The following is a 243793-nucleotide window of genomic DNA, read 5'->3' as shown; positions in this document are numbered from 1 at the left end:
TTACTTTTTTTCTTCAGTGTTACACAACCCACAGCTTGGAACTAACTAGAGTTACAGTGGTTGATGCTAAGCTACAGGTTGTCTATGATATATTTGTTGAACCAGATGGTAAAGTTGTAGACTACGACATAAAGTATGCTAATTAGTCTATAGCACTTCAGGATTAGACTCAATAAATTGGCAGATCACTCTTTCAAATTACTATTTCTAGTAACATAAATCAAAAACTTTCAATCAGGAATGAGGCTTTTCCTCTTACAGGCTTAATTAAGACAGGTTTTTTTCTTTGTCTAGTTCAATTTTTTTTTCCATATTTGAAGACCTTTTCACCCCCTGCTTCAAAAAAAAAATTAAGTTAAACCTCCCAGAACTTGCTAAACTCCCTAAAGGGATAGAAGCAAATGCAAATTTCACCTATAAATGATGTCTCACTAACATAATATGCTCCTGTTTCTTCAACAGCAATATTTGTTTGCTCAGAGCCCTGTCTTTGGTCTGTACTTAAAAAACAGGCTCAGTTGCTTGTATTGGTAGAGCTAAGTTGACGTCACCTAGCTTAGTTTATCTTACACTACCTAGGTGAAAAGGAACCGAATGAAAAAAAATGCCTTGTGTTGGTTGACTTTAATGGTGTGTGATTTCAAAGCTGGCTGGTGTTAACTTGAGATGCTGGGGGAATGGCCACTGTAAACCTAGTTCTTCTAGATGTTTCTTAGTGTTTCTGTTAATGAAGCTTTTCTAAATCTGTCTTTAGGCTCTCTGGAGCAACAGAAGATGATCTGAAGGAGGCTGCAACATCTCATTGGGATGTACAGGCAATACTGCTAAACTTGTTCAGTGCAGATACAATTTTTATTGGACACAGCTTAGAAAATTATTTACTTGCTCTCAAGGTAAAATAACCTGTTTGAAGCCAATTTTAAGAAGTGACTACTTGTCTTTACTGTGTTCTAATTAATTTCAGAAAGGAAAAGGATGTTGCATTTCAGCAGATCAACATGTATGAAAAAAGAATGAAATTAATTTGATTGTTAAGTGATAGATGTATTAAAGATAATACTACATTCAGAGAAGGAAGAGATGTATATCCAAACAGAGAATGGTAAAGATTCTGTCTTTTGGGCTTCCTAGTTTGTTTTGTTCTTCTAGCTATGCAACCGTATATCACCACTGAATAATATTGTCTTCATTTCTATTTTAACAGAAACAGAATTGTATGTTTTCTGATCTTGCTGAACTCATGCCAGCAAATACATAAAAGGTGGTGACAATTCAATTAATACTAAGGTATTGCTGTTGGAATCTCTGTGTAGAATTACGCTCCCTGTCTGGTAATTACCCTAGGTACCAGAAATGCATGGATTATGTTGTTCCATATCAAAGGCAGCAATATTCCATAACATAAAAACACATAAGAAACACAACTATCTGCTCTGGAAGGCTTGGGGGGATCTTATCAATGTATAGAAATAGCTGAAGGGAGGGCTTGAGCAAGACTGGGCCAGGCTCTTTTCAGTAATGCCCAGTGTCAGGACAAGAGGCAGACTGAAACACAGGAGGTTCCCTCTGAACATTAGGAGGCACTTTTTCACTGTGAGGGTGACCAAGCACTGTCACAGGTTGTCCAGAGAGTTTGTGGTATCTTATACCCTGGAGATGCTCAGAAGCCATCTGGACATGTTTCTGAGCAACCAGCTCTATGTGGCCCTGCTTTAGCAGGTTTAGTAGGTTTGGACAAGATGATTTCCAGAGGTCCATTCCAACCTCAACCATTCTGTGATTATTATTAATGAAAGAAATAGAATTTAGCTAAATTATTTTTCTCCCTGGTATCAACTTACTATCACAGCATCACAGAATGGCAGGGGCTGGAAGGGACCTCTGGAGATCGTCTTGTACAACTCCCCGGCTTGAGCAGGCACACCCAGAGCAGGGGGCACAGGAATGCATCCAGGTGGGTTTTGAATATATCCAGATAAGGAGACTCCACAAACTCCCTGGGCAGCCTGTGCTATTGCTCTGTTCACCCTCACAGTGAAGAATTTTTTTCTCATATTTAAGGGGAACTTCCTGTGATCCAACTTGTGCCCATTGCCCCTTGGCCTGTCATTGGGCACCTCTGAAAAGAGTTTGGCCCCATCCTCCTGACACCCACCCTTCAGATATTTGTAAGCATCGATAAGATTTCTCCCTCAATCTTCTCTTCTCTAGGCTAAACAAAGCCAAGTCTCTCAGCCTTTCCTCATAAGGGAGATACTCTAGTCCCCTGATCATCTTCGTAGCTCTCCACTGGACTCTGTCCAGTAGTTCCCTGTCCTTCTTGAACTGGGGAGCCCAGAACTGGATAGTGTGCTGAAGATGTGGCCTCACTGAGGTGGAGTAGAGGGGAAGGATACTCTCTCGATCTGCTGGCCACACTCCTTTTAATGCAGCTCAGGATACCGTTGGCCTTCTTGGCCAAAAGGGCACATTGCTTGCTCAGGGTCACCTTGCTGTCCACCACCACTACCAGGTCCTTCTCAGCAGATCTGCTTTCCAGCAGGTCAGCCCCCAGCCTGTACTGATGCATGGGGTTGTTTCTCCCCAGGTGCAGGACCTTGCACTTGCTTTTGTTGAATTTCATGAGTTTCCCCTCAGTCCAGCTCTCCAGCCTGTCCAGGTCTCGTTGGATGGCAGCACAGCCTTCTGGTGTATCAGCCACTCCTCCCAGCTTGGTATCATCAGCAAACTTGCTGAGGTTACTCTCTATCCCATCATCCAGGTCATTGGTGAATATGTTGAACAGGACTGAATTGTGGTGGCCATCCCTCCCAAAGCAGTTGTGGAATCAGTACATGTGGAATCTGTGTAGTAATGCAGTAGTATAGTGCAAAGAAGCAACACCTTTTTCTTTTAGAGCCACTAGCTCAGAGCCATGAAATGGGGAGGGGATTTTGCCGCCTCCAAATGAAAATGCTGAAGGAGTTTCAGCAAAAGAAAATGCTGAACTGTATGGTGTCAGAATTTTTCTTCCACAACTTTTTTGTTTTCTGAATAACCAGCCTGTGTCCCAAACCTGTTTATCTGAGATCTTCTGTATCTTTATTATAACTTCTATACTCAGAATGGTACCCTTATTTAATATAACTTAAACCATACAGGATTTAGATGACCCTTAATAAACTCACATAGAATTTACTGAGGAACACATATTCAAATTAGTCAATTTGGCACTGTGTTAAATTTCTCTTTATAAAGATGATGGCTGAATATAGTAGGTGTATTCTCCACCTATGCTAAAGCTGCTAGGAGACCCCCAACGTGAAGCTTTGGCTTTCAGTAAGAACCTCTTAGAACTCTCAGTAGTTAACTGCCATTATCCTGTCAGGCAGCATTTTGTTGTGTTGACTCAGTGTTAGGCAATGTATTCTGATGCCTACATTAAGTGCTAATTAATAAGAGGATTGTATGCATTTCTTGTTTGGATGGCTACCACTTTTTTCCAGCCAGAATGAATTAAAACCTTTCTACTGTACTTTTTGTAGTTACAGGGATTGTATAAAATGTATTTTTAGTACGTTTACAAGTATAAACTTGTACTGAGTATGAGCTTGATAATTATGTGAGATAATATGGGAAAACTAATACTTTGATACCAAAAAACAACATAGGGTACAGCTGATGACGCTCTAGGCTTGTGCATAGGTGTCAGCAGGTGTAAATAGGTAGATATGTGTAAAGAATGTTAGGATGCGGGGTATTTGGAGTAATGGAAAACTGTTGACACTGGTAGCATTATGTTCTTGAGAGCAATGAAACAAACAGAAGACACTCAGGAAGGAGGGGACATGGGATCTGATGTATTGTGCTGTGGAAGGGAGAACATAGGACGTGCTGATGGTTAAGCTGAAAACCTGTATACATCTCCTACTGCCATAAATCAGGCTTTCCAGCACTAGATAACAGACAGTAAAATCTAGCTGTTGAACCTGGGATACCCAGTGCATGTTGCAAGCATAGAAGCAATTCGTCTGTCTGAGACTCTGATAGAATTAGTGGACGTTTTTAATAGCTGTAGTTCTGTGATGTACAGAGTGAACAGAGACATCTCAAGCTGTGAATTGGAGTTACTGTTTTCTTTTGTGTATTTTTTAAAATGCCAATTTTTAAAAAAATGAATCTCATTACAGCTAATTAGGAAGTTAATGCATGCCACAATGTAGATATGAAGAGCATTTATAAGGACACTTAAATGACCATCAGCTAAATTTACAGAGACTTGAACACTTAAAACACAGTATTAAGACCTATTGGGTTGATGAGTGATCTGATTCCTTCCTTATGGGTCATATTGGTCCAAGAAAAAATTTGGCACAGAAGATGGGGTTCACATGAAGTAGAAGAATAGTCAGTTGTGCCTTCTGTTAGAGGTGTGTGAGGCAATGAGCTGTTTTGGACCCATGAAAAATTCTGTACAGAAAGTGGAGCAGTTCCAGCAGAAGTTGTTAGCTAGCTTTGTCCAGCAGCATAGAAAACACCCGTGGAGATCCGTTCTTGTTCACCTCTCTGACCTGTAGGAACCCAGCTAGACTGCAAAATGCAATGCCCATGCTTCAAAAGTGCCCGGTTAAGTAGTCTCTTATGAAAAATATAGTGGAATTTGTTTCTTTTTTCTGTTTTGGAGTTGTTCCTTGCTCCAGTTAATCTGTGTGCTCTTTGTAAATTCAGATTGTAGCATCTGTGCTTAGAGTGCAAGTTCTGCCTATCTCAAGGCCACACAAGTGATTTGTTTATTGAATTATTCCCTTTTAGTAAGGCTGTTGGTGCTTTTCCTATTTGAGTCAGCCTGGTGTATGCCAGTAACATTACTCTACACTCTGCTGTGATATCCCTGCCTTGTAACCAACCAAATACCCACCCACAAACTAAGTATCAGAATGGGAAACATTTTTCTCTTTTCCTCTCTCTAGCATCTTCCTCCAAGTCTTGGGTGGTGACATGATCTACCCACCTAGAAAGTTGCTGTGGTCTGACAGTCAGTTATGAGCTGGTGAGTCATGGGGGGTTGAGGGAAACGTGTGCAAAGCATAAGGTTAGCTGGTATGTGAAGTTTGGATAGGATAAATCCACAGGATCCCTTGTGGTTGACTTGATACCCGAAGCTCAGGCCAATCCAGCCTCTATTTGCCTAATGAAAGGATTAGAAGGTCTTTCTGGCAGGCCAAATATAATTGCTTTGAAGCATTTCAGTATAGTATTTTTAAGAGGCCAGACCACACTACAAACTGCAAAAGGGATAAAATAAGCAAAAGTAACCAAGTCCTGCTTGTATATAATAGGTAGTAATTTATAATTATTCAGTGAAATTATTAGATGAAATACAAATTGAATAAGCCTCATGTATATCCAGGCTAATTGTAAAAATGTGTTTTACAATATGTAGTATGTTCCTCAATCCTATGCTTCATGATAATTGCTGTATGGCTGCCTCCAATAGCATTAAACATTTCAAAATATATGCATATTTTATGATCACTGACTGTTAAACTGGACAATGAAAGAGCAATAGTGTGCTTTATATCTTACAAGTGTCAATAGAATTTTTGAACAGATTATTTCTACTAGCTCACTTTTACATTAAAATAGGAGTCTTAATAATCAGTTATCCTTGGTGAGGAAACTGGATTGACACCTGCTTGCAACTCCCATTGTTGCACTGATCTTAGCATTTTTGTTTGAATCACAATGAGATGTCTATGAGATACTGAATTTGCTATCAGCAGCTCTTGGAAAGTGTAAAAAATATCTAAGGTGGCAATACCTAATGCATTACCATAATTGTACGTATACACTATATCTACAGGACTAGGAAAAAAGAACCCCGCGGTTGAAACAGCAGATTTCATTACTTCAGTCTATTCCTACTCTGAGCAGTATATACACTTCTACAGCCTGTGGAGGCAAAGGTTACTGTGTGATATACACATACATCTGTAGTAAAACAGTATTACTGTATTATATACAGTTAGAGCTATACACAGTTCTACACAGCACATCACATTTTGGGCTCCAGCACATGGAATTTTGGTTTTCTTCAATACATCATTCATGAATGAAGATGTCTCCTGTTTTAAGCAGCTTCTTCAGCGGAGCAATCAATGCCTGCGTAAGTAAACTTCTCGTATAGGGTAGTATTCACATAAGTCTGGGGAGAAAATAAACAGAAAGAGTGTGGTGCAAGGTGCATTACCTCAAGAATCCTAAACTATACTGAAATTATTCATGGTCTGATTCTTTTCTAGGGATCCATTCTTACCTTTCTTTCTTCTAACATCCTATTCAGTGACACCAGTATCTGAGCAAATGATGGTCTTTCATATGGTTTCTCTCTCCAGCACTGTCTCATTAGGTCATACCTTTAGAAATCAAACACCAGCATTTGATAGTTTAGATACATAGGTTAAATCTACAAATTCATGTTTGTCGGAATATTGTGCACATTCTATTTTTCAAAGGAAAATGGATTCATACATAGCTGGAGTTATATTTTCCACAGCTGGTTGCTGTCTGAAAAGAATTTTCTTTTTCTCTGGAATAACCAAAAAGGTTTCTTTTGAGCCTAAGCCCAGTCGTGTTGTGTAAAGGACAGGATATCTGGCAGGAGCAGAGAGCCTGGGAAAGGGTTCATGGCAAATAACAGTGTATGCTACGCAAAAAAGGACTTAAGTAATTATTTCCACTTGTGCACCCTTTTAAGATTTTTGTTTAAAATGTAGTATTTAAGTTTTCCTGAAAAAAAAATGGTTGTTTTATAGCAGATGTACTATTCTGTTTTGGTGTTTTTGCTGAGGCAGTTACTTACACTTCATCATCACAGTTGAGAGGCTTTTCCAGTCTGTACCCTTGGGGCAGTTTTTCATAGAGTTCTGCACATGTCATTCCACAATACGGTGTTCCACCTAAAGCAGAGTTTAACCATTGTCATGAACACAAGGGATTTTTAATACAAAGGGTTTTAATAAAAGAATTTTTAGTTTATTAGCAGAAATGAAAAAGAATGACTGACTTAGCAACAGGTAAATTAGTCCAGCATTAGGGAATATTTTGCAGTTACATGTTTGTTAATGTTTTCATACTGCTTAATGCACAGTATTGAAGAGAAAAATAAAAGTGAGTATAAACTTCTATTGTCTGTGGTGCTGTCCTAAATTTCTCTACAACTATGAGGGCCTGCATCTGATTGTGTCTGAACTGTTTTTGCAATACCCTTGATAGCAACAGGCAAGTCATTCCTTCATTAGTACAGTATTAATAAGATCCGGTATGGACTCATAGAGCTATTACTGTCAAGCTGGTTTTGCTCCTTTTTGCAGATGTTTGGCTGCTTAGACTCTTGATTTTCCACACTGCAGTGTGTTAGTTGCCATCCGTATCTAGAGCAAACCCATTTAGTGAGGAAAGCTGGGAACAAATTAGAAAGCAAGAGTTCATGATTAGTCCAGTATGCAATGTGCACCTCAGTCAGTATGCGTCTCTTGGCCAGCAGACCACGGGGCATGCTCCAAGGCAAATCATAAAGGCTTTGTAACATGGTCATTTTGAATGGTTTGAGGCTGTATCATGTACATGATGAATAGACTTGTGTGCAGAAATGAATTCTGAATTTTATTTGAAGATTAATGTTCAAGAATTTTCTTCAAGAGTAGTTGGAGTAGATGATTGCCCCCCACCCCAAGTCATTAAAATATAAGTCTTGATTTAACAGGAAGGCTGAGGAAAAGCCACCCATCAAACTCAAATCATATTGGATTAGGGCTTCAAATCATGTGATATGCTGGATTTTATGTTTAGATATGGCTCAGGTTTTATAGTGCAATGAATACATGGTCATTTTGGTTTTCTAATTTGGAGTGGTACTTGAATTGAAAATGTGACAATTGCATTTCTAAGCATACTGAAGCTAAATAAAATTTAGTAGAATGAAACAGGAAAAACTGAAATATGTTGCAAAGGAATGAATATTTAACAGATTGAGTGAATGGAGCTCACTTGGCTCATTTGGTTCTTTTTTGTGGTACAAAATTCAGATACTTACCTAAACTAACAATTTCCCATAAGAGGACGCCATATGACCATCTGCAACAGAGAGAGATTGTGGAGTGCAACAAGAATGCAACACGATTTCATGTTTTAAAATGGTAGATAGTTTTGCTAGTATTCAGAGAACAGACAGGTGTGATTCTATTTTTTTAATTAATTTTTGTGTAATGACAGGGTTCATAGAATCAGAAAGCATGAATTAAATCTTTAGCAAAATTAGTTCACTGTGAGTCCATCAACCAAAGTCTTTTATCAGACTATGAGCTCTCAGCAAATAGCACTGTTACAGAATTGCTTTGCCAAATGTTACTTCGAGTTTCCTGACTGAAATACTGAGTTCCTATGTGTCCCAAGGATCCATCATGCTTCTGATTTCAAATTACAAATAAAGTAGTAGCCCAAATCCAATTAGCTCGTAAACACAGAACTTGTTCAGACACTGATGATTAAATGAAGGAACTTTTTTTGTGGGTTTTATTTTTTATTCCATTGCTCACTCATGCTGACACGACTACTGATTTTGAGTTAAAAAGTGCATGTCTCATCCTGGCTGTCAAACTGTCTGTGATATCAAAAATATTCCTTTATTAAAAAAAGACCACTTGAAAACATACTTACACATCACTGTTTGTGGTGTAAACACTGTAATTCAAAGACTCAATTGCCATCCATCGCACTGGAAGCCGTCCCTGGGAATTATTTAATGAAAGTTCATTTGGTGGTGGTTGGAACGGCAATATTGCAATTTATACCACAACAGTTGTTCTGTGTGTTACCTTAATGAAACTGACTTCATGCTACGCAAGTAAGCTTAATAATTTCTTTAATTTTAAACTATTTCTTTAAATTGTGCATTTACTTCTTCAAGGCACAGTTCACACTAAAGCTAATAGAAAATTTATCCAACCAGCATCAAGCAGAAATGGAAATAATTCCTGAGGGATGTCTTATGATGCCTTTAACCAATCCTGTTCCCTTGACTATCTGGTGTTATCCTGGTCTATGACTACATGATGTTTATTACATATCTTCCTCTTTCAGATCTTCCAAAGGATTAGCTTTAGACAGCTGTTTTTTCAGCTCACAGATCCTGACAAGCCTCTGGTTAACATCTTGCTAGATTTGGCCTCGTTCAATAGAATTAGACCAACTTGCCTCAGCTGGACAACTTCTGGTACAAAAATATTATTTTCATAGCTGTCCAGATCCACCCACATACATACCCTCTTCATATGTCAAATGTATATTACATGATTTTTATGATATATTTTAATACACCTCAGAACTGGCTGCAAAATTATTTTACTGCTGTCCATAGTCATATAAATAATTTTCAATTACATTGTATATTACAATCATAGTCTAGAATTTATTTACAAATATTACAAGTATATTAATAAACACAATATAAACATTTATACATAGTAATATATAACGTTTAAGTAGTTCTGTAGTACCTGTGAGTTTGCATTTTTGTTCATATGAAAACACAAAGTAAGAAACAAGAAAACAAAAAATGAGGAAAATGGACTATATCAGTGTGTTTTGATCCTTACCATAGTCTTCTTAACATAAACTTCTTGACCTCTTGATAAGCCAAAGTCAGCTATTTTTGCAACATAATTTTCTCCAACCAAGATGTTTCTTGCTGCCAAATCTCGATGAATAAACTAAAATTTTAAAAAGTGGAAACCACCACAGTATCTGTGAGCTTTACATGTATTTAGTGCTATCTTGAAAATAGCAAACACTCAGAATAAGAACAAAATCCAAAAGAAATGGCTTGGTATGTCACTACCAAGAACATTTTAAACTTTATCTGAAGATGAAAGCAGTTAGTTACCGTTTTATTTCTAAGTTTTAATGCCTCTTCCTTGATTCCCCATGACCATAGCATTTGATACAGCAACGTGAACACAAGAAAATAAAACTCATCCAGTGGGTTCTATAGAAGCTAAAATTAAAACCTCATTTTGATTTCATTAAAAGGCATAGTCCCAGAAAAATTACTGTGCTTTCAGTGAGTAGAGAGGTGAAGACTGACCTGTTTCTGGCTCAAGTAGTCCATCCCTCTAGCAACATCTGCTGCAAAATGCAGAAGTTGCTGAGAGGAAAGTGTAGACGCAGTACTGTTGGCAATAGCGAATGCTGGGTCTGTCTCTAGCACTCTGCTTTTCCGAAGGAAGTCCAGTAAGTTTCCATGGGGGGCATATTCAATAGCAAGATAAAGATATCCTAATGAAACATCAGATAGTGAGCATATCTCAAAGTAAAAGATAGTAACAGTATTTGGACATTTACACTTCTTTGAGTGAAAAAGAAATAAACATAAAATAGACTGGAGGGGAAATGTCAAACAGCATAATTCCTAGGTGCAGAGGAGAGTTTAGAGCTATTGATAAACTTAATTTCTGAAGGGTTAATGTGGGCTTGTAGCTCTAAAATGGAGTTTATTTAGCTTTTTACAAATGTTGCAGAAGGACCTGCTTATAAGCTAGTGTTTCTATGGACTGTATGGGCTTTACTGTGGGGGAGTTTTTAAAACTAAATTTTAAAGTACACGTATTCAAGAGTTATCTTACCCCTATGTTCACATGCTCCTAAAAGATTTATGATGTTAGGATGATGACCAAGTTTACAAAGAACTTCAAGTTCTCCAGCAAAGTCTCGGTGATCATCTTTGGAGGCATACTCTGAAAATCAAATAAGCATGCATTTGTTTTCCTTTGAACAGAATTTATGACCGTCTTGTTGTTAATTATGAGAACTCTGTGCTGCCTGCGGCACTACTGCTTCAGCCCCAATAGAAAGACAAAATCTCTAAGATGTGTTACTATTTACTGAAAAAAGTAGGACTTTTCAATTCAAGGAAAAAAGAGAGAACCTAATGTCTGTAGCAGCCATCTGCAGAGTAAGAAAGCGTCTTGATATACCATGTCACTTCCCTTATTATCTAAGAATGTAAGATGTTGTAGCAGATCATACAAAAACTAGCTGCTTGAAAACCTTCCCATGTGTGTGCTATTGATTATTTCTGCCTGCATTCAGACCTTGGCTCTTTTTTTAAATTATTATTGTGCTTAAAATTGTCTCCCAGTTTGCCCAGATAATAATCTAGTGAATTGCAAGAAAATATATAGATTCTTGCAGTATTCTACATGTTGTAGTTCCCTCTGGAACATGGCAGTCATGCCCAATGAGTACAGAGGAAATGAGTGGTCCTCATAGTATGTATATATATAGATGCATACATACAGTTGTCTCTAAAGAGACATTTGGTATGTATCTAAAGAGACAACTTGGAGTAAATGCTGTGCCCCAAGGCTATCTGTGTGCTCCTCTCTCTATTAAATGCATCTTCTAACAGCTCCCACTTTGCAGGTGAACTCACACATGAAGTTCATACTGACCTATGAATTGAAAAATACATAATAATTAATTATATTAGCAATTAGAAAGAAATATAAACCAACCTGACCATGCAGAAATACAGTCTTTGCCAGGGCACAAATCTTGGCCTTGGACAGCTTATACAATTTCACTAGCAACTTTGAATATTGATTTTATCTTTAGATAAGGGCTACTAAGCATTTCTTATGACAGAGGAACACTTGGAACAAACAACCAAGGAAAGTCTTTAGTCTCAAAGTCTCCAATCTTTACTACCTTTCATCCTTTTAATCGCAGCATCCATGCGTAAGCCATCTTTCTTAATGCGTGCTTTCAGGACTTGCCCAAAGTTACCTTCCCCAATCACATCTTGAAATTTTATGTCATTCCACTCAAGAACTGGGTAAATAGTGGGATCTGGGCTGTTTTTGGCTTTCCTGCTCAGGGTGAGAGTACCTGAGTTAAACTGTACAGCTGGCTCTTCCCTCTGTAACAGAGTTAAGCAAATGACATTAACTGTGATTTCTACTTTACTGAGCAATCCTCTGATTACACTCCCCAAACACGTGTGTACTTACTCATGTACACACACGCACACAGAGCCTGATCCATCTCTTGCTTACACAAGGGTGAATAGAGTAGGTGATTGCACCTACTTTAGACACTAACTGCATCAAGCACTTTTGCCCAGATCTACAAAATTAATCAGGTGTCTGATTTATGCATCAGTACCTTTGTCAACCTAGGCCTCCTGAACAGTTTTATAATCATCTTGAAGATGAAGGAGGTGGGCAAATAACACTTGGTAAAACTGATCTCAAAACCAGTTTTAAGCCTCAGGTTTGAGATTCATCTCATATTAGGCTTGACAAGATCCTGTGCTGATCAGGCTCAGGAAGAAGACTGAGGAAAGAAGCAGCAAGGAGACGAAAGAGAGAGGGAATTATCTTCCTCCATACTTGAGGAGACACCTCGACTTAGTTACACATTCACATGAAATGCTTTTGTGGGAAGTTTCAGGACAAGGAGCAGGAGCTATTTTGTGTGGCTTGGGGACTGATCATCAATTTGGACGGGCCCCTGGCCACCTGTTTATGAAGCAACTTATGCAGATCCATATGGAGGAGCTCTTTGGCTCAGTTTCATTCTGCTTCACAGATTTCCTTCTGAAGTGAGGGAACAGTACCAGAAAGCTGAGTGATAAAGAGACTACAGCAGGATACAAATATATACATATATATATTTAGAGAGAGATATCTCTACATGATGTTACAACCTTCAACAATTCCCTCTCAGCCAGAACTATGATGTTGCCATTGACTGATCCCTGCTATGCTGTCCCAAAGTTGAAACACCATGACGGAGCTGTCACTGATGCTCAACAGCAACACTAAAAAATATTGTAGTTTTCAAAATCAGGCTTAACTTCATGGAGTCTGGCTTGGTACTTGTCAAAAACAGGTACGATAAGACAGAAAAGGGAGAAGGGTAAATGGTGTGCAGCTTTTTTCAAGTCAGGTTTTCTACCTCATAGCCTATAACTGTGTTTGCTTTAGCTCTGGGCTCACTAGAAGAGAAGCTTTGCAACAACAGTACTAATTGCACACATGAAGAGAAGACAGTATTTGGGAAGACCAAGGAAAAAGAATTGGAAAAATCAGGAAGGCATGGGCCAAAATTAATAACCACACTGACACAGGAAAGCTGGAAACCCACCACAACATTTTGGAAAGCCTGAGCCATTCGGCGCTGAAAATTGGCTCGCTTTAACTGCAGCATGATGAGAAAGGCCAGGAGAATTGTCACACAGGTCATCCCTGCAGAGCCAAGGATAGCAATAAGCAGCATTTTGCCTCCTTTTGATTCATATGGAGCTGTTGAGGAAGCATACAAAGAGTTCATCATTATTTCCAGCTAATTCTGAAAAAGCTATGAACAATGTATAGCTAAATACTCCTGTCTTGTAAACTATATTGAGACATAGAGATACATCCCTATCTTTTTGAAAAATGTCACAGACATTGGATACTCTGACTTTCAGATGTATGAGCACCTGCAGGTTCCACTGAACTGAGGCAGAGCAGAGCTGAAGCCACATTCAGTGATCTAGTAGTCCTGTTATATGCAGCTCCTTTAATTTATGAGCTGTCGGGCACTTCCGAGTAGATACACACAAATGTTTTATGTTGCCACTTCACTCATGCCATGCAGTGAACTGAGAATCAAATTTTGATGATGCTCTGTTGGGTGTCAAAATGAAGAGCAAAAGACAACTACTGTTAAAAAATTAATATTATGACTTTGCCTTAGCTAGCTAGTTTATACCACCAGCCCTGGCTTGTGCAAGTCCAGCATACTGGAATAACCAACCTTTAGTTTCTGGAAGAGTCTTCAATTCAAATGACGTGTTTGGGTTGCTCAAGCCAATGTTGTTCTGAGCATTAATCTGAACCTGGTACACAGTGTTTGGGTCAAGGCCCTTGAGATGGTATTGAGTAATGCTGGTGTTCTTTATGATAATATCGATGTGGTTGTATTCAGCCTTGCCATAAATTTTGTAGCTGATGATGATGGAGGAGATGGAATGACCCTCAGCGGTTGTCCAAGAGATGACCGAGGATGTGTCTGTGGTGTTAGAAAACCTGATGTTGTATGGGGCAGGAGGGATTCCTGAGAACACACACAAACACACACAAAACATTGGAGTGTACATCCACCTCTTTTTCCTTCCTGCAGTGAGCCAAACACTTTCCTCGGTGCTTTAGCTGTGCTAAACAGAAGCAGAATTTTTTTGACGAGCTATGGTAACTGAAAGCAATAATTCTATGAACTTGATGTGCTGTCATCCATATTGCAGTACTCCATACTTCCAGCAGAGACTGGACTGGCATTCAGTATACTCCTGTCCTTGGATGAAGATACAAATGCTCTGAGCTGTATGCAAGGACAATACGATTGCTTTCCAATTAATGCACCGAGTACTGAATCATGAACCCTATGTGATTCGGAGGTCGCACACTTTCACTTCTTCAGGGAGCAATTGCCTGTCAGGATACAGGCTGTTAGAAGGAAGGGAAATCAACACCAAGCTGGTGAAGGGTCTGGAGCACAGGTCTTATGAGGAGCAGCTGAGGGAGCTGGGGTTGTTTAGCCTGGAGAAGAGGAGGCTGAGGGGAGACCGTATCACTCTCTACAACTACCCGAAAGGAGGTTGTAGCGAGGTGGGTGTTGGTCTCTTCTCCCAAGTTACTAGTGATATGTCGAGAGACTGGATAATAGAAAAACGTCTTTAGTTAAAGGGTTATTATGCACTGGAAGAGGCTGCCCAGGGAAGTGATTGAGTCACCATCCTGGCAGGTATTTAAAAGACGTGTAGATGTGGCACTTAGGGACATGGTTTAGTGGTGAACTGGCAGTGTTGGGTTGATGATTTGACTTGATGATCTTAAGGGTCTTTTCCAACCTAAATGATTCTGTGATAACATTTCCACAAATTTCATCAGAAAACCACCAGCAGGGGTGAGTGCTGGACTTGTGGACACACCTATGACTACTAAGCTAAGTACTTTCTCCTGGAAAACAATACCCTTATGTTTTTCTTAGTGCAGTTTGGCATCAGAACTCAGGAAACTAGAATGCCCTATGACAGCCATTGATACCTCTATTAATATATGTAGGATGTCAGTGAGGGCCTTCTCACATGACCTGTAAGGAGGAAGAAGCCCACCTTCCCATGTATGGTATGGGCAGTGGCTCCCATTAGCCATGCAGATGGACATCTATTCAGATGGTACTTCATCCAGACAGGGCAGTTGTTGTGACATTATAAAAGGACACTACTCAGGGAATCTGAGGGTGATCATTGGTCTTCAGTGTAGCACACTGAACTACTCTTTGCTCACAGGGGCTTTAGCTTGCATTGTGTCTTCTCTTCCTTCTTTAACTGCTGACTATTTCTGTATTGACATAGCTGAATTGCAGGGTCTGAGCAGTTTTTTTGAGCAACAAAAGAGTTTGGAGCAGACAACTCTGTGGGTTCATCATTTTGAGGAGGAAAAAAATGCTGTGTTTGTCAGAAGTGTGAATCACACAGAAATGAAGGTGTGGATTCCCAAGCTTTCTGTTTGTTTTCACATTTTTTTTAAGCTCATTGGTAGTTCCTGATAATTTCCAATGTAAGAATTTCTTTGGACACTGAGCTATCTTCATAATAATAGTAATAACAACCCCAAGTGAACATGAGGAACTGTTACCAGAACAAAGGATTATATTTAATGTGGTCATTAAGTGACAGTCAGACAGATCACTGGGGGAAAAAAAGGAAGAATTAAACAGAACAATGTGAAGCAGCTACTTACTGTCACTGAAAGTCCATGCGTACAGATAGTTGCTCCATTCTCCTTGGGACCGGGTGTTCACCCGTACCCTGCACATGTATTGCTGTCTAGGCTGAAGATCTTTAATGATCAGGGTGGACATATTTCCTGGCACTTGAGTAATAACACTGCTCTTTTCACCATTGTCATTCACGCTCTTCCTTTCCACTTCAACACGAATGTCATCCTCTGTCCTCAGTGTTAAAGGATGCCATGACAAATTCAGTGATGTCATACTTTTTGGAAAGAGAGTGAGACCTTCTGGTGGAGGAAGACCTTGGAAAAGCCACAGTGAGACAGGGAACAGCATTTTGTATCTGGTATGCAAGCTAAAATAGGAGTACCAGTTATTCCCAGCCACTTGCCCTAGCTTGCAGTGACAAAGGGTAATTGTCCCTGCCACTGCACCTAATTTGGCAGAAATTACATCTGAGAGGTGTTGATAGTCCCAAAGTCTCTTATCAACAGCTGTTGTGTCCACAAAAAGGTCTCTTCACTAAGCTGGTGTTGCAGATGCACTTTTTAGAAGCCAGATCTTTTGCTCTTTTGTTAGTTAGTTCCTGGTGCAATCCTCATTTATTTTATATGTTCAGTTTGGGCTGTATCCTCAGTGGACTAAAAGCTTTTCTGCTCGTTCAGATATCTTAAGTTTTAAAGTAAACTGATCTAATACGAAGAGGAAGGAGCGATCTGATATTAGGAGGAAGGACTGGCATGCAAAAGTGATTTCTATCTCCAACTCTGCTTCAGAGACAGCCAAAATTTGTAAATTTTCCTTTTCCAGACCCCCCATCTCTAATTCAGGGAGAATAATAGCTCTGCCTTTTTGTGGTTTTCTTCACCTCTTATTTTTTTTTCCTCATTTATTTTTTTCTTTGCCTGAGATTATTTTGAAAGGCTCTGCGATAGTTTTCATGTCCAGCCTTCTTTGCTCAAAAGAAAGTGTTCTGGCAGAGATCAGCAAACAGACCACAGGAAAAACCAGCTGAAACAGCCCTTTCGTGAAAAGCCAAGATAATGTCTTACCAAGTGCAGCTGTTGTGAAGCTAGCCTGTGGTCCAGGATGGCCTTCCCCTCCTTCCCCTTGCCGACTCAGCTGAACACAGAACTGATACTCTGTTTTTGGTTCCAGATTGTCCAGTCTTTTGGTTGTGCCTTTTACTGACAATGAAAGGAGAAAGTAAAGCCATAGTCCATGCTAAAAAATGCTAAGAATAAAAGGTTTGGAAAATATTCCTGAACAACTAACCGTGGAAGGTAAGATACTCAGGCTCTTCTTTTGTTCCTGATTCACTGAGGTAAACTATTTAAGCTGGATTGGATGGGGCTTGGAGCAACCCAGTGGAAGCAGTGGAAGGTGTCCCTGACCATTGCAGGGAGGTTGGAACTAGGTGACCTTGAAGGTCCCTTCCAACCCAAACCATTCTATGATTCTATTATGATTTAGAGTACAAAATACTTATTTTTAAATTGAGCTCTGACCCATCTTAAAGGATGTTTCCATCTGCCCTTCCTTCAGGACAGAACAAGACTAGTTGCTTAAGCAGTGTGCATTATGTGTGCAGATCTTGGGTTATCTTGAATTAATAACAACAATTGTTTGTTACTTGTTAAAGTTCCTGTAATGTTTCCTATAATATTTTAGGCCTTGCATAAAATGTTAAAACATGGCTGGAAGAGGTCATATAACTCACAGGTGGGCTTCATTTTGCCCATACCGTTCCTGATAAATATTTAGGTAAGATATTTTTCTCGCCAGAGGGCACAATAGACACCAAGGAAGATTGTAGGTGCTCGACGATGCCTCCGTTCTGCTCACTACATTTGAAAACCTGCTAGTTACATGGGAGTTTTTAACAGCTGGACCCATCACTGAGTACTGTTTACCTTAAGGAAGGAGGGGGGAACCCTTTGGTTACTGAAAACTGAGTATACACTTTCGACTACTGTTGGTGTACCACATTAACATTAACATTATACATAGTGATATATAAAAAGTCACATGTCCGGTCATAAAAGATATAACTTTTGAGTCTAGTCAAGAGCAGACACCACATTATGTTTCAGCATGCAGCAGAAGTTTGTGTTTAAGGGAATTAAAGAACATCCTCTTACCTTCCACAGACATCCAGGACTGGTAACGTTTTGCTGGCTTGTACAGGAGTTTTGTTGACACAACAGGTCCATCTCCAAGATGTAATTTAGCATTGATATCAATTATGAGGAAATTATGTCCACTGTCTGTCAGCTTTGGGGCATACTGTGGCACAGGAGGAACTGAGCAAGAATGCAAGTATTAAATGAGCCTTTTAACTCCCTGTATCGGTAAGACTGTGATATCTTCCTAGATCTACAGGAAAATGGGAGGTGTTCTCAAAACTCTTACAAAGTAGACAGGGGTTTACACCCTAAATCTGGCAGTTTAGATCTTTAAAAAAAAAACTTGGGTTTTCTTCTAATCCTTAGCTTCCCACTTATTTTTTCAATACACATAATTAGTATGTTGCTAGGGTTTCTGTTCATATTCTGACTGTAGATATTTATTCAGACATTTCTGTGCAGTGCAGAGAACAGAAAGCTTGGCCATGTCGCAGTATGAAACTGCCCTTAAAAGCAAAGAAGCAAATACATTTGAAGAGATTCATGCTTTTACCTTTGACTGTAACTTGAAATGGTTTCTCTGCCATTCCCGCTACTGTCTGCACACTGCAGACCCAAGTTCCTGTATCACGGGGCTGGATTCGATTAATTGTAAACATGGCTTCAGAGCGATTACTGGTAACGATTAGAGCAGGCTGAAATGACAAAAAACCATACAGGTCCCCAAAATGTGGGCTTTTAGGAATATTCCCATGATGCTTTCTCACAGTTTAGGAACTCATCTAAAGTGTAATGGTACCAATAGAAAGGGTCTACAGTGGACAATCCCATAGTTTCATATATGCTCCAGTTCATAAGTTCATGACATATGTCAGAATACTGAAATTTCACATTATGCTTGAAAAGCATAGCATGCATTTACTACAGGTAAAGTCAATATAAACATCAGAAATAATAGAAAGCAGTTAATCAGGAGCCTACCCTTAGGACAGTTCCATCTTGCTTCAAAAGTTTAAATTCTTCAGATTTAGGAAGTGGTATCCCCGTTGCTATACAAAAAGGCTTGAACTCGACGCCTGAATTGAGTTCTACAGGATCTAGTAAGTTTTCTATCTGAGGTGAAAGATCTGCTGAGCCTACAGAAGATATATAGTATTTTACTGTCAACCTTCAAACAGAACTTTAAAAAGGCAGCACCAAAACAGGTTTAGGCATATAATGAACATAGGCAGTAAAGGTGTCTGGTTCTCCCTTCACTCATGTGGGCTTACACAAGGAATTCACGCTTACCAAAGTCAGCACTGTTACATCGGTGTAAATATCATGTGAGAAGGAACAAGCCCTGTGTCCACTCTTCTTTCTTTTCCCATCCTCTCCTCTCTCACTGACATTCTAGGCACAGACAGTCTAGCTATGGCAAAATCATGCACACGTTTTGTACTGAATGTACAGTATGTATTTGCTCTCCGTTTTGTCTGTTTATAAGAGCAGTCAGATCACAATGGTATAGTTTGGCTGGTCGGATCACAGTCTTATTTCTCTGCTTGTTTCTGTACTTGAAAGCTTTTAGAATTTAACTGTGGATTTGTTACTTCATTTATCAAGCAGAAATAATAGATGCCAGATGCATCTTATAAAATACTGTGTGTGAACCTTGCCTGAATCCTAAGAGATTCTGAAAGAGGTATGTTCAGCGTTGCAAACTTAACTGTCTCTCAGAGAGACAGAGCTGCTCTGGGATTGTCTGGGTATTTCAGTCATCAATTTCAGACCATGAGGAACTTGGTATAGGAGTGTATGCAGATGAATAAGAGGTAGGTAATGGTAAAGTACCATGAGCCTATCCAAAAGCTGATCAGCTTCTGTCAGTAACTGATATTAAGTTCAGTGTCAAATCCTAAGGAGTAAGGTTTGCAAATCTACCTCTAATGAAAGCAAAGTCAGATTAAATGGTAGCACACCAGCCTGGTAAATGCAGCCTATGGTGCAGAGGCTTAAAAACACTGCATTGCAGTGAAGATGTACAGAAGTGTCTGGAGTGGAATTGCTGTACCAGTGTGAAGATCAGTTTCAGTTACACTAGGGAAAGCCATTTACTACCGTGTTACCTTGCTTTACCTTCTTTTTCACATTGCAGACCATGCCATCCAAGGGAGCAGATGCAGCCCTTAAATCTGTCGCACGTCCCTCGATTGTGACAATTACATTTGAGTTTGCAATCCGACCCATAAAAACCAGGTTTGCATTCTGCAAGTGCATATGTTTCCAGTTAGCGCAAAGGAACTAGAAAATGTCTTCCATTAGTTTTCAATCTCATGCATCAATTCTTCAGTAGGGTTTAGTTCCCTCTGTTAGGTTGAATTTGAAACTATATGTACTAGCACTAAATCATGCACAGAGCATCCTGAGAACACACTAACATCAAAAAAGTAGAGCACATTTGTAGCCATGCTTATCATTTGTAGACTAGATGCCAATGTGGAAGCTTCTTCAATCTCCGCTGTTGTTTCACTTGCACTGTGGCAGTGTCCACGGGCTTCATCAGAGTTATGTCACCATTGAACAAGATGGCACATATTCATAAAGGGAGATGTGATTCATGTCCGAGAGAGATTGCAGTCTAATTAAAGTGAACAAGGCTGATTATGCTCGGTATTGCTCAGCAATGGATATATGTTTGGCAACTAATTGCTCAGTGTGACTTGTAGAAATACAGCAGGACTGTTGCTGTTAGAGGATTTTTAACCTCTCAGTAGAACATCAGTTTGTTTTGCAGAATTATTCCAATTATTTTTAACTTTACTATGTCCTTCTCCTGAGAATCTGACATGGTCCTCTGAGATGGGTAAATATTATTATCCCTCTTTTACAGAATGTAAAAAATCCTGTCTTCTACTCTCCTTTGTTAGTTACCTTCTATATTTCCTATGTAGAGCACACTAAAGACTTCTCCATTCCTCATATTTTTACTATACCTTTATCACATTCCAGTCCCATCCATCCTGTGGCACAAGAGCAACCATATGGATCTGGTAGACAGAACATATAGTTTCTGCATCCATAGTTTTCTTTACAGCTCTCTTCACATGTTTTGCCAAATGTGTTGGCTCCACAAGCTATTGAAGGGAAGGAAGGAAGGAAAGAATAGCCCAACAGCATTAAGTCCACAAAAGAGCTAGTGCTTCTAATGGTACAGCTTGAGACAGCTTTAGACAGTTAGAATCTCTAACACAGGGTTTCATTTCCCAGTGCCAGTGCATCCTTAAGATCTCCTGTTCTAACATGCATTTAACAGTCGTTCAGTATCTTCCAGCATACTGATTTCAGGGAAATCATAGGACAGCCCAGGCTGGAAGGGATCTTGAAGGATCATCTGGTCCAGCCTCTTATGGGAAAGGGAGCATAGAAGAGATTATCTAGCACACTGTCCAAGTGCGTATTGACCAAGAAGAGTTGGAAACATTCATCTTCCCTGACAATATAATCTCTACTAGGAGAGAAGAGGGAGAAGTTGCATCACAGCTACAAGAACAGCCTTAGGGTTCATCTCACCCAACACTGTCCTGTCCCCAATACCAGCTGTAAATTCTATAGCTATAAAGAGTAAAACATGGCTACTACATTTGATGCTTCCCTCAATAATTTACCAGCTTCTGCTACTTAGAAGAAATTAATAAGCGATCTGTGAAAATGATATTTGCTTACCTTTCTCACATGTTTTTCCCATAAAGCCTGGAGGACAGATGCATTCCCCAGTATCTTCATGACAAATGCCATTGTTCATGCAGGAAGGGCAGTGGGAGCTACAGGAAGGACCCCATTTCTGAGCTTCACACCCTTTTATGCAAAAATGTAATTACATATTTTTTATCTTATTCGGTAACCAATGAAGTAGTAAAACTCTTTAGCTAAGACAACCAGTACAATACATAAAAATAGGATCTATTTGGACCCCCTAAAACCCCAGCTGACTGACCTAATGTAAGGAATAACTTTTTTCATTGTGGAAGCGCCCCTATTTCTGGAGCAGAACTGCTGCATTGTATGCAGTAATACCACATAACATCTTCAAGGAAGGAACTGAAAAAGTGTTCCATTTTTGAAAATAGATGTTGATTTTTTTAGTTTGGAAGAGTAAGTTTGGAAGTTGACAAAGATCTTGTATTTAAAATTTCTATTCTTGTAGTAGGGATCTGAGACCTACAAAAGGTCCAGGATTTACCTGGAGCTGGCTGTACGGATAGCAAACCAGCAGGACCAAGCTTGGCATCACTGGCATTGTACCAGCATTTGGGAAGTCATGATTTTTTCCTGTAACAATACTTTTCTTGAAAGTTCATTAGACCAGGTTCACATCTGTCATATCTTTACTGCCTTCACTGGGTCTTTATAAGAAGGATCAATAAACTGATGACCTGTTTCTGGAATAAATGGACTAAGGGCAATCAGCTGTTTTAATGCTTGCCATGATTTTCTTTCCTACATCATAATTTTAAAAGATACTACTACCATTAATCCTGTCATTGAGAGTTTTGATACTGATTTCATAGAAGCAGAGCTCAAGCTCTAAACAAGTATATATTACTTCATCATGCAAATGCTTAATCTATGCCTACAAGATGCAAAATTCTCTGAGCGCTTTTGAAATCAGTGGCTGCCGAATTGTCAATATTTGATTTGTAATGACGTTTCTTCTGTCACAGAAACTGACGTTCATGACTTCCTCTAGCGTAAAGCTAGGATTGAGAAGGTAATGAACTGGAAAGTCCTGAGGCAGGCTCACTGAAAGTAGGTAATCCAGACTTGGATCTGCTTTTTCAGATTTCATCAAGCATTTAATGAATCAGCATGGTACTTGGACCTCTATCTCCTCCTTCTCCCAGAATGAAATTATTATATGTGGTTACTTAGAAAAAAGCTTTGCTAAAAATCATCAGTCTGTGACTATACTGCTAATCCAAGGACAGACAGGACATGTGTTTGAGCAGTGGCATGTAATCATCCCTTGTTATTGTGCTCCCTACCACTCTCCCAAACTATGCTCCAGTTTTTCCAATAGGCAGGATGGACAAGAGAAAAACCTATTTCAAGGCAGGGGGCAGAATTTATGGATAAGCCTTCTACTGTGCAACTTCGCACTAGAGCAGAGAACAGACCTCAGACCATTTAATTTAGTAAGGTGGCAATAGCTTCAAAATCCAAATTTGGGGCAATATATTGATTCATTTGCAACACCTGGAAGTATCCTGTGGATGTTAGCAAGTAAAATATGTTCTACCATCAGAAACACCTCCATAATGTAAGATATTTAAACAGCTGTCTATTTTTACATATTAATTTTATATTTCTACCCAGGTTAATAGAATATAATTTTCATTATATCTGATGAAAATGGACATAGCGGCATGAGCTACAGGACGCATAGAATACTTAAAAAAAAATATCCACTTGCATTGCAAAGTGGTCCTGTCATCCACTGGGAGGTGAACTTTAGAAGCTAACTAAGTGTGGGGTAGTTTGTGAAATTACAATTATATATGCTAAAGATGAGAAATATTAGGATAAATGGGGTTTGGATGTAGCCCACCGTAGAGAACACAGACATTCGAAAATTCTTATTGGTGCGCAGACCCACATCTCGTATTCATGGGAGATCCAGTGCCACCTTCTTCATTAATGCTTACTTGGTGTTTGAAAAGCTGAGATGCTGAGAAAAGTGCTAGCTGTCCTGGCAATACCTAAGATGAATTGATCCTAAATCTGAATTTCTTTCTTTCTCAGCTGCTTAAATCAGTATCATCTTGTACCAAAGATCCTTGGGAAAAAAATCCTTTTGAATAATGTGATGGCAGCTTATGACAAGAAAGATTTTGGCCCTTATTTGAGCACAGTGTAAGTTTGTTTTCCAACCTTAATGATTTTATGATTCTATGATTCATTTCAGATTCATTATGACCTTAAACAATTAATCATCTGCACACGTTAATGGAACTTACGTCTTACAATAAGTCTTGTGTAAGCAGAAGTAAAGAGGTTTCCTCCTATATATCTGGCAGAGTAAACCCCTGCATCCTGTGGTTGAACTTGAGGGTAGGAGACTTCCAGCTCCCCTGGCACTTCATGCCTGGGCACAGAGTGGATAAAGGAACCTGGAGGAGCAAATGATACAACAGACAGAAGTCATTCACCCTCTACAGACAGAGGTGGGTTTGCACTGGTTACTGAGGAAGGACAGCTGGGATGAGCTAAGCAGCAGAATCTATTAGTTATTAATTTGCTGACAGCTTGTTAGCTATAATAGTTTTTGGTAATTGGAGAGGTGCAAGTAAAAAGGAAGCTAGATCTTGGGGAGATTTAGTAGATGAACGGGACAAGCTACTTCGAGTTCAGCATTGATTGCTTTACAGGAATGTTGCTAAGAGTTTAGTGGTTGAAAGTGTTAATTTTGTGTCTTGGTCTCTACTGAAGTGAGGGGTGACTATCTGCAAGGAGTCTAGTGTGGCTGGAAGGAGTCAAATAGCAAATGCCAGCCAAGTCCTATTTAGTCTGAGAGCTCAAAGGTTTACTTAGCAGACCAGAGTAGGAAGAACACAACACAGCTTTATCTTTTCTTCCCAGACTTAACACATTTCTATTTCATCTATTTTTTTCACCAATGGAGCTTATTGACATTATTCTAGGTTTGCTGTAGTTGGTCATACATGCTTGGTAAGTACGGCAATAGCATTTGGTCTTCTCGCATTCCTCTGGATCACCAAGTAACAATATTTGAACATTGATTGCTGTCAAAGAGAAGCTGCATCCAGTGGACTTCACACAGTGAAGTTCACTAGTGTCACACGTGAATACATACACACGCACAGACATGCACACACACAAATGGGTAACTGGCCTCAGACAGTCTCTACAGTTGCTGGCACCAGGCTTACAAGCCCCTTTGACCCCTGACATGTGTTTCCAGTTACTAGGAGTCAAATCTGTTGTGCATTCTAGTCTGGCGTGAAGGTCACTTGCAGATTATATGTATGCATAGCAGGTAGAGAGCACACTTATACTGAAGAATAGTTAGGAACAGAGTTTAATAAGATCAGAACAACTGTAGTGCAGAGGTTGGCCAGACCAGTGTACTGCCCTGCAGCTTGCACACATGCAAGTGCCACCTTTTACCTGCCTCCTGCCCCATTTTCCCATGCTTGTTCCTTTCCCATTCACTTTGAGCCCTCCCTTTCTTCTGTTTGGCTCTTTAAATATCACATTATTTCACACAAGCTCACATTCCCCTTCAATCATACTATAACAATTTGCCCTTTCCCCCTGAGACCCGTGATAATCCTGCTCCCTGCTTTTACCTACAAAGCTCTGGCTGAAGCTGCTCAGGGCTTTGTGTTGTTCCTTCAGTGCCCCACAGCAGCTCAGAGCTCTGCCCTTTGATGTCCTCACTGTCATCTGTCACTCCTTAGGGCTTGTGTGTCTGTTTATTACTTCTCTTGTTTCTTGACTCTTTTAGGTGAAATGGCCATTAACCACATGATACTGACACAAATCAAATGCCCTTACCTTCTTAATGCCCTTACAGTTACACTGATAATAACTTTTTTCACTTTGCTGAAATGATTTAGGAGGTAAACTATGTCAGGCAGGACCTTTATTGCCTGTAATACTACTTGCTATCATATTATCAATTTGACTACAGTCAAATTTTAGGCAGCCTAGAAAGGTAAGATTTTGCTGAGGATCATAATCAAAACAGCAAAAAGATCTTGGGTCAGTTTAGTCCATGACAACACATAACAGTTCTTCAAGAAAACAGGGCCAAAGAAAAACAGCAAAGCAGGAAAGAGATTAGTTCTGAAATTATTGGTTTTTTTTTTTTTTTCGTATCTTTTGAGTTACAAGCTGCAAAGAACCTTGCAGCAAAGTATTAAGAAAACCTTATGCTCACAGTCTGTTAGCAAGGTTCAGTTTTTGTGGCATGTTTTCCAAGGTGGCACAAGTTATGCCAACGTCTTAAAGCAATCTTGTTTAGCAGAACAGTTTCATTCTCTAGACAGCCTTTGTAAGGATCTGGAAGGGGAAAGTGGTACTTCAAATGACTGAAGTGAAAGACTGTTAAATATAACAGGACAAGAATTTTCTCTTCTTTGCCAGCTCCTGTATCAGGAATCCTCAGGGATGCTATTTCAGCTGCAAACTCAGGTGGATAGTTTGACCTTCTGTCTAGAGTCACGGTTAATTTGAGGCTTTTTGCCAAAATTCCAGTTGGAATCCCAGCCAGGGCAGCAGCATGATATAAGCACTCCTGCTCCACCATATCAGCACGTTCTTATATGAGAAAATGCTGACAGGAGATGACAAAATTTCTGTGGGGACCCTGAAAGGACAAGTGATGGCAAACTTTCCCCACTCTGCACTGCCATAGCTGAATCTCTGAAGAGTGAAGAAACAGGTCTTTAAGAAACTCTGCTTTGCATATTGCCTTTTAAAAGACATCTTTTGGCTCTTTTTCCTCTTCCAGCCTGTAGGTTAATAGCAGCCCACTGTGCTCCAAGTATTCAGTTACTGGGGCTGAGACTGGTCCACTGCATGTTTTCTTTTGCAGTATGCTGACATTTCCTTACCTCATCCTGCTCTATTTACTTCCTATTTCCTTGTAGCTGACTGTAAGATAGACTATCTGTAGACAAAGGTGGACAAGTATGTTATGTATGCTTTCCACAGGTATAGTTTATTGGGCTTTAAGATTCTGATTAAGTATGAAGGCACTGTAAGTTTAGTGACTCGTATTTTACTACATTTCTACAGGAGGTAGATAGCAAACTGCACTTATTTCCAAGTGTCAAGCAGTAGCAAAGAGCAGCTGAACAGTGAGTTACATGTGATTTAGGTGCTATGTTAGATAGAAAAGTTGGTGTCATAAATTCCACAGCTCGACTACTTTTTGTAGTTGAATGAAGTAATGATTAGGTTTTGTTGACAGTTTTGCCCTTCTAATAGCTGATTACTAGTGCTTCATTTCCTAGCCTGAAGGGCTTTATAGAAGCCAAATGGCCTCTAAAAGCCATTTGAAGAAGAAAAAGTATGCGCTTGAAAAGCAGCAGAAATGCAAAGAAAGATGCAGTAACTAGGCTTTCACAGTAGCACAGAAAAAAAAAATGAAAAAAAAAGAAAAAACCTAAAATCAGTGAGGGAAATATATGAGGTGATATAGAAGGAAATAAAGAAGGAAAATGAGAAACAAAGCAAAGGTATAAACAGAGGGTTTGGCATACTGGTGGAATACAGTCAGGTCAGGTCAATATATTGGATATGGCCAGTGGCTCCTTTAGGGAACATTAAAGGCATGAGGAATTATGGCTGCTCCAGTTGCACAGCACGGGCTTCATCAGCAATGACTTTAAAACACTTATGTGGCACTTGACTAAGACAGTGATAGCAGGAAAGGAAAAGACAAGAGAGAAAGGATAATTACCATTTTTGTAGATCACTGCATCTTCCTCTTTTGCTGCCATTCTGATGAAGGAAATATTCACATGCTCTCCCTTGTTTGCTGTAATAGTTAATGCCACCGGGTGGAATGAGGCTGAAAACAGAACAGGACAGAAGTATGGGATAAATAGCAGCAGTTATTGTCTCTATCTGGTCTCTGGGCTGAAAGCTGAGAAGGGACCCTGACTCAGTTTTTGACACTTATATTTCTTCAGATCACACCCTGGCTTTTTATCACCAGCAACCTCAACTTATGCTTTGGCAAATACAGAGGACTCACCTATACTCTGAAACAACAGACTGCCACTAGAGCCAGAGGCATGAATTTAAAAAAAAAAAATTTTTTTTTGGCTGAGTAACTGGAAACACTTTCTAATTAGGAGGTCCACCTGGCTGTAAAATGCTTTCCCAAGTTTCTTCATCTCTTGAAACATTTTTAAAGCAGACTGGGTAAAGTACTGGAAAATATATCATAAAGAGCAAACTCTCATTGGCAGACAAATACCCTGACTCAGTTCTTCTCTGTTTAAGCTTTATGATGCAGAACCGTCAAGATAGTTCAGGAGACCACAGTCATGCAGGGTCTGGGGGAGATGCGGTAAGACAGAGTAGGTCTGTGCTTGTGTTAGTTCACCATGCTTTCTACAAATACTGGCAATGTTGGCTTGCCCTAAGAACAAAAGAAAAAACCATACTCACAACCAGTGGTACTTTTACCAAAATATACTAATCTGAAAATGTGGCTTAATTGAAATAAGTATTCTGTATGAGCAACTGTCTAGATATTTTTCAGTTTTCCGGTTGGGAAATTGAAATTAATTTTTCTGCTTAAACAGAAAAGTACTTTTATACATTTGTTTATAGTTCTGATTTAAGGAAAAGGAGAAAGTAGTAGGTAGAGGAATTTCACAAAATTTTTGCCTTTCCTTATCATTACTAGTGGGAAAAAAAATCAGAAGATAATTGGGGAAGGGACAGAAAAATATCAAGGAATAGTACTTTTTGAAACCAGTGAAACAATAATTTTAACTGCAGCTGAACAGTGAGTTATGTGTGATTTCAGTGCTATGTTAGATAGAAAAGTTGGTGTCATAAATTCCACAACTTGACTATTTTTTGTACTTGAATGATTAGAAGTTAAGGACACTTCCTTGCATTTAGTTGAAAAATTCCAAGGAAACCTGTGAGTTGTTTTTAAGACAAATTTGGTTTTCTGACCAGTTTTAGGTCAGAGGTTTTATGTCATGCTGTTATTGATATGTTGTATGGAAAAAAATTACAGAAACTCTTCTAAAATTAGGCAAAGTCAACTTCCAAACTAGTCAGCTCTTTATCTGAGTGAGAATGTCACACTTCTGTGCTTAGAGCACCCAGGGGAGCGAGGCATTGATTTTCACCAGCACCCTTTCTATTTCTGTTTTTGAGGCTGTTCAGCCTTAGAGTTCCTCCTGTGAAAGTCCATCCTGCATCTTGTTTTTGTTCAGCTCCCGGGAGCCCAATTCTGCTGCCACCTGCCTCCTCAGCATGGTGAGAGGGACCTTTCCAACAGAAAGACCTACTGGAGCCTTAGCTAGAAAGAATCCTTGAAGAGCCCTTCATGCTTCTAGTCAGCTCTGCATTTGCATATGTTCCGTTTCTAATAAAATCACATTTATTTCACAGGGAATATTTTCCTTAAGGAACACATACACAAGTTAGTACAAACTGTTAGACAACTTATTAATAAAAAATTGTAATTTATCTATAGTCATGCCTCTTTTTTTTTAATTCATTTTTAGAAAACTGTCAATAAAGTATTCTTTGATTCATACCAATGGTTTCAGAAAACAAATTTGGAGCCTATGGCTGAAATTTGGTGGCAAAGACATACACAGAGATAGCATCAGAAAGCAGACAAAAAATAATGAACTAACTTCCTATTATATAAGTAATAGAGGTGTAAAAAATGAGCAGGTAGATGATATATTAAAGTTTGTTTGAGGCTGAAACTGTGTTAGTACCTCCACTATTTTGTAAAATCTGAGGGGAAAATAAGGGCAGTATGCTCAGAATATCTGAGGAAAGAGCATTTTAATACTTCCATTTCAGAACAGCATTTTAATTCAAAGTCAAAATGTTTCTGTTCTGTCATGTAAAATTAAAGAAATAAAATCTGAGTAAAAATGAAGACATTTCTATCAACCCCTCCCAGAATTTTATTTCCTTGAGAATTTTGACATTTTAATGTTTTATATCAGATTAGAAATAAGACAGCTATTGAAAACACAGAATTCTTTGCAGAATGGAATTTCCATCCCCTGTGCAGTTCTAGTGTTTATTCTCTGAGCCTCTGCCCCATGTCTTCATTCCTTTGTAATTGCTATCCAACTGATTTCAGCAGGACTCTTCTTGTGTAATACTTCCTGCATGAATCTCGCAAGCACATGCATGGGAATCTATTCAGCAATTGCCATGTTACCTAGGTACTGTTATCTGAACTTAAATCCTAGAGAAACAGAGAATTCTGGTACAGAACAATGACATGAGATCTCATTAGACACAAGCAAAAAAAAAAAACCAACCCGAAAGCAGTCCCAGCTTACTGGCAGCTCCCAAGTTAGATGTTATTTATGAATAATAAATGCATGGTGAAAATCATGATCTATTTAGGAAAAGAAAATTCATCAGCTTTCCCCAAAATAAGTTGCTAGTTACAAAGGATCCTAAGTGTTTTAGTTGAGTGTTTTTTGGACCAAATTCAGTGAGGCATTACTAATTGTTTTAGCAATTTTAACAAGACATTAAACTTTTGTGTCCCCATTTTCTTTTCTTTGTATGTTGTTTAGCTTAACCACAAGACTTTTTCTTCAGAGTATTGTTGCAATGGAAAGGAACCCACACTCCCTGGTGGGCTCAGTTCCAACGTATTTTTAGATTGTGACTTGTATTTCATGATTTCACATCTTGAGTGTGCCAGTTCCTTATAGAGACATAATGAACTGAATCACAGGGCAAGTGCCGTAACTCTCTGTCGCTAGCATTTCCATTATTGTCCCTTTGCCTCCTCTAGAGAGTTTCTAGGGGGGAAGCTCAATCACATATATGAAAATACACATTTATTGTGTAGAGAAATTGCATAAATTATATTTGACTAGATGCAGAACAGGCTATATAGTGTTCTATTCTAGATATTTGTGTGGTATACACTATCAGCATTACTCCCCGTATATATATACACACACATATAAAGCATAATCTGTTCCCTCTCATTGCATGTGTGAATATTACGTGTGTAACCATAAGGCTAAAATACAAAGAATTCAGGAGAATGGACTCATTACTGTCAGAATGGCACACGTGTAGACTAAAACAGGAAAATGAACCTGTTATCCTTCCGTATTATACAGCAAAAATATTCACTATATCTGACTATCTGATAACAGGTACATAACCCGGCAGATGACAGTTCTCACTAAAGTCAGTGGGGCTACGCAAATGATTAATGCTTAGTGAGTGTTTCAGCAGCTTCTTGCCCTGAGGCTGCAAAACAGTGGCTGGATTTTCAGAAGTGCTGCTCCTTCCTGTGCCTTTTGTGTCCTCAGTGAGAAACTGCACATTTCAGCTCTTGCTCATTTTTTGGTGCTGAAAAACACTCTGCCCTTAAAAATTATTCAGATGACAACAGTAAAAGGGGGAAAGGCCTGTTTTCCAACTACAGATGCTTTGCCAAACCTCACAGTCCTTCACTGACCTCTTCTTCCTCTTTCTGTGTACTTCAACAGCTTTGAGAATTTCTGTTGCGCCTCTTTCTCACCCATCCAGCCTGATTAGATTATACATGTTCAACGACTTGCTAGCTGAAATTTTGTCAGGAGAAAATCAGAAATGGATTCAAACCTAGGAATTATTCAAAGAAACCTGCCTACCACTGGCATGAATGTTATGTTATTTCTGGCTAGAACAATTTCTGTCACATTGGAAGCTCTCAAAGTTTGTTTACTTTAAATTATCTGCTCCTAGGTCCACAGAGACCAAGTGCAAAAAACTGATTGATTCAGAATACACTCTTCCACCCATGGAGGTTGTTCTACAGGACAGCCAGAGATGCACTAAGCTTACTGGCATTCTGCCCCAGGCAGGGTCACATTGGCTTTCCATGGACTGTTATCTTATCTCCTCATCCTCCTTATTGCAGCCTTCTTTGAAACAATGGAGTTGTCAGCCTGCATCGGCAGAGATTTCTTAGTGACCTTCAAAGACCAAATTAGGTCAGAGAAAACATAAGCCAAAGAAAAATGCACTTGTCCTGCCCACGTTGTTTTTAATGTCCCCATACTAAAAAAAAATAAATGGACACTAGCTGTAGCTCAGAAAAATGAAAAAGCTCTTTTTCTAAATTTGCTCTATAATTTCAGGAGATACCAACAATGATAATTCCTTTTACTAAAACCTTAAAAAGAAAGATTAAAAATGTCTCCTCACAGACCAGCTGCCATGGCAGAAAACATTAGCAATACAGTGAAGTCAGCTAACAATCACCTGAAGTTTTGAAAAGTTGATTTGCTGCAGAAAATTAGCCAAAATTTCTTACACTTTTTTTGTAGTTTACGGTGATCTCTTTGCTTTGGAACTTGTCCCAGAAGTCTAATCAGGTCCAGAGGCAAGTGAAATTTTGCACATCAGAAAATTCATTTTAATGGCCAGAGTGCTGGGCCTTGGAAGTCCCACCTTCTCATCCCACCAGCTCCCTGCCATGTTTGCATTTTCTATGGTGCATAGCCTTAAAATCAAAACCAAGTTAATAGTGAAATCAATAGTAGATTTTTATGAATAACCTTAGATTTTGGGACACTTCTCTGGAGTCTCTTTCCAATGTTGAGCTGGATCGGGTTCTTTTCATACTGACACAGACTGTGCAGATCCAATGTTGCCAATCTGTAGATTTACTGAACCATAGGCAAGGCAGTTATTTTCTAGGCTGAGGTTTCCCATTTATTTAAAAAAAAAAAAAAAAAAAAGTAAAGTCTAGCTATCTACAGCTCAGACCTGTCAAGATGTTAAAATGCAAGTGAGTTTAGAAATCAAGTGTCTGGGATGTGAAAAGCCCAGTGCAGGAGTTACCGTATGTGTTACTTCATGGGGTTGATGAGGCCGGCATTTACCTTATTTGCCACCTGACTTTGTGTTCCTGGCAGTAGCCAGATACAGGCAGAATACCTACAGATGTCTGACTAACTTCCACAAGGAAATGACGAGCAGCTACTATCAACCAGTTGTCTCTGCACTTTAGAAAAAAAACATGGGCTTCAGCCAAGTCTATTTTTGTTGACTCCAGACTGCCTTGCTTGCTCTGGAGCCCCTTTTGTGCCCACTTGTGTCAACTAGGGATAACCGCCACTGGGCAAGCAGTGACATGCAAAATTCAGATCTGACCACCATACAGTACCTCCCAGCGGCATTTTCATGGTATGTATCCTCGTCACCTCATCCCTGAGCCTCCCTTCGCAGTAATACGCTCCAATAGTCTCACTGGCCTGTTCCCTCTTCCACACCACTGTTTTGGCTGTTGCTCTCTTTGAATCTTCATTAACTTCCAGTGGTTCCCGGTGCTGGTTTGTCACATCCTCCTGGTCTCGATCTATTGTGATAGACTCACGGGAACGCCACTTGGAAGTGATACAGATAAGTGATGTCTCGGAGTTGCCCACCATAGGGAACGAATTGATCAGTATGAGGTCCAGTGCCGCTTCCACTTTGCCTAAGGAAAAAAGCAACAGGTGAAAAAATTTTACTGCAGAGTTTGAGTATGTGGCCGATCAAATCACCAGATAATCTGTTTCACCCAGTACTCAGGATTTCTCTGGCTGGTGTCTTGCACAGCTTTTGTGCAAAATGGGAAAATTGTAGATAAATTAGTCTGCTACATTCGCTTTAGGATTTACTTTTTGTGTCATGAAAAGGTGGAGTTTGTTCTTCTCAGAAGATGAAATAAGTCTGGCAAACTTGTGGAATTTCTTTTAAGAGCGGCTGCAGAAGCCCAAGAAAAACCATTGGCTGCAGAAGCAGATAGATTGTTGGGTAGTTAGACATGTACGTTAACTGCCTCCAGTATGGCACTTTCCTGGTAACTGGGCCAGTTGATCATAAGGTTATGAGTTTAATAGTGTTAATTTTATGCCCTTTACATGGATTTAATATGTATCAGTTGATGTAAAGCAGATACATCTTTTGTTTATACAAATTGGTAGTACCTTGAACACTTGGAGTGTTTTTTGTCAGCCATTTTATGAATTTGTATTAATGATTTCATAATCATTCATACGTTAACTATGCGAAGCCCTAACAGACAACGGCAAGATCCATGGCACAAAGAAACTTTCTTAAAAACAAAGAGCACGTTGGCGGCAGTAGCAAAGCCATTTTTAAAAATGAGCTTAGTTTTAAATAAATCAAAATGTCTCCCTTTGATCAATAGAACTGCCAGAAATATATGGAGATGGAATTTCTTTGAAAATTATAGATACAAGCCTAATTAAAACAGTCTCTGGCAGAGTGCTACAGATTTAGTTGTTCAAATGTGCATAGCAGGAGGGAAATACAGCTCTTCTATAACCAACAATTTGCAAATAACAGGCGTTTCCCTTCACTTTTGAAATTCAGGGTAAGGAGAAGGGAAGCAGCAACATTTTTTCCAGCTGAAACAGGAAGAATAATTGATTTCTTTTATTCATCACATCTATTTTCCTGCTTTGGATACAAGTATATTTTGTATTTACACAGACACCCAATATTTAGCACCACTCAGCTTCCAAATGTTTCTCTGATTGGAAGGAAAGGGTATAGTCTTAGATAAGGGAGGTCAAAAGGTCTTAGTGCTGACTGCAGCCTTTGCGTGTGTCTCTGCAGTGCTTGGGGCCAAGGGAGGAGTTCCTCCTCTGCTTTCGGTGCCAGCAACCACTCTGGGGACTGAAGTATCTTGACAGCACACTGACACTCACCACACCCAGCCAGCCTGCCACAGTTACCACCCTTTAATGTGCCAGCCCAGATAACTTGCAGTTACATAATGGAGAAATGAAACCTTCTGGAAAGGATGCAACGGCCATTAAAGGAAATATTGCATAAAGGTGCGCGTTAGTGAAGTCAATTCATCCTGCTGCATGCTACTGAAATAGACCTTTTGAACAAAGTTAAAGAAGCATGTGGTAGAAATGAGGGCAGACTTGTGCATTCATTTTTAGGGGCATTTATCTCAACCTATTTACTTTTATATGAGGAACATTTGTGCTCTTACTATCCATCTGATGCATCAGCTGAAGGCAGATGTAATTCAACAGTCACCGACGTTGAAAGCAGAGGGCTTCAGTTTATATCAGCAAGGTTCACATGACAGGTAGAGATATTCTTAAAATCATAAATTGCAAGATCCTGATTTCTGCAGACTTTTGTGAAACTTGGAACCAAATCAGGATCCAAACTCGGTGATTTGACGTGATTATCTGTGTCAAGATCTGGCAGTGTGCTGCAAATCAGAACTGAAATATTTTGACATTTCTGCCTTGCATCCACAGGACACAGAGCTGCAACTGTCTTTCCAATACAGAGGTATGGGCCCAAGTTTCTTAGGTCCTTCAGAGGATGGCTGCTTGTCCAGAGCTCCAGTTCTATTTCTCTAGCATTTCTCTGTTTCTCTGACTTCCAACACAGATTGAAAGGTGAAAATAAAACCTCTTTCCCCTCCCTGCATCTGAACCTTTTAGTACGTGAGAAAAAGTGGTAGAAGTCTGAGTTTTGAGGACTAGTTTTCATGTTGCCTTTGATCTCTGTGCAAGACATAGCAAAGCAATATCACATCAGAATCAGGGCATTTGCTCCATACTTTTCTGTTTCATTTTAGTTGTACAAATAATGTAATCAAGGTATAGAACAGCCATTGCTCAGATATATTTCTTATTTATACTTGTGATTATTCCAGATGAATCAAAGTCTAGCCACTGGTGGATGGATAGTGTCTGATTGTCTAAATATAGATGGGTTTTTGTCACATTAGACAATGCAGAGTAACACAGACACTTGCATGAGGCAGATAGAGCACAAATGGAGCTTCATGACTTCCTGGAGAAACACTAGGCGGCCTTTCTGTGTCTAAACGGGAGTAATATCTATGTGTAGGTATGGAATCATATGCCAAGCATGATTTGGCAGCTAAGGTTTTACAGCTGGAATATATTGTGAGCACAAATTAAAATATATCTAAGTGAAAGTTTTGCACTGAGAAAAGCTATGTTTTAGGTGCATTTTGACAAAAAAAAAAAGGCCTCCCAGCCGTGCATTGACTTAAAGGCAACCCACTCACTCAACTAAGAAGAATCTCACAGGAGATGTTTAAGTCAGCATAAGGCCTCTTCAGTGATAGGAAGGCCTTCTTTGACTTCACTGAGAGCTGTTGCCCTCAGATTGTAGAAGAAAAAAACAGCACAGAAAACTGTAAATTGCACATATGCTTTATGCTTCAGGATTTCTACAGCATTTCTTTCTTGTAATGCAACTCAAACTAACCCAACCGTCTTTGCTGAAAAGGAGTTTGCCTATTCTGACAAAACTTAGGCAAGTCCTACCCTTGATGTTAATGAAGACTTTGAGTATGTAAGGACCAAATAAGGATAACAGGATTTAGCTCTCTGAAAAAGGCACAACAAATTTAGGCAGGAAACAGCCTGTCTCTGTATCAGTGACAATCCTCTGTGCTTCCTTGAAAAAGTCCTTTGACTCCTGTTCTGGTCCTTGAAGAACTGACATCCGGAAGGTAATTTGCTGTGTGTGCAAATAGATTTTGAGAAAAGAGGGCACTTGCAGAAGTCTAATGCTGGAAATGGGAGATACCATGCAGAGAGCACTCATTGCCCAGTATTTATGAAAAACACTAGTTGCAGTGCAGCGCTCTGAGCCCTTTAGCACAGAGCAAATGGCATCTGCTAAAGCAGTACATTTAAATAACAGCACACCCACTATAACCCAGACAACAAAATGAATGCAGGGAGACGTTTGCAGTTCCTTTTGGCCCACTCTTAACTACAGGATTGTGTCTTGCTAGGTGATACCTGGCTGTATCTTTTCACAGCTTCTGTAGTACCTATTTGCCTGGGGAAATTGTGCTGAACAGGTAATAAGTGTGTATCGTGCTGTGTGTCTGCAGTCCCTGTGTGTTCTCATTCCCTACCAAATTGCCATTCATACAGGCACAGAGTCATCACATCTTCTGTGCTGTGTTGCACCAACAAAACTCAGCCAGGACCAGCTGCAAGAAACAGCTCTCAGAAATTCCCTGGAACACATCCCAGACACACGTCTGCTCAAAGAGCAATAAAGTCTCTGATAAAGTTTAAAACATCACTTCCCTAGATCAGAATTGGTGCTAGACACTAATTTGGGAATAAAACAATGCAGCAATCTCGAGCTGAGATAGTTTAAAGCTATATATGAGTACATACAGCAAGTCTTATTAGAATAGAAAAGTGTTGTGATTTGTCCTTTCACCTCAGAAATTCCCTGCCCAAATACTTGCATATTTACACTGCTAACCTTGTCTGGTCCCCAGGAAAACAGAAATATTCAAGACAATTTCCACCGAATGTTATGCCTTTGCAAAATTGCCTGTTAACTGGAAAAGTGTTCGGTACAGTGGAACGGCTAACACTCCTCTGCCATAGCAAGCAGCCAGACCAGTCAGATCCGTCAAAGTAAAGGATAACCATACCTCACTGCTCCCCAAACACATATTTAATCATTAGTCCATATTTGCAAGGTGTACTGAGAATGCAAATTTCTGAGTAAATGTTTTAGATTTTAATGAATACTGAGTAACAGTGGAAGGAAATAAATTGTTTACACATTACAAATGTAATTATGTATTTATTTTCCTCATATTTGTAGATATTTATTATCAATTGTTTGAAGTGACTATAAGCCTGAAGTCCTTCCCTTGGCATTTGGAGCATAACAGAGGAAAAAGAAGAGCTGCGGTAAGAGGTAAGTGGAAAGATTGATTCTTTCAAAGTACTAATTATTTAAAAGAAAAGTGGAAGGAAGAAAATTCCAGTAAATTACAACCCCTTTTTCATCAGGTGAAGCAAGGGGAGTAAAAGGTGATGTAATCTGAAATGCTTAGGCAGTTCCTTTTTTATTTTTTTACTGTTATTGTTTGGAACACAAATTATTTCTGCTATTAACTCTCTGGGAATATGAATGTAAAACACATAGATATTATACTAGCAGGGAAAAAATGGCATATGTGCTTTAGGTGTGGTGTTTTGCTGGAAGTAAAACATTGAGTTGCATATGACACTGCAGGATTTAAAAATTGTTTTGAGACTCATGGAAACATACGTCCCAGACCACCAAGTCATCAAACCCTCTTCCTTCAGGTCTCTTAAAAAGCAACACCAAACACTCCTCTGCTTGAAAGAATAAGGCTTTTATTTAGAACAAACTTAACTAGCTAAATAGCCTGCACCTCAATAATTCTCATTGTGTCTTGTTTTGTAGTTGCAAGTTCAATCACACACCACATTAAAAGAATTTAGGAATTATTTAGGAATACAAATTGCAATCATGTAAATAGCTTTGCTAAAAAGTGTGGTATTTGATTAATTCTTAGTGAAGTACTGAATAAATTACATTGGTCCTTTTTTTTTTTTTTTAAGTAACTAACTAGCCAGTTTGGAAGATAATCTGGATGGAAATCATGCAAGTGAAATATGAATAAGTTAAAAAAATAAAGACCCAATCCCCATGACTCCCCTCTCTTAAAAAAAAGAAAAAAACACACCACCAACATCGAATACTCCTTACTAAAATTTAAAGCTAGTCAGAAACTAACCCAGAACTTTAACTCTTTGGGCATATTTTTCACATGAAGAGTGGAACATATACTGCACCAGAATTTGGCAATATTTTTTTCCTCTTTTCCCATGCACTCAACATTTCTCTTATCAATCTTGGTTATTTCTTATTGTCTAAAAAAGTAAATTATTTGGGAGAGCTTTGAAATCATGTATTCATTTTATGGGCTTAGTAGTCTTTTGGTGTCCTGGAGACTTCATCTGGGTTGCAAAAATAGCAGCAGCTCAGATATTTTCTCCCACTGAGTGAAGTTATCCTCTGACAGCTCAGTCCTCCACAGGTAAACAAGGCTGAAGTTATTATTACCCAAACGGATTAAGATTCTCTGCCACACGGCAGCAGCAGCAGGGCAACAAAAGAGAAAGACAGAAATGCTGATGAAAAACAGCTCACATGAGAAAAAAGTCAGGTTTTCCAGTAAAAGGTTTCTTGTCATTCATGGAAAGAACCTTACGTGATGCAACTGGGCAGCTGTGGGACGGCTCACAGCTCAAAGAATACCAAGACCTCTTGCCCTTAGAAATAGGCCATTATTTCTGGAGGGAAGGTATTATAAAACTAATAAGAGACAAAAAATTAGTGACAGAACATCACTTTGCTGCTTAGTAGTAGTGGGAAGACCAGAGCACAAGTATGAAAAGTAAAATAGTTTGTCAAAGCTACTAAGGCTAATGATTTCTTACAGGCCTTTGGGTACCTCTGGAGCAGCTGAAGGAAATGCAACTGTCTTCCTGTGAAATATAGTAAATTGTTTTCTCTACATTTCAGCTGCTTCACAACCCATCAAAGCAATATTTTAGGATGAAGAAGCTGGAAAGGAAACACTAGTGCAGTTGGTTGGGCATTTCCCAGTACGGGTGTCTAACTGTGTGTCTGTAAGTAACCAAAATGTAGAAAGATGCATTCTCATGACTCCTCCTTCGGCCTGGTTGACCATAAGCAAGGAAAGCAGAAAGCAACATATCAGCAGAAATTCCTTGTTTAACAATGAGCTGACAATGTGTGAGGTAATGCTTAAAAAGGATGAGGAATGTGTGAAAGCTCAGGTAGGACAGGCTTGTAGTTTGGCTACATCTGGCTGGATTTGCAGCTAAGCAAATCCAGGTACTACTGTCAAGGAAGTACTTGCAAGTAAGCATGAACAAGTCCATAACAAGGGTGGTCCTTGTAAGTTGCATTATGAAGCTACTACGTATACTGTGTATGTATACTGAATGTTGTTTGTGGCTGATGCCAAGCTGAAGTATGCAAAATATCATAGGTAATCTTCATAGGATATATCAGTGCCTACAAAACACATAAGGTTAACTGTCTGGAAGTGTCTGTGAGCATTGGCTGCTGGATTGACACACTCTAATAGGTTCTTGCCTATATAGTAGTGTACCCTCACTTTGCCACTTACTGATTTTGCTGAGTAGAGTTGTTTCTGGTGCTAAGCACGCTTTGTGACTAACGAAGCTAAGATCCCTGACCAGTAGCAGTAGCAGATCTGGGATGTACAGCCAGAAAATAATACAAGAGAAAACCATCAGCACAATTAGAAGTGCAGATGGAACTGCATTGTCAACAGAGACTTACACTCTAAGGGGAAATTAACCAAGACACTTCATTAGACAGGCTGACACAATGCAAAAAAGTAAATAAATACCAGGCAAGCAAAATACTGAGCTTAAAGCAAAAAGCTTACATATATTACCCTTGAATACAGAAATGTAGTTTGTGAACCTGTCTTTCAAAAATCCTTTCAGAACTTAGTATATGCCTAATATCTTCACACCCTAAAAGTGCTTGCATTTCCTAGTGATGAATTACAAAATTAATTTTGATGGGGTTTCCTACTTCATTATAACATGAACTAATAAATTTTAACATTGTTAGTGTATTTTCTTAGTTTGGGTGTTAGTTGGACTCTATTAGTAGCTGTACTCTAAAAAACAATCAGCATTTCTAACTGCTTACAAGAAAGTCTCCAGTTCAGACATAGGCTGGTCCTTTCCTGTGTGGCTCCAGTGAAACCACAGTAGGACAGCATCCTAAATACAATCATGCCACTAGCACAGTGTAGGTACTGTCTGTGGAGGACAGTTCTGCATTGCAATTTCTCTCAGATTTTCATCCTTCCAGTGTCAGAATGATCTTGCATCATATTGGGAGCTGGCCACGGAACTACATATCTATCCTACACAAGTGGTAGGTGCATTCGTTTTTGGTTCATTTCTTTTGTGCCTACCCAACAATCTCCACACCACAATGACTTCTTGGTCTTCCAAGGAAAGCTGAGCAGGTTTTTTGTGTGTGTAAGAGACAGGTCTGGGCCAAGTAGGCTCCAGTCTATGTGACTGACACAGAGCTGTTTTCCAAACCAGGTAATTCTCACTGTAGGCACATGAAGCACTGACTCCACATCTCCCCTGCCCTGAAGCCAGCTGCTCAGCTGCAGCCAATCTGACTTCATTGTTCCCTCTTGTCTACATTAAGCCTTCCAGATTAAATTCTTGTGGGTATCAAACCATCTCTGCAAAATGTCACAACTTTGTTTTCTCCCTGAAATGAAATTTCAGCAAAAAAGTAATCCATCCAACCAGCTTAATTATGACTAAATACCCAAACAATCTAATACATGTGTGTGTGTGTATATATATATATATATATGAAATTTGTATCTAAAACAATAGCATATGTTAATACTTGTGAATGTAGTGTGATTTCATTTCACTCTTTTAGATTTGATTCCTCTGGGTCTGATGCAATGCGTTTTCACTCCTGACTCTTCCCAGCTGCTGAAATAGCCTTTGGGAACACAGGCTTCCTGAGAGCTACTCTACCCCTTACTAGGTCTGAACCAGGCGCACACCAAAAGCAAGCTCTAAAGCTAAAAACAAAAGAACTGGAGACAATCGGTCCACTTTTGTAATTCCATTTAGGTGACTCTACTTTTGTGACTCCGCTTAGGTGCACAGAGTTCCTGCACAGGCTGAAGCTGCCGTTTTTGGCTTTCAGCTGCAGTGTCAGGGAGCAACAAATTAGGTCACAGCTGGAACTTTTTTCTTTGCAAACATATAGCCATCAATGTAACTAAAACAGAACACCTCTTTGTCTCCCATAAAACAGATCCATTGACTGTGTGGTCACAGTTGTCCTAGCAGAACTGTGCAGAAATACCAACGTTCAGCAAGTCAGAGATTCAACTAGTGATTCCTGTGGCAGGCCCATCATTTCTGGATTAGACGAAGGCTATTTCTCAAGAAGAGTCTAAATTCCATGTAAATTTCAGAATCATGAAAAAGACACCAGGATACTGTTCCCTCTGGGCAAATAACCTAAGTGTGGCAGGCAGATGCAATTGCTGGGTCTCACAAATCAATCACAATTCAGGAATAAGGAATGAATACCTTTTTAAATTTCTCTTGCAATTCTCATTAGTAGTTTGATAATTTAGGTGTCTGAAAGGTTGTGTGTTAGTCTAATGTTTGAAATACCTGAGATTAAAAACTCAGATGTGGTTTGTGTCCACTGCTTTGGCTGTGGGAGGCTCAAAACCCCAGCAGTGCAGCCATAGGACAGGCTGTTTTAAGTTCAAGTGCCGTTTTGGTCTGACAACAGCAACTCTGAGGATACTCACAGAGGCCTCATCCCTTTAATTATGGGAAGAATGACATTCATGTTCACTGTTACAGGCCAGAGGTTGCCCAGAGATTAATACAGGTTTTCTTTAGGTTAAGTTAAGCTTCACAAGGAAAAACAAGTCTTGAAACAGAATTATAAGAACGTTCTAGTCTAACTAAAAATTATGATTTCTTGTCACTTTGAAGAGCCTACAGCATCACAATGGTACTTGTGTGTCTCGTAATGTACATTAAAAGCTCCTTAACTTTCTTAATATGTACATGAGTCACCTAATAATGACTATATATGCAATTTATGTTTTTTTCATAACACCTACTGACCCCAAAGAAAATGCAGCCATCAACACGGATGTTAGAGAGCTACCACTGAATGCTGCTGCACTGTTAGCTCCACTGTTATCCTTTCTTAAAAGGCTTTTGCGTCTTTTACCATATATGGGTCCAACAGCTAAATCACATAAAAGAAAAAAATCCAGCATTTTTAGAAACCTACTGGATCTAAGATCATTGGTAAAGCAAAGCTATAAAACAGAGGATTCTCTCTGTCTCAGAGAACGAGACATTTGACAATGCATTTGTGTCCTGCCAGAAACAGTTGAAGAAATGTGATTGAAACTGATTTTAATTGTTGCAGTTTTCAACAAATGTCTTTGTGACGGTGACCAACTTGCTTAAATAAGTCCCACACATTAACATTTCTGAGAGTTTGCCCACTGTGAGAATCTGCAAGCACATTTCCAGACCATCTGAGGATGTTGTTAAGAGGCAAAAGGCAAGTTCTGACACTTGTTCCTTGCTTGGTCCTCAGCCTAGCCACGACACTGGAGTTTGAATCCATACTTCAGGACAGATGCCAGTATCATTTTGATTCTACAATATGTTGACTGGAGTAGAATCAATGAAAAGGAAAACACATGGTGATGCTCAGTCTAGTTTCAAGGATCCCAACAGGATTAAATTCAACCTCTTGCCAGTTTAATTGAACATTTGCTATGGCAAGCAGTGACTGTACTGTATATACAGTACGAAAGTGAGCATTTGTGTATATTTTTACCATTACCTTCCAAATCAGATCTTTAGCTCTAGCTGAAAACGGGGTAATGTTATTAAAAAAAAAATTAAATGAAAAGCCATTTCTCCTAATGGGAACCAAGCCAACAGTCTTCACCTTAGAAAAGGGTGGAGTGGATTTTGTGCCTACCCAGCAACACACCCAGAGGAGCCCACGATCTCCAGGGACAAGGTTAGGCCAGTTCACTGCCTGCGCTGAGTGTAAAGCCTCCCCTGCTCAGGGAATGTCAGTCCTGCTTTCCTGAACTCCGCCTGCAGTATCTAGAGGAAAGCGGGCTCACATTGTCTTCCACCACTCGCCCCAGGAAACATGATATCATTCTCAAACAAAAGCGGGAAAGCTGACAGATCTATTGAGATGGGTGTGACTGCAGCACACACCTCGCTGGTCAGCCCTGGTGGAAAAGGCACTGACTGGCAGCTCGTCAGTCCTGAGCTGTCTGCACTGTCCATATTTGTAGCTAATCTCTGGACCCGACATTTGTTTCTCCTGTGCTTGTGACTTAAGGAGCGTTGCTTGCTTTCTGTGTCAGTTAGGTACATGTTACCATGTGGAGAAACAGGAGTGACAAGGAAAAAGAGTTGGGGCAACTGGACTTTCTTTTCTTCTCCATCCCTAATGCTTACAGCACTTGATACCTCCTTAAAGTGAAAACCTGGAAGTGATCTGAGGGCTAAATAGGTTGAATGAATGTGCAGCTAAACAATCAAGAAACTTAAGCCACAACAGAGGAATTGATAAACAATATGCAACCTATTACAGCAATGGCTAGATAAGAATACTTCCAAACACACATTCAACAGATTTTAAACATATTTTTTGCATGTATTAATATTTAACTTCTTATAGATGCTGAAAGTAACTTCTCAGACTGATTTGTTTGTAATTTCACTTAGCTATTAACATGCTGCTCTTCAAGAAGGTCTGGAAATTGAAAGCAAGTTACATGGCAATGGGGACTTCTGCCTTTTCTTGCTACTTTCTGGTTTTCATTGCAGTACAATCTGCAGTTTTACAGCACATTACCTTTTGACTATGAGATGGACTAGAACAACATATACGTATGTCACTGAAATGGTTAGGAGTGAGTTAAGAGTCTAAAGTTTTCATGTGAGTTGTATTTCTCTTTTACAGATTTTGCTTGGTATGTTACCCAGAAAAAGCTGTCTAGAAAATCAAAATGTGGGTGGTGAAAGCTAAACTCAAATGTTAGGCAACTGAAAATCCAGTGGGAAAAGTACAGGCTTCTTCAGGGCTCTGCTTGCGATTGCTTCAGCAAAACATCTCTAACATTAATGCTCTGAATACTATAAACTAAATTTGCACCAGTATAATCTTGCTGTATACCTTTCTGCAGGTGTCTCGTAGGACTAACTTCCGACTGCTGAACTAATGACACTTGCTGATAACACTGAATCATTCTTTAGCTGCATATGAAGTGTTATTAATCGGTCTCATATAATGTGCATTTTTCTGCCCTTTTTGCCCACTCATTTTAATCTAGATTCCAGTTGTGGAATCTTGTCTAAAAAATTGTCTAAAAAACCTAGAAATGTCAACATTTCCTACCACACAGCCAGTTCATAAAGTCAGTCACAGAAAGACTCAACACTTAATCTGTATTTAGAGCAGATATTTTTGGGGAAAGACATCAATTGTTTCAAAGTAATGAGCTTTATTACCATTAGTTAATACCATTAGACAGAAGAGAAATACTGTTGCAACATGTGTACGTGTCAACAGATGACTTCAATCATTAAACAGAGGTAGCAGCAGATTCTACATGTAGCTAAATCCTCCCCAATAGCTTGGCCACAGTCCTGCCGTGAAAGCACTGCACAGATATAAATGGTGTCACTGAAACAAACACAAGTGCTTAAATCGATAAAGATAAGTGCTAGAAGTAAGGAGTAGGGGAGTCATGCATTTTGTCTACACATCGTATGAGAAACAAGAAAGTCATGACGGGTCGACTACAGATATTAAAGCAAAGGCTTACCTGAAATCATCAGGCTGAATCCATAGAGAACTAGGTGTGCTAAAGGGTCCATGCTTTCCAAAATATATCCATCCAGTTCTTACAGTTGCTCATTGAGTATCCTTTTCTCGGGCTAGATGTTTACTGGTTACTTTTCTCCTGCATGGTATGCTGTTTACAAGTCACAGGCAAGAAACCACAGCACCGGAGCAAGCTGGAACAGTCTCATTGCTGTCTGAGTACAGGGAGCTTAAGTTCCTTTTTCCTGTTTCCTTTGTAGATTAGGATGGGAAAGGCAGGATCTTAAAGGCATTTTTGTATCAGCAGGACTGCAGGGCAGTGCAAATCCCGTCCATCCAGCAATACATCAAAACAGTTATCTGGAGCTGCTGGAGAAGCAGGGGACTGCTGTTGGTCACAGTCAGCAAAACAGGAACAATGATGGCATCCTCCAGTAGGCGGGAGATTGCGAGAAAACAGTCCTCCACCTAGGTACAGTAGGTATGGTAGGTGGAAAGCTCTCCCCTCTCAAAGTGCAGATCTGCCAATTTCTCAGGGTGCTATCATCTTTTCCCTTATTTATTTAATCCACGTGTAAGCTGCTGGCTGCAACACATCTCAGCACACAGTAATAAAAGGATGAACTAAACAACCATCTGAATCCAGTATAGACCAAAGCCAGCCACAGTCCAGCAAATTACTCCATTAGTTCATGTGCTCTACTGGAAACAATTTTTCTCTGTGTTTGACAATTAGAAACAGACTGAGAACTTCTTGCAATAATAAATTGCACCCAGAGTTATTATGACTTCAGTGGGATCAAAATGCCATAAGCCTCAGGGGGGGTCTCAAAACTAAGAATCTAAAACAAAACATGAGGAAAAAATACAAAGAAAGCCACATGCAAAAAAAAAAAAGAAATAAATGGAAAAGCAGCACTCAGATATATGAACAGAATTGCATAAAAAGGGCAATCTTATTTACCACTTGACTAAATATAACCCATGACAATGTAGCATTTGAAAGTCCTGTACTTCTGCCAAGATGCTAACACCCAGAATGACTTTTACAGAAGTATAGAAAAGCAAATGTTCAGCATCATTTTTGGAAATGGGCTATGGGTTGAGCCTACTTTGATTTAATTTCCTTAGGAAGACCTTTTAGCCTTCAGTTGTAGATTTCACAGAGGAAGTGCTTTACACCCAAGAACTATTGCCATGTGGACACAAGCGTGTCACCTACAGCAGATTTCAATGCATTAACCTGGATCCTTACACGCTGCCTGCCCTCCCAAAAATATAACTGAAAGCCAAACCAAGTAGGAACTTAAACTGAAAATACCCTCTGGGTACAAAAACACTGTGTGGGCTCCAAACACTAGTAAAGTTCTATTTTGAGGCTTAAAGAGTGCAGAATATAAGATATTTACCTGGTCTTGTTCCAGACCAAACTATTTTGTCCATCTTTGATTTTTGAGGATATCTTCTACTCTCAGATATGAAAAGGCAGTGATTATCCACACTCCAAGTGCATGTTAGCCTTTATAAGCCTGCTGGTGTAGGCCCCTCCAATATCAGAATATCAGAACAGTGTATTAGCAGATACTAAGTATTGTCATATTTCCTGTGTAGTGGATAACTGTGTTCTGTTGCTCATTCAACCTAATCCTAACACGGCCTATCCTTAATGATTTCTTTAGTGTCTTTTGATTTGCTGAGGAATGAGAGGATAAACAATGTCAGTCAAGGCTGTGGTTCTCCAGACTGTTATTGTGAGCTTAGAGGAGTTTTTAAACTTTTCACTTAAATCTCACTCCCCAGGGCATAAACAGGTCACTGAGGAGAAATGTACCTAACGCAAAGCAATGCGTGAGAACTGAAGCTGATACTGGTTTTGCAGTATCTGTAACTGGGCAGTTCAGCTATTCACTATTTTTTGAAGAAGCAGCCTGTGCCTACTGGTTATTTAATCTGTCATGACAAGGTATCTATCTCTGACAGGCTGAATATGCAATACTCCACAAATACATGAAGGTTGCAAAGACTTGCTGAAGCCGAAATATGTACTTACCCAAGGCACAATTTGGTTGGGATAGAAGCCTCAGCAGGCTCATATATTTGTTTTGTGTTCCATTTTATAATTTCATTTCTGAAGAAATAAATAATACCATCTATGATTCACAGAATTCAGCTAACATTTAAGTACTTGTTTATGTGCAGTAAGTGTTTAAGCTTAGATCTGCGTCTCTTTGGAAGGCCTTTAAGTGACACAGTTTGATTATTGCTCCCACTGAAGTAAAAATTAATCATAGGATAAGCTTTTGCTAGACTGTGGAATTTAAAGGATTTCACTATTCTGGTTTATTCTTACTCATATTTTAGTGACTGCCAGCCCCACCATCCGTATTTTGATCCTTGTATTTTATGTTATGAGAATGTGAACCTTCCTGAAAGTAGGTCATATCAGGTTTTGGTCCTGTGAACAAAAACCTGCATGATTTGATCTTCCCTCTGATTACTGAACAACACAGAAGTGAAGTAGAATTGTCTGTCCCCTCCACCAAGCTGCAAGGGTATCATGGCAGGATTCCATGCATGAGCCTGTCTCTTGCTATCCTGTCCTCAGCTTACGTTGGCAGATCTAGAAACAAGAGGATCCTAAAACTTAGCCTGCATTCACTACTACAGAGCAGAAGAATTGGAACTAGCCTTCTGGAAAAACCAGGTTCCCAGTAAAAAAAAATTGGGCTAAAAGTGAGGATGGCAGAAAGAGTAAACTACGATACCAAGTTGCCCCAGCTTTTGTTGCAGGTGAGACTAATAGAGGCTGTTGACTACTGGGCTGGCTGATGAGCATCACCATGGCATGTCCTCAGGTGCATTTGTAGCTGTATTTGAGCCCTGTAGACTACACCCTTTGTCTTTTCTAAAGGTACTTGGAAAGACTTAGAAAGCCTGTCCAACCCCATGCGATTTCTAACATGTTCCCCTCAGGATCATCAGTTCTGTTAGTGGTTAACTGCTGATTAATACATATCAGCATTCACATCTAACTGAACACCCATCACAATGGCACGCATGAGTTTTTAGACTAGTTACAGCAGGGAAACAAATTGTCTTTTAACATGTAAATATAACCCTAGCATTAAACATGGCTTTTCATAACTCTATTTGCTGAAGGCTAATTTTACGATATGTCAAGTGTCCTGAACTCGTGAGTCCAGGCTTTCCTCTTTAGATAAGCAGCACACTTGTCTCAAGGACAATCCATTCATCCATGCTGTAGCACATGGAAATATGTGAGGAGGAAAAAGAAACAATGCCCCTCTGCACCACTTTAATCAGGTAGATGTGTTAGCAGAAAGCACATATCCTCTTGCAGTGTCTGGCTGTATTATGCTTTTTGGAAGCAAGCCATTACTTTGGCCTTGACATAATGTTAATATGTGTAAGTAGAAGGCAGTAAAGGAACTTTAGGAATTACTACTCTCTGCAATCAGCTAATGTGAAGCAGAGGCTTATAAATGATGGAGTTTAAGCTTTTTTTCTTAAACAAATCCTGTTCTCCCTACAGGACATTCTATGCCATGGAGGCCAACCACAGCCATCTGTTTTGGCTCACCTGGAAGCGACAGGTAGCAGCCAGGTGGCCAGTCAGAGGACACGTGCTGTTGCCGGTTTAAGCGGTCGGGATGAGGACGATCCCTATGCAATGCAGTGGCAGCACAGCAACTGGAGGGAGATAAAGGTTTCTGCATTACATGCCATACTAACGTGGAAGGGACAGTGTGAAGGAGTGGTGGTGATATTGTAATAGGTGGTTGTGAGAAACTTTAAGGTGGGGTAGAGAAGGTAACAGGGTCTGCTTTTTGTTGCAGCTCATTCTCTTGACTTGGCAGCCTGTGGTGTGGAGGTGCAGTTTCTACTGCCTCTCCTGCATATGCACACTCAAAAGGTAACTCAGTATTTCAGACATAGCTATATTCAGGTTTTTTTACCCAGTGTTGATGGCTTTTTTTTTTTTTCCTCAGAAAGAAGCTTCTTTCGAATTTTTAGGAGACCATAGTCTGGAGAATGGCTGAGTACTGAGCAGAATAGCCTCAGCCAAAGTGAGCTGTTGCTTTCCTCTCTTCCTTGCTAGTGAAATGAAAGGGAATTTACTGCAGTGGAATTAAACACAAGATCTCATGGGAATCTCAGGTTTCTTTCAAGGTGAAGGTTCAGCTGATGAAACAACACAGGAGTACTTTACGGCCTCTGTATCCACAAAGTCATTGCGAAGGACATCAGGCTGTTTGACCGAGGTCTGTACTCTGGAAAGGGACCGACAAAAGGGACCAACACTACTTAAAAAAATTATTTGGAGAAAGAAAGTACGAAAAGTGAAGTTAAGAGCCAGCAATGGTGATGGCCACTGATGATGTCAAACACGTATATGAAGTCACAAGAGCGAGAAGCAAGGAACCTAGTATACCCCATTTTGTTGTATGAAAAGGACAAAATGGCATCCTTGTTGTCATTGCTTTCTAAGCCCATTGTTTTCCTACTTCAGAGCACGTCTGCTCTGTTTTTTAAAAGGTCTGATAAAACAGGTGATTCTGAACATGCAGTAAATTAACCCCAGATCAAGCTTTTGTTTCTCTGCCAAGATTGGATCAGATTCTGGGAGCACAAACATAAGCAATGTCAGGACTCCTGCTGCCCCGAAGTCAGAAGTCTGGAGATAAATGAGATTTTCCAGCCTGAATGAAGCGTCATCCAACAGGAGGTAAGCAGAGCTCATACAGAAGCTACAGAGTTCACAATTTTTCTCCTCTGTTCTGTCACTGCTTTTCTACTTTATTTTCCTACAACACATTTTGATGGGTGAATGAGTCTGCGTATTTAATGGTAACAACTGTATATCCACATCTTTAAGATATTAACATTGAATCCCCCCAAATGATATACAGCAATAAAATATGACTGCCTGAAGTAACCTGGCATTAATGAGGCAAGTTTCATATCTGTGCAATTTGGAGAGATAAAGATTAATTGCATAAGCCACTTAATGCACATGAATTTTGCAGATCTGACTATTACTTCCAAGGACCAGGAAAAGGGTCCTGCTAATTAGATCTCAGGGTTAGTGTTTTCATCCATTAAAGTTACAAAAAATCAGTTTTAAAATCCTGTTTGCAGGACACACTGTTTTCCACTGAATTCACTGTTAGTGTGATTCTAATGGTAATTTTAATTTGATGACTGAATCATTTAACTTTATTTAACTTTAACCAGCATTCAACAAGTGCAACTTAGTGATAAATTTGCTATCCACCTGGCTCTGCTTCCAAATTTATGTCACACTGGGATGGACTAAAATCTTACACTGATATAGGAGAGCCCCGAGTGCACTGTTGGTGAGTTGCAGTGTAATGGTTCCTTCTCTCGAATGGTCCAGCTTTAACTTCAGCCTTCTCTCTGTGTAAGAGAAAGACAGCTAAATGGCAATATTTTTTTTGAGAGTTTGAACAATATAATTTTAACAATTCTTGACATATGGATGTGTGAAAGACATGCATGTCTCATCTTAAGGTGAGAGGTTAAAATGTAAATTTTCTTATAGGTAAAGAACTTCAGTATCTTTCAGCTCAATAGTCCTAAAAAAATTATTAAATACAGCAAACTTGAGTATAAGTCCAAGCCATTAAACACCTTCTCTTAATTTAATTTGGAAGAAAAAGAAGGAACAGGAATGATACTGAAAATTTGAAGGCTTTATTTGGAATTTTTTTTCTCGTGCTTAACTGTTGGAATGACTGATACTATTGATAATTTCTGCTATGATCATAATTTTCTTTTTCTTTCTAATTTTCAGAGGTGCTGAGTCCCCCTTACCCCACTTGAAATAGTATTTGTGGGCAAGCTTGTGTTGTATGTTGGAGACAGAGGTCTTACATCTTACTCATCCTTTGCTGCATAGCAGAAATCTTGGGCCTGATCCAAAGATACCAGTGCTCAGTGAAACAAGCTCAGTCACTGTAAATGAATGTAGCTTTCAAGGAATTAGCGTTACAAGAGGAAACAAGAGCAGATCATTTTACATTTCTGGCTCTTTTTTTTTTTTTTTTTTTTTAAATGTGGGAGGCTTCCTCCATTTCACACATTTGGCATATTGTCCAGTTTGTCCTCCTTCCTGAGGGAGAACCTGCAAGTGTAGACCACAAGTCAGGGCAAGGAACATTTCTTCCTCTGCTCCGAAATTCTGCCAGTCCCAATGAATGATTGATCAAAGCTGGGATTTGAATTCAGATCATCTCTACAGGCATGAAATGCTTTAAGGGTTCCTTCCACTTTACCGAAGAAGATGACAACCATTTTGTTTGGGAGTAATTCAGTTCCCCTTCCCAGTAATTAACCTGCATTTTGCAGCTGCTCTAGCTGGAGTTGTCACCTACAATATATAGAGCATTCAGCATTCAGCTAGTGTTCACAGTTGTGCATGTGGTCAAGTGAACTTTTGTGATCCCTTTCAGAATCCAAGGGGTTTTTTTCACTCCAGACAATTGCCACGTCCTCCCCAACCAGATGCCTTATCACTATTAGACTTGTTTCTAGTGTGTTCACTCAAAGCAGATACTTTGCAGAATAATTATAAAGTAAGCATTCAAACATCTTTCTTCTCAAGCTAAGATATTCTTATGGCTAGTGACTCATCATAAGGTCTGCCTTGTGCTTTGTATTTTTGTTTTACTCTTGCAGCAGAAAAATATAAGTGTAATGAAAGACTTTACAACCACTTCACTTTGGAAAATATCCCTCTGATTGTGAACTAGCACATACCAGCACTAAGAAGCATTAACATCAACTAATGTCATCAGGCAGAAAGAACTAAAAAAGAATCTCAGTGTTCTGCCTGTCTGGAATTGGTCACAGGAATGTTGCATGTTGTCTTCTAAGCTCATTAATACAAGGGGTAAAAAATCAACTCATTTTGAATGAAAAATAAGGTTTTTTTGATCACAATGAAAAACAGTGAAGGTAAGATGAAGCAGGAAGACCAACAAGAAGATTAACTTGCCTGCAGCAAAAACAGTTTTTCTGGAGATACTATGATATCCCTGAATATGGGAACAAGGCTGGTGCAGTGTCATCCCACCACGAGCTGGGAATAACGACAGTCATTCCTACGCGCACCCTCATGTGAAGCACAAACACGACATAGAAACAGCAGATCCTTTGGTTGAAGATTTTGAAACAGAAATACTTCTTTCCATGCAGTGTGCCAGTGAAGTGGGATTTGGAGTGACAGACAGTGTCAAACCTGCTATCCTTATGTCTCAGTAGCATTTTCCTGGAGAAGGACCATGTAAGGGAACTTCTAAACGTGTACATATGGACATATGGACATATGTAAGTCCGTGGGGGTTGTTGGGATGCCCCCACATGTGGCGAGGGAGCTGCTGATGGCACGGTGAGGCCATTCTCAATTACCTGTTTTTCATGGTGACAGGGACAGGCTTCTGAAGACTGAAAGAAAGTAAGTCACTCCTATCTTCAGGATGAGTAAGAAGAGTGAGCCAGAGAATTACAGGCTGGTCAGCCCCACCTCGATCCCCAAGAAAGTGATGGAGCAGCTTACACTGGAAACCATTTCTAGAGACATGAAGGATGGGAAGGTGATTGTGAGTAGACAGCATGGATTTATGAAGGGGAAAATTGCTTAACCAACCTGACAGCCTTCCTTAATGAGGTAACTAATTCAGTGAGCAAAGAGAGGGGTGTTGATGTTGTTTACCTCAACATTAGCAAGGCATTTGGCACAGTTCCTGATAAATCCTCAGAGGTAGGTTGACAAAGTGTGGGTTAGGTAAGCAGACAGTGAGGTGGACTGAAAACTGGCTTGGGGCTCACTGTGTCATCAGTGGCCCATAGTCCAGCTGGAGGCCAGTCAGATGGTGCACGCCAGGGGTGGACACTCATGCCAGTCCTGTTTAACCTCTTCATGGCAAAAAAAGGGCAACGATATTCTGGGGTGTGTTAAGGAGAGCACTGCCAGCAGGCTGAGGGAGGTGATCCTTACTGCTACTCAGCTCTGGTGAGACAGGTGAGCCAAAAAGGTTTTTACATTTCTCCACCCCATAGATGCTACCACTTGATTAATGTCCTCTCAGTTTCAAGTCATACCATAAAAGGCACAAAAGATTGCCTGGGTAGAGAGACCTGTGCTACTGAATTAGTGTCTTCATATACACACAGGAGATTTGGTGAAAAAATGCTGTGTGTCTGGTACTTAAGCTTATACTGAAAAAAAAAAGATAAAAAGAGTTAAAGAAAAGGTTATTTTCACTGAGACTTTAGGAGCTAGACATAGATACAGTTTACTCAGCTCACTACTGGCAATGAGTGAGCAATCTCCTAGAGGGAGGTTAAAAGCCTGCTGCATAGCTCACCGTTTAGAATCCATACAGTTCTTTTCAGCCACAGGTACTATGACTACAATCCAGGACCATAAGGATGAACTGTTAAAAGAAGGAACAATTGATGAGATTCTCAGACAGAAGCAGGTAATCTGGAGACCCTTCAACAGAAAAGTGTTCTTTTCTGCTTTCTGCATGCTAAAGAGAGGGATTTTTTGACAGGCATCTCCTGGGGAACACAACAAAAACCAGTAAACTTTACCATGCTATCTTATAAAATCGCTACCAAGGAATAAAACCATCCCCTGCCCTGAGTGAAAGGGAATCTAAAAGCAGCCTGTTTATTCAGTGTGCAGCGTTTTTCCATTGTTCATTAAAATCTGTTATTGTAGCACAAGTGGAATTCAGGAGGCGATCTCTCTGGCTGATGGTTTGATTGGTGAGAAAATTAGACTTCAACTTTATCTCAGCAAATAATGGGCTCTCTCTGGAATAGCTGTAACTTCAACAGGAAGGAAGAGACATTAGTGGGAATTTCCCCTAGATAACAGTCCTTGGTTTATAGAAATCCTGTTCCATTATCTCCAAATATTATACAGACATAAATATACAGACCAAGAGAATTTACTGTGCTGAATTTGGAAACACAGTGCTCTCTGCAAGAATCTGCAGTATTTCTGTTTTACATACCTCTTTATACTCAAAATTACAATCACATATTTGCAGAGATTTAGTGACAAAAATACAGAACTTCTATTTTAACAGACTCGGCGCATTTTCTAATTCTTTGTCTACTCCAGTTCTATAAAGTGAAGCATATCGTGATCTTCTTTTTCAGAAAGCTTTTCTAAGGGAGAACTATAAATCCAGACAACACTGGTTTTTGTTTTCTGCAAAAGGCCAGATTACTGTCTAAGATTCCTATCTATAGCCAACTGTGATTTCTTCTCTTTGATCAGGACTAGTTTACAACATACCAGGTGGAGGACATTATCCATAGGTAGTTTATAATTGCATTATATGTAGGATGAGAGGGAAACATATTAATGAAAATTTTGTTTTACATAAATGTTTTCTGAAATTTCTGTATCATACAGCACATTATTATTTCTGTATCAGTCCTGTTTTGTTCTATGTTGAATCTCTTCCTACGTATTTTTGTCAAAGTAGAGGTTGCATGTCACACTGTAGCTTGAAATCTGAGGAAAAAAAACATTGCAGAAAATAGAAATAATTTTCCCTGTTATTTCCTTTATTGCTGAATAATACAAAAGTAAAATCCTCTGGACAACGTCAGTATTAGCTATGTTTCACCACTATTCATCACAGTTTTATCCTTATAGTTACATTAAAAAAATATAAAATAAGGAAGTTAATTGGTTCTCCATTGGGAAATGAAAATTTGCTAACAGATCCAAAGCACATTTGCTTTTATTTTACGACTTTATACCATGAAACAATTCTGACTTAAAAGGATGCTAGTCATCCTTAGATGTTTTCCTTACTTGTTATAAATTGCTATTAAAGTAGGGATGGTATGCTGATATTGCCATTTATTTTATTATACGCTTAATTTAAGACAATGCATATGAGAGCCTGCCAGGCAGTTCTTACTCAGGGAAAACTCCTATTCTGTTTGGCAGGAACAGGACTATAAGGCAATTCGAGATTCATTGTGTAAGCAGAATGAAGTTTCACATTTGAGTTGCAATCCAGCAATGGGCACCAGTAAAGTGTTCTCATGATTCTACACTCATTGCACAGTATTTCCTTTTTATTTCTACAAGTTTCTAAAATTCAGAAGTTTATTTCTAAAATTTTTTAATCTTGAAAAGGAGGGATACTATTAAAACCCGTGACTTCTAAAAACTTGGTAAGGTACTTTTGAGAATATCCGTCACTGTAGTGGCGAGCAAATGAGCTCAGTAGTCCAGCTTTCCATGCTGCCTGTGCACATCTCTCATTGTTGGTCCATTGGGCAGGAAGGAAGCGCCTGGGTTCAGTTCTTGGTGTTCTGTAAAGCTTCTATGAGAACTTTGTTGTATTCTGTGACCAGCTTTCTCACGTTCTTCATTATTGGCTGGTAGTCACTCTCCTGACTTTTTGTTGCTATGACTGATTAAAAGAATTAAGGAAACAAACCGCCAGTATAAATGTTAGCATAATTAGAGATCATAAGGGAACCACAATACAGTAGGTTTCCTTCTGTGGAAACTGTCAAGGGTTGAAAATAATAAACTCCAATTGGGTCTAAAAGATTTACACCAATTTACTAGCTGCCACATCATGGCAAGCATGGTAAAAAACCCAAGATTACACGCCAGAGTCAGTTTTGTTTTCACATATATAGGCAATAGGTCCCTTGTGGAAGACTCTGCCTATTGTTACACCACAAACAAAACAATTTCAAGGCACTCAGCTATTTACAGCCATACAGTCTGACACTTCAGAACTCCATCTACAGAAAGCAGGACCTTTCCTTCCCCTAGCCCAGGCAGACATAAAAACCTGTACAAGGGTCTGCACTTGGACAGGTAACACATTGTAGCAAGTTGGGTGGTGCCTTTAATATCTTGATCAACTTTTCCTCTTAGTTTGTTTTAGAGTTTTTTCTGTTAGAAAAAATAGGATCTAAGAATCTTGACTTAATATAATATTCCTGTAGAGCCTTCTTTGCAGAGGAGGTGGCTCCAATTACATTATATTGTCCAAGACTTTTTTTCGGACTTTTTCTAAGAATTAGGATACTTATCAGATATGAGAAATAGGATATTTGGTAAGCGAAAAAGACAATGCTATATGCAGACCCTACATTTTTTTTCCCCCTGATGACTAGGCTATTACAGAATTGCTTGAAATATATTCTTGTGCTGTTTTCTGAGACATGTAGCAATGAAGGTAGCAAATATAAAATAAAAGTGCAACTATGCCCTGCTCAGATCTCTACAGGCACTATGGAGAATAGTACAAGATAACAAGAACCATCAGTTCTAATTAAAAAGAACTTCAGTGCATTCACTAATTTCAAAAACAACCTTATGAAAGTCACTTGCAGCAAATAACATTTTGCTGCTGTTTTGGAAGGTCTTACATGATTAGTGGAATGTAACTCTTTAATTAGCATCACATAATGAGAGAGCTACAATGCAGTTCCCCCATCTCATCCCATTTTGCAGCTAAAGCATCTCATCATATCTTACCACCTATCTGATTTTTTCCCTCTAATACACAATTCCTCTTTTATTTGATAAGAAATACATTAAATGCGTACAATTTATTGATTTGTTGTTTACTTTTTCAGCATTGATATTTATGGTGTTTTAAAGCTGCAAAATGCAAAGCAAAGTCACCATGCTGTACAGATTTTCAAACAATGCTACACTTGCTGGGTAATTTCAGATAAGACTGCATAGATATGAAGATGATCTTTGTATGAAACCTACTGGCGAAACTGACCCAACAGGGAAAACTCAAGGCTGCAAGACAAATCTTACGCTTTGGGACCCCTTAAAATTGTCAGACAACACATGCAAGTTTTGCTATATATAATATCTATCAGCTAACCAGACATTTGCAAAGCATCGCCTTTCCCCTCCTTCCCTGTCTCCTGCTCCCCGTTCCGTCCTGCCTTACTCTGCTGGAGGAAACAGACTTCTTCCTCAATTAATACAGTGCGTGAATTTTACTGTATTTCTTAGAGAAAAGGATACATTCCTTCATCATAAAGTTATTTTGCTCATGGTGCTGCCACTTCCTCTCCAAATTTGTAAGCTGAAAATATAAAAAGAGCCAAAAATAAAAACGGTAAGTATTACACATGTACCTTACATAAAGAATCTCCCCAAAATTTTGCATCAATACCTTGTACACTGTCACCTAATACGATCAAAGTTATTTCCCCAAAACCCCAGAGAACTGAGAAACAAGGATGATTTTTAAAGCTGCCAATGGTTAACCTGTATATAATTTAGCACTTTACACATCTATTTATATAAAAGCATTGCACGCAACTGCAGTGGTGGATGGAAAAAATCAGTCTGAGAATTCAAGACTTGACATATAGGGAAATGGGTAAGCAGGTCAGAAGTAAAAAGGTGAACAGTGCAGGGAGATCCTAATTCTCATTATACTTCATATCATTTAAATGATCTCTTCTTAAAAATCAGTAAGATCTAAAATCACCAAAGATACAATATTTCCTGACACTGTCTTGGACTTTGAGCTATACAGAAGAAACTTCCTTACTTCCATAGTTAAGTTTCCTGTCTGATGCCAGAAGCTGTGATAAGAACAGAGCTGCAGCGAGAAGATTGTAGGAGTGTGGGTTAAGTGCTGGCACTTCTTCAATACTTTCAGCATCAACAGGAAACTAATGTGGACATTATATCGATGGCTGCTTCCTTACAATACAGTTTTATAATATTTGTTTTTCTGATGCTACTGTTCAAAGTTCTGCATTTCAAGATATGTAGATGTTATTTTTAAATGCAAACACTGAAAATCATTCTGAGACTAAACTTTCAGTGGAAACTATGGTAATAAATTAGGAAAACATTGCAACATTTTACTTAGAAGCTTATTCTTAAGCTGGGAGATATGAAAATAGTGGCTATATTACTCAAAATAAATCTTACAGTGGAAAATCAGTTAGTTATCTAGTGTACCAGTTCACAGCAAACATGGCAGTCATTTATTTCTAAGATACAATATTGCTGACCAATTATAAGTTTTATTGCCCCCTTTGTAGATGTTGCTAAATGCAATACAGCTGGTAAAGCAGTCCAAGTTTAACATACTGTCTTATATATACCAAAGGAAATATTCAGTGCATTTTTACAGTAACTCCTTGAATGTCATAACTTATACAGTTGAATCCTTGCAAAATCACCCAAACCCTCAAGATATGTAAACACTATTTGTACTTCAAAATGCTTGATGCATGTCAACAAATCAGCCATTTTAAGAAATATCTTTATTCACCCTCACGAAATTTACACTTATTACATAAAAAGCAAAGAAACAAATCCTTTTGCACACATTGAAACAGAACTGCCAAAGCTTAATGAACTGAAGAAATTATGTACGACTACTATTTTATATAAAATTTTTAGCATCATTATGCAAGTATCTCAACACTGGCTGGATATCAATTTCTGATTTACATAATCTCTAGGACTAAGAATCTGACCCTGGCATAAAAAAATATACAATCTCTGAAGTGTTATGGATTTTCGCATGCAGCTTTGCAGATTTATATCATCACCCTAGTGTTAAGCCACAATGATATGCTACAAGTGTGTATGTATATCTCCTAATTTAGAACTCTTCCCTCTCATCCTCTCCATAAAGTTCACTCCAGAAGAAAGCTAACTTGAACATGTACAAATATCACTTTCAGCTTTTAAGTGTATCAGAAAAAAGTAACAGTTCTATAGAACAAAGATCTCAACAACCTGAAACAATAAAAATAGATGAAATGCAGAGAAAATAATAAATTTCCATTTTTCAGCATATTTTGAGGTTATCCGTTTTCCTTCTGTGGATTCAAACCTATATGCCAGTAAAGCTCTGTTGCCAAAATGACAGCAATTCATGGGTGTTTATAATGGAAGAATCAAAGCTGCTCAAGAGTTTATAAACATCTTTCCTGATCCACTTTTGAAATGTAAATGTAAATATACTCATATACCAAAGTTCCTTGGGTTTAAAGAAGTCTGAACAAACCCTAAAACTTCAGTAGTCTGCAAGGAGCAGAAGGACTGCAATAGGGAAATGGAATTAATAGTACAGGTTGCAAGAAAAAACTTAGCTCCATAACTTTAAAAGCAAAAGGAGTCTTATCTCATTAGTGGTGACTTTTTTTTCCTGTAGTTTCTTTCTTAGTTGGTCCTCAGCACTCCTCAAGCAAAGGAAGGGCAAAGGGGGACAGTTCTGCACAAGACTAGTATAAACACTTAAACAAAGTATTCGCACAGGTTTTAAGATCAGACAGACCTCTGCCTAACAACTTTGAAATCCAAACCTTACAGTAAATTTATTGGCATGATACTAACTTTTGTTTGAAAACAGAAAATATGGCTATGTATTTACAACACATAATTTGAAAACTCCCTGAGAAGGAATGAACTGATTCCATCCATTCAATGCTTCATGTGCATGAGAAAACCGGAACAGTGATAGAACAACTGAAGAGGTAATAAGTAGCTTGAGCTATACCTGAGAATGTGTCTCATTCTCTTGTAGCTCTCTCTTTAGTGTCTCATACTCTGTGTTCAAGTGTTCCATTATTTTCTTGAAAGCATAACTACGTTTTGTTAATTTTTCTTTGTCATCCTGGAGTTTCTAGTTGGAAAAAAAAAACACCAACAACCAATTAAGCGACAAGTTCATTTGCTGTGGGCTACAGACAAATGATTTTAATTCAGTTTTCAAGATGCTACTGTTTCTTCCTTTCAGAACAAGGTCATATGCATAAAGAATTCATAAGACTTTTCTCTAGCAATGAATGCTCGATCCTAAAGATAAGATTCAATGGTTATGACCAAGTTGTAGGCTTAGACCATATTGCATCAGCACAAACGGGAATGCTGATGTTAAGAATTTCTAAGAAATTTATCACATGTGAAATGGAAAGTGTTCTAGATGGAGTTTGTCTTAGAGCAAATACACACAGGATAGATTTTTCTTTTTTGCTTGGGTTCTGTGGTTAGATTGCTAAATTCAAACTTAGAGGTAGTCATAAGTAACAGCAGAAAAGTTCAGATGAATCACTAAAATAAATGGGAAAGTTTGTGGAAGGAAGTTATAAAAAGGTATCCAGCTGATAGCCTCCTACATGTACCCAGTTAATAAGTCGCATATAAAAGCAGAGGAGCATTTGGATTCATCAGCACTGGTGCGCAGGCCCAGTTTTCAACTATCAGTCAGGATCCCCAGTCATAGACCTGGATTCCCCATCACTAGGTGCTCAAAACCACACAAATTCTGTATAATCCAGGGTTTCATTCCTTTCGTTACCTGTTTCTTCTCTTCTCCTGATGCTTTCAGAGCTGGCAAATTATTATAGACCTCCAAATCTGTTTTTGTTTGTTCAATTTTTTCTTTAAGAGAAGCCAGTTCATCAACCATCTTGCCCTCCAAGAGTTCCATCTTCTGTAGGTCCATCTGCAGTTTTTGACTCTCTAGATCACCAGAAACACAATCTCTAATTAACAGTACTTTTTATTCCATTATACATTGCCCAGTATATAAAGGTTTATTCTATGCTTAAGCAATAGAATCAGCTCCTGCATATCTTTCCAATTTTGATGTTCATGGGAATGTTAGTATGAATGAAAGAAAAAAATCTGATCTTCACAATCATCCCGTAAGTCAGACTGCTATAATACAGTTACTGAATTATAGTCCATATGTAAGGAGTAATGAAAATGTGATTTTCTATATCACACTGTGATATTTCTATTGTTAAAGTTGTTTACAGCATCAATCTCAAGTTGTAAAGCAGTTGTGATACCTTACAAAAAGCTGATTGCAATAATGCAGACAATCAAACATTATTTTTGTTAGTTTTTTAGCCTATTTTTTTTATTTATGGTGCTTGTATATGAAAAGACTTAGTTTTATGACAGTAAATAGCCGAATTTGCTTTAAACATTCACTCTGCACAGGAAAACACTTCCATATCTCCACAGAATAAGAACTGTCATAGCTTACAAAATAAGCATGAGCTACAATATACAGCATTTACTTCTGACAATCTATTAAAAAGAAACAACTGAGATACAGGCAATTAAAGGAGCTAGAAGTATGGACAGATTCTTATATTAAGAGACATGTAAAGACTGAAACTGTTCAGACACGATATGCTTGAGAGAGGACACAATAAAGATACACAAAATAAAAAATATACTTTGATCCAGTTTGGGGGATAAGTTATCCACACTGAGTGTGGAAGGTCTCGATGTGGATAGACTTGTTTTGGATGGTTCTCAGGCCTGCAGCCTTGCCACTGTATTTTCTTCAAGTTCCTGAATATCTAAACACATGGCTACATAACCTTATGTTTCAGAGCTGTGTCTAAAGACCATGAATAATAATGCAGGGTTTTACTCTACATTCTGAAAATATCAGGCATCGTGAGCTATTGCGAGGGATAAGACAGCTCAAAGAAACTTTTCTCTCAGCATAGACCGTATATTTTGCTCACACACTCAGATTTCTGCTGATCATGTGGAAAAAGGGTAGGAAATTTTCCCCCAGGCAGGGGAGGGAAAAGGCGTTATAGATCTTTATGGCAGATGGGAGTGGATGTGCATATGTGACAGAGGGAGAGTTCACCTTTCCAAAAACTGTGGGTATGGTTTCTTTAGTGGAATTATTTGGGAAAATCTCACCTAATCAAAACCCTGTCATAGCAAGATTTTGGTACTCATCTTCCCTCTTGTGTATTTATTTTTTAGAGTGAAATTGGCTTTAATCAACATTTCTGGTTTATTACAGAATAATAATTTGGTGGTCTCTTTAGGAACCTCAAAATAAAAAAAAGACTAGCCACAATTTTTCTGTACAATATGTAATTATCCTAACGATCACACTTGCATAAGGTAAGATTGAAAGGGTCCTGTCTGTCCAAAGAGCATCTACATAAATACAAAAAATTTCCATACTGGTAAAAAGAAGGGTTTAAAAATAAAAAGTTTGGAACTGCATTGCATGTCTGTGATTCAATATTTATGCTGCCTTCCACCCGAAAGGGTTTAAGCAAACACTTTTCCTGTGTCTAGAATATTTCACAACTGCTCATAGATTCTCTTTGAAGTTTCTGGTATTGGTCAATGTCAGATCCTATAACATGACTGAATAGACCACAGCTCTACCTCTCTTGTTCCTACGGCACAAATGCTTAAGGATTTCAATAGATTAGGGCTTTAAAATTAAAAACAGTCCAAACCAGAATAATAGAATAAATATAATCCAAATTGGAGAGAAATGGGAGAAAACAACTTTAGATTTTCTTAAGGATTTATTTAGCCCTAATCACAGCATCTTCACTTTTTATGCAGTTGTTCTAATATTTATATTTTTTATTTTAAAATAATACATAATTGGCTAATTGGGATTTATTTTACATGGAAAGAGGAGTAAGAACATAAATGCCAAAAAGCCAGAAAGGATTCTTAGATTGTTCTATCTATATACTGATAAAAATTACTGTGAGACAGCAATAGGCTGTCTATCTCCACTTTCTGGAGAAAAGGGAAGAAACTGGAAGAGGTGAATTTTATCCTTTTTCCAGCAACAGCCTCAATGAAAAAAACTCAAAACTACAAAACCTCAAACCTTCTTTAGCAGAAGAGACAGGAAGAGGATGCAGCCCAGTTCCTTCTGATACGCCATGAAGTTGCAGCGTCTAGCAGGCAGTGTGTACACAGTCGCAAACTCTCAGACCAAACTACAGTGACCCAGGGAAATGTATTTGGGAAACTATGCCATCATCAGCACTTTTGTTTACTCTTCATGATTTCCTTTTCTTTTTTTTTTTTTTTTGGTAAGGGTTCTGCTGGTGGACTTTTTATATCTTTGTAATGGCAAGAAAGTATGGAAATCCAGATTTTAATCACAACAAAGAATCCTGAAGATGACTGTGCTATAATTCAAGGGTTAGGACGAACTTTAACTGTGCAAATTGAACATTCACTGTGTTTTTGAAAGAATCTGAAGTTGTTCATTACAAGTACCTGTGACTTCTTGATTTCAGAAGTTCACTTATGAATCATTTAAATGATATGCTGAAAATTATGTACTGTAACTTCCTTCTCTCCCCTTGCAAAGAAAGAAATATATCTTTCAATAATGTCTCTATAGCACTATGTGCTTCCGGAACATCCTTATATTGTAAAGTAATGAGAATTGATGCTTAGATGAAAGAACAAAAAGTCATATTTGAACTTGTAATGTATGGCCCAGCTTTTTAAACTACACTAGAACTGCAAAATGAGTATTTGCAGACAAGTGAACACAAAATGTTCAAACACACAACAGAACAATCAATTTCTGTAACATTTTGTGTGTAACAACTACTTACTTGCACACAACTACTTTGAAGTTACAACACAGGCTCGTGTTTTGAAAATTAGAACCAAGTACAGCACGTATTAACCTTCTACCAAAATGATTTATGGTTCTTAATTCCTGCCCCTTCCTTTCAGCCAAACAAACAAGGAAAGGCTTGCTGAACCAATAATGATATTGGCAAAGGCTTAGAATTATGAGAACAATTCCACTACAAACAGTGCAAATAAAGAACTAAATAGATACTTGTTACGGAAATGAAAGAAAAATGATGTCTGCTTTTTGAAATTATGGGCAAGATACTGCAGGTTCTTACGCTTAATTTTAAGTATTTGCGTGTTTCCAAAATGAAGCTAAAATGAATATTCACTTTGCAGAATCAAAGCCTGAGAATTTGAGACCTGTTTACTGTTGTTGCCAGTTATTCTCTCATGGTACATACCCTTTCAGAAAAGCACAAACCACAAGAGATACTAAGAACTACATTTACAAATAATACATGGTTATATAACTGTGCGAGTCTCTACTTCAATTTATTAAATACTATTTTAAGATTGTGAAAAACATTTATTTCAATGTGAATATTAGTAAAGTCAAACTCCTAGCTCAAACAACTTTGTACCCCTGTATTAAAACACATATTTAACATATATCTGTGCAAGGAAGCTGATCATTTACTGGTAATAGTAAGTGAAACACTCCTGAAAAATATAAATAACTTGTTACCCACAAGAGCTTCAACTTGCCATGGAATTTTAATATTTGGAGATCACTGATCTTTTACTTGTTATTAGTGTCACAACTCAGGTAATTTTAATTTTTTTAAGGAATGAATTTGAAAATCCATTGCTGATCTCACCTGTAATCAGATTCTTAGCAGTGCTCTGTGATTTCTGCATTTCATTTGATTTGAAAGTGAGGTCTTCCTGCATAATCTTCAGCTCTTGATTGGTAACAGAAGAAATTTGTTTCATATGATTCACATTCTGTGTGTTACCAATAACAATGATGAGAACAAGCTGTATCTTTGAAACAACAAATGGTAACTGGACAAGTAAAAACTCTCCTGTCCTAGTACATTGTCTATTATTTGGCTTTTCTACTACAAAGACTAAAAATACTGGAAAATATCTCCACTGATTTAAATGTGAATGATTTTCATTTTGCCAACTTTTGATAATACAGGTACTGACAGGCCAGTGAAGATGAAACAAAAATGCAGCAAGTATTAATGGTGTTGCCACATTGATCTCTTCGAAAGTAAGTGTCATTGTCTAAAATATACCTTATGATATACCACACTGAAGGAGTTAGAAGACAATTAAAGTGATGATAGAATCAAAGTATTACTCAGCTGAAAGGTTTCTATATGATAAAAAATCCATGGGAACGAAAAATGTTAAAAGAAATTATGTTCTGAAAGTGCAGAAGAACAGCAGACTGTAAATGGGAACAATTTCTTAAGTGTTTACGTTAAATATTACACACCAGGGTATTCTAGACATAATTTCAGGAGATCAGAGAGACAACTGGAGTATTGCCAGTTAGTTAATAGTAGTGACAGAATACCCATGAACTGAGATTTGCAGCCTTAGGTAAACAAAATACTGCAGCATTCTGAAATGCTTATCATAAATAGAGTAATGTTCATGATAGCAATGATGATGAATTACCACAATTGTGCAACCTTTTCTTTTATTCTGACCACAAGTATTATCGAATATTCAAAACTCCCCAGAACTGAAGAGAAATTAAACAAATCTTTTTTTTTTTTTTTTTTTGGTTAAGCTACAGCTGTACATCGTTTAATGTTAAATTCTCTTAAGAGATTATTAAGCAGATACTGACTGGATAATGTATAAAACGCACCATCCTTCTTTATCCAAAGATCTAAGATCTAAACTCCTAGCTTGCCACAGGAAGAAGGAAATGCACTTACCCTGCTTGCGTGCTCCAGGAGTGCAACAATGTTGGCTTCTGTTTGGGCTTTTCGTTCCAGTTCCTGATTCTTTACTTCTTCAAAAGTCTCAAGAAAATCTAGAGATCAACAAACACGATAAAGAAAGCTGCTATTTGCATGGGTACAGCACAAGCCCTTGCAGTTTCCAGTCAAAACTTTATATTAAATTGATTAGCTGTACAATTTCAGACAGGTTACTTCAAGAGTTTAAGAGGCAGGCGTTAGACTCTCAACTTATGGGTCAGAATGAAAAAGATGACAATTTTTCCAGAGACACATACTTGACTGATAAATGACATGAGGTCACCACGTTCTTGGACACTGCCTAGGGTGAGGGTTGCCACCCAATGGGAAAGGAGTTTCATCACCGTATTTCTGACAGCTTTCTGAATGCTTGCCCCAGGAACTGTTGGTCTTCATTTTCCTGAAAGCTGTCAAAATGGGCTACTAAATAAAGGAAACGGGTGACTTCACTACCTCTAATGGCCTGGACTAAATGCCAAACATTGAGAAGGACCCGAGACCAATATTAACCTGGTATCATCTGTGTCTTTCTGTATGATGTCTCTTTGCTACACCTTTTAATTTATGTTCATTCTAGTTGGTGTCCAATCGAACCTGACAAGACAGTTGTAATGGTGGTATGCACTCTGTATTTGCATCCTAGGCATACTAAACTGTATTCCTCGTGACATATGTATTGAAAAAAAAAGTGCTGGAGACACTACATGAAAATCAGAGGTCCCTCAGGATGCCACCCAGGGCTATAAGTTATAATCATCCCTCTCCTGCTGGGTCTCCGCCTGAAACATCAATAAAATAGCATAGCATAGGATAGCACAGAAAAGAAAAGAATCATTAAGGCTGTGAAAGACCTCTAGGATCATCAAGTCCAACCATCAGCTCAACACTACCATGTCTCCTAAACCATGCCTTGAAGTGCCATGTTTACATGTCTTTTAAATACCACCAGGGACAGCAATTCTACCACATCTCTGGGAAGCCTCTTCCAATGCCTGACTACCCTATCAGTAAAGACATTTTTCCTAATATCTAATCTAAACCTCCCCTGATGCAGCTTGAGGCCATTTCCTATCGTTCTATTGCTAGTAACTTGGGAGAAGAGACAAACACCCACCTCGCTACAACCTCCTTTCGGGTAGTTGCAGAGAGCAATAAGGTCTCCCCTCAGCCTCCTCTTCTCCAGGATAAACAACCCCAGCTCCCTCAGCTGCGCCTCATAAGACTTATTCTCTAGACCCTTCACCAGCTTTGCTGCCCTTCTCTGGACATGCTTCAGCACCTCAATGTCCTTCTTGTACTGAGGGGCCCAACACTGAACACAGTACTCGAGGTGCGGCCTCACCAGTGCCCAGTACAGGGGCACGATCACTGCCCTGCTCCTGCTGCCCACACTGTTCCTGATACAAGCCAGGATGCCATTGGCCTTCTTGGCCACCTGGGCACACTGCTGGCTTATGTTCAGGCGGCTGTTGACAAACACCTCCAGGTCCTTCTCTGCCGGGCAGCTCTCCAGCCACTCCTCCCCAAGCCTGTAGCGCTGCATGGGGTTGTTGTGATCCAAGGGCAGGACCCGGCACTTGGCCTTGTTAAACCTCATCCAACTGGCCGCAGCCCATCGATCCAGCCTGTCCAGGTTCCTCTGCAGAGCCTTCCTACCCTCGAGCGGGTCAACACTCCTGCCCAACTTGGTGTTATCTGCCAACTTAGTGAAAGCACACTCGATCCCCTCATAGAGATAATTGATAAAGTTATTAAACAAGACTGGCCCCAAAACTGAGCCCTGGGGAATGCCACTTGTGACTGGTCACAGCTTTCTGGGCTCAGCCACCCAGCCAGTTTTTTTACTGCGAAGAGTATGCCTGTCCAAGTCATAAGCTGCCTGCTTCTCTAGGAGGATGCTGTGGGAGACAGTGTCAAACGCCTTGTGTCCAAGGTAGACAACATCCACAGCCTTTCCCTCATCCACCAGGTGGGTCACCTGGTCACAGAAGGAGATCAGGTTGGTGAGGCAAGACCTGCCTTTCATGAAGCCATGCTGGCTGGGCCTGATCCCCCGGTTGTCCTGCACATGCTTGGTGAGCTCACTCAAGATGAACTGCTCCATAATCTTCCCTGGTACTGAGGTGAGCCCGGCTGGCCTGTATTTTCCTGGATCCTCCTTCTGGCCCTTCTAGTAGATGGACATCACATCTGCAAGCCTCTAGTCATCTGGGACCTCCCCTGTTAACCAGGACCGCTGGAAATGATGGAGAGTAGTTCTGGTAATGGCTTATATACACAGGACCACTCAGGAAACGTAAGGGTTTGCATACTTTCTAGCTGGATGAAAACCAGAAGTGCTTGTTTGAGTAGAAAGGATTAGATAATAGCAAATTCAGGATGGGTTATTTGGGAAGAGAGGAAGAAGATAGGAGAAACTACTTAATGGAAATACTGACAAATCCTGAAGGGATGAGGACTGACTAGAGAATTTTGGATCCCAGAGCATCCAGGATTCAAAAAATACCCCATTTTTACATTCTTTACCCATAAAACATTTATTAGAAAATTTTTGTAATATCTGACATAATCTGCAATTCTGTTCATGAAAGAGTTAACAGAGATGCTTCACAGAGTACAGAGAGGAAAATGTGCACTATTGGTGCAAGGGGACAACACTAAGACTGTCTCTGAGGCACAGATTTCAGGATGAAAAACACTTGGAATTGTTAGAGGTTGACAAATGGCATTAGACAACACATTTATAATGTGCACAGCTGATTGGTAATAATAATGACCAGTTCTGATGCAGACTCAGTTGGGTCAAAAGTTAAAATAAAGTTTTGGTCCACCTGACACTGACAAGTCACTGTAGAGAACAGTACTTGACAAGAATGTAAGAAGGTTTCCTTTTGCCGACACTGCTGTGAACTAGCAACCAGAAACAGAATTAAAACCAAAGCTTAAACAGCCTGTGATTGAAAAAAGCTAGTCAAGCCCCAGGTGCTGAATAAGACCATTGCCAGGTCTGTTCTTCTCCAGTAACCAGGCTTCAAATGAAGCTACTCTTAGAAAGAGATGTTTTATTTTCTCTCTGTGATGTTCTTTTCCTTCAGAATGAACTTGTCTTGTTTTATCTTAAAGATAGCACAATTATACTTTAATAAGATAAGCAACAACAACATCTCCAAAAAGAGCTCCTTCCTCAAAGGGAACTTAGTGGATATTTCATACCATCTGTTGCTGTGACATACAGATAGGAATTTTATACACTAAGAAAATACCTAAGCATAAGAGAAGTAAGGGAAAGGCAGTAAGGAAGGTAATAGTACTGACATTCTTGCTTAATGTTTTGTGTTTAAAACATTGGAGCTGTTCTTTCCTTTTTTTGTTTAAAAAATTAAGTGGGTAATTTTTACAAAGCGAATCACTCAGATAACCTAACACAAAACTTCCAATGACATTTAACTGTTTAGTGCTTTAGTAGTCAGCAAAGGTTTCATTAACATCTGTCTCTTGTGGGGGTCTGAGCCATTTCTTTTCAACGTAACAGATGATGCCATGGCCTTTGATGAATCTTAGCAAGAGGTCTTAAATAAGTTGATTGATATATCTTGATAAAGCTATCTTTTTGCTTCTAAGGAAGTTGTAGGCGATAAGGATGTCGAATCTTCTGAAGTATGTACGTAGGAAAGGCACAGGGGTGAAATAAAAGCACCCTCATGAAAAGAAAAGCATTCTCACACATTCAAAAATATGAAACAAGAGAATAAAACTAAAGCACTTTGCAACCACAAATATAAAATTTTATAAAACTGAACCAAAACCAGTGGAATTAGGACCTAAGAATTCTACCTATTTGATTTGACTAGCGTTTTTTCTCCTTTGGCATTCTGGACCCTTTTAGATGTTATTTTTCAAACCTTCTTTGAACTTATTTAGAAACATTAAGTAAGGTCCATGTTTACATCTCAACTCGTTGTCCTTCTGCAAGCATCACACATGTCTGACTGACCTTGTTTCATTTGAGTGCTATGTTTCACAGATTCACAAACAAATTGAATGGAAGAGAGTACAAGAGGTCATCCAATTAATTCACTTGCTCCAGGACAAAAACAACTGTATGTCAGTAATCCTGATGTTTGTCTAAAATCTTCTTACAGACAGATCATGATAGATACTCTACAATCCTCTTGAACAGTCTATGCCAGCCCTTGGTGAGTTTCAATGTCAGAAAGTTTTTTCTAATGTCCAACCGAAATATTTCTGCAATTATTTGTGTATTACTCCTTTTCTATCCTCTGTGTATACGCAGAGATAGATTATTCACTTATTATTTGAAACAGATTTTTTACAGATTTCATGACTGTCATAAATTCTCTAAAATATAAGATTTGGTTTTTAATATTTCTTTGCAGCTCATGCCTTCCATGTCCCTCATCAGTCTCTCGTCACGACTGCCAACCTCTTTCCTTCTGAGCAGAATGAGAGACAATACTCCAACTGAAGCCTTCCTCAATGCACACAGAACAGGATTACTTCATGTGTCTGACAAACTGGACTCCTGTTTATACCTACTGCTGTGGTATTTTCTCTTCCATGTTAGTGTGATACTGCTAAGACAAGTTCACTTTGTCTTTCATTATAACTCTGAGCCATACCGCAGAGCTATGCCTAATGAACTGCTCCCTATTTTGTATTTTTACTGTTCATTACTGTGTCCAAGTGTATAAACTTACACTTAATCCTTTTTGAGCTTTGTGTACTTCATTTCTAACCTGTCTTAAGTATTTTAAATTCTAACCCTGTCCTCCAACATGATTTCAGCTTTTCTGACGTAGTGTTTTCTGTGAAATTATGTATTTACTCTCTCCTGTCTTCCAACTGATTAATAAAAATATTTACTAACCTGAACATCCAACACATAGCAAAACTCTACTCAATACATCCTTCCATCTTGGCAGCGAATCCCTCATAATTAATAATTTTTAAATCAAATGCATAGTGCTGGTTAATAACGGACAATATTTCCCCAGCTTGTTTCTAAGAATACCACAAGACAGCAGTAGAAGATGTACTGAAGTCAAAGTACACATCATCTGCTGCTCCTCCCTTATTCTGCAATATTTTTCTGCCAAAGAAGGAAATTAGTTGTTTGTTCTTGACAAATCAATACTCGTGTTATTCGCATTCCTCTTTCTGTAACATTTACAAATTGTTTGCTTATTTATTCCACAGCCTTTCTGGAAACTGGTACTGAGATGACTGGTCTATACTGCCCTGGCTTCTCTTCTTCCAAGGCAGGTACCATACTGCTCTTTCCCATCTTTAAGATTCCTGCGCATTACCCCAAATCTCTCAGTTAATCTCAAACAGCTCTCCATCAATATCCTCTGATGAAGGGCAGAAGCAGAAACAAACTCCAAAAGGATCCTAAGACCCCTCTTTCATAGTCTGTAATTGTACTGAAAATCAAGATCAGGTGAGCTTTTGTCCCTCCGCTTCTCAGGAAATCAGGTAGTTCTAAAGCACAAAAACTCTCTAAGTATACTCTTATCCATCTTTCCCTATTGTCAGCTGAGACCTTTCTTTCACTATCATTCTAGCCATAAGTTATACTGAATATTTTTAGAAAACACTGTTACAAAGAGGTATTCTCTACTTTGGCCTTCGTGGCATATTTAGTGATCATTTTCCGCTTTTGCTCAGTAACAGACCAACTGTTTTTGTAAGCTGCCGACTATAATACACTAGCAATAGAGTATATTTTTAATAAGAGTTCTGTTTTCATCCTCTGTTAGATGCTGCTCAGGTCTCTACAACATTAGAACATTTTAATAAGGAAGAAAGCTTTAGTAGAATTAATTTTGAATAAACAAATATGAGAAGCCTTAATTTCAAAGAATTAAGTGATGTCTGGGCTTGTCCATTTTGAAGTTCTACTTTTAATTAGACCTGAACAGCTGGTTTTATATTCTTCTTATTTAAATTAATTTTAAAATTAATTTCAGCCTTGCTTTCATAAAATAAAGCTGTGCTCCAAAGACCTTTAATGTTTGATGAAAAGCCTTGAAAGATGTTTCAAATACTTGTGACTGTCCTATAAGTCCTAAGCTATCAATTAGCTTGCCCTGAGGTAGATCACAGAAACTTTATGCAAAGGTCAGGACATCAGTTCTTTTCAGTACTAAATTAACTGAGACCTAACAATGCAAGACTACCTGTATTTTAGTGGAACCAGGCCTAATTAAGGTATATTAGGAAACTTACTGTCCATGCTTTCTTCCCTCTTCTTCAGCTCCTTGTATTTCCAATTTTCCTCTCCTGAAAGAGAATTAATATTGATTTAACTTTATATTGTCTCATTCCTGGATTCCTTTAGGTAGGCAAAATGTCCGTTTTAAAATAAAAATTCTACATGCCTAGAAACTACAGGACTTATCCCATGTCATTTAATGTAGTCACTTCAACTATGTCATACACACTTTTATATTAAAAAAAATATAATTAGCTCAATAAATCAGCCTCAATGCAATTGTCAGAACATTTTAGAGGTTAAAATTTTTGACAAGTAAGAGTGGGATAAATATTTGGTTTGAGCAAAGGAAGTTCACAGGATTTTTCTGAAGTCAGCTGAATTTCGATAATAGAGAAGAAATCACAGAATCACAGGTTGGAAGGGACCTCAGTGATCATCTAGTCCAACCTTAATGCTTTTGTGTATTTGGGCACCATAATTAGTTAAAACTTTCTGTAGCTCTGTTTAACATATGGGACATTTCAATGGCACTTTCATTTATTTGAATGGACTTTCATAAGGATACACAGCTGGTAAGCAACAGTGTGACAATCTCAGGGAAACAAAGAGAAAAAACGTTAAAGCAATGGTATAGTAAAATAAAATGCACAGAAAGCTTTCTACAGTTAAGTGTAAAAGAACATTTCCATACTTATTCTTTATAGTGGTATTAGGAGTAATGAAAAAATCCAGCTACTGACTATAAATAGCTCTTAACTAAAATGCACTAGTAAAGTGGGAGACCTGATATATTTGTCAAAAGTTTCAAGAAGATGAGACAATTCAGCTCATAAGAATAATTTTAAGTTTCAAACATCTAAATTTTTAATTGTTTGAGTCTTGGTCAATGATTAATTTTCGGTATAATCTTGTAACTTTAAAGAATACAAGAAAAAGAATGAAGTAGACATAGATATAACTGAGCAAGCAAATTTCTCCAGGTCTTATTACTAGTACACCCTCATGCTTTCCTTTTTATCTAGTATATACAAACAATAGGAACACCCTTGGGCCCCTAAGGGGCTGTGATGCTGCTTCAGCTTCCTTGCAGCTGTGGCTTTGTTCCTTGCCGGACTCTCTCTTTCTTTTTGCAAGGCAAGTCTTCAATACTTAATAAGTCAGTCTGTTCTACTCTTAAAAAGTCTCGTTACAGTGACTCTTGAAAGAGAGAGCTACATGATCTGCCAAGTATTAATAGAAAGAAAATATTTGAAATAAAGACCACTACCTTTAAAATGTCTTTACAGAGAAGTTTTCTTTAAAATATGGCATTTTTACATCAATATCTTAGCCTATCGTGCAATTTATGAATTGTTAAGTCTATTCCATTATGAGTTAATGTTTATTTTGACTAATCAGTTAAAGGTAACTGCTAATATATGGAACATATAATAAGTGGGTGAATTTTTTACTTATTTAGATCTTCTTAAGTGAAAATAAAACGTTATTTCTATTTATGGTCTATTTATCTTGTTTTACCTTCTCAAAAATGTTCCTAGCACTGAAATATTTATTTTAACTGGCTATTTTACCTTAAATTTAACTAAAAATCTTTAGGAGCTGAAGTTTCGGGAATACTTTGTAATATACAGTTTAAATACTGAGCCAGAAGTAAGCTTACTGGTGAGGGAAGGTGGACAGAATCTCAAGAACACACCAAGGTGCTTATTTAGATCAGAAGTATGAATGGCTCTCTGGGATCCTCTCTCCTGTCACTAGAGAAGAGGGTGTTGGGAGCTTAGGTTGCTGTGTCTTAAAGCTATGCCTTATGAATAACTTCTTTATTCCCTCTATGTTATGTAAACAGGCATAATTCCCTGTATATTATATCACAAGGTAACTTTATTCTGAATATCATGACTGTTCCTGATATGTCGACAGAGAGCATGTCCTTTCTCCTAGATATGCTTTTAACCCTCTTCTTCAACAAAGGTCTCTTTCTAAGAAAGACATACAGTTCAGCAGTGCATTATTGTGTGTATAAACCTAACTACAAAATGTGAAAAGCAACTCATTTCTTCTTACCTTCTGCATTTCTCCAAAGATACAAAAAATGAGTTGTAAGCCAAACAAAAAGGAAAAATTAAAGCAGAATAGTGAACTTTGCAATATTATCTGGAAACAAGAAAGCTAATAGAACAGTCTTAAATTATTTGCACAAAAATAACAAAATATCTGGAGAAATATTAAATATTTTGCAATACAAAAGATGAGAAATATAAAACATTTGTTTAGGGTCAATTTTAGAAATATTTGTTCACCTTGAAGGAATTTACAGCTAAATTTTACACTGATAGGCAGAGAAAAGGTATAAAGTGAAAAGGACACAAACACATTAACGCATTGCTCCTATAGAATTAAAATAACTTGTTACAAATTTTTCCAGAATGTATGCACATATTTCTGTAACACCTACCTAAACAAGATAATGAGATGGTTTTCTGTGGAATGAATTTCCATTTTAAGGAGAATCTTCCACAGCTGATGACTGCCTACTCTTGAACTAAGCTACCTTCTCCATAACCATAACTTCCAGTGCTAGGACAAATCCCAGCATAACCTAGCCTAAGGTACTACAGCAGGTGTCTGCTGGAGTTAAGTTTCCAAGCTAACGCCAATTCTAGGCAGCTCCCAAACTTTTCATGCAAAGACCAACCCAAGAATTTTCAAAGACAGATAAAAATAGTACTGAATTCTGTCTTCTTTATACATTATTATTAAATATTCTCAATTCCACATTCACTGACAGTGTATCAGATCATGTAAAAGGTAAAATAAATAAAAGCTCTTCTAAAGCTGAGCTGAGTCTGCAATGCTGCCAGTAGGAGAATTTTCTATTCCTCAAGTAGTCCTAAAAATAAAATTGGGACACATAACCAGACAGCTGTACTATTCTTTTATATGGTAGTTTTACTACTCAAGATGAACTTGATGAATGTGCCACTAAGGGTAGGTACTCCCCAGTTCTCACATCTGAAAAGAGAAGCCTGCAACCTTAGACACAAAACCTTCTTCAGATGGTGAATAATGGGTATTTGCACAAGCCTAAAAGTTTCAAGCAACTAATGTCCATAACAATATGTGTTATAATACAAACAGATGCAGCTCTGCATAGTCTGCTACAACTCTAGTCATGTTACCTTGATGATTCTCCAGATCCATATCAAGCCGTTGAATAACTTTTTTAAAATGGTTTGTTTTCTCTTTCACTTCTGTCAGCCTGACAAATAGATAATGAAATAGAAGGTTAAAAATGTATTGTAAAATGCCTATTTTTCTAGACAAAAATGGAGAGAAAAAAACAAGAATAAAACCAGCAAACCTAAGTTTATAAAGAACAAAAGAATATCAGTAGGATTGCTGTTATTAAAAAAGGTATAAGTAAAACACCTGTCACTTCAGTCCTTATATCTATTAAATATAAGTACTGCTGCTGTTTTTTATTAAAAACTTTTTTTGTTGAGTCATCAGTAGTTCTTGACTTACTCAACTGGTCCCTCTGCTGGTTGCTATACAGCTTTGCAGAGGGACAACACAATTGGTAAACTGCAACAAGGAACTGTACTCAAAAATGACCTACGTGTTCACTAAAATCCGTTAAAAAATTGCAAAGTAAAAGACTGTATTACAATCAATCAGGAAAGGAAATTGCTTTAAAAACATTTCTATGTAAATTCTCAAATACAGTTCTCTATTGTTTCTTTCAAAAAATTCTGTTAATCAAGTTATTATCCAACCAAAGGTGTCAATGCATTAAAAATTAACCAATGATTACAGTTGGGAATGCTGCTTAAATGAATTTAAAATTGTTTCTAGGACACTTCACAAATTCTCTCAATTTTTCTGTAATGAGAGAGAAACCAAAAGGCTCAAAATCACAAAATTATTGTACTGTTTTATCTCCCCCCCCCCCCCCCCGTACATTGCTATTTACTATAACATTTACCAGAGTATCTGGCAAACCTTCAGAAAGGTCAAGTACCCAAGAATCAAAAAAAAATTCCCTGTTACTCTCTAGAATTGAACTTTCTGTAAGCAACTTTGTAACCCTTAGGTTTCAAGAACATGCAACAAACAAACTCTTCAAAATGTGACTGCAGCATAATGCAGGCTCAACTTCATAGATGTCCCAGATGAGTAGCTCTTTACGGATGAATGTCCTCTTCAGCCTTAAAGAAGTTTATGTCACTGCTATTACCAATTCACATCCTCAAGGCATGTTCATAAGGTCAGAAAGTATCTTATTATGCAGATCTGAATGTCCTATCACTATAAAAGTTGTTAGACTGAAACAGAAGGATATATTCTGTTCTCTGTGGCTGGCTAACACTAGCAAAGGCTCAAAAATGTGGTGGTGTTCTAAAAGCCCATAGAAATATGTGATGGAATTTTGTTCTTTAGGGTCAAAGTATAATTTATAAGAACAGAATAACAGGATTACTCACTGTCTTTCCATGCTTGCTATTTCTTGGCTATCATCCTTAACCTATAAAATAGCATAACAACTTTAACATAAGAAATAAAATCTACAAATCAAAAAACAAAAATAAAAAAATATTTCCTAATTCAGTATACAAGGAATAGAAACTCAGCATATGAAATCACAAACTTGCTGCCACATTGTCCAACAACTGCTCTTCATTGAAGAGAAGAAGTGATATTATTTGTTATCTCTTCTAAATGTTCTCCTGCCTTCCCAATACACATTTAAAAATCAGACACAATTAACAGTGTCGTTCAGTCCAACAATCCATATAGTATATATAGCACAGACCCTTGTAAACTAAGTAAATCATTCCTGAACTAGAACATCTGCTCAGTACCCCATAAAGACACTGTCTGGAGTTATTTTATAGAACTGTTCAATATCAACATGACTGATTAATTCAAACAAGTCAACTAGTTGAAAAGCTGATGGTGCCAATTTTGGTTTGGCTGAAGCTGAAACATCCCATCCAGCCAATTCTTTAACTGTTCTTAATTTCAGATGATTTGTGCTGCTTAAACAGCAAATAAAGACAAGATTCAAACCCAAGTATTTTCAAATATTATAATTCCTTAAAATACTGACTTAGAGAATCTTTTACATGGCAACATTTTATGTTCTTGCCTGCTTTAGTAATCTCTCTCTTTCCTCCTGTGGCGATTCCATGTTCTTATCCTCAGCTATCATTTGATCTCGACGTTCCTCGAGCTCATGGAGCTTTTCATACAGTTGCACAGCCTCCTGTTTCACCTGGGAGTGAGCTATTTCCTGTTGGGAAAAGCAAACACCTACTAGCTATTTTCAGATGGCAAGAGAGCATTGCAGAAACTATGCTTTAGTTAATCAACACTTATCTATACATTGAAAGTGAAGCTTATTTGTTACAAACAGTACAGAGACAGTATAAGCAATAAATTTTACAATCCGTACTCTCAATATTGCATTTTCTGGAATGGAATATCCCAGTCAACTACTTCCTGCATTATGAGTTCATCCTTAGGCCAATTATCTGAGTAGACTTTTTACTTCATTGTTTCTAGCGGATCACAAACCATCTACAGTATTCAAAATGACTGCAAAAATCTCTAGTAGTATTTGAAAATTATATTTTCAGAATATATATATGACTGAATATCTCACTTCATAGATCCTTTTATGCATGAAAGAGCCAATATGAGAAAATTCTCCTCAATCCAGCAATATGACAGTGTATTAGAACTGTGTGTTTATGAATGTATGTGGGATGAAAAAATATCTTAGCAGGTACCGCATTGTGCTTCAAATGCTAGTTGCTTTTGAAATGGAATGTGGAACAAAAAAATCATTCTCTCCGACCCTGAAAGTTGAAAACATATTGAAAAACTAGGTCTCACAATCCTTAAAAAGGCTGTGAATGATAATTTCACGTTTATCTTCAAAGGGTAATTCCAAATCAATTGCAGGTCACACAAAACATCTGAAACCATGAGTAACTAAAGCTAGGAAACCTCTCTATTGCTATCAAAATTTTGTACTTGGCACCTAGCAAAAACAATTTTTACCCACTAATTATTAGAAATTATTGGTGGAAAACAGGCAGCTTTGCTTTGCCAACCTACGGCATGATCCTACAATATGTGAAAATTTAAGGGGAAAGATTATAGGTATTTTTCTACATTATTATTTTTTACACTAGAGTTCAGTGAAGATTGGTACAGAGGTCACTTATTATCATACATACAGCTTTTAGAGCTTCCTCCTTTACACTCAGTGCATCCAATTCCTGCTGTTGAACAACCAGTTCCTAAAGAGGAAAAAAATGCAAGGTTCAGATCAAATTACTACTTGATGGTATTACTTTTTTGTTCTGGAACTTAGTATTAAAAATGCTGTAAAACATTTCATTGCTGCTTTTAAAAACTTAAAAGAAAAGACTGTGTCCAGCTTCTCCACGCAACTCAGATAAAATATCCTCTTACTTTCAACATCTAACTTTTCTAATAAACTTTTATCATTGTTATTTGCAGTAGGGCTATAACCAAAAAAGTGTTTGATCTTTTCCCACTATTTTTCTTTAAATTGGTACTGAGTGTGGAATTTATAATTTCTACTTCAGAAGTCAGATTTTAAAATCTGAACTAGCCACCACAGTTTCTTCATGGTCTGGAAAAAGAGTCAGATAGGCCCTGAGCAGTGATTCAGCTCATCCTAAGACAGCTGGGAAGCACCGGCCTCAAAAGATGACTATCTCTCTGTACAGACTATACAGAGAAACTTTCTAAGACTATATGCCTGAAGCCAGATAATCCCAGAGAACCTAGAAAACTTAGTGCATTTGTTAACACTAGTATTAGTGAAGTCACAAAAATTTTACAAAGCCCAGTTCATTTTTCTGATACAACGAGAACAACAAAAAACCCCAGTCAGATTCAGTTTTGCACACAGGAAGAAAATTTTCAACTCAAGTGAACTAAAAAAATTGCTGGGTTTGTTTTTCCCTTTTGCTTGCTTTTTACACATGATGAAACATCTAAGCACTATAGTGGCTTTTAAAATCTGCATGTCAGTCCCCAAACTTAAAAGGAAAATTATGAACATAATTTGTTCTTAAAACAAGAAATATAAAAGGACACAGTATTTGGTTTTAGTCAATTGCTCTATTTATTTTTCAGGCACTTCTGCAATTGATTAAGGTACCAGCAAACTTTTTTATTGTATTACTCCATTCTCAAGCTCTTTAATATTTAAATTGCATCTGGAACCACAGAAGCCACACTGATAAACAATTTAGCTAAGTACAATGAAACAAACCAACCTGGGAGAGCTTTTCGTTTGCAGCCTTCATCTCCATATATTTATCTTGATTTTCCTGCGACATGTCTTTTATTATGTCATCTGCTGCAACCTTTTCACGTTCGATATCTTCTTCTACACCTTGAATTAACTTCTCTGTGCTGTAAAAATAGAACTTTTTTGTAACTTCTACTAGTTGATGTTTATTTTAAGCACCCATTTCAAACTCTGGTATGCCTCCAGCCTCACTGAAATGATCCTTTAACACAAAGACTCCTTAGACACTAAAAAAATACCAGACACCTGGTGAAAAGACCTTCACCAGAGATATGGTAAAAAGGAGTTACCTACTTGTATCTAATCTTCTTGGAGTTGGATTAACTATTTGAACATTCATAGCACAGAATATAGAAGATGGAGAATTCTTTGCCCTTACAGCACCCCCACAGTACTTCCCAACATTCCCACCCTGTCCACCTGCATGATTCCCAACTCTGGCAAAAGTATACTACTCCCTCTCAGTTGCTCCCAATCAGTGAATTCCTGGAATAAGAACGGGCATTTTGAAATAAAGAAACTGGTATGTGATTTATGAATGCACATAAAGAAAACATATTCTAGAGACACTAGGACTTGACAATACTGGATGATGGTAAGACAACTTTCTTTTAGCAATGAATTGTTGGGTTCCAAAAGAATGGAGAGTGGCTTCCGAGTCTTAGGTAGTATGGAGCTTCTTAACCACGCAAGAACTAAGCAATTAGCCATTCCTGACATTCGTGATTCATTACTTTAATATCATTAGGAAATCAATGGGCTGCAACCATAAAAACAACTCTGCCACTGCAGCTATAGTGGGCTATAAGCAAATGTTTTAGCAGATTCAAGGCAGGCATAAAGGGTTGTTCTCACTATTTCATGTGATGTCTACTAATTTCCATGAAATCCGTGAAAGCTAGAGAGTCAATTTGAGAACATAGCTAAAGATAAAAGAAATTAACAAAAACTCCTGAGACCCTGAAGAATATACCTTCCCTCCCTTCACAGTTCATGAAAGACTGTTAGCTTGTTTCCAGAGTGACTTCTGCTATTAAAAATTACAAAATCAGCTGGATACCTTCCTTCAGGATTTATTTTTCTTCTATTTTTCATTAACTCTTCCTGAGTTGCAAGATGCCCAAAGTTTTAAACTGTGTAAGTAATCACTAACAGATCAATGACTTCAGCCAAGAAAGCCCTCAGGCTTGAAAGATGATGCAGAACAGTGGAACTGCACAAGGATAATCTCAGGGTATGGGAATAATGAACATTTTATAGAAGCAGAGTAGAGCTGGTGATGGAATGGATTTCTGAAGGTCATCTAGTCCAGCCCTACTACTCAAAGCATGGTCCCCTAGAGCAGGTTGTCAGTGTCTTGCTCAGGCAGGTCTTGAGTACCTTGAAGGATGCAGAACCCACAACTTGTCCAGGCAACATTTTGATGTTTGGCCACTCTTACAGTGAAAATATTTTTTTCTTACATTTAAATGGAATTTCCTGTTCTCCAATTTGTGGCCACTGCCTCTTGTCCTGCCCTTGGGCATCACTGAGAAAGGACCAGCTCCATTTTCATTACTCCTGCCCATCAGGCATTTACTTTGATAAGATACCCAGTAAGCCTTCTCTTCTAGAGATTAAAAAATTCCAGTTCCCTTTCTCCATCGTTTTCACCAGTTACGAGGAATTCTCGAAAGAGATTCAAAAGTGTAAGCAGTCTTCCAACTGGCTTCAATACAGATCTATAATCTCCAGGAATCTGAGGATGTTAAGTAGAAATTCTGTCAGGTTAGCAACCCATGCTACAAAGATGCCTTGGGGCCTGATGATGGAGAGACAAATTGAAGTGGTTATCTCCCAACTTCAGTGGCAAATTCAGAGTGCACTGGGCCTGCCCAAGAAATACTGGATGGACATTGAATGAACACCCTCTGGAGAGTAAAAATGCTTTGTTCGACCCAGTCCAAAGAATGAGGCCCTCACTGTCAGTTTATTATGTTCTGCATGGTAGTGGAAAGGAAAAATTTTTTAAGTGAAGCGTGTTCTTAAGCTTTGAGAGTAGATTGACACAAGACCCTCTGGAAAGCATGGAACTGGGCGTTGGCACAGAGCTTTTATCTTTCTTCTCTATTAGAGGCTTCTCATCCCTCAGTCTGGGCCTATTGCAAGGTCTCAGCAGTAACACGTTTCTCTGAAATCAAGCACAACTGAAGACATGACAGAATGAAAACTGAGAAATTGCAATGAAGAATTCAAGGAAGTGTTACGGTTGCTGATTTCCAGAATAAAACTCCACTCTAGGCGTAAATCCTAGAGAGAGTGTCAGTACTGATAACAGGGAGCTTGTCTTTAAGTACAAACAGGGTGCCTTTTCCTGGAGATTACTGGGGCTTTTAGGGAGGGAGAGAAGAATACCATACGCTACATTTCTCCTGTGTTCCAAGACAGCATGTGGAAGCAGCTGCCACTGTGGAGGGCAGTGGTGTCTCCAAGCCCTGCTGGCTTTTTCTCATCTATGCCTGAGACTACAAGTGTGCATGTCAGAGTAAGGAAGGCAAGCCTACTTTTCCAGACCCATCAATGTAAAGTGTGTGTGTACACATTACAAAGCAGGCTCTGTATCTGAGGCAAGTTTCTTTTTCTTACATGATATGACTCCTGGCTAAATACTTCAGGGTGATCCAGTATGTCCTTGAGACAAGCAATGTCTGACTTAGCTGTGATGCACCCTCTCTGGTAGAAACCTTTTGACAGATGGTTAAAACCCAGTGATTTTTTAAGGGGCAATAAAAATATCAGCAATAACTGTCACAGGAGGATGATTCATTACCCCAAGTAATTTGAAGATTACTGATGAATCTGAATCAGGGATAAGGTTTGGAAAAGTTGCTGAATGTTCTGAGATACTAAGCAAAAAATCAAAGTGGCAATAACATCAAATAGGGATAGTGAAGTAAAATGGTTTCTACAGCCACCTGTTTGAGAGAAATGGAGAATGAGAGGAGACTGAAACGTTTTGTAGTTTGATGCTGTCCATTGAATAGAATGAGACTTAGAGAATGAGCACCAATGCAAGAAAAAATTTATCACACATAGTGTTTCTGTATCAATATAATCCCTTCTTCAACCTGTGTATAGACATGCTCTCAAATCAGAGCAAGTATCATTTGCTTTTAGAATTTCTTCCTGAAATATAGCCCATGTAACAGCCACCCTTAAGTGCTTGTAAATCTTTGTAAATAACGCACTTTATATAGCACACCCTGCAGCTCCTCTGATGCTGATGTTTCCAAAACACAAGAATTTAACACAGATTTAACTAACTACTAGAGATCTTTACTTTAGCATGAAGATATCTTGACATTGTCTTCATGTGATGACCGACCACATGAAAAAGTACAAGTCTTTTTCTGTCTCTAATCTTTAATTGATTATAACCCAACTTGCTTGTAAATTCCCAGTGGCATTTTAACTCACTGCTTCCTATGTGATCTGGAACTTGACACTGGAGCATACTACTATTAGACATCCCCATTGGCTGCAGATCCAATTAAATCCAAGATGATTATAAGAAGTTGCTCAACCTAGTCAATCTTTTGCTAAGGATTTTCTAGGTTTATTATTTTTTTTACACTGCCTGCTTATTCATCAGGTACAAAGGTTGAATAACAACAAAGTGCTGTTGCACCACATTATTTCTTGTCAGTGCACTGAAAAAATCTACACATGTGTACATATGCTGCCTCTAAAAAGCAACAGAAAGGTAAGACACTTGGCACAGCTTTTTCAAAATGTAGGCAATGATTTATTGGTATAACTTTGTTGCTAGACTGGAAAACAAATACATCCTGAGATACATTAAAAGTTCAGGAATTACTATGAATCTTGGACATGTCAAGTTGTTAAGTAAATTGTACTTCAGTAGAAAGCCAGGGAACCATCCGTTTCTTCTCTGAAAAGCAGACCACCTTATTATATAAACTCCATTACCTCCCCTTTTTCTTTACAAATGCAAGAAAACAACAGGAATTACTTTATATTAAATTATAAAAATCTTTATAAGTTCTCCACAGAAAACTTTTAAGAAAACTCCTTTAATTATAAGGAAATGTCAAGGTATTACCACTCTATTGCCAGACTCAGTGCGTTTCCAAAGCAATTACTTTAAACAGCAGTCCTTAAAGTCTGGTTCTAGTAAGAAGCTAAACTGCAATTGAAATTATAGATGCATTCCTGTTCTTCTACTGATTATATTGGTTCCCCCACACACAATGCAGGAAATCAAATTTGTAAGAAAATGACTAACTGTTCGGTAGAAACTGATGTATAAAATAGAAACTATGTTTTTGACTTAGACATATGTAAATGTTTAGACAAGAAAAAGATTTTAATGTCATTCCCTTCATTCAGACATATTAACTTTTTGCTTGAAGTTTTGAAAACCTTTCAAATTAACTTTCATTTTCAACTTTATTGTTATTGATAAACTTACAGACTAACTTTTAAAATAATATTTTAATATACTGTTCCTGCTCAAAGACAGTATTTTTCTTGAAATCTACAAACTACAAGAATACTACTAATCTGCGTTTCTAGATTGCCTGATTAAGGTCCTCTCTGTTTCTGAACAGCTGGGAAGCAGTATCTTTAAGGTCCAAGTATGCTACGAGATCCGACTGTTAACATAGTCCATATTGGGGATTTTCAAACTGCATCATGTTTTCCACTAGCATATACAAACTGGCTCCAAAACATATGTAGGCCACCACTACCATCACTGACAAGAACAATACCTAATACAGGACATAACACGACAGTGGCCGCTGCTAGTACCCCTTGTTCCTGCCACTAACATGTCTAACAAAAAGGTTTATGAACCCTTTTTGTACTTAATGTAAATTTCCAACAGCAGTAGAAAGGCACAGTGGTTCAGAGCAGTATAAGTGGCACTTTTCATCATCTTCTTTCTAAGAAGTTAGTAAGTTTCCACAGGGACTCAGTATGGTGAATGAGGTCAGTCCTCAGACACACAAATGTCACACAAATTGAAACAATCAGTTAGATTTGTTCTGTGACCTCATCTACTGTGCACTGATCAGCAAAGGCCTCTTGGCACTCTTTTTAAGGATTGGTGGAGTTTTTTTGGCTCTGACTGGCTGCCTATATTTAGCATTTTTTTGTGCAACTGAGTTTCCTTGATTTCCCCCACTCTCCTCTGTTAAATTCAGTGAATACTCTCTACAGCTCAAGATACAAAAAGTACTTTAACTAGTATCTTACACCTTATCTTGTGGGTCTTTTTTAATCTGGAAGATAGAAATCTAGGAAGGAGATATTGAGGTTCACTTAGCCCACTACCTTCTCTCTTCAGATGCTTAAGAAAACGTCTAAAAATGAAGCTATAATCTATCTTTTACATAACATTTTAATTCAAGCCTGGCATAAACAGGGACTGATTTAACATTTGACAGAGGTGGTTCAACATTCCTGCTCAGATGGGTAGATCATGCAAATAATGCCCAATTCAAAGGGGATGGATAAGTGACACTTTCTCTGAGAGAAGTTAATGTCACAGTGAATACCATTTGTCAGAAAGGCTTTCCTGACTCTCAAAAAATAAGGTTCAAATCTGTACAGAAACCCCAGCACAAGAGATTGAACCCTGTTTACTTAGTTCCAAAGATCAGAGCAACAACTACACCTTCATAATACAGAGGTCCAGGTTTATGTCATATGACATATGTTATTTTATGGATAATAAAGAGATTAGAAGATCAATCTACTAATTAAAGATTCACAAAAACTGCTGAATAACTTAGGTAAGAACATAAAAGAAATCTGAGCAAACCAACAATCCATCTAACACAGTATTCTGCCTCTTGTCAGCGGCAACTAGATTAATTATTTGGGGAGAGCATGTAAGCCGGAATACTTTCCGCAGTTTACTCCTATCACAGTCTTCCAGTACCCACAATAGTTCTAACACGGATATCCCTGCCTACTCGTTTTATCCATTTTTGAAACTGATGTCTATTAACTTGTCTGATCAATCCCTTTTCCATTTGCTGATACAAATACAAATACGAGTAAAAATACAAACTGAGTTTGCTCACTGGATTTCATGTTTCGGCCAATCAAGTGAAAGCTGAATGCATTAACTCTGATAACCTATATTTTTTCTCTTAATTTTATATTTTGTACTACTATGTAGAATAAAATTTATTAAATTATCATTGCAATAACTAGATCTATTATTTGGTTACCCTACCACTACAGAAGACACTGGCATTCTGGTCTTGGTATACAAAAGTGTTGTTTTTTGCTAGGGTCTAAACATGAAACTCTCTTGGCTTGTGATCTGTGCTGGAACACTGTTTTTGAATCCAGTCACTGCTGACTGCAACATTACTTCTCAAACAGTAAGTTTTATATGTATGTAAATTACCATGATTTTGGAAAAATACACTAGAAGCTAAAGGCATTTTGAAAACTACCTTGTAAACATAAAATTCCTGAAGAAAAAAGTACATAGAGACAAATAAGATACGGTTTTCTGCAAAATGGACAACTAGCTGTGGCACTCATTGTAAGTGGGTGAATAACATTGAAACATATTTGAGATGGTTTTACATCTCAGTCAAATCTCTCTGCAGAGAACAGGAGTACCTCCTTTATCTTTTTGGAATAGACCTAAAAAGCAACAGTATTTTGGACAAGGACAACTAGTGCTCAAGTTCTATTTATTGAGGTAGCCCTTGCCCGAGCCAGGTCCACATTTATATAAGAAATTTGAAAGGATTTTTTCAGAGATTAATTTAATGGATTTTGTATTTAGTGGGGAATAGAGGGGACAGAAGAAGTCTTGATTCACAGTCAAGTGATAAAACTGGTATTGCACTATTTGCTCTGACTCACTGCCTACAGGTCCAGTACTGTATTTACTCCTTGTTCATCCTTGGGACAAACACAAAGAACAAAACCACCTACGCAATGGGTACATACAATGTAGAAAAGGCACTCCACCTACATTTGTTTTTAAATAAACTATCTAGACTCAATCTGGTCACAACAACAACAAGCTGAACACAGGCTACTTATTTAGGAAGAGGGATAATACAATCAATCTGTTTCCAGTACTTAGAATCTCCTTTAAAGCCAGTCCAAGTATCTTGACACTAAACTGTAGCCTGCATACATATGAAGTGATGCATTCATATACATACAAAGAAATATGCTCTTTTCAGAAAACAAAAATGTTTCAAGGTTTTGAGAGTAAACACTTTCAAACCTGAAAGGACTGCAGCTATGCCGAACTTCAACCCAGAAAACCTAAATTAAGTGCTATATTTATAATAAAAATATATACTAAATGTTTTGTTGAAGGTCTGCTCCAAAGATGTTTTAGAGAGTAAACATAGCTTTTTTAAAACAAAACATTTGAAAAAGCATATTTGAATTATATTCAGCCTTGGATCCACTTCCTCTATGACACCTTCCTTCCAGATTATGTGGGAAAAGAATCCTTTTTCTACCCAGCCAACCTTCATGTAGAATTCTAAAAGAGACAGCCCTACTAATTCCAAAATAGCATGCCAAACAGCTTATAAGTTGGATGATGATCACAGAAGAAGACTTGCATCGCAAACGGAGTTTAAGCACTAAGTGATCTGGAACTTCAGATTTCACCCACTAGGAGGATTCATTCCCCTGTATCACCAGACTACAAGTATATTACGAAAGACATAAATAAAATTGCATGAAAAGCAGTAGAACTCTTCTTCTAAAGTGCTGGCATTAAAAAATACAAGAAAGATTTTTGTTGCCTTTTACAGTCACCAGTGAGACACTTTCATCACCAGACCTCCCTACAGTATTTAATTGTTGTCATTCTCTTTTTTTCAACAGGTCACTTGTGAGGACTCTGGAAAGAACCTCTCTAATATCCCCACTAACCTCTTCCAAAACGTTACTAAATTAAGCCTCAAAAATAATAAAATCTCTTTAAAAGATAGTGACAAAAAGATTCTTCGACACTTTATTAACCTCACTGAACTTTATATGAATGAAAATGTTATTACTGTATTGTATAATAACAGCTTCTGCAGTCTGACAAAACTTTTAATTCTGGATATCAGCAACAATCGTATTAGCACAGTTCATAATGCAGCATTTGCAGGATTAAATCAACTGGCAATGTTGAATCTATCCTATAACAGGATTACTCAACTAGATTCAGATGTATTTACTTCTCTAAAAAGTCTGACAGTTTTAAATCTGCAATATAATTCTCTGAAGTCTTTTCATATGAAACCACCTCTCAAACTGATTAAAATCATTTTAGCTGGAAACCCATGGAACTGCTCCTGTGACCTCCTTGATTTACAGATAGGGCTTACTGCCTCTAATATGACAATGGGTAAGTTTCGGTACGAATAACATTTCATGCTTGCTTACATCGAACAGCCTTATCTTTTTTTTTCCTGACCTGGATAATCTACCATCAACTTATCTGTATTTTGCAGTAACACATGAGCAATCCATGAAATTTTTTTAGGTTAGAGTACCAATTAATTAGCAATATCTCATAGCCTTTCCCTTTCCACTGCTCACATTCACAGAAAATGAAAACAGCACTACATGTACATTCCCGAACACGCAGAAAAAATTCTCCGTCAAGACAGCAGCTAACCAACCAGCTGACTGCAAAATTGAAGAAGCTTCATTAGAAAACACTGTAACTTCCATTTCTGCCACTGAGCTTAAAAGTAGTGCCTTACTAACAGCTCTGACTCCAAACAACGTCACTGGAAACAATGGAACACATACAGGTAATACATGGATATTTTGCTTTGCTTGCAAGCAGTTTGATTTGCTCTTCCATGATTTCATATTGTTCTTTATTCCTAGCACACTGTAATTCTTCCCTGAAAGCCAGGGCTACAGAACAAGCATATTTCCAGGTTTTGGTAGACCATACTCACGTTATGGTGAATGTTAAGCTCTACTGAATAAGTGTTCAAACAGATACCCACTCCTGAATTCTCAAATGATACTACAAACTGATGATGAAATTTCCAAAACTTGAAATTCAGATAATTGTCCAGATCTTTGCCTAACAGAGCTAGGGAATCATGTTTAAAAAAATTCAATTACTTCTTCCAAACTAACTGCTTTCTAGACATAGCTGTCTTCTTAAAATGTGAAAGAATGAGCCTATTAATTTTACTCCTACTATCAACTGTGTTCACTGTAAAGGACATGGATGTGCCCATTCCATATTCTTTAAAATTTCAGTGATAGCCTCCTTACTTTTCTTCACCTTTTGATGTTAATTCCATTATCGCTCTGTAAGTAAATTTTTCTTATTCTTACATGCAAATTAATATTCTTCTCCACTCTTCCATACTGAAATTCCTTACTTCATTCTTCTGGCTGAAGCAAAAGAAATATAAATCTCCAGATATATATATAAATCGTAATCCACCACTGCCATAGACTTCTTTTGCTGTAGCAGCTATAGCCTGTTTTAGGACAGCAGCCAGCACACAAAACCAGCTTCTAAATAAAGACTGCTGGCAACAAGAGTCTATTGAAATTTTTATTAAAAAAGAAATACAGCTGAAAGGATATGCCAAACAAAAGATGCAATATTTTAGGGTGCAGACATCACCACACAGAAATTTAAGCCTGGGAAATAGAATTTGAAGTTAATTACTGTTTTGGGTTCTTTTTCCAAAAGCTAATCTTGGAATTTAAATTTTGAAAAAATGCTAATTTAATCTTTTATATGTACCCAGAACTTTACCTGACTTTGAAACTATTATTTGATTTTGATAAATACGCACGGTGGATTTAGATTGCTAGGAAACATGAGATGTACATGCGTTTGTGGTCTGAGTGACGTTACTGACTCCCTAATAACACAGCAATAACATTCTACTAAAGTTTTGGAGACACTCAGTAGTTCCCCTATTACTGCTTATTTTGTGTGTTCTCAATCTAACTATGAAAAAATTCATACTAGAGGTCTTGCTGGTATTCCTCATGGAGATGACTCTTCTTTTTTTCCTGTTTCAAAGAGTTTCCACTTCTTGGCAAAAGTTGGACCTTCCTAGTGGGTGTCCTAGGGTTTGTCCTAAGCACTACACTCCTGATTTTTACTGCTGTAAAATGCCCAACGTGGTATCACTATTTGATCAGCTACAGTCACCATCGCCTGGAAGAAAATGACTTGGAGATGTCTGAACAGGAGTTCTCAGCTGACATGAGTTCTCTTCCTACAGTATCGGGTACAAACAATGAAGATCCCATAGTAACATTTGAGAAAATTCATGCATTCGTGCCTGAAGAAGATGGATTTATTGAAGATAAATACATAGATTCTTACATAACTGAGGAGAGCTAATGTCTTAACAGATGATGAACTGACTTTTCATAACTGCAGGACACTTGTACTTCCATATTACACTACTTATGTACAATACAAAATTAAGCTAAGCAGTCCATCTCCTTTCATCTCGTCAAAACCGTAACAAGGTATTGCTGCATGAATCATGAAGCTAAATAATGTGGTGATGTGCATGTGTTAGGGCCACAACAAATATTTCTAAACCTGCAAAAAACACTCATAATCCACCTTCTATGAAAACTTATTTCGCTATTTATGGTGGGAGAGAACTTACTGTATATTGCTTAATATGAACCAGTCTTTACAAAATAGCTTGGGAAGCTGGCACACTGACTAATTCTTTATATGTGAAGAAGTCCAGAAAGGAAGAATAATTTCTCTAAAATGTTGAAGCAGACCACAGCCAGACCAGGGACTGAAGCCAAATCAATGGTGTTGCAGCTCAGTAGTCTATTAGGCAAAACTAACACAATCAGAGAACAGAGCATTTGGGTTTTTTTCTGCTCAAACTAACAGAGAAAGAATGATCAACTGCTCCATGCCCTTAAATGTGTCTACATACAGTACAACAATAAATTATCATTACTGCACATTTAATGCCTTTATGCCTTAGTTTGCTACTGAACCAAGTTTTTTCTCTTCATATTTTCTTAACATTTAAAAATGCATTCAGGGGTAGAACAGACACAGTTGCAAGCTGTTGAAAACCACAGTATTATTGAAAAGTGACTTATTAAATGGTGAATTGTTTTTTAAAAGTGCCTATTTATACATAAAATCTCATCATGGAGACTGCTCTTACCAGCAACAAGCAGGATCATATCACCTTCTCCTGCACGCCTCTTGTCCCCTAATTAAACATCTCAGAAACTCACCCTCTCAGCCTATCACTACACAAGACACTCTCATGGCTTACAGTTCTTACCGCAAGCATCTCGCTGTCCTCATCTTCTCCTCCACACACCCTTACCTTACCAGACAGGAATCTCTGCTCTAGTTCCCACTTCTGCTTCCTTTCCCCACTCTGCCACTCCACAACACAACCTGCAAAACTCGGGAACTTGACAGCAGGACTGCCACCTAACTCCTCCTGGATGACATGGTAAGTCACCCAGAGCAGTTACTCAGAAGAGTTCAAAGCTGGGAACTCCAGCTGCAGCCTGGTACTGATGTATCGTCTTGAAATTGCTCAGGTATCACTTAGGGCATGCATCACACTTTTAAGGAACTTCTGTGTTAGATAACACCTCAATTTTGCCAAGTTCAGTTATGATTTTAACAGCTTTGGAGAAGCACACACTTCATGTACTTACGCTTGTCTTTCTGTGAAAATTTTATCCACACCGTGAGCGTCTCGGTCATTCTGAACCTTTAACTTAAAAAAAAAAAAAAAAAAGATATTTTGATATAATATATAATAATAAAGATACAGATTTTATACACAAATTCAAAGCTTCCTTTAAATGAGTAAGAAGCTGCTCAGAATACAGTAGAAAAAGGAGCAGCAGAGGCTGCCTCCTCCAGAGGTTTTTTGCAGTTGATACTGAAGAAAGACCTTCTGAAATTGCAGTCTTCAGAAAGTAAGAAGGCACCTCTATGTTTGAAAAAGAAATACAATCAAGTTTGTAACAAATCAATTCACTTACTATTACTGTGGGATCTATTCCTGGAACACTTAGTAAAATACTGTTTAAGCCTACAAACAAAATGAAAATGTAACACTTGCAAAGCATTCATTTCATCATGACAGAGACATTGTGACTTTATTTTTCAATCAAATTCAGGGGAAAAAAATTTGCTTTGACCAAGATATACTCAGGTGGTTTTTACAGCTACCAGAATAACCTTCTCTAAAACTACTTTCCTTTGCTTATGGACAAAGTGATCAGGAGAAATGGAACATGCTTAATGTCACTGAAGCCTTAATACTTGGAGGAACACTCTACCTGTGTTATACAAATAAAGGAAGTAAAGGAAGAACTTTACTCATTGATTTTGTGGTTGGTCATGTCAGAGACCTATTTAATGTTTATTACACTGGAGTAATATAAAAGGCAGAAGACAAAAAAGAACTAAATTTCCAGAAGACCGGGCAGCTTTACAAGACAGTGCATTCTAGTGAATTTGCCTTCTGTTAAGACTCATGTTCTATGCTTCCAAGTCAAATAAGGAATAGATTTTAACACTCATAGTTCGGGTTGGGATAACAGCCTTCTCAAATCTAAAACACAGAAAACTATCACGGGGCAGTTAGCGCAAAAATTCAGACAATTCACTCACTGCAGACACGTTGCCAATGTTATGGTTAATTTAACTGAAAAAAATGGGTAAGTTTTATATTAGTGCTATGCGGTTTTATATATGTCATATGTTCAAAGCACCAAAAATGTAACACGCACCACTTCATTGTTCAAACATTGCAAATATCCTAATTCTTACCATATTGTAATCTCGAATCACTTCTGCCATATCTGTATTGGTGTTAAGTATATCCACAACCTGAAATGAGACAGAATTCCAACCTGTTATTGCTCTCTTTTTTTTTTAATTCTGCACAAACAAATAGGTAGCAACTCACAAAGCATTCATGAAAACACAGCAATTTTCTGTTTTTGCAAATGAAAGAAACATAATTTGGGAATCTTAATAGATCGCATGCCGTTTTCAGAAGTAATTGTCATTACATGTAGCTCTGCAAAACCCACAAATATTATGCAGCAGCAATTTCTTAAATCCACATGCAACTACTCATCCTAATGTACAGTACACTTTCTTATTTTTTGTTTTCCTTAGTTTCCACCTTTTTCCTTTGCAATAACTGAGTAAAAGGCACTATTAACCAGTACATTTTCCCAGAGAAATGTAAATTTAAAAAAAGATGATAAAGTCAAGCAAAAGCAGTACAAAGTAAATGAGAGAAGGAAGAACATTCAGTAACAAAAGCTGACAAGAGCGTACCATGTTGTAGTCCGCTAGCTGACCTTGAAATTCTTTGATTTCACCAGCTAAAGTCTCTGCCCTAAATACAAAACAAAAAGCCAAACTTAATATGGGAAGACTTGTATATGTGAAAATAAAATAATGAAAAAAACCCAATTATTTACTGGTTCCTTGAAGCCTGCACAATACTCAAGAATAGTCTTGTGACAGAAAGTTAGCACTGCATTTGCTGCAGCGCATCTCACCTTTTTTCATATGACAAACAGACAGATTTCTCTTGCTTGTACATTTCTACTTCTTCCTGCAGCTTGTTAATTTCTGTTGTGAGTTCATTTGTTTTGCTTCTGAAAAAAAATAAACAAAGAAGAGCCATTAACATTTGAATGTACAACTAGAGAGAACAGAAATTATATTTTACTACAAGAGATGAGCAGCCAGTATCTCCTTCTCACACTGCACTCTGTTTCAAATCAGTGTTTCAAAGAAGGGCTGGATGAGGAAAAAAGGAGAGGGCTTCTACCAGATGAAATCATAAGTAGTTGTTAGAAAACCTGGACACGAAATAAAATGTCTTAATTAGCTTTTGGTCACACCTGGTGAAACAGATGTGAATTATTCTTAAATGGTCAGGAAAAAAATGATAGTATCATTTCACAGAACGTGAATATCAGCCACATGTAAAATGACATATTTTAGGAATCATTATTCAATATGGGAAGGAGTGTTGATCTGGTCGAGGGTAGGAAGGCTCTGCAGAGGAACCTGGACAGGCTGGATCGATGGGCTGCGGCCAGTTGGATGAGGTTTAACAAGGCCAAGTGCCAGGTCCTGCACTTGGATCAAAACAACCCCATGCAACACTGCAGGCTTGGGGAGGAGTGGCTGGAGAGCTGCCCGGCAGAGAAGGACCTGGAGGTGTTTGTCAACAGCCGCCTGAACATAAGCCAGCAGTGTGCCCAGGTGGCCAAGAAGGCCAACAGCATCCTGGCTTGGACCAGGAACAGTGTGGGCAGCAGGAGCAGGGCAGTGATCGTGCCCCTGTACTGGGCACTGGTGAGGCCGCACCTCGAGTACTGTGTTCAGTTTTGGGCCCCTCAGTACAAGAAGGACATTGAGGTGCTGAAGCATGTCCAGAGAAGGGCAGCAAAGCTGGTGAAGGGTCTAGAGAGCAGGTCTGATGAGGAGCGGCTGAGGGAGCTGGGGTTGTTTAGCCTGGAGAATAGAAGGCTGAGAGGAGACCTTATTGCTCTCTACAGCTACCTGAAAGGAGGTTGCAGTGTGGTGGGTGTTTGTCTCTTCTCCCAAGTTACTAGCAACAGAACAATAGGAAATGGCCTCAAGCTGCATCAGGGGAGGTTTAGATTAGATATTAGGAAAAAATGTCTTTACTGATAGAGTGGTCAGACATTGGAACAGGCTGCCCAGAGATGTGGTAGAATCGCCGTCCCTGGTGGTATTTAAAAGACGTGTAGATGTGGCACTTCAGGGCATGGTTTAAGAAGCCTGAGGGTGTTGAGCTGATGGTTGGACTTGATGATCCTAGAGGTCTTTTTCAACCTTAATAAATCTATGAATCTACTGCAATAAGATCAAGTGACAAAGTAGGATGTGCAATACAGTTTCTGCAAGGCCTTGCCTTTGTCAGTGCCAGCTCAATATATAATACAAATAAACAACCTGAAACATACACTAAAAAGTGCTTAATTTATGATGCTATTTCTTAAAAATGGAGCTATCAGACCTATCAGGTGTTACAGGTGGAAGCTCAAAATCACTGACCCTGCTTTTACTAATGCTGTAGGAGTGCATTACTTAGCAAGCCTAGTAACAACATGTCATACGTCCATGTACTTGGACATAAGCATAAAATTCCTTTCCTCCTACAAACTACATGCAAAACAACCTTAACTCCTAGGACAGGTTTCATTATAAGTGAACACCACTTATCCCATGCTATTGTTAAGCACAACAAACTTAATGTCATAAAGGGAACAGAGCATCAAACTTTCTGAAGTTTGAATGTGTTGTTAAGACATACCTCAGCAGTCCAAGGTAATATGTTTTATCCATTATCTGTCTCTGAGGACCTGATCAAGGAGAGTAAGATGAAATTTTTTTAGAAAACAACTAATTTTGATGAACTGTAAACTATGAAAACATTCGGCAGAATTTGCAGGCAGAAAACTGCCATGTTCTCAGTTTCCTTAAATAGATTTTATCTCATTAAAACAAATGAAGGCAGAAATTCATTTTAGATTGTTGTGAAGATGAACAGTACTTTTCAGCTATATGAACAGTTACTATACCAGAAGGTATTTTACTTATTCTGCAGTGATGGTAGAAGACACAATTTATCCTGTTCTGTTCTTTTGAATAATTTTTAAAAACAGTTCAGACACAGAAAAATCTTTGTCTTCTCTGACTGCCAAGAACAAAAAAAATAGAACAGGGGTGCTTTAGTCTTCCTTTCCTTTCTCCTACTTTTATTAATCACAGCTATTCACTCTGTAATTTATACAGTGATGAAAAGTTTTCCTTTAAAAATGTAAGTATTTCTTTAAAACATTTGCAGATACCTTGATAACTATTTTCAACAAAAAATACCTTTCATTGCAGTTTTCATTCCACTTAATCCCTGTTGAGTCACTGGACGGTCTGCAACTTTAATCTGAGACGATAAGACTCCTCCAGTAGTCGATGGACCACCACGAGAACCAGGTCTTGATGTACTAGGAGGCATCTATAAAAAGAAAACCACAAACCTCCCCACTCTGATTTACAAATTTTTTATCCTTATACAATTGCTAAAGCAATTAAAAACTTAATTTAGTCTCTATGCTGTTACTATAAGAATCTTGTAGCATTTACATCTCTTCAGTTAAACAAAGCTTCAGTCAAATGTTTGCTGCAGTGATACCTGACACCGGCTTCAAAAAGAACATATGGCCTCCTCTAACTGAAGCAACATAGCTAAGTTTTGAAATACTTGGAATACTTTATGAATAAGGTAGTCTTAGAACTTGCTATATGGGATTAGGTAGAAGGGAGACTGGAGACACTGTATCCTTGAGTAGAATAAGGGAAATGTACTAGAACAAGCTAGTTTAGTATCAGTAAGAATTGTGTAACCAAGCCAAAAACAAACTGAGCATATGCTGCCCAGAGACTGAGTTCAACCAGCGGACACGGTGAGGAAGACTATCAACGACCACCAATGAACATGAATGTGCATGCATTAGGGACATTTGCATATATTAATGAGTTCCAAGAATAGTATATGACAATAATTTCCTAGAAATCTAATGAATGTGTATATTTTGATTGCATATAACCCCTGTAGTCGAGCAACTTGGCGTGCACACTAGGTGGAGCGATCCCCTGTGCGCCTCGCGCTGCAGTAGGGAATGCCTGCTTTCTAAAACTACAAATTGAGCTTTAGAGGGTTCTATTTGCCAACTTACAGTATCTGCAGGATAAGAGATTGCCTTTGAGCAGCTCTTCATTGTTCCCTCTGTACGAAGGTCTCCCGGGAGAACCCTTGATGCAAGACCTCCTTAACCTCTTTCAGTCAAAATTAGAAAATAAAACCCTCTACAAAATTAAAATCCAAAAATGCTTCTGGAGGAACTATCAATCCAGTCACGGAACTAAAAATACTACAAAAAAATGGATAGAAATTTAAATATATAAAAGTTAATGTTCAAATTTTTTAACATACCCCTGTTCCTGTTCTGGTTGCTGATGGAGTCCTTGACGAAGAGGTAGGTCGTGTGGTCAGCCCTATTCCTGCTCTTGAGGAAGGACGAGCTATTGGAGGTCTGTGACTGCTGGCCATATTTGTTCCCTCTTGAACTTCTCCCTGGAAAGAAGGATAGAAGTGATCCTTAAATTTGGACAAATTCTTTAAAACTACCAGAGATCGACTCTTTGAAGCTTAATTCGTCCCCCTATAAAAGGGAGTTTAATTTTCTTTAGAAATCTGCAAAGCACTTCCTCACTGGAAAAGCATGGTATGAGACAGAGCCTGCTTGGAGAGGACCACAGAAGGCCCATCAGTGAGGTGAGGCAGCAACCCTCTTCAGCGCTTAGTCAGCTGTTTACATTGTTAACAGGTACGTCCTGCTAATTTTCGTGACATTCATTACTCCAGCATTTGCCCAGAACTCAAGCCTCTCACGAAACAAACTGGCAGCGAAAAGCTGTTTTAAGTACCCATTTGGGGTATCTGGGGGCAGCCACCAAGGCACACCCAGACTGCGCTACCCCGTTAAGCCCCGGCAGCCTCCATCAGCCCGGCGGGGGTCCTCCTCGCCGCGGCTCACAGTGGCAGCTCCTGGGCCGCTGGAGCTGCCGGGCAGCCCCTCGGGGGCCCTGTCACACGGGGGCACTGCGGCCGTGGCCCGAGTGGGCGGGCAGGCGGGCAGCTCCCCTTTGCCCCGGGCAGCTTATGGCCTCGGGAGGCGGGAAGGCCTCGGGCAGGCGGGGAGGCGGCGGCACGGCTGTCCCGCTACAGACCCTGGGAGCCTCACGGAGCTGCGGACAAGCGCGGACACCGTTGCCCCTCACCGGACAGCCACCAAGCCTCCGCGTACAGGACAGCCGGTATCGCAGCAACCACCCACCCGCGCCGTACCGCCTATCGCGACATTCAGAAGTCTCGTTGCGGCCCCGGCGGTGCTCTGTGAAGACTACAGCTCCCAGAGTTCCTTGCGGCGGAGGCTCTGCCGCTCCGCCCTGCTCCGGGCGCGGTGCCTGCCGGGATGTGGAGTCTCGCCGCACGCCGTCCCCGCCGGCGTGGCCGGGGACGCCTCTTCCGGCGCGGCGCGCAGTGGGTTCCGGTGGCGGCGGCGGCTCTCGCGGCGGCGGCGGCGGGAGTTGCTGTGTCAGGACGGCCGGGCGGCTTCCCGCTATGGCGGGCGAGGGTGGTGCCTACCGGTTAAGCTGCTCCCTGCTGGGGCACGGGCAGGACGTGCGGGGCCTGACCTGCGGCCTCTTCCCACCGGGTGGTTTCGTCTCCGTCTCCCGGGACCGAACTGCGCGGCTCTGGGCTCCCGACGGGTGAGTGCCGGCCGCCGAGCTGGGCGGCCGCTCTGGACCAGGCTCGGCGGGACCCCTGACACGGCGGATGGCGGCCCGCCGCCGTCCCTGGGGCTGCCGACGGGGCTCGCTCGGGGAGACGGCGGGCTCTAGCTGGGCCCGGGTAGCTGGAGGCGCCCTGATGAGTCTGCGTTGAACATTTTTAAAACAATCTCTTTCCTTGCCCTCTCTGAGCAGCATCCTGGCTTGTATCAGGAACAGTGTGGGCAGCAGGAGCAGGGCAGTGATCGTGCCCCTGTACTCGGCACTGGTGAGGCCGCACCTCGAGTACTGTGTTCAGTGTTGGGCCCCTAAGTACAAGAAGGACATTGAGGTGCTGGAGCGTGTCCAAAGGAGGGCAGCAAAGCTGGTGAAGGGTCTAGAGAGCCGGTCTGATGAGGAGCGGCTGAGGGAGCTGGGGTTGTTTATCCTGGAGAAGAGGAGGCTGAGGGGAGACCTTATTGCTCTCTGCAACTACCTGAAAGGAGGCTGTAGCGAGGTGGGTGTTTGTCTCTTCTCCCAGGTTACTAGCAATAGAACGATAGGAAGTGGCCTCAAGCTGCATCAGGGGAGGTTTAGATTAGATATTAGGAAAAAATGTCTTTACTGATAGAGTGGTCAGACACTGGAACAGGCTGCCCAGAGGCGTGGTGGAGTCACCGTCCCTGGAGGTGTTTAAATAACGTGTAGATGTGGCACTTCAGGGCATGGTTTAAGAAGCCTGAGAGTGTTGAGCTGATGGTTGGACTTGATGATCCCAGAGGTCTTTTCCAACCTTAATGATTTTATAAATGGAATATGAACAAAAAACTACACAGAAAATTTAAATATGCAAAGACATTGGAAAAGGAAATAAAACCCCAATGTTATTTTCTCAGATATCCTTGTTGTACAGGGTTGTCTGCACTACTATCCTACAGGATTTGTCTTTCTGAATTCACTCAGTGAATTTTGTAGCATATCATTATGACAAGAAGAGGTACTGCTAAGCAATGCAAATAGGGGGTGATGGAGATATAAAGTATTGCAAGAAGCCACAGGATGTATCCTCTCACGTATCTATTATTATAAACTCTATTCTGAAGTTGCTAGGCATGGATATTCTTTCCACTGCCTTCTGGTGAAATAGAGGTAATTGGCAAATCTGCCTGAAAGCTCACATGTCTGTTTAAGTTGATCTCTGTAGCTCTGCAGCTGAGAGGAAGGAAAACTACTCTCATTAATTGTGTCTTACTAAATCTCTTGTCATAAGGGGAAGAGCTTGTTAAGTTGTATAGAAATATATTGCAGGGAAAGAGGTCTAATTCTAACCCGTAATTTTTCAGGTCTGTGTGAGGAAGTCACAGGGTACCTGTGGGGTCACTAATACAGTGAGGGTAACTTATGCAGAGTAATTGGTAATAATTATCTCTTTCTCCTTTGAAGATTCTGGGATTACAGTAGGCAGGGTTTAGTGGGTAAGCAAGCTGCTGTATGTTATTTATGTTATTTAAATTTTACAGGAAGGTATGTTACCTTTATTTGTTTTTTGTACCTCCAGTAGAGAAGACGTTTTAGAATTTAGAAGAGCATCGTGATCTCCCTACATATTCCAAGTTTTCCAAGCATTGGAGTGTGAAGGATGACAGTGTGATATGATATGGTTTTTTTTTGTTGGGGTGCGGGGGGGTGTGGGGGCGGGCGTGGGGGGGACGGGACAGACACCAAAACAAACAGAAAGAAAAAACCCGGAACCAAACAAACACCACCACAATGCACACATTTATTGTGTTGGGATAAGTAGCTTTTTCCAGTTAGTGCTGTAACTATTGAGGCTGGATCATGTTGAAAAATAAGGATGCTGCTTGAGTCAGTTATGAACCATTTAACTATTAAACCTCCATAGTGCTCATAATTAAGAGCCAGTGAATAGACTGTTAGGCCTTAAACTTTCTGCAATTATGTGCTCTGTTATTTCAGGGTGTATTGGGATACATATTTGAGTTGTGAGACAACAAAAGATTTCATAAAGGCAAACTGCAACTACCTCTGATGAAATTGGGCACAGCATTTTCCAGGGAGCAGGGAAAAAAAAAAACCTAAGTCCTTCCAGGCCTACCATTACTTAAAAATGAGTGGAAAGCTTTAAATATTGCTTACTGGGTGGGAATGCTGAGATATAATTTTTCTCCTACGTTTTTCATTCTTTCTAGGTAATCCATAGTATTTATTCAGGACAATGGAAGCATAGTTATTATTTCAGGATTTGGAGTGTAAAACACCTGTTGTATTTCAGTGCCTCAGATAAGTACTGTTTCTGTCATGACTCTGAACTGATTATTGTATATGTTTAGTCTTAACAGGGGTTTTACTGAAATGCACTGTATGAGCGGCCACTCAAATTTTGTATCTTGTGTGTGCATCATACCTCCAAGTGACCTCTATCCTCATGGGCTGATTGCAACTGGCGGCAATGATCATAACATTTGCATTTTCACAGTTAATAGCCCAGCTCCCCTTTACATCCTTAAAGGTCATAGGAACACAGGTATGTAGCCATTTTATTTTGGAGTTTGTTCTATAAAAGTTGACATGGTTTGCTAGCAAGAAAATTAAGTTGTTATAAAACTCAGTTGTGACTTTTTCGTTATTTAACATAGCAGATTTTTAATTACAGGCTCTGTAAATAGGACTTTATAATCTCAATTCATGCAGTGACTTCATTGCAAGGACCTCCAAGTTTACACTGATGAATGCCTTGGCTGACACATGGGAATTTACATAACGATTACCCTTTTGCCAAGAGTTTGATTTTTAAGACGCAGTTAACCTGTTCTCTGTGTATTAATTTTTATGTCTAAATTGAAAGCAGTACAAAAAGTTAGCTTCCTAAATAAACAAATTTCACTGCCCATTTTGCTACCTAGATGCTGATCTAATGTTAATTGGCGCTTTAAACACATAGTGAACACTAAAAGCTCACTGCAGAAATTTAATCTCTCATTAGTCAGGTCAGTGCAACGTGACATTAAACCAACTCTGCGTATCTTTTCTTGAGCGATATAACAAAAGATTCAGCAATTTTCATGTTAGCACACTAAGTTTATCTTTTTGTGAGCTGATCTAGTATTTAATAGACCTTTGAACAGTCTAATCATGTAATTACAGGGTGTCAAAAATAAACATGCCAAGTCTTGGAGGTTTTGGGGCTTTTTTTAACTGTGTTAAAGAATGGCTGGGGAGAGCAGTTTGAAAATAACCTGGACTGCTAAGCAGCACCGAAAATGTACTGTTGTATTATAAACATCTTGGCTTTCTCTGAGAGAGAAAGAAAATAACGTCACTGTGTAAGGAGACATGGAGTAGCTTATGTACTTTATCAGAAACCTGGGATGGATGAGTGGTTAAAGTACCATGTGACATTCTCCCTCCACAGGTGTGAGAAGGGATGGGCTGTTCTAGGCAAGTTATAGATTCCCCTACAAAAAAGTATTTGTAGCAATTTTTACAGTAATGCAAAGCATTTAAAAAAATGTAGAATTACATTAACTGTAAAATCTGGTTTTAAAGTGGGGGAAAAAGTAGGACATGACAAGTGACAGGGCTTAGAATACTGTCCAGGTCCCACTGTGGGGTGACAGAAGCAAGAAAGATAAGGCCATACTTTCCTTCAGTGAATGGTGAGATGGACAGGGTACTCTGTTTACTCCTTAGCTCTTTTTGCAAACTTATAACCTTACTAGCACTGTGTGTCTTCAGTTTTATATCTGTGTATTAGTGGAGCATTTGCAGATTGTTTGCTAAATCTTTAAATATTACCAAGTTTCTAGTACTCTTTTGCCATCCAAGAAGATAAGTATTTTTTGTATGAAATCTTGCTTCTTGAGGATATAAAGTAGTACATGTTGATGGAATCTTGGCTTTTGCTGTAATCTTAAATCTAAACCTTTGCATTAATTCCGTGTCTTCAGTGGTTATCTAACCTGTTGTCAATATATTCTAGTCTGAGGAGAAGAGATCTGGAACTAAGGGAAATTTAAAATATGAATGGCAAGAAGATGCAAAATCTTGTAATCTAAGGTGAAGAGATTTTTAAGCAGCTCCTTTCTAGGTTGCAGTGCAACCACAGTTCCAATTAATTTTTCCCGAAACTCCTCAACACTAAGTACTCTACTAATTCCAAGTAAATCTTCTTAAATGCATCCCTTTAAATTGCTGGCGTAAGATTGGTGGCAACGCAGGAAACTTGTCAGTGCTGATTTGAATATTCATTCTAGTTTGCAGCCTTTCGTCTGGGAAATTCGGCACATTGTTAAGTGGATCATGGGACATGACAGCCAAGGTCTGGTTGAATGACAGATGTATGATGACATTACAGGTACAAAGTTTCTCTACGTGAATATAAAACAGGTATTCTAAATTTGATTCTGACAAGTGTAACATGTTGGTTTTTTGCAGGGTCACACAGCTGCAATATGGGCTGTGAAGATACTGCCTGAACAGGGATTAATGTTGACTGGCTCAGCTGACAAAACTATTAAACTGTGGAAGGCAGGCAGATGTGAAAGAACATTCACTGGTAAATGTTGCTGCATTTGGTAATTTCATGAGGGTCATGTGCTCCTTCAAAACACAGAAAAAAATTAAACCCCACAAAACTGTAGATAAATTGAACAATTTTTCGGCAGGATTTCTAAGTGTAGACCCCAGAATCGCATCTCTTTTAAAAGAGTTAGATTTTTTTTTCAGAGAATAATGAGCAATGAATTCCCCCCTTTTTTTTTTTAAAACTGCTCCCATAATGAAGATTGGTTGCCAGGATTTAGATGTGAGCTAAATAGAAATGGCATACTGCTGCTAATGGAAAGAAGATCTGCATTAAAAGTTTTTCTTTTCTTCTATAAAGGACACGAAGATTGTGTGAGAGGTTTAGCTATCCTCAGTGAAATGGAATTCCTTTCCTGTGCTAATGATGCTAGTGTTCGAAGATGGCACATCTCTGGCAAGTGTCTGCAGGTGTATTATGGACATACAAATTATATATACAGCATCTCTGTCTTCCCTCAATGTAAAGGTGAGATTATTTTTGTGATTATTACCCAACATTCTTCCAAAATGAAATAACAAGGTAGGCATTCTGTAGTTCTGTGGAGCTGCCACAACTAAAGAACTTGGGTTACATTTCATTTACTTCTTTTTTAGCATCAAAATTTAAAAAAAAAGCTGTGATTCACTCCAAATCACACCTCCAGCAGAATTGCTTTGGCAGTAGGTGAGATGAAAGGTCCTGTGTTAGGCCTAATTGTAAGGCTTAAGTGAATCTTTGGCAAAGCAATAGGCAAAACTATCATGTAGGTTGCCACCTGTATTTCAGCATTGTTACAGAGTACTAAAACGGTAACGCATGGCTTACCAGTTTGAGATAATGTAAAGTTAGATACTTGCACAGAAAGTTTTCAAAATACATTTCAAATGGTTTGGGTTAAGAATTTTGTGTGGGGCTTAATTGCATTTGTTTTCAGAGTTAGAGGTTTAGATGTTCAGAACTAATTGCAGACAGTTGCAGATGCAATTCCAAGTCGGTGATCTTTGTGTGGTGTATGGGACACTTGCACATTTGTTAAACAGGTACAGTGCATGCATAGTAGTGGATGTGTATATCATAATTGTCTTATGCCTTAAAATTCCTCTTTGAGGAGTTCATAGACTTCTGAGAGTGCTTTATGCATGTATCCTGAAAAAGCAGGTCTACCTTGCAAAAAATTTTAATTTAAAACAAATGTGGAACTATGCAAGTATAGTGCAAGATAAAACAGTGATGGTTACAAAATTCTTCAAAGTTCTTTAAACTCTTAAAAGAAGGAAGGAATCTTTTTTTTATCTAGAGTACGTTTTCATTCCCTGGCTTGCTGCTTAGCCTGCAACTTATGCACTTTATTTTTTCTGAGAGGACAATGTTATGGTTTAATCCCAGCTGGCAAGTAAGAGCAACACATTTGCTCAATCACTCAGCTCCTGTGGGCTGGGGGAGAGAACTGGAAGGGTAAATGGGAAAAAACTCATGGGTTGAGATAAAGACAGTTTAATAGGGAAAGCAAAAGCCATGCATGCCAACAAAGCAAACCAAGAAATTGATTCACTACTACTTAGCAGCAGGCAGGTGTTCAGCTGTCTCCAGGAAAGCAGGGCTCCATCATGTGTTATGGTGACTTGGGAAGACAAACACCATCACTCTGAACGTACCCCCTTCTTCTTCCCCCAGCTTCATATGCTGAGCACAATGTCATATGGTATGGAATATTCCTTTGACCAGTTGGGGTCAGCTGTCCCAGCTGTGCCTCCTCCAAACTCCTTTTGCACCCCCAGCCCACTCGCTGGTGGGGTGAGGAGCAGAAAAGGCCCTGGCTCTGTGTAAGCACTGCTCAGCAGGAACTAAAACATCCCTGTGTTATCCACACTGTTTTCAGCACAGATCCAAAACATGGCCCCCCATACTGGCTACTGTGAAGAAAATTAACTCTATCCCAAACAAAACCAGCACAGACAATTACACGGTAGCTGTCTTTTAGCTCTCTTCTTGCAATTGAGAGAAGTATTAAATTATAAAAAGCTTCTTTTACTGTTCTGATGTTTAGATACCCAGTTGCAGAACAGCACCTGGTATCACAGTACACTAAAATTATGCTTTAAAAGTTTTTATATTTCTTTCTTTTCAGATTTTGTTACTACTGGAGAGGATAGGACTCTCAGAATCTGGAAACAAGGGGAATGTGTTCAAACAATCAGACTCCCAGCTCAGTCTGTATGGTGCTGCTGTGTGTTAGACAATGGTGACATTGTAGTTGGTGCAAGGTATCCAGGTTTTATGCTCAGTGTATTTTTAGATGTAAACCTGCAAACCCTTGATGAAATTACAAGCATCATTCTAGATACAATTACAGCCATCAAAGCGTGTGTGTCAATTAAATTTAAACACGTGCTACACTTGATCCAAAAAGTCATTTTGTGATGTGAATTGCAGGGGTAGAGTGAGCTCTCTGAGAATGCGGTAAACCATGAGTGTACTGAGAATGGACTTTCAAGTACTGTATAAAGAACCTTTTTGATAGGCATATCCCATCCTGATTCTAAAATTCTACTACAGATAGGGTTACCCGCTTAAGTCTTTCTCTGGCTGTTCTTAGTATGAGAGCAAATTCCTTTCATAAAAATAATTGGGAGGGGTTGTTAGAAATAATGGTGATTTCTCATTACGTAGAAGTTAACATCAGAATGTATGTAATAATTCTGACATGTAAAGTAGTATTTTTGTTTGAATGTTTTCCCTCTATTCAGTGATGGAATTATAAGAGTGTTTACAGAGTCTTTGGAACGTACAGCAAGTACTGAGGAGATACAAGCTTTTGAAAATGAGCTTTCCCAATCATCCATTGACCCTAAAACTGGTGATTTAGGGGATATTAATGCTGATGACCTTCCTGGAAGAGAACATCTTAAGGATCCTGGTAAGTTACTGTACTTTTGTCATTTTAGAGATGTCTCAAAATCTTGGTTCTGAGGTACTGAAACTCTTGATAGTTTCCAAAATTAAGGCTTTGATCACTGTCAGCAGAGTTCCTGAAGAAAACATCTTAGTTTTGCTCTACTGTACTTTCATTGATTCTTTTGGAGGTAAGACTCTAGTTTAAAATATTTTTTGTAGCCGAAAATGGTAAAAAAATTCTTATGAGATAATCTAGAAGGTAGAATTCAGGATGCTGCAGCACGTTCAAGATTGTTTTGGATTGGTTTTGGATCTGTTATGTCAGCCGTGCCAATAGTATATGAGACAGTAATGTAATCTGCAAAAGGACTACTGAATGTGAAATTATTTTCTAAAAGAAAAGTAGATGCAAATTTCAAGCTGAATACTAAAGCAGAAAAAATAGTTTGATTGACTCAGCTTACATTTCCCAGGTAGTTGAGAGACTACTGAGAATACAGTGGAAGCAGTAGTAGTTAAGATTACTCTTAAATAGACAAATAATTATCCCCAAGGCGAACCAGTGACCTCAGCCCTTGGCTCTCATCAGCAAGTGGCGTATATCTGACAATCATATGTAGCTTCCCATCTTGTTAGACCATGGGAGAACATCACCTTTCTTGATTGTCACCTCCCTGGGAAAATGGTAAACTTTTGAAATACTTGACTTGAGGATTGCTTTTGCAACTTAGCCTGGGGGCAGATACCATAGCCATAATTGTGAAATGCTGTTGTCGAGATTCTTGCTATTCTTGTGGTGACATGTAGCATCTAGTTACTTCCTGTGCTGTGACTTTAAATGTTGGTGAACTATCTTTTCATCTTTAAACTTCAGCACTATTTGAAGACTTTTTTTCTCTCCTAAAGTAAATCATATTCTTGAATTTGTTCAAACTCTTAACACTCCCGTCTATAGGAACAAGAGATGGACAGACACGGCTTATTAAAGATAATGGGAAAGTCGAAGCGTATCAGTGGAGTGTTAGTGAAGGAAGATGGATAAAGATTGGCGACGTTGTTGGTTCTTCTGGAGCCACACAACAAACATCTGGAAAGGTTTTATTTGAAGGAAAGGTATATGCAAACTTTAATTGGTTTTATTTCTTCCTAAGTAAAATGCTTGATTTCCCATTAAAAATGTATTCCAGTCTTTGCTTAGTTAAAATATAATTTAGAAAATAAGTACTTGGTAGTTTTCTGTCATCTTTGATCTATTAAAACTCAAAGATAGAAGTATAAATAAGTACTGCTTGCTTCATTTTTTTTAAAACATATTTTGTGAAAAAGCAAACCAATGGAGACAAATTATTGTAGAGAAAGGTAAACTTCTAGTAGAGAAGTCATCAAGTTCTGTAGTATTTATTGCTGATAACTTGAAAAGCTAGTTTTAACTTCATTTCCAAAGGAAGTGAACTGTACAATTTATAATGCAAGACTTATCTAAAATATTAGCTACCAAGCTTTCTGTACCCCTTTTCTGTAGTAAATTTTGAACTTAAAGACAGGTAAGCTGAAAAACGTTTCCTTTTCTGTGTATATTTCAGTGAAGTCTCTGTCTAGCACCACCAGAGAAGGAATGCCTTTGAGACACTAATTTTCTCTCAGATGGTTTAAAGAAACCTTATGAATTTGTTTTCTAGTATTAGAGGTGTGCTTTTAAGACTGAAGTTTTTTGAGGCATCTGACTGCCCGATAGCTTTGCAGGCAGCCAGAGCTGTCCATGAGAGTTGCCTGATGCATCTGTTATATTGTAATAAATCTGTACATGCGTTATCATGATATGATGTTTTATATGCTATTGTTGTTCTGTCTCTTCTTGAGACAGAGAATTATTGAAAACACAGGGTATGGTTAAAATATTTTTTTATTTGCAGCCTGTGTAGGAGAGTATTATTGTTACAAATTGCAAGTAGCAGTATTAAAGTTTTCAGCTTAGTCTTGGGCCGTTTTTAGTCTACATTTGATACATCCTTATGTAAAAAGTGCTGACAAACTTCTAACTGGTTTTTATTTTAATCCTGCTTAAAGGAATATGACTATGTTTTCACTATTGATGTAAATGAAAGTGGGCCTTCCTACAAACTGCCATATAACATCACTGAAGATCCTTGGCTGACTGCGTACAACTTCCTGCAAAAGAATGATCTAAATCCTATGTTTCTGGATCAGGTGGCCAAGTTCATCATAGACAACACTAAGGGGCAAACACTGAGTTCAAGTGCTCAGTTTTCAGATCCGTTTACAGGTAAAAGTTTTAAACTTAAACAGTGACATCAGTCACTCTTCCCAGTTTTGTGTCATCAGCAAAATCGCTGAGGGTGCATTCTGACCCATCTTCCAGATCATTAATGAAGATCTCGAACAGGACTGGACACAGTACTGACCCCTGAGGTACACCAACAGTGACTGGCCTCCCAACTAGATGTTGTGCCACTGATCACCACCCTCGGAGCCTGGCTGTTCAGCCAGTCTTTAGTCCACCTCACTGCTTGCTCAGGCAGACTTCAGTGTCGTAGCTCCTGCACTTCTTGTACAGGACTTCTATGGCCTTGAATGATTGAGGGCAAGGCACAGATAGATTTGGCAAGAAAAATACGAAAACTTGATGAACTTGTGAAGTATTTGTCAGAACATATTTTCAACAAAATTTTTAGTCAAGCCAGTTATATTATTCAGTGTAATCTTTTTTCCAGTGGAAGAAAACTCCACTTTTCATATTACTTTAAGAGGTGGTATGGGGCTGTTAAGGAAATAATAAAAATGATAAATAATAAAATACAAAACTTCCGCTAGAGAATGAACTGAAACTGAGTGAAATACATAAATTACCCTTTGCCAGGCAGGAAATGGAACTAGAACAAGTTAATTACTTGTAAGCTGAACCACGTTAATCAATTACATCCTGATTATCATTTCCAAAATAAACCATTTGCAAATGACGTGTGGAACAAAATGTGAATAAAATAATTGAGATAAATGTTTTTCTTGCAGTTAGCTAGAAATGTGAATACCAGCTGTTAATCAGGTTTAGATGCAACTCACAGAGCTGCAGTCATCTGAACTTACGCACGTACTTTTTATTTGGCTGTGTCCACATGTGTAATTGTGTATGCCCCAGAAAACAAATTGCTGACCCTCAGATAATTAGGATGAATTTGTTCAGCATCAGGAGACTTCTGTGTGGATAGGATCAGACTACTTATACTGCTACAAGAACCAATTAGACTTATTTGATACTTGGCTTTATTTTTGAGCTGCTTATTTCTGAAAAGTATTGACATTTTAATAACATCAAGCTATGTACAGTAGTCACTGCTTTTCTTAATGTTTCTCTAGGTGCTGGACGTTATGTTCCAGGCTCTTCATCTGGATCAAGTACAACAGCTGCAGCAGATCCATTTACAGGTAATGTAAAATTAATAGTCTATCTTGCTGGCATATAAGGTGCATATTTTATTGTGTCCAGTTGCAGTGTTCAGCTCCAGACCACTGTTTGCAGTTCTCAGTTTGGGGCAGTAGTGTGGGACAGACTGATGAGATGGACTCTGCCACTGTCAAAGCAGGTCCAGATCTCTTCAGCAGAGGAGAGCCCTCTGCTGTCTCTTCTGCCTCATGTCACTGTCCTCCACAGCAGAGGATTAAGGTCTTAAAGCTTATGTTTTCTCAAACTCTCACATGCATGGCCAACACAGGAATGGGTATATTCATAGAAGTAATTTTCCTTTATTACTTTTTCCTTATTATGTGACCTTTATTGGTACCTTTCACCCTAAATTTTAGATTCTAACCCTCCCCAGCATAGCCAATTTAAAGGCTTCCTCACTAGTTTAGCAAGCCTGTTTGCAAAGACGTTCCAGCCCTGCTTTGTCAGGCTTATCCCATGCCTAATTAGTAGCTCTTGCTGCTCAGAGAGGGTCCTGTAGTCAATAGATGCCAAACTCCTGCCTGCAAAACCAGCCATGCAGTGAGTTGCTGATCCACTTGATGAGTCTGTTTCTACTCAAGTGTTTTTGATTTCCTGGCAGCATCAAAGTAACACCACCTGGACCATTCACCTTTTCCCCCAGGGCTCTCTAATCACTCTTGGTACTCTCCAGGACTTCCTTGGTAGGATCATTGATGCCCACATGGAAGAGCAGCAGGGTAACAGTCTGAAGGCCAGGCAAGGTGTGGCAGTCTCTCTGCAGCATCCTGGCCTCCAGCAGACACAAACTTCCCAAGATACCGGGTCATGTCAGTAGACGGGTGCCTCCAATCACTGCAGGAGGAAGCCTCTCACCACTACTGCTGTCCTTTCCCCTTTTTGCAGGCATGAGGTGCAGTCTCAGCTGGCTCTGATGCATCCTCTATTGGGTATTTGTCCACACCAGTGTCAGGGCGCTATGCCTGTTCTGCAGTTCCACATATACAGGTGGAGCAGAAGCCTTTGTGCTGTTGCCAGAAGCCACGGCCTTCAGCCTTCCTATCTTGACAGTCTTTTCTTTGTTCCTGTTCTACTGTGGTCTTCAGTTGTGTCTCCTCCCTTGCGTTGTGTGGCTCAGGCTATGGTCTCTGCAGATTCAAAGACCCTGCAGTTCCTTCACCTGAGGACTCAGTGCCAGAGTGCACCTCCCACAGGAGAGGCTGCTGCTGGCCCCAGGCACAGGGAGAGACCAGGCCTGGGCAGCTGTGCCTTTCCCCTGCAGCTTGTCATGGATAAGGTATCTGCTGTATTGAGGGCCTTCATGCTAGTGGGTGCCAGAGACCATGCCAGAATGTCTCCCAGCTTGGGTCACTTAGCTTGTGAATGCCATCATCACCACCAGCGGCACCAAGCAGAAGTGTTGAAGACTTCTATTTAATTCCTTTAGTGCAAAATAACACCTTTAATAGTGATGTTTGAAAACTAGTACCTAGTACAGGTATAAGCTACCTCTGTACTGGTCATGGTGTTTAAAAAGCCTAATGTCTCTGTTCAGGTGCTGGCCGCTATGTTCCTGGTTCATCATCAGATGCAGTAGCTCCAGTAGGTGGGGTTGATCCATATACAGGTAAGAGATGATGCCTGCTAATGAAGAGCATTGCTGATCTTCTGCTTTGGCTTTTCCTTTGACAAGGATTCTATATTGATGCAAATTTATCCTTCATTAAAAATAGTGAGCTGATTGAAGCTGCTTATGCTCTGGAAATTATTCAGAAAATAGGGATAACAGTGCCTCCCTTTACATTTAGGAATTGTGCACAGAAGCTTTATAATATATGATAGTAATTTGGTTTTGAGAGGATTTTTGGTTTCCTACTAGTTATGCTGTTGGTCAAAAAAATTGATAGATGTCCTTCATGGAAATTACACTCTGTCAGCCACTAAAATTCACCTGTGATTCTAGGAAATCATTATAGGTCATAGATGAAAACTTTTTATTACTCTTTTTCTTAAGAGATTTCAGTCTACTATTGCATCTGATGTAACTTGGTCATATCTGCAAATCTTTCAATATATAAAAACTTAGCCTATTCATTATGAAAATAATCAAACATTAAGACTTTAGGGGCAGCAGGTATCTTTGTTCTAAAATGACCCCTTGCTACTTTTCATGTCTCACCTGCAATACCCATTCCTATGAATGACTGTGTATATAGTTCATGTAATCCAGAAATCACTGTTAATAATTTAGACTTGATAGTAAATTTTTTACATTGGGGAAGAACAGTTTGTAAAGGTATTGATTTAAGCTTTAACCCTTGAATGTAAAAATAATGTAAAGAATGACAGCTATTTGCATAAGCGTTCCGGTTTTTTGTAAGATTTTTTTGAGTAATGTCCAGCAGGAGGGACTTACTGGTACATTATTGTTCTATGTCAGACACTTCGGTACACAGTTGAACTTTTTGTATTTCCTTCATGTAGGAATGGGTGCCTACCAGTCAGCTGCAGCAAAACTTGAAAATATTTATTTTCCGAAGAAGGATGCTGTCACCTTTGACCAGGCCAATCCTACACAGATACTGGGTCAGTGTTTTAATTTCAAGGATGGTTTTATTTTTTATCTGTCTGAAGTAACTTCATGTTTGGGAAATCACTTAGCTTTTTGAAAAGATCATAGTTTTCCTACTGTTTTTTGGTTTTGACCTTTTAAAATTACATTCGTCATTTTAATGGTGCATGTATTTGAAGGCTTAGGAGTATGAGTGAATTTCACAAGAACTCTTATCTAAATATAGGATATTCAGGTTTTTTTATCCCTCAGCTTATGTCCGCTGTTGTTCAGCATCTTTTTTTATCAAGCTGGTATATTTGAATACTGTACTTTTTTTCAAATAGCTGCTGGGTACACAGGTCATGTGCAGTCCCTTTCTGCTCATGAAAGTTTATTTCACCAGATAGCCAGACGGTGTAATCTATGAAGTTTTAAAGTAAGGCATTCTGCAGTTTCATAGGCGGTAATAGTCACTTCAGTGTTTAAGCAGAACACTCTCCGTAACAGAAAAACAGTGTACAATATTTAGTAATTATACACATTTTTGGTAAACATTATTATTGGCTTGTTTTTCCCTCTCTTTTCCCATGTTTCATTCCTATTCTACTCTCTCTTCTTCTGTATTTCATGTAAATGTTCCACAGAATTTCTACCCTATTTCAGTCACCACTTTATTTCAGTATGTTTTTGTATGGTGCCGTAGTACTTCTATGGGTTTTGTGAAACTAGTGTGTATTCACAATGTACCTGCCTTGAAGATCTCCAAATCAAAATTCTTCCAGTTCCTTCCCTCCCCTTTATATACATAGCTTCAAAATGTTGTAGTTGTTTAGATAGTCTGATGAGGAAACTTAAAACAAGAGATTCTGCTTTTTAGAAAAAGTATACCTTCACCTTTATCCAACTTTTTGAAGAGCTCAGGCTCCTGGCCTTACAGTCATGGAATCACAGAATAGTTGGGATCATCTTGTCCGGCCCCACTGCCATGGGCAGGGACACCTTCCACTAGTTCAGCTTGCTGAAAGCCCCATCCAACCTGACCTCAAACACTTCCAGGAATAGGGCATCCACAGCTTCTCTGGGCAACCTGTTTCAGTGTCTTTTAAAATCAAAACCCCTTGTCCTGTCACTAAAGGCCCTGGTAAAATGTCTGTCCCCATCTTTCTGAGAAGCCTCCTTCAAGTACTAAAAGGCCGCAATAAGGTCTCCCCAGAGCCTTCTCTTCTCCAGGCTGAACAACCCCAACTCTCTCAGCCCTTCCTTATAGGAGACATGTTCCAGCCATTTCCACAGTCATTCTCTGGACCCACTCCACCAGGTCCATGTCTGTCTTGTGCTGGGGACCCCAGAGCTGGATGCAGTACTCCAGGTGGGCTGTCATGAGAGTGGACAATCACCTCCCTCAGCTTGCTGGCCACACTTCTTTTTATGCAGCCCAGGATAGGATCAGCTTTCTGAGCTGCAAGTGCATATTGCTGGCTCGTGTCCAATTTTTAATCCACCAGCATCCCCAGGTTCTTTTCTACAAGGTGCTCTCGATCTACTCATCGCCCAGTCTGTACTAATCCTGGGGATTGCCCTGGCCCAGGTGCAGGACCCTTGTACTTGGCCTTGCTGAGCTTCATGAAGTTTTCATAGGTCCACTTCTCAAGACTGTCACGGTCTCTCTGGGACCCTCTGGGGCCTTCTGTCTGCAATATTTCTCTTCTATGGATTGTTCAGGTTTCATTTTCCATTTAAAAATACCAGTCAGAATCTTCAGTAAGCCCCGTTCTGTTTCCCTGAATTTTCTCACTCTGGTATTTGTTCTGGGAGAAGGTAAGGCATTCACAAACTAGAACATTTCTTTCTGAAGGTTGTTGCTAGTAATAGATTTAGCCTTCTTTTAGATTTGCATGGATTTTAAAGTAAAATTTTGTCCAGAACTTACTAAAAGGGAGAAGAGCAAGACTGGCTGACCTTCATTATCCTATATTATAGCTAAGCAGAGACTTTTACTTAGTCTTAGGAACATACTGCATCAGTTTTTGTCCAATATTCTTAAAGGATAACTGTATTAGTCATAGGCTTAGTGGGTTGTTTGGTTTTTGAAGCTTAGTATTCTGAGTTTCCTGCAGTTTTGTAACAGCGCATGGTTAAATACACTTGTAAATATTTTGGCTCGAGTGGGATAGATTAATAGCTGAATGTTTGTTTGGTTTGGGAGGGTTTTTTTTGTAAGAGTGCCACAGTTGATTTTTGTGCATACTATAAAACTCATAAGGCTGTACTAATGTAATGTTGCCTGCTTGTGTGTTTATTGATGTGGCCCTCATCAGTTCTGGAAGAACCATGATTGGCAGGTGCCAGATGCTAGATCCATTTTAAGCAAAATGCTGTACATGAAAATAATGTACCAATCCTTTGATATTTTTAAATTGCATTGAAATTTGAATATAGGACATAGTGCAATCATATTTTGCTTCTGACACTTAAATAATAACAACAGAAAAACTGTGATCACGCTAAGAACATATACTTTCTGTATTGTTTTTACTACCTAATAATAGAAAACAGCAGAAAAGAATCATATCTCAGTTTTGAAAACTAATGGTCTTATGATGCTTTTCTGCATTTTTCCTGGCATATAGGCCAAGAAGTGAATTCTGAATCTTTGTTGCAGTATTAGAGGGGGCTTAATAGTAGCAATCATTGTGATGATTAAAAACTTAAGATTAGAAAGGTGATGGAACTGGGAAAAGTAATGTTTAAAAATCTAAACATAAACACACACACACACACCAAACAATTAAAATAGTTGTAACTTGTTTGTAAAGTGCTTTTGTAGTGTTTCATTCATGATGTGGATTTGTGAAGTTCTAATGTCAGAAAGCCATTCATCTGCTATTGGTCTTACAGGCAAATTAAAGGAACTTAATGGCAATGCAACTGAAGAACATAAGCTTACGGAAGATGACTTGATAATCCTAGGAAAGTTAATGTCTGCAACGTGCAACACCTCTGCAGAAACACCTACAGCACAGCAACTTGAGACTCTATGGAGAGCAGTTAACTGGCCAGAAGGTAGACTCTTGCAATTATTTTTGTACCATCACCTCATCAATACCTCACCATGAACCAAAAGTCTTGTTATGCTGGCTGTTACACAGAGTCTGTCCCAAAGAGTTTATAACCCAAGCAGAAACCAGAAGATGATAAACTGCTGCCAATAGCAGTGATCAGTAGCAGGGGCAGTGGCATGAATTGCAAAATTGGGAATTGGTTGCTGGCACAACAGTAAACATAAAGGAGAAACTTGATATAAATGTCAGTCATGGTTATTTCATTAGCAGGAGCATGCTCAAGAAAGAGGTGTGAGGCTTATATGGAAATAGAGCAAAGTATGAGGTTGGAGTCCTCAGTTGTTGTCAAATGAGAGATGAAATTATGGAGATAAATTATTTTTAAAAAGTCTCAAAAGTAGCTCCTCTTTAAAATGGTAGAAAAGAAGCTAGGTTACTGAAACTAGGTTCTGTGATCAGAACTGCATTACTGAAATGACATCTGAATGAATACAAGTGGAGGTGATGCAACTTCATTTGATATTGTATTATCGGCACTGATGGATTGGAAAGGCTATTTTGATTGTTACTGCACATTCTGGAAAAAATGGATACATTCCATATACAAGTATCTAAATATACAGTTAAAATGGACTGCTTTCTTGAAATTGCAGTTAAAAATTCAACGGGAAGAATATTTTGTTGTTAAAAATTCATGTTTATTATATAACATCACTTAATCAAACTGCTTTGCATAGCTAGGAGCTGGTGATGGCTCATGTCTTCATACCTTCAGACTCTTTGTATCATACCAAGCGTTAATTCTCAAGATTCTGCATATCTGCAGGAAAAACTGCTCAAATAGCTTCGCAGATTCAGCTTTGATTTGGTTGTAAGGATGAGATACAAGTAGTAGACACAAGGAGCTAGGTATGTTTGAAGTTTGGTAAAGTGGACGGGAACTACTGAATAAACTCATTAAGTTCAGTTTCTTTATAGTGATTTCCAGCTGATGAGTTGAGGACATTTTTTTTCCTTTGCAAATTATATGTCAGAGTTGAAGGTAGTCTGAATTTTTTTTCTTATTTTTCTTTAAGCAGTTTTGTAGCTACACTAAACTGTAAGATATGGAATGAGGACAAAGGGAGATGCCTGTGTAGGGGTGTTCTGTCACTGAGAAGCTTTCAAAGACCTTTTTGGATTAGTTATCATATTTTATGCTTACTTTCAGTGTTATCAATTAGAGCTTTTAGGAAAGATTTTAAGATTTTTTGCAAAGCACTGTTTTTATCTTAAATTAAGGAACATGTTTTTTGTGGTTAATTGAAGTATCACTAGTATGGGTTTGTCAATACTTGTCTCTATGAATTTCAGACAACTTGTCTTTACTTGAATCTCTTCCTGCATGAAACTGTTACTGTCTGTTCCCAGAGCTAGGAGTTTAAGAATATCTGTGTCTGAAAGAAACTCACCAATACATTTATGCATAATGCAATATTAACTTTTTTGTTTTGTTTCTTAGATATTGTCTTTCCAGCCTTAGACATTCTTAGATTGTCTGTCAGACATCCCACTGTGAATGAGAGGTTCTGCAGTGAAAAGAATCACGTACAACTTACCATCCTTCTCCTTAAATTTCTGAACCCTAATGGAAAGCAAGCAAACCAGCTGTTGGCACTTAGAGCTCTTTGCAATTGTTTTGTCAGCCAGGCAGGCCAGAAGCTCATGATGGAACAGAGAGGTGAAATCATGACACAAGCAATAGAAATGAAATCGGGCAATAATAAGAACATCCACATTGCTCTTGCCACACTGATGTTGAACTATGCTGTATGTTTACATAAAGCCAACAACATTGAGGGCAAAGCTCAATGTTTATCAGTAATCAGCACAGTTATGGAAGTTGTTCAAGATCTTGAAGCCATTTTTAGACTGCTTGTGGCTCTTGGGACACTAATCAGTGATGATACAACTGCTGTGCAATTAGCTAAGTCTCTTGGAGTTGACTCTCAAATTAAAAAGTATGCCTCTGTATCAGAACCGGCTAAAGTAAAGGAATGCTGTAGGTTTGTTCTTGATCTGCTCTAATTGTTTGGTTTTCTTAGCACTTGGGGGAGACACACTGTATGCAGAAAAAGATGCTTTTGTTCGTATTTTGTCACAACTATGATGGAAGAAATACTGTGGATGATTTAAACTTGATTTACTGAAAGATCAGAGCAAATAAAACTTCTTAAACTGTCATTTGACTGCTTTTCTGAAGTTGATAGTGTACAGGAACTTTGCAGGATGTCTTTCTGACATAGCTCAGATCAAAATAATCACCAAGAAGTCAAACCATCTCAGTACTTAAAAGTGGCCTAGATGGAAATGTAGGAGATGGCTGTGATTCAGTGACTGTCAACTCCGACACCCATACCAACCACATTTCTATCTTTCAGCACAATAAGTCTGTTTCTTGACCGTGGTTTTTGTCAGCAGAGAAGGGGCCCTGGGAACTGTTAAGCTCAGTGGTGCTTTTTCACAGTCTTATTAGTTAACATTGGTTAGTATTAACCCTGGTCAAATATCCTGGTAAGGAAATGGCATTTTCTGCCTGCTTTTTTTTCCACTTCCTTTTTGAAACCTAGCTGTTTTATGGCTCTTACTGTTTTTAATCTAGAATTAGGTGACTTTTTGAGGGGTAGAATCTTTAACTGCCGTATAAGTGTCATGCTTCACTGATAAGTTAATATATTGTAGCTTGTAAAATGGCTTGAAATTCTACAAAAGCTTGAACAGGACTTTTAACTTGTAACGACAGGAATACTCCACCACTTGATAGCTAGTGTCTTACTGTAAAGTATGTTGTAAACTATTAGATGATTTAAAAAAAAAAAAAAGTCATCTTGAAGAGTGGGAGAGAAATTTAGGCACAGAGAACAGCCTAAGCAGCAGAAACTGGAACAGGCTTCTGAGAGAGGTGGTCGATGCCCCAAGCCTGTCAGTGCTGAAGAGGCATTTGGGCAATGTCCTTAACTTGCTTTAACTTTTGGTCAGCTCTGAAGTGGTCAGCCAGTTGGAGTGGATGATTGTTGTAGGTTCCTTCCAACTGAAATATTCTATTCTAAAATGTACAAATGTATAGTCAAGTTTTACGAAGTAGTTTTAACGTATAACAACTGTGGTGACTATGAAAAGGGAAAATAATACTTTACAGCTATTCCAGCAGATCCAAGATGTTCAGCTCAAAAGGGGAATGTTATTTCCTACTATTCCTGCAACTGATACACTGTAGTTTAGAATTAAGGTGAATATTCAAATTACATTTTTCATTAGACTAATAGAATGGAAAACAAGAAAAAAATTTGTCAAGCTTTTCTGGCATATGATGGCATCTTCATCACATGATACCTGCCTGCCTCATCTGTGGCAGATGTGAAGGATTTTGTGAGCAAGAGCTCTTAACTTTTTTTGCTTTATGTAACTGAACTGCCTGAATTAGTACATTATTTCCAGCAAACCTTGTTTCTCAGACCCTTAGTTGCACGCTTGTACTGCTACACTTCTGATGAATTTCCACATATATATCCTCGCAACAGTCTTGATCACGGCCTTAGCCAGTATTGCTCATTTGATCCATTGCAGGTTCACGTGTAAGGCAGCCCAAGAGATTATTCAGGATTTACAGTGCTTAACAATAGACCAACCCCTTCCTGGGAAAACGTCTGAGAAGCTACATTTAGCAAACATGTCTTTGAAATGATGTGCCTGTCTGTTGAATTTTGGTTGCCTACTATACATTTGTTCTTGAAGCTTTAGCTTTTTAATGTGCTCTTTAACTGTGTTTGTACATGTGCTATTTTCAGAAATCTATACTCATCTAACTTTGGTTTTGTTATTGTGGGATCGCTCTGTTACAGATTACCCCTTTATGTGAAAAGTGTCATGACTTACCAAGACCAAAAACTTTATATTAATAAACTTATTCTGGCAACACCAAGAAATGGTATATTAAGAGATACTACAAAATTAACTTAAATTTGCAGGGAAGTGATGGGGCACAGCAAAAAAATCCTTTATCTGGGGACTGCATCACTACATGTTAGGCAAGATATACAAAGCAAGCTAGGATCTTAGAGAATGTTGTAAGATGTTACAATAGGGTTTTTTTTGTTTTTAATAGACACAGAAGCATCTTGGCATTCTTCTGCCTTCATGTATTTGTGCAGTAGCTTTCAGTGAGGATTTTCCCGAGCTAGCAAAACTGAGTATGTGCTAACACAGCTTGGGTGCAAAAAGGGGAGAAACTCGCATCATTTGCAAAGCGGTGGACATTCTTTTCTGTCTTCTAACATGTAACAACTAAATATCCACTTTTTGTCATATTATCTGGAAAACGAATAATGGCTATTGCTCGTTTTAAGTGGCACTGTTCAACTCTGTTGTGGTACACGTAAGCATGCATGTACATAAACACACAAATATATGTAAGTGTACCACAAAATCTGCTGCTGACATCACCAACAACTAGAAAACCTTAAGGATGTCACCAGGATGAAGTTTTTGTTTCAGTGAAAGGATGTCAAATCTATGCCTAGGTAATGTGCCAGACAGGAGGTTGGTCCATGGTGTATGATCTATTGAGACCAGAGGACATTGAAAACAAGTATGTGCCTAGCACAGAACTCAGAGCTGGCTCCCTATCTACAGCAATAAACCTGAAATAAGTTGATCTGTGTGCTAAGTGCTCCAGATTTGATTCATCAGGTGACTAGTAAAAGTATGTTTGAGAGATCTCAAAAGCCCCTTGAAAAGAAACTTTCTTCTGCTAAGAATTCAAAGCTTCTCAGCAGATGATATAATTCTGCTGGCATATTTTTCTAAGCTAGAATGGAAGCTCTTAGAAAGAACAGCAAACAGCTTGTAGTAGCACTTCACATTAAACCTTTGTTGTCAGGCCTGCCTTGGGTTTTATGAAGTGGAAGTCCTTGGGATCTACTTAGGCCAGAACTCAGCATACAGTATAAAATGCCTTACTAGGGAACTGAATGAGGAATCAAAACTGACCTAGGTCAGCACCAGCTGCTGTACTTGCCAAGACAAATGGAGGCTATAGTCACACAGAATCAGAATCGTAGAATGTCCTGAGTTGGAAGGGACCCACAAGGATCATCGAGTCCAACTCCTGTCCCTGCACAGGACAACCCCAAATTCACACCTTATGTCTGAGGGCATTGTCCAAGTGCTTCTTGAATATCGCCAGGCTTGGTGCTGTGATGCCTCCCTGGGGAGCCTCTTCCAGTGCTCCACCACCCTCTGGGTAAAGAACCTTTTCCTAATACCCAACCTAACCCCCCCGGCACACCTTCCTGCCATTCCCTCGGGTCCTGTCACTGGTCCCCAGAGAGGAGAGATCAGCGCCTGCCCCTCCTCCTCCCCTTGTGAGGAAGCTGCAGACCGCCATGAGTCCTGCCCTCAGCCTCCTCCAGGCTGAACAAACCAAGTGACTTTAGTCGCTCCTCATATGGTTTCTCCTCTAAACCCTTCACCAGCTTCATGGCCCTCCTCTGGACAGTCTCCAGTAGCTTTATACCCTTAATGTACTGTGGCACCCGACACTGCCCACAGCACTCGAGGTGAGGCCGCCCCAGTGCAGAGCAGAGCGGGACAATCCCCTCCCTCGCCCGGCTGCAATGCAGGGCTTGATGCACCCCAGGGCACGGTTGGCCCTCTTGGCTGCCAGGGCACGCTGTTGGCTCATGTTCAACTTGCCGTCGACCAGAACCCCCAGGTCCCTCTCTGCAGGGCTGCTCTCCAGCCTCTCATTCCCCAGTCAGTATGAACATCCAGGGTTGCCATGTCCCAGGTGCAAAATGTCCTTGTTAAACTTCATACAGTTGGTGATTGCCCAGCTCTCCAGTCTGCCCAGATCCCTCTGCTCTCAGGAGTGTCAACAGCTCCTCCCAGCTTTGTGTCATCAGCAAACTTCATTAGTATTCTTTCAAGTACTGCATCCAAGTCATTAACAACGAGATTAAAGACTACCGGCCCTAAGACGGATCCCTGAGGAACCTCACTAGTGACTGGCCGGGACCAATGACTGCATTGTCTTTCAGGTGTTTTTCAATAACTCCCAGAATAATCTCCACAATTTTACCAGACATGGAAGTGAGACTGACAGGCCTGTAGTTACTGGGATCATCCCTGTTGCCCGTCTTGAAGACTGGGACAACGTTTGCCAGCTTCCAGTCAACTGGGACCTCTCCAGATTCCCCAAATCATTGAAAATCATCGAGAGAGGTCTCGCTATGACATCAGCCAGCTCTTTAGGTACCCTTGGATGAATCCCATCAGGCCCCGTCAACTTACAGGGATCCAGCTGAAGTAGCAAGTCCTGCACAGTTTCAGGGTTTATTAGGAGTTTATACTTCCCACAGTCATGGTTCTCTAGTCCAGGGCTCTGGGGGTCCCTGGGCCCACCATCAGTGTTGAAGACCAAGGTGAAGAAAGCATTAGACGCCTCTGCCTTATCTATGTTCCTGCTTGTGAGGTGAACATTCTCATCAAGCAATGGGCCAATGTTATTTCTAGCCTGCCTTTTGCCATCAATGTATTTTTAAAAGCCCTTGTTGTCCGTCACAGTACTGGCCAGCTTCAAGTCTAATTGAGCTTTGGCTGAACTTACTTCCTCCCTGCAGTGGCCAACAGCATCCCTATAGTACTCCTATGTTGCCTGACCTTGCTTCCACTGGCCATATACTTTCTTTTTTCTTCTTACTTCAAGAAGAATATCCCTGGTCAGCCAGCCTGGCCTTTTGCCTTGCCTGCTTGAGCTCCTACACTTTGGAATACACATAACTTGGGGTACATGAGTCAGAACATTTCTGTAATGATTATTATTGTGATACACTTTGCTCTTATCAGGGCCTAATCTTAGCAAGACTTAAAAATTAGTCATGTGCAGGTTGCAGACAGAAATAGACTAACTTAAGTCTGCAAACCTATTTAATTAAAAGCACTGTACATTGAACAACACATTCACAAATTGTTGGATGCAGTCACTTCTCTATACATGCTAAAGTAATCAACTATAGACGAGTACTACCATAGATCAGTACTAACGAGGTAACTAAATGCTTTAGGAAATATTATAACCTGCTGGTTCCAATGGTGTAAAGTTTTTTATTTAAAAATATTTAAACTGTTTTAGCTGAATTTGATCCATTACTATATAGTGTGATCACTTTCCTTTTTTCCTCTCTCTCTTTAAACTATGAACAAATCCAAATGCTAGGAAGTGCTGAAGTTTCCCACCTTTTCTAAATGACTGTGAAATTAAATGTTCAGCAAGAAGATGCCATATACGACTGCTGAAAGCCTAACGCAGCATGTGGGTGTTTTCAGATTTCCTATTATTCCAATGGATTTTTGATGTTTATTGACCACAGAGATTGAACTTTCCATTTTGGTGGGAAATTTTTTTCTAGACTTTCCAATTGTAAAGAGGAATTTGCAAATGTGGACCAAGTCACTGTTGATCTGTATCAAACACATGGAGAAAAGAAGTATTAAGTATGAACTACCCCTTTTTGACAGTGAATTTTGAAGCCTAACTGTGGCCACATAAATGCCAATATTATTAGAAATTGTTTTATCAACATACCCATTCTTTGAAAACATAGTCCACACAAATAAAGGTGCAGGCTTTGTACGAAAATAGCAGCTCAGGCAATTATTAGGTATTTGATTATTCCTGATTCATCTTTAACCCTTGTCCTGTTTGCATGCCTAAGCATATACTGCTTAGCGTTTTTATTTTCTGCATCATTGCTCAAGGGATCTCATTTTCATGTCAAACTTGTACAGGCCTCATCAACATTTCCTAATTACATTACCTCTGCCATCTTCAAAGTTCACTAAGGCTGTCATTTTGTGATGATATGTGTTAAGATTTATTCCCATCCATCCAGGTAATCTAACAACACAGACTAAGTGGGATTTACTCTGATTCTGTGACTGCACATTATCTGATTCCGCAGGGACTCACGCTTAATGAAAAAAGAACAGATGATTTTGGTGCTGCTGCAGCCAAGAAGGCCAATGGGATGCTGGGTTGCAGCAAAAAGGGCATCACTAGCAGAGAGAAAGAAGTCATCATCCCGCTCTACTCAGCACTTGTCAGGCCACACCTGGAGTCCTGTGTACAGTTCTGGTCCCCGCTATACAAAAAGGATGTCGACAGGCTGGAAGGGGTCCAGAGAAGGGCCACCAAGATGATCCGAGGACTGGGAAGCTGCCATATGAGGACAGGCTGGGAGAGCTGGCTTTGTTCAGCCTTGAGAAAAGCAGGCTCAGAGGGGATCTCATCACCAGGTACCAGTACTTACGGGGCAGCTACAAAGAAGATGGAGACTCCCATTTTACACGGAGTCCCATGGAGAGGACAAGGGGGAATGGACACAAGTTGCTTTTGGGGAGATTCCGATTGGACACGAGAGGGAAATTTTTCACAGCGAGGACAGTCAACCATTGGAATAATCTCCCCAGGGAAGTGGTTGACTCGGCCACGTTGGACACCTTCAAGAGTCGTCTGGACAGGGTGCTGGGCCATGCCGTCTAGACTGTGCTCTTCCCAGAAAGGTTGGACTAGATGACCCCTGAGGTCCCTTCCAACCTGGGATGCTATGCTTCTGTGATACTTAAAAAATTCTTCTAACAGTTTTGAAAACACAATGTCAACTGTGTAATTATGGACATCTGTGTACCCTGGTTTTTATTTTTGGGTAACTGATACCTGATACCAGCTTCAAAAGAACATTCGGCCTCCTCTAACTGAAGCAACATAGCTAAGTTTTGAAATACTTGGAATACTTTATGAATAAGGTAGTCTTAGAACTTGCTATATGGGATTAGGTAGAAGGGAGACTGGAGACACTGTATCCTTGAGTAGAATAAGGGAAATGTACTAGAACAAGCTAGTTTAGTATCAGTAAGAATTGTGTAACCAAGCCAAAAACAAACTGAGCATATGCTGCCCAGAGACTGAGTTCAACCAGCGGACACGGTGAGGAAGACTATCAACGACCACCAATGAACATGAATGTGCATGCATTAGGGACATTTGCATATATTAATGAGTTCCAAGAATAGTATATGACAATAATTTCCTAGAAATCTAATGAATGTGTATATTTTGATTGCATATAACCCCTGTAGTCGAGCAACTTGGCGTGCACACTAGGTGGAGCGATCCCCTGTGCACCTCGCGCTGCAGTAGGGAATGCCTGCTTTCTAAAACTACAAATTGAGTTTTAGAGGGTTCTTATATTTGCCAACTTATGGTATCATAGCTCTTTAACCTGCATTTCCCTCTATAACTAATCTTGGCGTTGGTGGCTGAAGGCTGATCAGTGCCTTACTGAAACGCAGAGTGGTCATCTGCATTCAACAGCAGTGATTCCTACTTGCTTGCATCCCATGAAAAATAATTTGTGTCACACTTCTGCAATACTTGTAAAATATCACAGAAAAACTAAATTTATTGTTGACATTATCTTTCAATGGGATATGTATATTTGATTTTTCGTTATGGATATTTACATGCTTGAACCATTTTTAATGGAAAACCCCTCTGCAGGAGTTATCAGTTACTTCGATCAAATCAGTAAGAAAAAGTTTCTGGGGACAAAAGGTTACATGAGAACCGAGTTAAGGTGATTACTGTGATGCGTAACTTGTTGCTTAAAGCTTCATACCAGAGGCTCAGAACAGCTGCTCTACCAATTTTTAAGCAAGTCTGAGAGGTGCTTCTCTGGCACAATTAATTAATTGTAATTAATTTTAATTAAGTCGAATGTCTCTCTGCTGGGCAGACAATATGGACTATAGTGAAGCCTAGAACTAGACTAGACAAATCAGCATTAAAGATTCTCCCCCAGGCAGAACATTTTACAAATCTATTCAGATGTTTTGCAGGTGCCACTGAGCACAGTGGCAATGTTACCCCGATAATGGAGTTTGCTTGGATTTTGTCTGTCATCCACTTGGCTTTCTGAACGGCTTCAGACAGGATCTTTCGTTCCAAAGAGCTGCCAAAGGAGGAGAATGAAGGTCCCCACATTACCTCAAACGTATGTATTCTTCTTGGATGAAATGGAATAGGACCAGAGTTAGTAGTAGTTAAGAAAGGATCACAGTTAGGAGTGGAAAATAACACCTGAAAATTTTAGAATATTCAAAGCAGTAAATAACACTTAGGCTGGATAAGAGGGTATTAGCAACGCATGCCTCACTAACGAGTACTTCCTCAAACAGGTACAAATCAGTAGGACTGACAGTCCTTGAAATGGAATCATCCTGCAAGAAAGAAGGGTGTGGAGATAAGGGAAGGCCACAAATCAGTCAGCTCTGATAAAAGGGAACACCTTGGCCCAGAAGGTGCTGCACACCCCGGCAGCTTGCCGAAGCCCCGTAACCGGGCGCAAGCCAGTTCGGGCCGGCGGAGATCGCCACACCCTACCCAGCCGCGGGACGAAAGGACCACCCCGACACTCCTCTTGGGCGTGCGCAGTGAATTAAAAAAAAAAACAAAACAAAACAACCCACTGTAGTTTTAACTACTTCTGCTTAAAACTAAGCAGAAAAGACACGGACCAATGGGAGACGAGGGTGCCCCGTCGGGCCAATGATTATGTATAGATAGGCGCGGTGCGCGAGCTTGCCGCGTGCGAATGTCGGAAGGAGCCCCAGTAGGTGTGCGCGCGGGGCGCAGAGCTCCGCCGTGCACCCGGCCCCGAATGAAGCACCGCCTGCCCCTTCGCACGCCCAGCGCTAAGGCGTTCTATTGCCGGTTTTCGGTGACACTCACGTTGTTGAAATGGGTTTAAAGCCAGGGAAAACCGGTCGGGGTTAAACAGTAATTACGGGGGATGAGAGGCGTTTGTGCGTCGGACGGCTTGCCCACGGCTGCGAACAGCGCCATTCCCCACCGCCACCCGAAACACGGCCGCGCACCGCCACCCCGCCACGCCCCGGCCGGCGCCGCGCACTGCGAACGCTGCGCCGAAGGGCGGGCGCTGGCGCCCGGCGGGCGGCCTATCAGGGCTCTGCCGGAAGCACGCGGGGCCCTGGGCGCGGGCCGGGCCGCGCGCGGATGTGAGGGCGGCGGGGAGCGGCGAGCGGGCCCCGGCGGGGCCATGCCGGGCCGAAGGTCCTCGAAGGAGAAGAAGCGGCGCCGCTCGCGATCGTGCTGCCCGGAGGGAGCCTCGGGGCCGGCCGGCGGCGAGAGGAAGCGGCGGAGCACCGAGTCCAGCCGCGGCGCCCTGGAGGTAGCGCGGGAGGGGGGGCGAGCGCCGGCCGTTGCCTTCCGCCCTCCAACGCGGGGTGACGGGGCTCGGGGTTCCCCCGCTCCCGGGCCCGGGGCTGCGGGGGCACAAGCTCTGAGGGGGACCGGCCGCGGTGCTGCCGCTCGCAGCAGGGCTGGGAGTCTGTCGCCGGGGTGTCGCAGCTCCGTGACGCGCTCCCGGGTGGGTCCTGGGGCTGTCAAAACGCGTGTCTACCTGCATTGTTGGTTTTTACCTGTCTTACACTGACCTGCGGAAGGTATATTTTCTGATACAAAGCCCGCTTTTATTCCCAGAAGACTACGCCACGCAGGGAATCATATGCTAATTTCCTTCTTAGCAGAGTAGCTGCAAATTATAAGATTAATGATGTAATTGCACAGCAGATCAGGGAGATGGATTCCTCCTGCCTTAAAGCATGCTTTTGTGCGTAAGCTAGGTACTTGCAAATAATATTTTCCAGTTAATATTTAAAAGTACTTTTTGCATCTTGAAGCTTTTAAAATTTCCCCTAGCATAAGAATAGTTTCAGTAACCAGAAATACAGGTTCTGTAATGCAGTTACTTTGCAAACTAAAATGCTGTTTGGAAGCTCAGAAGATGTACCTTGCAGTTATGAATGGTGAATTACTGGAAGCACAAATGAAGCTCTAAGTATCCTTTTCTAGTTCACTAGAAAAGGTAAAATTTGTACATGCTATCCTTGGTTTTAGGAAGAGAAGTGCAATGTACCCTCTGGAGAAAAAGTGGAAGAAGCTGAACAACCCAGTGATATAGAAGAAGGAGGATTAGATCTCAGCGTGTCGCTCAAACCAGTCAGTTTCTACATCTCAGACAAAAAAGAAATGCTTCAACAGTGTTTCTGTGTCATAGGAGAGAAGAAGCTACAAAAGATGCTGCCTGATATTTTAAAGGTACTGAAATACGCTTACCTTAATATACATATACTTTTTACAAGCTTGAATGCTTGTGTAACAAAGCACATTAATCTCTCAAGTCTAATGGACTTTCAGCGTAAAAGCTACCTGTGTATTTCTTAAATAAAGATACATCAAGTCTCTGAAAGTGAGACTTTTTTAAGATTTCATATAGTTATTCAAGCTTACTCTTTTTTCCGCTGCTCAACCATTGCTGAGCTGCAGGCTGCTTATTTTTATGCTGTGTCTGTACTGGTTAGTTAAATGCAAGAAGAGTTTCATAATTGCATGGAGTAAATTCAGTAGTGTTGTGCACTAATAAATATGCTGTATTGTTAATAAAAGTTTGATTTTTCTTTGTGTCAACTGAATTTCTTTGTATGGTATTAATGTCTGCGATAGGGCATGAAAACCCCTTCTTGATACACGGCTTTAGTGGTAGTATTGCTAGAGTTTTACTGGCTTAGAACATATGATTTTTGGGTCTTGTGAACTGTGGGACTTGGTAATCATCAATTAGGCTAGCAGCCTGTGTAGAAGAGGAAGCCTCCTCTTCTACAAGTGAAATGCCATTTGTGTCTTGTTTGTTAATAATTTTAAAATTTTTTGTCTTTAATTTTTACCTTAATGAGTCATGTTATTAATGTGAGGCAGGACTTCTTCATTTTTAAGCACATAGTGAATTACGTACAGTCTCATCCATTTCTCATCTGTGGGAGAAGAGGCCTGGTGCAGCTGGAGGCAAAGATATTATTGAGTTTGAAAAGAAGTTGCCTGGTGGTGTAGAATCAAACCTGCAGGAGGGCTGTGAATGTTACAATATGCTCAGCATGTTCTAAATTTGGTACTTGTACATGGTATCATAGTTCATTTGAAAGTGTGAAATGATCATTTTATTTCACCAAGAGGGAAACCATGTAGTATGAAAGATGTGAAGGTAGCTGGAATACCCATAAAATCTGTGGCAGCGTGCGGCAGTATCAAGCATGGGAAGTGGATCACAGGTTACCTATTTCTTATGTTTTCTTTATTATGATACACAACTGTTGGTGTGTTGTCAGCAGCAGTGTTTGTTTCAGTTCATGAACTTGGATTCAACAGTTGGCTGTGGTCTTTGCAGGCTTAATTACGTAATCCACCAGCTCCTGAGTGGTGGAGAATTGGGAATAATCAAATCAGGGCTACAGTTGTTTGCTTCACACATGGCCTGCTCTTTCTTCTCCTCAGTGTTGCAGCTGCAGTGAAAACACCAAGCCGTAGGTCAAGTAACTGATAGTGTGTTTTGTTTATTTTTTCAGACACACCCTGCCCCCCACCCCCCACTATTTCTGGTAGTTGTCAAAGCTACCTACCTACCTGGCGTTCTTCAATAGTTGCATCAATGCAGGTCAGAATAGGGAAGGAACTTGCAGTCTGAGTTAACTCTTCATTCAGTACAGTTGGAGTAGTACTTTTCATAACTTCTCTGTCCTCAGGAATTTGTAGTAGCTCATGGTCTGTCTTATCTGTCTTAGAACTGTTCCATGGATGAAATCAAAAGGCTTTGCTTGGAGCAGTTGGAGCTGTTATCTGAAAAAAAACTATTGAAGATACTTGAAGGTATGAATGACACTTTTAGGCGTGGCTGTACACCAGAGAATAGTCTGCTTCTAAACTGGATTTTCACTCCGTTTCTAGTTATTTTTATGTATATATACACACACACGTATAGATACACCCCACACATGCATAATGTATGTGTACAATAATATATATTAGTATGTATGTATAATAGTATGGTATACATAGACATATGTACACACACTAAGTATCATTAGTGTGTATATATCTTAGTATACGTATATATGTTAGTATTACATATATACACATGCTAATAGTATATATAGTGTGCCTATATATCTCTGCTTGGTTTTGATATTTTGAGCTTGGATGAAATCGTCCATGGATTTAGAAGGTACTAGGCATGCATTCAGAAAACAGACGTATAAGCTGCTTTTCCTTAGTACCGAAATTAAGAACAGAACTTTTGGCTTTTTGGAAAAAACAAAGCAGGAGTGTAGAAGTATTGCTTGCAATCCGTTATTTTAGGTGAGCTGACATTAAGTTGCCTTCTGGTTCTCTGCAGGGGAAATCCGACATACCGCCATACCGGCTCAATTTTATTAGCATTTGCACTAGAGTATTCTGTATAGTTAAAGAATTCTTGGTGGATCCTTCTGCCCTGCTGAGATGCACAGTTTGTGTACTTTGATTAAGGGAATGGCATTCCAGCTTTTCAGTATCTTACTGAACTTGCACTTGATATTTAAGGGCTGTAGATTTCATTTGAAAATGTATTGCTGTCTTCTCAGTTAAGTGGAATTAGTAAAATCTTGAATGCTGGGGACTACATCTTGTTAATTTTGTCTCTTGTGCTTTATTTTTAGTGCCTATAGTATTGTACTAGCAATAGTTATTCTGTTTTTTCATAATACAGTGTAACTGAAATAAGGTTTTTGGTTTGTGTAAGTCTAATTTTAGAACATCTGCTTTAACTGGAGAAAAAAACCCTCTTCTGATTATTGCAATAGAATTAATAATTAAAAGTAAGCCTAACTGTGTGGGATTAATTATATTACCCGCCTAAATGTGCATGTTTGAAACTGTGTATATCTAGGCAAGGTTGGAGCTGATTCTGATACTGACGAGGAGGCAGATGGAGGAGACAAGACTGGAGGTGAATCAGTCAGTCAGTGAGTAAAAGACAAAGCACTTAAAAATGATACAAGAATGCTGGACAATACAGTTATTTTTCATGAGAAATGATCAAACTTAATAAACCTCTGAGACAATACAAGACAATAAACTGGTGTTGGGCAGATTAAAGTACCTCTTAGTTGCTGCTTTGGTTAGTTCATCTAGACTTACTAAATAGGAACAAATGCATGGGAAGGGTAGTGGTAATAATCCAAATTTCACATTCTGATCAGTATTTTTGATTTAACAGAGGCCTGGTTTCTGATCCTGTCTCTGATTCAAAACAACTCATGAAGTTTTCTATGAAATAATCTTCTTTCACTACATCTCATCACACATCATACAAATACAGTAGAAATTGAAGTGATACTAAGTTAAGTGATGGTTCAGTTTTTCTCGTGTGGTATGGATTTAATACCCTCTGATACTATTTCTTCTAGGATTCCATTTGGAGTTGGTTTGTGACTCTGTCCCCCCCTTTGCTATTTTTTGCCTACATGATCTGTGAGTGGTGTCAGTACACCCATTTATGTGGAATAATTTTCCTATTTTGGACATTGCCCGCTGCTGGGTATGTAAAAAGTTAAAATAAAAATAAAAACCTACAAAATACACTAGATTCCAGGTCTCTACATCAAGAAGTGTCCATTAAGTGATTGATGCTTTGCCAGTGAGCTTCTAAATAGGATGTGAAGACAAACTTGTTGGCTAAGGAAACCATGAAAATGCCTAGGATTTTGATGCCTGGAGGAATTAGATGAATTTTTTTAAAGACTAATTTGCAAGCTCTTTACTATTGCAAAATACATGAAATGTTCCTCATATTAAAGAGGTATGGGAGGTTTAGTGCCTCTAGATTTCAGGAAGGTAGTTCCACGGCTGCACAGTGTTTCCGAGCTGCTGTTGAGACATGTATTTATTTATGACTTCAGCTACCGCAGATTGAGTAAAGTCTTACTTATATGCAAATGAAGTAATGATTTGAGCTGGTAAAAACCTATAAACGAGAAAATGTTACTGTCAATTAATGAATAAACCAATAAAACACAGAAAGCAAGCAGGATTTACCGTTTTTTAACTAGCAGGTATCTGAAGACACTTAACAATCCATTTGGCCATGGCAAACCTCCCTTGCCCTTGTCCAGCCTCCTTGAGGAGTGGAACAGGCTGCCCAGGGAGGATGTGGAGTCTCCTTCCCTGGAGACATTCAAACCCCGCTTGGATTCATTCCTGTGCCCCCTACTCTGGGTGTGCCTGCTCAAGCAGGGGCATTGGACGGGATGATCTCCAGAGGTCCCTTCCAACCCCTGCCATTCTGTGATTCTGCGAAGTAGGAAAGTTTGAGGAAAGTAACATCTATAGGATTTAAACTGCAGTTTGGAAGTCTGCTATTACACGCTGTATGAGTAATACTTCAGGCATAAGCAGTGAGTAAGCCAAAGTGAATTGGTGTTGTCTACCTTTTCTTATAGCTGTATTGAAGTACAGCAGAATTAAAACTGACCAAGTTCTTAACTGTTGCTGCAGTTACCAAAAAGTGACAAAGATGTGTCACTTTATGTGGCTGGTGAGAAAGATGTGAGCAGTAACTGGCAGCAAAATCAAGAAGAAATTGTATTTTTAAAAAAAAGTAGAAGAAACTTAAGATATGTTGATCAAAGTAGTAGAGCAGATTGCTTCCTCTGATGAATAGAATGGTTGAGGTGCCCCTGGTTTTTGTATCTGTATCACCATCCTGATAGTTTAATATTTCAGCCCCCTCCAAACTGGCTAGGCCAGATAGGTTGGTGTAGGAATTGTGGCTTTTCTTCTTTTAATGCAGTGGTTTTAAAAAATAGTATGCTACACACAAGTGTGCTATCTCAGAACCTTGGCTTATAGGTTCAGCTGTGTGCTAGCTTTAAAAAACAAAACAAACTCAGAAAAAAGGGAAAGCTCTTTGGATGATAAAGAAGTAAAAGGATAGGAAGAAATAGGTGAAATGAGGAAAATTAGGGGTTTATATGAAGGATGAAGCCCAGTGCTCAGTAAGTAGAACAATATTATGCTTTTATAATCGTAAAATGTCACGAGTCCTTTTTACTTAATAGGTCTAATCTTTGGGCATTTAAGTTAACTTTTTTAATTATCATCTGAGCTCAAATGGGTGAATTTGCCCTAGGAAAATAAAAGATTTTTCAGAATGAAAAAGGCAGTTTCTTTGTTTATTTTCTCACTGTTTGTTCCACATAGTTTGTCTTCATTACTTGAGGCTTTCCTGTAAATGACTAGATTTTCCTCCATTCTACTAATGATGCAGCATTAAAGCTTTTTCGTTTTAAGTCTGACTTGTCTTAGTTGTTTTCATGGACCTGTAAACATGGTAAGGGAAAATCTGAATAGCAAGTCTTACTCCAGTAAAAAATTTGTTAACTGACTGGAAACATCAGTTTGTTTCTTTCATCCTTGTTCTTTAAAAAAAATAAAAAAATTCTACAAACTTGTACCTTCACCAATGTCCATATATCAATAGAAATCCAGAAAGCTGAAATCAATGAGTTTGAAGAAATTAGAAGTGTATCAAAATATAGAGGTTTTCATAGAAGGGTATAGTTCGTACTGTCTTCCCCCCCACCCCCCCCTGCCCAAATATGCAAATACTTATCTGTCTCTAAAGATGTGCTTCCTGTCTGTACCTTCTAAAAGTAGCAGTGACTTAGAGAAGTTGCTCCAGGTACGGGGAAGGCTGCAAAACCCAGATCTTCGTCTGAAACTTTTGCATAGTATCACATCTGTAATTGTAAATGGAACCTCCCTTTTTCTGATGCACGTACCCTCATTCTGTCACCAGAACCAGAAGTCATGAGACTTTTCCTAAATTTCAGCTCTGTAAAAGCTTCAGATGCTTCTATTAGCATGTAAAAACACTTGGTCCGTTATTTTGTCACCACTAGAAATCCTGGAATAAGCATGCAGAGGAATTGAGGGCACAGGGCCGATGTTTGCCAATAACTGGAAATTGCTCTTACAGTAGCTATGCTTTATTACTTGTGAGCCCTATGTAGATTTTTAACTGTACAGTTCTAAGATTGTTTCTCTGTTACTGTCTGCAATGGAATACTGTTAAACCGAGAAAATTGCTGCATAACAAGTTTCCAGCTAAATGACAGATCTTTAATTGAAAGGTGTTAGCCACTAATGTCCTGCAAAACCAAGTAGGCACTCTTTCCATCTCACTCTTAAGGTATTAGCATATCCTTGAGCTATTTCTTTCCTGTTCCCTGAATTGGCATTTTAAATACCCTCCAACAGAAGGACTGCAAGTAAATTATTTGATGTAGTAATAAAGCATGTATTAAGAGCAAGCACGCTAATATTATAGTGATCATATGTTTATGTGTACAATGTGAGTAAATGATCTTTTGCTTTGAAAAATCTAATGTGCTTATTTTTTCACTGTGTGAAAATTTGTAGTTTAATATTTGCTCTTTCAAGAACTGATAGGTTTTTTACTGCTTTGCAGTCGTGTGTGCAGTTTCTGCTTGTTTTGTTTTAGAAAGGTTAGCAGTTTAAAAGCTTGCCTTGTTTTAACGTGTTTTGCTCTTGGGTACTGGGCTGTTCACAAGCATGCAATTGCCATCTGATATTTACCGCTCTAGGATGATTTGGTTATCTTCTCCATTTGTAATGACTGAAAGAATAGGATGCATGAGTCGCTGAACATATATATTAGAACTTGGCATCTGTTCAGTGTCTTCTCTTCTCATGGTGTCCTCAAACTTCACCTGTAATCAGACTGATGGACCTTTCATAGCCATTAAACTATTTGGTTAGCATCTGTCATTTGGGATACCTTTTCTGAGGAGCACTACTTTGTATGGATTTTTTTTTTTAAAATTGCTCGGTGTTAATTATTTTAGTTCTCATTTGTCATGGAAAACTAACCTTGGAACAAAAATTTGCAGGAGGCTTACAAGGACTTGAGACTTCTAGAAATATTTTTTAACCTTGGAACCTCAAAGGCAAATTTTAATTTAGGAAGGCACATCATCTTTATGTCAGAGTAGCAGAAATATTGATCTCAAGCCTCACTCCAGAGATTTAGGTGAATGTTTCTTAATGACTGTTAAAAGCACTGTAAGGAAAGCATCAGCATGACTGTATCTCATGCTGTCAGACTGTCTTCTAGTCCAGCATTAAGACTTTTCTTCTTCTGTCACAAAACTTTTCCTGCTGTTCTCCAGCCCCAATTACTGCCAGTGCTTGGAATTGAAGCCACCAGTATTGCAGTGCTATTTTCTTAATCCTTAGCTGTCCACTCCTCAGACCACTATCCCTTTTCCCAACCTCTGCTTCCGTCTTTATGCACTCTGCATAATCTGCTGGAGTTGTGGTACTGAATTTCCCTTAAACCCAGATTTCTTTGACAGCTATGCAGATTCCTGAAAGTAATAGGTTCAGTACAGAATCCACGTGCATGAGCCCATGTAAGCATCGCACTACTATGGAGCATGCCAACGTGAAAAGCTAGCATATGGTGAATTAAATTGACAGCATTTGTCACCGACAAACTGTAATAGTTAGCTCCTTTCTGCTGAAAAGAACATACTTTGCAAAAGTATTAAAAAAAGTAAGTGCTGAATTTCTCTCTTGGAAGAGTGACTTCAAACTTAACTGTCATCCTGAGGGAGAAGTCTCTTTAAAGACTGATAAAAAGAGGAGTTTCACATTGCTGTGGTTATCTACTAGCATGGCATGAAAGAATCCCAGAATCTCAGGCTGGAAGGGACCTCAGGGATCATCTAGTCCAACCTTTCTGGGAAGAGCACAGTCTAGACGACATGGCCCAGCACCCTGTGCAGACGACTCTTGAAGGTGTCCAACGTGGCCAAGTCAACCACTTCCCTGGGGAGGTTATTCCAATGGTTGACTGTCCTCGCTGTGAAAAATTTCCCTCTCGTGTCCAATCGGAATCTTCCCAAAAGCAACTTGTGTCCATTCCCCCTTGTCCTCTCCATGGGACTCTGTGTAAAAAGGGAGTCTCCATCTTCTTTGTAGCTGCCCCGTAAGTACTGGTACCTGGTGATGAGATCCCCTCTGAGCCTGCTTTTCTCAAGGCTGAACAAAGCCAGCTCTCCCAGCCTGTCCTCGTATGGCAGCTTCCCAGTCCTCGGATCATCTTGGTGGCCCTTCTCTGGACCCCTTCCAGCCTGTCGACATCCTTTTTGTATAGCGGGGACCAGAACTGTACACAGGACTCCAGGTGTGGCCTGACAAGCGCTGGGTAAAGCGGGATGATGACTTCTTTCTCTCTGCTGGTGATGCCCTTTTTGATGCAACCCAGCACCCTGTTGGCCTTCTCGGCCGCAGCAGCACACTGTTTGCTCATGTTGAGCTTTGTGTCCACCAGGACCCCCAGGTCCCTTTCCACAGGGCTGCTCTCCAGCCAGGTGGATCCCAGTCTGTGCTGCAGTCCTGGATTATGTTTTCCCAGGTGCATGACCTTACACATATCCTTGCTGAACTTCATGAGGTTCTTGCTGGCCCACTCTTCCAGCCTATCCAGCTCTCCCTGCAGAGCAGCTCTCCCTTCTGGAGTGTCTACTTCCCCACTCAACTTGGTGTCATCAGCAAACTTCATCAGGCTACGCTTGATGCCGTTGTCCAGATCACTTGTAAAGATGTTGAATAACATTGGGCCCAATATTGATCCCTGGGGGACTCCACTTGTGACAGGTTGCCACTTGGAAAAGGAGCTGTCTGTCACCACCCTTTGGGTGTGGCCTGTCAGCCAGTTCCCCACCCACCGCACAGACCACTTGTCTAGGCCATAACCCATCAATTTCTCCAGGAGGAGACTGGGGGGGACCATATCAAAGAGGGTATTAAATTTGTGTACTGTGCCAGATTAGCATATCTTTCGCTCCCATTGTTTGGAGACATGTTGTTGTGCTGCCCTTCCTAAATCTATGCTGCATTATATATAACAAGGAAAAAAATATTTCTTAGAAACAAATAAAACGAAGTTAAGGAGTTGAGAGCAAAACTGAACTGTGAACTGAAGTGCTGCTGCTTGGCCACACGATGGTGCAAAATGCCTGCGTATTAAATGAAGTAGTGAAGGTTCACCAGCAGCACAGCCCAATCCAATCAGTCCTGAAAGAAAACAGGTGCTGTAAAAGTACTTTTGGGTTCTAAAAAGTCTTTTGCTGACAGTAGGTAGTCTTTAAAGAAATGTAGTTTTGCTTTAATCAGTGATAGTGTTAAGGCATCTGGAGGAAACTTTACAACATGTTTTGATGTGTGATTTTTCAAATTATTATTTCTTTTCATGTAGCTATTAAAATAGGCGTAGATAATTTCACAGCCAGTGTTTGAACCACAGAGGTCACTCTGAGTTTTCTGTCAAAGGGGTGGGTGTAATTCCTCAGTAAAATTTCACGTTGGAGCTCAGGGTGATAACTAGAGATGTGAAGTTCTTGCCTGGAAACCATTTGTGCAACATCAGACTTTCCCAAGTGACACATTGCTGTCCAGTGCAGAGGTGACTACTCAGTTCAACATGATGAAGCGTGTGTGTGAGGGAGGATAAAGTAGGGGCACTCTAAGCAGCTTTTGCACTTAATGATGAGCAGGGTGTATCAGAATCTTATTTTGGCCAAGATTTGAGTGACTAAGTACAAAAAATCATTGGGAGTTGCTAAAAAAAAAAAAAAAGGTGGATCCTTCCAGATCTGTTGACCAGATATGGTCCTGGATCCACTGCCCTCCCCAGTTGCCGGCACTTGGGCGTACAAGCCCACAAGGTTTGCATCCCCACTCCAGTTGCCGCTTATACCCCTTTGTGCACACAGACATCTCTGATAGCTGGTGCAAGTTTATGATTGTTCCCAGTAACTGACTCTCAGGCTGTTGATATCTTGGGTATCTAGTGGAGCTATGGTCCCTCAAGTAGCCTTTTTGCAGACCTGGTCTCTTTCAGGAATTTGTCCTCTGATCTTATAGTCTGTCTGGTACCTGACTCCCTGATCTCTCATCCTACTTGCAGGCTAGACAAGGCTGAGGTTTGCTGTTGAATTACAAGCATCTGCATATATACACTGATATATGATATTGAAATTCCCTGAGGAAGTGTGCATGTTTTCATTCTGTGTAGTTTATGGCAGCACAGTCCTGCAGGTCCCTGTGACCTATGGTCCCCATTGCAGTTGCTGGCACTTACAGACACACACACACGTGCACATACATACAGAGAATAGTGTCCTTTCATTTGGAAAGATAGTATAGCAATAGGGTTCAGTAAGAAGGCAGGACAGGCTGTGGTGATTGGGTTCAGGGCTTGGCCAGCAACTGGTACCAAGTTGTACAACCAACCAAGTGTACTGGCCAGCAGCCTGTTTATGCTCTGCTGGTCCTTTATATTTTTCTTTTTTTTTTTTCCTGTGCTTGCTCTGTCTCAGTCTGCCTCAGTATCTCCCTTTTCCCACCTTTGGTTTTTAAACATCCCATGCTGCCTTACACATTCCTACACTCCCCTTAAAAACATCTGCTGGTAAGTTTTATGCAATCCTGAAATGCTCTTCCCCAGCATCCTATGCAGATGCCGTTGCTCCTGTAGGCTGTAACACCCTTCAGCCTGTAAGGTGATTTCTGTAGCTGACTGCTCTTACTAGGTTTTGTTCCCAGAAAATGGGCTGTTGCTCTCCTTCCTCCAACCCTACGAGCAACTTGGGCTGCATCAATGAAGTTACAAGGGTTCCTCTGCTTGCAGTTTTCCTCATTGGGCCTTTGTGCTCCTCATTGTGCCTTTGTGCTTATGATGACTCACCATTAAATGCATAACCTAATCGACAGGACACTGCAATGGAGAACTGAGTGTGATGAACCTCATCAAGTGACAGGAGAGCAAAACCTGAAATTTCTGGGAAGGTGAGCTGTGACAGCATCATGGACAGATTTATCTGGTGGTCTGTGCTGGCATCTGGCCTAACAAACCCAGTAATGGAGGTGGGTGGGAAATGTTGCTGGGTAGGAGGCTGGCACTCTCTCAAAGCAGAGAACAGTTAGGCTTTAGTGCTAAGCTGTGGCCTGGAGCCTGGCACTGATAATGCTGAGAGGGTGTTTTCACTGGAGTGGTAATTGGAGTGGGTCTCAGTTAACCCTGACATTATGGGCGTGTGTATGAGTGCAAAACTTTTCCTCACAGCCTGTCCTTTGCTCAAGGCACTTTACAAGTTGAACATGGTAGTGGTATGTGGCCCAGTGTTCCTTCTCCTCCATGACAGCAGAAAGATTGAGACTCTGGTTAACATGTCTAAACCATCACATACAGCAGACCTGATTTTATTTGTTGAATTCCTGGATTTATTTTACACCTAACAGGTGAGGGCTGTAATCCATCTTGCAACACCTCTGGCCTTTGTAGTACAAGATTGATGACTGGAATAGAAAATAAATGAGCGAACTCTGAGTAGAGGCAAAGTTTAAATAATTTTCTGAAGGTGTTAGCCATATATACAGAACTTCCTGCTTAGGATAGCTATTTGAACATCTAGTTTCTATCTGTTCCTTCTTGTTGTGGTTTAGCCTCAGCCGGCAACTCAGCCCCACACAGCTGCTCACTGACTCCCCCACTGGCAGGATGGGGGACAGAATCAGAAGGGTAAATGTGAGAAAGCTCATGGCTTAAGATAATAACAGTTTAATAATTAAAATAATAAAAACAACAACAGTAGTGCAATGAAAAGGAAAATTATGAGAGAGAGGTGAAACCCAGGGCACAGGGGAAGGGGAAAAAACACCCAAAACCAACAGCCCATGATGCAGCCGCTCACCACCCACCAACCCGGTGCCGCCCTTCCCCGAGCCGCAACCGCCCCCTGCGCGGCAACTGCCCCCGTTACTGTGCTGGTCATGGCGTCACATGGCATGGAAGGAACACCCCATTGGCCAGTCGGGGTCAGCTGCCTTGGCTGTGGCCCCGCCCCTCCTGGCCTCCTGCCCACATGGCAGAGTGCGGGAAGCTGGAAAGGTCCCCGACTAGTGTAAGCACTGCTTAGTGACACTGAGCCCCTACTTAACTACTAAAGCATCAATGTGCCATCGGCCCTGTACCAGCTACAGTGAGGAGAATTAACTCTATCCCAGCCAAAACCAGCACAGTTCTCTTTCAGCCCTGCCTGGGAATGGAAAGTCCAACAGAGATTAGAAGGCTGGGAGAATACTTCTTGAGTAGACCAAGTAGGAAAGCAAACTGAAAGGATACATACTACTGAGTTCTGAGAAAAATGCATCACAGTAAACAGTCTGTTCCTAGTTTATTATAATGGCATTGAACAGTATATTTCTCTTGGGGTTTCCTTACTTGAAGTGCAGAACATGTAAAAATCTTTTTTTCAGGTGTTGTGTTCAAATGGAAACAGCTACACATTCTCCTTGTTGCACTGGGTACAAAAAGTGGGAGAAACAGAAGAGTCTATTGATTTGTAACCTTTGCTACTACAGAAAAGGAAATAGTAATCAAAGTAACTCTATTTTTCAGACCAAGATGGCTAGAAGTACGATGGCGTTCTCCCTCCTGACATAGCCATTGGACACTGGAAAAAAAAATATCTTTGAGAGCGTGGGGAAAATAGATCTGTGTTCGATTCTAGGAAAACTCTTCAGGCCATTACTGAAAAAAAGTTGTTAAAGTCATTATATTTACATCTGTGATACCAGAATACTGCTATCCTTTTTATAGTGATGTTTAGCTTCCACAGGCAGGATAGTTGCATTGATTCCATATTAATATGTATGAAACCAATGCCACACTGACATTCAGGGTTAGGAAACTGGCAATTCGACTCTGAATATACTCACTAAACATGGCAGTTGAATTCTTTCCTGTGATTCTGGGTCCTTCTGCCTTCCTTCTTCCTGTATACTTCACAGTATGTATAACTAGTACATGTGAAATGTCTGGAGGACAGGAACATTTTACAAAAGTATCTCTTCTGATCCCTTGTGTAAAGCAGTTGAAACCATATAGGTCAAGGGTAGGAATCTTTAAATAGAAGAAATAGAGAAATGCAGATACTGAATACAATTTAACAGTTGAGTTGCATTTGTTTTAAAAAGTGGCCCTTTGGGAAACTGATGTGTTGTAGGAGAGGTGGATGATGGTGGGGTGATGGTAACTTCATAAAAATAGCTTCTTAATTTAAAAAGAGAACAGTAAGTAGTATTTGAGTACAACTGAATCTATAGTTCTTTCAAATCATCTAGCTGTGTGACAATTTATTCTGAGTTTTAGAGAAAAGCTCCTAATATGAGGAAGGGGCTACCAGTGAGGATTGTTATTCTGAAAGGCTAGAGTGTAGTGGGAATATTTGCTTTATGCTTGTGTATCGTTAGGCAAAGAAAAAAAGCTCATTCTCAAGTGCTTAGATCAGCACTTTGTGTGTTCCTTTTGCTTTTGTTCAACTTTATCTGGCCTATTGGTCTACTGCCCCATAATTTCTTTAGTTAAAGTAAATGTTTCCTAGAAAAAAAACCTCTTAAATTGTAAAAGACATAGATTAGAATGTCATCTTATTTGTTTCCAGACAGGACAACAGTATAGACTCTACTTCTTCTCTGAGAGAAGACAACAAGCTGGAAGGTCAAGAATCAAAACAAGGTATGTAGCGGAGAAAGCTGAAATTTTGTTTATTGGTATTGGGCAGTGACCAATTCCAGTTAACTGATAGCTCACCTTTGAACAGTAGCTGCAATCAGAGAGAATCGTCCTCTTAGAAATCAGCTGGTGTAGGGTTACAACCTCTCCCTTGGGCCCAATTCCAGAAAAAGGAGAGGGGAACATTGAAAAAGATATTGTAGGAACTTTGGCTTCTTAGTTCTGTGAGATTGGATACTTCTTTTGTGGCTAAAAGCAAATTGCAGCTCTTCAAAGTTTGCTAGTTTAGCTTCTGCAACATGACTGAAGCCCTTGCAAGGCTCATTTGGCTCTTCATATCTAGTTTTTCTGTTGAAGAGGAACTTCAGTCATTTCAATTTTTTGGTATGTAGGAGATTGCTAATACTGCCGTTACCATTTGCTGAATTATTTGAGAATCAGTTTTACTTTCTATTGAAATGATCGTAGGAGTCTACAGTACTCTGTTTTGACGTTCACAGAAATCTATTGTAATAATTGTTTGCCAAAGGAGTGCTTGAATAATTTTGTTCAGTCTTGATAGATGCTACCTTGCTTTGTTTGATTATGCAGGACTGAGGTCCAATGGAATGGTGCTCAAGACCCACCATTCCTGATAACTGGTGTATTTTACTTGAAGTCAGTGCCAGTGGAGGTACTTAAATCTTTCAATCTCTGAGGATGAACATTTTGTCGTGTATATTTTCTCTTTTTAAATGCAAAAATGCATGGGTGAGACATTCAGGTACTACCGTGATTGGCAGCATAGAAAATGCAAAAGCAGGTAAGTCAGTGGTACGCATTTGAGCACGTGCTGTGTAAGGAATTGGTTTTCTTAACCTGCAGCAGTATTTGTTTTACTCCAATCATTAAATCAGCACCCTATAACAACTACCAGTATTATTTTGTACATGAAGCACTAGAACTGTAGGTGTTTCTGTCTCAGACTATTTTCATTTGGACTAGCTGTATGCAGTAACATCAGAAATAGCTTTTCCAATCAAAAAATGTTGCAAATTCTTATAAGCTATATTTTTCTTCTGTGAAGACCTAAGATTATTTGCTTCCCACAACTACTATTTCACAATTCAGAATGCTGTCTAAAAGGTGCCTCTTGAAATAACTTTGTGAAGCATGGTTTTTTTTTTCCTGAAGTAATTAGTGAGGGGAATTACATGAAGTAAAAGGTGATAATAAAAGCATCAGAACTTTTAGGAGCAGGTTGCTATGGCTTTGTGAGGAATGCGTTAAATGTTGCTCGTTTTACTATATTGAGTGACCTTAGAACTGACAGATTTCCTGCAGATGTCTTCCACTTCTGTATTATCAATGGGAATTGATGACTGTTGCAGGTGATTGCTTCATTGTTGTTTTTTATGACTTAATCAACCAGAGTATCATGATGGCTTTGGGCTATAACAGTGGCTCCACTCCAGATGTAAGCTTTAAAGGGCTTTTGAGAATATCAATATAAATTTAAAAATATAACTGTAATCATTCTGCTGAGCTGCAGCTTGTGATACTAGAGGGAAAAAAAGGAGAATGAGAGGATAAGCAAAAGTGGATAAAATAAAATTAAAAAATGAAATTAAGTGTGCTAAAATGAATTTTGCAACTGTAGCTGAAGGAAAAAGTAAAAGTTATCAAAATGAAAAAGATAATGAGAAATGCCAACAATGATCTTTATTACTGGGTAAAATTACAACTGCAAAAGAGGGAACTAAAGCCCATCAGCTAATTAAAATCTATAGGCCAAGGAGCTTGGATGAACACTATATTAACAGTTTTGGAGGCTCCAAGTTCTGAATGGAACACAAGGCGCTTTGCCCAGCTTCCTGGTCCATGCTAACTGTGGGACAGACATGAATGTGTTAATATTCTGTTTCCACTTATTACATGAGCAATGCCAAAAGGACTTCTAGGTGTGTTGACCCCAGCCAGTACCAATTACTCCTCCCTGAGTGGGGTGGCGGAGACAATCAGAAGAGCAAAAGCAAAAAAAACTTAAGGGTCAAAACAAAGACAGTTTAATAAGCAAAGCAAAAGCTGTGCACTCAAACAAAGCCAAATAAGGGGTTTGTTCACCATTTCCCATTGGCAGCCAGATTTTTAGCCACTTCCTGGAAAGCAAAGCCTCAGCATGCATTCCCTTCTATTTGGGAAGACAAATGCCATAATCTTGAACATTCCTCTTTCCTCCTTTCCTTGAGCTTTTATTGCTGATCACAGTGTCATATGGTAGAGAATATCCCTTTGGTCAGCTGGGCTCAGCTGTCCTAGCCTTTTGCTTACCCCCAGCCTCTTGCTGTGGGGTCAGAGAAAGACACAGATAAAGCCCTGAGACTGTGCAAGCACTTTTCAGCGCTAGCTGAAACACTGGTGTTATCAGCACTGTTTCAGAAACAAATAAAAAGAGCAGCACCATGCAGGCTGGTATTAAGAAAATTAACTCCATCCCAGCCAGACCCAGTACAAATTTTCTCTGGCTGTGAATTAGGCTCAGGCCTAATGATGAGTAGGCTCAGGCTTTGAACTGCAATCCATTGATGCACCTATTTTTTGATCCATGGAAATGCTGCTTGGTTGAGCAACATGCTAGGTAAATACTGACTGATGCTGTGCAACAAGAGAGAAGAATTTCTATGTCTTAATCCTGTTGATTCCCATTTCTTTTGATCTTTCACATACTTGGTGTATTGCAAGGTGTAGTTGAAAATATAGTCTTCAAAGTTGATTTGATAGGATGGGAAATAGGTAAAACTGCATCTGAAACTGAAATAATAATCTTGTAGTTACTGTCACAGTAGGAACAGGTCCAAACTACTTAGCCCTGGTATGTTCATCTCTTATAAATGCTTCTTATACACACTGCTGTGAGGAGGACTTTTTATAGCTTCAGAATCACTTATGGTTTAGGCTGTCAGTTTTAATTGCTTGAAAATCATGATTTGTCTTACCAAAATCAAAGATCAAAAGTTCTCTGTGAAATTCATCTATATAACTTATCACAGAATCCCAGAACCCTAGGTTGGAAGGAACCTCAGGGATCATCTAGTCCAACCTTTCTGGGAAGAGCACAGTCTAGACGACATGGCCCAGCACCCTGTGCAGACGACTCTTGAAGGTGTCCAACGTGGCCGAGTCAACCACTTCCCTGGGGAGATTATTCCAATGGTTGACTGTCCTCGCTGTGAAAAATTTCCCTCTCGTGTCCAATCGGAATCTCCCCAAAAGCAACTTGTGTCCATTCCCCCTTGTCCTCTCCATGGGACTCCGTGTAAAAAGGGAGTCTCCATCTTCTTTGTAGCTGCCCCGTAAGTACTGGTACCTGGTGATGAGATCCCCTCTGAGCCTGCTTTTCTCAAGGCTGAACAAAGCCAGCTCTCCCAGCCTGTCCTCGTATGGCAGCTTCCCAGTCCTCGGATCATCTTGGTGGCCCTTCTCTGGACCCCTTCCAGCCTGTCGACATCCTTTTTGTATAGCGGGGACCAGAACTGTACACAGGACTCCAGGTGTGGCCTGACAAGCACTGGGTAGAGCGGGATGACGACTTCTTTCTCTCTGCTGGTGATGCCCTTTTTGATGCAACCCAGCACCCTGTTGGCCTTCTCGGCCGCAGCAGCACACTGTTCGCTCATGTTGAGCTTTGTGTCCCCCAGGACCCCCAGGTCCCTTTCCACAGGGCTGCTCTCCAGCCAGGTGGATCCCAGTCTGTGCTGCAGTCCTGGATTATGTTTTCCCAGGTGCAAGACCTTACACATATCCTTGCTGAACTTCATGAGGTTCTTGCTGGCCCACTCTTCCAGCCTATCCAGCTCTCCCTGCAGAGCAGCTCTCCCTTCTGGAGTGTCTACTTCCCCACTCAACTTGGTGTCATCAGCAAACTTCATCAGGCTACGCTTGATGCCGTTGTCCAGATCACTTGTAAAGATGTTGAATAACATTGGGCCCAATATTGATCCCTGGGGGACTCCACTTGTGACAGGTTGCCACTTGGAAAAGGAGCTGTCTGTCACCACCCTTTGGGTGTGGCCTGTCAGCCAGTTCCCCACCCACCGCACAGACCACTTGTCTAGGCCATAACACATCAATTTCTCCAGGAGGAGACTGGGGGGGACCATATCAAAGGCCTTGGAGAAGTCCAGGTAGACAATGTCCACAGCCCGCCCCATGTCAACCAGGCAAGTCACTTTGTCATAGAAGGCGACCAGGTTTGTCAATCACGATCTGTCTTTAGTGAAGCCATGTTGGCTTTTCCCAATATCGTGTTTCATTTGACTTGTGATGGCCCCCAGAAGGATTCGTTCCATAACATTCCCAGGGATTGAATTAGGGCTGATGGGCCCATAGTTACCTGGATCCTCCCTCAAGCCTTTCTTGTAGATAGGGGTAACATTTGCCTTCCTCCAGTCCTCTGGGACATGCTCCGTTCTCCATGACTTCTTGAAGATTATGGAGAGTGGCCTTGCAATGATGTCAGCCAGCTCTCTCAACACCCTCGGGTGGATGGCATCAGGGCCCATTGATTTGTAGGGGTCAAGCTCCTGTAGTACTTCATATACTAACTCTTCCTTCACTGATGGTGGGTCAGTGTATGGATCAATCAGCAATTTTTTTCCCAAAGCCTGGGACCCAACAGTGTTGGTAAAGACAGAGATGAAGAAGGTGTTGAGGATCTCTGCCTTTTCAGCATCATTGGTGATTAATTCTCCTTCTCTGTTTAACAGTGGGCCTATGTTTCCCTTCTTTTTCTGCTTGTGGTTGACATGTCTGAAGAAACCTTTCTTGTTATTTTTTATGTCTACAGCCAGTTTCAATTCAAATTGGGCTTTTGCTTTTCTAACTGCATCTCTGCACACTTTGGCATGCCCTTGTAGTTCTTGGCAGATAATCCTCCACTTCTCCATCTCTGGTGTGCTTCCTTTCTGAATTTGAGTACACCCAAAAGGTCATAGTTGAGCCATGGGTGCCTCTTGTTCCACTTACTTCCCTTTCCTGTGTAGGGGATAAATTGGCTTTGTGCTTCCAATAGAGAGTTCTTGAAGAATTTCCTTTGTATTCCATGGAAGCTTCCCATCGAATCCCTCCCAACTGAGCCCTGAGTGCACTGAGGTTTGCTCTTCTAAAATCCAGAATCCTTGTCTTAGAGCTGACCTTCAGCACACTCAGCAGGATCCCAAACTCCACAATATTGTGGCCACTGCAGCCAAGGCTGCCACTAACCGAGCTATTACAAAGCAGGCTTTCTCTGTGCATATCAAAAGTCCAGCAGCGCCTCCTTCCTGGTTGGCACATCTAACATTTGTATCAGGAAACAGTCTTCTACACATTCCAGGAACTTGGTGGATGACATGCGAGTTGCCGTATTGTTCTTCCAGCAGATGTCTGGGGAGTTGAAGTCACCCATCAGGACCAGGTTCTGTTGGCCAGAAGCTTGCTTTAGTGCCCCAAATATTGCTTCATCAGCTTCATCATTGTGGTTAGGAGGTCGATAGCAGATGACCACTGTGAGGTCCTGCTTGGAGATGACCCCTTTGACTTTAACCCAGAGGCATTCAATAGAGCAGTCGCAATCACCATAGTTGACTTCGATACATTTGAGGTTTTCCTTAATGCAGAGTGTGACTCCTCCACCTCTTCTACCCTGCCTGTCCTTACAAAAGACCCTGTAACCATCCATTGCGATCCCCCAGTCATTTGAGTTGTCCCACCATGTTTCAGTTACTCCTCTGATGTCATGCCCTTCTGAGTGGGCGCGGAGCTCCAGTTCCTCCTTATCATACATTTTCCGGAGTTGAATTTGCTTCCTTGTCAGCTTTGGCTAGAACATTGGAGGTGCCACATATGTTAGCAGTATATGTTCCCATATATGCTGTATTTACCAGTATCATGGCCAGTTTTTGAAGTCCAGTAAGTCAGTGTTATGAGATACTAGATTGATAACTATGTAAGATCCTAAATCAAGAGTGCATTCTCAGTCAGGGTAACACGCAGAATTCCTAAGTCAGGACTTAAATGCTGTGAGAAATCATAGCATGTGATCATGAATATCTGAATATCTTTTTTTAAGTGTATATAGTTAAAAAAATTGTTAATTCTGAATCAATAAAACCCTTGAAGTTATGTTTTAAAATGTTACTATTGCTTATAAAACCAATTTGAGATTTTTCTGACCAGAAAAGAAATCGTTTCCTTCCCTTGCCCCTTCCCCTTTTTCCTCCTTCCCTCCTCCCTCCCTCCCTCCCTCCCTCCTTCAAGTCCATTTTTGTTTTTTAAGCAGAGAAAGTGCACTTATAGCTTTCTTAGTAGTCAGTATTGATTTCTTTTTCCACATGCTCAGGATAGCAGGAATGTTGTAAACCCCAAGAAAAATAGGTCTTTCCTAAGGCTTTTCTGCACTGCTCATAAATTAGAATCAAATGCATCCATATACCAAAAGGCATTTTAAAATGTTTAAAAAGACTAACATTATCCTAAAGCCTTATTTGTTTTTCCCCTAAAGGTGAAAGTGGTCTCTTCTAAGGTTAGTTGATTAAACTGATTTTTAACAAGGAACAGTTTAACTTTTCTCTAATCCATATCTACTGCTAATCTTTGTACAGAAATTCCACCTAGTGTGAGAGATTTGCACAAAAACTCAGGAAGAAAATACAAGTCACTATGTGGATGGGGAGTTTTTTTACATTTCACACTTGTGGTTTCAAGAAAAGTCTCACATTCTTTTTGATGGATTTTTAAATACTTCCTCTATAATAAGACACTGAAACATTAATAGCATAAAACAGAGACTTCTAAAAATGTAATTTGAAAGAGGCGTGCTCTTTTTTTGAAAGGGGAGAGGATTGTTTATATTGGATCTGAAACCCACATCAAAGGAACATTCTTATTGAGAAGATGTATTGAAAATATATTTCCAGAAATTTTTTCAGCAGTAAAACATTAAATGTGAGCATCTTGAGAAAAAAAGCCAGGAAGAGAATTAGTTAAAGGTATTAAAATCATAGGTTCCTGCTGTGTTAGACTATTAGACTGCATTATCCTTAGGGGTTGGACTGGATGATCCTTGTGGGTCCTTTCCAACGCAGGACATTCTGATTTTTTTTTTTTAAAAGTAGTTTGAATGTCAGTAACATTCTGATTGTCTGATAATAAAAAAGAGCAATTCACAGAAGTACTTGCTTGGGTTTCCAGTATATTGGGTCTTTTATTGTTGATGAGCAATCCTTGCAAATCAGTACTCCTACCCCTACAGATTTGAGGTTCAGGAACCAAAGGTATGGATGGATGAAGCTAGCAACTGAAAAAAAATAAAAAACAGTTCGGTGAAAGAGAACCTTTTAAAGCCAGATGTCAACCTACTAATTTTAAGAATCAGAGAGTCACAGAATTGTTTAGGATAGAAGGGCTGTTTTGAGATCATCAAACCCAATCCTCCTGCTCCAGCAGGTCAGCTAAAGCAGGTTGCTCAGGACCATGTGCTGTTGAGTTTTGAATATGTACAAGGGTGGGTGAAGACTCCACAGTCTCGCTGGGGAACCTGCTCCAGTGTTCGACCACTCTCCCAGTAAAAAGGTTTTTACATGTGTTCAGATGGAATTTCATGTTTTTTAATTTTTGCGCCTTGCCACTAGTCCTGTCAGTGTGCAGTACTAAAAAGAGTTTGGCTCCTTTGTCTTCATGCTTTCCTGTATTTTTAAAGGAGAATTAAAGAAAATTTAAAAAAACAGGTTTGCAATACTGTCTGTACATTAAGAATATTTTTGATACATAGAGGATCATTATAGACTGGAGTAGCTTATGTAGGAATGTAAACTTTCTTCATGGTAAGAAATTACATGTATTTCAAAACCACAGATCTTTAGCTCTAAACCTTCATTACTAATTAACGGGGAGCACAGCCATACCATTGGATAGGATACCGTTTGGTACTACCAAAAGCAAAAATAAAGCCTATAAAATCAGTAATTGACTGTAAATTGTCCATTTTCCTAAGATAAAAAGGTTGGTAAAGGGCTGATAATTTCTGAGGCTGAAGTCTCCAAAGCAATAGTCTCTCTGTAGCCAAATTGTGAGAACAGTTACATGGGTCCTGCTACAGTTTTGCTTTTATTTTATCTTGCTGCGTCTTCTAATTTTTGTAATAAATTCCAACTTTTAGCCAGCGTTAAAAGCCACTGCCATAACTTTTCCCATGTTTTTATTGAGTTAAATACATCTGAAATACCTGTGTTAGATTTGATAGATTATGAATAGTTGCACTGTAAGTGGTCTATTAATTTTTAGTACTGTGCCAGACTATAATGTCCCGCTCCTTTTAATATATATAAAATAGTTTCAAAGTGCCATCTTTAAAACTGCATTTGGAAACTAAGTTTAAAGATAATAAACAATAATTAGTTTTTCACTGCAGAGTATTCCTTATGATATAAAACCTTATGACATTTTAATTAGGAAAATAGATCATGTAACTCCATAGGATGGAGTAAATTTTCCTGGTACTGCTGCTTTGCTATACTGCATGTTCTTCTCAGTTGGCATAGAAATGCATTAACACTTGTCTAAATTAGATCAGCCATAAAAGTTGGAAGAGAAAAAGAGGAGGAATTAGTTGTCCTAAATTTGTACATCTTTTTGCCACTCTCTTAATCTTCTGAGAAACACTTGAAGCAAAAGCCATTGTGTAAGCTGAATGAAAAATGGTTGTTAGGTGACTATATGATTGTTATATTTGTGTTACAGGCAAGGGAGAAGATAGCGATGTCCTCAGCATAAATGCAGATGCATATGATAGTGACATAGAAGGCCCATGCAATGAAGAAGATGGCCCAGATGTTCAAGAAAACACTGTCAGAAGTGGAGCCAGTCAGATAGATGACCTTCAGAAGGACATTGAGAAAAGTGTGAATGAGATACTGGGATTGGCAGAGTCCAGCTCAAAGGAGCCCAAAGCAGCAACTTTAGCCGTTCCTCCATCAGAAGATGTGCAGCCATCAGCACAGCAGCTGGAGCTTCTGGAGCTCGAGATGAGGGCCAGAGCTATTAAAGCTCTGATGAAAGCTGGTGATGTAAAAAACCAGCCCTGAGATTGTTTAGATGTAATTTTCAGTATTTTGTTTTGAAGGATGTGATGTCTGTTCCATTCAGTGCTTAAGTATGTTTGGGTTGGGTATGATGTTCCTCATTCAAACCCTATTATTTTGTATCCTGACCTGTGGCTTAAGCCACTGATAGTTTCATTGCCTTTAGTGTGATGCTTCTGTGACGTGGACAGAGTGGTGTCATGAGCTACTGTTGGGTTGAACAATTTGGCAGAGGTTAAACCCCATTGCTTTCCAACCGACCTCAGGTAACTCTGGGAGGTTGGGGGCAGCTGGGCTTAACTTCTGATAAACTTCAATGACTTACCGTGACTAGGTTCCTTTTACATTCTCGGGAACAGAATTAAGACTCAAAACGGAGTCAAGTTCCAAGTCACTTTATTTGGCCAACAACAAATACGCAAGAGAAAAGCAGAGAAAGAAAAAAAAAAGTGAGAAAGGGAAAGGGAGAGCACACAAGAATATTGCAATAGCTGCCACCACAGATCTGTGGCGGTCTGTGTGGTCAGTTGGTCCGTGTGTCCTTCCGTCTGTGCGGTCCGCCAGTTGGTGTGGTCCATGCATCCGATGTATCTTCAAATCTGGTGCTGGGGGAGTGTTCCAGAACACTCCTCGTGGCCTCCCCTGGTGTCCCCTTTTTATAGCGTTGCTCCCTTGCATCATCAATGACTGTTTTCCACAGCCACGCCTCCCACTTGGCGGTGGGGTGTGTGCCCAGTACTGTCACTAGAGGGTGCTGTAAAGTTCTAGGGGGTCCAAGCCCCTCCCCCCATCAGTCAGCCCCAGGCCCGGGCGCATGTGCAGAGGGTGTGTACTCCAGCGACAACAGGGCATGCACACTCCCGCCGAGCAGAACTGAACAGGCGCCCCGGTGACCAAACTGTCCTGCTCGGGTGCCATGGTGATTAAGTTTTGGTAATGAAACTTGTCCTGCCAACAATGTTGAGACAAGTTTCTGGTCCCTTCCAGTGGTGCGATGCTTTGCTGAGATCAGGTCTCTTTGTGCTGCGTTATCTCCTCAAGGGGTCACACAATGTATAGAGCAATGCCAGGTGCCTTCCAGAAAGGTTAGGAAAACCAAGTTCTTTATAACCCCCTGGTTAGAAATTACCAGCTATTTTATTTATTAGCAACTTGTTAAACTACTTAAGAAACTTGATTTATATGTACTTCATTAAAAATACCATTCTGAAGAGGTCTTTTGTTGTGTGACTGCCTTCAGCATTCTGTGATGGGATTTGAGATTGCTTATTTCTCCTTGGGGCCTAACTCATCATAATGTAGCTATTCAAGTTAAAATGAATGATGATTCACTTAAAAGCATACTTAATTTTTAGAAAGTTGGCTTCCTAAAGGGAGGGATTTTTCCTTTCGAATGAACAATTGAACGATGTTATTTTCAGAGTTATGAAAGTGCCTGAAAGTTACAAATACCAGAGTTTTTATACTGTTGATAATGTGATTATATCACTCTCCTCTGCTTTTATCTTCTGTGTTGTAAATGAAATAAATACAACTTTTTCTTGACTGTGAAGCTTTTTTGTTGAATATTTGGGATAGTATATTGGGCAGTGCAGCAAATCAGACTATTTAGAAGACCTTGAGTTTTTAATATTTAACTGATGTAGTCATTTCATGTCCCCTGTAAGTAGGAAAATCCACCTAATCCACCTCATTTCAGTATAAATGTTTTTAGAAAAGGCATTTAATTTATTTATATCTATTAGATAAGGTTTTAAAATAATAATTCTACTTTTATTAATTTGAAGGGTATTTCTTTTGTAAGTAAATTTTATTATAGGTTTAATTTTCCTGCTACGATTTTTACAACAATTAAAATAATTCTGATTTTGTTTATACTTAGTGCTGGTTTTATACTTAGTTGCTAATGAAATGCATAGTGAAGTATTTCTGTATGTGTTCGTTTACATACACATGGACGCACACAAATCAATCTTTTTTAAAGTATGAAGTTAATAAATGTGGTCCTTATTAAGTAAAATGATGTATTATGTATTGTTACTCCTGATTTTCCCTTGGTTGTTACTTAGAAACCAAATGATATTTTGCAACAGCAGCAGAGATAATTTCCACATGTTATTTTGTGATATTACTGCAGACCTTGTTCTATTAAAATATTGTGTCTTAAATTCTCTTCCGAGATTTATAATTTTCTTTTTTCTCCTTCGTCTTTTTTCCTTTCCTTTTTTTCCATTTATTGCCTTTTTTCCCGTTCTTGTTTTTCACCTTTTTTTCTCATTTTCTTTTAACCCCTTTTCTACCCCTTCCCTTTCTTTGTTGGTAGTCAAGTGCATTGTCTTTAATAGCAATGTTTCCTATGTATTTCTTGAAGTATGATTGATTTCCTCTAGAATCAACAGTATTGGGAGTAAAATGGCAGCAAGATAGTGCAGTGTAAATTTGATCATAAACGAAAACCTTCATTAAATACAGCTGAGAAGGTTACAGTGTGCATTCACTAAATGATGGCAGCGACCTGAGTAAATTTCACCTGTCTGTAATCAGTTATCTGCGGCAGCAACATTTTTCTATTGTCTTTTAGCAAATGGAGTATATAAGTTAGAATATATATATCCTGTTCAAAAGGTAACTTAACTGTCTCAGAATGCATGTGTGTTGTCTTCAGTTAATTTCATTTGGCTTTTTGGTGAACTTGTGATTTATTTGAGCACAGAGAAGCAAAAGCAGGTAATGAGAGAAAGACAGTTGGCAAAACCTAGATGTGCTGTCTTGTTCTTTGTAAAGTCATAGGCTAGTGGAACTGTAAAAATAAGTTTTAATCCTGCTATACTTAGATCTTTAAGGCACTGAATACCTCACTTTGCCTGGTCTGGAAACAAAAAAAAGCTTATCTGCAAGGACATTTGCTTCCTAGTCCTACTGTGCAACCCTGTGGATCCGGACCGATACCAAAAGTTGTTCCTTATTGTTTGCCTCTCCTCTTTCATGTCAAGGATCATTTCCTAGTTCTACAGTCTGCCTAAGCTTTGGTGAGGCTTGCAAAATCCCATGTGACATGAATAAAGAAAAATCAGTCCTTAATATTGAAGAAAAATGTCCAATACAGTAATAGTTGATTGATAGGACAAATGTTTCTAGACCTGTATCTATCTTTTTTTACTGGTACTCCCAACACTTGTGGTTTTGTCACCCACAGACGTGATTCCTTGCTGACTGCGTACGCTTGCGTGGCTCCCATGTATTTCTGCGGAGCACTGAACAGTAAAAGGCTACTTCATGCAGAAGTCATGCCTTCGTAAGGCATAACTTAGGAGAGCTGAATGTAAATCAGGTTTAATTAGAAATGTGTTTCGTATGCCACCAGAAGAGCTGATACAGTCAAATGTACGAAGTCCATTCGGTGACGTTGCAGAATGCTACTTTTGCAGTTGATTGGCAGCAAAGAAATCCTGCTAGAAGTAATGGTAAACTAGAACGTAGCTCTCTTCTACTGGCTGCTTTCTGGAGGCATATGGCATTTATTTCTGAACTGAGCTTTGTTTTCCTATTGGTTTTTCAGGTCACCTTTAAAAGTTCATTTTCTTGTGTGTTGAACTGTCAAATGTTATTACTTCAAGGTCTGTATCAAGAAGTTGCATATGCTAACTTTAATGTGTAGTGTGACAAAGATGAAACAGGTTTATTATGCATATGAAAGAGATTAGTAATTACAGCCCAATTAAATTTGAAATTAAAAGAGAAGGATTCTAAGAAAATTAAATTAAGCTGTTTACAAAAATAAAATAAAATATATGTATATCATAAGAGAGACTGCACGTGATTGATTACACAAGTGCTAATTAATTTTTAAGATATTGTACTATTACTCCTTATGTTAAAAACAGCTCAGCTAAATGATGTGGTTCCTGCATTGATTTGTAGTATTTAAAATACTACAAAATCCAGTGTATTTAAAATATTTGTTATACAACTGTTTTGTTGTTCACTTATAAATAGCTCTTTGATTTTTTTCATTGAAAAAAACCCCAATATTTCATATGGAAGAAGAGGCAGTTTGTATGTAAAATGCAGTTATGAATTATTTATGAAAACTTAAAATAATTTTACTGGTTTTTGATCAGCCACTTCGGAAAAAAAATTATACTCTGGGTGTTGGTCACCATGAGGAAAAAGATCCTGATTATATTCTGGACTGCAACAGAAGTATTTTCTAATGAATTTTGGTTGTCCGTATAGGTGAAGCACAGTGCTTTTTTGAGGAGGAGGGTTGATTGTGTTTGTATTAGGTAAATAAAAAGGCGTGACTCTCCAGAGAGCCAAAAGTATCTATTATTTCTGATTAGAGCCTTTGATGTTATTTTTATGGTGATTTCATAGAGAATAATAATTAGACTTCAAGATGCCACTTTTGAGAGACAAATCACAGGCATTTCCTCAGAAAAGAATTAGTTCTGTTTGTAACACTCTTTTCATTACAGTACTTGCTCTCAGAAAAGTATTTTGCCTAAGAGACTTAGTGCCTTGCATAACCTTGTTTTGAGCTATGTTATAACATATGTTCTTTGCTGCCTGAAATTATTGTAATTATCAATCGCAGTGAATGGGAGTTTTGATGGCTGACTTCAGGTTGCTTCTAAGTAGACATAAAGGTAGCATGTAGGGAATCAAATGATCTGAGTACATGCTTTAAGATGCTGCTCTTCTACCCCAACAGAGTTGAAATGCCACATAAAAGATGAGCAGTGTGGCACTGCACTGTGAATGCCAACGACCGGGCAGCTGGATAGCAGCGTTCTCCTGCAGCATGGTCTGTATTTGAGGGAGCACGGTTTCACAAACAGCAGCCACCGCGGGGGACCCCTGTAACGGGACAAAACATCTCTTCAGCATCTGATTCCTTAAACAGTCAGAGCTTACAGATCATAAATGGTTGCTTCGTTATTACTATTATTTTTAAAATATTAGTCTACAAAAGCGCTTGTCTTAAGTTACTTTGTTTTCATCTGTGGATAAAGCATGTCAAGGGTTTTCTAAAAAAGCAGCAACTGAAAAAAGGTTTTGTGCTCTTGAATGCTTAGTAAGTTATATGGCATTTTATATGCCCATCTTAAGATTATTAGCACTGATTTAGCTTTATGAGATCACTGACGCTGGTAAATGTGCCCTTTTCACAGAAGATAATTGAAGATTAATTGTGAAATAGACCCTTTAGTCAGGAAGGGAGGTGTGGTTGTTAATTGATGCAGAAACCTGATGAACAACAGCATAACTTTAGGAGCACAGATACCAAATTAAAAACTGATTATGAAGTCCTGCAATTTAGTCGCAATAATATAAACCTTCATATTTATTGCTAAGTCAATCTGCAATGCATGGAGAGAAAAAAATGTTTGCTCACCTTATTTATGGTCAAATTTAAGTGCTAAACTGCTGGATTTTTTTTTTTTTTTGTCAAGTCTTCAAGTCTCATGTTTCACTGGCCTTTCTTAGCATTAATATTAAAATATGCAAATAGAATATATAGACGATGAAGAAAAATCTGAGGCTTGTAAAAGGTTTAGCCACATACCAGTTAATCAAACTGACTCTGTAGTCAGATAGGGAAAGATATCAAAAGCATAAATATAAGTATTGCATGTTTATTAAATAGTAGAGCCCAAGTAGTCATCTCTTAAAAAAAACAACCCTCATGTTCATTCAGTGCATCATCACTTTCTTGAGCAAATGGGCAAATGTAATCTTTTTTCATGGGATCTGTCTTGAATAATGTGGTTTAGCCCCAGTCAGCAACCAAGCACCACGCAGCCGCTTGCTTGATCGCTCCCCCCTGCTGGGATGAGGAAGAGAATCGGAAGAGTAAAAGTGAGGTAACTCGTGGTTTGAGATAAAGACTGTTTAATAGGTAAAGCAAAAGCTGCGCGCGGAAGCAAAGCAAAACAAGGAATTCATTCAGCCATGGTGCTCAGCCATCCCCAGGAAAGCAGGGCTCCATCATGCGTAACGGTTACTTGGGAAGACAAATGCCATCACTCCCAATGTCCCCCCTTCCTTCGTCTTCCCCACCTTTATATACTGAGCATGACGTCATGTGGTATGGGATACCCCACTGGTCAGTCGGGGTCAGGTGTCCCGGCTGTGCCCCCTCCCAGCCCATGCTCAGGTTCCACACTATCCAATACAACCTCATTAACCTCCACCCCCTCCTTTCCGTCCTTTGATAAAATACACAGATATCATTTAGTCCACGGCTTTGGGCTCCATCTGTTCTTGTGGTCACTCAGGACAGGAGAGGTGGTGTGTTGCGTGGAGTTACTGGGCACCACAGCCAGCTCAGGTCGGGTCACTGCTGCACTTGCACTGCTGCTTGAAAGGCTTGTCCTCCATTGGTTCGGGTGGTTCCTGCTGTGGTAATTCCCATAAAATGCAACTTAAATCATAGGTTACAACAATTTAAAGATGGAACCATTACAATCTCCACTCCTGGCCCCTTTGGGGGGTCAGACCCAAAACTGAATTTTTGTCTTTTGTATCTAATAGCTCTGCAAAGTTCTAGATGAACATCTTGCACCATGAATTGTCAAATCTGTAATCTTGCATCCTATCTTCCATTTTCAGACTCCAATCAGTCTTAACTTCACTTACAAAATCTCAGCTTTACTTCCCTGGAATGCTGTGTGCAGTTCTGCATGTCTGTATTGAAGACACATCTATTGGGAGTACAACAAATGCACACAAAGACTTCTAATGTCACCAGAGGGACAGAGGATACAAGGCATGACTAGAAATGCTTATTTAGTCTAAACATGTTGAAACTTGCCTGTAAAGAGTACTGGGAAAGACATTTAAGCTGAATATGAATACTGGTGAGGAATTTTACTTGTTCCCAGGTTGCCTCCTTGTCTCCTTCCTCCCGTACCACTGTTATGCAGTGAGTTTACATGGGCATGTAGAGAACCACATCAGGAAGCTCATTCGAGCAGGGAATCCTGCCTGTTTGCTCCTCCCAACCCGGACCAGCATCCTGATCGAATTTGCTGTACTGGCACAACAGAATGAGTAATGAAAATCTTATTGCTGAAAATGTCACTGGATTATTTTACACAAGTGATACCTCAAGTTATTCTGTTCCTTGAGATATGAGGCATCAGAATTAAGGTCCATGATTTAATTCCATTTTATTGAAGTGTTGCAGATCTTCACTCAAAAATGATAGCTGAACCACACCAAATGTAAACTATTTTAGCTATTCGCCAATCTACATACTTCTGATTATTAGTATGGTTTTTTTTAAGCAAACCATGTGTTCCCATGTGTAACCTGGTTACCATGTGTAGCCTGGTTAAACTTAGTGTCTCATAACTAAAGAAATTAAACTTTTGAACTGTATTCACACTAGGGGGCTGTGTTGCTTTAACAATGTCTGTTTCAAAGAGCTATATACTAAGAGCAGAACCCAAACTGTATAAACAAGTAGTAAGCTCTGCCTTCCCCTACATAAAATAGGGGATGGGAGCTGAATACTAAAGGAGAATGACTTGCAATTTAGACAAATATAAGGTAGGATCAAGGAAATGTTGTTACATGTTTACTTAGATGAAATGTTGAAGTTTAAGGATGCAGAGATGCTCTCATTTTCTTGAGGTGAGTAGAAAGGCTGAGACCAGCACCCTGGTTACTTCAGTCCTAATGTGGCACTTCAGACCTAGGATGCATAACCCAGTTTGCCAGGACTGTGGACAAGTAGGTTGCTCTTCGTCAAGATTTAGCAACCATAGCATTTTCTGCTCCATGAGGGCAAATTTTTGTACACTTGATATGCCAGTGCTTCTGCTTTAGTGTCCTATTTCTTTGGCTGCACCAGTTCCTGTATCACTACAGGTTGTAGGATTGCTTTGTTACAAATACAGGCACTCCTTAAACTGTCTTTCTAGGAAGCCATCTGCTCTATATCCCAAGCAAAATTAAGATTAATTGTTTGATATCTTCTCCAGCTTGCTTTCCAGGCCTCATCAGGACATTGATGTAGAGGTATACTGAAACTCAAGTGGATGCAGTATTGGCAAATTAACTGAAGGGACCTCCTGCCATTTTAAAGACAGGTAATGTCTTTTATATCTTCAATTTCTACTAACCCTCGGTGGATCTAAGCAACTCTATTAATGGAGCACTGTCTTGTTTAACTGTGTAAAAAATGGAATTTTAAAGAAATAGGTTTCTTCTGGAATTTATCTTTGTACTAAAACACCATAGAGCTATTAATATTGTTCCCAGGAAGCTAAAATAAGTAGCATCTACATAGCAGATGCCCTATTTAGACAATCCAAGTTCCCTTTAAATTCATGCGCATATTCTTTCATATTTTGTGGGCACCTCTGAAAACTAGAACCCACTAATAGAAAGAGTTAGCTATTAGGTTTTAGGTGGAATTTGTGCCATTCAAATACATCTCTTCTTGCCAAGCTTTGGTGTCAGGTCACATAATATTAAAGCTTCATCAGTTGTTTCATTAGCTAATGTGCATATTCTTTTAAAAAATACAACAGTTGTATCTGCTTTGCAGGAGAGCCCATTGCAACAATTTCTGTGTTTTCATTTTTTTAAGAGTATGCCTTTATACATGTCTTGGCATGATGATGTTTATCATCAGTAAATTACTCATTTTGTGAAATAAACTGATACAGGAATTAGTAGATCATGGGTTTACTAAATCTGCTGCTGGTAAATCTTGGTCCTGTAGCAAGAATAATGAGGCTTTGCAGGCGTCTATGTCTGTTTGCAGGCTAGGGTCATTCTAGCCTGGTAAATCCTTTTCCTGGCACTTTTGTTACATTGAGATGTTTTAATAAAAATATTGTCTTTCTGAGTTACTAAGATTTTTATTGTCTCATGAAAAGTATGACATGCCAAAGATGTGAATGACCAAAACACTTTTTAGTGGATCAGTTTCTGAAAATATATTACTTCACTGCCACAGCCCTGAATTTCCAGTGAGATTTGTATTGGGAAACCAAGTCATAAACAACAGTGGGGCAGAACAGGGAGCCACTGGGCCCCCGGTTGTGCTTTCACTTGCTGCAGAAAAGGTAATGTTGTCAGTATTGTTCACTAAATGTCAACAGGCCAAAGGGAATGAACCTAACTGAAGAGAGAGCTGAGGTCAAGGAATGGCAGTTCCTAAAGCTGTTGGGGTATAATACACGTTTGTCATTGGAAACTGGAATCAGGGTCAGGAATCAGCAGTCAATGTTTGATATGGTTGACTTGTAAACCTTGTTAGAATTGCAATTCAGACTGTAACTTTAATGTTGGAAAAGGGTCTTGGGTAGAGGAACTTTAATTTATTGTTACTTTAGCAATGATATGTATTAAGCAATTCTCCAAATGCCAAATTTTCTATGTACCAGTAGATTTTATATTTATGTTGTTTATTTTATGTTTTATATTTACATTTCTAAGGAAAGCTTTCCATGTTAATTGTACCGTTAAGCAAAGAATGGTGAACCCTCTTATGAGGAACAAAAATTCTGTTATCTACCTGTATCATGTCTTAAAGGACATGGATGCAGAAGGAAAGGCAGTACTGAAATGTGAGGGGTTTTGTACATTTTTTATTATATTGTCAGAAAGCATGTGCATTTACTGTTAATGTTATAAAAGACATACATGCCCATATGTAAAAATTAGGAGTTTACATTCCTTATTCCTTTGTATGCAAAAGGGAGAAAATGTTTGCTGTTTGCAACTCCCTGTGTTTTTATTGATAAAATGTTGTAATTAACACTTTGTCTCACTACTTCATTGTACTTTTATAATGTCCTTTCTCTCTGCTAACTTTTATCTTTAGCTACTGAAGAAGATTAATAATCCCCATACCTTAGCTGCAGAAATTTAATAAACAAAGCTTAATTAAAACAAGAGAAGCACAATAAACCCAAAGGGTTCTGCTTTAGTGCTGCAGATTCTTGTCATTTTTCTTGTTTGTTGTGTGTTTTTAAAAATTAGGGTGGGGGGAGGGATGGAGGAGAACTTCAGGTTTTTATATTTAATTGAACTAACAGCATGTGCTGGTAAGTAATAAATAACAGCGACACAGAGTGACTAAATAAATTGGTTTCCTCAAGCAATGATTCATTTGCTGTCTTTCATTGCCATTCAGGTTAAGAGACAGCTTCTTTTTGTCAGCCTACAGGAGAAATATTTGATAGTGTAACAACCTCCTTTCCATTCCAGCCACAGCAGCCTTTTCAATGCATTGAATTAATATAAATAAAAATGCAGCAATTAAACAAAACTTGGGCTCCTCATTGACTTACAAAAAAAAATCCTTACAGAATCCGTTATCAAGAAAGCATCTTCAAGTGATTCTGTGCACTTTGCAGGAAGGAAACACTGCTGATAGGCAAGGTTCTTGTACTTTTGCAGAAAAAGGATTGTTGGTATTGAATCATGGATAAAGTCCCTGATCTTAGTAGGCTTCTGCTAGGCTCTCATCACTCAAGAATAGGATAAATACAGACGAAGTTCTTGCAAAAATTCTTTGCTGTCAGACCTATATCCACTCATGAAAGAGATTGCTCAGTTCTTTGAGTGTGCACCATGTGGAATAATTTCTATTAGCTTAGTGTATTGTATGGTTTACAAACCTTACATGAGGTCATTGCTACAGAGACGGGAAAACAAGAAATTAAAGAGAAAAATGAAAAATCAGCTTTTTTGACCTTCCCATCACATAGTCCAACAACAGGATGACAGAGGGATCCTGCCAGATCCCTGCCAGATCCCCTTGGAGGGATAGAGCCAGAGTAACTTGCACGTACAATTCAGACTGAAGAAATCACTGCATTCATTGTACTGATACTCTGCTCATTTCTTTAACTGTATATCTTTTGGGATTTGGGGTCGGAAGAGCCTAGCTGATCAAAAGACCATTTTCCATTGAGGATCATGGGGGCAACTGAGGGACTATGCTTACAGAGGAGATGGTGGCAGTTCAAGAGTTGCTCATGAACCTGGCTCCTTGTTGCACGGCTCTTTGTCAGGAACTTTAGTCTGACCATCTGCACGGCATGGCACGCAACGGTTGTGGTACTGCATGGCATCCACAACAGCTCAGCCTCTGGCCCACTAGGTATCCATGCAGCACTTAAGAAACGGGAAGTATTAATGAAAAGTTGAGAATTAAAACGTACTAAGTTTTTTAGATATAATGAATCGTACCACTTGGCTGCTTAAGTGTTATGAAAGACATTTTCAATTCCTGGAAGGCATCCTCAAACTTTTTCATGCCAGAAACCACCCCTACTAGGAATTCGTTTTTCTGGATCAGCTCTACATTTTCCCTTGTCAGAGCTATTTTCTCCACTTGCTTACCATACTAACACTTCCTAACATAAGTAAAGCAATGTCCAATATAGGCTCTAATAGAAAGAGAAATGTTTGCTAGTTATTTTCTATGTATTTTTAAAGAGTGAATCTGATTTGATCAGGAAGTACACTCCTGATTACACTGAAAACTCACTGTTTGTAATACATTCTTAATGCCGCTATGGTATTAGGGCAGGTGCTGACTGTAGCTTCTGCTTCTAACTCAGCACCAGACCTGCATGCAGTATTGAAATTCCTCATTAATAAGGCCATTTCTCCTAAGCACCTGTGCTTTATACCTACAAATTTAGTTAGTGGATTTTCAGCTATTTATTGCCCTCTTCTGTTATGTTTGTACTACTTAGAAATAAATATTAACCATATACAGGCTGTTATCTGTCTCTGCCATTTATCTAACCTTCTGATTCACCTTTCCATCCAGTTGTCACAGAACTGTAAAACACAGTTCTCCCTGCACAGCATTGGTTTAAGCCCAGGACACAATAAAGGACTGCTCTGCATGTGCATCCAGAGTTGGGTATGCTGCTGTTATGCCTTGACAACAACCGTAAATTGTACTCCTCTAATGCTACTGGCCAATGGCAATGCAAGTGGCATAATACCTTCTCAAGGCAGAAAGATGGTTCCTAACCCACATAAATTTCCTTCTTTTTATGTGCCACAAAGTTATAGACCTATGGCCTGATTTGCTGCTGATGTGTTTTTGTTAACCCTGCAGAGCTATCACAAGAAAGCCAGAATGAATTGAATAAGTACAAGTTTCTCTTTTTTTCAGTTTTCCATATGTTAGCTTATAGTTGTCACCTCTGCAACTCCATACTTTTGTTTCCTTTGGACCTAGGTTTCTTTCCCTCCATAGGCTCTCTTCCTGCACTTTCTTTTTTGCATCTTCTCAGTCAAAGGCAGATATGCATCTTTCATTTTTTTGGTCAGAAAAAACTCTACCTTGTATTGTTACTTTTTGAAAAAAGAAATGTTATTTAATGCTCAATGTTCCTAGAGTAAAAAGCCAAAATGCCAGCTATAATTGAGCCTACTTACATTCTGTTGAAACTAGAGGATTTCCACAAATTAAATACTTATGTTCATTTTTTGAAAAAGTCGATGTTTTTTCTTTCTGAGACTTATTTTGTCTCAGTCATTGGATCTTGTTATACCTTCTCCTGGCAGGCTGAAGAGCCCTCTGTTATCATCTCTGTGCTACCTAAGTGGTACTTAAGGACAGTGAACAATGCATCCACTAACCTGCTTCTAATGAGGTAAAAAGATTGAGATCCTTAAAATCTTCCTCTGCACTGCACCTTTTACAGTTACTTAATTCATCCTTAATTAGGTCTTCCAGGAATCCTCTCCAGTATTCTGATGTCCTCCTTGAATTGAGAACATTGGATCACCATAAGATACTTCAGGCCAGCAGGGACCTTGGGTGGTCTCCACTCAAAACCCCTGCCCAGAGCAGGCTCAGCCGTGGGGTCAGACCAAGGCTCAGGGCTTTGTCCTGTGAGGATGGAAACCCTCCAAGGAAGATGATGGCACCTACCACCTCCCTCTGCTTGTCCCCACTGCCCAGCTGTCCTTGTGGGGGAAAAGCTTTCCCTTACCTCCAGGGTCTCTGGCCCTGCTCAGCTTACTGCCCACCAGGACTGAGGGCCTTCTGCCCAAAGCTGCCCCTGGCCCCACCAGCATCGCTCTGCCTGCCGGGACATGTCTGGAATGTTCCTGCCCCAAGCGCATGGGGGTCCTGTTGGACCCTTCTTCCCACTGATCCCAGTCCCTCTGGGAGAGACATAAGGACTAGAAAGATATTTTATTATCATCAAATTTCTTGCCAACTAGAGAGTACATCTCCTTTCTCTACTCCTTGATAATTTCTTGTTTGTACTACCCAGGCACCTCCTCCTGCAGCAGTGTCCCACATTATGAATTACAGCTGTCCTGGGTGTGGGATCCCAAGGGTCTTTTATTAGCTCTTTGATCTTACTTTTGGATGCCCTTGGTGAAAAAATTCACTCTACCTAATTTCAGCCTCTTCATTTAGAATGAATGAATCTTATTGAACTGCCCTGTGGAGCAGGGCAATCCTATGATCTCCTTTACTGGGGTGGGCAACTGAGGCATAGAGATTTGAAGCTCAGTCCACAAAGACACTCAAGCATTGCCATGCTGACTACCTTTTTCAGCTGCTGCTCTTAAATAGGCTTAAGGTTCCCATCTTACTCTTTGTTTTCCCATATGGGAATCAGGCATCAGGCATTCTCTTCACTGTTCCTTGCATAAGCTCTTGCTCTGCTCTCAGCCTAGTGTTTGGTAGTGGTAGAGGTACCTCCTTCATATCTATGGAAGAAAACTGACATGCTGCTATGGGAAATCTCTGATAATCTCTAGAACTTCTTGGTTCAGCACATTAATTTTGGTCCTGCAGACTTACCTCCAAGGCTAGAGCTGTTGTGCAGTTACAGTAAACACTAATGAGGTTTTCATAAAGAAAGAACTCGTGCACCTTCACAGGGCAGTTGTCTCTGCACTCATGTTCAAATTAGGTTTTATTCTTTACTTTTCCTCCATCTGTTTATCATGTCTCCTTGCTCCTGTCTCTCTGGTTTTAGGTTGTGGCTCAAGTCTCCCTCTGAAGCTTTCTGCTACCAGTGTTTTGTTCTCTTGGACCACCCTATAGGCCTTCTCAAATAAGTAGAAATTTCTTTTTTGTCTTAAAAAGTACAGCCCATTCTTGGGCTAATCCTGAGGCTTATATGGAGAAAAACAACTACAAATAGCATCCTCATCTGCCAGACGCTTTTCCTGACCCTGTGCCTTTCATATCCTTTCTCTCTTCCTTCTCTGATTGTGAAGAACAGCCTAGTTTTAATGAGCTCAATCTTTCCCTCAGTTAATGAGAACAGAAAGGATTTGTGTGGTTCACAGCCAACAAGTGTTTTATTGGCAGCAACTAGAGGTTGTTAAAATACTTTTTGGTCTGTGGGGAAAAAAAGTATTGAACAGGTGCTTTATATATATGTTATGTAAAGAAAGAGGGGGCATATATTATTTTATACAGAGAATTGGTTGATTTTGTGACCTAGGTTATTAACTCCAATGAAGTTGGTAATCCGATTTCTTGGTGTTTCAATATAACGTCCTTAAAAAAAAAACCTGACAAAATCCAATATGCATTTACCTTTAGAAAAATATACTTATGTAAGTTCTTAGGGCAACAGAGCTTTTCTCATAATTGAGCATAGAGAGTTTTTCTGCAGTAGGTATCTGACTCAACAGTGTTCAAAACGTGTTTCAGTACCCAGATGGTGCAAAGTTTCAAGCTAAGAGAAAAGCGGATCATGAAGTGCAAAAGTAATGAATAACATTAAAAATCTCTTCATTGTTAAAGTGTCTACATTACTTCTAGTAAAGAATGGAAAAGTGAGGGGGAGTGTTTACAGCAGCTCGGCACCCTTCTTTTTGAAGAACTACATGCTCCACACTGGTGTCTTAGTATTATGTCACCCCACTGTAGCATGTCCTCTTATTCAATATAAGGCCAAATATTTCCAAATGACTAGCCTGTCATTCTCCATCCTGTATGTATAACATACATTTATAGATTATGAAATAAAAATAAAATAATTGCCTGAACAGTGTTGTGTCTGTTTATACTGTATGATGCTCTGACTCAATATTTCCTTTTCATTTGATGTACTTTTGTTATTGAAAATATTTATTTTGCTAACACTGCTAATGAATGCACTGCTGTTGTATCTGGATACGATTTCCAGGGGCCATCTGCAAAGAATGAGGAATAGCTTTCTAAATAGTTCATTAGATTTCCTAAATTTGGATGCTAGTCATACTGCAAAATTTGAGTGATTTCTTTTGTCAAGTTTTAGGCCTGCTGTTATTGCAGGGCTGCAAGTTTTTCTGAGTCAGAAATGCAGCAAAACTGTTGTCTTGTGAAGGTTTTACCATGTATAATAGGCTGCTTCCATGAGAATAAAGAAAAGTAAAAGCACTCTGCTATTATTTCCTGTGAGTGCGTGTATGTGCAACATGTATCTTATGTATAAATAAGAAGCCTCTCCTTTTTTTACCAGCAGATGGAGGTAACAAAGGCCTCCCTGGAAAACAATATGAGGGCCTGGATGGCTGAGGTCTCTGCACAGAAATTCTTGGAAGAAAAATCACAGGTAAAACACGACAAGTATTGAGGAAATCGGAGGCTGTCAACATTTTCCTCAACTAAATGTTTTCATTCCATGAAAAACCACTGACAGTGTACAAAAAGGCTGAATGGACTCATTCAGTGAGTGTGCCTGAACAAAAGGCTTTTTAGGAAATAGGGTTTTCTTCTGAATCCCTGCATTTTGGTCAGGGAGTCAGTGGGCATTGTCAGTTCCACGCCAAATTCTGCTTTTTCCTAGATGCTTGATAGGAGTCTCTCTCTAGCTGTAGTAGTGGGGTAAGAAAGGAGAAAAGAAAATGTAGCCCATTTTTTACATGTATCATTTCTGTAACATACCAAGTTGTTAAACTCTGGGTAAAGTTCCTGAAGTAATTTCTTGCTAGAGTGACCTGAGTGATAAAGGCCACAAAGTCACTTTTGTGAAAACTCTGAGGTCATTGAGGTCTTTGGAAAATGATATGCCTGGCCAGCACAAGCCAGCTGTGAGCACAGGCTGCACATTAGGCATCTCTGAGTCACTCTTGGCAAGGGCAGCGGAACACAGGATTTAGGCAATACGCAGTGTGTAGCTGGAAAACCTGTGTGTAGTTTGACTGAGAGCCCATCCCAGCTTTGCAGCTCTGTCCCTGAAGGACTTTATTACACTGTTGCAGGATGGACTGAATGACTCTGCAGGCTCTATTTGTAGGGATGCTCCTTAAGCATTAACAGGCAAAACCAAGTTGTATTTTTAGCAGAAGTATTGCTGGAAATAGCATATAAACAAGTACAGGAGAAAGACAAAAACCGTTCAAAATGTTTTGCTTCTGATATCGTTTTCTCAAATGAATTGACTTCAAAAACCAATGCTGAGTCTGTGTCTGACACTGAGTCCCCTCACTGGGCCTGATCCTGACCCCTACCCACTGGTTGATGTCCTGGCCCAGCCCCTCCCATCACTGTCCCCAGGGAGGTGCCCGATGCCCAGGGCTGGGCTGCCCCAGCTGCTCCCCCGCTGCCCTACTCCCTGGTGGGGTGGTGGGATGGTCTTGGCTCTCAGGTCCTGCTCTGCCATCCCTAGGGAAGCCCCCAGTGTTCCTGTCTCCAGCAGCCCCTGGCTCCTGCAACACCCTGGCAAAGGTGTTTTTTTGACTTTGGCTTTATTTTCCTTTAGCTTCATTTTCCTTCTTCAGTGACTTCTGGCTGGCCTGTACGATCATGTGGTGTTTATTGATGCCCAAGCCTAAGAGGCATATTGTCTCCAGGGGAAAGCAAATAATTACATATTAACATGAACAGGAATCAACAAACTGTTTTGTGCCCATCACAGTCGTTTAAGAAATGTCCAGCTTCCTCTTCCCATCTCCTTATACACCAAGAGAAATAATTGTTGAGAGCGGGATCCGAAACCCAGAGAAGCCAAATGCTGCCTTCTCACCGATAAGTCTGACCTCAGTCCACCCATGACTAGATTAATTGAGGTGGCTACTCAGGTCTTTGCAGCCCAGGAAAGCCTGTGACCCTGGGTGCACTGCCCTGCAGAAATATGGTGTATAAGGAGCTTTGTACTAAATGGGTCTCTTGGGATAATGGCTTAATTCTCTTACTTTTATCAAGCCATTTTTCTAATCTCTTGAAAGACTTGACTTTTTTCCACTTTAAATGGTGTTTGAAGCTCCTCTACATTTAGTATAATTTGCAGCTTTCACAAACGTGATATTTATTCCCTCTAAAAACCTGTACAAAGGGGACTTTAAATAAAACCAAGCCTGACACATTTCCTTTTCCCTGAATATCTGTACGCCTTTGAAAATTTACACCACTGCCTTTCACTTTTGACTCTGCCATTCAGTCTCTGTAAAAGTTTGTCTTTTATTCAAACAAATTTGAGTGAGTTTTGAGATAAGTTTTCATAAAAATGCTGAAAGCTGTACCAGCATCCAAATATGGATAATCTAGTCCCATGATCCCTTTATCCCCTAATCTTAGAATTCAAATAACAGGAAAAAACTCTTCTGTTTTTTTGATTGTATTTGATCTTTAAATCCTCTCACTGGTGCTGGAACCAAGGAGACACAGGTTTGAACCTCTGTGCAAGTGCAGCCTTTTGCTTTCTGAAAGCAGAGCAAAACCAGTGTCCCTCGTCTGAAGAACGACTAACACAAGCAAATAAAAAGTTCTAGAAATCCCCTAGTTCAGCACTACCTACAAGTGTTTTGCACACAAAAGCCTCTATCCTGTGAATCAAGACCTTGCTTTTTAACCATCAGTTCTTGAAGTCTTGGAACTTTCTGCAAAATTTCTTTTTCCATTGATCAGATTTATATGTATGAGATAGTGATTGGCAAGACAGCTTTTTATCCTGGAAAAGCAGCATGACACTTGTTAGCTTTTCTGTCCAGGAGTGAAAAAGGAGTGAAAGTGAGCTCAAGCATGATGAATCAAGATTTCCAAAATCTTGAAAATGACATTCTCCAAAATACTTGAAAATATGTTTTTTAAACATGAAGTTCTTTTTATTTGTTTTCTGCTCTTTTAGCCTTGAGCTGACATCTTCAATCTTTTCTCCACAGCTGGGAAGGCAAAAAGCTTGCTTTTGAAATATGAACACAAAACAAGAATTTCCCTGTGTCACATGGCTCTGAGGGTAGAATGTTTACAAAAAACATATTTTGTGGTATTTGTGATAAAATCACTCATATTCCAGCAATCTTGGCAGTTAATTCCCTTAGTGCCCAGACTTGTGTATCACTATAATTACACTGTTACTCTGTACTGAAAATCATCTGGGCAGATAAAATCAGTAAAGATTCAGGAGAGAGGCACTCCAGGCAGCGGTTTGTCCATCTGGCTCTTACCACTGCTTTGAAGGCCTTATCTATCTTTTCTTTTTCCTTCTCATGCTTTTCGTGGTTTCTACTTGCTGAAGGTGCATTTTTCAGAGAGGCAAGTATTTCTACTACTTTCACCTCTGGATTAGTTGGACTGCCTGTGCACTTGTACGAAATATGCACTTAAGAGCTTGACACTGTATATTGCGGTTCCAGGACAATAATGTCTCAGTTCAGATTTCAAGCCACCTTTACTCTTAATTCTGTCAATTTACACTAATCCTTGCGTTTGTTTCATTGTCCTTATGTTTTGCTCTGCAAGTTTAAACTAACCTTCAATAGTTGTAGGACTGTTCAGCCTGAAGAAGAGAGGGCTTGGGGGTGACCTTGTTGATGTGTATAAATACCTCATGGGGGAAGCAAGGAAAATGAAGCCAAACTTTCCTCAGAGGTGCCCAGTGACAGGACAAGAGGCAATGCGCACAAACTGAAGGACAGAAAAGTCCATTTAAACATAAGAAAACACTTTTTATAGTGTGTGTTTTTCAGCACAGGAACAGGTTTCCCAGAGAGGCTGTGGACTTTTCATCCCTGGAGATAACCCAACAGCACCGTGTCCTGAGCAACCTGCTCTAGATCAGCAAAGGAGCTGATGAAGTCCCTTTGTCCTGCTACCCTGATCTGCTGTTCAGATATGCTGTAAGTGATTCCTGCACATTTTTTCCAGGGAATCCTGAAGCCCTATACCTATGGTAAACCTTGTGGTGGTGAGAGGAAGGGTCCACAGAGATTTTGCAGAAATGTGTGGGTCCCTTCTGCATCCTTTTGAAAGCAGCTAAATGCTTGGTTGGCTGGGGATCTTGTTTTTTATTCAGTCCCATTATTGATAATGTTCCATGTGGCTATAACTTCACCAAGAGACACTTAATGAACTTAAAAAAAGTTTTGAATATAAAGGTTATATTATCAACAAATGGTAGTTTGAAAGAACTAAATAGGATTATGAAGATTATCCTTCTTTAACAATGCCTTAAATTTTTATCTCCTTATCCCTTCCTCATTCCTTTCTCTCTCAAGACATTATGGTTTATTGTGTCTCCACTAGGTACCTTGCATATGATTTACACACTGAATGGCTCTGCTTTCAGAGCAAGGTAATGATATAATATACCCATTTATATTCAGAGCAGTCAACACTTTCTAGCTCTCTGAATAATAAAACCACCTGCATTTAATATACATGGAAAAATGGGAAGGCAAATAGCAGATATAGCACAATCAGATAAGTGTAATCAGATAAAATATCACAATATTATAGCAGATCAGCATCTGGTAATGACTTGAATTTTAAAAGACTGACAAACAGCATGGCCTAAAGCAATCAGGCATACCTCATTCAGAGCTACTTATCCCAGATTTGATTGCTCTTCTCATATGTTTCTGGCAGATTAAACATTCAGGCTTTCTTATTTTAACTCTTCCTGTGCTGCTGTGCCTCTTTAAGTGGAAAGCCACTAGCTTTTCACCTTTTTCTCCCAGAGTGAGAAAGAAACAACAAATTATGCATTGGAGGATGTTGTCCAGGTCCCCTCAATGGCTGCAGTAAACTGAGCTAAGTAGCCCTACTGCAGCGTGTGTGCTATTGCACATCAGTCTGTGTCTTCTGTCTGCAGCTGCTGCTGGGGCTTTGGCATCTCTTCTGGCTATGGAGAACTAGTGGAAACTGAAGGGTTTTTTTTTCTATCCGGCAACCCCTGGACGAGTGGTCTGTGGAAGACTCTTCGTGCATGTCACTGCACTCTGTGGGAGCCCGGTACCCTCTGGGGCAGCCTGCAGGTATTGTAACGCAAAGAATATGAATCAAGCAACATCAGAGTAGAACTGGCACTCCATGGAGGTGGGACATTGCTCACCCTCTAGTTATTTCTATGTCTCTGTCAATAGCAAGTCTCAGATATTAATGCAGGTGCTGGTGTAGCACTCAAAAATGATGTTAGGACCACGTTTCTCTCTTGTCCCCTCTCGCTTGCCTCTTCCCTGACCTTTTTATGGTATATTCTCCTCTCATTTGGACAAAGACTTCTGGTCCTGTCAGGACTGCAGATTACATGCCATAAATATAGCTGCAAGATCTGTCTTGTACAGCTTTGTTTAATGCCAGAATCATTGGTGAGGAGCTGCTCTAATTTCTTCTTTCTGATTTGGTGTCCCAGGGCGATGCTACTCCCAGAAAGCATATCCCTTGCCTCACATCTCGGGTATAGGGATTTCATTTGCTCATGATTACTGAGCTTGTGATTAGACTTTGCATGCTGCAAATTGAAACACTGTGTCTCCAGAGTATATTGGGAGCTACGTGCTTGCACTTGAACTAAATGTTATGCAAGGTTTTATTTTCCCTTTACATCACAGCACTCTGCTTACTGTAGCACCAGAAAACTTTTTACTATAGCTAAAATCATGCAACAATAGAGCACCCGAGGAAGAAAGGGAACATCCTTTAGCTATGTTTTTTCCCCATTTGATCACACATGAGACTAAATAATGTCTCAGATATTTTGCATGTAACTCTGAGAGAGATTCTATGGTCAGAGGATATCAGCGTGTTTTATAAATGTAAAATCTGAAAGCTAAATGGTGCCATTGGGTGCCACATACATTGTTAATATTAAGCTGCACCAGCCCTGGAAGAAATCTTGTCCAAAGAGGGGTGTGCACCTTGGTGAGGGACCTATGAAAGGTGTTGTCCTTGTAAAGACAAGGCACTTTTAATATATCCACAAAGGTTAAGTGTTCATTTTAACTCACCAGTCCTCAATAAATAGTAATGTGTTACTATTACATCTAGCCTTCCTTTAATGAGGAACTGTCCTGGCATCATTTTGGCTCCCATGAACCAAATCATGTAAAGTGAGAACACACGATCCTCACCAGCAACCATGGAACTAGAAAATTATGCTTTCCTGCCATTGTTTTCTCTCCTGCTTTCTGGGTGTTATCGGTGGGAAAAGCAGATCTTAGAATGGCATGTACAGCTTAGACCCAGCGTAGCTCTTCCTGTAAAATCCTGCCCCACAATTCCTTCACCTCTTAGTTCTCTCTCCTGGAGAGTGAACAAACAGTCAGTGGGTATAAGGCTCTATCCTCTCCCTTGACTGCTGGTGAACTCATATACAGTATCAGCTAAAAAGGAAGGAATAATAGAACTAAACACATGATCCAGACAGTTCAAGAAACTGGTACTCACAAAGCTTGGTTTGTCCTGCGCAAACTCACTTTGTCTATGGGTAAAAAATGCATAGAAAGCGTGACCAAAATGTCACCGGACATCTGGAGCAGAGCAAGAAAAAATTGTTAAAATGTTAATCTTTACTTCATGTCATATGTTTAAACTTTATGAAACACAAATACGGACTTTTTTTCCCCTTTATTTTGTAAATAGCACAGATTTCTTCAATTTGGAGAAAGAAACTGAAGGTGCTCCTGCCATTGTATTCACTCTTATGAGTGTATATTCTTGTACTGCTTTATTACTGCAGGGGATAAGTGACCAAATATATTAGACATCCATTGTGTACAAGGAAAATAAATGAGGGATGATTTGTCATGAGTTCTTTCTTTGTATTAATGTGTGGCACAGAGGTGAGATATGATCTGTGGTTTGTTTTGTCTTCCATCCCTTAATGCTTCTGATTCCTGTTTCATTGTCCTCACATCTTTATTAGGCTTCTTTGGTTTGCAGTGCTCTGTTAAAATGAATTTGTCTTTCATAGGTCAGCACTGTTAATGGTGTTACAGCTGGCCTGGACTGCCCCTGAATCAGTTTTGGGGACCCAATATAAAATCACTGCTGTTTTGGCCACAGATGGTCCTTTGGCACAAGTATATGTTATTGCTGCTTAAAAGTTGACTAAAGCACATACCAACCAGAACACAAAATGTGCTATACCAAAATTAAGGGTGTGAAGCCCTGGCTGCAGTGAAAAGAGACAAACCTTTTACTTTTTCACTGGAGACAAGACTTATTGCAAAATGTGTGTCTGTCAGCATAATATGGCTTTAGAAAGGTGGTCCAGGGACCTTGCCTCTGGAGTTACTTCATGCCTGCATTGGGGCAATGAGGAGAGAAATATTTTAATCTCTAACAAGTGTGGAGTTCTGATTTTCACTCTATTATTTTGTCTAAAGGATGGAAAGGGAGTCAAGCTCAGTCAAACTCCAGCAACGTTTTTCCTGTTTGTAAGGCATACATGGGCAATTTATCCCCTTCACAAGAGTTTCTCTTTCACCTTCCCTTTATAGGTTGAGAAAATTAAGTATGTATTAGTTTTACACACAGCTCAGAGCTAGCTTTGGTTCTTGAACTAGGGTTGATTCAGAGGTCCGGCAGGACCACTCATGGAGGAAGGTTCCCCAGTGGGGCAGAAGCCTGGGCATAGGCCTTCCAAAGGCATGGGACATGAGAGACCTTCTTGCAGCATCTGATACAAGGCTTCTCCCAGTGTTGGATGCTCACTGTCACTGCACAGTCAGGCAGAAATCCTGTTTAAACTCCACATGGAGTATGAATGATTCAGCCTTTCTCAGCAGGAGCCAACAAGCAATTTAAACTCAATTTCAGATCAGTTTTATAAGAACCTCTAACACATTTTCTTTCCCAAGCTAAGGTGTAACAACTAGTAATCAACAGAAAGATGCTGCAGCTTTTCAGATATAAGTCATCAGCACTGTCTGTTTGGGCTTCGGAGTGCCCCTGAACGCACTGCTGTGCAGCAGCTGTAAATTCATTAGCTGTAGCTGTCAGGGCCTCAGATTGAACTGTCTCAGTTTGTTGGGATTGCTGCTAGTCTAAGACCACAGGTAGAATGGCCAATTACCTCTTTTTCTCCTGTTTTTTAGGAATTTTTTTCTTCCTTCAGAGCAGTACCACATAATGCTGTGAAGATGCATACCTCTACAGGGACTGTAGTATTCATACATGTGGATTTTCTATCTGTTTCCTGCTAAAAATAATGTTGAACTCCAGGCTTATTTTTACAGACATGCTGCACATCCCTTGTCTCTCATAGCACTGAGGGTTGTTGAGAACCCACTGAATATCTTACGTGCAACTTGGTAGGATATGAGTGCCAAACCACCCAAAGGTTTCTTTGGGAAACTGAGCCTAATTGTGTAAGCCACAGAGAATTTCTAGGTTATGGATACTGATTTCCTTTGAGAACAAATTGCAGGAGCAAATTTCCCCCCTCTTTAAATTCTGAACCCATATCCTTCTCTTCCATCATTTCCTCAGATTATGTTTATTTTTATTCTTTGTCTTTGGCTTGTGATCTGGAGTATCAAGTACATGAATATGTGCAAAATGAGTGTGGTTTGGTGTGCTAAGAATTGAGATTTATCTGTGTCTCTCAGATAAATCAAAGAAGGGTGAGGTACAGAAACTTGGTGAGTAGAGAGAAAGGAGTTATAGCCCATAAGGTGATTGTCACTCATTTTAAAGAGAGTACAAGTGCTGAAAATGATCAGCTTCTGCATTTACACACACACCCACCCATCCTTTTGCCCCTCTCTTGCTCACATTTGCTATCAGGGAGACATTTCCTGATTTATTACTTGAAAGGCTGCCATTTTTCTTCATCACTTGAAAGGAGACTTTTTTTTTAAATGTGTGTAGACAAGATCTCAGTCAGTCCAAAAGATATTACAGCCCAGGAATGAAATATCAGAATGGGGAACCTGACATCTAAATGTCAAAAGAGCTATTAGTCCATACACATCAAAAAAACCCCTGACTCAGTGTCCTCCCAAAAGCTAAAATGGAGTAGGATCCTCCAGTGTTCCAGGTTTCCATAGAGAAATTGGAAAATGATGCATTAAATCACAGTTAATATTCATTATGCTTCCTCACACAAACTGATATGCTGTAAGACTGTCAATTTGCAGTCTGAGGGGCATATAGAGTCATTATTTCACAGGCATGCCTATATTAGCATTAGTCTGAATCACTCAGGCTTGCTGGGGAGAAAAATGTATTTCCTTGCTTACTTCCCATTTTACAACTACCACAAATATTTTGCAACAGAAGTGTGACTGAACTGTTTGCAGCTGTTCTGAACTCAGGTTGAGAACTGCTGGTACTGAAAGCTAGTTTGCACTTCTGCTGAGTTCGGATACCCAATTTACATTAGTAATTGAGATTGAAAAGCAGTCAATAGTGTGTATCAAATATACATTAACTTCTATCTCTGATTGGTGATTTCTCTACAAAAATCCTCATGAAACCTGTTTTTCTGTTAGGAAAACTCTGGCATTTCAAAGGAACTCAGGTATGGTTTTTAAAATGTTAAAATATGTCTCATGACTTGTATTTAGGAAAGAAGTATTGGAAAGTAGCTAAGTAGGCTGCATAATGAGAAAGACAATTAACATATTTTCAAATGCATCAGTATTATGGCTTGACATGTCCTTGTTCCTGTTTAAATTTAGCAATGACAGATACTGAAACCCTATTAATTCCTTAATAGGCTGATAGGCACAGCCAAGCATGCAGCAAAGTATACTATAAGTTAGTACTTGGGTTTATAAACATGTAAACCATAACAGGGAGGATGAAGCATATAGCAAGAAGCAGAAAGAAAGAAGACATGTGTCGAAGTTAAAGCCCTATATCTCCACTTTCTGTTCTCTTTCTTTGAAACCCTTGGGGACATTGGAATCAAATTCCAAAATGATTCCCTAGTTTTTGTTTACAAAAGGATGCTAAGCCAAATCCAAAGCCCGTGTTTCAGGACTATAAGCCTAAGTTTCTTTAATTTTCTGTTGTGAATTGAGCCTCAGGAGCTGTTCAAAATTTAGAAATTCCTGAATATTTTTGTATCCCTAATTCAAGATGTGTATTGTGATGTCACAGCATGAAAGTACATGCTTATGGGAAAAAAATCGTCCACATACTTTATAGAAATTTTGAACATATTTGTTTTTGTTTTCATACTGCCTGTGTGTATCTGCCTTCTCCAAGCAGTTCTCAACATTTAGTAAGAATGTTCAGAGACGTGAAGGTGTTTTAGTTAATCTTGGAGACACACAGTAACAGGTGAAGAAGATGAAATTTAAAGTATTCAGTGACAGAGACAGTGACAGGGCTAATTGCACCAGCCTGCATTCATAAAACCACCTTTATTTCATAGAAATTCTTCCATTTTGAATTCCTAACATTTTTGCTCTCAATATATTTTTTGAAGTACAATGGAGACGGGACAAAATTGTTTTAACAGAGAGGAGTAGAGGAATAAAATTAAGAACAATGCATCAAATATTCCTGGGTCATGGTGGACACCAAGTTAACCATGAGCAATATGCCTTTGTGACAAAGGTGGTCAACAACATCCAGGGCTGCACTGGGAGGTCTGATGCCAGGAGGACAAGGAAGATGATCCTTCCCCTCTACTCGGGAGTGCTGGGTCCAGTTCTGGGCTCCTCAGTGCAAGAGAGACCAGGCATACTGGAGTGAATCCAGATGAAAGCCACAAAGATGATGAAGGGGCAGAAGCGTCTCTGAAATGAGGAGGGACTGAGAGAGCTGGGACGGTTCAGAAGTGAAGACTCAGGGGTATCTTATCCGTAGTATACATATCTGATGTGGAGAAAAGAGGATGGAGCCAGATTCTTCTTGGTCCCCAGTGACAGGACAAGAGACAATGGACAAAGACTGAAATACTGGAAAGTCCATCTAATTGCAAACCAAAACTTTGTTATGAGGGTGGTCAAAGACTGGAGCAGGTTTCCCAGAGAGGTTGTGGAGTCTCCATCCCTGGAGATATGCAAAACCTGACTGCACACAGTCCTGGATGACCTGCTTTAGTTGATTATGCTCTGACCTGGGAGAGTTGGACTAGATGATCTCCAGAGGTGTCTCCAAACTCAGCCATTCTGTGATTGTTGACAGTATCATCCATTACTTGCCTATAAAAAGAAGTGCATGATTACATCTTGTTAATTTCTTAATTAAAAGAAATCGCATACAGCAAAACTCCCCAAATCCAAATAGTCTAAAAACCTCCAAAAATCCTAATAGTAAATTGTGTTTTTTTGGAACTGAGGTGTAATTTCTTAACAGAAGAAAAATGTCTAGAAAGGAGTACATATATTTATTCCTGAGATTTCCACAATAAATAGAGATCAAGCATGTATGCAAATAAATAATTGTAATGAACAGGTTCAAAACAGCATCTATTTTTTAACTAGACGCAAGAGGCTTGTATTTAATTTAACTGGAGGTTTCAGGAAAAGTCTGAAGTTAAAGCTCATTTTATCTTTCACTCTGAATAGTATAAGCAAACATGAGTGACATGATGTAGCTGTCATTTCATTCAGCTATTTAAGAAGAAATTTTTTAAGTTCTCTGTTTAGCACTTATGTTCTGTCATATGTTGTAGGACTGGTGGACACGTTTCATTCTTTTGAAAGTCAGTTCAAGCCAACTCAACTCTGAGGTCTGTTTTCAACACAGTTTGGTTGCAGGGACACAGCAAACACCTCTATAATTTTCTTATGTTTCGATTTAATTTATTCCAATTTTCTATTGTACTGAACTTAAAATCAGATCAACTAGACAGAATGCACATTTGAAAAGCAATTTCAGGTTTTATCTTTTTACTCCTGAATCTGTCAGAAGATGTTTCTAGCAGGCATAACGAGCACCCATGCTTCACCCCCGGGGTACTGTCCCTTTTCAAACAACCAGTGTAAGACCTTTTTCTCTGCAGCAAGGTCTTCTCCTTTTGCTTTTTGTTTTTATGGCATGCAGCACAAAGGTAGCCACGACCATTATGCAGAATGTTAAATATAGCCACAAAACAAGTGCTAGAATGACAGGGAAAGGCTTCAAGCTGCATCAGGGGAGGTTTAGATTGGTTATTAGGAAAAATTTATTTCCTGAAAGAGCAGTCAGGCATTGGAACATGCTGCCCAGAGAGGCTGGGGAGTCACCATCCCTGGAGGTACTTAAAAGACATGTAGATGTGGCACTTCAGGGCATTGTTTAGGAGACATGGTGGTGTTGGGTTGATGGTTGGACTTGATGATCCTAGAGGTCTTTTCCAACCTTAATGATTCTATGATTCTATGATTCTAAATTAACCTTACCATCACTGTGAATTAGCTGGAATACAAGATAATTCTGCTCATTTCTGATTTGGGTATCTCTCCAAAGATTTCTCCCTTCTTTCAGTGCTTCCTTTCATACCTTTAATCCTACTGCGTGGGAAAAGAGTCTGATCCTGGATGAATAGCATATGCTGTGGTATTTTACTGCACATTTATGTACTTTTCATTCACTCCATCCTGACCTTTTTGCTTTTTTTTTTCTTGGCAGTGTAAGAGCTGAAGAAGCTGGAGGCCACATACTCATACTGACAAATGACTAATTCCAAGGAAAAGATTGTTGCTGGTCCAAAGTGCCACAGAAGAAGGTGTGGCCCAAGTGTAATCTCCGTAATAGTCTTGTGATACAGGATTAAGTAGTAGCATGATATTTGTGCTTCTACTGCTTTTCTGAGCCCCGTAAGTGGTTTGTGTTCATAGTGATTCATCGATTTCTCTCAGGAGCTATGCCCTGCCGTTCAGCAAGGCACAGACCCCTTGTTTCATGAAGATTTCCAATTCTTAATGTACTAATTAAGGTGAGGATCAACAGTCACATATGAGTCAGTGCTTTATTTCAGCTGTGGTGAAACGTGAGGGTGTTTGCGATGCCTGCCATAAAGTTTCTTGGGAGTTCAGTCATTAAATGCAGTCACTCTGATCCTGTTTTGTCCATTATTTGTATCCTCTCATTTCAGGTGACAGAATCATTTTTTAAAAGTACATGCCATGTGAGGTTGTTGAGTGGAGAATTGTGAAAGACTTTAATAAATTATAGGTGGATTTATTAATTCTGCTCAGGGCCATGGTAACAGGGCTGAATTGAAGGGAAATTGAACTTGCCCTTTTAGACGGGAGAGCACTACTGTTTTCAAAAAAAAAGAGAGAATGTGAAAGTCAGGTCCATTTTGACTGCATGCCAATTTCAAGGTTAGAAAACTTCATTTTCTCATCTAGTGAACAACTATAGTTACCTTCCCCCTCAGTTGTGGTAGCCTTTCAACAAACTAAAGCAGCAGAGAAAGGAAAGATGTGATGGGCCTGACTGAATGCTAATAGAAAATGATGTCTTGAGTATTTCAAAGTAGCATGCAGTTTCTTAAAACACATTATTCTGAAACTATAAGGTAATGATGTTCTACTCAAAAAGTATTTGGAGGACACTGGTTGTGTGGGACCAAAGTAAAAAGCTCATGTACCCTCACCAAAGTGTCTGACAGATTTGAACACTAATACTGTACTTTGCTTGGAGTAGTCAATTTGATGAGATATACAATATGAGGTGCTTTTTCTACTGGGTATAATAAGCAATTTATTTTCATGTACATTAATTTCTCCATATAAGAAGCTACAAGATGCATTAAGCTGTTAAATACAGACAATTCCCAACTGATCTGTTGCAAAAGAGAAACGCTGAATGACGATATATACACCTACCTATATATCAATCTATCTATATACCTACCTATCTACCTGCCTTCCTACCTATGCCTTCACATAGATGTTATTGGTATGTCAATGGTGGAATTATGTTAATGAGCCCTGTTACTTGATTTTTTGCAGCGGTCTGCAGATGTTTGGTGTTTTTTTTTATTTTTTTCAACTGGTGATGTGTTAATGGCACAATGATTGAAATATTAGGAAACAAAAACCTACACCAGGGTAATCCCATTCAAAGATTGGGAAGGCAGTCAGAAAAGTCCCTCCCATTTGGTTCTGAAACATATTCTATCAAAGTCAGCAAAAGGTAATGCTCCATTTAATTTGGCATCTCATTGTAATATCAGTTATACGTGTTTATACTTACGTTGACTCTTTCTGGAGAAGGCAGCTTGGGAGCAGTGTGCTGTTGTAAAATAAAGTAGGTAGTGAGCAGATTTAGTAATGACCCATTGTCCATGGAAAAATGCGACTGTTACAAAGTCTACGTTTAAAATGGCAGATAAGGTTAAACCACAGAGATCAAAACAAAATTACAGAACTTCTCCAGATTCAGGGCACAGAATTTGTATTGTGGAGGTGGCCTTTCCTCTATTAAGACACATAGCTTATTTAATTGGGTTAGAAGATACAGTCAATAAGATTTTTGATCTGGTTTTATATTCATTCTTAGTCTTGCTTAAAGAGTAACAGTAGACTCTTTGATCCACACATTGCTTCCATGTATGCTGCTATAAATTAAAATAATGTCATTGGTTTCATTGCATTACTCTGAACTGACATCAACAAGAGTGCAGTCTGAGCTGCCAGTTCTACCAAGTGCACTTCTTTCCTCCACAGAAACTATCTAAACATGTAATTGGCTTTGAATTTTTCTACGAGTGTTATCTATAGAGCCAATAGATTTTAAAGCCAAGATCTCTGTGGGACAAAATGTGTGCTGATATAGTTTAAAATGAGTCTGAAAACATGTTTAAGTTACTAATATTTACTGAAGGAAACTAGGAGCAAAATACCCCATCTCTCATAGAATTGAAAGTCTAAAAATCTGCAAATTGTTCCCTGATTTTTAATAAAATAGACTAGGGGAAGTCTTTTCTGACATCACAAGTTGAAAATTATTTTTTACACAGAAAAAATACTACTTGAGTTTTCAGTGCAGCAAGTAGAAACTCTGTGATCACACAAGACTCTTCTATGTTTTGCTGTATGTTGTTCTTAGTTATATTCTACTGGATATCTGTGGAGCTATTCCAATTTAGTGTCATACAAGAATATGACATGTACGTTTTTTCTTCTTTTACTAGAGGAGGGAAGAAATACATTTTGCTTGTTAAAGAAATGCCACGGGTAATTCAACTAACACCAGAAGTTAATAAAACTGGACCTCATCTTTATTAATGAGTTCTGCCTTAACGTCATTGTTATAGGTGGATGTCATTCACATAGAAGCTATCTCCTAATGTAATAACACCAGGAAGAATGAGTTGGCATAACATTCTTCTTTGGAGACTAGGATATACCTATAGGGTAATCTCTTACCTTTTCTTTTCTTTTTAAAATGTAATCGAGTGCAACATTTTGGAAGAAGTAAAGTATACACCTCTTTTCTAATGAATTTGTTACCCTCAGCTGAGTAGAAAGTATTAGCTTCTGAAGCAGCACATAACGATTTAAAAAATTATGTTCATACTTACTGTCACACCCACTCAGATATTAGCAACTCTGTTTCTCCAAAAGGCAAGCATTTTGTTGAAATTGTCTGGATAGTATGGAAACAAGCTATGCTATCTGGGTTATATTTTGATCCACTTTATCCCCATATATTTCAGTTCTTACAGTCCCTTGATTTAAATTAGCTTATGATGGGTTCTTTTCACTGGATTGCAAACATGGTTTTTTTTGAAGTTGGTTGCAGTTTGAGGTAGAGATGTGAAAGATGAGATTTCCAGTTCTAGACGACCTTGGAGGGGTTTTTGGAGTTTGATTTAGCTCCCACTGTATTTAATGACACAAACTGTCCTTGACTTCTTCAGTAGGATGAATCCTGTAGGGTCCAGTCCTTCCATCTACTGAGTACTTCAAGTTAGTGCTAAGTGGCTACCCTCCATTACAGTCAATCAGAGTTAAAGATGAGTATTTGCTCAATAATGACCTAATTCAGACCTACTGTGGTGATTTAAAAGATACACAGATTTTTTTTCCTGCTCCCCTGCATCATAGTGAATATCCTCCCAGATGCATTGTAGCATGAGAGGTAGAGCTGACAGACAGATATAATGGAGGAAAAAAATATTTCAGATGTAACCATAGCAGAGATAAGGGAATAAGAATCTTACACAACATGCTGAACCACTAAACTGCCAAGCCCAACAGGACTGGGAGAGGTACAAAGCATTGTCTTAAACCTTATTCCCTGAGATGATATAAATGGGTCCACTGTTTTCAGGCTGACTCTAGCTTTATGCTGCTATAAATCAATGGAGAACTGGAGTACCACAGAGGTATACACTCTGTTTTGAGGCTCAGTGTATATTAGACCTAACAGCAAATGGTCACTAAGTATTACAACAAATAGTGTCTTGCCAGCTTAGTCAATATCTGTACTCATTGTGTTAGGTGTTATGGTCAATCAGAACAAAAGGAAAAAAAAATATGTGGTGAAGGGTTTGCAAGCCAAACATAAGGTAAGACAGCAGCAGAAAGGACATAGTACAAAAATACTTACTGGATTTCAGAACTGGGGTTGGCAGAACTTGGGAAGTGTTATACTACCTGCTTCCCCAAGCAGTTATTCCCACAAACAGTTCTCCAAGAACTCTTTTTTCCTACTGTGCTAGTTTTTGTATACTACTTTTGCAGCTTTTGTGTTTTTAGACTTTGGGCAGTTGGAGTTTAGCCCCAGCTGGCAACTAGGCACCACACAGCTGCTTTCTCACTCCCCCCACACCAGCATGGGGTACAGAATTGGATGAAAGTAAGAAAAACTCGTGGATTGAGATAAAGACAGTTTAATAGGTAAAGCAAAAGCTGCTCATGCAAGCAAAGCAAAACAAGGAATTCATTCACTCCTTCCTGTGGGCAGGCAGGGGCTCAGCCATCCCCAGGAGAGCAGGGCTCCATCACATGTAATGGTGACTTGGGAAGACAAACACCATCACTCCGAATGTCCCCCCTTCCTTCTTCTTCCCCCAGATATCTATGCTGAGCATGACGTCATGTGGTGTGGGATATCCCTGTGGTCAGTTGGGGTCAGCTGTCCCAGCCGTGTCCCCTCCCAGCTCCTTGTGCACCCCCAGCCCACTTGCTGGTGGGGTGGGGTGAGGAGCAGAAAAGGCCTTGACTCTGTGTAAGCAGGGCTCAGCAGGAATGTCAGCATGATATCAACACTACTTTCAGCCCAAACCCAAAACCTAGAGCCATAATAGCTCCTATGAAGAGAATTAATGCTATCCCAGCCAAAACCAGCACGAGTGCTATACAGAAAGTGTAAAGACCTGTCCCAGCTACCTGATTTGAAAGCAATAAGCTCCATATATTCCCATCACTAGACCTGCTGAATGTGCAGATATACACTTAGAAAGACTAGTGTCAGTGCACATATGTGAACCCCTCTAAGAGTCCAGTTTGGTCCAATGAACCCAGAGCACCCTGGACATTTTGTGGCTGTCGGGAGCAGCAGTAGGCTAGGGCAGAATATCAAATATGCAAAAGAGCTCTTAGTGGGGGCAGTGGCCATTTCTTGACACTCTGCCTGACGTACAGAAGACTGGGGAATGGAAGGAAAGAGAAGGGAAGGGAAGGGAGAGAAGGGAAGGGAAAGGGAAAGAGAAAGGGAAATGGAAAGGGAAAGGGAAAAGAAAAAAAATCTCAGCCCCAAAGCAAGCAGAACAGAGATTTTAATCAGGTCTCCAAGGAAGTATCTTAGCCTTGAAGTGGCAGGTTCAAGTGCTGAAAAACAGACATTTTTGTAAAATTATGTGTATTTGAAAGATCTTAAAGTCTTAGCTTTTGACTAGTTCAAGGGGGGGCTGGAAGTAAAGATGCCTGGAACAGACCTTTGTTGATGATCTCTGAGCATTTTTTAAAGTTAGATCTCTCTCATTCTGTTGTCAGAGCTAATGGATTTACCAGTCCTTTTTTGCTAAGAAATGTCAGGATTTAATTCACCCTCAATGCACGCCAGCCATGCTGAAGAAATGCGGATATAAACATGCCTCTGGGTAAGGTGGCAAATATGTCTTTCCTTTCTCTGTTCAATGTCTTACAACATAACTATAACAAGAAGACTTAATGAATTACAAGTTTCATTTTGCTTTGATACGGATCTCCTCTTTGAGCTCTTCCTGCTTCATTCTTGGTATTTTCAGTGGTATTTAAATAAGAGCACATCTTTTAAAAGATAAAGCAGTCAACATCCGATGAAAGCGGTTCTGCTGTTGTGGCTGGCTGGGGAGCTACATTTGCATGTACTGTTGGTTTCCTATAGATAGTCCCACTTTCTAACATGCACTTTATTACCATCAGTGATCCACATAATTTTCCAAGAGGATTTGCAATTATAGCAAGCACTTTTGGCAAAACTTCTGTGTGGGCCTGTTTTGGCTATAGAGATGTTACTTTAAGTGTCAAGAGATGTACTCGAGTATAAGCAGGCATGTTGGAACTGGCAGTAGCATCACTACAAAGGTTATTTCTGGAGATGAGTTTCCTGCAGCATTATAAAAGCTGCAGCTGAACAGAGTGGAGATCCATTTTCAGAGAGACACCTTCTCCTCCCTGGTTGATGAGACAGGTTTTCTCAGTGGCAGTATGACAATGAAGACCCTTGGACAGTAGGTCACTCTGACCAGGCTGACAACTGGTACTGTAAAACAAGCGATAATACAGGAAGCTGTCAATATTGCATTTGATCCATGTGCTCGCATAAGGGCTAAAACCCTGAATTTGCTCTCCATTTCAAGTAGAAAAAATTGAAAATATCAGTGCATAGTGAGAAGCCAGGCTTCCCCACTGACATTGTACATCTGATATATTTGCACAGCCTTTGTAGACAAACCTGCAGTCACATTTTTTTCAGATGAATATGTACTCATTATGCTCCAATATTGTTAGGTCGTGAAAATATTGTGTTTAATGTAATGCAGAAAACTCTGCCAAGAACACCATGTCAGGATGATGAAGTGGCATGGCTTTCAAACCAGTGTTTGTTCCTATTAGCTGGCTTTGAATGTAACCACAGAAAGAGCAAGAGAGACTGCAACTTTCAGGGAGGGAGGCTGCTGGCAGCTCACAGCAAGCATGACTAAATAGGCATGCCCTCATTTTTGAAACAGACCTTGAATAAGCCAGTGGGCAGGCATTGGCCTTCCACACCATGTACACTCCCGTGATTACCAGTGAGAGTCTCTTCATTGCATTCAGAGCCTCCCTTAACAATGAGAGGCTTCTGAGCTTCCAGAATATTAAAGGAGACAACCTGAAAATTTCGCTAAACATCCTCTTTTCTGAACAGCCTCAGGTTCCTCTACCCCTAATTCAAAGTGAAGCAAGCAGGTAGTGACAAGCACAATATGCACGCTGCACACTTCTCTTCAGGCAATTATAATGTCAAGAAGGGGCAAAATGAATGAATCTTAAGAAGGAAGATTCAGGAGGAGATTGATGGTAGGTAGTTAGCTACCTACACACTGTGCTGTATTATGCTGCCTGGCCTTTTTTCTTGTGCTTCCAGTGTAGTTTTTCTGTAGGTGTGGCTCAGGCAGTAGCTTAAAGATGAGAGAAATTAAAATTTCTGGCCGTGCTACTGGAACCCTTTCAACTGCAATTCCCTCTACTCTGTTCACATGTGAGTAAATGTATCTGAATATTTGAGACTTACTTCACAGCTTCACAAGATCTGCAGGAAGGGCTAAAGGACTCAAAATTCACATGCACTCACTCGGGCTGAGAGGCACACACCCGTGCATTCACATATCCTGGTCACGCAAGAGCATGATGTGATTCTTCCACCTGTGCAGACCTGTTTCTACAGCATCAGGTCCTTCATTCTAATCTTCCAGTGCAAATACAACTTTCAGCCATTCCAGTGACATCATATCTTATGACCTTTCCTTTCCTGCAGAAATATGCACTGCCTTTCATACTGCCAGATTTCTTCCTCTGTGTGAAGAAGACCTAGTCCAAATAACTATGTCGCCGCAAAGCTTCCAGGAAATGTTATGTAGTCACAGTCATCCTGAACAATTCAACACAGCCCCCAAGTCTGGATCCAACTTTCCCAGAGGAATCAGCAAGACCATGGTCAGAGTTGCAGAGATGGAAGAGCTGCATATTTTGTGATGACCTTGCTCATGCAAGTTCAAAGGGCGTAGTCTTCAGCACTGGCTCAGGATGTTGATAAGTCCTACTGTGCCCTCGCCTGCCCATACACATACAGATGTGCAAATTCACACAAAACCTGAAGCTCTAATGGATGGTACACAATCCTTTTTTTGCTCTGCTCAGGCTTTTTTACTAAGACTAGTGTATTTTCAGCTGTGAGCAGTTCAGATATCTTACTAGAGGTGATGTCTTCTTAAAATATCATTAATTTGATATGACCTTTGCTGTCTTTGGTATTAATTTTACTACCTGCATGACAATTAAATTTATTTTATTTCTTAATATGATTTTCTGTGCAATGATGTATTTACTCTCTTTACTGTGGGGACAAGCTTGTTACCTCTTTCATAATTAAGTTCAAGTAGTGCTATCAAAGCTACATTATAAAGTCCTAATTAACTGTTAAGAATTACAGTATTCTACTGAAACTACTTTGTAATTAGCAGGCTACCAGCAGAGAACTGGTTGCCTACCAGTGTGTTGGCTTGATTTTCACATGTACTGGAGCCCCTCTGTGTTGTTTGGATGGCAAAAATTTCAGCTGCTATTGGGCCTGAAGAAACTGTGGTTGTGTGAGTAATTTTATTCCTATACATTGAAGCTATCTGGAACTGATTTTTAAAAAGATTGGCCTGGGATCTTTTTACATAGTAATTTATATTTTGGAAAATTAGGGAATTTTGTTATAAAAATATTACTTCAAATGCCTCACTATCATCTTAAACTGGTGTTGTTTGTTTAAAGTGTACATTAAGGTACATGGACTTCTTTAAGGAATGCTTTTAAGGGATACCTCTTTTAAAGTGTACACCTTTATCTGAAATGACAAAATGCTGTTTACCTAATAAGAGGAGAATCTGAAAGTTGAGAATTTATCAGAGGTATGAACCCTGTCCCATTTTCTTGAGCTGAATGCTGACCCTTACATCTAAAGATTATATTTTGAATATTAAGATCGTTAAGTCATTTTGGGGATGATCTTACAGAAGATCCGTCTAGCTGATATATTTCTGCCATAACATCACACAAGTTCTGCCACCTTCTGTGTTCCTGTGATCTACCCTGCAGTGCCAAAACCTTTGGCTAGTATCCAATATTTTCTAAGACATGTGCAATGAAAACTTCTTCGTGTTTATGTTGTTGCTGCCTTTAAATGTAGAGGTAGTGTAACACCCTTGCCAGCTCTGGCTTTTTTTTCCCCTCTCTTCTTATTACGTTATCAACTCTTAAATGAATGTCATCTTTCTCTTCTTTGATTAGTCCCTAATCAGGGTAATTTTTTGGCTTTCAGAGAGGGCGGTTGGGCTGACACTTGTTTAGTATTCTCTACAGCCATCACAGCATGGTGGGTGTCTTTCACAAGTTCCTAGGAAGCATGGTGACCTTTGTTCTCCAAACTTTAACCCAGAAAACACATTGAGGACAACCCAAAAAATTACATAAGGGTAAGAAGTTTGCAATGGAAACATCTCTTCTGGGGGATGGGCGGAAGAAAGTGCAGTGCATAGGTCTAGCAGTGGGAGATTTCTCAGTTCTATGTTCTCCCATTGTACATCTGTGCTTTGGTTTCCCCTGCTGTAAAACAAGCAGCGTTTCAAGGAATTTCTGCAGAAGTCATAAGTCATTTTCATTGCATGGAGTAAGGCAGTAGTGAAGTGATTACTTTCTAGAACAAAGTGTCTATAAGAATGGTTGTTATTTTCCCATGTAGCAGAGTTTTAAGGAGGCAAAAAGTCCATCTATACAAGTGTGTGACAAAGTATTAGCTTTTGGTCCAGAGGCCATGCAAAGAATATGGTTATTTAGTAGAATGAGTTCACTCTTTAATGGAAAGTAATCCGTTCCAGAGAAACTATCATATATAATTTGGTGCAATTGAACTTCGTCTTTAACCTTTTACTATGATTTATGTGATTAGGTCACCAGAGGAAGTCGTTTTGGAAAGCATGATTAAACACTTTAAAGAAATAATTTCTATCTTCAAGCACCTTGTGTAACTGCACTTTTCAAGTGTTTGTCCTTCTTCATCAGCCTGGCTGCACTGAAATGTAGAAATATGTCCTTTGAAATGCTGTTTTGTTTTTCTTTTTTTTCATATAAAAACAGGTGAGAACAACGGAAGCTGCATATGAATTATTATTATTCTGATACTGGATTTCTTCATTTTTTACTCTATAATTTGAGTTGCAATATCAGTTTAGTACATTGCTACTCATTGTAAGCATAGCAGAGTAAACATAAATTCTGTGCAGCATATCTGCTGCAAATTCTCATTTTAAACCTAGTATCTGAAATGTTAGCCACTACATAGTGCCTGAAGAAACATAGACACCAAGGCACAGTTCAGAAAGAAGTAATTTTTGAATCAGCTCAAATTATCTTCTTAATACCTTTACCTCTGTAATGAACCTACATTTCTGAAGAGGATGCTATGCTGTCCAAACACGTCCTACTCTGTTTGGCTTCTGGCTTCAATGCCAACACACAGTGAGAGCTACAAACTATTCCAGTGATGAGCAGGTTTTGACCCATCAAAGTTCACCAGCTCACTGAACAGTGATTAACATTTAAAATGTATGCAAACTAGTCTCCTAATTAAAGTTCAATAATGTAAGGCTTTGAACCTGTTCATTGCCTTCACAAATAATCACAGAAGAGAATCAGGGTGCTTATCAGCAGAAGTCATTATCATAAAAGGCCAAATTCAGCACATCTCTGTTCAACATCTTCACCATGCTGGCCAGTCATCAACAGAAATAGACACAGGTCACAAAATATGGGTGTGAACTGGGAATATACAAATTTTCCTGGGTTGCTGAAGCTTGTTTCTGTCTGGTACTTGAAATTTGTTCCTTATAACTGAGGGATCTAGTTGCAGCTCTGTTGTTAGGTTCATGTTTAAACATCAAAGCAAAGTTAATTTTCCTCTACAATTTGCTAGCCTGTCACTGTTGAACCTCAGTGAGTTTAGCTAATAATTTTAATATTAAGTCTATAAAGGTATCTTATCAACTCAAATCTAATCCCTGAGACCTCAACTTTAATCTAGGATATCTTGCCTGCTTATCTGTACCTCTCTACATGACTCCTATCCAACTATGCTCTTTCTGCCTTTCAATATTTCTCTACATGCAGCCAACATCACATAACCTTTCTTCTGCTGCTAGTGTTGGGGAAGGAGTATTAGTATGATGTCCTGGTTTCTTCCTAGTAGCTGGTATAGTGCCGTGCTTTGGATTTAGTATGAGAATAATGTTGACAACAGACTGATGTTTCAGTTATTGCTAGGTAGTTTTTACACTAAGTCAAGGACTTTTCAGCTCCCCGTGCTCTGCCAGGTGCACAAGTAGCTGGGAGGGGGCACAGCCAGGGCAGCTGACCCCAACTGCCCAAAATGATATTCCATAATATACGGTGTCATGCTCGGTATACAAACCAGGGGGAGTTGGCCAGGACCAGTGACTTCTGCTCAGGGACAGACTGGGCATCGGTCAGCAGGTGGGGAGCAGTTGCACTGTGCATCACTTGCTTTGTATATTATTATTATTATTATTACTACTACTACTACTGCTACTATTTTACTTTATTTTATTTCACTTATTAAACCATTCTTACCTCAACACAGAAGTTTTCTCACTTCTAATCTTCCAATTCTCCCCCCTGTGTGGTGCTTAGCTGCTGGCTGGGCTTAAATCACGACATCTGGTAAAGAGGATTTGCAGGAAATGGAGGAAGGTGGCTAGAGCTATTTTTAGAGTGCCTGTTCTGTAGTGCAAAATTAATATCGGTAATGTCCCTTAGTTTTTGTTATCTCCGGGAGATTACCAAGAACCTTATTTTCTTTTGTGTGTGTGCATGTACACAAATATAAAGACTAGCTGCAAAATCACAACCTGATGCTGAACTCCTCTCATAACCATACAGCATGGCAGAAATTGAGGTTAATATTCCATAAAGGGTCATGCTTTTATCTGATTCATCATTTGCATTGGAAAAATTTTAATCTTGTTTCTATGTGGTATTGCCTCAAAGTGAAACTTACGAAGGACACATTTCTGTGTGGCACTGGGGATCGTTGCTACCCAGTAAACTCGATACCATCTGGAGATATTTAGCAGTTAAAGAAAACTAATGTTTTTTTTTTTCCCTCTTGTGACACTGAATTCCCTTATCTTACTATCCCTTTGCAAGATATCTACTGTATGGGACTTTCATTCTCATATTCTCTGGAAACAACTGAATACCTGAGAGGAAGAAGTGGAAAGTCAGATGTTTAATCTACTTGCTCCTTTCTTTTGCTCTGCTCATGTAAAGGATTTGAAAAGTCTCATGAGACAACTCAACAAAGGAAAGGAGCGTGGGCTCAGTGCCCTGACTGATATACCTTCACTCAGTAAATCACTGCAGTTTAAATGCCACTAGTACAAGAATTCATTATAGCCTTGCTCTTTTCACAATAGGGTTGGCAAGTATACTCGCAAGTCAGTGCACTTCAAGAAGATAATACATTGGTCCATAAACTGCTTTGTGATAACATGTTTTTGGGATATTAAATGTTATATATCAGGAACCCTCATAAAATGTTCTCTGTGTTTATTATGATTGTTGCATTAAAAAAGAAGTGATGGAAAGGGCAAAGAGCAAAAGTTTATTCTGCAGTCCACGCAACATTATACAGAACACAAGGACAACGAACAACTCAGATAACCATTTCTAAGATCAGTGTTTAAAAGCCCCATTTCCTTCACTATGATAATGAGTTTGAATATACTCCCTATCTTTGTTTCTGGAGTGTTCAGTTTGAGAAAGATGGAAAGCTTGGTGGTGGGAAACAATCCTCTGACAGGAAGACCCCTTAAAATTGTCACCAGTCCAGGAATCCAAAAATTACAGAACTTGTTTTCAAAAAGATTTTTTAAGTCAGTTTCCTCACAAACAGATAAACTGAACTTTAAATTTTCCACCTGAACTATCACTGTTTAAAGCATCAAGTCCAGCTTCATCACCCATTCATTCTTTACAAATAAGATTACAATAAAAAATTCTTTCTGAGTACACGATCCTCAAGGCTTGGCTGTGATGTAGGAGCACCAGTCAGTCAACAAAATACAGGAGCCGAGAAATGATCATTGGCAGAGTGGTGCCTTAACTTGTTTTGTTTAAGAACAACAAACCTGAAAGTTTATCTTTCAGTTCTGCTTGTGCAAGTCTCAAGCAAGAGACCTCCAGGGATCTGATGTGGACTGTGTGCTCTGTCACCAAGAGTGGCAGGATGGAGATTGTCTCCTCTCAATCCCTGCTTGGAATCTTGCCTGTTGGACTTTGCTGACTTTAACAGATGGCAGGCTTTTGACTCCTTGAAATCAAGCATAATAAAGCCCCCCCTTCTCAGCACATGCATTCTGCTGCTATAGAGACATAAAACTCGTCAGCTTGTCCAGTGAGATTGAAAGCAAGTGCCAAATACAGGACATCTTTCTAATAAGACTGGCCACCAGCTCATTTTTTACAAGCAATTTCTTCTCTATACAATCCATCCCCATGGCAACTGACTGTTGCTTCATTGTACTGAAGATAACTTATCTGTTGGTAGCTAAATTTTGATTGTCTCTTAACCAAGCTTGATGTGAAAGGGAGGTGATCTTCTCCTATTTGGTGCACATTTATGACAAATGGTGCAGTAATTCTTCCTCCTTAATGCACAAAATAGACATAGGATCTGCTAAACTGTGTCAGAACACAGCTTCATTACAGATTTTTCATGGGTCCAACTTGGTATCTAAATTACAGCTTTTGCAAGCAATTGCTAATTATGGTGCATTTCTCTATTAACAGTTGTTTTTCTCATATTTTCAGCAAATGTTAATTGCATACTGAGGGACTAAGCCAAATCTGTCACTGAGTGTGACACCATAATAATGGTTTCTTAAAGAATGAGACCACCTAACCATAAAGTGTCAAGTGCTTAGTCTTCTGTTTGCTTTTTTCGAACTCTTCACCATCATGGGTGAGTTGCTCCTGCAACCACGACAGTGGTCGCAGCTGGTGACAGGACAAGACATGTCCTGCTGTCATTAATGTTAGCAACTGCTTTCAGGTGTATGACAATTCGTCCACCACAGCCTGCTCCTCTTAGGATAATCTGCCTGTGTGGCAGCCAGTCTGAACAGGAATGCTGCTTGATGAAGCACAAATGCTTTCCCTACCCAGGCTTTAGAGAGTGGTGTTTGGTAGTCGTTAGATGGTCACAGTTGTTGTGGAAGGTGTGGGGTCCAATTACTCACTGTTACCACAGAATCTCACTGGCTGTACATTGAGATAATTCAGAAATGTGGTGAAAAGGGGGATCTCATTCCTTCGGAAGAAAAATCAGTATTTTAGAATTTGTAAATTAAATGACAAAATTTAACTAGCATAACCCTGCAACCGTTTATCATTTGATTTGGCAACTAATGCTTATATGCTGCCCCACATAAGTTTCATCATCAAATCCTTTGTTTTTCTTTCAGAAGGGATCACACAGGACACACTTATTGCACAGAAAGAATATAGTATAGCTGTAGTAGAGCCAAAAGCCTTGGTGTGGTGCGGTCTGCTCACCATCCACATTTCCCCTCTAATAATACTCTACTCGTAGAGTCTACCTATCCATCCTGGTTGCCATGGTATCTGAGCAATTGACAAGGAGGCTTCCTGTGTTATAAAGACTGCAAGGTCCTTCTAGTTGTCAGCAACAGGTGAAAAGGACTGCACATGTCCAAAAGAACAAGAGCTTTTCAAATGAATCACAGTCCTCCAAATTACCTGCTGCTCCTGCTGGCCCCAGGAGCATCTGAACAGTCCTCATGGCAGAGTGGTCTCCTATTAGCCTGCCCAGGCTACTGCTGTCAGTGGGTTAAAACAAATTCACTCAGACAGTCGTGTAACAAGGCGATGTAGCGATTAGAGGAAACTTTCTAGCTCTCTGGTCTGAGACTCTAGGTTTAGGGGATAGTGCCATGTGCCACACATCTTTAAAAATGAAGTTTCATAAGTATGATTACTTAAACATAAGCTATGACACTATCTGCCTGATGATGAACCGTTGTATTTTGGAAAACAATTCAATAAGCAATACTGCAATATTTTTACTATTTAGACCAAATTTAATGGAAGAAAGAAATTACATTGCTTCAAGCATTTTTAGTTAGTTGCTGGCCTAGGGAAAAAGAAACAAATAATTTAATATTTTTTTTAATGAACTTTTCACAGGTATCAGTCCTTAGATACTCAAAGGAGGCAAATATGGACAGTATAAAAAAGTGTCTCTTGTATTGTTTTTAAATTTGAATGATATTTTCAGCACATCATAGGAACCAAATGCAGAGACCATTGCTGTTCAGCGTTATCAAAGCTTTTTTTTTGTGTTGTTTACTCCGCCCCCCCCCCCCCCCCCCCCCCCCCCCCGTGACAGCATGTGCATAACAGCTCAGGTCTAAGAGTCATAAAATGTTTAAATTCATATTATGCCAATGGTTCCCATTCTCTGCCATCAGCTTTTTACATCAAAATAAAGCAAGATACATTGCTTTTCACTCATACATATATTTAAACAATGCCCCATAGACTCAGATGAGCACCAGCTTCCTCCCTCGTACTTGAGTCCTTGACCTTGGAATATCTGTCCCAAGACTGAGGGTGAGTCCCTACAGTGGGTGCCTGTTCAGGTGGTGTGTGCTGACCATTTTTACTGAATTTGCATTTTCAGAGAGGCAAACAGAACACAGAAGGAAAGAGAAAGAAAACTCCTGAAACGACAATTACTTGTTAACTATAAACAATTGAGAAAATAATCAAGACAGATGACCAGATTTAGTAAAAATAAACCTCACTATTAAAAACTAATTAAACATTTGCTTTTCAGAGGTAAGTTTCCATGCAAAAGTTTGGGGAATAACAGGTTGACAGTGAAGATTATTGACTGTAATTTGCTGAAGGTTTCTAAGTAAGTTATGTGCAATATATAGAGGATTTACTGGGCTCTGCATAGCTGCTTTATTATTCTTTTAAAGTGAATAATTTATAACTGTTCTCAGAGATCTTTTATCAGCCACTTATCTCCTTTGGCTGGACTTGTGATGTGGAGGGATAAAATGAATTGCTGTTTAATATTATAGGAATTAATCAGACCAGAACAGCAGGAGAATAATGAATGCCTTAATGGCTAAATATTTTACAATTGGCAACAAAACTGCAACTCAAAATATAACAAATTCAACCTTTATCCCCTACCTGAACACTGAAAAATGTTGGTCATACAGTGAACTACAATATATTTGCTGCATATTGTAATTTTAGTTGTTGGTAACTAAACACAACTATTTATTTTAGTGGAAAAAGTTACTTATTGTCTAACAGGTTCTCCCTCCCAGACGTCCTGTGGTATTACCAAAACTTCCATCCATCAGATGGGCTATATTCCTTACAGTTTTGGTCTGCTATTACTGTCTTCAGACAAAATAAAGTGTCCTTTTATGGATTTTACCTGCCAAATGGTAACTGTGTGATTGCCGATGCTACTTAACTACAGTGCCAACAGAAAAACTGTGAAAATACTATTTGTGTGCTGTTGGAATTAGTTTTAGTAATGCACCCATTCTCCATATTTTCCTGCATCATAGCCACTCTTTTTCATATCTCCATAATCCTGTAAAGTTAAAGAAATGGAACTAAAGGATGCTGGAAGAAGAAAAAAAAAGTATCTAGGGACACCAAAACATAATCCGCAAATGTGCTGCACATTTATTACTAATTTTCCATGAATACTGTGTATTCTTCTGGCTGAGAAATCATACATGACAGGAATTATAGACAGAACAGCAAGCATACCATCATGCACATGCTCCTGCAAGAAAAACTTCATGAAGATTTTACAGCTTTTTTTGTCCTCAAATGATTGTGATGATTAGGGATGTGTTACACATATGAGTAACACCAGGCACAGCACACTTTTTCTGTACTTACAATATTTACCCCACTGACAAGGAAGTATTTCCTCCAGATTTTATTATTCTGCTATACTATAAAAGTACATGGGTTTGTAAGCCTGATTCACAACACACTTAGGATCTGCTTAGTGCAACCTACTTGTAAGTTGATTTCTGGACCAGGAATTTCCCTTTGCTTTACAATTTTGGATCTCTGTATTAGCTGCTATTCCGTACCTTCCAGGAGCCTGTATCTCTGAGTGATTTTTGTCGCAAACCACAATTTAAGCACAGCCTGCTCTCGTACATTCAGCTCCGCTGGGGAGTGAGACTGTGTTTTCTGCTGTAGATCACTTCCCACCATGTTGTGTGTGCTGTCTTTAAATAAATCCCACGTGCTGTGTTTTTAGGTGGAACGCAGTACTCCACACTCTTCTGTATTACAAAATAATTCTGTATTTGGGTGGTGTCTTCCACACAAATTAACTCACAACAAGAGTATCAAGAGCTTCAGACACTTCAATTCTGTTGTATTTTGTTACTTTCTAGTTTGCCTGAACAGTACTTGATCATTGACCTGCGAAAGTCCTGCTTATTGTATCCTTTTTGTCCTCTACATCCCCCATGAGTTTCAGCTCCAGAGGACTTTTAGCTTTTTTGGTTGTACTCTTTTGAATCTGTCTCATGCCTCCTAGCGTATGTTGCTCAGTGATCACTCAAAGCAAAGGAATCCAGAATAAGCTGGCACCATTATTTATGTGGTTTCTACTGAGTCCAGTAAGTTGAGCTTGCTAATTAGACAAATTTCTTATTCCAAAACCTCACTGAAAGTATAGATCCCCAAGATGAAGACAGAGGTCTTTCTGCTGGAATCTGTTCAAGGATGGTTTCTGCTATTTTTCCAAGGTGACTGTGGTCATGACTGCTTCTGAGCTCCTTAAACAGTTTCTTGAACTGTTTGAAGCTGTACTTTGAACCCAGGGAGAGATGAAGTATTTCCTAAAAATGTAGTGACGAGTAAGCACTCATGAAGACACTTGAAAATTCCAAATCTTATTTTCTGACTTTATCTGTTGACAGAAAGATATACATAAGTCTTTATGCAGATGTTTGGTTATCACCCCAGAATAAACTACTTCTCAGTCTCTTCTAGGTGAAAGGTGAATATTTTCTGTAGCCCTAGACCTTTTCAGCTGCTTGAAATGCCCAAACTGTAACTCTTGCTCCTTCAATCTTTATTCAGGCCAAATTCCAATCAATTTTAACAGATGTTTTGTACACTTTAATTATAAAAGATTAGACTCCTTTTTATTTCTTTTTCCATTTTTTTTCTTTTTCTTTTTTACTAGACTATGTAGTATAGAGAATATTTTTATTAGTACTTTTCAGGATCCACAATGTATTCTACTTCTGTGTTTGCAGTATGTAGCAGAATGTAACAAGATTTCATTTTATGCTTGGAATAAAAAACATCCTAGAGTTGTCATAACTATTATAGTGTAAAATAAAATTACTACAAACAACTGTTAATCCTCTTGGCCTTTGATTACAGTCAAGTGTTTTATAATATTACAATCTGGCTTTGCAATGAATAAGGCAGGGTAATTCACTTTGGACTGTAAATGCTCAAATAAGAACTTTCATGGTTTTTGTTTGTTCTCTCCTATTCTGCTCTTTTTTTCAGTTTCAGGGATGCTTCTGCCTTTGTTTGGGCTCCCCCAAATCAGAATGTGTTTACAGATCCTCTCATTTCCATAGATAAATGTTGCAGCAACAGAAGAAGAAACATTCTGATGAGAAAGTTTTTTTGTTTCATCTGCAGCAGGAAATACATTGGTCAAGAGAAACTTCTCCCTAGCAGGTTACAGTACATAGACTTTACTATGCAATTTTGTAGGTGCAGATGTGAAGGCTTTTATTGTACAGCAATATCCACAGCTAATTTGCTTTTCCTAAACAGTTTTGTAGACACTGGATGGCTCAGGAGACCAGTAATGAGATAACCCTATGGTAATGGAATGAAGAAATTTTCTTTTTTGGGTCACAAGTTTGAATCTAGTCTATCTAAGGATCATTTAAAAATCATTAAAATTCAGTGGCTGGGTGATAAGTCAGGACTTGGGAAATCAAAATTCAGTTCTTCCCCTGCTACAAAATTCCTGTGTTACCTTGGGAAAGTCACGTAGGGTGAGATTTATGAAGATCTTTATCATTGAAGTACCTCCATGGATCTGATCCTTCACTTTTTGTTTCTTAGCCTCCATCTGTTGTATGTCCACAAACACTGTACATTCTCCCAAATGACCCGTTTTTTTTAGAAATGGAGACTGGCAGGTATTCAGAGGCATCATGCTTTAACACACACTGTTGATGCACATAGCAGCAAGGAGATAAGGAATTGAACATCTCTTTCAGAGAAAGTATGGGACCAGGCAGGATGAAGTGACAGATGTTTTTATTTCCCCTCCAAGGCTAAGTTGCCTTGCCCATGGATTTGATGTTTTTCAAGGGCACTTCCAGTTCCATGACAGGATCAAACTGCTGGTGGGTGTCCCATGTCGCACAGCATACGAACATATGGTCTGTAACAGGCTTAGGTGAGACTCAGAGCATCTGAAGTGAGGAGCCAGATTTCCTTATATATTTTTAACAAGGACAGAGAAGGACTAGGGAATTGCTTTCTGGGCACGCTGTAGTTAAATGTCACAAATATGCCTTGCCTCACTCCTTGTGGGAGCATGCTCCTTTTGCCCCATTATAAACTTTTTGTTTTATTTATCTAAAAATAGATGTGCTAAGGTGTATCAGTGTCAGGCATCTTCATAACAAATATCTGCCAAACCTTCCATGCAGTGCTCTGCATTAAAAATAACCGGCGATCCCAGCTTGGAGCAGGTCCCAGCTAGTGACAAAATTTCTGCTGGTTTCAGGACAGAAGGGAATTGAGACATTGTCCATTAATTCAGTCCCCCACAATGTTGTGAAGAAGCGAAGACAGGGTTTTTTTTATTTACCTACTTTTGCTGCTGTTTTATGTAAACAATGTGTGCAATTTCTCAAACTCTGTACAAGTTAAAGGCACAGAAAGGCACTCCATAATCTTTAAAAGAGGACAATATGTAAGTAAATAAATAAACATGAACAAATAATTAGGACAATACATCTACTTTTGTAAGAATGGTCAGACTAAGTACTTTACAAATACTTGTTAAGCTCTTCTTAATTACAGATATTAACCTCACACTGTGTCAAAAAGCACTGCCACTCCATTTTCGAGTTGGGGCACAAAGCTATCTAATAAATATTTTTTGGTGGTAATCACTAGAAATTTGAGTCTTTGTATAAATCTGAGTGTTCCCACACAACACAACCTATGTGAGAGCTGATTTTCATATTGAAAACATAATTAATTACAAAAAGATTATCATACCTTTCTAAGTGTAGTGTACGTGGGTGGGTATCCATTGAAGTCTGGTATTTGCCTTAAGACTCAGTGTTAAACAAAGTCAAGTCTCTCATCAGCAGCAAAGACAAACAATAAAGTGAGCATTTTACGTGTTCTATCAGTCATCTTTCAAACACAGCATTATAGCCTCATCTTTCCCCTTTGGAAATTGTGTAATACACAACTGCTCAATTAACACTAGAAGCTAGTTGTCTTCCTTGCAACAAGGTGAGATCAATGCCTGATATTCAGATTCTATTATGGACATTCCAGGTATTCCTGTATAAAAAGAAGAAAAGCCTAATCACAGCATGATTCTGGATCAGTGGTAAGCACAATCTGTCCTGAAGGGATCCTTATCTGTTGGGATTGGAATTTTAAAATAATCCACACTTAGCAACCTTGGTGTACTGAGAAGGTGATCCTTTAGAGGAGATTATAAAAAGAAAATATTAGATAGTCTCATATGACCTAAGAATGTCTGTAGAACTAAACATTTTCTGGTTTTGCCAAAGGGACTAATGCACCGTGCACAAGACTGACAGCAGCACTGCTGTTATTTGTATTTGCTATTACATTTGTAGTCATGTGCCCATTGTGCCCAAACTGTTGTATATACTCACACCAAAAAGATGGCCATTGTCAAAGGGAACTTTCAGAGTAGGCAGAAAGCCAGGAGCAAGAGAGATTTATTCCCTGACTGCTAGTTTCCAAGGAAACAATGGTATATCAGTTAACATAGCAGACAATTATTGCCACTTTCAGGGGCCAGGTAGCCTAATGGTCAGCAATTTTTCTATTGAGTTCATTATTAAAATGAGGTTTCATCCCCATTTCATGAAGAACACATGAGAAATGTTATTTTCTGTCTTAAAAGCTGGAAAAATGCCCTTTGTACGGTATCAGTAAAGCAAAGGCAGTGATCTCGATGTATGGCAATGTAACAGGTTTTTTGATTACCAGGCCCATACTCAACTTACATACAAAATCAGAAAGTATTTCTGGATAATTGCTTCTTGTCTACATATGTTGCATTAAACTAGGTTGCTAGGTCCCAGCTTTCAAGCCCGTGCCAAGATACTAACTTGTCCATAAGTCAAATACATTAGAAATTGCCATTCTGTTTGTGTTAGTTGTTTTTGAAACATCAGTGTGATCTATTTCCCCTTACACTACAACGTTCAAAGTACATTTTTGTGCAGGTTCAAAGCCAGCACTAGTGATTCCTTTTTGTGTGGAACAGGCATGAATCAGAAAGAAATGAGTATGGGTCTTGCAGTGTCCCAGAATTTGAAGTTGCAAATGACTTAGCCTCCAGAGGGCTTGGGTGCATTAAAAGCTTATTTAGTGGAAGTAAAACAATGCCTTAACAAGAGTAGCTAGTGAATAATGAATTATATTCTGAATGTTGTTCATATTTGGTATGGGACCAGAATAATGGAGGAAAAAAAGCCCAGGGTTTTTGAGGAGTTTATTCAATACACAGACTCCAAAATGAGAAGCTGTACCTAACTGTCCCATTCTGCAAGGCACTGGAGAAAGAGCATTTTCTGTCACAGTCTCTTCACAGTTTGATTTCCAAATATATCCCAGTTGCTAATTCTGGATCAGCTGATTCTGGACAGCATACATTGTTTGCCCTCCATCTGGAAGGGTAAACTTCCAAATAAATGGAGTAACCAGGAAAGAAGCTGGGGAAGACATAAAAATAGCGTGAAAATAAATAGATTTACATGTGAGATGGTAGGTGTTGCCAATGCTAAAATGCAGAATGTCCTAGAACGGGTCTGTTCACAAGAGCAGTTAAGGTTATCATGAAGGATGAATACAATACAATTAACTCTATCCTTATTGTTCATGAGAACAGGCAGGTGAATAGATAGATAACATCCAGGCTGGAGAGTTTTTGTAAAGTTATTTTGAAAGTGGCTTCATAGATACCGTCACTGTTGTAAGTCTAGGAAAAAGTATCATTGCCATGAATGCCAAAAACATTATAAGTCTTTGATGGGTCACCAGGTACAATTTTACCACTGAAAGCTCAGTCAAAACCCAGCAAAGTACATCTGAAAATCTCCAGTAGGAGTAGTGTTATTTGAATGGCAAAATGGTGTTACAGCCAGTGCTAAACCCACTTTGATCCAATTATAGCTCTGTATTAATATCGTCCCTATTGGATATGTGAATGGCTTTCCCTTTCTGAATAAAACATACAAGTGAACTCCCTTTAGGTCTGGTTAGACAAAAATTTCAGATTCTATACAGTCTTCTGTAGCCATATACAGCTTTATGTACAAGAGATACTAAAGTGTTTGTTTATCTTTTAGGGAGGATTTTCACAGCATTTATGACTGTGTGTTTTGTTCCTTTCACCCTGTCTTAATTTTAAATGTCTTGCTTGAGATGTCAGATTCACCGGTGTAAACCCAATACAAACTCTCCTACTTTCTACCTTAGCCCTGACCTGGCAATCTTTTATAGAAGTGAGATGATGTATCAATCAGCTTGGTTTTCCCCACTTCCTGAGGAGTAATGGCAAAGAAGTTCTTCAAGCATAGGCAAACCTGGTGTAGTAAAGAACATAGCAGAATCTTAACATAAGCATAGGAAGTCCCAGATATGTAAGTCCAGATGTTCAGCTGGATGCAGAGCACCATAAAGCAATAGTTGAAAGGACCCTATCTGAGACCTAATGAACATGTGCAGATTGGTCATACTTTGCATGTGTAGTAGAAGCGTGTTCAGCTGCATACCATGTAGTTACAGCCATTGCTGAGCGTCCTGCTGCCAACAAAATATTTCTGAAAATGGTAAAGCAATAGATTACCTGCCTGGCAGTTGTGAATTTTTTTCACTTCATATAAACTACAGTGAATGAACAACATGGGACAAAAATGCCTAAGACCTTCCTGAACGCCCATTGGTAACCTACAAGTGTAAGGCTCTGTAGGGCATTATTATTCTGCTAAGTAAACTAGGGTTTTATCTTTTGATGAAAATCTCTGTGAAATGGGGAGATAAGAAGGTATTGCTCTTTTGTCTCCTTCAGGAGAATCCTAGCCCTAAAAGAGAGCTGTCATTATAAAAATTGTGGGGTTCGTTCACTCTCTTTTAGGTGCAGTTGTAATAGAGACTTTATGAAATGTTGAACCAAAACTGTCCATCAGGCCGTTTCCAGGTTGTGGATCATCTAAGGAAGATTTTAGATTGTTCAGCATAAGTCTGCCTGTAACCAGTACAAAATTAAGCACATGGTAGTTCACATCCTGAAGAGCAAGAAAAGCACTGAAATTCACATCATATTGTCAGTTTCAAGTCTTTTTTTTTTTTTTTACTATGGATGTATCGAGTGCTCTTCTGAAGTTAGGGAGCTGTATTAAAGGAAGTCATTAGTTGGTTCTGTCTTCCAGAGTTTTGGCTTCGTTGGGAAAGAGGTAGCAGAAATCTTTTCACTCTCTTGTGCTGGTGTCAGCTGTGATGTGAGGACCAAGGCATTAGGACTGAATTCCCAACAGCTGCAGGCTCAGAAGAGATCATTGCTATTCAGTCATGCCAGGCTGAAGACACTGCATTTTCTTCTATGATGTATATGTCACTTCTCATTAATTCTGAGAGACTTGCTACTTTAGAAACCGGGGTAAACAGAGTCATGTATTGGATTAGATCTCTGCCGTGAATAAATTTATTTCCCAGCAAGTGTAAAAAATGGGCAAGGCCAAAACCCCTCAGAGCAGAAAATGTCACAGTGATTGCTAATACATTACCGTGCAGAGAAATGCCTAATAAAACCCCTATTAGGATGTCATACCTGCTTACTACTGAATTCTCCAGAAAGTTTATTTGATATGTCTAAGCTAATTATCAAAGTCTTGGTGATAAGAAGCAGCTCACTGGGCCTGAATGTGTCAGAACAGAATGACTAAATTGTGAGAATTCATGGGCCTCTGCTTTGAATAATTAACTTGACTCTTTGTAGAAAGCACACACCTTGGAAACTAATTTTCTCTTTGCACAAAGCAATTTGTCCTTGTGTTGCCTTTGAAAAGTAAACTGTTTAACTGTGAGGCTATTCTCATCTCCATTCTATTCATCTCTGAGCTTTCTTCCTTACTTTCCTCTCAGTACTTTGTGCATTGCTGCTCTTGCACTGACAAAGCTCTGTTCTTGCTAAAAACTGAAACATGAGATTGTGTCTTTCCCACCAAATGGAAGAGGTGTATCCTTTCAGTTCTGGCATTGTGGCACAGGGCCTTTTTCCCCTCCATGATGCTGATTATATTCTTGATTTTATTCAAAGAACAATGACTTTGCACTGGATCGGTAACAGAAATAAACAGTTGTTGGTATGCACAGGGAGTACAAATGACTTGGCAGGAGGACACTGTGATAGAGGCTCCTGCGTCTCCCGGGTGAAATTCTGACTGCACTGCAGTTAACGTCAAACCCCTGCCGACTGCTGTGATACTGGGATTGCATTGTTCGGATCACAGGTATGTTTCTGTCCCTGGTGGGTCCCTGTTGCCAAGAGTAATACTCTGTTTGCTGTGTGATTGCTTGGCTGAAGGGAATAGTTCCCAGTCTGCTCCTTAGCAAATTCCTATGTCCAAGTTTCAGAAGCCACCATTACATTTGGCAGTTTCAGCATAAGAATTAAAGTATGAGAGCAAAGTACTTTTTTCATCTTTAGTCTTCCGTCCTTAGAACTGAAGAATAATAAGCTTGCCAACGACAAACTGGGGTACCCATCCTCCAAATTAACAGGTCACTCAGGTCATGCTTTGGGGAAAAGAGGGGGACTGCACGATGTCTTGACCTGTTGCAACCTCATCTGCTGTGACTGTATGACATGACCTGTAGTTCCAGGTACAGAGCGCTGGACACGGCCTATGGGCTCTTTGATCTCTGGATGACCTTAGATGAGGAAGAGTCTGTGTTTTGAATAGAGCTGACTGGTTCAAAAGCAAAGAAACAGCAATAATGTTTTCAGGTGAGGGTTTACCTCTTCCAGTCAAGAGTCATGCATCCTTCCAGAAAGAAATGCCCGTGTGTTAACAGCTCAGATTGTTTTCTGAAATGGCAGAGTACTTCAGTGTATTTTGAGCTGTCTCTGGTGGCAGATTACCATAATACTATTCCTCTGCTGTATTATTTTGGAAAACAGACTTTCCCTTAAGTCCTGATGGAATACATTATGAATAGGAGCTAATCAGTCTCTAATGCCAGCACCATGCCTCTAGGAAATGCTGGATGTGCTTGTCATTCCAAACACTTTCTCAGCTCCCTGTTTCCTTTGTACTCTGTGAAATTTAATAGACAGCCTTCTTTGCCACCCTAGCAATGATACTTTCAAGATAAGGAGCATAGCCCTCCACAGACTTTCTTACACAAAGCAAATCAGATTTTCTGCTCTAGCTTTGATTAAAAAGAGACAAGAGGGTGTAAAACTGTCTTTAAGCAAGAACATGGTCTGTTCTGGACTACCTTGTAATTACCACGGTTTAATATTTGCTCAAATTATATGAAACTATGTGAAAAGCGAGGGTTTACTATAGCTAAATGTAAGGTGGAGCCTGGATTGCCTGGACTAGAACTCCTACAGTAGATATAACTGTAACATTGTGTCCTGCCACATGTCCCTCAAACCTGCAAGCAACCAGGGAAAACCCCCAGGTGTACTTTGGTCCAGACAGAAACCTGCTTTGTAAGAAAATGCATGCTCCTAACAAGGTGCAGCTAAAGATCCTGTCAATGCAACACAAGCATCAGTCATCACTCTCAGTGAGAGCAGGGAATTTGTCCACTGCTCAGAATATCCCTCCCAAAACTATTTTTTCCATACTGCTACAAGGCTTCAAGGACTGAAGTCCATCTCCTTTTCCTATGCTGCATTTAGGAACACTGTTAACTGTTGCTGCGGATAATGAAGCTTGATGAACTATGTTCCTTTCAGATCCTGAGGTTGCTTCTCTAAAATCTGTACTGGGCTGAGCTGGGTCTGACTGTTTATCATCTTAATTCTGTGTTGCTATTTAGTGAGGTTTGCAAAAGAGCAGCAAATATTTATTTCTATGGAGGAAAGTGGTGAAATTTGCAAAGTTTTTAGGGTTGTGCCACAAGTTATCTGTGAAAAACACTGCATGACCTTCAGGGACCATTACTAAAATAAGCAGGGCCAGTATCTTTTGACGTTTTGTGTTGCTTTGGATGTGAAACAAAGCTCAGTAATTCAAAGCACGTAGGGTCTATCCTTATACCTGACCCTTGTTATGGAAATCTCTTTCCTCACATCAAGCTGTAGAAAATTAATGTATTCAGGAAAACTTAATCCTGAAGAGCTCGGTTCCTCTTCCAGTCATCTCTTTAGCCATAGATCAATGGTGCTGGGAGAATACACCAGTAAGGCATCAGTGTTATGTTTGCCCCAGTATAAATTTTGTACCTTGTCTTCAGCTGCTGGACAAAGTCACAGCAAAAATACTAATCCAAATTGCTTGTTGGCATGATGTGGTATGGAATAATGTTATGCCATATGTCTGCTGTGCAAAACCCAAACTTTTGAAAACAGTGTCTGGATCAGAACAGAGCAATCACATATAAAAATTTCACACCACTGAAGTTGCTGAGCATTTTTGTGGTGGTGTTGTTATTTATTTTAATCAATCAAAAGCTTCCTTTTCCTTGGAACAAAACCATTCTTCATTTTTATATAATATCCTGTATATGAAATAAACATGAAAAGTAGCTTAAAAAACCAGAGATTTTTCAGCTCAACCATATCTAAAACCTTATTCCAGACTCTTTCAAAGCTACATATTTTCACATTTATTAGCAGTTGTTGAATATTTCTTGGTTTTTTTTTCCCCATTTGAGAAATATTTCACCAGAAAAATGTTATCCTATTTTAATGGTGAATTTCTGGTAAATGACTTTATAGCAGTAGTAGTTTGTTACAGAAACAAAACAAAAAAACTGAAATAAATTTTGGTTCTGACATCAGCTTTAATTGTGGCCAGCTTGTGGACAAGCCATGTTTTTGTGGGAATACAGCACTCCATTTCTTGTTCCAAGGGGATAAAATTGTCATGTTTTGAGATTCTTTAATCACCTAGTAAGTCTCAAATAAAATAGTTTTGTTGTAATTAAGCATATTTTTGTGCTTACTAGAAACACCCTTTTAGCTTTATTTACAGATAATAAATTTAGATGAGTAAAATTTTGGGTAGCTCATTTAATTAGTTCCTTATTTTCATTACAATTTTTGAAATAGGGTTTTTCAGCATATTATGGTGAGTAGGGATACTTTCAGAAGTGTAAGAATTTTACTCACTTCAGGGAAAAAGGGTATTTGTGGTTTTATTTTATTAACACTCAGGGTCTGGATCTAATCCAAATCTCTTTGCTCTCCTTTTCTGCTGGATAGGCCAAAAAGACTAAGTTGAATGAAGTCTCAGATAGACAGTGAGAGAATATTAATTTTATTCAGTAAATAACCACTGACAAAAGTAACAAGAGTAAAACTAATATCTGTCTTCTTTTGGCTTTTAATGGAGGGAACTCATGCACGCTTCCCACAGGATTCCCAGGGCCTTCTGTTCTCACCAGGCGCATCCTGGCAGGCAGGTACCAGGTACCTTTGAATCCCCGCACAGGTGCTAGGGGTGAAGGGTGAATACCCTCAGTACACACTGGGAACTGAACTATACTATTTGCTGGAATAAGCCAGTTTTAAGCTGCTCTTGATGGATCTCATTGAGTTTAATCCTTTATAGGCGCATGCCCCCTGCTGCTGGCTGTGAATTTAAGATGTTAAGTATGTTGGGTATTTCTCCATCATTGAACCACGTTGCGCTAAGTGAGCTGTCAAGGCATCAGTTTGCCATGTTTGCTGATACATTGGGCTAGGCAGATGTCTCTGGCTTCATGTGCATGAGTTAAGGGAATGGCTTATCCTCAGAGAGAATAGGTGGAAAGACCCTCTGGTCTTCAGTAAGGTTTTCCACCTTGCCTACCAGCCATGGGGGAAGGGAATTGAAATTAGCCCTACAACTTGTACTACTAAGAGCACGTTACTGAGTAAATATTTAAAGAATATAGGATCAGCTTCTCTGTCATCTACTTGTATTTAGGTGGATGACATGAAATAGAATGCTGCTCTGCAAAGGGTTTTTAGGTGTTTGAAAGGAGGTCGTAGAGGTTTCCCTATGGCAAAATGGTGGTGGACAAGCTTTTGTGAAGAGTTTCAACTTGGCTGCATGATTAAGTGTTCAAGAGGAGATAGGATTGCTAATATACTTTTAATATTCTTGTGTAAATAATTTCTTTATCTAAAACTCACAAAGTATAATATTTATAGACTTGTCAGCCAATGGTTCAGAAGATATAAAAATAATAAAAATAAAGGAGAAAGATGAAGGATGCAACTGTGGGAGATGATTGATTACAATGCCGTTCTTCCATCCCAGTTTTTACTGCAGGAGTATGAATTATGAAGCAGAAGAGCAGGGGCGGGGGAAGTTTGTGGACGCTGTTGACGGAATGACTCCAAGTGTGACATCATAATGTTGCTCTATCTGATTCTCTTTCCTTTATATGAAAACACATGCTGAAGTCAAATGGGAAGACAAATGATCTGACCCCAGTTTCAGTGGTTCTTTTCCACTTTTCTGCTTTGTGCTGTTGGGCTATTTTGTACTTCTGTGCTATTCTCCCATTCAGGGACAGCACATCAAAGCAATTTATGCATGTGACAGCAAAAAAGTTTGTTGCTCTTGCAAACATGATGGATATTGCCAAAATTGGGGTCCACGAGTCTCAGTGAAGCAGATCCGATACAAAAAAAAATTAGCAAATATCAATAGTCTAGTTTAGTCAGTCATAGATGACTGGAAGAGGAATTTCTGAAACTCCATTGTAACAAATGAGGAAGAGAAGAGCTAAGAGAGACAATTTTAAACATCTTTTGCAAAAATACAAAGAATAGAGAAATTATCTGACAGCTAGAATATATTTGTTACCAACTGTGTATTGCATCTTCGCAATACACGAAAAAATAAGGATGCTTTGAGTGACTACTTGTATCACTCAGGACTCTAAGTAAAGACTGATTTTTGCCTGTCTTTCCTACACTGTCAATTATAGCAATATACACTAATACAATTTCAGATTTCTACTCTGGTATCTTTGTTTGGGCGCATCTTTACATTGGCTTTGCTCTAGTAGGAGTGATTATTGGAGTGATTATTCAAATGAGAAGATCATAGTGAATATAATTTTACATGACCTGAACACAAAAAATAACCCAGAAATTACTAATTGAAATTGTCTAGGAAATTATGAAGGCTTTCTGTGGAGAAAAGTTATGAGACTGAGGTCATTAAATGTTTTTGCAAATTTTTCCTGGTTACAGTAGGAAAAAAAAAAAAGAAACATAATAAAATAATCCTTTTTGTTTGTTTGTTGTTTGTTTTTTTCTCCTTCCACATTGCCTTCATCTGTTATTGATGGCTCTAAGAATATGAGTTCTTGAAATGGAAACATTTCTGAGCTGGTTGGGTTTTGTTGTATGTTTTGAGTTTTAGTTTCTTTGTTTATTTTATTAAAAAGGAAGAAACCCCTAACATTTTTTTTAATTGCTTTTTTCTATAACAGACTTCTGGATCACAAAAATCAATTCCAGGCCAATAAAATTAAAACCCAACCTCGAATTTATTTTGTCCAATTATAGCAGCTGTATGGCTCTGGGACTTTTCCACTGGGATGATGTTAGGTTGAGTGTTTTGCTTCTAAGTAGATGCTGTGAGTGTCCTCTGTAGCTCAATCTACCTGAATTATCCTTAAAATGGTGGCTTTGTACTCCAAATATCACAGCAGTGAAACCTACTCTTTCTCTTGTATAAATAAATTTCTGCCAGTTTCAACAGAAAGCTGTGAATTCTTCTGTCAACATGAAGCCAGAGGTAGCTCAGATATTCTTACCTATTGAACGACCAAGGCTTTGTAGGAACTCAGTGTTTGTGACAAAATCCAAAGCCCCATGAGTTTCGTATAGTTACTGGTTTTGCTGCAAATACCTTCAAATCCCTCCAGACTGCATGCATTTTCAGGCTTGTTAGTATTCTGTCCCTGTACTACCAGAATAACTAGACCTAGTCTAGTGTGCCATATGGAGTACGGGCTGTCTCATCGGAGGGAAGATGGGTTTAGGTTGAAGAGAGGGTGAAGGAAGCTTATAGATGTGATTCTAGGTTGTAAGAGCCTTTGCTCTGAAGAGAGATTATAAAAAGGATTTTTTTTTCTGATCTGATAGGGCAGCACTCTCCAGTGGCCTCAGCAGTGCTTGAATATTGCTGGGGACTGGAAAAGGTTGATTGAAGGAGGGTGCAAAACAGCAAGGGACATAATTTAAGAAGCTGGAAATAAGACACAGATTCAGCAGATTTTTCACATATTGTAGCCATCGGATGGCAAGTGAGCCATCAGAACAAATCAGGTTAGGTGAAGACCTGACAGTCTTCAGATCTACTTACAGCAGTGAGCTCTACATGGAGCTGCATCTTAAAGCTGTTCATAGGATGCAGCTTGTGCAGAATTTATTTGCCACTTGATTATTAGACAGGACTTCTTTCCTCAGCACCATAAAGCTGAGATCTGCAAAAGGCCTGAGTCCTTCCTACTTCAGAGAATGCCTTTTCCCCGTGGTACTTGGCCATGGTTGCCATCAGTGTGGGCAGCTGCCTATTCATGGGGTTGAGAAAGAGGATTGTGAAGATTCACATGACATTAAGGAGGTGATTACTTATCAGGTCTTTTGCTTCCTGGAGCATCAGTCCCGCAGAATATCATGCTGGTGCAAGGCTGTGCTGACTGCATGGAAAGAATGAATTTTCTACCTTCTGTTTTCACTGTTTTAACAGACAGGCGTTTCAGTCTGGAGAAACTGATGAGCTGGCTGTCCTAGTTTAGCCAGGATGCAAAAGTACTGGGCATCTTTATTTTAGGTTGCACAGACAGAGAAATGGCTCATGAGAGCTTCAAGGGTTCTTTGAAGAAGCAGAGGATAGGCCTTTCCTTTTGCCTATTAAGTCTAAGCCATATCTCGATTATCTTTCTCTGTAAGTACTCTTATATATTAAAAAATGTGTTTATTTTCAGAACAAACTGTGCTACTGGTTTATTGTCATTGTCAGAGAACCAAAAATAAAATGGATTGAACAAGCTTGAATTCAGAAATGAAAAACTTGATTTCAGAAAGGGCTTCCTGACCCATAAAATACTATTGCTTGCACTACTTGAGAATAGGCTATACTTACCCTCTTGTCAGCTTGTTGGTTTTAGCTGATGGGCAGGTGATAAACTTTAACTCCCATCCCTGTGGCTAGCTGTACACCTGAAGGTATATGTTTAAAGCTCAACTGTTCTTGCCTCTATAATGAGCACTGCATATAATTGGATGGTGTGTTTTAGTAAGCTGTATTTCTAATTTTACTCTGTATGTACAGTTCTCTTGACCATATTGCAATTAAAACAACAGAATATATTTTAATTTTTAGTAAAAGCATCAATAATTTCATTAACCAAAAAAGAGTAGGAAAATAAAAATGAGGAAAAAGGACAGACTTTGGCATAGAGCAGTTTTGATATTTTATAAGCTTTTATAACAGAAATAACTGAGGACCTAAGGGTTGGTATCAGATTAGATTGCATTTGATCTTATTTGACCTTTTTTTTAAATTTCTGAGTATAAATGCTTATAAAGAAGCCGATATTTGGCTGTCAATAAATGTTGGTCTGAGTCACAAAACAGATAGAATAATTTAGGTTAGAAAAGACCTTTAAGATCATGGAGTTCAACTGTTAAACTAGCATGGCTAAGTCCACCACTAAACTGTGTCCCTAAGCACCACATCTACACATCTTTTGAATACCTCCAGGGATGGTGACTGAATCACATCCCTTGACAGCCTTCTCCAGTGCTTGTTAGCCCTTTCAGTGAATAAATTTTTCCTTATATTCAGTCCAAACCTCCCCTGGCACAGCTTGAGGCCCTTTCTCTTGTCCTATCACTTGTTACTTGGGAGCAGAGACCGACACCCACCTTGCTACAACCTTCTTTCAGGTAGTTGTAGAGAGCGATAAACTGTCTGTGCTGTTCTGCATAGAGTAATTGAGAACGAGTCATGTGTCTAATTAGCAGGGTCGCACTGAAAAAACAAAACATTTTACATTTAAAAGACTACAAACAACACCTCTGCTTTCTTCATCACATTCTTCAGTGTTTATATTTTGGTCTTTCTTTGGACTAGAAAACTATATATCTGTGTGTCTGTAGACTTGGGCTGGCTCATGACCACAACTAATAAGACACTACTAAAACAACATCAAATGTCCAGAGGTAACTCCAGTTAGGCATGGTGTCCTTCTATCGAAACCTTAATATAGGTTCTATTTTCTGCAGCAAACTTCTTGAAGGAATTTGGGGAAATCTTTTTTGTCAGGGCTGACATTTTTTCTTAAGATGATCCCTGATTTCAAAGCAATATAGAAATTGTCATGAATATGGAAAGACTGATGTGTTTTAAATTTGTTTGCATTAATAGAGTATTCTAATCTTTGAAACAATTTTGGGCGTCTCTGAATATGAAAGGTGTTTTATCAGCCCAGCTACTACCCCATTTTTTTTAATATCTCTCCCTACCAAACAGTTGAATTCTCACCTCTTTCTCTGACCTTTTCTTACTGAAGTATATTGAACCAGCTGCAGTCTACTGACACAAGATGCAATAAATTTCTGGATTGCAGCTGGCCTAAAACCACATCCTTCTCTCTTGCCCTCTTTTTTATAGGAAGTTTCATCTTCAGTGACCTGAATGAGTTTCTCCTTTAGAATGAATGTTAATTTAATATTCTGTAGATAACTTTTCTGTGTGCACGCCAGTATTTGTGCATTCACGTTCCTGCTGAATTCAAAAGTCACCTCTCCTTTGCTGATGATTCTTTTCTAATCATACTTGGGAAGTGGATAGAAAAGATTTCTAGATTAAAATACACTTATTACCTTTTGATGTAATGGCACAGATTAAAAAACTTGAATTTAGCTGAGTTACAATAGAGAGAATTGGAAAAACTTCATCACTCTTGTGCTGTCTTTAAGGGTAGTGATTAATGTACCATTGCAGGATGATATATATGCCCATAGATTACTGTTTGAATTACTGTGCCAGTTTTATGACTTATTGTTTTCCACAGATCTCTGAACATTTCATTTAAAGATCAGAGAAGAATTAAAGCATTTTCTTTTTCTTCCTAGCAAGGCTTAAAAAATAAAAAATAAAAGGAGTAGGATGGGGGGAGACAGATGACCCATTCTGGCCTAAAATTAAGCACCTGAATCAAATCAATCACTTGTCACTGAAGCTTACAGAGACTTGAACACATGATTACTGGAAAACAAATTCAAGGAAGACATACAAGGTGTTTCTCACGATTACCTTCCCTGAAGGCACTGTGCTAAGATTTAGCCTGTTCCCTGCATTGTGTTGGAAAAGTGAAGGTTCACACTGCAGAACTCTGTCTGAATTCTGTGTTGGACTATCTTGGGTCAGATGACCCAATCCACCTGGTTGTAATTTATATTAAACTCACAGGGCAGATTACTGATTGGAATAAATCACTGTGGCTGCACCGAATTCAAGTGCCCTGGGAGAGCTGACAGAGGTGGCTTCCATTCCTAGGGGAAGTAGAGGCTACATGAAGAATCACAGCCCTCCCCTCTCCCCCAGTATTATTTAAAAAGTGTTTTGGAGTAGAACAGAAAAAATATAGGAGATTTTTATAGTTAGTTTTCAAAAGTTCCTTCTTATAAAGCAGAATACCTTTTTAATTTTATGTTCTAATTAATCTTTTTTACTAAAATAACTGAATAAAAGTAATTATAATAAACATGGCATTGACACAACCATAAGGAAAAGCTGTAAAAAATTCTGTAATATTTCTCAAGACAAAAACTCTTCATGATTTTATTACAGGAATATTAATTTTGTTATGGATATTAATTTAAGAAATAAATGGTAGGATTAACAATAAAAATATTGAAGAAATTTTAGAAATTATTTAAAGGGGTGTATCTTTGAATTTGTGGACATAACTGTAAGATATATATCCATTATAAACAGGGACCAAAAAGTCCACCATGTAATATTTCTGGCCAAGGAAAATGAACTCACTTTGACTTTTGAATTCTGAACATTTAGAGACCTGTGTGGACAATATTAATTACTAAAGAATAATTATAGAGGTATTGAGTGAATCCATTTTAAAAAATCTTTCCTCACTGAAATTGGTATTGAAATGGAGTTTCACCCCTGCAGTAAATCGTAGCATTAAAAAAATTATTATTATCACGTGGATCTAAAAGCCAAGAAGAATTTGGGAACAGAGCAGAAATTAAGAAAAGAGTGGAATAGGTGTGAGTTCAATGAAATATCTAATTTTATTCATTTTTGTTTTCTCTATATTGCCACTTTAATATGAAACATTGGTGATGCTGTTTAACAAGATAAATTAAACTGGAACACTGGAGTAAAGCAAAATATAAATTTAAAAGGAAATAGGCTGTAATATCCTCTGTCTTGAATTAATTTGAATGTTTTACTTTGATCTTGGTGTAATCAACATGTTTCAATGACAAAATAATGGCTCTATACTGTACCGTTTTCTGTTGGGAAAATATTGCTTTGAAAATTCTCCAGTGAATTTAACCTTTTTTCCTGACAAAGTAGGTAATCATCCAGCAGGTTCAGTGTTTTGTCTTCTTGTTCACAGTTGCTTGGTATTACATACAGCTCCACTGCAGCATCTGTTACCTGTTGTTCATTAGTCAGCCTTTTCTCAGGTCCAGTCATTTGTAGGATAGTTGTGTGTGATTTGATTTGATTAACTGTGTGATGTGGCAGAATCCATCAAGAATTAACCAAGACCAACCCTAAAAGAGTTTCCTCATTTGCCTATTTAGTGGACTGAAAATCTCTGCAAGGCTGATATGGTGAAAAAAATGGTTCAGACTGAACTCCTCTGCTTTTCTTCTGCCTGCAACCTTTGCTATTGATATTTTTTTTCTTTCCTTGCAAGGTAGCAAAAAAAGCTGCAGTATTTCTTTCCTGAGACCTGTGACTTGGAAAGTTTCTGAAGTAACTCTTCCAAATACTGTGAACGATTGTGTCATCCATTCCCAGGACTCTACTTTTGGTTTTCTCTTTGTTGCTCCCCTCCAGATCCTTGCAGTTTTTAATATACTAATATATGTATGATTTGGAGAACATTTTTTGTCAGTTAAGACTGTTGTGAAATTCACAATTTAGGAGCCAAAATCATCCAATTTTTCTGTTTTCACATGTGGAAAATCTCTGGGGTTGTTTCTTATCAGATCAAGTGACTCCCAACTGCTGGTTTTATTTAGTCTGATATGTTAATGAATATATGATAGATGGAAATGTATATTGTCATGCAACAGGGTTTGTCTTGTGCAGTGGAGGTGAAGTTACATATACACAATATTTTGTTTATTATAGTCCCTCAGTGTTAAAGTATAACATCTTACGTATGACTCTTGTGATACCAATGCTGAGTCCCTGAAAAGGGACAATGTATTTCTGCTATAAACTGTATGCTTATGCTGAAACCCTGCTGGATGGGAAATTTTTCACTGAGAAGGAACAGTAATTTTAATTTTCAGACCCAAGTACTTGTTCTAATTAGAATTTGAAAGCTTTGTGTGGGAGGTCTGTGAAGAATATTATAAGTAAGTGTCAGTTTTGGTTTTTGACTAGAAGTGTTTGCTTTGGTGTCCTTTTATTTTTCCTCATGGATTAATTTTGCCTGTTAGTTTCCAGTGTGACAGATACAGAAAAAGGAATTTAAAGTACTGACAATTTTTTCTTTTGCTTTCCCTTTCCTATTAGACCTTAGTTTTCAACTTTTCCTGAAATTTCAAGTGACTTTTCAAGCATGAGAGTGGACACACACAGGCGCACACACACACACAGAGAAAAAAAAAAAACCCAGGCTCTCCAAAATGGGAGGGGAAACTGGTTTAATTTTGGTGATGTAAATATGTAGATCAGTGGATATGCAGATCACAGAAGAAAGCCATTCTGCTTGGCTTTAATTCCATCAGGATCATGTATATTTTGAAGGATAGGAAAGAATAAAGATCAAAATCATCAGCCTTATTTGGCCTCATCCAAGATTTATGGTGGCTGCTTTCAAGGGCAACTAAAAGCAGCCACAGAATTTATATCCATATCACTTCTCTTTCAATATTTTATGAATGTTACAGGCAAAGTCAACCTTTGGAGGCATTAAAATTAAACATTCTTTTCCCTCCTTGTCTCCCTAACACTTCAGTGAGATCTTCTATGTTTAGCAGCTTTCTTGATATTGTCCCTCTATGCTTCTTTTTTTCTGTCATCCTAAAGTTTTGTATATATTTTCTGGTCTGTTTACCAGACGTGATTATGGCGCTTGTGTTTTTCCTTAGTTTTATATTGGAAAAGATTATGCTTTGGTTTAGATTGTTAATAATACAGTATCCATTCCTATTGGCTTTTGACTTGAATTCTTTTTTTAAACTAACATTTCAGTCCGATCTGTTAGATAGATGAAAAGATATAGCTGGTTTAAACACAGACATGCAACACTAAAATACCCCAATTATTCTCTGTATGCGTAAGAAAGAAAATGTTTTGGTTTTTTCTGTGGTGTCTCTGTCAGTAAATAAGGTTCTTCACTTTCTTTAAATTCTTTGAATAAATTTGACAGCAAGACAGTATGTCTCCCATTCATATGATAAAGGAGAACAATACATGTGAGGCTGACACAGTGACTCCCAAATCATCCTAAAGATCAGGAACAATGGGTAAGAATTGATAAGGCAAATTAGTTTTCTGCTTGTAAGTTGCTCTGAACTTTTTTTCTTTCTTTGTTTGTAGCAGTTTCTCTGAAATTCCAAGGTTGGGCAACTTTGAGGAATAAGGTTTATTGGGTGTTGGGCACCATACTCTGAATGGCAAGGGGTTTATGTACTTAGTAATACTTGGGAGACTTTGGAATTAGTTAAGTGAAAAATGTGTGATCAGAACCGCTAGTCATTCCATCAACATCCTTGATCTACACAAGCGAAATATGTTATGTACAACCAAAAAAGAATTAAAGTGTGGGGGTGTGGGGTTACTCAGCCTTCAGTCTCACATTCATTGTATTTGATCCTGATGCCCATCTGTTATAACCCAAGTTCAGAAATGGTTTTCACTGCTTTATTGAATGCCAGAAATCTTTCCTAGCTGGCATAAGCCAACAGGAGGGCTACTTCCTCTCAGGTCTTCGTGTCCTCAGGTTTCAAGGAGCCCCTGAGACTTATGGTGGTAAAAAACTAATTACTTTTGAATCCCTGGAGGAGTTTGGAACTCTTATTATGTTGACAGTGCACTGTCTATTGTACCAGTACAGTCATCATCATTCTTGTAAGAATGGAAAGTCTTCGGTTTTTCTGAGTTAGCTGTGTCTTCAGACAAGATCTTAAGGTAAAAAGTTAATTAAGTTCAAGATAAAACAAAAATTTAAAATAGAAATGTAATATGTAACCCATATTTGGCTAAGAAAAATCCATATCAGTAAGATGTTAGGCCAGCCAATTAAATTACTTAATATTATTCACAATTTATTCATAATAGATACTGCAATAATAACATTGCCAGTTATACCCCCTGACTTACTGTGAATAAGCATTCTTCAGGATGCATGTCTCCCCAGGCCCATTGAAATAGGTCTTTTCAGAGCTCTTAGGGCTTGGTGTGTTCCCCACAGATTCGATAGATCTTCGAACACTAAGGGATAGTCATGGAAACTTTTTTTCATTCTCCTGCAGAAAATCATCTTGTAACCCTTTGAGACACACATTAAAACAACTTTTCTATACTAATTAAAACAGTTTGACATACAGCTTTTATTCCTGATTCATATGTTATAACCTGTGGGACATACAAGGAAGGGTTGGTTCTTTTAGGAGAATCTTTAGACTTATTTTTAGGTCTGCCATTTCAAAGGAATAGAATTACTTAGAATTCAGAGAGTTACTCTGAAAATGCTCTTTAAACAAGCCAGATTAAGCAGAAAAAAAGCACACTTTGTAGTTTTAAATAGGTTGTCTATCGGTGAATGAAAATGAATAGAAAAATTCTAAGTGTGGTCATATCTAGTTTGCTACTTAAAATGCTCTGTCACTACTTGCAGTCTGTTAGGAAGAGAGCAGATGCTTCACAACACTCATCAATGATTATATTGTTTCTTTTGTCTTCAGAGACTATACCTGTGAGATCTCTACTTTTTTTTTTTTTTTTTTTTCACTCTAAATCCTTTTAGCAGCTATCCAGATTCTTCTCTATTCTGCTTGTGGTAATGAATACTGAGTAGTTTTGGCTACTGAGATTCACAGAGAGACTGAAGATTCACAGGGCTCAGCTGGACAAGGCTCTGAGCATCTGATCTCACTTCAAAGTCATCTCTGCTTTAAGTCCAGAGTTAAAGCAGATCGTTTCCAGAAGCTGCTTCTAAATTATTCTGTTATCCTTTGAGCATAGCCCTAATGACTCTCAGCTGCCCACATAAACAGCTAAAGACTTCTTGTATTCTTTGTTAAGCCCTTAAGATTATTGACATATTATGAAGCACCAGAGTACCTTCCAATTTAATCTATGACATTGCTCAAAATCCCAGAGTGGATTATTTTCCTTAATACACAGACTGCTCATTCCAATTGTACATGTACCATACTGGCCAGTCAGGTGGACAACTGAGATGAACACAATGGAACAATTACAGACTCTCACATGAAAGCTGATTTTCTCCCCAGGACTTTATCTTTTAATGTACACTGCCACAAAGTGTGACACACATGAAAGTTGGAACTGACAGCTAGTCATCAGAGTTCCCAATTGACAGCAGACTTCAAATATTAGTTGGGCTAGAGTTCTTTGTTTATTCGATCTTCTGGGTTTAAGGTGCAGAATGGACTTAAAACCTTGGGTGCTGGTTCTCAGCCACCCTCTGAATTTGTTGAGTTTTGCAGGAAAATGCAGAAATGGTATGTATTTAAATGTTCCAGCCATTTCAGTTTTCACACTGAAGTCTCACTTGGACAAGTAGTCCAAAGTAGAACTTTGTGCAATTCCAGCAAATTCCAGTGAAGGTGGAGCAAATTTGCCTTGAGACAGCATGTGCAGATATGCTATAGCAAGGTTTTGGAAGGGCAGATTAATGAATGACCCAAGTATTAATGCTGGAAGACAAGTGGAGGCAAAAGGAGAACTGGGTTCCTACTTATGACCAAAATAAATTTTCAGGCATTTATTCAATGTTCAGTGGAAAACTAATATGTTGGTAGGAACACAAAATATGTTGGAGGTGAATTGATGTAAATGGCAAAGTCACGTTTATGCTGAAGATGAAATGAACTGCTGTCTTCTTAGGAAAGGCAACAGATAGGAATGCTCTGTGTTCTGTATTTTTCTCAGTTCTTGTGTCAAAGCTATAAGCCTTCTTAAAACAGGTGACAGAGAGATTTGTGTATTAGCCAGACTCTCAGATGCACATAAATCTGCAATATAAACAAAATTTAGAAACACCATTGGTAAAAACCAGTGAGAATGATAGAATGAGATCAAGTTACCTGGGGACCACAGACACCAGAACTGTGTCTGGTGTGTGGGTGATACAGACACCAGGAGGGATATGGAAAAGCTGGAAATGGTGGCTTAGTGTTGTGGTCCAGCTGGAAGAAAAAAAATGTATTTAGAAGAAATTGCAGATAGTGGAAGGCGCTGAGTATCCATGACTTTCAAGTACCAAAGCTATGGAAAACATTTGCTCAGGTTTTTTTGACTTTTACTGACACAGGTTTACAAATTATTCTGCATGTTCTGGAGCTTTATAACACTTGGTAAGAATCTACAAATGATCTCAAATACATTGTCCAGTCTTACAGTGCAGAGAACATTGTTCCAGTCAAGTTTCTTTACAGAGCCACTCATACACATCAGGTTTGGAGAATAAACAGGGAAATGGGAGATATAAATGGAGGGATGAATAGGTGATATTATGGGGAGAATATACAATCATAGCAGAGTAACAGAAAAGAGGTGGGAAAAACTAGGAGAAGGAAAATTGAAGTAGGGGGAAAATGTTAATTCATAGCTATTCTACCAGAACTACATCTCAGTAGAACCATTAACAACATGTAATTAGAAAGAGACTGCACTTGCCTCTCAACCTTGCCCTGTTTTGACAAGAAATAGCTATCTGACAAAATATACTTAAGCTTTTGTTTCCTTTACTAAGAGAGGTTAACAGAAACCTTGTTTTGATCCTGTTGAAAAGTGAAATCTTTCATTGTTGGTAGCTGCAGAAACAAACACTCAAGGCCTGAATAGGTTTGAAAAATTATAAGCTGAAGAAATGACAAGGTACAAAATAAAGTAAAATAACTGTGTCCCATTCAAATTGTTCCTCTTTTGAACCTGTTGATTATGATGATGGGTCTTACTTCTCAGCTCTTGCTTTTGAAGAAAGAGAATCACAGAATCACAGAATGGCAGGGGTTGGAAGGGACTTCTGCAGATCAGCTCATCCAACCCACCTGCTTGAGCAGGTGCACCCAGAGTAGGGGGCACAGGAGCGCATCCAGGTGGGTTTTGAATATTTCCAGAGGAGGAACCTCACCCACAGCCTCTCTAGCCAGCCTGTTCTAGTGCTCTGTCTCTCTCAAAGTAAAGAACTCTCTCCTCATACTCAGGTGGAACTTCCTGTGTTCCAGTTTGTGCCTGTTGCCACTTGTATTGTCATTGGGCACCTCTGAAAGAAGTCTAGACCCATCCTTTTAATACCCACCCTTTACATATTTATCAGCATTAAGAAGATCCCTCCATAGTCTTCTCATCTCTGGGCTAAACAAACCCAGGTCTCTCAACCTTTCCTCATAAAAGAGATGCTCCAGTCCCCTGATCATCTTGGTGGCTTTCTGCTGGACTGTCTCCAGTCTTTCTTGAGCAGGGGAGCCCAGGTCTAAACACAGTACTCCAGATGTGGCCTCACTAGGGCGGAGTAGAAGGGGAGGATAACCTCTCTCAATCTGCTGGCCACACTCCTTTTAATGCAGCTCAGGATACCATTGACCTTCTTGGCCACAAGGGCACATCGCTGGCTCAGGGTCACATTGCTGTCCACCAGCACTCCAAGGTCCTTCTCAACAGAGCTGCTTTCCAGTAGTTCAGCCCCCAGCCTGTACTGGTGCGTGGGGTTGTTCTTGCCCAGGTGGAGGACCTTGCACTTGCTTTTGTTGAATTTCATGAGGTTCCCCTCGGCCCAGCTCTCCAGCCTGTCTGGGTCTGGTTGGATGGCAGCACAGCCTTCTGGTGTATCAGCCACTCCTCCCAGCTTGGTATCATCAGCAGACTTGCTGAGGTTATGCTCTATCCCTTTGACCAGGTCATTGATGATTATGTTGAACAGGGCTGGACCCAGCACAGACCCCTGGGGAACACCGCTAGTGACAGGCCTCCAGCCAGACTCTGCCCCATTGATCACAACCCTCTGAGTTCTGTTGTTGAGTCAGTTCTTTATCCACCTCACTGTCCACTCATCTAACCCACACTTCCTAAGCTTGTCCATGAGGATGTTATGGGAGACAGTGTAAAACGCCTTGCTGAAGTTGAAGTAAACAACAACCACTGCTCTCCCTTCATCTGCCCAGCCAGTCACACCATCACAGAAGGCTGTCAGGTTGGCAAAGCATGATCTCCCCTTGGTGAATCCATGTTGACTGCTTCTGAAAGCCTTCTTTTCCTCTACATGCCTGGAGATGACCTCCAGAATGAACTGTTCCATCACCTTTCTGGGGATGGAGGTGAGGCTGACTATAGTTTCCTGGGTCTTCCTTCTTTCCTTTTGAAGTTGTCCTCTTGTTTTTGAAGACTGGAGGGACATTGACCTCTCTCCAATCTTCAGACATCTCTTTGTCCTCCATAACCTTTCAAAGATGATGGAGAGTGGCTTACCGACAGCATCCACCAGCTCCCTCAGCACTCATGGGTGCATCCCATCGGGGCCCATGTACTGTGAGGATCCAGTTTGCCTAAATGATCTCTAACCCAATCCTCCTCAAGCAAGGGGAAGCCTTCCTTTCTCCAGTTTTTCTCTCTCACCTCTGGGGCCTGGGGTGCCTGAGGGCCAACCTTAGCAGTAAAGACTGAAGCAAAGAAGACAATCAGTAACTCTGCCTTCTCTGCATCCTGTGTCACCAGGTTACCCACCTCACTCAGCAGTGGTCCCACAGTTTCCCCAGTCCTTCTTTTACTGCTGAAGTATTTGAAGAAGCCGTTCTTGTTATCCTTGACATCCCTTGCCATATTTAGTTCCAACTGGGCCATGGTCTTCCTCGCTGCATCTCTGTATACCCTGACAATGTTCCTATATTTGTCCCAAGTGGTCAGTCCCTTTTTCTACATACTCTGAACCTCCTTCTTCCATTTGGGTTTTTCTAGAAACTCTTTGCTCATCCATGCAGGTCTCCTAGCTCATTGGCTTGTCTTCTTCCTCACAGGGATGCATTTATCTTGAGATTGGAGGAAGTGGTGCTGTAATATTGACTAACTCTTTTGGACTCCCCAATCTTCTAGAGCCCTAACCCATGGGATTCTTCCAAGCAGACCTTTGAAGAGGCCAAAGTTAGCTCTCCTGAAGTCCAGGGTTGTAATCCTACTTGTCTCCCTGCTTCTACCACGCAGGATCCTGAACTCCACCATCTCACAGTCAATGCAGCCAAGGCTACCCCCAACTCTCACATCCTCAAGAGACCTTTTTTGTTAGTATGAAGCCCAGCAGCAGGTCTCGCCTCATTGGGTCCGCCACCACCTGCGTCAAAAAGTTATCCTCAGTGCTCTGCAGGAACCTCCTGGATTATACGTGACTCATTGTGTTGCTTTTCCAGCAAATATCAGGGTGGCTGAAGTCCCCCATGAGGACCAGGGTCTGCAATCGTGAGGCTACTTCGTGCTGTCTGTGGAAGGCCTTGTTGACGCCCTCTTCCTGATCAGATGGCCTGTAGCAAACACGCACAACAGTATCATCCATATTTGTCCATCCCTGAATTTTTACCCATAAACTCTCAACTTGTTCTTCCTCCACCCCTAGGCAACTCCCCCACCTCACCTTTTTGGCCTGTCTTTCCTAAAAAGTATGTAGCCATCAATGACTGTGTTCCACCCATGCAAGATACCCCACCATGTCTCTGTAATTGCAGTCAGATCATGGCCCTGAGACTGCACACAGATCTCTAGTTTCCTCCTGTTTATTCCCCATCCTGCATGAATTGGTGTACAGGCATTTCAGAGAGGTAACTGAGCATGCAGGTTTCCCTGGAGGGGTGACTGAGGATCCACTATAGCCATGCACACCCTTGAGGTAGTTGGTCTTCTGACTGTCAACTAGTGAGACAACTAGGGCACCTTTGTCACTGTTCTGGTTGGCCTGGCTTATTACCCTGTTGGATGTGATGGTATTACCATTGCCACTTTGGACGCCACCCCCTGAGTCCTTCAGTTTAAAGCCTGCCTGACTAGGTTGGCCAGCCTGCTGCCAGAGATTCCTTTTCCCTTTCTACAGAGGTAGATTCCATCCCTCCCTAGCAGGCTATCGTTGCTGGGGAATCTTACATTGTCATAAAAGCCAAAACCCCCGCTATGGCCCCAGCCATGTAGCCAAGAGCTGATTTGCATTATTCATCTATTATTGGATTCCCATTTTTCTTCCACTAGTAAAATGGAGCAGAAGATGACTTGGGCACCAATATTTTTCACTTTTTGCCTCAGAGCTTTTTAGTCATCCTTGGTTCTGCCCAGGTTCTGGCTTATAGCATCATTCATGCCCACATAGAAGAGTAACAGCGGATAGTAAAATGTGCTCTTGACAAGCTGTGGCAGTCTCTCAACAATGTCTTGGATCTTAGCTCCTGGAAGGGAGCAAACCTCTTGTATCTCCCTGCCAGGTCAGCAGATGGGGACCTCAGTGCCTTTTAACAGAGAGTCACCCACTATGAGTACTGGCCTCTTCTTTTTATGGTATCCACCCTGTGCTGCTGGTAGAGTTGCACCTTGCAGACCTTGCTCGTGAGTGTCTACAGCTATTAAAGCTTCATGTCTGTTGTTGCTGGTAGTGATGCCGGGGGGTGGAGACTAAAGAGGAGCCCTGCTTTTGTGGGTCACCAGGGTCCAAAGTGTCTTATTCTCAGTGGTGTCCACTACAGGAATGTCGTTCTCAAACCACCTATCTATCTCCACCTTGGCTCCACCAATACTGTGCATCCTTTTAACCATTTCCTGTAGCTCAGCCACCTGACGCAACCCATGCACACCTTGTGCAGGTACTTACCTTTCCACCAGAAGGGTCTGGGCACTCACTGCAATCTACTGCCTGTACTGAAGCCTCCTTTCTTACCAGTTTTGTATGGGTGGATGCATCAGACATCTCTGGGGCTTTCTACATAGGAAGCCTGATTTTAGCTCTGAGGTGAGTGCTCATTATTTTGGCAGAGACCTACAGCACTTCCCTGGGCTGTGGGCCTACGAGCAGGATGCAGTGCCCTTTCTGTGCACCATTCCCGTGTGCCCTTCTGCACAAATTGCCATGCCACACCCTGTTCACCATGCTTCTGGTTGCTTGTGCTCCCAGGGCTGTTTAAATCTCCCTTGGTTTCTCCTGGCACTGCCCAAGCCACATCAGCCTCTCTTGCAGGAGCTGCCAGGACCTGGGTGTCCGCTCTGCTCTTCCTTGAGTTTCTTTGGCTCCGGAAACCTCCCTGCCCATCCCAATCTAGTGCCCAGCTGCGGAACTTACAATTTTTGCTGCTGCATTCCCTGCAGCAGAAGAAATGCGAAACTTCGTCTTTGACTCCCATGTAGTAGTGGCTGAAGGAGAAGGCCCTCTCTTACAAATTGGAGATCTGTCTGAAAACAGATCTAGTTCCTGCTGACTGTTTGCTGTAAAGGAAAAACTTGCCTAATATGCAAAAGACAATAGGTGCAGTAAATGTCCCCTCACCATGGTAAAATGCTGCTTAATTCTTGCTATATTGGCTTCTTCAAACACCATATGGGTGATTCTACTCTGGTTTGGTAAGGTGGATAAAGGGCAGGATGAATTCCTCTCAATTTTCTTATATAACAGGTAAATTGAAACTCCTTTAAATCTTTGGAAACATAATCTGACACACCCAGAACAGGCTTAATTTCCAGGGACTGCTGAACATCTACATTCAGGGATTTTCTGCTGTTACTCAAATTTCTGTGGATAAACTTGTAGTTACCAATTTCTAAAATAAACTGTTTACAATGTTGTCTGGCATGCTATGTAAAATGTATAAATTTTGCATTTCATAAAACAGTCTAAATGCCCAGAATTATCAAGACTGGAACAATCCACTACATTGACAAGAGAGAACTGGTAAAAATTAAATAAGTGAAAAACATGATTTTATGTAAAAGTCCCTGCCTCAGAGTTCTAAGGCAACTATGTAGGCTGTACTAGGGAATTTCTCATTAGAAGGACTCCAAAGAGGGAAGTTGGACATATATTTCCACAACCAGTTTCAATGTGAAATCCTCAACACAACAGTGCAATCACTGATTCCTTGGTTTCAATGAGTCACATTCCAAGAATTAATTGCAGGAATTTTTCACAACTAACTTCAGATAACAAATGCAGGTGGAAAAAATATCATTAGCCATTTATAGAGATCTCCACCAAAGAAAAAAAGTTCAGGTTTATTGAACAACAGAAAAAGTCAGTACAGATAATCTACTTTGCCTTAGAAGCCAGTCGTGTATTGCCCATGCTTCTAGCAGCTTCTAGCAGATTAAGAGAATAGGAATTAAAAATCAGATAATAACTACAGTTTATTTTTTGTAACAGACAAAGGTTCAATCAAAAAAGAACTAGAAACTTGGGCATATTTTCATATTCAACTTTATAGACTTATTAAAACATAAACATGATTTCTCCACATAAATACTTCCTTACAGTTTTCAACCTGTAGTTACCTATGAATTCAATTTTTTGCTGATATGTAACCCAGCTGATGATTCATAGTATGTTGCTGTAAACATAAATTGTAATGAAAGAAGTCCAGACATTTGTAAGAGAAGCATAGTCTATGAATGATGACTACATCTCACTTCTTCAAGTAAAGAATAGATTATGTCTTTTGGCTTTGATAAACTCTAAAGTAAAAGGGGTAAATAGCTGATATCAGACAAAGAACTAAATTCTGGATGATCTATGCAGAAAACATTAATCTTCTGTTATCACAAACACTCAAATCTGGATTTTGAATCTAAGATGAAGCTCAAAAGAATTTATAATTTTTGATAGGGAACCATTCATTTAGTAGTTACAGTCAATGTATGACTTTCAACTAAAAGCTCACCTTTAGTGTATATACAGTTTCCAGCTGAACAGAATCCCATTACAGGTCTCCCCTTGCCCCTTTAGAAATGAAATTCATTATCTGAAGTACACAGTTTCCTTCAGTCTAAGGAATAGTATTTTATGCAGAAGGTGTGGATGTCAAACAAGGACAAAAAGTTTACTTCATTAGAAATTTTCTCCAGGCTCTTTCAGAAACTGTCCATGTTTGCTGAAGTCCTTCCAGGCCCTCTAGGAAAATGCCTCAAGTATATTTGTTATATTCTCTTGATAACAGTAAGTGCTCAGAAACCATCATGGTGAGTGCAGTGTGAGACAGGCAAACAACATAATGAATGAGAATGCATGGTAGTGACATCTGCTAAATTTAAGACTCTGTCAGTGTTTCCACAGGCGCTCTGGGGTGTATCCACTGACACACTGACACGTCGCTGAGAAACACATCACTTCAGGGCATGGAAGTCACCCTAGCGTATGAAATGAGTACAGTGCACAGCCTAAGAAACTCAGACAAAATATTCACTTGGTAACACTGTTGTGGTGTGAACTGTCAGAGGTCATGGTGGAATTTATGTTGAGGTGATGTGATATGCGACCATATTTCTGAAAATATAAAAGCAATATATGGTCACAATGCCAAACTAGAATATGTTGTAGAAAGGTATGACTTTTTAAACATATTTTTCTTTGCTCTCACCTAACAATGGCTTTACTAAATTAGTTAAAATTCATAATTACCAACTCTTTTGTGAAGGCCACAGAAATAATCTAAAAGAGGTCAGTTCAAACAACTTTGTTCATTTTTGACCATACTATAGCATTTAAATGCACTGAAGTCTAGAAGGAAGAGATTAAGCATCCCATGTACTGTGTTGTATTGGATGGACTAATCAAAATCTAGTAAAACTGAACTACACCACAAATAAGGATAATTTTGTGATTTCAGTGAGATGTTTGCCTAAATAAATATTTGAAGGGCAGGTTTCTTTGCCCTGAATATAGAATTAGAAATACTTTGATACCTGTTTTTGGTGCCAAAAGGAAACATAAGGTCATTGTTGTATAAAATTCTTTAAAATAATATTTATTTATCTATTAAATAGTTATTTAATAAATATATCTTTATAATTTTATATTAATATATTGCTTTCTCCTTGGTGTAAATGTGAAACAGATATAATCAGGGTTTCTTAGCACTGGTAGCAGAATCTGAAGTGCAATCAGGGTCTCCTGCAGGCCAGTCCTGCAGCAGAGCTCTAACCAAAAGGCTCAGCAGAGTGGACCTCACATTACAATTTCTATTTCTTCTACCCAGTTCTCACCTCCTTCATTGCTTTGCTATTTTTATGACCACAGTGTTTTGGCGGGATAATGTCAGCAAAGAAAAAGTTTGTCTACTTCTTCTTTCCTTTTAACAAGAATCTCCATGCTTTTGACATCGCTACAAATAATCTGGCAATGTTGATGGCTTTTTTTGTCTTTGGCTGTGTCCAACAGTGACAATCTGTTTTTTGGAAAATCAAAACGCTTCCTTCCCAAGCCAAAATCTACATCTTCTAAACATAACTTCACCGGACTCAGTGTGATGTATTTTGTGACCTTTTTTTTTTTAAATGACCCATTGAAAATGGCTACCATATCACCTATTTACTCTAGAAGCACTGAAGGGCGCACAGATAATGAGCTGCACAGGATAATACACTGGGCAAAGTAACATTGAGGAAAGAACACTGAAAAACAGTATAAAGGTTTTTCCCACTGTTTCTGCCTTTCAAATAATGGCCAGTATTGGAGGAAACTGTTTCTTTGACTAGTAAGTAATCAAATTTCTCTTTGGAGGGTTAAAAATACAGCTGATAATTGCCCTTCTATTCTCCAGGTGTTTGATTCTGAATCTTTGTAGGAAGAAAGCAGCTTCTTTTCACTGTTTGCCATCATCGTGAACCAGACATAGTGAATCAAAGAGAAACTTCATATAGTAGCTTTGATCAAGGAGATGGATGAGGTCACAACTTTGTTTTTTGCTGTGCCAATGAATTCCTGTTCATATTTCTTTTGGGTGAAGGTTGCCTTTTAATTTTTTATTTTATTTTTTTCATTTATATTAAGCTGAGGAAGCAGTTCAGGCAAAACTAACCCCCATATAAACAATAGATTTAGACAGCTCTGCATTGGCCATGTACTCCATTAATGCTTTTCTGTCATCACCAAAGCAATATTTCTCAGTTTTTGATCCTTCTTTCTCTAGATTTTATATAAAGCAGCCAACTAAAGTTGTGCCAGTTGAGTGTAAATACTGTGCAGCTTTGTGTGTTGTAAGTTTAAATGTCATTTATATTTGAAAGGTTTTGGGTGGTTGTGTGTTAGGGTGGAGGAATCTGCAAAAAGATCTTCAAACAAATCCAAACCAGCTGGTTTGCTATAGTACTACAAAACAACTAGTGCATACCGTGGTTGATTACTGCAATTGTGTTTCTCTATTACAGAGCAGAAAGAAAGGGAGGATAGGCATTTCACTTGGCTGTGATTCAGGAAAACATGCAAATCTCAAGTTCTCTTTCCTGAAAGCTGGTGCATGCAGGCCAGGGCTGTATTGATCTAGAGCAAGTTGCAAGATAAGGAGCATTGTGATAATGTTGAATGTACACAGTTGTTAAGTTTGTCATCTCTAAACATGGGTCACTGTGTTGTAATGGTAGGCTTCATAGTTCTTGTGTCTTCTGTGACATGTACCTGTACTACTGCAAAGCTGTACTAGGCTGCAAAATAATTTTTTAAATTACTTCTAAAATTAGAATATCATCTGGACCATGCTTGCTTAGTTTTCTGACACTTTGTGGTATACTTTGAACATCATTAAAATGGATGTGTAAGTCTTGAATCAAAACTGGTAAATAGGCATGTGAATGGCAATAGGGTTGTGCTCTATCAGAGCAATTTCAGCAATGTACTTTACAATCTCTTAAATTCACAACATTCATATAGGTTAGAAAATAACTGTTAAATCCTTTTAATATATTGGGGAGCTCAAGTGCAGATTAAATATTGCTTTATTCTCACAGTAAGAGTTTATTCAAGAGCACACTCCTACTCTGCTAACTTCTTGTCTTAAGCTCTGACACTTCCATCCTCTTCCCTTTTATCTGGTGAGCACACATTTGCCAATTACTGTTTCTTTCCACTTTTCTTTTTCTCAACCTTTCCAAAGTGCTGATCCCAGAATAGCTGTATCCATCCATGCACCAGCAGCTTAAATGGGAAACAAAGCGTTCTTACAAAACTGCATACTATCCGCAATTTAACATAGCACTTACACAGGCACTGAAATTTAGTCAAGTGCTGGGACATACTTGGGGAATTTAGGGTGTCAGTTGCTAGGCACACAAAATTCCTACTTATGTAGCTAAGTACCACTTTTCTTTTCCAGTGAGCAATTCCTTTTGAAGATGTTAATCTGAGGGTGGTGAGGACATCTGAGCATGAACATTTGGTGATTGGGCTTCTTTATAAATTGTCTTGCAAGGTAATAGAAAGATGCAGTTTGTGAGATTATATCTTTAAAATATTTTTATTAATGCAGATTTTTTCTAATGTTATGATTTCTCTGGGAGCTTCTAAGCATTGTATAATGATCTGGTGGGTTAACCTTTGTTGGATGCCAGGTGCCTGCCCACTCAGCCGCTCTCTCACTCCTGCTCCTCAGCAGGACAAGGGGAAAAAATATAATGAAAAAACTCATGGGTCGAGGTAAGTAGAGGAAGATTGTTTTTCTGGGGAAAACAGACTTGACTTGGGGAAATTAATTTAATTTATTGCCAATTAAAAGGAATAGAATAATTAGAAATAAGAACAATCTTAAAAACACTTTCCCCCCACCCTGATTCCTTCTTCCCAGGCTCAGCTTCAGTCTTGACTTCTCTACTTCCTCCTCTGGACAGTGCAGGGAGACAGGGAATGTGATTGTGATCAATTCATCACATATTGTCTCTGCGGCTCCTAACTCCTCATGCTTTTTCCTGCTCCAGTGTGGGGTCCCTCCCACGGGCTTCAGTTCTTCACAATCTGCTGCAGCATGGGTCTTTTCCACAGGTTGCATTGTATCAGGAACAGACTGCTCCGTGTGGGTCACCCAGGTGGTCACAGGTCCTGCCAGAAGACCTCCTCTGGCACGGGCTTCTCTCTCTGCAAGGCCACAGGTCTTGCAAGGAGCTTGCTCTGGTGTGGGATCCTCTCCATGGGTTGCAGTTTCCTTCAGGTCATGTCTACCTAATGCAGCATGGGGTCCTTCATGGGCTACAGGAGGCTATTTGCTCCAGCATGGTCCCCCCATGGGCAGCAGGGGAAAAACCTGCATTACCACGGTCTTCTCCAGGGGCTGAATCTCTGCTCTGGTGCCTGGAGAACTTCTCCTCCTTCTTCAGTGACCTTGGTGTCTTCAGGGCTGTTTCATTCACATATTCCCAATCTCCTCTCCCAGCCTCTGTTGCACAATCATTTTTACCCTTAGTGTTGTGGTTTAGCTGGCAACTCAGACCCACGCAGCTGCTTGCTCACTCTGCCACTGGTGGGATGGGAGAGAGAATCAGAAGGGTAAAAGTGAGAAAGCTCATGGGTTGAGATAAGAACAGTTTAACAATTAAAATAAAACAATAGTAACAACAACAATAATGACCTAATGAAAAGGAAAATGATGAGAGAGAGGTGAAACCCGGGGCACGGGGGAAGGGGAAAGAACACCCAAAACCAACAGCCCACGATGCAGCCGCTCACCACCCACCAACCCGGTGCCGCCCCTCCCCGAGCCGCAACCGCCCCCTGCGCGGCAACTGCCCCCGTTACTGTGCTGGTCATGGCGTCACATGGCATGGAAGGAACACCCCATTGGCCAGTCGGGGTCAGCTGCCTTGGCTGTGGCCCCGCCCCTCCCGGCCTCCTGCCCACGTGGCAGAGTGCGGGAAGCTGGAAAGGTCCCCGACTAGTGTAAGCACTGCTTAGTGACACTGAGCCCCTACTTAACTACTAAAGCATCAATGTGCCATCGGCCCTGTACCAGCTACAGTGAGGAGAATTAACTCTATCCCAGCCAAAACCAGCACACTTTCTTAAATATGTGCTTACAGAACTACTACCAATGTTGCTGATGGGGTCAGAGTTGGCCAGCAGCGGGTCCATCTTGGAACAGCTGGCACTGGCTCCATCTGACATGGGGACAGCTTCTGATGTCTTCTCAGAGAGGCCATGCCTGCAGTCCCATCCCCATTCCCCACCCCCCCCCCCTGCCCCCCAAAAAAACAAACCCTTGCCATGTAAGTCTAGTACAAATGACAAGAGTCAGAACTGGACCAAAAAGCATAAAATCACAAAAAAATAGAGGGAAAAGAGGTAGAATTCTGTTATTTTATACATGTAGGTGAGTGGTACATAAAATCTGTAACTTATCCAAAGATGCAAGGCAACTGCTGAATCATCCAATTGAAAATGTATTTTCTAAGTTCCAGTGCAATGCTTTAGTCATCCTTCTCAGATGAAATGAATGTGGTAAGAGAATAATTTTGTTATGAGAAATATGAGCTATTAGAAAGGAGTATAGCACAGGTAATCTTTAAAAGGGGTGTGAGTACTTATGTGCATAAAGTGTACATATGAGTACAGAGTATTTATATAGGCCAAATATAACAGCTTCACTCTAAACCTTGTAGCTACTGCAAGGCTTATTACAAGGCTCTGCCTCTACAATCATATAATATAATCTGAAATCCTAAGAAGATTTACCTAGTGTATCTAAGTTGCATACCCTAAAAAAAAGCATCGCACAATGTGATATGTTAATATAATTATTGTTCCATTATTAAAAGGAAACTTTTCAAAACCAGTAATGGAAGGGCATGAGAATGAAAGCTAACAGAGAGCTTAAATTAGGTATTTTAACAAAAAATAGATTTTTATCCTGTTAAAACATACTTTTAACTGAGTCTGGAAATAAAGTGCATTGAAACAAAAGTAGATGGTCAGTGGCAAGATGGTCATATTTCAGATGGGAAATGTCTGAGAAGAAAGCAAGCAGATACCAGTATATCAGTATAAAATAGATATCATATCTGATCTAAGCTGTCCCAAAGTACACCTGGAATTCCATACTGCGCTCAGACAGCCTTTGGTGAAATGCATTTTAATATTTAGAGATTTCAACAACTTTACAACAAAGAGTAACCTTTGCTATAATTTAGGTCCACCTCCTACTTGTCTGTGTATTCTTATAAAGTTCAAGACTGATAGGATTGCTGGGAAACAAGGGAGGAAACCCTGCATATGGTAATTTTACTGGCTTCAGGGGGTGCAGGATCAAATCATGCACATGAACTATATCACTAAATGATGCACATGCACCCTAAGTAACTCAAAGGCATTAGGCATTAGTGACTTGTACATGATCACTGTGTGGCTAAAAATAGAAAATACAACAAAATCTCTGTTGTCTCAGGGCTCAGTATAGAAGAAGGCTCTTTGGATGGGGGTTAGATGAGCTATATGGCTCCCTGTCCTAAAACCTGAATACTTCATCCTCAATTCTACAGCTTTCAGTAAGAATTTACTTCCTCTTAGTAAGGAAAGGTTTGTTTGCCTTGACATACCATGGAACTGAAAAGTGTATCATGACTGGGCTCTCTGTGATATGCTCCTTTACGCTGTTCTGTCATGTCCCATTCGGCGAGGCAGGATTTGAGAGGCTTTTCTTTGCAGTGGAAGGTGCGCTGCATGTCGTAAAAGTGCTGCTGGCCCCTCTTTGCTGTGGAGACAACTAATACTTGGTTTCATTTTCTTGAACACTGTTTTCTGAAACAGTTAAATTAATCATACAACATCTCTACCTGATATTAGGAACTGGCATAAATTATGCTTGGTTTGCTTATCTATATTATTTATATCCATCCTTCATTTTCACAGTCTGGGCTATAGGGAAATTTTCAATGAAGCAGGACCTCATGTTGTGTCAAGCTTTCTTCCATCCCATATTAAAAGACACAAATTTGAAGGAAACATGATTTTATAGGGGTGATTTATTTAACTGAAACTTTGACCCAAGTGTTGATGAAAATTATTGCAAGATGAGGCACAAGCCCAGCTGAGCACATATGCTGCTGGAATGTTTTTACTATATGTGTCACATTATACAGTGAACATGTATTTATGTTGACAATAATAAAAACTTGAAAACAGCCAAGATTTTGCTTTTCTTTAATAAAAATACAGTCTTGGAATTCAAGAATATTTAATATTTTCTGAATTGGAAAGAAATAGATTTGATTGGTTTTGCTCTCTTTAAACATAAAAATTCTTCTACTTTTAAATAATATGAAAGTTGAATGAATTTTAAATGAAGGGGACAGTACAGACAAGTACGTTGGCCTAGCTGGGCAAATGAGGAAGTTTGTATCATTATCAGTTATAGCCTGTAAGGGAATGAATTCTGTAGATGTATCAGAAACTGGGAACTAAACTATGTAAGTTGGATGGTATCTTGACTGAGTTTTATGAAACAAAGTTTCTCTTGTGCCACAGAGGTTGGGACTATTGAACCTAGATTTTTTGAGCTAGTACTGTATCCTGTATTTCCTGCAGTGAGCTGGAGCAATTGTTAAGCAAATAAACCCTGAAAAAAAAGCATTAATTCCATTACATTTTCCTCTTTGTGAATTGTCCACATGTAGTCATGATTTTATTTAATTTACTTATTGCTCGTGAAATGATTCCTACAAACACTTCATCTACTATAGCTTTTTTTTTCTGATGAGTCCAGAGGAAACATCTGATAGTCCATATTTATGCTGATATTTTTTGTGTAAATACTCCAGAGACTGACTTAGAAATTGTTTTTCCTATTACCTGTGGAGAAGATGACTCTTCTCAGCTGGAACACATTTGATTTACTCAGGGCACCCCTGATCTAGGGAGTTGGTTGTGGAATTATTTTTTGATGTTTGGTAGGGGATGGATGCCACTGTTAAAATCATCTATTTACTTTGTAAGTAGTTATTTTCTTCACAAATAACTGATTTTAACTTTTTCTCAGCAATCTTTATTTGAAACATAACATTTCAGCAAATAATCCAGCCAGTACACTTTTCTGCTAGGAAAATTGCATAGCAGCAACAGAAAAATGTTATGAAAGTTAGATTAAATATGTGACTGTCATTTTATTGCTGTCAAGGCTGTGCTTTGTTTTTGCGGGGATAAGGCAAGTCATATTTGGCCTGGCTCTGCAAGCATAAGGTACAGCAACACAGCAGGCAATGTTACTGTTAATAAGGCAGTTCAGCCTTGCTTTTAGGTGTATTTTTTTCCATAGAAGGAAAATTCTAACTTCAGAAGAAAGCCATTTCAAAATGATGGTATCATTGACTCTGGGCTTGAGGAATTAATCATAATATTTCCACATTTTTGAGAAAAAATTGAAGGGACTTTTTAGTGGGGGACTTAGTAGATGGACAAGGTTTGGTTTGATGTAGGCACCTTTCAATTCTGACCAAAAAATTTCCCCAGATACCCAGAGCCTGTGTGGGCAACAGCACTTGGAATACAGAGAGGAAAAAGCTGATCCATTAAGTAGCCAATGTACTACAGCAGCTGCATTAATCAGAGCACACAAGCCATACTCCTATGTGCAGTGATATACTAATTGACTATTGCTATACTGGATCTGACAGTCTGGGTGCACAATGACTGACAAGAACCTGGGGGCTCCTGGTACGTGTGCCACAGGTGTGGCACCATTTTGTGGTTAAAAAAGCCAAATGTCATGGAAATTAAGTAGAGAAGAGCATAAGCCTTGCTTTTATGGCATGACTGAGAGAATTGTTTTTTTGCAGATCCTTGCAGAATTTGGCTGCCAGTCCTGCAGTAGCCAATTTGATCATATCTGCAGCTCACCCAAATTAGTACAAAGTCCTGAAAGTATAGGCAGGATGGAACGCAGAATGAGCTGGTTACCTGGATCAAAGTATTTCTTTTATTGACATTCATTTCAGGCCAAGTTCTGCCATCTACAATATAAATTTGGATTGGCTTTAGTAGTGATTTTGTGTGAGAAAAAAAAAACAAGACTGAGATTTTTGTGATATGTAAACAGTTTTCTTCCCATATAAACACACATGTTGAGCCAAACACACACACACATCTCAATATCTCCTTCTTCTCTTTGGGGATGAATGTTAGGTTTGTTCTTCCGTTATTTTAGGTAACCTTGACAAGAAAGTAAAAAAAGGACCTTGCTTTCTCCTCAGAAGGTAAACTCACTGTCATTCAGCAATCTTGACTTTAATCATTAGTGGTACTAGGTCACTAGTGGGTCACAGTGGCAAAATGCATTTTATAAATAACTATATTGTATCTACAGGGATACCTAAAGGTTTATGAGAGCAGCCTCTCTTCTTTCTGGAACATAAATATTCACCCCAAATTTATAAAACCAGAATCATAAAAGAATGGGGGGTTGAATTTATTTATTATTTAGCTGAGGACATTTTTATGGGGTAATAAACTCCCTTTCAGCCAAAGGCATATTGTACAGACGGACCCTGTTGATGACAAACACTAAAACAAGAAATACCTTAAACCCATTAAACCAACATAATTATCAAGTGTAAATCAATGCCGTAAAATCAAAAGGGACCATTTAATGGATAAAGGAAAAAGAAGACAAAGAAGTTGCAAGGGGCAAAGCATAACATTTCAAAAAGTCCATAAAATTAATTTAGAAACAGATAAGCTCTATCTGACTGTAATTTTGTTGTGTTCCCTCCTTTCACTCTAGATACTGCTGTATTTGAAAAATGTGACCATTCTTTTGTTCTAGATTGTGCAATTGCTCTGAGCAGCTGCATGTCTGTAGTCAGATTGCTCTGTAGGTCTATTACATCCTGCACTGGGCACTAAAAGCTCTGACTCAAAATCTGTCGAGGTCAGTGGAAAGATTATTCTCAACTCTAATAAGCTTTAGAGAAGCAGTGCTATTTTATCACCTTGGAAAGCAAGACTGAAATGGTCAGTGTCTCCCATGTGTCTGAGCTGTTCAGCTGTTCCTTTTTGTTTCAGTCAAAAGCAGCAAAGTCAGAGGAGAGAAAACAAAAGGACACTGGATATACAAGAACTAAATAATTTTTTCTCTGCAGTGCTACTTCTCCCCTGCACAGCATGGCCATGTCTGTGTTTGGCCCTTGGTCCCTGAGATACAGGCAGCTGAAGCCCCAGGGGAAAGGCAACGCATCACTGTGTTGCTTATCTGGATGAAAAGGAATGAGAAAACAAAGCTTGGCATCATGAAACTGGACACTAGATGAGCAAGAGGGTCCTAAAACGAAAAGGGAAGGTTGAAAGGCTGGAGAACAAAAAGATCATGGCAGAAACATATGAACTCTGCTGTACCTAGTGAACATTTGGATATGGCCCATCAAAACCTGATTCTTGGGTGTTTTCCTTGAAAAGACAGCTGGATTAAGGTCCAGTTTTTCCTGATTAAAGAATTTTGGCCTGGTCCCTTTTAAAAAAAGATCCTTTCTGTTTATTATCCTCTCTCTGACAAACAGAGCAGTGTTCCACAAGTTGATGCTGGAATGATACTCAGCACAGAAATGCTGAGCCTTCCAGTGATTCCAGCTGGATGGGAGTCATCAAAGTATTTGTAACAATAGACAGTATGGGCTTCATTTGCAGCTTTGTTCTGCAGAAATCTTCAGAATCAAGCATAAAAGAAAGTTTCCTTTGCTTTGTCACCAAAACTGTGTACTTATTAACTCATTTCAAAACCAGTGAATTTATCTGCCATTATTAAAAGATTTCTAGTTTACCCAAACTATTCATGAACCTCTGTTTAATCTGTTGCTACATCTGAAATGTTCTGTATTTTAATGATAAATTTGAGAGACTTTGTGTAACTTCTGGGTTTTTTTGAACAGAAAACAGTACATGAATAAGAAAGAGGAACCTATTTCTACATGACTCCAATGGAAAGCCCTTAAAGGCACAAACAGCTAACAAGCAAGCTTTGCCATTGATGGGTGTTGCAACTCTGCCTGCATTGATTTTGTCTATGCAAATTGTAAATCTCTATTCCAAAGGGAATATGGCACTGTGATACAGTGGAGTGAATTCAGGTTTTGAACTTTACACATTCAACCCGAATGCCCCAAACAACAGAGTAGCATATGCTGCTGCTCTGTTCCGTAATGAAAGTATGCCTCCATGTCAGTTAAAGGGCAAGCTTCTTCAGATTTCTGACAGTCATTGAGAACAATTGTCTCCTCTAGAGGGTGATTCAAAGCTCAATTTCATAGAATCATAGAATTGATTGGGTTGGAATGGACCTTTAAAGGTTATCTAGCCCAACCCTCCTGCATCGAGCAGGGACATCTTCAAGTAGATCAGGTTGCTCAGAACCCCATCCAACCTGACCTTGAATGTTTCCAGGGATGGGGCATCGACCACCTCGCTGGGAACATGTTCCAGTGTTTCACCACCCTCATTGTAAAAAAAATTCTTCCTTATATCTAGTCTAAATGTACCCTTCTTCAGTTTAAAGCCATTACCCCTTGTCCTATTGCAATAGGCCCTGCTAAAAAGTCTGTCCCCATCTTTCTTGCAAGTCCCCTTTTAAGTACTGAAAGGCCACAGTAAGGTCTCCCCACAGCCTTTTCTTCTCCAGGCTGAACAACCCCAGCTTTCTCATCGTGTCCTCGTAGGAGAGATGCTCCATCCCTCGGATCATTTTTGTGGCCTTCTCTGGACCCACTCCAACAGGTCCATGACCTTCTTATGCTGAGAACTCCAGAGCTGGATGCCGCACTCCAGGTGGGGTCTCACCAGAGCAGAGCAGAGGGGCAGAATCACCTCCCTTGACCTGCTGGCCACCCTTCTCTTGATGCAGCCCAGGATATGGTTGGCCTTCTGGGCTGCACACGCACACTGCTGTCTCATGTCCAGCTTTTTCTCCACCAGTACCCCCAAGTCCTTCTCTGCAGGACTGCTTTCAATCCCTTCATCCCCCCAGCCTGTGTTGATATTGGGGGTTGCCCCAACCCAGGTGTTGGACCTTGCAGTTGGCCTTGTTGAACTTCATGAGGTTCACATGGGCCCACTTCTTGAGCTTGTCCAGGTCCCTCTGGATGGCATCCCCTCCCTCGGGTGTGTCAGCTGCACTACTGAGCTTGGTGTCAGACCTGCTCAGGGTGTAGAGCCCTTACATCCACCAGGTTATTCTGCTGGGAGCTCCTGTGCACTACCCACCTCAGGTAGATGAGGTGACTGTCTCTGTGGTACCCAGGTATCCCTAGGATAGCTCATTTTCTCTTTCGTTTGCTTATCCTCTGCAACCTGCTTTGTGCCTTTATAAGAAGAGCAGCTTGTGTTAGATGAGTGTCTGTACAAAAAGCCAGGTAGGGGTTGTGGCCTAGATAGTCCTACTGGTGTGTTCTTACTGAAAGCCTGGCTGGATGCACCTCACTTCCCTATGATCTAAAAATGTCTCTGAGCTCTCCAGAAGAAGCATGCTTCAGCCCAGTATTTCTGCTCTAAAAGAACATATACCTGCTAACAGGTGAGTGCATTCATACTCAGGATGAGCTTTCACCATCTAAAAAAGGAAAGATGCAAAGCTTTCAATACCTTGGGGTTCAGGTTTCGTGCTGCCCTTGCAAGGGAGATGAGGACTGATGTCAATTCTCTTACGTCAGGGTGCAGCTATTAACATTGCAGAAAGCAATGTGGGTAGAAAAGGAGTGACACATTTTTAATGGCTTTTCTTTGTCATTGGCTTCCAACACCCCAGCAAAGGTACCCAGCAAAAGGCAATGAGAAGTGAGCTGTGGAGTAGGACTGGACTGTTGTTCCCGCAGAAGCCCAAAATCATACGTTGCCAGAAGTAACTCTCTGATGCTTACTTGTGAAACTAGCATAGTACAAGGGCTATCATACTAACTAGTTCATATAGTGAATGGTAGCCTAACTGTGGGGGTAGGGGAAATTTCACCCATCTCAAAGGCCAGTCTACTGCTGCTTGGGTGCTCCCCAAAGGTGAGGTAATTTAAAGAGAGCTCTCATGTCTTGACACAAAGGAGGAGTCTTTAAACATACAGGTACCTAATAGTGGTTGCACGTTGTTTTCTGGTCTGCTTTGGTGGCAGTGTATGGAACTTATGGTAAAGTGAGGAACTAGAGCTATTGATTTTCTGTTTTATTGGAAAACAAGGTAATAAACAATGGATTAGCTGAAGAAACAAAATTTGCTGGTTTTACAGTTTCAACATGTCACATAGGACAAGAGGGTGTGGGTTTAGTAAAGAATAAACTGGTATGAAAATAAACTATAATCATTGAAGCAGAAAGAGGGAGGAATCAAGGAAAAGGTTTGAAACTCTTCAAATAAAAATTGAGTTTTGATTAAGGTAGCCATTTACTTGAACATTATTTAAGAGTCAGTTGCTGAAAGGCCTAACAAGTAATAAGTATGTATCTGTTACATTTAGAATTCTGTTCAGCCAGCTGTGTATTGTAAAGCTATAATTCAGTTGGGATGTTTTAGTGATGTGGGATACAGGCTTACAGCCCAAGTAATTTGATAATGTCACCAATGCCCAGGGATGGAACTGAAAGGGAACATCACTCCTGACAAACTGGATCTCTTTATTTTCCTGCGAGCTTGCTGTCCTGTCTTCAGCAATGGATGACACCTGAGGTTTAAAGAGGGATAAAATCATCTGCAGGAAAAACCCTATCTGTTCTACTGTACTATTTTTTTGTATTTTTTTTTTCCCCCTTTTCAACATTAAGAACGATATATTTTTGGTCAAGTTGTGCCTATTCCTAGCAAGCCTGGTGGGAGGGAGCATAGGGTTTTCTGAGGAGTTATGCCTGTAAACAGTTTGGTACAAATGTGAGGCTAGCATGCATGATAGTAGTTCTTAATACATGGCACTTGAGGAGGCAGGGAAGGATGCTGAAATAAGGGTAACAACAGGGATGTTATTGTTTTGAAATTATAATTGCTTCTTAACAGTGTTGATAGAACAGTCCTACACAGCTGTGGTTTCAGGGGGTTCCTGTGCTTTTGTGACTGCCTGCTGTCCCGTGGCAGTCTCAGTTACTGGGTAGAGGTACCAGCTTGTTCTGACGAAGGGTACATGGTGCATTTTGCAGCCTCTGGATCTTTCTTTTTACCCTGTACTGAGACGTGATTTAAGCTAAGCAGTGTTACTTGTTCTTAGTGTTTGAATAGTGCACTCCTGAAAGATTCTAGAATGTTTTTAGTTTCCTGCTAATATAATTATGATGTTTTTCTTCTACACCGTAAAACCACATAGTATTATGAATTGCTAATCCTGTTATCACTTTGCTTTATTGTCCACAGCTCATTCTCCACTCTAATTGTTTGCTTATTTATTTTATTTTATTTTATTTTATTTTATTTTATTTTATTTTATTTAGATTAGTCTTGGAAATGGATATTGTCAGAAAATCACGGTGCAAAACAATTTAATGGAAATTCTGATAATGACCCAATCAAGCAATGTAACATGGCTAAATGTAATACTAGAGCATCTTTAAATCATAATTTCAGAAATTGTATTAATTTGTTTAACAGTGCTGATAGTTCAGTCGTGCAGAGGAAGGTGGTTGTGGTTTTGGGGGACACAAGGAAATAAGGTGAAGATACTTGTATGGTGAGAGGTGGAAGGGGATCAGAAGTAATTTCATCATATTCTACTTCTGTACAAAAAGAAAAAAAAAATCAAAAGCAAAACCAAATTATTAATCCTAGCCTAATTTATTATTAATACTGGCTAGGAATTTTCCAAAGATGTCTTGCTTTTTTTCAGCGTAAAATGTGGTTTTGGAAGAAAAGGCAGATGTTTTCAAGACTTGCAATTTTTTGAACAATCAGGACAAAACATTATGGACATAACATTTAAGTTAACTTTCAATTTCCAACGAGTTCATTAAGAAGCTGCAGCTGTCTACGGTTCCGCAGTGTCTGATGGGAGTTATAACTTAGTTATACTATGTTCTAGTGCTCTCCTAAAACTGATCCCTTTGACGAGACTATACTTTGTGTGGTGTACTGTCATCCATCCTCTGATTAAACTAACCTTTCTCTGTCCATTAAATCAACAGTTAACTCTCTGGGAGTTTAGCATATGTTGACAGCGTTGATTAGCAAAACAATCTGGCTGAGCTGCAACAATGAAATTATGAAACAAAGATACCTGAAAGTAGCGCTTGCTGTGTTCTGAGATTTACTGAGGCCTGTAGCTTCTTAATTTGTGCAATTGCATGGAGAACTCAGCCATACATCTTTAAAGCAAGTGTTACGTCGTAATGGCTCTGAACAAGAGAAGTATGAAGGTACAATCTAGGGGCATCTTAACAACTTGATATAAAGAAAAAACCTTAGAATGATGAAATTATTCTTAACAATATTATGATTGTTTCTCATTCCCCAGTTATCATGCATGGTGAATTCCAGCTTAGATATGAAATTACGGTTGTGCTTTTGGTCAATTGTTATGTTTTGCCTAATGAAAATTGATATTTGGAACTACTTATGAACCTTTTTTTTTTTTAATTCCCCAGTATAGTTCAGTGTTGCTGCAATTGACTCTTGTTGTGTATACCTGGTGAATGAGACTCCTTGTGCTCTGGAGTCATATTAGTTAAACCAGAATGTGTGAATTTGGGGTATGTGTGTTTTTATATTTTGATAGTCACAAGGGCTGATGTTTACAGCTTCCAAATAGAAAGAAGTTTACCAAACACCTGTGTCCAATTTGGATAAGAGTCTAGCTAATTTATATGTGATGGCTTTGTGCAACTTGGAATGACCTTATCAGGGAAAAAAAAGAAACACCCGCCCCTAAATAAACCAAGGGAAACAGGTCTGTTCAGTACCTCCTGGGAATAATAAAAATAAAGTATCTATAACATATATATTTTTATATATTTTTATATATTTTTATATTTTTTATATATTTTTATATATATATAAAAATATATTCTCTAAAAATATAGTTTCTGTTTTGCACCATATAAACTTGTTGTGGTGTCTAATCCACACTATATGGAAAAAATGTATGGGAAAAATATGGGACCTTTATCTTCTACAGTCTGAAGAAAGTGATGTCTATATTATCTTTTCAAATTACCTATTTTTCTTATGTAATAAAGCATTTATTTTCCTCATCAAAATAACATGGCAAATTCCCAGTGAAGCAATCATACTGCAAAAAGAGGTTGCACTGGAAATGATACCAATCATGGCTAGATAGGCCCATTAAGCGAGAAAAATGAACTGGAGAGCATACTCTATGCTAATGCTTGGCAGCAGAAATCCCCGTTGTGACCCTATTTTGGTTCATATACTGTGCATGTCTGATGAAAAAGTATATTAAGGAAATGCTAAGGTTACCTGATTGTGCATTCAGAAGTTCAGAATTGTAGAAGGTTGATTCTACAACTTTGATTCTTTCCTTCTATGCTTGCTCTTGTAGCACGTTGTGCTGGTTTTAGCTGAGAAGGGGTTAATTCTCCCGGGGAGGGGGTGGGTTGGGAACCTTTCCAGCTTCCCGCGCTCTGCTGCGTGGGGGGTGGGGCTGGGAGGGGCAGGGCCATGGTGGGGGCGGCTGACCCCGACTGGCCAATGGCAGGTTCATTCCATACCACGTGACACCGTGACCAGTACATTGAGGGGGGGCAGCTGCGGCCCGGGGGCGGTGTCGGTTCGGCGGGCGGCGAGCGGCTGCGGCGGGTGCGGTTTGTTTTGGTGGTTTGTTCCCCTCCCTTCCCCCTCCCCCGGGGCTTTGCGCCTCTCGTTGTTCTCCTTTACATTGCATTTCTGTTGTTTTTTCTTTTAATTTTAATTATTAAACTGTTCTTATCCCAACCCACGAGCATTGCCCTTCTGATTCCCTCCCCATCTACCGGTGGGGGAGTGAGCGAGCGGCTGTGTGGGGCTGAGATGCCGGCTAAACCATGACTCACATCTTTCATCTGGGGATTGCACAATATTTCTTAAAAACATCAGCAGAACTCTCACCTTTCTAAAACTTCAGGTATACATTGTATTTATAATTTTTAGTAATTTTTTTTTTTAGTATGGATTATTCAACCCATCAGATTTTGTCACCACAGTGTAGTATACCTTTATTCTTGCATTGTCTTTTGTGTTTGCTGTGGCCAATTTTAGAAGGAAGTCTGGAATATTCTCTTCCCATCTTGTGAGCTGCTCTCATTTACTACAAACTATTATAAACAGTTTTGCAGCTACGATTTAATTTACTGCTAAATGCTGAGAAATTATTGTCTCTAACATGCAGATCTATCTCAGGCCCTGCAAGGAAGGATCTGCTTATGTTGACTTTATAAGGTCATTTCAAAAGAAATATTTGTCTCATTGCAGTGTTTTTATAGTCCACACACATTGCTGTGCGCTATGTGAAGTTTCAACGTTATATGCTTAACTAAAGAACTGATATTTTTCTAATATACAAGTTAGTGATCTCGGATGTGATCAAGTGTGCAATAGATAAATATTACTTAATAATAATATTTAAAGTTACTAATAAGGATGACATTGAAGGAAAGCAGTGAACAACTATGTCCAGAATAGCTGAATAGAAAGAAGCAGGCACGTTAAGTGATTAACTGATGCAAGGATTTGAATTTGTGGATCCTTGGCTCCCAGTCTGATGTACATGCCCCTAAGTGGTGCTTAGTGCTTCATTTTCTCTTAACTAAAACTAAACTTAAACATTCCACAATTACATTAGTTGCATATTCAGTTGCACTTTTGGACTTTAAAAGCAGATGAGAGCCTAGACAAGCCATCAACAGCATTACGATTTCAAATCTCACTGGGTTTTCTGCCAACACTGAGATGGGCTTTGAAAAGTGATTGGTTGCTAAGTCTATCCTACCATAATTTGTCCTTTATCTTACATAGCAAGTGGGGTGTTCATAAGTGTAGGTTGGACATGACTTTCCATAACTTGTATCTTGTGTTCTTCTTCCCTGGGTCATTCTGCTACATGTGCAGCCTTGGTCATCATGGTAGATAGGCATAAGGGCTTTGTCATCAGACTTCACACTCATGCAATGGTCTGTTTTCTAAAATATCCAAAAGAGCCACTTCTCTTTTCCCTCTTCCCAAATAAGATTCTTCCTACATCTCCTAACCTCATACAGGGCATCCTCTCAAGCATTGTTTGGACCTGGTTGTAAGAAGCTGCTGGCAAGGAACTTGGACAGTTTGTTTTGGTTTGTATGAACGACTCTATGTCTCATGGCCTAACTTGTGAGGTTTGATGAACAGAAAAAAAATGGCTTCCTCTAATTATAGATTCATGTTTTTTATCACCTTAAAGAAATTAGGTTCTTTGTACTTGGCAGACCTGGAATCTATAAAGATTACTTTATGTGTGACATTGATTCAGGTGATGAATAGATGTTGCCCTTCTACAGATGAAATATGTTTGCATTTACTTGCTGTTCCCTGTTTCATGTCCTACCCTTATTGTATGATTTCTGTACTTGCTCCATTTCTGAAAGTTGTCATTTTTTCTCTCTCTTCCATCATAAATTTTCTTTGCATTGGTTATGCTGGTGTGGAAGTTGTCAAGTTGTTGAAGGAGGAACCTTCCTGAGGAAATGACTTGGCATCCTGTAGCTTTGTGCTGAAGCAGGTTTCCCCAGCTTTGGCTCTCATCCACATCAGTGTAGAGGTGTTATTCTCTTGTCAAAGCAGAGAGAAGTGAGGAGTTGCCTAGATCCCAAGAAGCAGCTGCAAAAATTTTCACCATCGGTACAGCAGTGAACATGTTAGGAAGCTTCTAAAAATGCTTATGTGTGGAACAGATGGTTTGTAGTGGGAGGGATTTATTGTTGCTTCCTAACAATGGTCTTATCTATTCTTCATTTTTAATATGGGTCATTTTCTTTTATACCTCTACATAATAATTTTGTTGGCACTGGTAATGATTGCTAATTTATGATGGTCATCTTTGTTACGTTGTTGACTAGGAGTCATCCAAGGACAGGGTCTCAAGGTATTGGATGCTGGGTAAACTGAGTATAAATGTCCCTGTCCTGCAAGTGCAATTGTGGCTGAGTCCTAGTGCTGTCCTCTGGTTTGAATAAGCCTCATCTGAATACAACACCAGCTGACATAAAACCAAGTAAGTGGCAGGAGTCCTCTGCAGTTTAAAGAACTCTCTTGATCTGAATTGCTGGTAGAGTGAAGAATCTCAGCAGCTCTGGAGATTTCATTAGCCTGAAGTGACAGATCCAGGGAGAGCCTATTAATTTCTGCATAAAGTAAGGCCATAAAGAAAACCCAGAAACTGTCCATGTTGGATGGTTAGCATGAAGCCAGAATATATAAAAAAAAAATATTTAAAGTATCCAGAGTGCTTAAAGCACCACGAAACTACTGTAACATGTTGCTCAGATGTCAAATCTAGCTAGTAACATTTGTTGCGGACTATGGTCAGTAACAAACTTGCCAGCACTGACCTTCCTCATCTCATATTCCTTCTAGCTTTTTTAGTATTGCTCTGATAAAACAAGTCATCTCTCAGCTCCCATATCATATAGTGTAAATGATAAGTTTAGGGGATCTTTGGCTTTCACAGAAATGGTGTCAAGTTTGTAATATGGATCTGGGGAAAAAAAGAGGAAGAAACAAAATTCAACTGCCAAAGTATGCTGTTTGTATGTCTGCCTAAATACTGTCTGTGTGCTGTAAACAAATATTATTTATCCATAAGGAGGCAACAGATTGCTACTTTATTTATTTCTACAAGATACTATATTCACTCCACAAGAGCCCAGAAAACCTCTGATTATGAAACGCTTATTTTCCTACAGTATCCAGGTAACAAGCCACTGGCAAGTGGGTAGTCTAATGAGTACAGATTAAGGTAAAGCATAGAAATACTGTTCTCTGAGCAGAACATCATTGTTTCTGGCTCTCAATACAAGGAAAGCAAGCTGTTTGTTTTCATTTAAATTCTGCTTTTGGTCTGTAGAATTTGGATAGATTATTTAGTTCACATGGACTTTAGCTGGTAGCACACTTTTGGGGGTTTCACAAACTCTTGTAATAACCTGCAATGCTCTCCCCTACCAAACTGGCATTCTTACATCCCACCGGTGTTTACCATTTTCTAGACCAGCTGCTGCTCAGGAACTGCTTTGCTATGTCCTTGAATCGTCCACCAGGTACTTTTCTCTGCTGTCATGTAGACCTGCAGAAAGGCATGATATATTATTTATCAAAAGAACAACACTTGTTCTAACAGTGACATGACAGAGGAGGCAGAATGCAATGACTGGAGTCTTCTTGGGGTATAAACATACAGAAAAGGCTAGGCTGTGCCCTGAAAAGTTTATAGTCTTAAGGCAGACAACAGACAAATAGTGGCAGCAAGGAAGATTTATGTATTTCGCAGATGTAGAAAAGGTGCTTGGAGCAAGATGATAGTTTGTCCAAGGAAGACTTTAAGAAGCTGGAAAACTGACTTGTGCACAGGATCTTTTCTTCTAGTGTGGGTTCCATTTCTGGTTAAAGCAGCTGAGGGCCTGTCTCTTCAGAAGCATGGATGTGTTTCCCTGAGTTTTTGTGCAGGTGTTCAAGACATGGACATATTCTTCAAACACTCTGAAATATTATCATCTTTCCTCATCTTGTCTATTAACCAATAGGTAATGATAGCTTATGATGTCCCTGAAAATGGTTAAGTAGCAACAGTTTCACAGATACACTTAGACCTACTGTTGGTCAGAATTTCCTTGAGCAGTTATGTTACAGTTTGGGTCTTTTTTCAGAACTGTTA

General features: G+C 39.4%; 5 protein-coding genes across 16 annotated transcripts; 3 read left to right on the top strand and 2 right to left on the bottom strand.

The window, feature by feature from the left end:
- Nucleotides 1-4026: 4026 nt before the first annotated feature.
- On the bottom strand, nt 4027-45887 carry TEK (TEK receptor tyrosine kinase). 2 transcript variants are annotated; one of them, XM_075078754.1, is made up of 23 exons: nt 45010-45887; nt 32857-33168; nt 27415-27525; nt 23942-24094; nt 21651-21782; nt 20921-21061; nt 20064-20192; nt 18927-19081; nt 18499-18640; nt 17961-18122; nt 16872-17006; nt 15828-16121; nt 13840-14139; nt 13186-13343; nt 11746-11956; nt 10662-10772; nt 10124-10314; nt 9636-9749; nt 8698-8768; nt 8075-8115; nt 6842-6938; nt 6296-6395; nt 4027-6184 (listed from the first exon to the last, which is right to left on the bottom strand). In XM_075078754.1, the coding sequence occupies exons 1-23, from the start codon at nt 45059-45061 to the stop codon at nt 6110-6112; spliced, it is 3387 nt and encodes a 1128-aa protein (XP_074934855.1). In that variant the 5' UTR covers nt 45062-45887; the 3' UTR covers nt 4027-6109. The 2 variants fall into 2 exon arrangements, with proteins under 2 accessions (XP_074934855.1, XP_074934857.1); XM_075078756.1 differs by having other exon boundaries at nt 13840-14094.
- A 7821-nt stretch (nt 45888-53708) lies between these two features.
- Nucleotides 53709-97067, bottom strand: IFT74 (intraflagellar transport 74). Of its 9 annotated transcripts, none has more exons than XM_075078749.1 (20): nt 96994-97067; nt 96079-96219; nt 94965-95100; nt 94399-94447; nt 92606-92704; nt 92379-92439; nt 91860-91919; nt 90734-90795; nt 78999-79137; nt 77925-77987; nt 76829-76972; nt 76164-76204; nt 74859-74938; nt 71691-71744; nt 65397-65494; nt 64317-64443; nt 60404-60567; nt 59603-59728; nt 57097-57157; nt 53709-55501 (listed from the first exon to the last, which is right to left on the bottom strand). In XM_075078749.1, the coding sequence occupies exons 2-20, from the start codon at nt 96193-96195 to the stop codon at nt 55386-55388; spliced, it is 1797 nt and encodes a 598-aa protein (XP_074934850.1). In that variant the 5' UTR covers nt 96196-96219; nt 96994-97067; the 3' UTR covers nt 53709-55385. The 9 variants fall into 9 exon arrangements, 7 of the variants coding, with proteins under 7 accessions (XP_074934850.1, XP_074934849.1, XP_074934847.1 ...); XM_075078748.1 differs by having other exon boundaries at nt 96983-97036; XM_075078746.1 differs by having other exon boundaries at nt 96927-97011.
- On the top strand, nt 82688-89520 carry LRRC19 (leucine rich repeat containing 19). The gene is made up of 5 exons (XM_075078753.1): nt 82688-82775; nt 85339-85431; nt 86918-87428; nt 87631-87840; nt 89092-89520. The coding sequence occupies exons 1-5, from the start codon at nt 82749-82751 to the stop codon at nt 89415-89417; spliced, it is 1167 nt and encodes a 388-aa protein (XP_074934854.1). The 5' UTR covers nt 82688-82748; the 3' UTR covers nt 89418-89520.
- Nucleotides 97068-97165: 98 nt separating the features above from the next.
- Nucleotides 97166-116179, top strand: PLAA (phospholipase A2 activating protein). Of its 2 annotated transcripts, none has more exons than XM_075078744.1 (14): nt 97166-97418; nt 99770-99963; nt 101693-101793; nt 101874-101994; nt 102322-102489; nt 104132-104267; nt 104751-104920; nt 105854-106011; nt 106966-107182; nt 108274-108342; nt 109896-109967; nt 110825-110926; nt 113793-113957; nt 115458-116179. In XM_075078744.1, the coding sequence occupies exons 1-14, from the start codon at nt 97270-97272 to the stop codon at nt 116021-116023; spliced, it is 2388 nt and encodes a 795-aa protein (XP_074934845.1). In that variant the 5' UTR covers nt 97166-97269; the 3' UTR covers nt 116024-116179. The 2 variants fall into 2 exon arrangements, with proteins under 2 accessions (XP_074934845.1, XP_074934846.1); XM_075078745.1 differs by lacking the exon at nt 97166-97418 and adding an exon at nt 101419-101495 and having other exon boundaries at nt 99844-99963.
- Nucleotides 116180-124801: 8622 nt separating this feature from the next.
- On the top strand, nt 124802-150192 carry CAAP1 (caspase activity and apoptosis inhibitor 1). 2 transcript variants are annotated; one of them, XM_075078741.1, is made up of 7 exons: nt 124802-125244; nt 125973-126173; nt 127691-127775; nt 128833-128908; nt 136746-136820; nt 139478-139551; nt 148306-150192. In XM_075078741.1, exons 1-7 carry the CDS (start codon nt 124846-124848, stop codon nt 148647-148649), a joined length of 1254 nt encoding a protein of 417 aa, XP_074934842.1. In that variant the 5' UTR covers nt 124802-124845; the 3' UTR covers nt 148650-150192. The 2 variants fall into 2 exon arrangements, with proteins under 2 accessions (XP_074934842.1, XP_074934844.1); XM_075078743.1 differs by lacking the exon at nt 136746-136820 and having other exon boundaries at nt 124804-125244.
- The last annotated feature ends 93601 nt before the right edge of the window (nt 150193-243793 follow it).

Source organism: Phalacrocorax aristotelis, chromosome Z (genome assembly GCF_949628215.1).
Source record: "Phalacrocorax aristotelis chromosome Z, bGulAri2.1, whole genome shotgun sequence".
Classification (NCBI taxonomy): Eukaryota; Metazoa; Chordata; class Aves; order Suliformes; family Phalacrocoracidae; genus Phalacrocorax; species Phalacrocorax aristotelis.
This window is presented reverse-complemented; position numbering and strand designations above follow the sequence as displayed.

Excerpts from the sequence above, each read along its gene's own strand:
- TEK (XM_075078754.1), bottom strand. The coding sequence starts at position 45,061 with ATGGACCCTTTAGCACACCTAGTTCTCTATGGATTCAGCCTGATGATT. Across the intron at positions 27,526-32,856 it reads CATGAAAATGCCGCTGGGAG|CCTCATTCCACCCGGTGGCA; the intron begins GTACTGTATGGT and ends TTCTGTTTTCAG. Across the intron at positions 17,007-17,960 it reads GTCCTGGATGTCTGTGGAAG|TAAAAGGCACAACCAAAAGA; the intron begins GTAAGAGGATGT and ends TTTCATTGTCAG.
- LRRC19 (XM_075078753.1), top strand. The coding sequence starts at position 82,749 with ATGCTGCCTCTAAAAAGCAACAGAAAG. Across the intron at positions 82,776-85,338 it reads CTCTAAAAAGCAACAGAAAG|GGTCTAAACATGAAACTCTC; the intron begins GTAAGACACTTG and ends GTTTTTTGCTAG. Across the intron at positions 87,429-87,630 it reads TGCCTCTAATATGACAATGG|AAAATGAAAACAGCACTACA; the intron begins GTAAGTTTCGGT and ends TCACATTCACAG.
- IFT74 (XM_075078749.1), bottom strand. The coding sequence starts at position 96,195 with ATGGCCAGCAGTCACAGACCTCCAATAGCTCGTCCTTCCTCAAGAGCA. Across the intron at positions 57,158-59,602 it reads AGAATGAGACACATTCTCAG|CTTACAAATTTGGAGAGGAA; the intron begins GTATAGCTCAAG and ends TTATATTTTCAG. Across the intron at positions 55,502-57,096 it reads TAACTTTATGATGAAGGAAT|TCATAGCAACAAAAAGTCAG; the intron begins GTATCCTTTTCT and ends TCTTTTAATCAG.
- PLAA (XM_075078744.1), top strand. The coding sequence starts at position 97,270 with ATGGCGGGCGAGGGTGGTGCCTACCGGTTAAGCTGCTCCCTGCTGGGG. Across the intron at positions 99,964-101,692 it reads TAAAGGTCATAGGAACACAG|TTTGCAGCCTTTCGTCTGGG; the intron begins GTATGTAGCCAT and ends TATTCATTCTAG. Across the intron at positions 104,268-104,750 it reads GACATTGTAGTTGGTGCAAG|TGATGGAATTATAAGAGTGT; the intron begins GTATCCAGGTTT and ends CCCTCTATTCAG.
- CAAP1 (XM_075078741.1), top strand. The coding sequence starts at position 124,846 with ATGAGAGGCGTTTGTGCGTCGGACGGCTTGCCCACGGCTGCGAACAGC. Across the intron at positions 125,245-125,972 it reads CCAGCCGCGGCGCCCTGGAG|GAAGAGAAGTGCAATGTACC; the intron begins GTAGCGCGGGAG and ends CCTTGGTTTTAG. Across the intron at positions 136,821-139,477 it reads AACCTGAAATTTCTGGGAAG|ACAGGACAACAGTATAGACT; the intron begins GTGAGCTGTGAC and ends ATTTGTTTCCAG.